The sequence below is a fragment of the Biomphalaria glabrata genome, chromosome 12 (genome assembly GCF_947242115.1).
Source record: "Biomphalaria glabrata chromosome 12, xgBioGlab47.1, whole genome shotgun sequence".
NCBI lineage: Eukaryota > Metazoa > Mollusca > Gastropoda > Planorbidae > Biomphalaria > Biomphalaria glabrata.
In genome coordinates, this window is record NC_074722.1 from 5,096,032 (window position 1) to 5,384,389 (window position 288,358).

A 288,358-nucleotide genomic window follows, 5' to 3' on the forward strand; every position below is an offset into this window, starting at 1 on the left:
TTAGTGTCTCTCTGTGCTCAGACTACGGAAGTTGTTTAGTAAAAGCGTGGATGTTTCTCATCCGCTCTCTAGTCTTGATTGAAGTATTCTCAAGGTTTGTATTACTGTTTGTATTAAAAGACACTAGCAGTCATTATTTATTTACGTTTACAGTGTCATCTACACAGGTTTGTGTTGATGTTAGAATGAGATGTAATAACATTTAGATTTAGAAGCTATTTACAAAGGCAGTGCAATAAAACATTTTTTTTTCCCTCCCACTAATGTACTGCATCTAATAGGTGTTTTATTGAGCAGTAACACACAGCAATGCACTATATAAGGCTTCTCATTTAATAGTAACACACAGCAATGCACTATATACAGCTTCTCATTTAGTAGGAACTCACAAAAATGTACATTTAGAAGCTTGATGTTTTGGCTTACAAAATCTTTAGGATTCTAGTTCGTTTTAGTTTTATCACATGCCAAAAAGGATGAGTTTTGATCAATTGACCTGTTTGAGTTTTTATATGAAAAAAAACTATTGGAGCATTTTTCCTCTCTACATGACAATGCAATCAAAAGTTTTACTGTAAATAGCTGAAGATTTTATTTTATTTGGATGCTTGTTGCAAAAGATTACATTGTAGGATTTACTGGTAAAGTTCATTTTAATTTAAATAATATCAAAGTCTTTGTTATTTTGTGTTCAGATAAAGAAACTGGATTTAGCCATACAATTAAACTGTAAACTATAATCTTTTTTTTTTAGATCTGCTCTGCCATTATGTTTTGTTTTGTTTTCTAAGAGGTCAAATTTGAAACATAAAAAAAAGTTATTTTTATCTAAAACTAAAGTTTATTATTCATAGAGTCTAGATCACTTGAGATTCCCTAGTGTTGTCTGTTGTGTGTTTTACTTTATGTTATCTAACTTGTGTGAGTTTTGTTTTTGATTTGTAATTGTTCTTCCTTTATATTCACAATCTACGGGTTTACTTTCTTTTTAATCTTGTGTGTATGTAAATAAATTATTTTTTATGTTTACAGTGTTTTGGAATGTATTTGATGAATATTTTTTTATGCAATGTGAAGTGATCGATTTTTTGTTTTAATTGTTGGTTTGGAAAATGTTTCATTCATCAAATATTGAACAAATGTGGAAGTATTTGATTTGAATTCTCTAAAGAAATAATTAGAATAATTGAATAGAAAGTCCTCAGATAATAAGAAAAATACAATTGATTCTTATTTAAAAACAAAGGGCTACATTGGGACGACATTCTATTATTCCTTAAAACAAAACTTGCTTTTGTTCAAAGATGGGACCTGTTATATTTAAAATACAGTGTTAAAAAATAATATTTGTGTGTGTGTGTCTAGCATATAAACAGTAAAAATGCAGCTGCTTAGCCATTTTTTTTCAGTTAAAATGAAAGGTACACATACTTGAGAATAATTTGTATGATACGCTGTACCGTATGCAAAACGCTATGGTATCTTACTAAATGACTGCTTTGATAGACTGGTAGTCCAATGAAGCTGATGTAACCGTATTTTATTGATGGAAAGAGAACAATTTTATTTTATTTTAAATGAGGATTTATTTTAAAAGAGATTTATTTCCTAGATCTAGTTTCCACTCAGAGGCTTATGTATTTGATAACATCTTTTGTGAATAGGGAAATATTGAAATAACTAATTAAGAATGCATGGATTTGTACTCATAAATACATATTTTGCATACCTGTATAGTTGTGGCCTCCTCCAACTAATGTTGCTGCCAGCGTATGGACGACTTCAAGGACCTGTTGACATAAACTATGTTGGCTGATTTCAAATGTTGACATGGAATATTTCTGTGCACTGGCATGTCCTAGAGGAGCCAAAATGTATAATATTGCAATAAATTATGCATTCTCCTTGAGAATTTAATTTGTGTATGCATTCAACTTCATGTGCATCCCTTGATTTCCTGGTTGTGAGACACTCAAGTGTTATTGAAATACAATCACATATAAACATCGTACTATTAGACTGAAAGCTTGCATGGCATGTACAATCTAGTGAAATACTTGGAGTACTTGTAATTCTGTGTAGAAATGTTTTTTTAAACTATGTTTATTTTTTTAAACAGATATATTTTTATTTTGTTTAAAGCTGTACAGATTTTGATTGATTTTAGTTGATGTGTTATAATAGGAAGACCACTGCTGATAATTTATAGAGTGAGCACAATCAGTTGAAATAAACACAAAATTCATTTCATAATTTTTGTATGTTAATAAATTGTGTTTGGAAAAATAATATTACTTGTGAAGCTGCCTGGTCATGTGGTATGCACTCTGGACTGTCATCTTGATGGTTCTGGGTTCGAACCATTCCTGTCTGCCATCTCTTGACATCATGAGAGGTTCGGACAAGGATGTAGTAATCTTCGATTCAGAAGGAACATCTGAAACATGTAACACTAACAATTCCACAATTTTATGTAGCTTTTAAAATTTTTTTTTTTTTATAATGAACACTGTTAATGTAGTCTTTATACTAAAACTTATTGTCTAGTTCATAATATATATGTATTGTAAAAAAAAGTAAAGTTCCACCTTTCAGACCTTGTGATTTATAAGGCAGATGATGTAAAGGTCATCTGTTTCTATGGCCAGCAGTTAACGAGGGTGTCATGTGGCTAGCACAACGACCAACCACCTTTACTTTCCCCCAACTAATGTCAGATACCCATTAGAGCTGGGTGGACTCAGAGGTGCCCAAATATCCCAAAATAAAAAATCCATCTTCACCAGGATTTGATCCCGGGACCCCGGTTCAGAAGCCAAGTGCTTTACTGCTCAGTCATTAGGACTGATAGTAAAGTACCTGTTTCAGACCTTTCAATCTAGGGGGCAGATGATTTGAAGGTCATCTGTTTCTGTTGCCCACGTTTAATGATGGTGTCATGTGGCCAACACAATGACAAACCCACTTTACGTTTACACAAACAGGGATTACCCATTAAAGTTTGGTAGACTAGGGCACCAGAAAAAATCAAAAAATTCAAAATCCTTGTCTTCACTGGGACACAAGGCTCTTTAAGTCTTAGAATATATATACAATTTCCTTTATTATGAAATTGAAATCACTTAAGACTATAAGAATGTCTGAATGATGGTTCTAGTAGAATGTTATTAACAGTTTTCATTTCATATCACTTGTGACAAACATAAAGATCAGAGAAAAAAGTGGAATTCTTTGCATGATGTTTTTAAGAGAAGAATGTGAACACAAAAATATTTGTACACAAATAGACACAAGCTTTTTTGTTGATGCTAAAACAAAAAGAATAGTCAAACCTCAATATTTGTTCACCTGTCAAACCTCATTATTTGATCACTTGTCAAACCTCATAATTTGTTCACTTTTAATACATAGCATTAAATGTGAGTTGACAAGTTCTGTCTGTTGCCTGTAATTGGGTACAATAGGAAGTTTAATTTGGCGCAAGATATCTGGTCATTTTAAGGTCACTCAGTGATTGGTCTTGTGATTTTTTTAATTAGGACACTTAATGAACAGCTAATGATTGAACGGCAAGTTAGCTTTACCACACTGTTTGACTTGCTTTTTTTTTGTTTTATTTAAATGATGTTTAATTGGATGTATTCTGTAGATGGGACTGAATCTCTATGATAGTCACTATTTGTGTTTAGGGAAAGTACAACTTTTTCAAATCTGACATGAACAATTGTATGTTGTATGTATGGACTAGACTAGTGTTGCTGGTTGACTTGCTAGTTTTTGTTAGTTGAATGCTGGCTGGAATATATTTTTTCGCTTTTTTACTTTTATAATATTTACAGACTGGTGTGTGTTATCATCAGAGGTCTAGTAAGTTGTTATTATTATACAACTTTTTGAGCTTGACTTTTATCTTGGCTAGCCTTTTTTTATATAATTAGAAGTATGTAAAATTTCTTTTTTTTAAAACTTGTTTGATTGGTTTTTTTTTTGGATAATTATGTTGCCAACTTTAATTACCATGACATTTTTGTGATGATTGTGTACGGTACTAGTACTGATTTTGTTTTGCTCTTGCTTATCATGAGACATTGTTTTATCTAATCAATGGGTATATTTATTCTATTAAACTGTTTAGTCATATGATATAATTGACTAAAACATTTTAAAATTTATTTTTAGTTTTAATCAAAATTTTAGCTCTATAAAGCAAATATATTTTATTTTAATTTGTTAATGTTAACAAAAGGAGATGTGTGCTTAATTTGTTCATTATTTCTTGTATTTATATGCATCTGTCATTGAAGAGTCAAGCGCATTAGACTTAGTTTGGTTGTGAATGGTGTACCAGTAGTCTCTAGTGTGACCTAGTCTAACATTTGGTGTCAGAAGTGATGCTACAAGAAGTTAATTTATTTTTGTTTACTTGATTATTTGTGTCTAGAATTATAGGTTAGTAATTTCAATTTTAAGAACAAAATGCATAGTTGTGAGACTGTTTGACTTGTGTCAGTGGATAGGCTGGCTTGCTGGCTGGTTTGATAAATTCACTCTTTAGTTTATTATATTTATATTTTACTAAATACAATTTAATGAATAAATTAAATGGCCATTTTACATAAATGATAACAAAGTTGTTGTTTTTTTTATGACCTAATTTTGTAAACTTGTTCACTTTTGATGTTTTTATCAATGTGGACCATAAAAGACTTAGTTACCTTTTAATGCTAATACCAAGTTTCCTTTGAGACATCAAGGCTAATGAATGGGTGAAATCAAATTCACATATACAGCATTGTTATCAACATACAGTAATATCTTGGTTGTTATCAACATACAGTAATATCTTGGTTGTTATCAACATACAGTAATATCTTGGTTGTTATCAACATACAGTAATATCTTGGTTGTTATCAACATACAGTAATATCTTGGTTGTTATCAACATACAGTAATCTCTTGGCTATTATCAACATAATACTTGGATACTTTCAACATAATGTAATCTCTTGGCTACTATCAACATACTGTTATCTCTTGGCTACTATCAACATACTGTAATCTCTTGGCTACTATCAACATACTGTAATCTCTTGGCTACTATCAACATACTGTAATCTCTTGGCTACTATCAACATACTGTAATCTCTTGGCTACTATCAACATACTGGTATCTCTTGGCTACTATCAACATACTGTAATCTCTTGGCTACTATCAACATACTGTAATCTCTTGGCTACTATCAACATACTGTAATCTCTTGGCTACTATCAACATACTGTAATCTCTTGGCTACTATCAACATACTGTAATCTCTTGGCTACTATCAACATACTGGTATCTCTTGGCTACTATCAACATACTGGTATCTCTTGGCTACTATCAACATACTGTAATCTCTTGGCTACTATCAACATACTGTTATCTCTTGGCTACTATCAACATACTGTAATCTCTTGGCTACTATCAACATACTGTTATCTCTTGGCTACTATCAACATACTGTAATCTCTTGGCTACTATCAACATACTGTTATCTCTTGGCTACTATCAACATACTGTAATCTCTTGGCTACTATCAACATACTGTAATCTCTTGGCTACTATCAACATACTGGTATCTCTTGGAGCTTTAAAAAACATGGCACACGTAAAGCAGAATAAATAGAACAGTATTTATTACAATTTCCTTAGAGGAGGACCATCATTGCACAGTTCCGTATTACAGTGTTTCTCAAACTGTGTGGCGCACCCCCTAAAAGTCCTGTCAAAAAAAAAAAAAGGGGGCGGGGTGCCGAAAGCCTGTTGAAATATTTTTGAAAGAAAAAAAATACTTTCATTGAAGGTATAAATCCATGTTAAAATATTAACCATGTCAAATGACATTATTACCAATGTTTTTAAAATGAAAAAGTAAGCGACGTTGTTTCAACTTCAAAGTAGGACATTTTGAGAAGTAGGCCTATACCCTTTTTAACAAGAGGCATCTCAACAATATCGACTCTAATTTTTTTTGAAGAACACACTTCAGATTTTCTCAGAAAACGCATTTTAACTTCACTTTCTTTTGTCAGAGAGGTCGAATTTCTTCTGCATATCGTATATCGTTATGTTGTCAACTTTTGCAAAACAAAACAAACGAGGCGTCTTCAAGTAGATTGTTTCTATGACCACGCTTATTACAGACATAACAGACATAAAAAAAAAACGAGGCGTCTTCAAGTAGATTGTTTCTATGACCACGCTTATTACAGACATAACAGACATAAAAAAAACGAGGCGTCTTCCAGTAGATTGTTTCTATGACCACGCTTATTACAGACATAATAGACATAAAAAAAACAAAAAAAAAAAAAAAGGCGTCTTCCAGTAGATTGTTTCTATGACCACGCTTATTACAGACATAATAGACATAAAAAAAACAACAAAAAACGAGGCGTCTTCAAGTAGATTGTTTCTATGACCACGCTTATTACAGACATAACAGACATAAAAACAAAAACAAAAAAAACGAGGCGTCTTCAAGTAGATTGTTTCTATGACCAAGCTTATTACAGACATAACAGACATAAAAAAAAACGAGGCGTCTTCCAGTAGATTGTTTCTATGACCACGCTTATTACAGACATAACAGACATAAAAAAAAACGAGGCGTCTTCAAGTAGATTGTTTCTATGACCACGCTTATTACAGACATAAAAAAAACGAGGCGTCTTCAAGTAGATTGTTTCTATGACCACGCTTATTACAGACATAACAGACATAAAAAAAAACGAGGCGTCTTCAAGTAGATTGTTTCTATGACCAAGCTTATTACAGACATAACAGACATAAAAAAAACGAGGCGTCTTCAAGTAGATTGTTTCTATGACCAAGCTTATTACAGACATAACAGACATAAAAAAAAAACGAGGCGTCTTCAAATAGATTGTCTCTATGACCACGCTTATTACAGGCATAACAGCCTATATGTACCTTGAATGTCCCTCGCATATAAGTATTGGCCAACACTGCCTCCTTCTCTATTAAACATAATTTGAACAGCGTATTAGCTCGTCCCAGACTCTCTTCTTACAATGAAGTGGGCAGTAGACATCAGGAGAATGAATTTCTGAATGCGCTTTTGCGCTCGGGCAGTTGCCCAGTACCCCGCTGGTGGAGCTTGCAGCGCACCCCCAGACCTCATTGCTCTCTGGAGAGGTATCGTCAGTGCTTTTTTTTTTTTTTGTGACGGTACGCACCGGTACGGCGTACCGGCACCTTTTTCAATGTGGGGTGAAAATATTCCTTTTCTTGTATTTGAACGTAAACGAGGTTTATTTTTCGATTAGTTGGGGGGGGGGAAATGGCAAAATTTTTAGGAAACACTGTCTTATTATTTGTTTGTTTTACATGTTTCGGATGTGCCTTTAGAATCAAATATTTTTCAGCCTGCATTCTCGCACAAACTCCCGCATGACGGCGAGAGTTGACGGTAGAAAGGGTTTGAGCCCTGGGCGATCAAGATGAAAGTCTTGAGCATAAACCAAACGACCAGGCAGTCAGCAACAGTGATGCAATATCAAGGCCCTTTTCTCATAATGTCCAATCCCGAGCGACTTCCAAGACGATTTATATCACAAGATTGACGTTTGACTACTCAGCAACAATCTCTACCAGGGCTACCTATGGCGGTGCCATTGTTGGACTGCGTACTTTTTTCCCCAATGAAAATACACTTATTATCATTATTATAAAGTTGGTTTAGTTCCGGTTGCATACAGTAAGTAACTGCTAAATCTGATGCCGTATGTAGGCTAACAGAAACCTGAAAGATTACTAAATCAAGTACTGTTAATTATACTTATCTTCTTATCTTATATAATACATATGTTATTTCAAAAAAAAGAAGATGATTACGTCCTGCGCGTCATGCATTCAGTCATGCATATTAACCAATGACTTAAATTCCGCCAAGTCACTGGTTTTCCTAGCTAGCTCAGGCAACCCATTTCATGCTCTAATAGCACTAGGGAAGAAGGAGTATTTGTACAAATTTGTCCTAGCTTGCTGCAAGGTTTATTGGCTGCAGCAGACGTTGCATAGACCTACTAGGATACAAAACTACATAATTGTCTTATTTCGTTTATTGAAACTTTTCCCCCTTCGTTTGACTGATTAGTTTTAAGGCCAGTGACTGTCAGGATTATTGATTCAGTCACATATGTGTACTGCAGGTAAGAGTGCAACACGTTGTATAGTGTAGACAATCGTAGTCATTTAAAATTGATACATGATACTTAAAGATAGTGTAATCTATTGAATGTATAAGGGTAGAGGTCTTACACGTGTTTCATTGTAATACACATTGCAATCGGCCAATAGTTTGAGTCAATTCATGCTTTGGAGTAAATAGCACAATTGCCCACTTTTTGCAGAAAGCGACGTCTGTAGGCCGTATATTCCAATCACTCCTAGTTATCATATCTTAAATAATACAGACGTTACTTAAAAAAAGAAGATTATGACGTATTAAGTTCTACGTATCAATCATCTAGTCATGCATATTAACCAATGACTTAAATTCTGCAAAATCATTGGTTTTTCTTGGCTGGCTCAGACAACCCACTCCATGCTCTAATAGCATTTGTACCAGTCTGTCCTAGCATATGGAACGAGGAATGTGCCTTTATCTTTGTGTCTTTCTGAATAATTTATTAATTTTTTTTATTTGGTTCAGTGTTTTATGTATATAAAAAAAGTAAAGTTCCCCTTTCAGACCTTGTGGTTTATAGGGCAGATGCTGTAAAGATCATCCGATTCTGTGGCCTACGGTTAACGTGGGTGTCATGTGGCCAGCACAACGACCAACCGCCTTTATTTTCCCCAACAAATGCCAGGTACCCATCAGAGGCGCCCAAATATCACGAAATTAAAAATCCATGTCTTCACCAGGATTCGAACCCGGGACCCCCGGTTCAGAAGCCAAGCGCTTTACCTCCTAAAAAGATAATTACCCCATTCAGATCTTGTGATGTATAGGGCAGATGATATAAAGATCATCTGTTTATTTGGCCAACGGTTAACGAGCATGGTGTTATGTGCCAAACACAACGACCAACCGCCTTTACTTTCCCCAACTAAAGTCAGGTACCCATTAGAGTTGTGTGGACTCAAGGCGCCCTAAAAATCCCGGAATTCAAAATCAGTCTTCACCGAGATTTGAGCCCAGGACCCCAAGGTTCGGAAAACAAGCGATTAACAACTCAGCCACCGCACCCCCTCGAGCTGAGGGGTCCCAAACAAAGGATGCATATTCTATTATTGGCCTAACCAAGGTTAAATAACATTTTAGTTGATGTACTTAATTTATTTCTAGAAATTTCTTTTAATAAACCCTAATGTTTTGTTTGATTGTTTTATAGTTTCATTAATATGGGGATTCCGTGACAGTTTTTCATTTATTATAACACCTAGGTATTTTGCGTTCTTAGTCTGTGTTACTCGTTTACCACGAATAAGATATATGGAATTTATTTGTTTTAGTTGTTGTTTGTTTGTTACTCTTTTCTCCCCGCCCACATACTCCCCGCCTTAACAAATAGTCCTATTTACACTATCTGACTATTCTTCTGCTTTTTAAAATGTATTTCGAAATATTTGATAGGCTCTACGATAGGCCTATTTTGGCCTGGGCTTTTGTTTTTTTACATTCTGCTAACTGTAATGCCATACGTCCACCGCATTTCTTTTTTTTACTTTCAATAAAACTTTTCTCATTTTAGCAATACCCTTTTTGGTTAGTATATTCTAGTACGTGATTCGTTTAATTGGAGCGGCCCGCAAGCTTTAATGGTCAGTTTACTTTTTTTGTTCCTTTTTATTATGCATTTGAATAGAGCAGCTTTTATTTATGGTTGGATTTTTTAACATGGGTCGTCTTATCTGACACTTTTTCTTCATAGCTTCAGTTGAGTGACTAATTCAGTATTTCGTCAGATTTCTGCAATTTTCTGATCACTTCATGAAAACTGTGTTTTTGCGCTATGAATTTATATCATCATCATCAGCAGCAGCAAACTCTATATGAGTGAGGGCTTGAGAGGCTCAAATCCTCTTTTGCAAAAGCCATGTACAGAAACCCTGCTGTTTTGAGTAGTGCACATATGTCACCATACAGGTCGAGAATTTTAGATTTCCCAGACCTGTCGAGACGGAGATCAGCAAGTCTGGGGCAGTCAAACAAAATATTAGGCACGGTTTCTTTTTCTTGTGAATGAAAATTTGGCCATAGCCGTGAGAAATATGAGCCAACAGGACAGTGTCTGTCCTTCATTGTGCTTTAATAGCTTGCTTAGGCCTGGACAGCCTCAACCACGGGGAAGTGCATTCGGGGCGCCTCATGCGCTCCCAGACTCCACGGACTTTTTGGAAATTGTTCCAACACTCAAACCACTTTTCCATTTCTGTTTTTTTTTTAAAATTATAGCTAGAGCATGATGAAGACTCGCAGCCTGTTCGGTGGGTGGTGTTTGCCCTCCATGGTGGGCCAAGGAGTCTGCAATTGTGTTACCAGTCACACCTACGTGACTCGGTACCCATTGCATTATTGCAGAGGTTCCATAGCGTTGCTTTAAGTTGTGTGAGACCATGATGACAGTGTCGAAATTGGGGGGGGGGCTGGTCCAGGGCTTTGCAAAGCCAGTAGTAGGCTACAGGTTTTGAGTCAGTGACCACAACAATCTGTATTGCCCTCAAATGTCCTCGCCGAATTGAGAGTCAATGACTTTTTAAGGCTTCACAGACTTCACATGGCCTCCGCATCAAAACAGCAAGCACTACCACATGGTCCAAAGATTTTGATTAAGTCAGAGCCAAGAAACTCGATGTAGGCTCCCTAGCCTGCTCTTCCAGAATCTATTGATGCCGACCCATCAGTATATGCAAAAATGAAACTGGGCTTGAAGGCATTATTGGTCTCCAGTGCTAGAATTTATAGCTAGTTAGATGAACGACTAAGCTTAGTAACATTAGGGTCTACGAGTCAACTAGATTCAAGCCTTTGTCTGGGGTCGTTAGGCGACACCAACAGGATGGTTATAAAAACGTTGAAAGTTATGTTGGTTGGTGGAGAGGCAAGCTTTATCAGTAAGTCTAGTGGCATGATGCATAAAAAAGGACTGCATCTTAATACATCTCCAATCATCCACTGATTTAAATGACAATTTCATCAAAACATAAACACTCGTAAGTGGTATGTTTATATAACCTTGATTTCGAATGTTTGTAACAGCCGTGTGGCATTTCCGTTCAGTGTTGGCTTCTTGTGCTTAACGTACTGGGTTCAGTTCTTACCTAGAGCACAGTTGTTGTTTTTTTGTTTTTTACTTTTTCCTTCTTTGTCCTTAATGAAAATATATACTACAATAACCGAATAACATGATCATTTTGTCTGAATATATTCTTTGCAGAAAATCAAGAGATTGGCCATTCCACAGTTTTACGTCGCTCATCTAGTTTTCTTTTCAATTTCATAACTTTTGTATCTTGAAGGATGATTTTGTCAGTGAGTCGTTTCTAACAATATGACCAAACCAGCTCAGCTTTTGAATCTTTATAGTACTGAGGGTCCTGCTATTTTCACAAACATCATTGTACACCACTATCACCACTTTTTTTTATTTGTTCATCTTTTAGATCTTCGTATTTTCGTAGAAGCGTTATCATACCGCTATGGACCTTTCTTAAGTTTCTAGATGGTGCTGTGTAAATTATATTTTTTTCCCAATTAATGAGGTGAGTTTAATGAGTTAATTAAGGATTTCTTATCTGAGTGTGCTTGATATATGCAAACGTTTTGAACGTTGTTGCATTGATGTAAATTGCAAGTCATTACTTATAATGGCGTCTTCAATAACAACTGAAATGTAGAACGGCATGCAGGCTTTACTTCAATCAAAACAGTGGCTTGCGCAGTGGCGGCCAAGAAACTAAATTTTGTGATGGAATGATGTATTTTTGGCGGCCCTCTTGTAAATCAAACAAATACATATATATTTTTTTTAAATTTGTATTTATCATAAAAAATTTTAAAAAATGCCTTTAAAGAGAAACTAAATGAAAAAAGATTTAAAAAAAAAACATAAATTTTCTGCTTCTGGGTTCACTAAACTCCAGTACAAGAGTATCGTAATTAAATTTATCTTACAAGCTAAGTTTCTTTTTATCTTAAAAGATATAACTTCGAATTCTCATAGTTTTCACTAATTACTATACCTTTAGTAACTTTTTGAAAATGATTCGCTAAAGGTTTTAATTTTCTAAAGCTTTTCTTGGCTAATATGAAGGTACAGGACTATTGGAATGATAATATTGTCTCTAAATAATTGGTTACATTTTTAAAAATGTGATTTAACATATTGGAAAAACCATAAAATATCCTCATTCTTTTAAACAAAAATGTTAGAATGACATATGGAGACAAGTGCATCTCTGTCTAATTTTGTTATTTAAATACTTTCTAGCTTAATCATTAAGTGTGTTTTTTGTTTTGGAGGGGGGTTAACTACGTCATATCAGTATGCGTTTCAAAGTAACCAGGACTAGTAGACTTTCTGAAATGATGTTGGGAAAAGACAGGGTTCCCGTATTGTTAGCGGTGTCACTATGTTAAAAAGGGTTCTAAGTACTTGAAAACTATATAAAGACAATATTCAACGTAAAAGTGGTATTTTATTGAAATGTACCAGTTTGACTTATGTAAAAATTGAATTTTAATTGTATATATAAAAGAAATTTGTTCTGTAACATTTTTATAATAGAAAATTGTAACAATTTTGTACATATGTTATGCTATTTGAAATTTTTTACTTTAAAAAAAGAATTTTTTAGGACGAAAAATGCAAAAATTTGTTAATAAAAAGTCTATAGAGTTCTCTATGTCATTGTACTACGGAAATAAAATACAGAAAGGTCATCGTCAAAGTTTGATAACTGTTGGTAAAAGATGAAATCTATTTTTAATTTATATAAACATTACTAGATTAACCATTGTAAAGGTCAATCTTATAAAAAGATAAAATATTATCGTTTTATTTTTAAATTATGTTTTGTAATCATATAAATTGTTTTCAATGAAATAAATTTCCAAAATTTTAAAGAGATATATATAAAATAAAGCAGAAAATATTTTGCAGATCTATCTTTCGAAATCAAATGTTAATGTTTATATAACCTCGATTAGTAATATTTGTATTGGCCGTGTGGCATTTCCGTTGTGTGTTGGCTTCTAGAGCTTAACTTACTGGGTTCAGTACTTACCTAGAGCACTGTTTTTTTTTTGTTTTTCTAACTTTTTCCTTCTTTGTACTTAATGAAAATATATACTACGATAACCGAATAACATGATCATTTTGTCTGAATATATTCTTTGAAGAAAATCAAGAGATTGGCCATTTCAAAGTTTTACGTTGCTCATCTAGTTTTCTTTTCAATTTCATAACTTTTGTATCTTGAAGGATGATTTTGTCAGTGAGTCGTTTCTAACAATATGACCAAACCAGCTCAGCTTTTGAATCTTTATAGTACTGAGGGTCCTGCTATTTTGACAAACAACATTGTACACCACTATCACCACTTTTTTTTATTCGTTCATCTTTTAGATCTTCGTATTTACGTAAAAGCGTTATCATACCGCTATGGACCTTTCTTACGTTTCTTGATGGCGCTGTGTAAATTAATTTTTTTCCCCAATTAATGAGGTGAGTTTTATGAGTTCATTAAGGATTTCTTATCTGAGTGTGCTTGATATATGCAAACTTTTTAAACGTTGTTGCATTGATGTAAATTGCAAGTCATTACTTATAAGGGCGTCTTCAATAACAACTGAAATGTAGAACGGTTTATAGGCTTTACTTTAATCGAAACAAAGGCTTGCGCAATGGCGGCCAAGGAACTTAATTTTGTGATGGAATGTTGTATTTTTGGCGGCCCTCTTGTATAGATCAAACAAATGCATATACATTTTTTAAAAATGTGTACTTATCATAAACAATTTTTAAAAATGCCTTTAAAGAGAAACTAAATGAAAAAAAGATTTAAAAAAAAAACCATACATTTTCTGCTTCTGGGTTCACTAAACTCCAGTACAAGAGTATCGTAATTAAATTTATCTTACAAGCTAAGTTTCTTTTTATCTTAAAAGATATAACTTCGAATTCTCATAGTTTTCACTAATTACTATACCTTTAGTATCTTCTTGAAAATGATTTGCTAAAGGTTTTAATTTTCTAAAGCTTTTCTTGGCTAATATGAAGGTACAGGACTATTGGAATGATAATATTGTCTCTAAATATTTGGTTACATTTTTAAAAATGTGATTTAACATATTGGAAAAAACAATAAATATCCTCATTCTTTTAAACAAAAATGTTAGAATGACATATGGAGACAAGTATATCTCTGTCTAATTTTGTTATTTAAATACTTTCTAGCTTAATCATTAAGTGTGTTTTTTGTTTTGGAGGAGGGTTAACTACGTCATAACAGTATGCGTTTCAAAGTAACCAGGACTAGTAGACTTTCTGAAATGATGTTGGGAAAAGACAGGGTTCCCGTATTGTTAGCGGTGTCTACATAATTAAATAGGTTTTAAGTACTTGAAAACTATATAAAGACAATATTCAACGTAAAATTGGTATTTTATTGAAATGTACCAGTTTGACTTATGTAAAAATTGAATTTTAATTGTATATATAAAAGAAATTTGTTCTGTAACATTTTTATAATAGAAAATTGTAACAATTTTGTACATATGTTATGCTATTTGAAATTTTTTACCTAAAAAAAGAATTTTTTAGGACGAAAAATGCAAAAATTTGTTAATAAAAAGTCTATAGAGTTCTCTATGTCATTGTACTACGGAAATAAAATACAGAAAGGTCATCGTCAAAGTTTGATAACTGTTGGTAAAAGATGAAATCTATTTTTATTTTATATAAACATTACTAGATTAACCATTGTAAAGGTCAATCTTATAAAAAGATAAAATATTATCGTTTTATTTTTAAATTATGTTTTTTAATCATATAAATTGTTTTCAATGAAATAAATTTCAAAAATTTTAAAGAGATATATATAAAATAAAGCAGAAAATATTTTGTAGATCTATCTTTCGAAATCAAATGTTAGTCGTAATGTTTATATAACCTCGATTCGTAATATTTGTATTGGCCGTGTGGCATTTCCGTTGTGTGTTGGCTTCTAGAGCTTAACCTACTGGGTTCAGTACTTACCTAGACTTAGAGCACTGTTTTTTTTATTTTTACTTTTTCCTTCTTTGTACTTAATGGAAATATATACTAAGATAACCGAATAACATGATCATTTTGTCTGAATATATTCTTTGCAGAAAATCAAGAGGTTGGCCATTTCACTGTTTAACGTCGCTCATCTAGTTTTCTTTTCAATTTCATAACTTTTGTATCTTGAAGGATGATTTTGTCAGTGAGTCGTTTCTAACAATATGACCAAACCAGCTCAGCTTTTGAATCTTTATAGTACTGAGGGTCCTGCTATTTTGACAAACAACATTGTACACCACTATCACCACTTTTTTTTATTCGTTCATCTTTTAGATCTTCGTATTTACGTAAAAGCGTTATCATACCGCTATGGACCTTTCTTACGTTTCTTGATGGCGCTGTGTAAATTAATTTTTTTCCCCAATTAATGAGGTGAGTTTAATGAGTTCATTAAGGATTTTTTATCTGAGTGTGCTTGATATATGCAAACTTTTTGAACGTTTTTGCATTGATGTAAATTGCAAGTCATTACTTATAATGGCGTCTTCAATAACAACTGAAATGTAAAACGGCTTATAGGCTTTACTTTAATCGAAACAGTGGCTTGCGCAGTGGCGGCTAAGGAACTAAATTTTGTGATGGAATGTTGTATTTTTGGCGGCCCTCTTGTAAATAAAAAAAAGCATGTACATTTTTTTTAAATTTGTACTTATCATAAACAATTTTTAAAAATGCCTTTAAAGAGAAACTAAATGAATAAAAGATTAAAAAAAAATATACATTTTCTGCTTCTGGGTTCACTAAACTCCAGTACAAGAGTATCGTAATTTAATTTATCTTACAAGCTAAGTTTCTTTTTATCTTAAAAGATACAACTGCGAATTCTCATAGTTTTCACTAATTATTATACCTTTAGTAACTTTTTGAAAATGATTTGCTAAAGGTTTTAATTTTTTAAAGCTTTTCTTGGCTAATATGAAGGTACAGGACTATTGGAATGATAATATTGTCTCTAAATATTTGGTTACATTTTTAAAAATGTGATTTAACATATTGGAAAAACCAATAAATTTCCTCATTCTTTTAAACAAAAATGTTAGAATGACATATGGAGATAAGTACATCCCTCTATAATTTTGTTATTTAAATACTTTCTAGCTTAATCATTTAGTGTATTTTTTGTTTTGGAGGGGGGTTAACTACGTCATAACAGTATTCGTTTCAAAGTAACCAGGACTAGTAGACTTTCTGAAATGAGGTTGAGAAAAGACAGGGTTCCCGTATTGTAAGCAGCAGTTTTGTATATAAAAGTATCTAAGTACTGGAAAACTATATAAAGAAAATATTCAACGTAAAACTGGTATTTTATTGAAATGTACCAGTTTGATTTATGTAAAAATTGAATTTTAATTCTATATATAAAAGAAATTTGTTCTGTAACATTTTTATCATTAAAAATTGTAACAATTTTGTACATATGTTATGCTATTTAAATATTTTATATTAAAAAAATAATTTTTTAGGAAGAAAAATGCAAAAATTTGTTAATGAAAAGTCTATAGAGTTCTCTATGTCATTGTACTACGGAAATAAAATACAGAAAGGTCATCGTCAATGTTTGATAACTGTTGGTAAAAGATGAAATCTATTTTTAATTTATATAAACATTACTAGATTGACCATGGTAAAGGTCAATTTTATAAAAAGATAAAATATTATCGTTTTATTTTTAAATTTTGTTTTTTAATCATATAAATTGTTTTTATTGAAATAAATTTAAAAATTTAGAAGAGATATATACAAAGTAAAGTAGAAAATATTTTGTAGATCTATCTTTCGAAATCAAATGTTAGTCGTAATGTTTATAAAACCTCGATTCGTAATATTTGTATTGGCCGTGTGGCATTTCCGTTGTGTGTTGGCTTCTAGAGCTTAACCTACTGGGTTCAGTACTTACCTAGAGCCCAGTTCTTGTGTTTTTTTTGTTTTTTACTTTTTTTTACTTCTTTGTACTTAATGAAAATATATACTAAAATAACCGAATAACATGATCATTTTGTCTGAATATATTCCTTGCAGAAAATCAAGAGATTGGCCATTTCACAGTTTTACGTCGCTCATCTAGTTTTCTTTTCAATTTCATAACTTTTGTATCTTGAAGGATGATTTTGTCAGTGAGTCGTTTCTAACAATATGACCAAACCAGCTCAGCTTTTGAATCTTTATAGTACTGAGGGTCCTGCTATTTTGACAAACAACATTGTACACCACTATCACCACTTTTTTTTATTCGTTCATCTTTTAGATCTTCGTATTTACGTAAAAGCGTTATCATACCGCTATGGACCTTTCTTACGTTTCTTGATGGCGCTGTGTAAATTAATTTTTTTCCCCAATTAATGAGGTGAGTTTTATGAGTTCATTAAGGATTTCTTATCTGAGTGTGCTTGATATATGCAAACTTTTTAAACGTTGTTGCATTGATGTAAATTGCAAGTCATTACTTATAAGGGCGTCTTCAATAACAACTGAAATGTAGAACGGCTTATAGGCTTTACTTTAATCGAAACAAAGGCTTGCGCAATGGCGGCCAAGGAACTTAATTTTGTGATGGAATGTTGTATTTTTGGCGGTCCTCTTGTATAGATCAAACAAATGCATATACATTTTTTAAAAATGTGTACTTATCATAAACAATTTTTAAAAATGCCTTTAAAGAGAAACTAAATGAAAAAAAGATTTAAAAAAAAACATACATTTTCTGCTTCTGGGTTCACTAAACTCCAGTACAAGAGTATCGTAATTAAATTTATCTTACAAGCTAAGTTTCTTTTTATCTTAAAGGATATAACTTCGAATTCTCATAGTTTTCACTAATTACTATACCTTTAGTAACTTTTTGAAAATGATTTGCTAAAGGTTTTAATTTTCTAAAGCTTTTCTTGGCTAATATGAAGGTACAGGACTATTGGAATGATAATATTGTCTCTAAATAATTGGTTACATTTTTAAAAATGTGATTTAACATATTGGAAAAACCAATAAATATCCTCATTCTTTTAAACAAAAATGTTAGAATGACATATGGAGACAAGTATATCTCTGTCTAATTTTGTTATTTAAATACTTTCTAGCTTAATCATTAAGTGTGTTTTTTGTTTTGGAGGGGGGTTAACTACGTCATAACAGTATGCGTTTCAAAGTAACCAGGACTAGTAGACTTTCTGAAATGATGTTGGGAAAAGACAGGGTTCCCGTATTGTTAGCGGTGTCACTATGTTAAAAAGGGTACTAAGTACTTGAAAACTATATAAAGACAATATTCAACGTAAAACTGGTATTTTATTGAAATGTACCAGTTTGACTTATGTAAAAATTGAATTTTAATTGTATATATAAAAGAAATTTGTTCTGTAACATTTTTATAATAGAAAATTGTAACAATTTTGTACATATGTTATGCTATTTGAAATTTTTTACTTTAAAAAAAGAATTTTTTAGGACGAAAAATGCAAAAATTTGTTAATAAAAAGTCTATAGAGTTCTCTATGTCATTGTACTACGGAAATAAAATACAGAAAGGTCATCGTCAAAGTTTGATAACTGTTGGTAAAAGATGAAATCTATTTTTATTTTATATAAACATTACTAGATTAACCATTGTAAAGGTCAATCTTATAAAAAGATAAAATATTATCGTTTTATTTTTAAATTATGTTTTTTAATCATATAAATTGTTTTCAATGAAATAAATTTCAAAAATTTTAAAGAGATATATATAAAATAAAGCAGAAAATATTTTGTAGATCTATCTTTCGAAATCAAATGTTAATGTTTATATAACCTCGATTAGTAATATTTGTATTGGCCGTGTGGCATTTCCGTTGTGTGTTGGCTTCTAGAGCTTAACTTACTGGGTTCAGTACTTACCTAGAGCACTGTTTTTTTTTTGTTTTTCTAACTTTTTCCTTCTTTGTACTTAATGAAAATATATACTACGATAACCGAATAACATGATCATTTTGTCTGAATATATTCTTTGAAGAAAATCAAGAGATTGGCCATTTCAAAGTTTTACGTTGCTCATCTAGTTTTCTTTTCAATTTCATAACTTTTGTATCTTGAAGGATGATTTTGTCAGTGAGTCGTTTCTAACAATATGACCAAACCAGCTCAGCTTTTGAATCTTTATAGTACTGAGGGTCCTGCTATTTTGACAAACAACATTGTACACCACTATCACCACTTTTTTTTATTCGTTCATCTTTTAGATCTTCGTATTTACGTAAAAGCGTTATCATACCGCTATGGACCTTTCTTACGTTTCTTGATGGCGCTGTGTAAATTAATTTTTTTCCCCAATTAATGAGGTGAGTTTTATGAGTTCATTAAGGATTTCTTATCTGAGTGTGCTTGATATATGCAAACTTTTTAAACGTTGTTGCATTGATGTAAATTGCAAGTCATTACTTATAATGGCGTCTTCAATAACAACTGAAATGTAGAACGGTTTATAGGCTTTACTTTAATCGAAACAAAGGCTTGCGCAATGACGGCCAAGGAACTTAATTTTGTGATGGAATGTTGTATTTTTGGCGGCCCTCTTGTATAGATCAAACAAATGCATATACATTTTTTAAAAATGTGTACTTATCATAAACAATTTTTAAAAATGCCTTTAAAGAGAAACTAAATGAAAAAAAGATTTAAAAAAAAAAACATACATTTTCTGCTTCTGGGTTCACTAAACTCCAGTACAAGAGTATCGTAATTAAATTTATCTTACAAGCTAAGTTTCTTTTTATCTTAAAAGATATAACTTCGAATTCTCATAGTTTTCACTAATTACTATACCTTTAGTAACTTCTTGAAAATGATTTGCTAAAGGTTTTAATTTTCTAAAGCTTTTCTTGGCTAATATGAAGGTACAGGACTATTGGAATGATAATATTGTCTCTAAATAATTGGTTACATTTTAAAAAATGTGATTTAACATATTGGAAAAACCAATAAATATCCTCATTCTTTTAAACAAAAATGTTAGAATGACATATGGAGACAAGTATATCTTTGTCTAATTTTGTTATTTAAATACTTTCTAGCTTAATCATTAAGTGTGTTTTTTGTTTTGGAGGGGGGTTAACTACGTCATAACAGTATGCGTTTCAAAGTAACCAGGACTAGTAGACTTTCTGAAATGATGTTGGGAAAAGACAGGGTTCCCGTATTGTTAACTTTCTCACTATGTGAAATGGACTTTTCTTACGTTTCTTGATGGCGCTGTGTAAATTAATTTTTTTCCCCAATTAATGAGGTGAGTTTAATGAGTTTATTAAGGATTTCTTATCTGAGTGTGCTTGATATATGCAAACTTTATGAACGTTGTTGCATTGATGTAAATTGCAAGTCATTACTTATAATGGCGTCTTCAATAACAACTGAAATGTAGAACGGCTTATAGGCTTTACTTTAATCAAAACAGTGGCTTGCGCAGTGGCGGCCAAGGAACTAAATTTTTTGTGATGGGATGTTGTATTTTTGGCGGCCCTCTTGTAAATCAAACAAATGCATATACATTTTTTTAAAATTTGTACTCATCATAAACAGTTTAGGAAAATTAAACATTGTACAGAATGGCATAATTTGATATGTAGTAACATAATGTTATATTTATATGATTAAATGTAATTTGTTCTTTTGTTTAAAAGCGAATTGAAATCGTTTAGAGTACCTAGTTTTATATGTATAATTTAAAAAAAAACTGTTATTATTGCATTCACATGAGTTACTTGACTTATTCCTTAAGACTACCAGTAAAGCAAATATATAGCTGCAAGAGTACTGTGCCAATCTACTCTGTTCTTGGGGTCCGTGTTTATCTTGTCATATTTGCGTTTAGTTTTGTTAATCTCTTCCATTGATCTCTCAGACATTATCTTCCCTTTGTGGATTCCAGTTGAGAGCCTGATTTTTAGTATTTTCCATTTATCTTGGCATTGTCATACCAATCGAATCCCATTTGCCTCTTTTTATTGCCTGTTCAATTGCTGTTTGGTGGGCTGTTTGAAATAGACTGTAGTTAGATATTTTTCCACCAATTCGCACCAATTATGTGTCGTAATCATTTCTTGGTGAATGCCTTGACCTTGCCTGTATTGCTATTTAGTACTCTCCATGTCTCTGCGAGACGCGATTGCCCATGTCGCCTCCGCCTTGCGCCGCTACTGCGGCTTGCGAAATATGTCTAAAATCTACAGATTTGTATGACTTTGTTCAAAATCTTTACGTGTTATATTCTAACAGAATATCAAGTTAAATGCTTCAGCTATTCAATAAGGCGAGGTTAATTTATAAGAAATCTCTAACTGTCTTGTTCGGAAGCCGCCTGCTTTCATTTGATCTCCTCTATAACATTTCAAGCAAGATGGCACCTAAGCTGGTCTTTATAGCGTTCAATACGTTATAAGCCAATAAATATCTGTACAAGACACAACTCGGATGCGACTAACCAATCAGATTTTTCCTGACGTCTCATTCTGGGTGATATTGATTTCAGCCACCCAAACTTTGATATTGTTGTTCATATCAGTATCGACCCACATTCAGACTTATTGTGATGGCATATTTAGATTATAAAAAGGATAAGAGTTCGTTAAAAACAATAGGATTTTATATAAAGAATAAATACATATTAGGATAAAAGTTGAGATTGTATGAAAAGGATAAATATAGTCTAATAGAAAAGTAAAAATAGTAATTAAAGTTCCCCTTTCAGTTCTAATGATCTATGGGGCAGATGATGTAAAGGTCATTTGTTTCTATGGTCCATGGTTAACGATGGTGTCATGTAGCCGGCCCAAGGACCACCCGCATTTACTTTTCCCTAACTAATATCAGGTACCCATTAAAGATAGTATACAAAGAATAAATAAAGCTTACTAGAAAAATTTAGATTTTATATAAAGGATAAATAGAATTGAAGAGAAATGCTGAGGTTATATTATAAAGTATAAATATTTTACAAATAAAGATATGGATAACATAGGTAAAAATATTTGACTTGAATATCATGCTATAAGTTTTTAAACTGTTACATCCCCTAAGGCATTAGCAATCCGGAGATTCTTTTATGCTCGCTCTCCATGTGGATCTATTCACAACAGTAGCAGAAAGAAGATGAGAGTGCAACGGCGCCTGGTGATTATAGATGCCCAACCTGAGACCGCAGCTGTATATCAAGGATTGGCCTCTTTAGTCACTCAAGAAGTTGCAAAGGGGAAAAGATTGTCCCTCGATTCGTAATGATGATTTTAAACTATATATCCGATTACGTAAAAGGAAACTTTTAGCTACCTAGCCCTTAGGCATTTAAATATCAGTTTTGTTAAAAAGTACTTCTCGTGCTACTATACCTTAGGGATAGCATAGCATAAGTTTCCGGCATAACAAAACAAATAAGTTCTATATATACACACCATAATTTACTGTTGCTTTAAAAAGGTTTACAAGACTTTGAATTTACTGTTCTAAAATAAAAAGAATTAATTTTTTAGAGCCAAATCTCAAAACAACTTTATAGGCATTGCAAATAACATTCTCTTTGCTCTTTTAAATATTTGAAATACACCATTTTGATAGAAAGATTATTAACACAAAGTTTATTTTTTTTTTAACTTTTATTATTTTCCTTGTATGTTTACGCCTATTAATAGTTTTAAGCCATTATCGATCCAAAAGCAATACTTGTTGGCGCCAAGAGGCTTTTTTTTTACATTAGGGTTAGTTTTTGTACCTAAATACAGTTCTAAATATAGACATACCTATATCTAGATCCTTAAAAAGTCAACATTATATTTCGCAAGCTGGTCAATAGATTTTACCATCACAAAAGAGATACAAGACACCGATAGCAAAGACAAACAGACACAAACACTCTTTTGGTCCAATCTCATATGTGGATCAGTGGGGGGGGGGAGGGGTATCTAGGAGTTGGTTTTCCGTGCTGCCTTTAGGCGCTCAGTAAACACAACTCTGCCCGAGTCGGGTGTTGAACCTCGAGCCCCCTTCTAAGTAGCCAAGCCAAGCCAAGTTCAAGCGCACTTGGCCTCTCGACCCGCTTCCCACTTTATAAGAAATCTCTGTCTCGTTCGTAAGCCGCCTGCTTTCGTTTGATCTCCTCTATAACATTTTAAGCAAGATGGCACCCAAGCTGGTCTTTAAAGCCTTCAATACGTTATACACCAATAAATATCTGTACAAGACACAACTCGGATGCGACTAACCAATCAGATTTTTTTCTGACGTCTCATTCTGGGCAAATTGATTTCAGCCACCCAAACTTTGATATTGTTGTTCATATCAGTATCGACCCACATTCAGACTTATTGTGATGGCATATTTAGATTATAAAAAGGATAAGAGTTCGTTAAAAACAATAGGATTTTATATAAAGAATAAATACATATTAGGATAAAAGTTGAGATTGTATGAAAAGGATAAATATAGTCTAATAGAAAAGTAAAAATAGTAATTAAAGTTCCCCTTTCAGTTCTAATGATCTATGGGGAGATGATGTAAAGGTCATTTGTTACTATGGTCCATGGTTAACGAGGGTGTCATGTAGCCGGCCCAAGGACCACCCGCATTTACTTTTCCCTAACTAATATCAGGTACCCATTAAAGATAGTATACAAAGAATAAATAAAGCTTACTAGAAAAATTTAGATTTTATATAAAGGATAAATAGAATTGAAGAGAAATGCTGAGGTTATATTATAAAGTATAAATATTTTACAAATAAAGAAATGGATAACATAGGTAAAAATATTTGACTTGAATATCATGCTATAAGTTTTTAAACTGTTACATCCCCTAAGGCATTAGCAATCCGGAGATTCTTTTATGCTCGCTCTCCATGTGGATCTATTCACAATAGTAGCAGAAAGAAGATGAGAGTGCAACGGCGCCTGGTGATTACAGATGCCCAACCTGTGACCGCAGCTGTGTATCAAGGATTGGCCTCTTTAGTCACTCAAGATGTTGCAAAGGGGAAAAGATTGTCCCTCGATTCGTAATGATGATTTTAAACTACATATCCGATTATGTAAAAGGAAACTTTAAGCTTCCTAGCCCTTAGGCATTTAAATATCAGTTTTGTTAACAAGTACTTCTCGTGCTACTATACCTTAGGGATAGCATAGCATAAGTTTCCGGCATAACAAAATAAATAAGTTCTATATATACACACCATAATTTACTGTTGCTTTAAAAAGGTTTACAAGACTTTGAATTTACTGTTCTAAAATAAAAAGAATTAATTTTTTAGAGCCAAATCTCAAAACAACTTTATAGGCATTGCAAATAACATTCTCTTTGCTCTTTTAAATATTTGAAATACACCATTTTGATAGAAAGATTATTAACACAAAGTTTATTTTTTTTTTAACTTTTATTATTTTCCTTGTATGTTTACGCCTATTAATAGTTTTAAGCCATTATCGATCCAAAAGCAATACTTGTTGGCGCCAAGAGGCTTTTTTTTTACATTAGGGTTAGTTTTTGTACCTAAATACAGTTCTAAATATAGACATACCTATATCTAGATCCTTAAAAAGTCAACATTATATTTCGCAAGCTGGTCAATAGATTTTACCATCACAAAAGAGATACAAGACACCGATAGCAAAGACAAACAGACACAAACACTCTTTTGGTCCAATCTCATATGTGGATCAGTGGGGGGGGGGAGGGGTATCTAGGAGTTGGTTTTCCGTGCTGCCTTTAGGCGCTCAGTAAACACAACTCTGCCCGAGTCGGGTGTTGAACCTCGAGCCCCCTTCTAAGTAGCCAAGCCAAGCCAAGTTCAAGCGCACTTGGCCTCTCGACCCGCTTCCCACTTTATAAGAAATCTCTGTCTCGTTCGTAAGCCGCCTGCTTTCGTTTGATCTCCTCTATAACATTTTAAGCAAGATGGCACCCAAGCTGGTCTTTAAAGCCTTCAATACGTTATACACCAATAAATATCTGTACAAGACACAACTCGGATGCGACTAACCAATCAGATTTTTTTCTGACGTCTCATTCTGGGCAAATTGATTTCAGCCACCCAAACTTTGATATTGTTGTTCATATCAGTATCGACCCACATTCAGACTTATTGTGATGGCATATTTAGATTATAAAAAGGATAAGAGTTCGTTAAAAACAATAGGATTTTATATAAAGAATAAATACATATTAGGATAAAAGTTGAGATTGTATGAAAAGGATAAATATAGTCTAATAGAAAAGTAAAAATAGTAATTAAAGTTCCCCTTTCAGTTCTAATGATCTATGGGGAGATGATGTAAAGGTCATTTGTTACTATGGTCCATGGTTAACGAGGGTGTCATGTAGCCGGCCCAAGGACCACCCGCATTTACTTTTCCCTAACTAATATCAGGTACCCATTAAAGATAGTATACAAAGAATAAATAAAGCTTACTAGAAAAATTTAGATTTTATATAAAGGATAAATAGAATTGAAGAGAAATGCTGAGGTTATATTATAAAGTATAAATATTTTACAAATAAAGAAATGGATAACATAGGTAAAAATATTTGACTTGAATATCATGCTATAAGTTTTTAAACTGTTACATCCCCTAAGGCATTAGCAATCCGGAGATTCTTTTATGCTCGCTCTCCATGTGGATCTATTCACAATAGTAGCAGAAAGAAGATGAGAGTGCAACGGCGCCTGGTGATTACAGATGCCCAACCTGTGACCGCAGCTGTGTATCAAGGATTGGCCTCTTTAGTCACTCAAGATGTTGCAAAGGGGAAAAGATTGTCCCTCGATTCGTAATGATGATTTTAAACTACATATCCGATTATGTAAAAGGAAACTTTAAGCTTCCTAGCCCTTAGGCATTTAAATATCAGTTTTGTTAACAAGTACTTCTCGTGCTACTATACCTTAGGGATAGCATAGCATAAGTTTCCGGCATAACAAAATAAATAAGTTCTATATATACACACCATAATTTACTGTTGCTTTAAAAAGGTTTACAACGCTTTGAATTAGCTGTTCTAAAATAAAAAGAATTAATTTTTTAGAGCCAAATCTCAAAACAACTTTATAGGCATTGCAAATAACATTCTCTTTGCTCTTTTAAATATTTGAAATACACCATTTTGATAGAAAGATTATTAACACAAAGTTTATTTTTTTTTAAACTTTTATTATTTTCCTTGTATGTTTACGCCTATTAATAGTTTTAAGCCATTATCGATCCAAAAGCAATACTTGTTGGCGCCAAGAGGCTTTTTTTTTTTTTACATTAGGGTTAGTTTTTGTACCTAAATACAGTTCTAAATATAGACATACCTATATCTAGATCCTTAAAAAGTCAACATTATATTTCGCAAGCTGGTCAATAGATTTTACCATCACAAAAGAGATACAAGACACCGATAGCAAAGACAAACAGACACAAACACTCTTTTGTTCCCCTGGCAATCAAATCATTAAATAAGAACAATCTGTTACAAACTTTGTCACATGTAAATTATGAGTGAGTCTGGTGTGAATGTACACTTTGGTTTCTTATAGTTATAATGTTTTTTGTTTGGTAATGCACAAATTGTAAGACAAATTTCCTTACGGATAATAAAGATTATTATTATTATTATTATTATTATTAAAATGTAAGCTATTACATGAAATGTCAGATTAAATAATTAAAGTAAAAGTTGCGTGAAAAAAATACAGAAAAAAAAAAAAGACAAAATATAAGATTCACCTGGAAATAAAGCAAGAGGAGAGAGTTGTCTGCTATTGTCAATTGTCGTGACTATTTGAAATATTAATGGTTGAAAAACACCTTAAACAAGATTACAAAGAGAGTTTGGGTATGACACAAACTCATATGAGCCCCTATTAGTCCGCCCACGGAAAAGGAATATTAAAGCTAAGGTCTTCTTTTCATTGGTTAAGGTGATAGCGCTACGAAATAAAAACAGATCAAGTACTACATCTGGAATAACACAAACACCTGTGTATTAAAAAAAAAAAGCTCCCCTTTCAGACATTGCGATCTATCATGTTATGGTTATGTGTTTCTTTGGCCAACGGTTAACAAGGGTGTCATGTGGCCAGCACAACGACCAACCACCTTTACTTTCCCCAACTTTAGTCAGATATCCATTTTGAGTTGGGTGGACTCGGAGGCGTCCTTAAAATCCCGAAATTAAAAATCCCAGTCTTGAACAAGATTTGAACCCAGGACCCTAGTTCGAAAGCCAAGCGCTTAACTACTAAGCCACCGAGTCCACCTCCTGTGTATTCAATTTATAAGAAATGATTTGATGACTCTTCTGAACCTTTCAGCAAGATTATTAAATGTAGGTCTAACATAAGCCAGAATAGGGAAAGCTTTTTACTTGAAATCAAACTGATAATTGTTGTTGATGGTCGTTGACGTGTAGCACCAAACTGCAGGTAGACAACTAAACAACTGAAGACGTATTACATTTTAACTTGCAAAACTTGAAATAACTTCTTTGTGAATAATAATAAAATAACTTTTATTACAATATAAACAAATTCAACTTGAGATGAAAGAAATAAATGTAGTAGAATTTATGGATAATATAAAATGTTATTTTGAACAAAATCTAACTTACTACAAAAACATGTCTTTTCACTCTGGCATTCTGGACTAGTCTGGTCTACCCAAGACAGCTTACGACAGTGGCGCTTATCTTGCACGATTCACACTGCATAGCAACCGACCAATCGCTAACTTCTTCTCATCATCCATTACACCAGTCTGTAATGGATAATGAGACTTCTCAACCTTTTAGCGAACTGTAATTGTATCCATTATTTTGAGTGGATCAGTCATGTACCATCGTTGATTTGACCACACTAAATTATATTTTGTTTTTAAAAGCATTAATATGTGTTATTTAAAAAGAGCATGCATTTCCATTTAATTATACACCAAAAGAAATATTTGTTTATTACAAAATTATTGAAGTTTAATCGTAACAGAGAAGTGAACTAGAAAAGAGAAAAATAAATAATTCCGTTAGATCATGAAAATAATTACGGAGAGAAAGAGTTAAAAAGCAAAGCTTATGTGAAATGTAAATTGTATCATTTAGTTTGGATCACTCATGCAATTAAATTTGTAACAGATCTAGAGTAATCTAGACTAACAATATTAATTTTATTTAGCTCTATTTCATGCTTTTAGCTTTCTCAATACTCTTTGATCCTACCACTTAGCTGGACCAGTAGGGAGAATGGAGGTTTGGGAGAAAGAAAGGGATATCTGGTTGAGTTTCTGCCGTATTTTGCATTTTAAAAGTATTTATTAAAAACAAAAAAAAAAGGGGTAACGACCTGAATTCGAATTCAGGGCTCAAGCCCTCTCAAGTTGACAAACTAACCACTCTGCTAGTGAGGTGCCAATGAAAAATAGTAGATTGTATAGTAATTTATTGTTTGTTACAAACTTACTTTAAAGCGGCGACCTATAAAGGGGAATAATTTAGCTTATACCACCACTTCAGTCATGTATTATGTCTTACCCTTGTTCGAGATACCAAACAAAATAGTTAATTAATTTATTGGTCTAAATGTTTAAAATGGATTTTTTTAACAGACAGACAGACTGAGTTGATTTAAGCTTTGTGAAAATAAAAAGAACAATATCTATTTAAACACAACTAATATACACACACAATAATTACTTTCTATTATAACATTTCATACGTTTTATTATAATATAGACACTGCCATTATATTCGAATTCTTTACACGGGATAAAAAAATTCTTGCTATTTATCGATTAACCTCATGCATGAGAATCTCCACTACCAGCTGGCCATTGTTATTGATTTATGATTCATTAGATATCGATTGGTTCCGATGTTTATTTTTAGCATTTTTCAAGGGGATACAATGTTTAAGTGTCATTCAATTCATTAACGACTATTTAAACTCAAAATAATTAACAAAATTAACTTAAAATTAATAGTAAAATATGTTATTAAATTTTATGACTACAATAATTAAACTATTATGTTTCTACACCGAAAACGAATTACAATATATATGTAATTTTTTAAATTATTCAACAAGCTATTGACCATAGAAAATGAAAGCTACTCAGCCAACACTATATAAGACATTAAAATTTATTTCCTTCCTTGGATACTTCAGTCATCGCTTATCTTGCGGTTGTATTGGCCATTACGAGCCACTAAATGACCAAGATTGCCGCATGTAGCAATCAAACGCTTAGTCATATTGAATATCCAAGTAATTCTCTTGACGAAACATTTCCAAAGTCAAGTAACAAGGATACTTCAACGAGATTAAGACTGTTACCCTACTGGCTTAAATACTAAGTCAAGTAACAAGGATTCTTCAACGATAAGACTATCCTCCATTAGAGGAAAATGAGGCTGTTAACCCTACTAGCTTACACTAAACTGGACTTAACCCAACATATCTTAACCGAAAGATAAGCGAGACAAGAGTATCCTTTTTTTATGACTTACTAAATGTAAATGCCTAATTTGGTTGTCATGGTCTTCAAAAAGACTATTTTTATGGATTGACGAGAGAAAGAGAAAGTCTCATTGGCTGACATATTAAAATGTCTTCCGCAAGAGAACTTTTAAGTAGATCATAATGTAGCCATCGTAGTTGAAAATTGTAAAGAAAACGACTATAACAATTTTTTTCCTAGAAAGTTCCTAGAAAGCTTATGTATAATTTAGGAAAAACAAAATCCTAGCTCATTGGCCCCAACATAAAAACCCTGGTTTTACCGTTATAATTGTTAAACATTATTTAATCATCTAACAATTAAATTTGGTTTAAAATCTTTTTATTAATGAAATTGTTTTGAATGACGTCAAATTAAAAAAAAAATGCCTGTCACACGGTTTCAGAGGGAATCACAGTTCACGACTCAATTGTTTCTTTGTATTCAATAAGAAGTTGAAGTTGTTGAAGACAAATTTCTATCCAATCGTTATGTACGAAACTCTTTCTCAAGCTGTAAGGCAATTCCTCTTGAAATTGGAAAGTCTCTCTTTTCTGTCTTAGAATAGTAATGATCTTTAGTTTTCAAAATTTAGAAATAATTTAATCCCATTTTTCGGAGTTTAAATAGAATGGGCTTTTAATCAAAGAACTATATATTCACGCAGATCTATGATAGAAAGTCATTTCACTTTAGTTTCTGTTGAAAAAATCCTAGACCGAAATAATTCATGCTAGTTTATTTTAATCTTATGATATTAGATTGTACATTTAAATAGATTGATTGCCTAGATATCTATAGATCTAAAATTCTGGATCTAAAAATTGCTAAATAATAATTTTTAAACGAGTGTGCTCTCATTTACAATGTAGTTACTCGGACTAAACAGTATAACGATTATTAGTGTTATATGTTATATAGGTTAGGTTTCAAAAGAAAAAACAACAACAATTTACTTCTTATAACTACAAAGCAACATTTTGTTTCAGCCATATGTCTATGGTTTCAGCTTTTTTTGAAGTTTTTGACATTTGTGTGTAGTTTAAAGAGTTTGGCGCGTCCAGTGTAGGTATAATATGTATACAGGTCTATGATTGAGGTCTAGGAATAAAATTTAATAACTACTTATCTTTTCCATTATTTTATTGAACTCTATTGAACTCTATTATAACAATTCAACCCATGCATTGTTCACTGATTATTAATCTATAATCAGATTTGTAAATAGTGACGTTTGTGGATGTTTTAACCGTAAACTCACTTTCATTTGAGATCCACAATGTGATAAACACAACACACGGTATCATCACATTTTGCACGGAGATGAAGTCTGAATTGACCTTTTTTTTTCTACATCTCCTGTAGAACTAAAAGTAGCATAGAGAATAGGGAGTTTTTAAAAGAATCGAAACAAGTAATTATGTAACATTGTTTATGTATTAAAAATTTCTATATAGACCTATAGGAGGCGCGGTGGCTTCCGAACCGAGGACCGGGGTTCGAATCCTGGTGAAGACTGGGATTTTTAATTTCGGGATCTTCGGGCGCCCCTGAGTCTACCCAGATCTAATGGGTACCTGACATTATTAAGGGAAAAGTAAAGTAAAGGTGGTTGGTCGTTGTGCTGGCCACATGACACCCTCGTTAACCGTAGGCCACAGAAACAGATTACCTTTACATCATCTGCCCTATAGACCACAAGGTCTGAAAGGGGTACTTTACTTACTTTATATACTATATACCACTCATCTATTACGAAAATCTCTGGAACCATCTTACGGATTAGTACCTATGAAAATTCCATTGGCTCACATAGATTCATCTTAGCTCTCATGACACTAATGTGCAATGGCTATCTTTATACTACTGGTAATTGCTGTATAATACAACACTATATCAAAAAAACCTTTGAGCTAGACAGCCTATGGTTGGTTCAGTCTCTCTCTCTATATATATATATACAAAATACACTTCTTTTTTTTGCACACTCGTCTTTTTTTTAATCACTAGCTTGCAACTCAACATAGACACTTTATAAGAGAGCAATCTGATGTTCTGTTTCTTCAAAATACGAAGTTTCTGCGTGAATGCGTGTGTTCGTGTGTAGACATTTTAAAAAAAACAAGAAAAACATTTAAAAAAATACTTGAAAAAAAAACCAGTGTAGTTTTATCAATTAGTTTAGATCAGTCACGTTAATGAAGTTTGTAATAGATCTAGACCTACATAAATAAACCTATGCGATTAGAAATATTTTTACCAATTGTTTATGTGTCGCGCTATTTCATTTCATTTGTCCCTACGCTATGATCCTCTCACTTGTGGGACCATTGGGAAAATGGAGGGGGGAGGGTAAGAAAAAAAAAGGAATATCTGGTTGAATTTTATCGTAATCCCTTATTAAAAGACCTGAATTCGAACTCATGGCTAGAGCCTCCTCAAACCGACATACTAACCACTCTGCTAGTGAAGTGTCAATGAAAAAAATAGTCGATTGTATAGTTATTTATCGTTTGTTTCAATCTTTCTTTAAAGCGGCGACTTCTAAAGGGGACTAATTCAACTTATACCATCACTTCCATCATGTAAAATTTCTTTCCCTTGTTCGAGATACAAACAAAATAATTACCAATAGCTAATTAACTAATTGGTTATTAATTGGTTGGAGAAACAACATGTACAAACTTTTAATCAGACACAAAGACAAAGTGATTAAGGTTTTGTAACAAAATGAAAAGCATGTAGTCCCTATGACTATTTTTTTTATTGTTACTGGAGGAGGTACGGAATAATGGATTTCACAGACCAAAAGTTATATGACAGAATGTTACCATGCGCAGGAAAAAAAAAGGTTCCGGCCAAAAGGAAACATGGGGCCTATCAAATATTTGGATATTTAATTGAGCACTAGAACTATCGTCAGAGATTGTATTTATTTATTTGTATGTGGTGAGACAGAATTTACAGCCCAAAGTATGTGTATAGTGGGCGTTATAAAGCGGGCCGTTCCAATTTAAAGTAGTCACAGATATTAGAATTCTCGGGCTCAAATTATGACAAAATGAACAATATATATCCTATGGTCTATCTCAATGCATGAAGGCAAGAGTGTCACTTGAATAGGGCCGCAACCACACCTCTCCACTGAACTCGGTTCTGAGCAGCTTTCTTCATCTGCTCCCATGTCATTCCAGTACCCTCAGCTTCACTGATGACTGACCTCTTCCAGGTTCGCTTGGGTCTGCCCACTTTCCTCTTTCCTTGCGGGTTCCAGTCAAGTGCCTGCCTTGCAACATCGATAGCTGGATTTCGCATGGTGTGTCCTATCCAGCTCCATTTTCGTTTTCTGATGTCTTGGGCTATGGGCTATTGTCTAGTTCTCTCCCACAAATCGATAGTAGTTATCTTTTCTGGCCACCAAATTCCTAAGAGTAAGAGTGTCAGGGGTACTAGAATTCACGGACCAAAAGTATGTGCGGGCAAGTGTTTAGAAAGAGTCTTTAATTAAATGTCTCTACGACACTTAATTGGTTGTTGTTGTGGGTGGCGGTCAACGATACTAGAATTCACGGACCAGAGTATATGTGTGGGAGTATATGTGGGGGAGTATATGTGTGGAAGTATATGTGTGGGAGTATATGTGTGGGAGCATATGTGGGGGAGTATATAAAAGGTGTTCAGCCAAAACTACAACAACATTAAGCTTATACATGTAACACTATTTCTATATAGAACTGAGGAAAGTCGAAGGTTAGTCAGAGAGTAACCGGGACTATTTTTTAGAATGAAGCCATTACATATTAGGATGAAGAAAAAAGGGGTGACAGCTAGATAAGCAACATTTCGGTAAGAAACTAGAATTTAAGGGTCATGAGTATGTGTGTGCTAGTGTAGACTAACCGTATCCGCTGGACACTTTGGCAGGGCATAAGATCTGGGCTCATGTTCGAACCTTAAACGAATAGGTTTTTTTGGACATCTTTGAATTTTTCAAACAATGGTAGGTTGTGGAAATCGGGAACAAATCAACGGTCAAAATCGATGGGTGAGGCCATAATTCGAGTTAAACAAATTGAAGGTTTACGGTTTTTTTTTCTTGGAGACCTTTGACGCATAATAAACTCCATTATACCCTCGCTACGCCAGTGAGATGGAACTGTCTTTTGAAATCATGGTCATACAGGCAATATCCGAAATTACCAAATATTTTTAGAAGTTACAAAGGGAGAAAATGTAATAACATAAATACATTTTTATCTATTTTATTTAATTTGTATTTAAGTCAAATTAGCAGAAAATATTTGCTTAGAATAAGATTAAGGTATACTATAATTTTTGATGATATGAACATTTTAAAAAATTGTGTGATTCGACATTGAAAATGTTCTAAAATATATGTTTGACTTTTTATTATTCAATATGCTATCAACCACGGCTAATGACAAGTATGCAGGAGCACTATATAAGCCATTAAATAGTACTATCTCATGGATACTTTTGTCTTTGCATATCTTGTGGTTGCCATGTATTGGCATATAAAAAATGAATAGCTATATATGCCAGTACATACCCATTTAAGCTCTCATGTTATAAATACGACAATGTTGCAACTCATACATGATAATGACACAAATGATATGCTCTTTACAATGATATTGTTGATAACTCTTGTGAGTTTTCATACCAGAAGAAATGATAAGACAAGTTACCTTACTGTGGCTTAAATTTAGTTGGATTTACACCCAACGTAATTTAACCAATAGATAAAGCGTGACTAAAAGTATCCTTTTTTGGCTTGTGAATGTGTTACTATTAAAAATGTTGGAAGATCAAGCATAATTATGTTTAATGATATCTTAACGTCCATTCAGGATTAGTTTATCTAAAGATTGAACATAACGCATGTATACATGTTCTACATCTTTGTAATGGTAAAAGGTTCAAATCCTGAAGAAGAGGCTGATTTTTTGTATGTTTAAAATCTTTATAGCTTTCTCAAATAGGTGTCCGAGTGCGGTTTGTTTGTTGCCTGTGATCCTACAAACAGCGTTTACAATTTTATAAAGTTTATTTTTATTTTCTTTTACGTACAGATTGCCCTACCAGGCAGTGATGTTGAAACTTAAAATACTGCAGATGTGAGCATGGTGAAACAGTAACAAGGCTTTTTCGCTAACATTAAAGGATGGCATTTTTCTTAGTAGCCTTTACCTTTTTTTTTGCCTTTATTTACACAGCTTATATCAACTCACTCTGTCTGTCTTTGTGGTACAAAGTGTGTACACGTTATTTCTCCCACACCCATTCTTGGATCAAGCTGAAACTTCACAAAACTATTCATTGACTTAGACAAGACACGTATCAATAAAATAAAAGTAGCCAATTAGGTCATTAATAACTGGTAATTCATTATTTGTGTATTTTGTTTCTAGCAGCAAGGAATACTTATTCTTTAGTATTTACCATAGACATAAATAAATATAGACTGGCCGAAGGCAATAACTTCATGTAACTTGAAAACATGTATATCTATTGTATTCGGATTTCCGAATTATGAAAAATTGCATGATCTTCATTCTTAGAGATTAAACAAAACTACACTGCCTCCTTATTTACAATATATATAGGTGTGTGGCTGAAATAGATATGAATACTTAACTTTTATACTGCTCATAAATGCTGCATAATAAAGTACACTAATTTGCAAGTCACAAATTTTCGTTTCATAAAACTCTTTAATCGGCCAGTCTATATTTATTTATGTCTATGGTATTTACATATATGGTAAATTTTGTTGGGTTTGGTCCCCTGAAGTAATTGTTAACGCTATTTCTCCCTCACGCATTCTCCGATCAAGTTGAATTACTTTAAGCAATTATTTAATGTACCTAACAAAACATGAATCAATAAACAAAAAATACTCAATTAGTCAATTAATTATTGGTAATAAATTATTTTGATATCGAATAAGGAAAATAACTTGTACATTATCGGTAGATATAGTTTTATGGTTGGGGTTCTTTCCTTTTACATAAGCTTTGTTATAAGCTTTGCATTTCCTTGATTTAGAACCGATCTCTATAACTGACTCCTAAAATCCGTCTAAGCCATCTTTGTTGAGCCACATTTAGTCTTTTTCAATTTCGGCAGATGAATATCCAGTGCACTTTATTAATGGAGTCCAGCCACTGGTAAAAAATGTGTAACCTCTCTTGGCTACGCTCTTGGAACTAGGTGACTGTAGTTTGCTCTAGATTTTATATCGAAAAGGGAAGTTTTATCGTCAAAATCATCTGTTGTGGGGTTTTAAACTAAAAAATCTCTGGAGTTTTTTTTTTAACAGATTCAAAACCCCATTTAGCTACGCTTATAGAATTTGGTGAGTGTAGTTTGCTTTAGAATTATATTGAAGAGGGGGTTTTCAACCTCAAAACTCTCTGTAGGGGAAAGCTAAAAAACCTATGGAGTGGTTTTAAACTTTTAAAAAAGCCATCTAGAGGAGGGGGTTTAAACTCTAAACTCCTCTTTGGCGTGGCTAAGCTCAAAGAATTTTAGTGTGGAATTTAATTTTTTTTTTTATATTGAAGAGGTATTTTTTAGCATCAAACCCCGATGAAAAGGGGGGGGGGGGGGTTTAAACTCAAAATCCTCTTTGACTACGCTCATAGCATTTTGAGTGCGTAATTTGCTTTTTTTTTTTAATAGAAGAGGTATATATATAATAGACCGCCATACAGAATGTCCTGTGGAAGTCGACCTACTGGCATTCTATGAACGTGGTCAAGCCAGCCAATGCTTGTATAGCGATCTAATAGAAGGCAGGAGAGCCGCTGTTCGCCCACTGCCTGGTCGTGCGGTTTGCACGCTGGACTGTCGTTCAGATTCATCGATGGTCCCGGGTTCAAACCCTGCCCGCTCCCATCCCCCGTTGTCCTGCCGGAGGTTTGGCCTAGGAAGTAATTATCTTCAACTCTGAAGGAACATCCGAAACATATAAAACATTTTAAACATTTTTACTTTTACGTTATACGGATGTATGCAAACGCGACATGAAGCTCTTCAAAATCGACACTAGCAGCTGGGAAGAGGTGGCACTAGATAGATCCACATGAGGAGAGAGCATAAAGGAAGGGTCCCGGATTGCAGATGTCATACACAACAGAAGCAGAAAGAAGGGTGAAAATGCAACGGCGCCTGGTGGTTATATATGCCCAACCTGCGATCGCAGCTGTGTATCATGGATTGGCCTCTTTAGTCACACAAGAAGTTGCAAAGGGAAAAGATCGTCTCTCGAGACGTAAAATGCCACAGATGGTGGTATGGTATTAATTTGCTCTTTACAAAAACATTCGGAAAAGTCTATTATAGATACTAAAATTATTGCGATGTTTTGTTAATGTAAATTAAAAGTGAAATTATATTTTCAATAATATATCATCCGACAGATCGATAGACAAAACGCATAAAACTAAGCGGCTTTTATCCTGACGGGGGCACTATTTATATTTGTTCTGAACATTTCTTGTGCATTTTCTAGATACATTTGAATAAGTGAAACTAAAAAAACACAAAAATTATCTCTCTTTGGTAACACACTGTTGACATTACCTCCCTTACATTTATGTAATGTTTTAGTTTAGAAGTTGTAGGCCTATATTTTTTATTTTTAAAAAATCGTTTGCATAATTAAATGTATAAACTAAACGGTTTGCTTTTAGAAAACAAAAAGTAGCCGTTGCACCTAAACTTTGCAAGCCACAAGGTAAGGTGAAATAGGACTTTTTAAATTTCCCTCCAATTTTTTAAAGATTTGAGTGTGAAAGGCACAAGCCTAATAGCGGCTTACGGGGGCGATAAAAATGATATTCAAAATATTTTTGTGTCTACATTAGATGTGTATCATCGGGAATGGGGAGATAAGTATAAGAAATGTTCCATATTGTTACAATGGATGAATGAGTGTAAAGAACTTTAAAACGTAAAAAAGAGGTAAGCCTTTTTGTTAAAAAAAAAGTAATTTATTTCTTCTCTCTATTAGACTATAGCCTAAGAAAAAAAAAGTAAAGTTTCCCCTTTCACATCTTGCGATCTATGGGGCAGATCATCTGTTTCTATGGCCAACGGTTAACAAGCAGGGTGTTATGTGGCCAGCATAATGACCAACCGCCTTTACTTTCCCTAACTAAAGTTAGGTAACCATTAGAGTTGGGCGGACTCAGGGACGCCATAAAAATCACAAAATTCAAAATTCCAGTCTTCAACGAGATTCGAACCAGGACCCCAGGTTCGGAAGCCGAGCGCTTAACCACTCAGCCACCGCGCCCCCTAGACTATATCCTAGTTTATGTTATTCTGTCCTTTTGTTGGACTGTTGGAGCACAATTAATTTAAAAAAAAAAATAATTAAAAAAAAAGAAAGGCGTGGTTGCTGAGTGTTCAAGCTCTTGGCTTGCGTACCCAGGTGTCTCGGGTTCGAGTCTTGGCTGTATTTCGTACTTCAGGATTTTGAGGATGCCTCTGAGTCCCCCCCCCCCTTCAAAGTCAAATGGATTCCTGGCATAAGTTGGGGAAAGTAAAGGTTGGTTGTTGTGCTGGTCATGTGATACCCTAGTTAACCGTAGGTCATAAAAACAGATGAGCTTTACATCATCTGCCGTACAAGACAAAATATCATCATTGACTCTACAAATAATAAATCATACAACTTGACACTTCTCTAGAAGTAAAAAAAAGTGTTATTACTGCCTCTACCCCCACAGCTAATGATCACCTTGGGGATATCAGACAATATAAGATTAATAATTCTAGGATTATATAGAATGCACCATCCTCGATAAGTTACTTATAAGAAAATTATAATTATCTAAAAAGGATACTGATGTTGTGCTTATCTATGGGTTAAATATTAGCTTGGCTATGACAAACAAACACTCAGTGATACGTCAAAACTTCACTCTTTAAACAAAGTCATTTAGTAGTAGATTCATAGTAGTAGTCACAATATTTATCAAATGCAGTCATCTTTATCACATTATGTAGAACATCAAAGTTACACTCTTATTTGCAACCCCAAGATAAGCACAGCGCAGTATTGAAAAGACCAATTAGATTCTATGAATTATATACCCACTGTCAAAAGGTAGATATTAAAAGTGGTTAGCAACTTAAAGCGAAAAATAAAATCCCTTTAAAACTTTTACTTTAAAATGTAATCTAAACTTCTAATTGTATTTTATGTTTATGTTTCAACTGTTGTAGAAAAGTTATTTTTTTAAAGTTTAGTTTGGCTATCTTTATTACAATATTGTTTAATTAAATATAAAAACATTTTATTATCTATCTAAAAAAAAAATTCACTCCCTTGACAGAGTTTCTATTTTAATCATTCTTAAAAATCACAGTCTGAGATTTCCAGGTAATCTATATTTGTAGACAAGAGCTATTAACCACAGTCGTTGTTAATAATTCACTGGTTGACCTACTTTGGAGCGGGAACTCTTCTGTCGCCAATGTACTTATTTGTCTAGCGAGGCTTCTCGCTCGTACGAGTTGTTTATAAATGTATATTAACGTATATATAGACTTTGTTACTATATGAAGAGATTACAATACGTGACATTTGAAGTTTGGTTTCTCTTTTAGGTAATTAGCATTAAATAGCTTAAGAGACATTATTAGTATAGTGCATATGTTTTGTTTGGGATTAGAAATTGGAGAACCTAATCGTGGTCAGGTTATGATCAAACTTTCCTGAAACAGTCAGTCGGTCAAGAATATGATTGTAGGCATTGTTTACAATATGAAAAAAAAACAAACACAAACACTCCCAGCTCAAAACTTTCTAACGGAAGACGGTCACTGCTGGCGTAGTAACGCTGGGAAATAGGATTGAGGGAGATATCCCGAGTCCATCAATTAGCTCCCCACTTAGCAGAATGGAAGAAACAATTTTGTATTTTCAGCTTCGATCGTTCGGCTGTCTCTAGAAGCTTTGCAAACCAAGAATCTCTTGACGGTGATGGTGTCAGAAGTGTTCTGCCTGGTCGTGCAGTTTGCGCGCTGGACTGTCGTTTGGATTTATCGATGGTCCTGGGCTTCCATCCCCCGTCTTCCTGCTGGAGGTTTGGACTAGGAAGTAAATTATCTTCAACTCTGAAGGAACATCCGAAACATGTAAAACATTTTACACAATTTTACATACATCTGATCTCTAGATAGACCGTCTCTGATTAAGTTCATGCCCTAGTCCCTAGCAACTCGTCTCAAAGAAAAGTTCTATAGAGATCTGACAGAGGTGCTGATCTCTAAGCTGATATCCTGCCGTTTAAGTGAAATCCGGGAAAAGCTAAAATGTCTTTAAAATGTAATGCGTCTTTAAATTTAACTTTAAAAAACAATGTTCCGTTCCGTTATTTAGCTTTACAAGAGCTCTCATGTTTCCCTTCATTGTATTTTAGCAACTAATTTTTTTTTCGGCATGATGACTGCCCACATTCGTGCGTCTTTGTTAACACTAGGCAAATATCATCATGACACATGCGCTCATGGGCGCCGCAGTATTTTTGCAGGGGGGGGGGTGCATGAGCCACCTATGGCTCTAAGTCGTAGCTTCAACTTTTTTTTTTTACAAAGAATATTAAGGAAAAGAATTGGTGCACCCTCGCCACCCCCCACCCCCCCCCCATACCTATGTGGTATTAAGCTGACTGTAAATACTTGTTTCATGAAATAAAAAAATATATATATAAAAAACTAACGTGAAAAAACTATTTACTGTTTATCTATGTGGCCCGTGAATCCCAACGGTCGATCAAAACAAAAAATTCAAACGCTGCCAAAACTGTCAATAAATTTACTACTGAAGTGATTCTCGTCGCGATGGACAAGCCGGCAATGAACGCTTATCTGGCAGTTCTGATATTGTTCTGTACGTTGTAATTCTTGAATCATTTTAGGATGAAGATAAAACAAGTTAAACTGAGCATTATTATTGCTTGAAAAGTGAGACGTTAATGAAGAAACTAACGAATCAAGATACGGAATATAAAGTCGTGTTCTGTAATAATCCCAAAATGCAAACATGTTGTTTTTGCTCGGTGTATCTGTCGACTGCAAGTCTCGGCAGCAACAACTCATTACCAATTTTGTCTGCCAGCAGTGTCACCTTACTCAGGATGCCATCCCTGCAGTGCTCCTCAGCATTGAAAAGTTGGTTTCTGCTTATGTCATTAATGTGACTGCTGATGTGACTGTTGATGTGACTGTTGATGTGACTGTTGATGTGACTGTTGAGCGGCCGCTTGTGCAAAGATGGACAGACTGCAACATCGAGGAAACTGGGTCAAGAGATAAATTTAGCACCAAGGCTCTCGCTTGGGATTGCTACGGAAGAAATAGATAATCCTCTTGATGACATCAACAGCATTACGTATATCTGAAACGTCATTCAGGTTAATGATAACAAGTTTTAGTCTGTGGGAAGCGCAACGGACAAGGTCTGCTTTTGGCTGCCTAGAATCCAGGGGGGTGCAAGTGCCCCCTCTTGCACCCCCAGCGGGCGCCCATGCATGCGCTGCTATCGAAGTGCTTAGAACTTGTAATTTAAGTGACAACAAAGGATTCGCTGAGATCTCTCGTGGAACCAGAAAAGACTTGATTTCGTGCAATACTAATGTGTACTCACTACGATTGTTTTGTTTAAAGTTTTGACTTTTATACTATCGAAATCACTTCCTCTAGAATGTGGAAGTCAAAATAATCTCACTCTATTTATAACGTAGTCACTCTGACTTGTTATTGATTATCTGTATATTGAAATCGAAGCGATCTATTTCTATATTTAGAAAAGATCAAAGGTCACAAACGGTGGATCATTTCTGTTTCCAGTAATGAAAGACAAGAGCATAAACGGTGTGAGAATTTTAAAAAATTAAATAGTTAAAAAAAAAATAAAAATAAAAAGGTTTAAACTTAAATAAGAAAAAGCCGATATTTACTATTTTTTTATTATTTTACAATGTCCTCTATATGTATACTATATTGAGTGTGCCAATATATTTAATAATATTTTTTTTCAACATTTTATGCAAAATGTTTTCACCTATAAATAATGTAACATAAATTAACTCAGTGTATAAGAGACTTCAAAAGTAGCCATATGTGGATACTATGTGTCTGCCTATCTTTAGGTTGAAAGGGCCAACTTAAGATATGTGAATCCACTGTTGTGCCAAACTCTGCTACAATTGTAGCATCAACCAGGACCTCCTTAGGTCCAAACTTACTGACGCGCCCTTAAAGCGCTTGACGGGTCCTAGTGACCCACTGTTGGTCATTGGTTAATTCAAGTACCGACTCATTCCTTCTAGAATTTCTAGAACATTGAAGGAGCAAACCTTCATAAACGGTTGATTTAAATTAACCACAAATTTAACCACAAGATATGCAGCACATTAGTATCCTTTTTATCTGAGCTTATTTAGTTTTAAAATTCTCAGTGAACTATGTTCCGATCGAAGAGGAGGGATATTTGAGGTGCTCAGCAAACACAAAAGGGCTTGATCTCTTTCTAAGTGGCCAAGTAATTTATACCACCAAAGGACCACCAAGCTTTGATACTACTAAGTGCACAAAAATATACTCTTTAAGACTGTTGTGAATCATAAGTGATCTGTTCTTTCTGTTTCTCTCTGCCTTTGTTTTTGTTTAATGCATTGAAAAGTACTCATCCATTGCTGGATGTTGGATGCTGGATGCTGGATGCTGGATGTTGGATGCTGGATGCTGGATGTTGGATGCTGGATGCTGGATCGTCTTTCTGTTTGCTACTCTTCCTGTTTCAATTGTTCGTGTTCCTTGCTGGCGAGCCTGGAGTTCATTGCCATGGGAACACCATATTATGCGTTTTCTTTGTAAGAAAAGTAAAGTTTGCCTTTCAGACCTTGCGGTCTTCTATTTCTATGGCCAACGGATAACGAGCAGGGTGTCATGTGGCCAGCACAACGACCAACCGCCTTAACTTTTCTCAACTAAAGTCAGGTATCGACCCATTAGAGGGTGGACTCAGGGGCGTCCTAAAAATCACGAAATTCAAAATCATAGACATTCGAACCCAGGACCCAAGGTTCGGAAGCCGAGCGCTTAACCACTAAGCCACCGCGCTCCCTAGAAGAAATCTCCGCGGCGGGGAATTAAACACCTGTCTCCCACTATATTACCGAGGACCTGTAGGTTTCTTTGTAGTTTTGTTTAATTAAGAATGTTAGCAGGACATGGCATGTGCTAATGATTATGCAGTAACCAGTTGGAAAAGCTACAGGGTGGGTCTAATCTGTGCAACTTAGTCTTTGATAGAGGTCTGGATTGTCCTAAGTAACCAGACAACACATTATACTAAAGTTAACTTTTTTTTTAAAATATTTAAAAATCTTATATTCATGACACCAAAAATAATCTTTTACTTTCTAAACCATCAAAAAGAATGCACATTTAAAAATCTAAAAAAAAAACAAAAAAAAAACACAAACAAAACTCAAACCATCGAAGCCCTGGTAAACCAAACCCTTCAAACCCTAGCAAACAAAATCAAACCTTAAGACTAACACTAACTGAAGTAGCCTAAACAGCGAATAAGGCAGTTCTGTACAGCACAGATTAAAGCAGGCAGTTTCAGCACAGAAAATCTTAAATAAAGTATAAAAAAACACACCTTCTAAGCACCACACAGGCACAGCTCTTAAGACCCCACTGACCACTGGTCAAAAAGGAAGTAAAACTTGGCATACGACTTGTGAACATTAGCTCACAAGACCAGATATTTAGATATTCTCACTAATCCATATCTAAAATATTGTCATCTATGTAATTTCCATAATTATGAGCGTTGTACGGTTTTTAATTATGTAAAAAAAATATATATTACTGATAAGGTTAATACATTCTGATAACTATGACTTTATATTCTGAAATTGGTGTAACCATGTAATCACATGATAAAATTGTATCTGGTCTCAATGTGTTTTCATATTTTTTCATGTCAAAATCCCGAAACTACTTCTTATAAAGTCCCTCAAACCAGTTTTAAATTACCGGCAAAAGTATTTTATTTGATTGTCTACCCTTAGCGTTTTCATGTACAGCAATCACCTGATATCAGATATCTGATATAGTGTATGCCCACTGTATTACGCTTCAAACTAAATTTAGCAAGTCATAAAATTAAAATAGATTTTAAAAGAAAAGGGAAAGAACAAACAAACTTTAGACATTATTAAATTTAAAATAACACTGCCAAAAGTATAAGTCGTTTTTTTTTACGTATAATTGTTTATTTTATTTAAAAGCTATTAGTTAAACAAATTGTAGAGTAAGTTTCTCTACAGTCTACAGCATTTTAAAAGATAGGCAATATCTATTCATTTACTCTTTGACCACTATAATTCTCTGTTTGCAGTATAGGAGTATATTAGGATTCTGATTAGTGTAACATTATGGGGAGACATCATCAGTACGTTCCTGCTGGTTGTTGGAAGTTCTGACGTCCCCGGCGTATGTGATCCTTGTATAACAAGGCTGCACGTGCGTCGGGTCCGTGGTCCGCTCCACCAACTGCAGGCCCGTGCGTCTCCCCGCCTTTTATTTCTTGAATTTTTTTATAAAGTAAATATTTTACTTATATTTTTAACAATATTTTGGTTATATATATAAATTAATTTATATAAAAGTGAAACGACCTGACTTCGAACTCGATGGCTAAATCCTTCTCAAGCCAATACACTAACAACTGTGTCGGGGGAAATGGTATAACAATATTTCTATTCTTTTATTTTTAGACCACTGTATAGCTTTGTTTGCAACATATATAAAGAATTCAGTTCATCAGTTTAGTCGGGAAGATGTCTATATTGCGTTCCTATAGGTATTTGCAAGTCACGTAACTCACCCCCTTTTTTTGCCTTAGTAAATTTCTTGAACTCCTCTTCATTTGCGCTGAGTTTTTTTTCTAGATATAGCAGAAACCTGGATCCAGGAATCAGGACAGCCGATCTCAAAAATGGCTGTATCGATTTTCCTAGAAAGTTAACAGTTAATGTATATCGCTGAGAAAAGAATTATTAGCTAGTTGGCAGCACGGGGAAAATTCTACTTTGACCGTCTTTTTCAAAGTACAAAATAAATAAATGTAAATTTGGCTAGAGACTGTACCTAGGTCTAGAAGCAACATGGCGTAGTCAGCCGTATTTTGCCATAACTGAGTACATTTAAAGTTGCTTCAATTTTATTGAGGTTTAAAAACATTGCTTATATTTTTATGTAAATCTAATGTAGATTACATCTAGATTCTAAATCTTGAAGTAGATCTACACTAGATCTTAAAGAGTTCTAGATCAGAACTTTAGGTCTTGTGATAGATCTAGATCTTCATAATAAATAATCGTACAAGTTTGCCTTCCTCGCTGGTCGAATCAGAAAATGCAAGTCCTAGCACATCACGTGTTTGATACCCGCATTGAACCAAAATATGTAAATAATTTTTTAAAATTAATTTATTATATTTGAAGTTTAATAATGGAAGTATTGTCTTTTTAAACAATATTTTACAAAAACATTTTTCTTCTTTTTATGGTTTCGTTGAATTTCTATTTCATGATTTTCACATAAGAAGAAACCAAGTTTCTTGAAAATAAAAGGTTTTATAGTTATCTATTGTTAGTTTTAAACTTTAAAGCAAAGTATAAGGAGGATTTATTCAACTTATACCCAGGGATTTATTCTTTTGTGACGGTACGTACGGCGTACCGGCACCTTTTTGAAAAAAAATATTACTTTTCTTGTATTTTAACTTATATTATTAATTTTTAGTAGTTAAAAGTTAAGCAATCAACTACTGAGTACCGGCACCTAATCACTGAGTACCGGCACCTATTTTTTTTTACAAAAAAGCCCTGTTTATACCACTACATCAGGCAAGTACAATTTCTCTTCATTGTTCAATACCAAACACATTAGTTACCAATAGTAAATTAACTATTTGGTTATTTGTTTTATTGATTCTTGTTTTGTCAGGTAAAAATTTAAATGTCCAAAATTTCAGCTTGATCCGAGATGGAGTGGGGGAGAAATAACGTGAACAAACTTTTCATCAGACAGACAGGGATAGAGTGACTCTTTATTTCATTTGCGAAAGTGAAAGATAAAGAATTTACACGGGACGTAATGTAGCTTAATTACAGTGAAGTCGCAGTTTCAGTTTATACTTTATACTTAGTGTGTGAGGATTAAGAATTTGGTTTCACTTTCTGCTCCGGGATTTTCCGCAGTGACACTTTTTTTTTTACCTTAAATAACTTATTGATTCAGTTCTATTTATATATCTCTCTCTCTATATATATATCTATATATAAAGACGTCCTCAAGTGATACAACTTGAACTTGTAAAGTAATAGTAATTTACATAATAATGAAAATTAGTAACAACTCTTTTTTTTAATGAAACAATCGCTAGTGAATTAAAATTGCTAGGCCTGCTCCTTAAAATACACATAGATATCTTTTTTGTTTAAGTTATATTTAAATAAATAATTATATTTGGCTTGATATTATGTAAAGAAAGTCTACCTATATTTTGTAATAACAAACTTTTGCAGTATATAATGCTTTAAAATTTCTTGTAATTCTGTATACTCCGATATACGTATCTTAGGGTTGCTTGTTCAGAATTAGCAACATTTCCACGTTACGATTCTCTATCATACTTACCTGCTATTACGCACAATTTAATTTATATCGCTACCCATTTAATCTAAGGATATGTTTAATCCAGAGTATACCCTTTTTATATTTTTGAATACAGTAATTAGCTACATTTCTACACGCTTTTTCTTTAATCCCAGTGTGTTTGTTGTTGGGGTTATTTCCTTTTATATGGATTTGAAACATTGGTATTATACAGAAAGCAACTAAGACTACTTGAGCGCATTCACCAAAGATGCTTGTGCTGCATCGTGGACATACGTTGGCAAGACCGCACTACAAACAGCGATGTCCTTGCGAACCCCGGCATGGTCCGACAGTGACGCCTGAACAGACACAGAAGAGAGCACCTGGTTGGCAAGCGGCTTCAAAACGAGACAGCTGGAGGTCACTCACAAAGGCCGCGGGATACACTTTTTGAGACGACAAGAAAATCCGCCGCCGAGGACAGACGGCGAAAAGAAAATCTTCATCAACCACCGGCGGACAATGGTTATTCCTGCGCTAGGTGTTGCAAAACACGTAAGACTCAGCTAGGGCTGCGTACCCACGGGAAATATTGCATTCCACATTTATCTTCGGACTCGAAGACAAGCCTTATTATTATTTTGAAAAAATAAAATAGGACATGCGCCCCCCCCCCCCCCCCCCCGCAAAAAAAATCTTCAATGGGCATAAAGTAATAAGTGTCTTTAACTCAACTATTTGGGCAAGTACACAGGGCTTAATATTTAATGCAAGTAAAGACTGCCCTTAGACATTTGTGTAGGCCTATACATACCATTAATACACGCTATGAATCTATGAATCTACGCTTAACAGTTGTAGGTATAATCATAAGAAAATGGAATGGGTTGCCTGAATCAGCCAGGAAAACTAACGACTTAGCAGAGTTGAAGTCCCTGATCAACATGCATGACTAGATTGACACATGAAATGCGTAAGAAGAGATTACCTTCTTTTTTGAAGTAAGGTCTGTAATCTATAAGATAAGATAATGTGCCTTTTACATGATTTAATTTTGTTATCCCCCTTTGTGTTAATGTCATAATTTCAGGGGTTCTCTCCCGTACGGGGTATGGCTAAACTAGCAACTGCATTTTTATCTGTGAATGGGTCTTTGTTTCTATAATAGAGCCTAGAGAATATTGGAACGAAAAAAAATGTTAAATTGTCAGTCTACATAAAGAAACTAGACCAGTCGTAAAATAGAACCTTGAGACTTATAAAAAAAAAGAATGCTTGATTAGGGCATGATTAGAGTAGCGCCAAGTGTAATGTAAACTAAACTTAGAGACACTTCGGTACAGCGGAGTGAAAAGTGAAGTATCAATAGTACAATACATTGAGGTATGATTCACAAATACAAAAGCAAACCTAATGACATTTTCAGAAAAAGACAAAGGCTGATTTTTTTTCTACACTTCAAATGCAAGTGCCCTTTCTTCCCTATTGCAGGGAACAGAACCAAGAAGCTTGGAGAAAGCTGGTTCGTTGTATATGCCCCATACGGCACCACAGACTGAGATGAGTTGATAATGAGATGATGATATGATGATGAGTCGATGATAAGTTGATGCTGAGTTCATAATAAGATGACGAAGAGTTGATAATGGGTTGATGTTGAGATGATGATAAGAGGATGATTGGTTGATAATAAGATGATGATGAGTTCATGTTGAGATGATGATGAGATGATGATGGGTTGATGATGAGTTCATGATGAGATGATAATGAAATGATGAAGATAATGATAAGTGAATGATGAGATGATTAGGATGATGAGTTAATGACCAGATAATGAGATGATGATGATAAGCTGAGGATGAGATGATTATATAGTTGATGATAAATTGATGATGAAGATTAAGATGACGAGTTTATGATAAGTTGATGATTAGTTGATGATGAGATGGTGATGAGATGATGATGAGATGATGATAATATGATGATAATATGATGATGAGATGAGAAGGAGGAGGCGGATTAGGAAGACGAGATGATGATAAGATGATAATAAGTTAATGTCGAGATGGTGATGAGGTGGTGATGAGTTGTTGAGATGATGATAAGTTGATGATGAGAAAATGATAAGTTGACGGTTAATATGATGGTAAGTTGATGATAAGTTGATGATGGGATGTTAATGAGATGATGATGATAAGCTGATAATGAGGTGATGATGAGATGATGATGAGATGTTGTTGAGATAATGATGATGATGATAAGCTGACGACGATGATGATGATGATGAGATGTTGTTGAGATAATGATGATGATGATAAGCTGACGACGATGATGATGATGGTAAGTTGATGAGATGATGATGAACACCACTAAATCTCCACCAGAGAACGTGTTATTTCACTAGAAAGTCCTAAAAGTCACTAAGTGTAGAAAAACAAGTTGTATATACTCACAACAATGTAAGAATAACTTTAAAAAAAAATTCACTAGTAGAATGGATTCTTATTTCTAAGAAAAGTTTTATCAAACTGTATACTTTCCTTTTCACGAAGAATGCTGGTCTGAGTTTGAGTCGTATATCTTTCAACCTTTTAAAAAATCGATAAGGCAGAATACTAAGAGGAATGGAGAGAGGAGGTCGATAGATCACATGTGGCTCCCCAACGGTAATCAGACTTAGCGAAAAGTGAAGGTGAAGTGAAATATGTAAACATGAAATGTTCAGCACGCTCTACGCCACTGGCTTAGTCTGTGTGTGATGCATATCTGGCCTTCACGTGACAAACTAGGTCAAAGAAATATTTGTTTTAAAGTTGAACAAGAGTTACATAATGGATAGCACTAGATCCATTTATAGATCGAAAGACATTGAAAAATTTAAATTACGTTCAAAGTTTATCTTACCATAAGTGACCTCTGGTTTTTTTTTTTTTTTTTTTTTTGCTTATCACTAATAAAACTGCTCCAAAATTACTATTAAACATATGAATGAAATTTATTTTTTTGTGTAAATTTTCTTTCTTATTATACTTGACTAACGTGTTTCATTTATCATGCAAAGTAATCATAAGTAAATACAGATTTATATAAAAACACAAAAGGAAATTATTTTTTTTTTTGCAAAGAAAAAGTGTTTCTATTTAACGTCAGAGTTTTAAAGGATATTTTTATTCATAAAACTAGAAACCATTTTTATTATCAATTATGGTAACTTGCTATAAAATGAAATGAGAAAAAATGTAATAATCGGGAAACTCCGCATAATTTTATATTTGGAGGCCATAAAACATTAAAAATTGAATAAAAAAAAAGAGTGTTCCATTCTTCGTGAACCACTCGGAACGATTAAGTGACATTGAGGCTCACGATGAATGGAATACCTTCCATATGTACAGTTATCGTTAGTTTCCCTTTTAATGTCATGGAAGAAACAGGACTTTTTCTTTCTTTCAACAGATCGATCATTTTGGGTAACTTACACATTATTTTTATTGTGGTCCAAATCTTTAATAAAGTATACAAGTGTTTCTAATAATTAATTGTGCCAACATATAACACCCCCACCTCACCACCCCAAAACATCAAGGTTGGCTATTAGTGTAGGTATACATTCTGTATTTCAATGTACAGTTTGTGATATCAATATAAATACCAGTTAAAATTTATTTTCAACTATTTCACTTTAATTTTCCTACTAATGGAATCAATCAAATGTGAGATCTCAACTAGTTTTCAACTTTTTCTGTTGGTGCTAAAGAGAAACATATTTTCTTTCAAAGGGCAAACCCATTTTCTTTGACTGGGCAACACAGTTTCTTTGACTGGGCAACACAGTTTCTTTGACTGGGCAACAAAGTTTGACTGGGTAACACAGTTTCTTTGACTGGGCAAGACAGTTTCTTTGACTGGGCAACAAAGTTTGACTGGGTAACACAGTTTGACTGGGCAACACAGTTTGACTGGGCAACACAGTTTGACTGGGCAACACAGTTTGACTGGGCAACACAGTGAGCTTCGTCAACCATATCGGCGTCCACTGTCTCCAGCATTCAAGGGTGGAACAGGACCCCGTAAGCTGCCATCATTAGAAGCAGGCCGACGTCAGTCAGAGACAGACTGAACAGCGAGATGCTGGTGCTGTCGGTGAGACCCATCTTAAGGAAAACCATGGCGTTGATGATGTTGAGAATGACGCCGAGGACGCTCAGCGTTTCGGACAAGACGACGGCTACATAGTTGAAGGTAAACAGCAGCTCATCACTGACATCCAGGAGCGATGTTTCGTTGGGGTGCGGTTTACTAATTTCAAATGGTGACGCCATTTCTTACATAAAAAACAGTATAATGTATACAACACATTCAGGGACAGTTTTTAGGCTATTAATAAAAATGGCAAATTTGTCATCAAACTAATCAAATCCATAGAACTATATCTAGCTTTATGTCAAAACTGCTTCTTTTTACTAAAGCTCTATTTTTATCGACTTATGCAGCGGATTAGATTTGGCTTTCAAATTGTCAAAAATCTGGCAATCATAATTTCAAGGTGGGTTTTACTGGTTTATCTAAAAAAAAAAAGGGGGGGGGGTGATGTTATTTACCTGGTTCCCCGTCTCGGCAGGTTAATGCATTAATTAAAGAACAACAGCAAACCAATAACCGATAATAATAATCGAACTGTAAATAAGTGGTCAATGATCGTTGAACAAAAACAATATTTCTTATCTTCTTATCTTATAGTAATGAATATTCAGAATGTGTACAAATCATGGGATTAAAAGTTAATGCATAATAAATTACACAAATGAACACACCTCACTAAGTACGCACACTCAATTTCGGCCACACAGCCCGGTAGCTCCCAAATACTACAACACGGAGATGGTCAGTCAGGGCTCTAAGGTCGAGCTCAAAACTGCTCACTCTATTGTAGCCCCAAGCCCAACACCCTGAAACAAAGAATCACTTAAAGCAGGGGTTCTCAACCTGTGGGTCGAGACCCCCTTGCGGGGTCGATTGACGATTTGTAAGGGGTCGCCAAAGACCCTTGAAAAAATAGTTTGTTATTGTCTATTCTTCTATTGCTGTGTGTGTGTGCGGGGGGTGGGTGGGGTCGCGGCTAAGTGGGGGATTGTAAGAAGGGGTCGCCGAGCATAAAAGGTTGAGAACCGCTGACTTAGAGTCTTAGATCTGGCGATGCTGCTAAATCACAGAAGTTTGATTAACGAAAAACCCGTCAATCTGATTAATACATTTATGTAAGCACGTACAGTGAAAACGGGAAAACAGTGAAAACGGGAAAACAGTGAAAACGGGAAAACAGTGAAAACGGGAAACCAGGGAAAACGGTTAAAACGGAAAGCAGTGAAAACAGAATCTACAGCTAAATACAGCTGTCGTCATCGAGAAGTACATAGAAGTCAAATTCATAAAGCGCTGGTTGTGAATGTGTATGTGTTTCGTGTGTGAATGTTGTTCGAATTTTTAATCAATATTGTTTTTGTACAGTAGTTTCGCTGAGCATGTCAATTGTGGCCAAACTGGATTTCCATTTGATTGGATCAATAAAAATTATCGTATCTTATCTTATCTTATAAAAAGCTCTCTCCGCTACAAGAAAATACACACTATGCTTGACAACAAAACATGCAAACAACTTCCTGTCCCTAAAAACATGACTTTTAGACAAGAAAGTAACCGCGTGCATGCGACACATACCCTATGCCAGGGGTTCTCAACCTGTGGGTCGCGACAGAGTGGGGTATAGTAAAAAGCGGTCGCCTAACTTAAAAGGTTAAGAACCGCTGCCCTCTGCACTAACCAAGCCACACATACACGAAATACACGCTGGTCATAACCCTTCTGAAGTTTATATTGTTTCAAGTCACAGTATATTGATACGCATTTGAGATCAAATGAAATTCCGCTGCCGAGGACAAATGCAGACGGCGAAGAGAAAATCTTAATCGACCGCGGGCGGACAATGCCATAGATGTGGCAAAATATGTAGGTCACAGCTTGGGCTGCGTATCTACGGGAAATACTGCATTCCTCATTAATCTTTGGACTAGAAGACAAGCCTTATTATCATTATATTGAATATTCCTTTTACACGACACAATAGACAATCTTTGCTTCTATATTGACCTCATGTTTGGGAAATTTCTCATCATAAATATAAGTAATATACAATGTATTAGCCTTTACTAAATCTAAATACAAACAAAAAACTATAATTTTCCAAAAAAATAATAAAAAGGGGGAAGCTCCTATCATGATTATCTATGGGCTAAATATTAGATTGCCAATGAAAGACACTCGGCCTACACTCACTAAAGAACGTTTAGGGAGCTAGATCAGAGTTGTCATAAGGTCTATGTTATGTTAATTATATTCATAATAATCATATCTAGGTTACGTAAAGTACCAATGTCTGTCTTATATTTGCAACCCTAAGATAATAATTACCGGAGTTACCGTTTGATTACTAATTTGCAATGAATTATATACCCTATTATCAGCTGTTGAATGTTAAATAGGGTTAGCAACTTTAAGAAAAAATACATTTTTCCTTAAGAACTTTAAATAAATATATCTTACATATGAAATTAAATTTTGTATGTATGTTTAATATTGTTGTAAAAACTTTATTTTATATAAGTGTAGATTGGCTATATTCATAACTTCTATAAAATATCTGCAAACATTTATTAGAATGTTTATAAATTTTCTCCCTTGAAAACTTTCATATTTTTATTATAACTTAGAAAGCACGGTCTGTGAATTTTAGGTAAGTTTTATTTTTAGACAAATGACAGCAATGCTGCCGTTGTCAATAATTCACTGGTTGACCTATTTTTGGGAGAAAGAATTCCGGAAGATTCAATTGTATTCAAATTTATTCATAAACTGTTACACCTTTTTTACTAAGCTTATATCAACGCACTCTGTCGGACTGTCTGGTTACACACCCTGGTTGATATATTCTCAGACACCTATCAAGCTAAAATTTAGCCCAATTATTTCTTTCTACGTGACAACATAAGAAACAATTTAAAAACATGATTTCATATTTAGAGGCCACAAAACAAACTTTAAAAAGTGTCTTTCATGCTTCTTTGACAGCACGGAACGTCTACATTAAGTGACATCGCAGGGCCACAATTACTGGAATACCTTCCATATATTTAGTTTTCAGCTATTCTTTTGTCTACATCAGTGTTTCCCAAACTGTGTTCCGCGAGGTCTGACTAGGTGTTCCACGAACTACAGGAATAATTAACGGGTAGGCCTAGACATTAATTAATTCAACTACTTTCAACATCTAAAATGTTTTTTTTAAAGTTCAACACAGATTCATTGGCTACACTTCCTACTCGTAGGGCTACTTAGTTTCTTTCAATGGGCCATGCGGTTCCATTCAGAGGACAACACAGTTTCTTTGACTGGGCAACACAGTTTCTTTGACTGGGCAACACAATTTCATGCATTGGGCAACACAGTTTAATACATTGGGCAACACAGTTTCATACATTGGGCAACACAGTTTCATACATTGGGCAACACAGTTTCTTTGAAACTGGTCAAAAGAGTAATATAGTTCCATCCGATTCGCAACACATTTTTTTTTTACTTTTAAAAATGATGTTCTGGAGGTTTTGAGGTCCAAGCCCTTAGCATTTGTATCTCAAGATATTACGACTTTATAAAACAAGAACTCTTGTAAATACTGATTCTTTTACTTTCTATTGTCCTTTAGACGAAGCCATGACAGTAGACTTTTTTTAAACTTGGAACTCATGTATATGTAAATGAAAAAGTTTACAGACGAGTTCAAAGACTCTAAATGAAAGAATACTGAAAATGTGGCTAAAAATAGATTTTTATAACGCCCGTTCACATTATAGTCCTTGGACACTAGCATAGCCACTGTCCCCACGACTGCCGGAAAAGTGCAAACGATAAAGGAAGCTGAAATTAAGATCACCATCTTGACCAGTTTGCGATCTCTGGACGATATATTGAAGTTCTTGGCCGATGTGGATATGGATTTCCTCCATTCGCTTTTTTCCAGAAACGTCTGAACGGTTGCTATGGTGAGACTAGTGACCAGAGTGAAGGAGGTCATCTGAGCAAGAATGTTAACGCTCAAAGAAATGTTTTCCAGGACATAGCTGTGTTGGGAAGGGATCAGTCCGACAGTGGTCTTGTTGTGGAGCTGGCTGAAGCGTTCTCCGATGCTATAGCTGAAGAACGCCGGCGTGGTCCCAGCGATGAGAGAGGCGAAGATACCACCGCAGGCGAGAAGCGTTCTCCTCGGGGTGACGAGCGATTTCACGCGCAGCGGCAGCACGATGCAGATGAATCTCTCCAGCGCGATGAAGGCTGTAAGGCAGCCGGAGATTCTAGAGAAGCAGACGTGTGGCCAGCCCAAAGCGATGTAGTTGACGGCGTCAATCAGATCGGCGTCCACTGTCTCCAGCATCCAAGGGTGGAACAGGACCCCGTAGGCTGCCATCATCAGAAGCAGGCCGACGTCAGCCAGAGACAGACTGAACAGCGAGATGCTGGTGCTGTCGTTGAGACCCATCTTGAGGAAAACCATGGCGTTCATGATGTTGAGAATGACGCCGAGGACGCTCAGCGTTTCGGACAAGACGACGGCTACATAGTTGAAGGTAAATAGCAGCTCATTACTGACATCCAGGAGCGATGTTTCGTTGGGGTGCGGTTTACTAATTTCAAATGGTGACGCCATTTCTTACATAAAAAAAAACATTATAATGTATACAACACTTTCAGGGACAGTTTTTGGTAATTAATCGCCCCAAACAATCTTTTCTGTCTTAGAAAAGTAATGATCTTTAGTTTTCAAAGTTTAGAAATAATGCAAAATCATTTCTCAGATTTTCTTCAGAATGGTCTATTAATCACAGAACTATATATTCACGCAAATATATGAAACAAAGCCATTTCCTGTTAGTTTCCATTGAGATAATGTTTCAAAAATCCTAGATCGAAATAATTCATGTCAGTTGATTTAATCATCTTATGCACATTTAATAGATTGATTACAAAGATCTATCTAGATTAAGTATCTAGAAATTTCAAAATAATAATTATGAGACGAGAGTACTCTTATTTTTTATGTTCAATTACTAGATCTAGATCATAGACTTAAATAAATATAGACCGGCCGATAAAAGATTTTTATGAAACGAAAATCTGTGACTTGCAATTTTGTGTACTTTATTATACAGCAGTGTAGTTTTGTTTAATCCCTAAGATTGAAGAACATTCAACTTTTCAGAATTCGGAAATCCGACAACAATAGATATATATACATGTTTTCAAGTTACATGAAGTTATTTCCTTTTTCCAGTCTATATTTATATATGTCTATGATCTAGATCTGAAAATTAAATTATATGTTACATAGGTTAGGGTTGAAAACAACAACTTTACTTCTTAGAACTACTTCACAAAACAACGCCTTGTTTCAACTTTAAAAAAAAAACATATTTTTTTTGTAGTGTCAAAAGATCTCCATGTCCAGTCTAGATATAAAATTTTTAGGTCTATGATTCATACATTTACCTTTCAGACATAAACAGCAGAAGAAAAACATTAGTTAAGTCTAACAACCAAAATATCATGTCTTTTCCCACATCATAGCAATGTTTCTCAACTATCATTACTTGACATCCGAATTACATATTTTCCCGCTAAACATGTTTTTTTTTAAATCAATTTGTGAACACAAACTATGTCATTTACTTGAAGGGTTGTCAAAAAGGAAGACAATATACTCCAGCCTCCAGTCTGAAGGTGCAATTAACATTCTGAGAAATGATACCGTTTTTTTAAAAACAAATAGATCAATGTAATATACATTAATTATTTTTTTAAATGAATATTATGTTCCCAATAGTAGGTGTACCACATTAACTCAGAAAACATCGTAAGTTAATAACTACATTTCATCATTTAATAATAAACACTTTTATTTAGTCTCATTTTTAAGAGCTTCCAACATCAGTAGAAAGACACATTATAGATCTGAGCGTTAACAAAAATATGGATATGCATAAGAATACAAATCAAAACTCCACGATCATATTCAATGGCAATATATTTACATGTGCATGTTTTAAAATCAGTAAAAAAAAAACCTCCTTAAAATACATTAAGATTAAAGGGGACGCTGAAACAAAGCTCAGCAATGTGTAGACCAATCTTAAACGCGGGTATAATATAATTAGGATAACGACCAACATTTTTTACTTTGTTCGTATGTGCAAATCAGTCCCAGTCTCTATCAACAACAAAACATTCAGTAAACATCACACCAGGACTCGGCTCTGCGCATTACCGTTTGAAACTGACCTCAGTATGCTTGTAAAATGTTTGACATGTTTCGGATGTTCCTTCAGAGCCGAAGATAATTTGTTTTTAATATTTTTTTTTATGTGTTTAAACACTATAATAAACTAAACCAGTCATATTTTATTTAGCATAGAATAGAAGAATAGAGAGAAACAAATGAACCAGTGGATTGAACCCACGACATTCGCGTTGTTATCCACTCCGCTATCCAGCCATACTACCATTGGCACAGCTGTAGCTTGAATGAAATAATTTAATTTTTTGACTTGAGTTTTTGACTTGAGGCTTCCAAGTTATGACTTGAGGCTTCCACGTTTTGACTTAAGGCTTCCAAGTTATGACTTGAGGCTTCCACGTTTTGACTTAAGGCTTCCAAGTTATGACTTGAGGCTTCCACGTTTTGACTTAAGGCTTCCAAGTTATGACTTGAGGCTTCCACGTTTTGACTTGAGGCTTCCAAGTTTTGACTTAAGGCTTCCAAGTTATGACTTAAGGCTTCAACGTTTTGACTTGAGGCTTCTACGCTTTGACCTCCTTCTACTTTTTATCCCATGAAGAAAAACAAAGGGTGACCATACAGTAGGGATAGAAAAACAAAGGGTGACCATACAGTAGGGATAGAAAAACAAAGGGTGACCATACAGTAGGGATAGAAAAACAAAGGGTGACCATACAGTAGGGATAAAAAATCAAAGGGTGACCATACAGTAGGGATAGAAAAACAAAGGGTGACCATACAGTAGGGATAGAAAAACAAAGGGTGACCATACAGTAGGGATAGAAAAACAAAGGGTGACCATACAGTAGGGATAGAAAAACAAAGGGTGACCATACAGTAGGGATAGAAAAACAAAGGGTGACCATACAGTAGGGATAGAAAAACAAAGGGTGACCATACAGTAGGGATAGAAAAACAAAGGGTGACCATACAGTAGGGATAGAAAAACAAAGGGTGACCATACAGTAGGGATAGAAAATCAAAGGGTGACCATACAGTAGGGATAGAAAATCAAAGGGTGACCATACAGTAGGGATAGAAAATCAAAGGGTGACCATACAGTAGGGATAGAAAAACAAAGGGTGACCATACAGTAGGGATAGAAAAACAAAGGGTGACCATACAGTAGGGATAGAAAAAAAAAGGTGACCATACAGTAGGGATAGAAAAACAAAGGGTGACCATACAGTAGGGATAAAAAAATCAAAGGGTGACCATACAGTAGGGATAGAAAAACAAAGGGTGACCATACAGTAGGGATAGAAAAACAAAGGGTGACCATACAGTAGGGATAGAAAAACAAAGGGTGACCATACAGTAGGGATAGAAAAACAAAGGGTGACCATACAGTAGGAATAGAAAAACAAAGGGTGACCATACAGTAGGGATAGAAAAACAAAGGGTGACCATACAGTAGGGATAGAAAAACAAAGGGTGACCATACAGTAGGGATAGAAAAACAAAGGGTGACCATACAGTAGGGATAGAAAAACAAAGGGTGACCATACAGTAGGGATAGAAAAACAAAGGGTGACCATACAGTAGGGATAGAAAAACAAAGGGTGACCATACAGTAGGGATAGAAAAACAAAGGGTGACCATACAGTAGGGATAAAAAAACAAAGGGTGACCATACAGTAGGGATAGAAAAACAAAGGGTGACCATACAGTAGGGATAAAAAAAGGTGACCATACAGTAGGGATAGAAAAAAAAGGTGACCATACAGTAGGGATAGAAAAAAAAAGGTGACCATACAGTAGGGATAGAAAAAAAAAAAGACCGGTCTCATTCTTGATAGCATGTTTATTGATGATCTTTCCAATGTAGTCGATGTATGTGTGCCAAAAGTATTACCTCAACATGCAAGTGATGACATAGATAATTAAACTACTGATGGTAGCTGTATAGAAAAAGTTTATTGTTTTTCAAATTTAAATGTTCTTATTTCTGCCTTTGGTCCCGTTGGGGTATGGCCACCAACCAGCTTCTTCCAGGCGTCTAGGGCATAGGCCACCAACCAGCTTCCTACATTCGTCTAGGGCAGGGCATAGGCCACCAACCAGCTTCCTACATTCGTCTAGGGCAGGGCATAGGCCACCAACCAGCTTCCTACATTCGTCTAGGGCATAGGCCACCAACCAGCTTCCTACATTCGTCTAGGGCATAGGCCACCAACCAGCTTCCTACAGGCGTCTAGGGCATAGGCCACCAACCAGCTTCCTACATTCGTCTAGGGCATAGGCCACCAACCAGCTTCCTACAGGCGTCTAGGGCATAGGCCACCAACCAGCTTCCTACATTCGTCTAGGGCATAGGCCACCAACCAGCTTCCTACATTCGTCTAGGACATAGGCCACCAACCAGCTTCCTACAGGCGTCTAGGGCATAGGCCACCAACCAGCTTCCTACAGGCGTCTAGGGCATAGGCCACCAACCAGCTTCCTACAGGCGTCTAGGGCATAGGCCACCAACCAGCTTCCTACAGGCGTCTAGGGCATAGGCCACCAACCAGCTTCCTACAGGCGTCTAGGGCATAGGCCACCAACCAGCTTCCTACAGGCGTCTAGGGCATAGGCCACCAACCAGCTTCCTACAGGCGTCTAGGGCATAGGCCACCAACCAGCTTCCTACAGGCGTCTAGGGCATAGGCCACCAACCAGCTTCCTACAGGCGACTCGGTTCTGGGTGAGTGTCTCCAACTGTCCCTGTTCCAAATCGCGGCGCCATGTCTTCCTGGGCCGTCCCCGCTTCCTCTTTCCTTTGGTATCCAGATGAGGGCTTGCCTTGTTATGTTGGATGCAGGCTTGTGAAGGGTGTGATCTATGCATCTCTACCGTTTCTGAAGAATATCTACTTCAATGGGCCGCTGCTTTGTTCTTTACCACAGTTCCTCATTCAAGATCTTGTCTGGCCAGCCGAATCATAAGAATCTTTCTGAGGCAATAGCTTCCTAAGATATATTTTTTGATGTATTTACATGAGACTGCTTGACTTATTATCTTATCTTATAAATTGCAGGCGATCCTTGAAAGTCCATAATAATTACGTCATACTTATGTATGTACTTAATAACTCTTTCTCTCCTAGCTGACGGTATCAACGTTGATTTCACCAGAATGTGGTAAATAATTAAGGAGAAAAAGAGCTAACATTGAGCAGCTCTCAACCCTTGTAGGGCCCAACATGGATACACTTTCAGCCAGTGTAAACTAAACATGGAGTCACTCTCAGCCCTTGTAGGCCCAACATAGAGCCACTATCAGCCTTTTTAGGCCCAACATAGTGCCACTCTCAGACCTTGTAGGCCCAACATAGAGCCACTCTCAGCCTTTTTAGGCCCAACATAGAGCCACTCTCAGCCCTTGTAGGCCCCACATAGAGCCACTATCAGCCTTTTTAGGCCCAACATAGAGCCACTCTCAGCCCTTGTAGGCCCAACATAGAGCCACTATCAGCCTTTTTAGGCCCAACATGGAGTCACTCTCAGCCCTTGTAGGCCCAACATAGAGCCACTCTCAGCCTTTTTAGGCCCAACATAGAGCCACTCTCAGCCCTTGTAGGCCCAACATAGAGCCACTCTCAGCCCTTGTAGACCCAACATAGAGCCACTATCAGCCTTTTTAGGCCCAACATAGAGCCACTCTCAGCCCTTGTAGGCCCAACATAGAGCCACTCTCAGCCCTTGTAGGCCCAACATAGAGCCACTCTCAGCCTTTTTAGGCCCAACATAGAGCCACTCTCAGCCCTTGTAGGCCTAACATAGAGCCACTCTCAGACTTTTTAGGCCCAACATAGAGCCACTCTCAGCCCTTGTAGACCCAACATAGAGCCACTCTCAGCCTTTTTAGGCCCAACATAGAGCCACTCTCAGCCCTTGTAGGCCCAACATAGAGCCACTATCAGCCTTTTTAGGCCCAACATAGAGCCACTCTCAGCTCTTGTAGGCCCAACATAGAGCCACTCTCAGCCTTTTTAGGCCCAACATAGAGCCACTCTCAGCCCTTGTAGACCCAACATAGAGCCACTCTCAGCCTTTTTAGACCCAACATAGAGCCACTCTCAGCCCTTGTAGGCCCAACATAGAGCCACTATCAGCCTTTTTGGGCCCAACATAGAGCCACTCTCAGCCCTTGTAGACCCAACATAGAGCCACTATCAGCCTTTTTAGGCCCAACATAGAGCCACTCTCAGCCCTTGTAGGCCCAACATAGAGCCACTATCAGCCTTTTTAGGCCCAACATGGAGTCACTCTCAGCCCTTGTAGGCCCAACATAGAGCCACTCTCAGGTCTTGTAGGCCCAACATGGAGTCACTCTCAGCCCTTGTAGGCCCAACATAGAGTCACTCTCAGCCCTTGTAGGCCCAACATAGAGCCACTCTCAGCCTTTTTAGGCCCAACATGGAGCCACTCTCAGCCCTTGTAGGCCCAACATAGAGCCACTCTCAGCCCTTGTAGGCCCAACATAGAGCCATTCTCAGCCCTTGTAGGCCCAACATAGAGCCACTCTCAGCCCTTGTAGGGCCCAACATGGAGCCACTCTCAGCCCTTGTAGGCCCAACATAGAGCCACTCTCAGCCCTTTACCATTAAAGCCAAAACATTAGACTGACTGGAGCTACTAGAACTAGCACTCAACACTGTGCTTATCATTGACACATCACACTGACACAGTCAACCCAAAAGAAGGCCTACATTTTGGACAATGTCTTCGTATTTGCTTCTCTACATCAGTGCTTCCCAAAGTGGGGTTCGCGTAGCCCCAAGGGTACGGGAATACTTTGGAGGGGGTACACGTTGCACCTCATTAACTACGCAGATTTATTTTTAAATACTCATTTATTGTGTCCATTATTCTCATAGCTGCACGGCGAGGGGTACTTAGCGTTACAAAAATTTAAAAGGGTACACTGTAGTCAAAGGTTTGGGAAACACTGCTCCACATAAAGGATAGTGAACGCCTTTTCAGAGGCGCTTATAAAAAAATTCCTAACTCACCCCCCAAGTAGGAAAATAATTTGTACCATTTACCAGGCATAACACCAAACATAATGGCAACCGATCTTAACTCTTTCTCTCCTAACTGACGATACCAGCGTTGATTCCACCAGAATGTGGTAAATAATTACGGAGAGAAAGAGTTAAGCCAACAAAACAAGAGAACAGCGTATACGTGAACAACGTAGGAACGCAGAACAAGACAGCAACAAAAAAAAAAGTCAAAAGACAGATCGTACAAAACAATGCGCATAGACTCTTGCACATATAACCTTTATAACAAGTTGAGTTATTTCCCTTTGATAGCAATAAAAGAAAGTTGCACTCGCCAATTACCAATGCAATGGTGTATAAATGTATTTATAAAAATGTATATCTAGATTTATGTACATTGCTATTCAAACCAATTAAGGTGTCGCGTATTTAAATACATAAGCAAATAGTATATTGTTTATAGGCAAAATAATTTGACATCAACTTTTACAAAATATTGAGCAGTACATAAGATATACATATATCGAAATATACGTAAGATATTCCTCTGTAGTGTATAGTAAATAGACTACATGTATAATAAATAGCTATCTCAATACGTATAAGATATAATAATTAGATTAAAAATGCATTTAGAACATTATAACAGTCAACAAAAAATAATTTTTCCCATATTGACATAATTTGAATATAATACGAACAATATTCGTTGCAGTTAATTTCTTTTTACTTGTATAAGAGCTTTGTAAAATGTTTTTTTTTTTAATATTAAAATGTGTCAGTTTAAGTCTTCTTTTATGTTTAAAATAATGTGTGTTCTAATTATGAACGTGATGCCATACCAGTCGTACGATAATTGAAACCTTACTTACAAAACTCACAATCAAATCCAAATCTATTACAGACTCAAAGTAACAAACTAATTTTTACTACAATTTATTAAAGTAATTTTAAAATGAAAATGTACCATCATAACATTACAACTCTTTCTGTTTTAAACGAATTCCTCTCGTCTTTGTAAAGGTAATCACATTTAAAATTCTCACATTAAGAATAAATTACACATTTGCTACCAGTTACAACATTTGTAAAATAGGAGCAGGGCCGTCCTTACGCATAGACAAACTAGGCAACCGCCTAGGGCCCCTGATTGGTTGGGGGCTCGCAGAGGACACAAAACAACTTTTTTATAGAAGAAATAGCGAAACCTGACCTCAGTGTTATTTTTGGAGTATTGACAAGGTCTGAAAAGGGGAACCTTACTTACTTTACTACTAATGGCAATGTATTCGATTCCGAAGATTAAGGATGAGTGCATTCGTTTTTAATAAATAGCGTAATTTCGTTTTATCGCCGTTTTTTTATTTTTGTATTTCATTTGGGGTCACCAAATTCACTTTGCCTAGGGCCTCTAATTATCTAAGGCAGGCCCTGGTAGGAGTAGAAAGGTCGAAATTTATTTATTTCAGTTATTACATGACAACTAATCTCAGTATAAAAAATAGGGCCTAAAGATATAAAAAAAAATATAACATTAAAATAGTGGGTGGAGTTTGTTTCAAGCGTACGAAAATATTGGTTCAATAAAAAAAAATTGCTAGTTTGGAAATACTATAAAAAATGTAAAAAAAAAAATTCTCTAGTTAAATAGAAAGTAGGTAGCTGGTAAATATTACAGTCAGAATGAAAACATTCCCATGAAGATGTGAAACTTTGTTAAGGCCTTCACATGTTTCACAGCAATCAGATTTAGAAGTCTTGCAAGATTGCTCATCACAACCTATTTTTTTATCACCATAGACACAACCTGAAAGAATAAAAAAAAGTCCAAAATAGAATAACAATGTCTTTGTTAAAAATTTATTAAGCTGTGTATAGTCCATGTTTACATAGACCATCTTACAAATTAGTAATGTGAAAATACTACATAAATGTGAGCATGGTTGACAATTATCCAAACATTTTTTGAAATAAATTCGGTCATGATGTTTTAAAATTAAATAAACAAGAAAATGGGTATAAACGCTACAAAAATCACGTTACTCCTTGCAAACAAAACAATAAAAGTAGTTTTCTGATAATATTAGCTACATTTATTTTGGCATCAATGATTGGTCTACAGTAGTCTACACGTTGGTATTTTGTCCAGTTTACAAAAAAATGGCTTCTCTTACCTGTGGTACCAACGTCTGCTGAGGCGCATGAAGCGCAGCATGACCTTTGAACTGTCTGATTGTAGCAAGCAGACGCTGAGAGCCAGACTGATGTCAAGCAGTTACCATTTTGAGACTTAAATAGAGGGTCATCCTGGCAAGTGGGAGCTAGAAGCAAAAAGAACATTTTGATACGGATTTTATTTTAGCCCATCCTGGCATAGCGACGAAAATTAAAGATGAGAATATTTATTGGATGTAATACTATGAAAACTTTTTTGTTCTCAATAAAATAGTTCTCTGTATCTAATAAGTCCCTTACCTCACACTTTTCTCGTATAATACAAAAGTTTTATGCAGATATCCTTCCACCTCACCTACCCCACCCAAAAAAAAGTTTATAGTTTCACTCAATATTTTAACTAGCCGAGTACAATATCAAACTCTGTAAAAGTCATATTTCGACAACTTTAAATAGTAGAACTATTTTCCTGAAGGCAACAGTTACCTCTCCTCTTACACCCACCCACCCCTATTTATTTTTAGGAGCTTTGCTCAAATGCCTTGTGCACCAAGCCGTAACTAGAACTATTTTCCTGAAGGCAACAGTTACCTCTCCTCCTACACCCACCCACCCCTATTTATTTTAAGGATTTTTGCTCAAATGCCTTGTGCACCAAGCCGTAACTAGAACTATTTTCCTGAAGGCAACAGTTACCTCTCCTCCTACAACCACCCACCCCTATTTATTTTAAGGATTTTTGCTCAAATGCCTTGTGCACCATGCCGTAACTAGACTTCTGAAAAAATGGTAAGACACGCTTGGATGACTATCATCATAAGACAAGGAATATTCAAGCGAAGTTCTGTTAGAGAATTCGCTCTGATTTACTTCCAGACGAACAGCGACCTGTCACCTGCCTCATTGACACCAGACATTCTCTACTTTTAAAGTGTAGCTGATCTTCTTAAATTTTACAAAGCCTACTGACCCACGTTAGTAAATGTCTTATTAGAAAATATATTGTTTGTCACTTAAAATACGAGATGGTCAGGTTGTCAATCTTATGATGCCGACTTAAGGCTGCGGAACATTTATTCAACATTACAAAACTGAAATGGGGTGCGGTGGCTGAGTGGTTAAGCGCTTGACTTCTGAACTTGGGATCTTGGGTTCGAAACTCAGTGAAGAATGAGATTTTGAATTTCAGGATTTTTGGGCGCCCTCTGAGTCTACCCAACTCTAATGAGTACCTGACTTTAGTTGGGGAAAGTAAAGGCGGTTGATCGCAAGGTCTGAAGGGGGAACTTTACTTTAGGAGGCGCAGTGGCTGAGCAGAAAAGCGCTTGGCTTCTGAACCGGGCGTCGCGGGTTCGAATCCTGGTTAAGAATGGTATTTTTAAATTTGGGATCTTTGTCCGCCTCCATCCAGAGCTCTAATGGTTCCTAACGTCATCTGCCCAATAGACCACAAGGTCTGAAAGGGGAACTTAACTTTTTTTTTTTACACGACTGAAGGCTATGCATCTACCTAGCCCATTACATGTGCCTGACCTCGATTAGTTTTGTCAATGCGATGGTCACACAACACCCTCGTAAGTTTATATTACAAACAGCTAAAAAAATTTTTGTTCTTTTGACCTTTAAGTCTAAAAGATGAACTTGTAGTGACAGGACAGGTGAGAAAATGAAAACAGTAATCTGTCATGAGACAAACGATCCATAGAGCAGGTAGGTTGTGTATTTTTGTTTTGTCAAGGTGACTGTAGTTTGGCTGTCACTAAATTTAGAAAGCCTTCAGAAGAGAAGACTCAAAAGTAAAGTAGCAATCATACATAAAACACTGAACCATAATCTTCGAATACAAAAACAAAATCTAATAAAATATACAGAAAGACATTAAGATAAAGGCACATAAAGTTCCATATGCTAGGACAAATTTGTACAAATGCTCCTTCTTCCCTAGTGCTATTAGCGTATGGAATGGGTTGCCTGAGCCAGCCAGGAAAACTAGTGACTTGGCAGAATTTAATCCATTGGTTGACATGCATGACTAGATGCATGACTCGTAGGACGTAATTATCTTCTTTTATGAAGTAACGTCTGTATTATATAAGATAAGATGAGATTATGGAGTGTGTGTGTGTGTTTCTATGGTGACGGTGGGAAGAGGTTAGCGATTAGTTGTGAATGATGCAAGTTAGGTGGCAGTGTCGTCACTTGGTCTTAGTTAGAGGAGACGACTCCAGAAGATGAGACTAAAAGGTTGGGTTATTGTAATCAGACTTTGACAAAAGATTATTACTAAAGTCAGCTACATGTATTTATTTATTACACGTTGATTTTGTCTATATTATAAATAAAGTTATATTTAGTTGTTTTTTTTTCACAAAAGGAAGTTATTCAAGTTATTTGAAGTTTTATTAGTTAAGATACATTACGCCTACAGCGGTTTAGTTGTCTAACAGCAGTTTGGTGCTACAAGTCAACGGCCGGTAACAACATTTGGTAATTAGAAACTGACCATCTCAACTTTTGTTATAACTTTTTAGCACCATCTCAACTTTTGTCATAACTGTTTAGCACCATCTCAATTTTTGTCATAACTGTTTAGCACCATCTCAACTTTTGTCATAACTGTTTAGCACCATCTCAACTTTTGTCATAACTGTTTAGCACCATCTCAACTTTTGTCATAACTGTTTAGCACCATCTCAACTTTTGTCATAACTGTTTAGCACCATCTCAATTTTTGTCATAACTGTTTAGCACCATCTCAACTTTTGTCATAACTGTTTAGCACCATCTCAACTTTTGTCATAACTGTTTAGCACCATCTCAATTTTTGTCATAACTGTTTAGCACCATCTCAATTTTTGTCATAACTGTTTAGCACCATCTCAACTTTTGTCATAACTGTTTAGCACCATCTCAACTTTTGTCATAACTGTTTAGCACCATCTCAACTTTTGTCATAACTGTTTAGCACCATCTCAACTTTTGTCATAACTGTTTAGCACCATCTCAATTTTTGTCATAACTGTTTAGCACCATCTCAACTTTTGTCATAACTGTTTAGCACCATCTCAACTTTTGTCATAACTGTTTAGCACCATCTCAACTTTTGTCATAACTGTTTAGCACCATCTCAACTTTTGTCATAACTGTTTAGCACCATCTCAATTTTTGTCATAACTGTTTAGCACCATCTCAACTTTTGTCATAACTGTTTAGCACCATCTCAATTTTTGTCATAACTGTTTAGCACCATCTCAACTTTTGTCATAACTGTTTAGCACCATCTCAACTTTTGTCATAACTGTTTAGCACCATCTCAATTTTTGTCATAACTGTTTACCACAAAGAGCCTGACAATATGGACTGTTACACGTGTGCATTTGCCTTGTTGAATTGAAAAGTGGCTAATGAGAGTTCTTATTGGAGTATACTTGGTGGACAGTTTCTTGCATACTTATTTAGGTATACAATAAGACTAACCTTTGGTCGTCGGTGTCAATGTTACAAGACCACATGTAGCACAGCATTCCATCACTGCTGTGGAGTTGGTGCTAGTGCAGACAGAGTCAGTGCAGTTCTGGCTTGTGTCCCCTGAACAGCCTAAATATAAAGTTAATTAGCACAGTTTAGTCTATTGTATAAGTATGCAGGGACCACCTTCTAGTTTGCATGTAGCGTATTAGGTCAGAATGTTTAGACTGCAGGTGACGCCTACTAGTTTGCATGTAGCGTATTGGGTTAGAATGTTTAGACTGCAGGTGACGCCTACTAGTTTGTATGTAGTGTATTAGATCAGAATGTTTAGACTGCAGGGGCCGCTACTAGTTTGCATGTAGTGTATTAGGTCAGAACTTTTAAACTGCAGGGGCCGCTACTAGTTTGCATGTAGCGTATTGGGTCAGAATGTTTAGACTGCAGGTGACGCCTACTAGTTTGCATGTAGCGTATTGGGTTAGAATGTTTAATCTGCGGGGGCCGCTACTAGTTTGCATGTAGCGTATTGGGTCAGAATGTTTAAACTGCAGGGCCGCCTACTAGTTTGTATGTAGTGTATTAGGTCAGAACTTTTAAACTGCAGGGGCCGCCTACTAGTTTGTATGTAGTGTATTACGTTAGAATGTTTAAACTGCAGGGGCCGCTACTAGTTTGCATGTAGCGTATTGGGTCAGAATGTTTAAACTGCAGGCCGCCTACTAGTTTGTATGTAGTGTATTAGGTCAGAACTTTTAAACTGCAGGGGCCGCCTACTAGTTTGTATGTAGTGTATTAGTTCAGAATGTTTAGACTGCAGGGGCCGCTACTAGTTTGCATGTAGCGTATTGGGTCAGAATGTTTAGACTGCAGGGGCCGCTACTAGTTTGCATGTAGCGTATTGGGTCAGAATGTTTAGACTGCAGGGGCCGCTACTAGTTTGTATGTAGTGTATTAGGTCAGAACTTTTAAACTGCAGGGGCCGCCTACTAATTTGTATGTAGCGTATTGGGTCAGAATGTTTAAACTGCAGGGCCGCCTACTAGTTTGTATGTAGTGTATTAGGTCAGAACTTTTAAACTGCAGGGGCCGCCTACTAGTTTGTATGTAGTGTATTAGGTCAGAATGTTTAAACTGCAGGGGCCGCTACTAGTTTGTATGTAGTGTATTAGGTCAGAATGTTTAAACTGCAGGGCCGCCTACTAGTTTGTATGTAGTGTATTAGGTCAGAATGTTTAGACTGCAGGGGCCGCTACTAGTTTGCATGTAGTGTATTAGGTCAGAACTTTTAAACTGCAGGGGCCGCCTACTAGTTTGTATGTAGTGTATTAGGTCAGAACTTTTAAACTGCAGGGGCCGCCTACTAGTTTGCATGTAGTGTATTGGGTCAGAATGTTTAAACTGCAGGGCCGCCTACTAGTTTGTATGTAGTGTATTAGGTCAGAACTTTTAAACTGCAGGGGCCGCCTACTAGTTTGTATGTAGCGTATTGGGTCAGAATGTTTAAACTGCAGGGCCGCCTACTAGTTTGTATGTAGCGTATTGGGTCAGAATGTTTAAACTGCAGGGCCGCCTACTAGTTTGTATGTAGTGTATTGGGTCAGAATGTTTAAACTGCAGGGGCCGCCTACTAGTTTGTATGTAGTGTATTAGGTCAGAATGTTTAAACTGCAGGGGCCGCCTACTAGTTTGTATGTAGTGTATTAGGTCAGAACTTTTAAACTGCAGGGGCCGCCTACTAGTTTGCATGTAGCGTATTGGGTCAGAATCTTTAAACTGCAGGGGCCGCCTACTAGTTTGTATGTAGTGTATTAGGTCAGAACTTTTAAACTGCAGGGGCCGCCTACTAGTTTGTGTGTAACCTAAACTCCCTTTGTCGTCTTGTTCCTTCAGTTCAGTTTTACATATTTAAATATTTAATTTCATACATTTATTGTACATATCTAGACCAAATCGGATGTTGGAATATAATCTGACATTTCTACCTGCTGTTGTTGTCTTGGTTGGGGAAGCCGTAGTGGTAAAAGTAGCTCCATAATGGCACGTTCCACAGCACTCTTCAGCAAACTTTGGATCACTTCGATTACAGTCAGATAATGTGCAGTTGTCTCTCTTGTCCCCGAACTCACACCCTGGCATAGAAAAAAAAACCAACACTTTAATGCAAAGAATACCCAAGCCTTACGTACATCTAACAACAGATAGTGTTTTCAAGATAAACTGGGTTTTTTTTTAGAAAGAAGCTAAGTAAAAGTAATCCTTTTAGACCTTGAAATTTTCGGGTCAAATGATGTAAAGGTCATGTGTTTCTGTCGCAGACGATTAACGAGAGTGTCATGTGGCCAGCACAATGACTAGACTGGCCTTTACTTTTCCCAGACTAATGTCAGGTTCTCATTTTGTGGGTGGACTCTGGGACGCCCTAAAAAAAACCCTGAAACTCAAAATCACAGTTTTAAGCGGGATTCGAACCGAAGACTACTCGGTTTAGAAGTTAAGCACTTTACTACTCGGCTACCTTAGCCTGTGCTTGCACGGGTAAAGAGGACTTCATATCTTCCCTTAACCAGCATCCAAGACTTCCCATTTTGTGATGTACAAGATCCAGAGTCTATAGTTCTATACGATGTCAGGTGGGACTGCAACACCAAGAACACAGTTACTCTCTCTTGAGGATGTTCATAGATTGTTCATATAAACAGTCTGTGGGTGACTGCCTGGTGGCGCGGTATGCGCGCTGGACTGTCTTTCGGACTTGTCGATGTCCCTGGTTCATACCCTGCCCGCTGCCATCCCCCGTCATCCTGCGGGAGGTTTAGACTAGGAAGAAAATTATCTTCTTCAACTCCGAAGGAACATCCGAAACATGTAAAAAAATTGACAGAACTGTTTCAGAACCCATAAGAGACGCGGTGGCTGAGAGGTAAAGCTCTTGGCTTCCGTACCAAGGTCGCGAGTTCAAATCCTGCTGAAGACTGGGATCTTTGAGCGCCTCTGAGTCCACCCAGCTCTAAGGGGTACCTGACATTAGTTGGGGAAAAGTAAAGGCGATTGGTCGTTGTGCTGGCCACATGACACCCTCGTTAACCGTAGGCCACAAAAACAGATGATGAGCATAGATTGTTGACATACCACTTCATCTCCAGATTCTAGTCTGCAAGAGTACAGAGCCACACAGGCCACTGGCCCTACTCAAAGTGGTTAGCAACTTGTGTTACCAAACAACAGTCAACATCATGCAAATGACCAAACTTAATTCATAAGCCAACAACATGGCCTCCTGTAAGTGTTATACAGCCAGTAATGCTGACCAATAGTTAAAACAACACACTAGTCATTTTCATAACTCAAACCATTAATGAGTCATCCATAACAAAGGTCAAATCGAGAAGTCCGAAAAAGTCATCGCTATTAATTAAAAAATAAAGACTAAAAAAATACTTTTTAAAAAAAACCTATCTAAGGGAATAACTACACATTTATATCAATGTCTCTCAATAAATAATTACTTCCCTTTTTCAATATCAAAATTAATTAATTAATTACAACTATTTAATTAACTCTGTGGTTAATTGTTTGATTGATTCATTAATTGTCTTTGACAATAAATAATTGTGCAAAGTTTCAACTTGATCCAAGAATGGGAAGTGGGAGAAATAACCTGTTCAAAATATGTTACAGACAGACTAAGTAAGCTTTGTAATTTAAAAAGTGAGAAAATACTGAAATCATAAAAAACGAAGAAACAAATAACCGAAAGTCAAAGTGTTGCGTTGTTTTAAAGTGTCTTCCTGTTTTCACTTAGTACTGCTAAATGTGTCAATAGCTTTTTTCCTCTCGAAACACGTCTGCCTCTATTTATGAATCTTTTGGGCTAAACCATTGAGTCATGTGACTAGTTGCCTCAAAGTAACATTGATACCTTCAACTGTTTGATATGCAGACTGACATGTCTGGCAGCAGACGTGACGATAGGTGGCGTTGTAACAGTTTCCTGTGAAGCTTTTCACCAAACTGGCACAACCCGAGAAGTTCTCACCAAACATACAATAGTCTGTGGAAATTGAAAACAGATGGAAACATGATAAATTCATATGAAAATGATGAGTTGATGTGGAAATGATAAACAGATAGAGATTATGTCGATGTGGAAATATTAACTGTTGAGGAAATGATGATTTGATGTAGAAATGGTGAACAGGTGTGGAGCAGTGTACAAAATACAACCCAGGCTGTGGTTGGTACCTCAGGAAATAGAAGTCATGTAATTCATACTTATTTTTGTGCTTTCAATTTCTTTTCTTAGGCAACAATCTTATTTGAATATCAACATATTTTTTTTCCTAACCTAAACTCTTCATGAAGATAGAGTTTGCCCATAAAATAAATAAACATTTAAGTGAATCAACTCAGGAGAAGAAGTCACTCACTTTTCCGCTTTTTTTTTCTTTATTTCTCCAATAAACGTAATCAGGGCCGGCCTTAGGTAGAACCAAACTAGGCAGCCGCCTCGTTCAATTGATGGGGGCCTCGCACAGGACTAACAAAACTTTAGAGAATAAATTACGAAACTTTTAATCAGATCTCAAACATAGTGGCTATACGTTTACTAGTCTGACTCTTACGGGAATTGAGATATATTAATTTCAGTCATTAGTAGATTTAGACAAAGGCGATTTTAATAAATTGCCTTTTTCTTCGCTGTTTCTTTATATATTCTGTTATTTAATTTAATTTTTAGCTATATCTTGTAGGGACCTCTGCGCATGTCCAGACGACCATTTTGAAAAGAAAATTGAAATACGTGAAAGATCGTGCCATATTTCCTAAAAATACACTTTCCGAGCGAAGAAGAATGCGCAGAGGAGAAACATGACAGATAGGGGTATTCGTGACCAAACATTCGGCCCCCAGATCGTACAGTATTGAGACTAGGGATGTAAATCAAAGGACGAGAACAAAGAATTTCAAAGAAGAACAACGAAGACATCATTGGGTACTACCATACAGATGAGGACACCAAACAGACAATTGACTAGCAAAACAGTGTTGTAAGAACTTGTTGTGCCAGTCAAAAGACAACCATAAGTGGTGGAGCTGTCCAGGCTTCAAGTACATAGTAATCTTAAGAACTTTCAAAGGAAGGAAAAGAGAGTTAAAAGAAATGTCAAGGTGAAGGTGAAGGTGAAGATGAAGGTGAAGATAAAGGTAAAGATGAAGGTGAAGATAAAGGTGAAGATGAAGGTGAAGGTGAAGATGAAGGTGAAGAAGAAGATGAAGGTGAAGATGAAGATGAAAATGAAGGTGAAAATGAAGGTGAAGATAAAGGTGAAGATGAAGGTGAAGATGAAGGTGAAGATAAAGATGGAGGTGAAGATAAAGATAAAGGTGAAGATGAAGGTGAAGATGAAGGTGAAGATGAAGGTGAAGATAAAGATGGAGGTGAAGATAAAGATAAAGATGAAGATGAAGGTGAAGATGAAGGTGAAGATGAAGGTGAAGATAAAGGTGAAGATGAAGGTAAAGGTGAAGGTGAAGATGAAGGTGAAGATGAAGGTGAAGGTTAAGATGAAGATGAAAATGAAGGTGAAAATGAAGGTGAAAATGAAGGTGAAAATGAAGGTGAAAATGAAGGTGAAGATAAAGGTGAAGGTGAAGATAAAGATAAAGGTGAAGATGAAGGTGAAGATGAAGGTGAAGATGAAGGTGAAGATAAAGGTGAAGATGAAGGTGAAGATGAAGGTGAAGGTGAAGGTAAAGGTGAAGGTGAAGGTGAAGATGAAGGTAAAGGTGAAGGTGAAGATGAAGGTGAAGATAAAGTTGAAGATGAAGGTGAAGATGAAGGTGAAGATGAAGATGAAGGTGAAGATAAAGATGGAGATGAAGATAAAGATAAAGGTGAAGATGAAGGTGAAGATGAAGGTGAAGATAAAGATGAAGATGAAGGTAAAGGTGAAGGTGAAGATGAAGGTGAAGATGAAGGTGAAGGTTAAGATGAAGATGAAAATGAAGGTGAAAATGAAGGTGAAAATGAAGGTGAAAATGAAGGTGAAAATGAAGATGAAGATAAAGGTGAAGGTGAAGATAAAGATAAAGGTGAAGATGAAGGTGAAGATGAAGGTGAAGATGAAGGTGAAGATAAAGGTGAAGATGAAGGTGAAGATGGAGGTGAAGGTGAAGATGAAGGTAAATGTGAAGGTGAAGGTGAAGATGAAGGTAAAGGTGAAGGTGAAGATGAAGGTGAAGATAAAGTTGAAGATGAAGGTGAAGATGAAGGTGAAGATGAAGGTGAAGATGAAGGTGAAGATGAAAATGAAGGTGAAAATGAAGGTGAAAATGAAGGTGAAGATAAAGATGAAGGTGAAGATACAGATAAAGGTGAAGATGAAGGTGAAGGTGAAGATAAAGATGAAGGTGAAGATAAAGATAAAGGTGAAGATGAAGGTGAAGATGAAGGTGAAGATAAAGGTGAAGATGAAGGTGAAGATGAAGGTGAAGATGAAGGTGAAGATGAAGGTGAAGATGAGGTGAAGGTGAAGGTGAAGGTGAAGGTGAAGATGAAGGTAAAGGTGAAGGTGAAGATGAAGGTGAAGATAAAGTTGAAGATGAAGGTGAAGATGAAGGTGAAGGTGAAGGTGAAGGTGAAGGTGAAGGTGAAGGTAAAGGTGAAGGTGAAGATGAAGGTGAAGATAAAGTTGAAGATGAAGGTGAAGATGAAGGTGAAGATGAAGATGAAGGTGAAGATAAAGATGGAGATGAAGATAAAGATAAAGGTGAAGATGAAGGTGAAGATGAAGGTGAAGATAAAGGTGAAGATGAAGGTAAAGGTGAAGGTGAAGATGAAGGTGAAGATGAAGGTGAAGGTTAAGATGAAGATGAAAATGAAGGTGAAAATGAAGGTGAAAATGAAGGTGAAAATGAAGGTGAAAATGAAGATGAAGATAAAGGTGAAGGTGAAGATAAAGATAAAGGTGAAGATGAAGGTGAAGATGAAGGTGAAGATGAAGGTGAAGATAAAGGTGAAGATAAAGGTGAAGATGAAGGTGAAGATGGAGGTGAAGGTGAAGATGAAGGTAAAGGTGAAGGTGAAGGTGAAGATGAAGGTAAAGGTGAAGGTGAAGATGAAGGTGAAGATAAAGTTGAAGATGAAGGTGAAGATGAAGGTGAAGATGAAGGTGAAGATGAAGGTGAAGATGAAGGTGAAGATGAAAATGAAGGTGAAAATGAAGGTGAAAATGAAGGTGAAGATAAAGATGAAGGTGAAGATACAGATAAAGGTGAAGATGAAGGTGAAGGTGAAGATAAAGATGAAGGTGAAGATAAAGATAAAGGTGAAGATGAAGGTGAAGATGAAGGTGAAGATAAAGGTGAAGATGAAGGTGAAGATGAAGGTGAAGATGAAGGTGAAGATAAAGATGAAGGTGAAGATTAAGGTGAAGATGAAGGTGAAGATGAAGATTAAGGTGAAGATAAAGGTGAAGATGAAGGTGAAGATGAAGGTGAAGATGAGGTGAAGGTGAAGATGAAGGTAAAGATGAAGGTGAAGGTTAAGATAAAGGTGAAGATGAAGGTGAAGATGAATATGAAGATGAAAAGTTTATCAAGACGCGGGAAAATGACATTCTGCTAATTGAACCACCTACCATCACCAGTGGGAGCTGCTGGGTCAGTCACACATTCACCTTGTTTGCACACCTGTAAAGTAGAAGAAGTTGATTCATTTCAATACCTAGGGTCAAACATAACAAGAGATGGAGGATCAATGAAAGAGATAAAAACCCCGTTTACGTTGCCATGAGCAAACTGTGGAAAATCTGAAAGAGCAGCATCAGCTTTGCTGTAAAATTAACTCTTTCTCTCCTAACTGACGATACCAGCGCTGATTCCACCAGAATGTGGTAAATAATTACGGAGAGAACGAGTTAAAACTGTATTCTTCCATAGTGGTCTCTGTACTCCTATATTATTGTGAAAGTTGGACTCTGAACACTGAGGGTGAAAGAAGAATTCAAGACTTTGAGAGTCAATGCTACAGAAAAATTGTGGGTATCAGATACCAGGAAAAAAAGACAAATGAGTTTGTATTCTTACAAGTCAATGCTTTGGCTGGCAAAAATGAAGGATTCCTTTAAATGGTTCACATTAAAATAGTAAGTCAAGATTGATCAAGTCAATTAGTTGGAAGTTGGCAGTAACAGCAAGTTATGTGCACTCTATCTAAGAAGTTGGCTGATGTGTGGGGTTACTATCATGCTCATTGACAATTGAAACATTCGGCTTGTGTTAACAACTTAAAAAAGGAAAATACAATTTGGGGTTCAAACCGGATCCTATCCGTACAACAGTTAAGCGTTTCAAATTCTTTAGCCACATCTTCTTGGCCATTGTTTTTTTAGGTAAAATAAAAGTAATGTATTTGCCAACCTTGCCACTAGCACAGCTTGTTCCATAGTATGCTGGTTCTGATTGGGTATAGTAACTGGTGTAGTCAGCAAAGGAGCAATACAGATTAAGACATAGGTCAGTGTCATGAAGATTCTGTAATTTTGCAAATGCATATTGTAGGCATAACATAACAAGAATGTATGATTGACGAAGCATAACAAAAAGAGAATGTGTGATTGTTATAACGTAACATAAGAAAAATGTGTGATTAACGTGACATAACATAAGTAGAATGTGTGATATGGCATAACATAAGAGAATGTCTGATTGACGTGGCATAATATAAAGATAATGTCTTATTGACGTGGCATAATATAAAGATAATGTCTGATTGACGTTACATAATATAAGAAAGATATGTGATTGACGTGGCATAACATAAGAATGTGTGATTGACGTGGCATAACATAAGAATGTGTAATTGATATAATATAACATAAGAATGTGTGACTGATATGGTGTAACAAAGAATGTGTGATTGATATGATATAACATAAGAATGTGTTATTGGCGTGGCATAACATAAGAATGTGTGATTGACGTGGCATAACATAAGAATGTGTGATTGATATGGTATAACATAAGAATGTGTGATTGATATGATATAACATAAGAATGTGTGATTGATATGATATAACATAAGAATGTGTGATTGATATGGTATAACATAAGAATGTGTGATTGACGTGATATAACATAAGAATGTGTGATTGATATGGTATAACATAAGAATGTGTGATTGACATGATATAACATAAGAATGTGTGATTGAAGTGGCATAACATAAGAATGTGTGATTAATATGATATAACATAAGAATGTGTGATTGATATGATATAACATAAGAATGTGTGATTGACGTGGCATAACATAAGAATGTGTGATTGATATGGTATAACATAAGAATGTGTGATTGATATGGTATAACATAAGAATGTGTGATTGACGTGATATAACATAAGAATGTGTGATTGACGTGGCATAGCATAAGAATGTGTGATTGATATTGTATAACATAAAAATGTGTGATTGATATGATATAACATAAGAATGTGTGATTGACGTGGCATAACATAAGAATGTGTGATTGATATGGTATAACATAAGAATGTGTGATTGACGTGATATAACATAAGAATGTGTGATTGACGTGGCATAGCATAAGAATGTGTGATTGATATGGTATAACATAAGAATGTGTGATTGATATGATATAACATAAGAATGTGTGATTGACATGGCATAACATAAGAATGTGTGATTGATATGGTATAACATAAGAATGTGTGATTGATATGGTATAACATAAGAATGTGTGATTGACGTGATATAACATAAGAATGTGTGATTGACGTGGCATAGCATAAGAATGTGTGATTGATATGGTATAACATAAGAATGTGTGATTGATATGATATAACATAAGAATGTGTGATTGATGATATAACATACGAATGTGTGATTGATATGGTATAACATAAGAATGTGTGATTGACGTGATATAACATAAGAATGTGTGATTGATATGGTATAACATAAGAATGTGTGATTGACATGATATAACATAAGAATGTGTGATTGAAGTGGCGTAACATAAGAATGTGTGATTAATATGATATAACATAAGAATGTCTGATTGATATGATATAACATAAGAATGTGTGATTGATATGATATAACATAAGAAAGTGTGATTGGCGTGGCATAACATAAGAATGTGTGATTGATATGGTATAACATAAGAATGTCTGATTGATATGATATAACATAAGAATGTGTGATTGATATGATATAACATAAGAATGTGTGATTGACGTGGCATAACATAAGAATGTGTGATTGATATGGTATAACATAAGAATGTGTGATTGACGTGATATAACATAAGAATGTGTGATTGACGTGGCATAGCATAAGAATGTGTGATTGATATGGTATAACATAAGAATGTGTGATTGATATGGTATAACATAAGAATGTGTGATTGATATGATATAACATAAGAATGTGTGATTGATATGATATAACATAAGAATGTGTGATTGACGTGATATAACATAAGAATGTGTGATTGATATGGTATAACATAAGAATGTGTGATTGATATGATATAACATAAGAATGTGTGATTGATATGATATAACATAAGAATGTGTGATTGATATGATATAACATAAGAATGTGTGATTGATATGATATAACATAAGAATGTGTGATTGATATGATATAACATAAGAATGTGTGATTGATATGATATAACATAAGAATGTGTGATTGATATGATATAACATAAGAATGTGTGATTGATATGATATAACATAAGAATGTGTGATTGATATGATATAACATAAGAATGTGTGATTGATATGATATAACATAAGAATGTGTGATTGATATGATATAACATAAGAATGTGTGATTGATATGATATAACATAAGAATGTGTGATTGATATGATATAACATAAGAATGTGTGATTGATATGATATAACATAAGAATGTGTGATTGATATGATATAACATAAGAATGTGTGATTGATATGATATAACATAAGAATGTGTGATTGACGTGGTATACCATACAGAGATTCCCATTCGACTTAATGATCGAAACAAAAATTTAATCTGATGCAAAAAAAATTGTTGTTTTTTTTTTTATTCTCAGTCGACCTCAAAACTCTGAATTCATCAATGCTTAAACCAAAAAAAAAGCACACAGTAAGTCATACAATAATAATAATTTCATTTCATTTATAAAGTGAGAGAACAACACACACCGTTGGCTCAAGTAAGGCCAATCGTTATAGAAGGCCCCAACACTGACTTGCAACGTCACAACCTGTGGGCGGTGAAGACCAATGGCTCGTAGCAACGTCGTACAGACCTGTGACGTGGCTACGAACTATATTGATCCACTGCCCATAGGTTGTGACGTTGCAAGTCAGTGTTCAGGCTTTTTATGACGATTATTCTTGGCTCAAGCCGCTATGGCAACAAAAGAGTTAAAATGAACTAATCTAAAAAAAAAAAGTTTTGGAAATATAAGACTTAAAGCTATTCTTTAATGTAGTGTCGCAAGCTGTCTTTGTGCCCTGTAAATGTCAAATTTAAATCCGCCAAAAAAAAATCCTTATATTTCTATATGCAAATTAGTTTATCAAAGTCATCCTTTACAGACTTGTACAGTTGTACTAAATGGGCATAATAGACTTACCCTATAAAAGACAACATCTGTTTTGTTAAGACGTCGTTGGCACTGCTGGTCGGGGGGATAGCGCTGACCCAGATAGCTTTTAACATCATAAGACTCATCAGCAGACAACTTAGTATTGAGACACATTTGACCACGTCTGGAAAATACATACTATTTGTTTAATAATGAGCGTATGTACAGTTTTGTAGAGCAGGCAAACTAGTTACAATTAAATGGTAATGGGGGGTGCTAGAATTTTATCTTTTTTTTTTAAATAAACCACTTACGAAGTTTGTAAAAGTTGTTGAAACAGGTTGGTAAAATTCGCGACACTACAGTTTGAGAATATCCATGGGTGAAGCTCAGTGCCTTGAGTTGAATCTGAGTCCGTGGCAGCCATTATATAGCGGTCCTCAAAGCGACAACTGTTGCCGTCCCCGTCGTGTTCTGCTGATAAACTGAACAGAAACCAAACAAGTGAAAGATAAAGTACTTTTTTAAAAAACAAAGTTTAGTGAAATTGCATCACTATCTTTAAATCAATCAGGTAACTAATTTTTCATAGTTCTAGACTAGCAATAAGAATTTGTTTTTTAGGTTGGAAAATTGTATCGATTTATTTTTGTTCAGTGCTACTTCCAATCACTTTTGTATACTAGTTTGGGGGGGGGGATGGCATCTGGGGTTCCATGCTACCTTTTCAAAAGCATTTAAAAAAAAAAAAAGTTGCTCGAGCCTGAATTCGAGCTTGTGCCTTCACGATGGAAGGCCGACTTGTTAGCCACTGAGCTATTTAAGTACTTATACAACAGACACAAAATAGAGCAGTGAGATTCATAACAAACGAATATTCAGATTTGATTAGAGTAGCACCTTTAGTAAAATCACTAAATTTAGAAAGCCTTCAGGACAGAAGACTCAAAAGTAAAGTAGCAATTATACATAAAACACTGAACCATAATCTTGAAATACAAAAACAAAACCTAATAAAATACTCAGAAAGACACAAAGAGAAAGGCACATTCCTCGTTCTATATGCCAGAACAAATTTGTACAAATGCTCCTTCTTCCCTAGCGCTATTAGAGCATGGAATGGGTTGTATGAGCTAGCCAGGAAAACCAGTGACTTGGAGTCAAGTTCATTGGTTAATATGCATGACTGAATGCATGACGCGTAGGACGTAATCCTCTTCGTTTTTTTGAAGTAACGTCTGTATTTTATAAGATAAGATAAGAAGATTTTATACTTCATTGTTAGCTAAAACATTTTATCGAACGACCTAGTTCCCTACAAATGGCTTATCTCCCCTTAGCTTAGTACATTTTCTATATAAAACAAAGTTAATTAATTATGACCTTCCTTCAGGGAACAGTACCAGGAAAAAGAAGAAGAGGCAGACAGAGAAAGTGTTGGGAAGACAGCCTGCCATTGAAAGAGGTTCTAACTAAAGCATAAGACAGAGAGGAATGGAGAAAGACGGTCGTAAAATCTTGCATTGTGCCCCAACGGTCCAACAGACTAAGGGATAGGCAAAAGTAAAAAGGTGTGAAAAAACAAGTCCTTCTACGTTTAAAGTACCTTTTTAATTGTGGAACATTTCAACATAACATATATACACGGCAAACGTTATATACAGATACCCAACTTCACTCGCTGACTTCCTCTCTTCTTGTTTACACACTCGTCACTTCCCGCAAGTCCCCCTAACTCTCCGATACCCCACACTTGACCGTGTGTCACGGTTGACCACACAGTAACCGTGTCACAACAAAAGGTAAAATAGATTTCTTACTGACCTGTGGCCAAGCTCGTGAGCTGCTGTTAAGATGGATGAATATGTGCCAGCGTCATAAACGATGGAACTACTTTTTCCGTCGTTGCGACACACTTGAGACATATAAGCCAAACCTGAGCCAATGACAAGTTCAACAAAATAATACATGGCAGTTGCCAACTCTCCTTACTATAAAATCCGTTTTACAATAACTCGTTGTTGTTTTTTTGCTTTAAAATCCCGTATCGTGTGATTATAAAAACCCTAGTAACTATTACAATAAAACATGTAAATATAAGAACCCGTTTAACTATGACAACCCATGTAACTATAAGAATCCGTTTAACTATGACAACCCATGTAACTATAAGAACCCGTTTAACTATGACAACCCATGTAACTATAAGAACCCGTTTAACTATGACAACCCATGTAACTATGAGAACCCGTTTAACTATGACAACCCATGTAACTATAAGAACCCGTTTAACTATGACAACCCATGTAACTATAAGAACCCGTTTAACTATGACAACCCATGTAACTATAAGAACCCGTTTAACTATGACAACCCATGTAACTATGAGAACCCGTTTAACTATGACAACCCATGTAACTATAAGAACCCGTTTAACTATGACAACCCATGTAACTATAAGAACCCGTTTAACTATGACAACCCATGTAACTATGAGAACCCGTTTAACTATGACAACCCATGTAACTATAAGAACCCGTTTAACTATGACAACCCATGTAACTATAAGAACCCGTTTAACTATGACAACCCATGTAACTATAAAACCCGTGTAACTATAAAACCCGTGTAACTATAAAAACCAGTGAAGCTATAAAACCCTATAAAGCTTTGTAACATTAAACTCCCCACAGTAAAAAAAAATTACCTAACAATTCTCCATCGTCCAAGATCATCGACTTCCTGGAAAAAAACGAAAAAAAAACAAGTTTAATGCAAGAAATAAGATTTGTTCAACACAGTGTTACAAATCCATTTTTGTTTTTGTTACAAAGCTTATGTCAACTCTGTCTGTCTGGTCAAAAGTTTGTACACGTTATTTCTGCCACACCTTATCTCGGATCAAGCTGAAATTGTGCACAATTATTTCTTTTACCTGACAACGCAAGAATCGATAAATAAAAAAAAAATACCAATTAGTTAATTAACTATTAGTAGTTAATTATTTGTTTGGTAACTCGAACAGGGGGAAGGAAGTTGTATATGACTAATAATCTGGCCTAAGTTGTATTAGTTCCTATTATACTTTGTGGCCAGAACAACGACCAACCGGCTTTACGTCCCCCTAAGTAAGATTCCCAGCATCTTTACAGTCCTCAGACAACGCCGCTTACGCTGGCTTGGACATGTTCGCCGGATGGAGGACAATTTCGTCCCGTAGGTCATCCTCTACGGAGAACTCGCGACTGGCTCAAGAAAAACTGGTCGCCCCCAACTCCGTTACATTGATGTAATAAAACGGGACATTTAATCACTGAACATCAATACTGACAAATGCGAAGACATAGATCTAGACCGCACCAGATGGAGAGAGACAGTGACCAAGAAAGCTATGGACAGTGAAAGTACATGGGTCTCAGCTCAGGAAGAAAAACGCGCAATACGAAAAATAACCAGCTCCTCTACCACTGAAGCAAAAGCCACCTTAACCTGCGCTATCTGTGGACGGGAGTGTCTCTTCAAAATAGGGCTCCACAGCCACATGAGGAAGTGTGCTCTGAGATGAACCATAGTCGTTCTACGACTAAAGGAGGCCAACAACAAAGTAAGGTTCCCATTATACTCATCAAACTGCATTAGAGTGAGGGCTTGAAAGGCTCAAATCCTCTCTTGCAAAAGCCCTGGACAGAAACCCTGCTGTCTTGCGTAGTGCATAAATGTCGCCATACAGGTCGAGAATTTTGGGTTTCCCAGACCTGTCGAGACGGAGATCAGCAAGTCTGGGGCAGTCAAACAGAATATGAGGCACGATTTCCTCTTCCCCGCAGCGAGGGCACCGTGAATCAAAATTTGGCCATAGCCGAGAGAAATATGAGCCAACAGGACAGTGGCCTGTCCTGCACTGTGCTATAATAGCTTGCTCAGGCCTGGACAGCCTCCACCACGGGGAAGTGCGGTCAGGGCGCCTCATGCGCTCCCAGACTCCACGGGCTTTTTGGGACTTGTCCCAGCACTCAAACCACTTTTCCATTTCTGTTTTTTGTATTATAGCCAGGGCTTGATGAAAGCTTACAGCCTGACCAGTGGGTGGAATTTGCCCTCCCTGGTGGGCCAAAGAGTCTGCGATTGTGTTGCCAGTCACACCTATGTGACTCGGTACCCATTGCATTATTACCCATTATACTAAATGTCGTCCTAAAAATTCTGAAGTTTAAAAATTTTGACTTCGCCGGGTTTCAAATTCAAGACTCCTTTTGCTCCGTTTTGTTTTTCTCGGTCATTGGTTTGTAGCTTCATACATTTAGTACAACTAAACCCATGTCTTTCTAGCACACGTCTTTCTGTCACACGTCTCTCTGTCACACGTCTTTCTGTCACACGTCTTTCTGTCACACGTCTTTCTATCACACGTCTTTCTGTCACACGTCTTTCCGTCACACGCCTTTCTGTCACACGTCTTTCTGTAACACGTCTTTCCGTCACACGTCTTTCTGTCACACGTCTCTCTGTCACACGTCTCTCTGTCACACGTCTTTCTGTCACACGTCTCTCTGTCACACGTCTCTCTGTCACACGTCTCTCTGTCACACGTCTCTCTGTCACACGTCTTTCTGTCACACGTCTTTCCGTCACACAAATCCATTCAGTCTACACAACCAAAACAATTCGCCCTCCTGTATTCATTTGTATACATATATTTCCAGACTTAAATTTTCAAGCCTCGTGTAATAATATACAAACATTAAGTAAAATCATAAAATGTTAAAGGTTCCCATGTAATCAACATAACATAATATTCCTTTGCTTTTTCTTCAAAACACTACTTGGGAGGAGCCCCAGGCGGGCGTAAGCTCTAAACCAGTGATGCTCAACCTAATTTTACCTGCGGGCCATTTTAACTTTCGACACGCGTGTTGCGGGCCACATCAACAAAATGGTAAAATATGAAATCAAAACTCACCTGAAACCATTTGAAACATTAGGATCTAGATCTTACATTAATTAATGGGATATTTAAAGTCTAAAAATATTGCTTCATTTCTACTTAAAATGAGAGTAGCATTGTAGCTAGCTTTACCACCAACTACTTTCTTGTCTTTGGTCAAATCTCTAGGCGTAGTTTAACCAATCTTTTATACGCGGCTCAAACCGCTGTATATGTTTTTTTTTTTTTTTTTTTAAACATCCAGACTTTCTTTACAAAACAAAATATGTTGGCTTATTATCATGTTTCACAAAAAAAGATCCATTCACTTTTCCGGGCAGAGTCTACATTCAGAGTTCCATTTCACAAACTCACACTCGTTAAAGGTCATGGTACTAATCCATCAGAGAAAACGTGAGGGCCCTAACAAAGGTAAAGATATATTTTCACCTTTTTTTTTAAGGGGGGACAATTTATTACTTTTTGTGCCGACTTCTCGGTGGGCCGGATGCAACCACGCCGCGGGCCGGTTCTGGCCCGCGGGCCGTACTTTGGGCATCACTGCTCTAAACTATAGCCTACGTGACCTATAGGTAAATTCATCACTGACTTTTACAGACTCACCCAACAAACAGCATGACGTGGTCGTAGGGTGCAAATAAGTCCACCCCAGTAGCACTATTCACTAGCTGACTGAAGCTGTCCAAACTTAGGTTACTCTCTATGAAGGCTTCTTTTTTCGCATCAAATATTACTCTATACACATCAGTTTTCTGGAAGTAAAAGTTTATATTATAAAACAAAACTTTGAAATTGTAATTAGTTCTAAGGGGACCTAGTCACTCTAAGAGATTTACTTAATCTTAATCTTACCGAGAAAATGACAAACTTGATTAAGACTTACCGAGAAAATGACAAACTTGATTAAGACTTACCGAGAATATGACAATTTTGATTGAGACTTACCGAGAAAATGACAAACTTGATTAAGACTTACCGAGAATATGACAATTTTGATTGAGACTTACCGAGAAAATGACAAACTTGATTAAGACTTACCGAGAATATGACAATTTTGATTGAGACTTATCGAGAAGACGACAATCTTGATTTAGACTTACCGAGAAGAAGACAATCTTGATTGAGACTTATCGAGAAAACGACAATCTTGATGTAGACTTACCGAGAAAACGACAATCTTGATGTAGACTTACCGAGAAAACGACAATCTTGATGTAGACTTACCGAGAAAACGACAATCTTGATGTAGACTTACCGAGAAAACGACAATCTTGATGTAGACTTACCGAGAAAACGACAATCTTGATGTAGACTTACCGAGAAAACGACAATCTTGATGTAGACTTACCAAGAAAACAACAATCTTGATCGAGACTTACCGAGAAAACGACAATCTTGATGTAGACTTACCGAGAAAACGACAATCTTGATGTAGACTTACCGAGAAAACGACAATCTTGATGTAGACTTACCGAGAAAACGACAATCTTGATGTAGACTTACCGAGAAAACGACAATCTTGATGTAGACTTACCGAGAAAACGACAATCTTGATCGAGACTTACCGAGAAAACGACAATCTTGATGTAGACTTACCGAGAAAACGACAATCTTGATTGAGACTTACCGAGAAAACGACAATCTTGATGAGTCTAACGTTGATACGATAGCTGGTCCACGTGATACTCCTGTAACTCAAATCTACCTGAGATCAAATACATCAGACAATCTGATTGTCACGTGATTAGAAACGTGAAAGTCAAACTCTAAATGCAAACAGAGAGGAGATAACTGCGTTAAAAATTATATCGAGACCAATGCGCCCAACTGGCAAGGCCGGCCTTAGGTAATTGGTGGCACTAAGCGAAACGAATAGAGAGGCCCCTATAGGCGAACTGAATAGGATGGCCCCTAATGAAATTTTAAAAAATTACAAACCGTCATGCATCTATATCTAAATCAGCAAATAAGTTAAATTCGTATAGCGCCGATAGCGTATTTGTACTACATAAACGATTCGTTGTCACCGGACTAGAAATGTTTTGACATTTCACCAAAGGAAGAAACAATGGTCTTTTAAACATATCGAACAAATGTGGTCTAACAGGTAGAAAGAAACATTTGTGAATAAACCTAGAGCCATAGTAGGGACTAGTAGACATAGAGCCTTAGAAATCTGCTATGGTTGAGAACGAGGCTAGCAGACATAGAGCCTTAGAAATCTGCTATGGTTGAGAACGAGGCTAGCAGACATAGAGCCTTAGAAATCTTCTATGGTTGAGGTTTGATCCTTGTTCCGCGTTTGTTTGTCAATGTCCAGTGCTAAGCCTCCACCAATCATAGGCTCTGGTGGCTGCCTAGTTCGCCCATGTCTTAGGGCCGGCTCTACAACTGGTCAAAGTAGCAGATAAAGTTTTAGGGCTGTCGTTATAGTGACAACCTTTTACGGGGAGGGCGTGCTGGTGATACTAAATACATTTTATACAACAAAAACCTTAATTGGTATTTTGTTACATCTATTTTTAAAATGTTTAAATCATTATATTTCTGTAATATCTCAAGTGCTTACTTCATACGTCACTGAACCATAAGCATGAAATATTAGCCACTAATAGTGTCGGTTTTTTCGCCAATTGATTTCAAACGGAAATAAAACATTTTATTCATTTTTTTTCAATATATTGTAACCATATGCTTGTAACGTTTTCAAATGCTTAAGTATAAAAAACTTTTGGCTGCATCTATATGGTAGCCTCAAACACTAAACGCTTATGACGTAATCATCTTCTTTTTTGAAGTAACGTCTATATTTTATAAGAAGATACAACCACTTTAGTCAAGTACTATTTATTTCACTTGGAAAGGGGACTAATTCATATTATACTACCACTTCAGTCAAGAAGTATTTCCTTCCCTTGTTTGAGATTCCAAACAAAGTAATTTATTACCCATAGTTAATTCACTAATTGTTTAATTTTTTTTTTTTTGATTTTTGTGTTGTTAGGTAAAAGAAATAATTGTGCGAAATTTCAACTTGATCCGAGACGAGATTGGGTAATGAAGAAATAACTTTTACAAACTTTTGGCCAGGCAGACAGAGTGACAGACAGATACGGACAGACAGAAGTGAGTTGATATAAGCTTTGTAAAAAAAAAAAAAAAGATGTATCAAAAAGGGAAGAACGCCACACTTAAACTACGGCCAACCGCCTTTTGGATTCGAACCCGGGACCCTCCGGTTTGGACGTCATACGCTTTACCACCAAGCCACCGCGCCTACTTCATTTAAAAATAAAAAGAGCAATCAAAATCTTCATCTGGACATTGTTAACTTTTAGCTAATTTGCATAACTTAAAAATTCACATTCTCCCCATGAGCAACGGCCCTATCACGTAATGGAAACGCCTTAACTTGGTATTTTCTTGTCATCGACGATTCGTCCCAAAGTAAGGTCTGCACTTGCACAAGAAATCGCCCTCTCTTTCCTGCCATATAATTCAACCCAGCGTTCCAGTACTCGATAATTAAAGCTTGACTCAGTCTAATTTTTAGATAAATCTTTGGACACCTTTAGTAGTGACAAGGAAGAGCATTTTTAAACTTCCAACAACAACGAAGAAATCTTACAGAAACTGATTTACCCCATTAAAAAGAAATGAGAAATACTCTCGTATGTCTGTCGAGGCTGCTTGCTGGTTCCCGGCTCTCGTGAGGAAAATGTCGTACATAGTTTTATCAACGGCGGCGACCACGTCGATGTAGTAGGTGGGTGTCGTGGCACGCTCATGACGTCTGGTGTTGTAGGAAGTTGATCTCTTGATGGACTTTGAACTCTTGTCTGAAATGGCAATAACGATACAAGACGGTGGGCTAAATGTTCATAGACAAAATGTTTCTGTACAAAATGTTCATAGACAAAATGTTTATTTATAAAGCGTATGAGTACTTCGATTTATTCTTTCAACGCCTTATTAAATACAAAGAAACATTTCAGTCAAATGCGCTGAGGTGTGCTCGAAATAAATAAAGTGAGCCAAATTAAATTTAATGATAAGATGATTGTATTTTGATTACATTTTGATTTTATTTTTTTATTTTTTTTTTTAAACTATTAAAGTAAATAAAAAGTGAGCCAAATGATAAGATGATTAAATTTTGATTATATTTTTAAAAATGATAACAGTCAAACTCGAGTTTTACTTGTGCGGCCAATTAGTCATTTTTTCTTTAAAATTAAAATAAATTTTACATTTCTATGAAAATCGTTAGAGCCGAGGATCCAGCTTCTTTACATATAGGGAAAGCTTACAAGCTAATAGGAAGAATATATATATATATACAGTGGCGTAGCTAGCACGGGGCATCAAGGGACAAGGGGCATCAAACAAAGGACAATTTAAACTTTCTCAGTAAAAACTGCACAAACTCCACAGACTATTCCATTTGAAATGTACACGTTTATTTACTGAGCTACTTTGTTGATATCCTCTATTCTCTCTAAACTTAAATATGAACTAAAGACTAGCCTGAGTTGACAAGGTTTGTTTACATCTCTAATTAACGCACTTATAGACGTCCACGTTACTTTCTTCTAAGGAAAATACTCAGCGGTAAAAAAAGTTTTCAGAAATTGTTACCATCCCCCCCCCCACACCCAAAAAAAACAACTGTTTGGCTTCCCCTGAAAACTCTTTTCTCAAGATCAAGTATTAGGCTACATCAACATGAAAATGGATTAAACGATAGATGGAGGTTATCACCAAGAACTGAATAGGAAGAGACCAGCAGAACATTCAGACAGCTGGAAGGAAATGTGTAAAGGGCGGTATTCACAGCGATGGTCAAGATTTATCGAAACAAAAGGAAACAATGGAAACCCTACATACAGAGACTCTTGGACATCATTTGTTTTGCTCTACAATCAGAATCTGGCACTCTTGGACATCACGAACAATTTGAAGAAGAATTGGAAGAACAAAAATGAAGACAATTTTTGGAGTTAGTGATATTATTATCCTAGTGGACTCCACTCCTGAAGGAACATTGGGTTCGAACCAAACTTACAAAAATACATAAGAATTTATTCTAATTATGGGTGGTCATGGAAATAGATCATACAACAATTAAAACTAGCCATCTATTTTTCTATTATTTTCGATTGTATACCTGGCATCTAAAAGTTGGACCTAGTTTCCCACATTGACGGTAATGGATAACGACGAGTCTTTCATGGGCTTCATCGACACTAAGAATAAGCATGCCTATGGAATTTCTGCGGTTATTTTAGAAAAACTACGTTCGTATGGCTCAGAAATAATGGACTGCAGAGGTCAAGACTTTGATATTTGCTGTTCTCATAAAAGTTCAACACTAGGATGTCCCTCTAAATCTGGCAAAATTTAAGCTGCTGAAGCTGAAGTCGATGTAGTTCTATTTTTCGATATACTCTACCATTTCTAGAGGACCTCACTGAAGCCAGTATTACCTTTGCTGAAAACATATGCTCAGAACTAGGGACTAGTGCTAAACCTCTTCGTATTGGCCACAAGAAAAAGATGCCTAGCGAAATAAATGAAGATTTTGTATTAACACACAAGAAAGAGATACGGAGGGAAATTTATTCTCTGTTGTACCGGTCTGTTTAAGATATTATCTCAAAATTCGAGCACCTTATGATGTTTGGCCCCACACTGTAAATGCCAGGTTGAATGGTGTAAGGTTGCAGAATGCGAATGTCGTGAAATGCTGGGTTCTTGCTTCCTGAAGTACTCTTGACACGTGACAAGACAAATACTATAAACTGACCTAAGTCCGTTTCAGCAGACAAACATGAAGTTTATTTACAACATAATAATAATAATACTGCACTCCTTGTTAGTGCTACAAGTCAAGAAATAATAAACAATCCTATCCGCATAACAGCGGTATCAAATGTATCCAATATATGTTAGTTACAAATCACGTCCGCATCTCAGCGGGTAACACTGTGTAGAAATATAGATCAACTAATACATGGCTCAAAAGACCACTGGCAACAACTGCCCACAAGTTACTTTCTAACTGAAATTACTACAGACTTTATAAAGTCGCTACTGTCCATCCCGGACCAAAATATACTTGACCACTCGGTCCAAAGAATAACACTTGACTTCTAACTTGACTTCACTTGACTGCTTGACTTTACTGACTGAACTCAAAGTCTAACTTTATTCATTCTACTTCCTGTTTTCTACATCAGGAATTCCACGTGTCTTTTAAACTCTTAACATGACGTGAACTTTAGATCATGCAATGTCAACTAAGACTGTGACACACACCAATTTTTGGATCCTCAGATTGAAACAAATCTTGAGTGCTCCTAGCGAAATTAACAAAATTTAAAATTCGTCTCGAGCTAAAGAGGCTTCATCGACTTATCAAAGTTTCTTCAGAAGTACCAAATTTTTCAAAACAAAAACCTGGTGAGCTCGAGTTTAAAAAAATCTCGCCTTTATAGCTCAGTCCACAATATCGTGATCTTAATTCGCATATATGTGACGTTTGTGTCTACATACACATAGAAGTTTGTTTAAAACTAAAAGTTGATCAAGAATTAGTTGCAACTAACGATGACTAAATGACGACTGACTTCATTGGACATTTCAATTAATTATCCACGAATTTCGGGGAAACAATTGATTTCGCCAGCAAATTAAACACGTAGAATTCATTGAAAACATTTTTGTCTTTGTTAGATAAATTTTTTTGTCTTTGTTAGATAAATTTTTTTGTCTTTGTTAGATTAATTTTTTGTCTTTGTTAGATTAATTTTTTGTCTTTGTTAGATTAATTTTTTGTCTTTGTGAGATTAATTTTTTGTCTTTGTTAGATTAATTTTTTTTTGCGAATTAACAATAGTTATTTTCTGGGGGTGGGGAGTCTTTGTTTTGCTGTTAAGTTGTTTTTTTTGAGGGCATCATGAGGAGCTCCCGCACAGGGCATCAAATACCCTAGCTACGCCACTGTATATAGCCTATATGTATAATTTCATTGATTTTATAAAGACTTTGGATCGTCTGCATAATGATGTGACGTAAAGGAGGGGGGGGGGGGTTGAATGAATGCGACTATGAATAAAAGTGGAATAAAAAGGATTGAAGTGGCCAGAGGGTAAACAAGTGGGACATGCCAACGATTGACGCAACTATTCAACATGTCCCAGTGCTGTTCTGTCGTTCTCAATGTGACAACTGCAACGTAGGCAGGTCTCAATCACAGAACACATTCTTAATGTTAAAATAAGTCGTGCACTATGTCGCTATGGATGAGTCACAGTCTAGACTCTATACAGTGCACTATGTCGCTATGGATGAGTCACAGTCTAGACTCTATACAGTGCACAGAGTCTATACACCATGTCAAAATAGTTGGAAAAAATCAGAGAGAGAGTGCGAGAGTAAATAGAGAGATAACAAAAGAGAGGTATAAGGTGTGAGAGGGCAAAGAGGGCCTCTTTCATTGACATTAATGCCCCTAAACAACTTAGAAGAATGACGTGCCCGTCACCATGGTCGGCTTTAGGCATAGGCAAACTAGGCAGCTGCCTAGGGCCTTTAATTGCCGGGGGCCTCGCATAGAATATATTTTTTTAGAGAAGAAATAGCGAAACTTGTCCTCAGTGTAGTTGTTGGCGTGTGCCAGGTTTTTAATTAATTGCGTAATTTTAGTAGTTGGCTGTTTATTTTCTATTTCATTTGGGGCCACCAAATTCACTTCGCCTAGGGGCTTCCAATTATCCTAAGCCGGACTGCTGTCAGTGAAATCGATTCTAGTTAATTACCCCCCTTTCAGACTTTGCGATCTATAGGGCAGGTGATGTTAAGGTCATCTGTTTCTTTGGCCAACAGTTAGCGAGCAGAATGTCATGTGGCCAGAACAACGACCAACCGCCTTTACTTTCCCCAGCTAAAGTTAGGTACTGATTATTTAAGTTGGGTGGAGTCAGGGGAGCCCTCAAAATTACGAAATTCAAAATCCCAGTCAATTTTGATACCCAGTCCGCCCTGCTTGAAATATACCTGAGTTTAATGTTACTGGTGTTGATTTGGAGCCATTTATTATTACAGTTTCTTCTCTCCCTAACAGATAACTCTGAATCCATTGATGTAATGGACCAGAAGTACCCACGTATCATATTAACTATCTATGGTGGTACACTTTGCCGATTGCCATAGAGAAGGCTAATAATATATCATCTATACTACATATATACATATTTTACATGTGATGCTGGTGAATGATACTGGTCTGTACTTTCCTGAATCAGATTTATTTATCTCCTTTTTTTAATCGGGGTTAGGGTTAGGCGCTTGGCTTCCGAGCCGAGAGCCCCGGGTTTGAGTCCGGTGAAGACACTAGCGGATCCAGAACTTTTGAGTGGGGGGGGGGGCGCTATAAGGTTTCCAAGTGGGGTTCGGGGCGAAGCCCCGACGACAAAAGCGTTTTCTTGCATTTTTCACTGCAGAAACGTATTCTCCTGACATTTACAGCACATTATTCATCAATGGGTTTCGGGGCGAAGCCCCGCCGCCAAAAGCGTTTTCTTGCATTCTTCAATGTAGAAACGCATTCTCCTGACAGCTACAGCTAATTATTCATCAATGGAGTTCAGGGCGAAGCCCCGCCGCCAAAAGCGTTTTGTTGTATTCTTCATTGCAGTAACGCATTCTCCTGACATCTACAGCTCATTATTTATCAATGGAGTTCGGTTCGCCCCGCCGCCAAAAGTGTTTTCTTGCATACTTCACAGAAAAACGTATTCTCCTGACCTAAAGCTCATTATTCATACTATTAAATAAGGACATTTTGAATAATGTTGTACTTGAAAAATATGAATTTTTAGGCCCTTAATACATTGCAAAAAATCCAATTTGTTCCTTGAAAAGATAAGATACCCCACATATTTAGATTTTGGTTTTGAGGATCTCCGCCGAAAACAATTATTCGATAAATAATATTCAATAAAATTAAAGTATAAATTGTGAGTTATAGTCCCAAATTTATTTAACTAAAAAAATATCAGATTGAGTAAAGGTTAGAAAAAGGCGACTATGAAAAAACGATTTGGGTTTAAAACTCATCTCAATCGTGACTCTTATACTGAAAAAATTCGTTTGAATTCTAACTTTTCGAATGCAAAGTCTTTCATAAAATACTTATGATAACTTCATGTGAAATTACATAAACTCTGTCTGGAAATGGGAGGGGCGGTAGAGTGAAAACGATTAATCCTCGCTCCTTTAATAATTTCTGCTAAAGATTGCATTTGGCATTAAAGAATAGGGGTGGGGCGACTCGATATAAGAATTTAATTTATAGTATATATAAATTATATTAGTGACAGATATTTTGTTTTGTAATTTCTTAACTGTAATACAAAAAGAAAAAGTATTGGTTTGTCCGATGGGGGAATGGCGATTGCATGAATGGCCCCTCCCACCTGGTACAACCCTTTTTCATTTAAATTTTACTAATGATAAATTTGAGATTAGAGTGTGGTACGACATAATATACAATGGGTTCACATATCAATACGTAGTTTGTATTATATAGATATTCAACTAATTTTGTTCACAAACTATGATTCTCCATAAAAATAAGACCGCCCTCCCCCCACTCAGAGGGCTAGAGTGGGGAGGGCAGTACATGCAATCGCCCCCCCCCCCCCCAACCTCACCGAAACGGCCAAGATACTAGAAGGCGAGCGACATAATATAAATCTATATATTAATTCAACTACTTTTTTTCACAAACTATGATTTCTCCATTAAAGTAGGACCGCCGCCCCCTCAAAAGGTTTAGGTGGGAAGGGCAGTAGAGATAAATTGGCAAACAGGGATCGACATAATACAAAGATCAGTTAAAATATCAATAACAAGTTTTAATCACATAGATTTTTAATTGATTCTGTTAGCAAGCTGTGATTTCTACAAAGAAATTGGACCGCCCCCCCCACTCGAAAGTTTATGGGGGGGGGGCGGGATTAATACCATCGCCCCCTCCCGACCCCACTAAATCGGCCAACATACTAGAGGGGGGGGGGCAAAATAATCTAAAAATAGGTTGAAATATAAATAATTAGTATATATTATTAACATCAGTAATGAATTCGTATACAAATTGTGTGAATTCTATACTAAAATTCGTCCGCCCCCCCCCCCGGAATTTTAAGAAGTCCACCAACTCTAATGGGTACCTGACTTTAGTTGGGAAAGAAAAGGTGGTTGGTCGTTGTGCTGGTCACATGACACCCTCGTTAACCGTTGGCCATAGAGACAGTTGACCTTTACATCATCTGCCCCATAGATCGCAAGGACTGAAAGGGTGTAGTGTAACTAAGTTGTTTATTTTCTGCATGTGCCCGTGTCAGAAGGTCATGCCCATTGTGTGTGTTTGTTCATAGTACGTAAAGTCATGTCCATTGTGTGTGTTTGTTCATAGTACGTAATGTTATCTGAAACGTGTATGTGGTCGTCCACTGTCTACTGTTCATCTTGTTTAATAAAGCCGTGATACTGGTATTCTAGTAGAGTTGTCTCATTACAAAGGAAATCTTACATTGTCTTTTACATTTTCTACCTTTATCTTATCTTATATAATACAGACGTTACTTCAAAAAAGAAGATGATTACGTCCTACGCGTCATGCATTTAGTCATGCATATTAACCAATGACTTAAATTCTGCCAAGTCACGGGTTTTCCTGGCTAGCTCAGGCAACCCATTCCATGCTCTAATAGCACTAGGGAAGAAGGAGTATTTGTACAAATTTGTCCTAGCATTTGGGACGAGGAATGTGCCTTTATCTTTGTGTCTTTCTGAGTATTTTATTAAACTTTGTTTTTGTATTTTACATTTTTTTCATTAGGTTTTCTTACCCAGTTTCCTAAAGTTTGTACTTGATAATATATTAAATTGCGAATTTCTAATAATACTTTTCCTCCATGCGTTTCATTTTCAGTTCGCAATATTTCTTATATGATTAATTTAAAATGCGAATACAACATTAAAGAGCTTACCAGCCAATGGAATGTAATCCTTGTGTCCAAAGTGTCTTTGTGTTTGCTTCTCGTGCACGTCATAGACTGTGTCTCCTGTGTCTCTCTTTGCTCTGCTGGATGGCTTGATGGAATACACTTTCCCTTGATACCGGAACTCACCTTCCTTGGAGGTAAAAAAAAATACAGTTTTAAAATTATTACATTTTACGTACATTCTAATATATTTTTTTACAAAGCTTATACCAATTCCCTGTGTCTGTCTGTCCGTCCGTCTGTCTTGTAGAAAATCTGAACATGTTTTTTTTCTCCCATTTCCCCATCTCGGATCAAGCTAAAACTTAGCACAATTATCTATTAAACCCGACAAGATGAAACAACCGAAAAAAAAAACAACAATTAGTTAATTAATTGTTGGTGATTAATTATGTTGTTTGATTTTGAAAAAAAAGGGGGAATAAATGCAACTTTATATATTATTTGTTTAGACAACGTTTTTTCTCCCACTTCCCATTCTCGGAGAAAGTTAAAATTTTGCATAATTATTTATAGTCGATAACAATATACGAATCTATCCAAAAATTAACCAATTACCCAATCATTAAGTACTAATTAATTTTGTTTTATATAGCAGAAAGGAAGACAAAGCCAGTAATTTTCAGAAAAGGGACAGTACTTAGCGGCTCCTTCCCTTGGATAAGCTTTGTTTTAAAAAAGAATTATTATTTTTATGTTTTTTGTTAGAGTTATGGGACTGAACGAGACCTTTTTCTGTTGTCTTTGTCTCTTTTCTTTCTTGGCCATCTCTCTCACTCTCTCTCTCTCTCTCTTCTGTCTTTCTTTCTCTCTCTCTCTCTCTCTCTTTCTCTTTGATCTATCATAGTATTAATAACTTTAACTTGGCTATTGCTGTAAAGTTTTATCCAGTTCAGTTCACACCGAGACAACCTTCACCTTACCATATCCCTTAGACCGTTGGACCGTTGGGGCACCACACACGATCTGTCAACCGTCTATCTCCAATCCTCTCTGTCCTTTGCCTTGGATAGAATTTCATCTATCGACAGGCCAGGCCATTCTTTGATATTGTCTTCCCGTTGCTTTCTCTTCTTCTTCCTGGTTATGTTACATGAAGGAAAGTCTTTGCGAGCCCTGAGGACCTTGTGATGTGGCCATAGAGTTTGAGCTAACGGAGTCAAAATTTGGCACTTACTAAAGTGGCTTGTTTCTTATCTCCCTCTGTTAACGTGATCTTTATATTGGCTTGCATGTTGACATCTTGGTAGTAACCGACAGTCTAGACAAAGGAACGTTAAGTATATGTCTATTAAATGCAATAATAACAATTAATTCTTCAATCATTCTATTCATTGGTTTACTTGATGTTCACAACAAGGAATTTATTTCTAGCTCGTTCAGAATCAATATTAAAACGTTTTAGGACCTTTAGGATTTTAGATCTAGAAAGTGTCCAAAAGATTTTCTTTATTTTGGTTAATAAGCAGATTCAGATATGAATGATCACAATTTGGAAGATACATAGTCTACATTTTAACCCCGAATCTCAACCCTCAGCTGTGGATATTGACTCACCTATTATTTTTGGCAATGTAGAGGAAATATTAATATTTAGCAACAATGCCCAGAGCCAGGGGCGTAGCTAGGAATTTTCCATCGTTTGGGGACCCGGGGGGGAGGCTTGACCTCTTTGGGGACCCTTGCATTTTGCTTAATATTTAATTTCAATGTAAAAAAACGGGTTTTTTTTAATTATCCCCCTCCTCCCCCCCCCCCTTTAGCTACGCCACTGCCCATAGCATTCAATCTCTACCGGCCAAATTCTCCAATCAAAGATGTCCAGGTTTATGATCAGTGCCCTTATTTTTATTATCCAGCGTAGTGCCCAATAAGTTTCATCTTTGCTACCTAGTGTCAGGGTCAATGATTCCAATATCAGCTTCCAAACATGCTGCCCACTGCCCCGTTCTTTACTATTCCGCTAATTACCCAACTCTTTCAATCTTTACTACTGCTACCTAGCCTAATGCCTCTATACTCTGCTACCCAACATAATACCCCATACTCTGCTACCTACCTTATGCACATACTCTGCTACCTAGCATAATGACTCTATATTCTGCTACTAAGCATTATGCACCATAATCTACAATTTAGCATCATGATGCCATACTCTGGTACTTACAATAAGGCCTGATGTCTCCAATTTGTGCTGTCCAGCATAAGACCCAAAAATAGCAAACCTGTTTCTAACATTGTGCCCAATGCATCTCCCTATGTGTACATCCTAAAAATCTTATAAAGGAAACCTGCACATTGCAGAATAATACGATCGTCCTTATATTTGTTATAAGTTTAATAACCATGTTTTAAAATAACTGTTCACATGGTTGCCTGGTCGTGCGGTTTGCGCGCTGGACTGTCGTTCAGATTTATCGATGGTCCCGGGTTCAAACCCTGCCCGCTCCCATCCCCCGTCGTCCTGCGGGAGGTTTGGACTAGGAAGTAATTATCTTCAACTCTGAAGGAACATCCGAAACATGTAAAACATTTTACAACAAACATTTTACAAACATTAGAAATCAGGGGCTAAATATTTCTTCATGTTTGTCAACGAGTTGTCTACCTTTAAATCACTTGGTTCTTGTCTCAGTTTCTGAATGTTTCCATTAGAATCTTTGCTAACCAAATAGATTGGAAGATTGGAGTTGATATCAGAGATACGTTGTAGCTGAAGTCTCACTGGTACATTCTGTGTGACTTCAATTGTCACGGTCAGGGATTCTGGTAAATCATTGAAGTCTTCACTTGATACATCCAAAGTTACTGGAAATACATTTAAATATTTGTTAATATTAATTTACAGAGACTACTTGAGTTATTAACTGTCACCACCTCAAAGTTGTTGCCATTCTGCATCTACTATATGGCAACAACTTTGAGATGTATGTAGCAACCTATGGATATGTAGGTAAACACTTTATAACCTTAAGATAGCTGTTACTTGATAGCAGTCAGTAAGAGCAGTCAGTAAGGGACAGTCATTGACGGTAGTCACTATAGAGTTATTATAAAGCAGTTGAGTTTTGTACAAGTTAATAAGTTATTACTATATTTGTCAAGGGTCCAAGTAACGTCTGTATTATATAAGATAAGATCAAAGAGTAAATAAGAAACGCAACATATAGAGTTGAAATGAATGGAGCAATAAAGAAATTACATGTCACTAAACTGAAAGGTAGTCCCAGGAGAGAACAAGCCATGGTAGTACAAAGCAATGGTGCAGAGGAATGTAAGATAGTTGAAGATAGATAACAAATAATTCTTTCCGTTCCTTTCTTCATGCCTGTACTGTATCCCAATATATAGTCTTCGAAAAAGTTAAGTTAATCTAGTTTTGCATATTAATTAGTGACTTCAATTCTGTTAATTCTTTGGTTTTCCTGGCTGATTCAAGCAACTCGTCCTATGCCCCTGATGGCACTAGGAAAGCAAGAGTTTAATGTGTACAAGCTTGTGGTATGAGAAGTGTGCCGTCACACATTTTGAGTTTTAAAATATCTGATTTAATGTTACTTAGTGTAATTAGCTGCACAATAGGTATTACATATTTTTTTAATCAAGAAGTCGTTAACCATAATCATTAAAGACATTTAATTATACAATACTTATAATTCATATAGTTAGCACTCCGCCAATACTAAATTAAGATACAGACCTAGTCAAAATATAAGTAAGTATTCATAAGTAAGTATTTATACAATTTCAGGCCAATTTTTGTTGCAATTTTTTTTTGAAGTTACAAAGATGATAAAATGTTAGTAGCATATGTACCTATGTATTTCCATTCAAACCGACATGTTCATAGATAAACACAAAAACTTAAAGTAAATACCAGAAATTCCAGTCAAAGTGTCCACAAATAAGGTCAGCATGAGTACATATGCTGTAAATCTACAAATACGAAAAAATCCACTATTGAAAACCATGTTTTGCCTTTACTGACAATGTATTAGAATTGAAACGACTGCAAACTTTATTCCTATAAATGTTTGGTAGGTAGATTCTCGTCTACCCCTTTATTCTCATTAAAAAAAATTGTAAGTTGACAGTTTTGGCCTAGAATTCTGGATATCCAGCGTCGTCATGTGTAAGACGTCAGATGAACCGAAGCGTATCAGTTCAGGTTTCAAAGAAAAAAATAGAACCAAAGTACTTATTAGCAGAATTCAAGAGATCACATAGTTTAATTTTTAGTGTTGTCTTCCGTAAACATAGAGAGTGGCAAGGGAATATCTCAAAGACACTTCATGTATAATGTTCCCACCCTTTAGATTTCCTCATCCTTTATAAAGTCTCCACCCTTTTTTTTAAATTCAAAACTTAATATGAACTAACTCAGTCTGTCTGTCTGTCTGTCTGTCTGTCCGTCTGGTAAAAAATGTGTACACGTTATTTCTCTCACACCCATTCTCGGAGCAAGTCGAAACTTTTGCACAATTATTCATTGGCGTAGACAAGACATGAATTAATTAAAAATTAACCACTTAATGAATCAATTTCTGGTGATTAATTATTTTTGTTTGATGCCAACAAGGGACCTTAATCCTTCAGTATTCACAGATACGGCTAAATATGTGGGGTATCGTCCTCTTAAATAATTGAACACGTTATTTCTCCCACACCCATTCTTGGTTCAACTTTAAACTTTAATCAATTATTAATTCTACAAAACAAAACTTGAATCATTAATAATATTCAACAATTAGTCGATTATTTATTGGTAATGAATTATATTTGATATCGAATAAGGGAAATAACTTATACATTATTGAGATATATATGGTTGTAAGTACGGAGTTCTTTCACTTAGATAAGGTTTATTTTTAAATATTTTTTTTTATATTCTGCTTGTGCATATCTAGAAAACAAAAAAAAAAAAGAAAGTACACCCCCTTATAACCTTGCGATGTATGGGGCTGATGATATCAATGTCAACTGTTTCATATCTAGTTTATATCCTAATGCCAAGACCTACATGTTAGGACGAGCTATGGAAGTAATTCAACCACCACACGTCCCATATGCTAGGACAAATTTGTACAAATACTCCTTCTTCCCTAGTGCTATTAGAGCATGGAATGGGTTGCCTGAGCTTGCCAGGAAAACCAGTGACTTGGTAGAATTTAAGTCAATGGTTAATATGCATGACTAAATGCATGACGCGTATGACGTAATCATCTTCTTTTTTGAAGTAACGTCTGTATTATATAAGATAAGATAAGATAAGATAAAATAATGTAACTTATTATTGATTCATATTTTATACTTTTCAATCAACAAATCTATAGTTCATAATAGACACATTCTAATCTGAAACCTAGAGGCAGACTGACGTTGTGATACAAAATAAAAACATACGCACAAGAATCGAGTGCAAAATATTTCTTATATTTCAATGTGATATATGTCCCTCAAAATACAACTCCTGGATGCTTCTCCCAGATACATCTTTTCCAGATTCCTTTCTCAGATGCTCTACTCGCAGCTACGCCATTTCAACATTCTTTTCTCCAGCTATTCCCAGTTTCTCTTCCCAGAGAGTCTACTCCCAGGTTCCCTCCCTAGAGAGTCTACTCCCAGGTTCCCTTCCTAGAGAGTCTACTCTCAGGTTCCCTTCCTATAGAGTCTACTCCCAGGTTCCCTTCCTAGAGAGTCTACTCCCAGGTTCCCTTCCCAGAGAGTCTACTCCCAGGTTCCCTTTCTAGAGATTCTACTTCCAGGTTCCATTCCTAGAGAGTCTACTCTCAGGTTCCCTTTCAAGAGAGTCTACTCCCAGGTTCCCTTTTTAGAGAGTCTACTCCCAGGTTCCCTTCCTAGAGAGTCTACTCCCATGTTCCCTTCTTAGAGTCTACTCCCAGGTTCCCTTCCTAGAGAGTCTACTCTCAGGTTCCCTTTCTAGAGAGTCTACTCCCAGGTTCCCTTTCTAGAGAGTCTACTCTCAGGTTCCCTTCCTAGAGAGTCTACTCCCAGGTTCCCTTCCTAGAGTCTACTCCCAGGTTCCTTTCTAGAGAGTCTACTTCAAGATACGTCAATCCCAGACTATTTTCCCAGATACTCTTCCCCCAGATTCCCATTGTAAGATTCATTTCCTAGATACTCTTCCCCCAGATTCCCATTGTAAGATTCATTTCACAGATACTCTTCCCCCAGATTCCCATTGTAAGATTCATTTCCCAGATACTCTTCCCCCAGATTCCCATTGTAAGATTCATTTCCCAGATACCACATTCCTAATTTCCTTTCCCAGGTCCTCTTTTCCCAGAAACGTCATTGCTAAATTTCTTTGTCAGATACTCTACTCCTATATACCACATTCTTAGATTCCTTTCCAGGATTTTCCACTCCCAAATTTACCCCCTCTCTCTCTCGGAGGCGCGGTGGCTGAGCGTTACAGCGTTTGGGTTCCGAACCGAGGGTCCCGGGTTTTTAATTTAATTTCGGGATCTTTAGGTGCCTCTGAGTCCACCCAGCTCTTAGGGGTACATGACATTAGTTGGGGAAGAGTAAATGCGGTTGATCGTTGTGCTGCCCACATGACACCCTCGTAAACTGTAGGCCAAAGAAACAGATGACCTTTACGTCATCTGCCCCATAGACCACGAGGTCTGTAAGGGGAACTTTTTAACTTTCACTTTCAGATACACCACGATAATCTTCTCCCTTGCGAAATGATCAAAAATGGAATTGGTAAAGGGCGACATAAAAACATGGAATCGCTGTGTTAGAAATCTAATAATTTTGAACTGCTTACAGTTTCGTTTGTTCTTAAAAACCTCATTACCTGTGACTGGCAACGCGTTCCGGATGACCTGCTAGACAGTGCTGCCGCTTTCTATCCAACTTCCTACCTATCAATTAAATGCTGTAATGTTTACAGCCAGATCAAGCAACAGCAGAAGGAAAAAAACTTCAAGATAATGGTGTATAGCAATAAGTGAAGAAATGACTAGATATAGCCTACCACAGCGAAGCATGTAGACATAAATACGAACTATAAAGCGAGGCGTGTTGGAATAAATCACAAACTATAAATAAACAATTATAAACTCATGACGACTACTAAATACACATGTTATAGTTGTATTTATATTATTTGTTATATTATGTTTAATCTGGATATAGTCTAAAACCTTACAGATGCAGAGTTAAGAGTTATCATTTTCGTGCGAGAAAATTTCTTGGTATTTCCTAAGATGTATAAATCGTATCCCATTACTGTATTTTTTTTGGGGGGACGGGGGGAGGTAGGGGTAGGCATTCTTAAATATCCTTGGTTGCATCTACTTTAGGGGTGTTCAATACAGGATATTGCTAACATGTGGTGCTCTTTTCGTTGTTCACATAAAACTTAAACTATAACAAGAATCTTTTAAAACTATAACAAGAATCTTTTAAAACTATGTCAATAATCTTTTAAAACTATAGAGAGAATCTTTTAAAACTATAGGGAATCTATAGGGATTCTATAGGGAATCTTTTAAAACTATAATAAGAATCTTTTAAAACTATAGAGGGAATCTTTTAAAACTATAATAAGAATCTTTTAAAACTATAACAAGAATCTTTTAAAACTATGTCAATAATCTTTTAAAACTATAGAGAGAATCTTTTAAAACTATAGAGGGAATCTTTTAAAACTATAATAAGAATCTTTTAAAACTATAGAGGGAATCTTTTAAAACTATAATAAGAATCTTTTAAAACTATAATAAGAATCTTTTAAAACTATAGCAATAATCTTTTAAAACTATAGAGAGAATCTTTTAAAACTATAGAAGGAATTTTTTAAAACTATAATAAGAATCTTTTAAAACTATAGAGGGAATCTTTTAAAACTATAGAGGGAATCTTTTAAAACTATAATAAGAATCTTTTAAAACTATAACAAGAATCTTTTAAAACTATAACAAGAATCTTTTAAAACTATAACAAGAATCTTTTAAAACTAAAACGGGAATCTTTTAAAACTATAACAGGGATCTTTTAAAACTATAACAGGAATCTTTTAAAACTATAGAGAGAATCTTTTAAAACTATAACAAGAATTGTTTAAATTATAGCAAGAATCTATTCACCAGGTCATAGACTACATTTATGTATGCCTCCAAGTAAACGTCCTTTAGTTTTCCCTGGTAAACTGAGTCCCTAGGGTCTTCGGTCCTACGGGTATTATAACTTTTTTTTCTAAAAATGTAAAAATTTCATCCTGCCATTCCTGAACATAAGCCTACATATTGAATATTACCGTGTAAGTATATAGAATTGTAATTCTTTTATATTCAAATGATAAATACGTTGGTTTTATCACATGTATTACAGTTTTTAGCATTCCATTTGGAATTTGTTTAGAAAATACAATATACATGCATATATGTAGCCCTGCAGGGACCAAGTAAAACAAAGGACGTTTGGGCCACGAGACCTTCATCAGCTACAAAACAAAACAAAAAAAAAATGGACAAACAATGAACACAAAATAGGCTTAAGTTAATTTATCTGTTTGAGTTTGTAAATCCGATATACAGGAAAGAAATGAGTTACGCTGGTGTATTGTTTGTCTTTTTTTGTTTGTTTGTTTGGTTTCTCTCTGTGTGTTTATTGTTGCGACCATTGTTCGAATTTAGAGTCACAAAATAGGTTATACGAAAATATATCTAAATATAGTCCATACTACAGTCTCATATATGTCATGACATTGTCAAATATGTCTTTGTTCCAGTGTATATTTTGATTTAAAATTTTTTTTTGTTTCCTTGCTGTGCTATTCGCTCTGACATTTCAATATGTCAAAACATAAAAAAAAAAATAATAAGACGGGGCTTTTTAACAATTATATGTGCAGTATGAAAACTCACAAAGGCGTGATTCTCTCCCTTTGCCAAGCCATGTTACTTCCTGCAAACGGTTAATGTTACATATCCCACAGTGGGGCCCACAGTCAATGTACACATATTGCACACGCCTACAATATAAACGAAAACAGAAATGAGTTTCAATTCATTATACAATGAGACCTCCCTTCTTCTCAAAAGTAATCTGTAGTTGCTTGCCCTTACACTTAAAACTTCTATTTAGCTCCCCTTTCAGGCGTTCTCTCGGGCAGCTCATGTAAAGGTTTCTATAACGACTGTTTTATCAATCACGTCCAACTCGAGCGATAACTAGGTCTAACACTTTAAGACAGTGATAGCCAACATGGTGACATATAGCCACTGGCGGATCCAGGGGGGGGGCGGTAGGGGCGATCGCCCCCCCCCCCCACTCGGCCGACCCCCCCCCCCGAAGGGGGGGGGGCGGACGAATTTTGTATAGAATTCACACAATTTGTATACGAATTTATTACTTATGTTAATAATATATACTAATTATTTATATTTCAACCTATTTTTAGATTATTTCGCCCCCCCCCCTTCTAGTAATTTGGCCGATTTGGTAGGGTCGGGAGGGGGCGATGGCATCAATCCGCCCCCCCCCCCAACCATAAACTTTCGAGTGGGGGGGGCGGTCCTATTTATTTGTAGAAATCACAGCTTGCTAACAGAATCAATTAAATATCTATATGATTAAAACTTTTTATTGGTATTGTAACAGGTCTTTATATTATGTCGTTCATCTTTGGCCGATTGGAAGGGGAGGAGCGAATACCTCTACTGCCCTTCCCATCTAAACCCTTTGAGTGGGGGGGGGCGGTCCTACTTTTATGAAGAAATCATAGTATGTGAACAAAATTAGTCGAATATCTATATAATATAAATAGGTGGAAGTGCGATACATGCAATCACCTTCACCCCCATCGGACAAACCAATACTTTTTCGTTTTTGTATTATAGTAAGAAATTACAAAATAAAAAAAAAATCTGTCACTAATATAATTTATATATGCTATAAGTAAATTCTTATATCGAGTCGCCCAACCCCTATTCTTTAGTGCAAAATGCAATCATTAGCAGAAATTATAAAAAGGAGTGAGAATTAATCGTTTTCATTTTACCGCCCTTCCCCTTTCCAGACAGAGTTTGTGTAATTTCATATGAGTTTATCATAACTATTTTAAGAAAGACTTTGCTTTGGAAAAGTTATAATTCAAACGAAATTTTTCAATATAACAGTCACGGTTGAGATGAGTTCAAAAGCCAGATAATCTTTTCCTAGTCGACTTTTTCCAACCTTTACTCTATCTCATATTTTTCTAGTTAAATAAATTTAGGACTATAACTCACAATTTATGCTTACATTTTATTGAATATTATTAATCGAATATTTTTTTTTTCGGCGGCGATCCTCAAAGCCTTAATCTAAATATGTTGGGTATCTTATCTTTTCAAAGAACAAATCGGTTGTATTTGCAATGTATTAAGGGACTATAAATTCATATTAGAATATTTGAATATTTTTCCATATTATTCAAAAGGCCCTTTATAATAGAATGAATAATGAGCTGTAGGTCAGGAGAATGCGTTACTGCAGTGAAGAATGCCAAAAAAACGCTTTTAGCGTTGAGGCTTCGCCCCGAACCTCACTGATGAATAATAAGCTGTAGATGTCAGGAGAATGCGTTTCTGCAGTGAAGAATGCAAGAAAACGCTTTGGGAGTCGGGGCTTCGCCCCGAACCCCACTCATAAATAATGAGCTGTAGGTGTCAGGAGAAAGCGTTTCTGCAGTGAAAAATGCAAGAAAGCGCTTTTGATTGTCGGGGCTTCGCCCCGAACCCCACTGAGGAAACTTACAGCGCTTTCCCAGACCCCCAAGCGTGCAAGAGAAAGGCCTCAACATGACTGTTTTTTTTTCCTGTTTTTTTTTCGCCGAATATCGAGAAACAGTCTTATTTTATCCTCATATAACGAATATATATATATATATATATATGCTGTACGCACGTTTATGCATAGGGTTAGGGTTTACTGGGCGTTAGGGTTAGGGTTTGGAAAAAAATCGCCCCCCCCCCACTCCAAAATTCTGGATCCGCCAGTGCATATAGCTGACATTTTCTGCATGCGTTTTGAGGACAAGAAAGACAAGTAAAAATGTTTACTATCTTTTAAAGCTTTTCTAAGAGGAAGAACCGCAAAATCACTTCCGTATATCTCGATACTGCAGGGTTCATCATCATCATCATCAAACTCCATTAGAGTGAGGGCTTGAGAGGCTCAAATCCTCTCTTGCAAAAGCCCTGGACAGAAACCCTGCTGTCTTGCGTAGTGCATAAATGTCGCCATACAGGTCGAGAATTTTGGGTTTCCCAGACCTGTCGAGATGGAGATCAGCAAGTCTGTAGCAGTCAAACAGAATATGAGGCACGGTTTCCTCTTCTTCCCCGCAGCGGGGGCACCGTGAATTAAAATTTGGCCATAGCCGCGAGAAATATGAGCCAACAGGACAGTGGCATGTCCTGCACTGTGCTATAATAGCTTGCTCAGGCCTGGACAGCCTCCACCACGGGGAAGTGCGGTCAGGGCGCCTCATGCGCTCCCAGACTCCACGGGCTTTTTGGGACTTGTCCCAGCACTCAAACCACTTTTCCATTTCTAAGGGTTAACTTTTAATATATAAAACAAAATTAATTAATGACCATTAATTGATTAACTAATTAGTTAATGATATTTGTATTGATTTGTGTTTTCATTAACTATGAATAATTGTGCAAAATTTCAACTTGATCCGAGAAAGAGAAGTGGGATTTTAAAAAGGTGTATAAAACGTAATAAGGGAAATGATTGCACAGATACAGCCACATCTTTCGACAAGTAACATTTATTTCCTTTTTTCGATACCAAAGAAAATCATAAATTAGCGATAATTAATTAACTAATTGGTTAATATTTTTTATATCGATTCATGTTGATATAAGGCTTTGTTAAAATTCCAGTTCAATGGAACTGGACCTTTGCGACTTTATGATGTAGCCTATTGTGGTCAGAAGATTTAAAGTGTCCGAACAGAAACGCGTCAAGTGCCGGATATTGCCCGTGGTGAGGCCTCACTGCATTTCTGCCAATCCCGTTGCAAACCTTGATCTTCATTTAATCCGTTACATGGGTAGAATTTTTTTTTTTCATACGAACTAAACTATTTTGAGAATTTCAAGAAAATTTAAAAGATAACTTTCATCCTAGGCTTAGTTTAGTGTTCTTGGTCTAATTTAGTGTTATCGCGCAGAGAAACATAACTTGATGACTTATCGCTTACAGCTAGTCAAAGGTTGACCTGGTTAACTATATTATTTTTAGCCTATCCTTTTATTTTGCTTACTTTAAAAAAGGGAAAGTAGTTATTTCAATAGCTTTTTTTAGTTTTACATATTGTTTAAAACACATATAGCTTTAGTTTTACATATATTCTAATTTTCTTTTAAAATCGAACAGTTTAAGAGTATTGGCTTACTTTTCAGAAAATAAGTCACTAAAAATACTGTTAAAATACAAAATAAAAGGATAAATTTTTATGCATATATTTGTTTACCAAGTTTACTGACATTTGTGTACCTGCTACTATAAAATTCAGTTTCACTTTTAAGTAGTACGGGAAACTGCATCTAATGTTTGTATTAGGAATAAAAAAATTAAACCAAAAAAAGTTTTAAATCGGATCCTATGTCTGCGAAGGATAATTCTTATACCCTTCAATAGTCCGGCTACATCTGCAGCCACTGGACATCCGACTCCAGTAGCTGCAGGTGGTGACGGGCTATCGACAGGTGTAAGTTGTTCCCTCGCAGTCACAGGATACTTCCATTTACAACAATTAGTGTCTGTTTCCCTCCTTTTGACTTTTTTCTTACATGCGTCTTTTGCTCTGAAATTTACATTTTATTAATATCTTAAATCAAAATGAGTGTACTTTGAAGTAATCCTTTACACGTTATTTCTCCCACTTCCCATTCTCGGATCAAGTTGAAACTTTGCAAATTTATATGACAACACATGAATCACTAAAAAATATTATTAACCAATTAGTTAATCAACTAGTCGTAATGAAAAAATTTTGTTTTATAAAGAGAATGTACTAAGCTAATGAGAGATAAGCCTTGTGTAGAGAATTACAATTGGATGCGCTATGGTAAAGCGCTCGGGTTCAGAACCGAGGGGTTCCGAGCTGGAATCCTGGTGAAGACTGGAATTTTTAATTTCGGGATATTTAGGGCGCCTCTGAGTCCACCCAACAGTTATGGGTTCCTGGTGTCAGTTGGGGGAAAGTAACGTCGGCAGATCGTTCTGCTGGCCACATGACACCCTCGTTAACTGTGAGCCACAGAAACAGATGACCTTTACATCATCTGTCCTATAGATCGTAAGTTCTGAAAGGGGAAATTTTTTTTTTGACAAATATTTACTCAATTTACCCTGACTGTCTGGTCAAAAGTGTGTGCATGTTATTTCTCCCACACCCAATCTCGGATCAAGCTGAAATTTTGCACGATCATTGCTTGTACCTACAACACAAGAGTCTATCTAAAAATTATTAGTTAATGAACTATTAGTAATTAATTAGTTTGTTTGGTATCTCGAACAAGTGAAAGAAATTATACTTGACTGAAGTGGTGGTATAAGCTTTATTGGACCTATCTATTCTAAATATTCAACTTCATCCGAGACTGGGTGAGGGACAAATGGTATTTAAACATTTTTTTACCAGACAGACAGAGTTGATACAAGCTTTGTAAATATACCTTTTGATGTATCCGGTGTACAAAGTAAAATTGTGGATAAGCTACATTTTTTTAAAAGTAAAATGATAATTTTTAGCTTTGCAGAATCAATTTTTACAGGGATACAAAAAAAGGGCCCAGGTGTTTCTATTACCTGACAATACAAGAACCAGTATTTACAAATTAACCAATTAGTTAATGAACTATGGGTAATTAATTATTTTGTTTGGTATCAAACAAGGGAAAGAAATCGTACAAGACAAATGGTGGTATAAATTGAATTAGTTCTCTTGAAGAGGCCTGCGTAAACAAGTTGTTTTTTTATGCATTTAAAAAGCGCTCACGGTAAAATTTACATAGATGCCCCCCCTTCTTCCCTCCCTTTACCAACTACTACTAGTGATCATTCTGTGGCATTTTACGTTTCGAGAGACGACCTTTTCCCTTTGCAACTTCTTGTGTGACTAAAGAGGCCAATCCTTGATACACAGCTGCGATCGCAGGTTGGGCATATGTAATCACCAGGCGCCGTTGCATTATCACCCTTCTTTCTGCTTCTGTTGTGTATGGCATCTGCAATCAGAGATCCTTCCTTTACTCTCTCTAGTGATCACAGAGCATTGAAAAAGCTAAAAGCAAGAACTTACGCTTAACAAAAACAATTGGTTAAAATGAAATCCATTGATAATTATCATTATTATTATTATTCTAGCATGATCAATGGATTTCATTTTAACCAATTGTTTTTGTTAAGCGTAAGTTCTTGCTTTAAGCTTTTTCAATGCTCTGTGATATTATCATTATTATTATTATTCTAGCATGATGTTATTTATAAAGCGCTGTTAACAAACAAAATGTAGGCTCAGGGCGCTGTAATAATATTACAAATTCAAACACGAGAGCTAAAATGGAGTGATCAGTTCAGTGAGGTACAATGGCATCTCATTGTTATATATACACTGATGACAAAGTGTGGCGACCTTGTAATTGATTCTCGCTTTCACGGGAAGCCAATGGAGCGTGTGCAAAAGAGTAGTGGCAGAATATCGTTTTGTTTTTCTTAGGACTATTCGTGCGGCGTTGTTCTGTATACGTTGCAGTTTGGCTATTTTGTCATCGGGTATACCTGCTAGCACGGCGTTGCAGTAGTCAAAGCGGAGAGAATGAATGTCACAGCTAGCTTTTTTGTTGACTCCGTTGTTAAATATGGTCAGGTCTGGCATAATCTGCAGAGCTGACTTATGTGTGGGTCGAAGGATAGTGTTGAGTCGAAGAAAACTACAAGATTCCGCACAATATGGACATAAGGAACCTGGCAGTTCGTGATAAAAAGAGAATCTGTGTTCGACTTTTGAGACATTGTTCCTAGTGCCAATCTTAATTATTTCTGTCTTGTCTTCGTTCATTTTGAGCTTATTCTCAACCATCCAATCGCTCACCCTTGCAACGGTACCACTGATTTTTGCTGTTAAATTCGACACCTCTAAGGGTAATGAGGTATCGTATAACTGTGCGTCATCGGCAAAGAAGTGGTATAAGATGCCGCTTGGCAGTATGACACCGCTGAGTGGATCTTCTTCTTCTTCTTGAAACTGTCAGGCAGAGTTGAGCCTTTGGCTCTTGGAATTCTAGGCCAGCAAAAGTGAACAAGAGCTCCCTCTCACTGGCGCTTGGGGCAGATTCGTGGCAAGAGGCCGCGTACACTAAGACCCCCGCCATGATATGTATACATAGTGAACAGTACTGGGCTTAGCAATGATCCTTGGGGTACTCCGTACTTCAAGAATAAGCATGTTGATTCTCTCCCGTTAACAACGCGATGATATACGCATGAAAGTTGCGCTACATAAAAGCTATACGGAACTTTCCTATTCCCTTTACTATGTAGGTCAGTTGGAAATAAAATAAATATGTATCAGACTATTAACAGGACATCTTCAAATAAAACAGCAACAAATAACTCAAACCAAAGAGAGTAATGCTGCTTATATTTATTTTTAAATAGTTTGTCACATCCAACGTGGCAGAAAAACAGGACAAGATTATCAATTCTGTTGAAGTGGCTGAAAACAGGGGTTGTTGGCCAGGATTTGTTAAGGGTGCCGGAAACAAGGGTTGTTGCCAGAATTTGTTCAGGGTGCCAGAAATAGGGTCGGTTGACCAGGATTTGTTCAGGGTGCCGGAAACAAGTGTTGTTGACCAGGATTTGTTCAGGGTGCCGGAAACAGGGGTTGTTGACCAGGATTTGTTCAGGGTGCCGGAAACAAGCAAAATCGCTAGAAGAGAAAGTGATTGTTCAACGTAGAAATAAACCAGTTTGTAGCTACTGCGGACTAATTCTGAAATTCGGTTATTTTTTATCAGGAAATTTTCATCCATCATGTTCAACGGAAAAAAAAAGGGTCATTCATACCAACTAGGAAATTAGGTTAATCATTATTAGATGGTAAAATTATTTATTTTTTCTTGTTTAGAGTTTTTAGGGCTATCTTTGTATATTTGTCTTTGAACTTTTTTCTTTTCTTTGGGCTTACAACTTTTTAAATTAAACATGGTCAGAAACATCTGTCTGTACTTGGTACTCATGTCCAGAAAGATAAAAAAGTTCACCGTTGAATTGATTGCGCCGATGGGGAAAAACGTTGAGAATGACGCAATGTAAATGTTGCGGTATCTTCCGGCGATGTTGTACTCTGGGATGAACATCATCAAGAACGTAGCTACAACCCCAGGGATGGACAGGATGATAAACACCACAGATATCAGGATGACCATCTTGACCATTTTATTGTCTCTGGCGTTGGACTTGGTCGACTGTTTTGTTGCGGTGCTGCGCCATTCTGTTTTCCTGACAAACGAGCGGATCAGGGCGACCGTGAAGACGACGACGATGCAGAAGACGCCGAGCTGGACAACAACGTTGAAGGTCAAGGAGATTTCCTGAAGGGAGGCTGCATTGTTGGTGAACATGAGGCCGACGTGCGTCTGGTTGTAGATGGGATCGAACTTCATTCCCAGGCTAGAAGATATGAAAGCGGGGATAATGCTGGCGAACAAAACAAAGAAACACGTGACCGCCATGGTTATGGTTCTTGACCGCGTGATGATGGCCTTGACCTTAAGCGGAGCCGAGACGCAGAGAAACCTCTCCACGGTAATAAAGGCGGTCATGCAGCCGGCCACTCTGCTGAAGCAGGCGTACGGCCAGCCAAACACGATGTAGCTGACCGACTCGATGACCTCCAGGATGGACACGGCCTCGACCACTAGAGGGTTGTAGAGGATGCTGTAGCCCACCAGCATCAGCACCACCCCGCCGTCGGCCAGGCTGAGGCTGAGGAACGAGATGTTGGTGGTGTCGGAGAAGCCGAGCTTGGCGAAGATGACGACATTGACGATGTTGAAGATGACGCCCAGGAAGCTGATGGTTCCGGACAGGATGACGTAGTTGACCACGGTGATCACCCACAGCACCTCGTCGCTGATCCACGTCTCAAAAAAGTCGGAAGTAGCTGCAACTTCTGAGGTTGTGTTGACCTTATCCATAGCGACATTGAAACCTGAAGTACATTCAAAGAAGTCGTAATATTAAAGCCTAGATAAAAACACAATTAATAAACTAATACATATGCAGGAGGCGGTGGTTGAGTGGTAAAGCGCTTGGCTTCCGAACCGGCGGTCCCGAGTTCTAATCCTGATGAAGACCTGGATTTTTAATTTCGGGATCTTTGGGCGCCTCTGAGTCCACCTAGCTCTAATGGTTACCTGTCACTAGTTGGGATCGTTGGTCGTTGTGCTGGCCACATGACACCCTCGCTAACCTTGAGCCACAGAAAAAAGACCTTTACATCATCTGCCATATAGGTCTGAAATGGGAACTTAACATATGGGGTGTTGAATTTCAGCGAGTTTTGCCTCGAAGCTAAATAATCCAACTTATGTTCATCATAAATCTAATATTCTTGTCTGAATGATTAAAGTTAAACACATTATCAAACGGATTTCACTGTAACGTAGCCTACTGCCAGTCATGTCAATTGTTTTGGTTCGTGTTTTTCTCCTGAAAAATTTTTTATTTTGATTTTAAATAATAAAAGCCAAATTTTTGACACTATTTATGCAAATTTTTTTAGAAAGCTTTAATGAACTCTGTCAGTCCGTCTGTCTCACTGTATGTCTGTCTGGTAGTTATTTTGAACACGCTATTTAAACAAAACCCATTCTCACATCAAGTCCACAATTATTTATTGTACCTGACAAAATATATTTGTTATTGAACAAGGGAAATAAATTCTACTTTATTGTAAATGTTGCGTTCTTGCCCTCAGATAAGATTTTTTTCTTATTTTGTCCAAAGCTTTCGTTCAAGTCAGTATATGTATCAGCCTTTTTTTTTTAACTGGCTGCCAAACGAGTATTTTTTACAGTGTTTCATTTATCTAGTTGCCAACTGTTAAGTTCCAGTCTGTCAACCTGGTCATGTCCACTAAAGAGATTGTTCTAGAATGCACTGAGCATGCTTCATGAGCATTGAAGTTAATAATTACTTAATTTGATTGCGTGGATAAGACATTAATAGATTAGAATTTCAACTCTAAAAATCTGGCTCGAAGGAGATTCGATCAAAAGGGGAAAAGATTCCCATCAAAATGAATCATTTGATTATAAATAATTCGCATTAAATTTACCGTAAATTTAGTTGTCATGGTAGCAGACAAGTTTTCATCCTTAAAGTAAACGATTCGCCCTAAAGCTATGTTTCACAATTACATCAATGAATATTTTTAACATACACATCAATAAAATTAATGCATATGGGATCAATAAAAAAAATACTTCTCGATGACGGGGTATTTCACTTTTTTTAAAAAATGCAAGTAATTAGTCAAGACGTTGTAAGATTGTAGCCAGGGTAGCGAGAGTAATTATCAGACTGATTTCAAAACCAGTGCAATCTGTGACCCAAGGGTAGAGTCACAGGTAGCAACCGCCACCGTATAAACACTCACTCAGATAGTCATGCTATTAAACGTACACATGTTGTTTAGGTGTATTGGTTAGCTGTCAACAGTTTTGTTTGGGTGTTCAAACTAAAGTTAAGTTTGTTTTTTTTTTATCTCGTAATTGAAATGTCAGAAATGAAGGGAATCATTGAAGTTACTTCTGCTGATCTTTGTCAATGTGGTTTATCTGGAACAAAGAGTTATACATTTCTGAAAAAGAGAGTATTAGAATGAAGATTAAAGAAAAGATGTAATACATTTAAATTAACATTGTTTTAGTTTCATTTGTTTGAGTCAAGTCCCACACTAAAAATCAAATCTCGTCTGATCACGTGAACGCATATAATTCGTCCTCTGCTTTCCAGCCTTTGTATTTCTGGCATAGTTTAATGAGACATTGAACAACTTTGGACACATCCGTTACACTGAAGAGTGCAATCTTGTCAACAGAATCTTGCAAATTCAAGAAAATCGGTCTTCCGACTTCCAAGATTTCAATATTAACTTTTTTTTCCTGTAGTAATGGTTGTTGAACAATTAAAGCAAATACTATTTCTTCTTTTAAAAAAAATGCTTTCTCAAATAGAGCAAAACAAATGGCGTTTAACTCTCTTTACAGCTCTTTGTGGTTTTACATAGATGAGCTAAAATCATACTTCACTAATCAGTCTATGAAAAGGTCGGTCAACAATCTTTACATTTTCAGTGTGTCAACAATTTTTATAGAGTTTCCGTATGTCAGCGAAGAGGTACTTGATTCACAAATCCTGATACTGCTGCATCAGACAATCCAGTTTTCAATCTTGTTATAATCTTTAAAATTGCATTTGGTCTGAAGGTCAAGACATTCTATATCTTGAACACAGTACGTCAACGGGTATTCCCGCATGTGTTCTTGATTCAAGAGTTAGATAGACCACAGACCTATATATTATATCTAGACTGGAAAACGGAAACAAATTCTTACCCTCTATACAGTGTTTCTCAAACTGTGTGCCGCGGCACACTAGTGTGCGCCGAAGATTTGCAGGTGTGCCGCGGGAGTTTTCAGAACGCCACCCGTGCAGCGTTACACAGGTCTGCCTACTATTAAATGTTTATTTTACGTTGCGATGACATTCTGATTTGCAACGACCAGCAATGGTAGTGGATCGCTCCATATTGACGAAAAGGGGTGTTAGCTATTCAGGTTATGGAATTGTCCACTATGCATAATATATTATTATAATGACTCAAATGTTGGCCGCCTTAGCAGACGCACAGCACTGACATCAGTTCTTGAATTGGTAACGATAATAATCTAAAGCTATGTGTTTCATGTCAATTGTTTAGGTGTATACTAAAAATAACAAATTATCAATATGCATTATTCATTTTTATCCATGGAGAAATACGTTAGCAAGAATGAAACTGCGAAAGCGTTAAATGAAAAGCAAGGAACCAAACGAAGGTACAAAGAAGATTATATCGAATATGGTTTCATATCTTCGGGACCTGAAGAATCTCCATTGCCATTCTGTCTGATCTGCAATGCAACTCTGTCGAATGAGGCGCTTGTTCCAAGCAAATTGAAGAGGCACTTGAAAAAAACAAAACATCCAGCTATAAAAGCGCAACTGAAGGAATACTTTGAAAACATTTGGGTTCAACAAAATAAAGAAGCTAAAAACTTACCAACTACCAAAAGCTGCCAGAAAAGGGATTGATTGCAAGTCATAAGAAAGCTCAGTTATTAGCAAAACGCAAGAAAGCACACACATAGGCTGAATCAGTCATTGCACCAGCTTTAGCAATAGTTGTAGAAACTATCCTTGGACCCGATGCCGCCGAAAAAGTTAAAAAAGTTCCTTTGTCAAATGATACTATCTCGGGCAGACTTATCGTCAAAATTTACAAGATCAAATCTGCGAACACTTCGACTGAGTGACGATGAAGTGTCTCTGCTGTGGTCTCTTCAAGTTGATGAGTCCACTGACGTTAGCGCTAAAGCCCAGCTGCTAGCTTTTATTCATAAAGGATGAAAAATGTGTCAACAAATTCTTATTTTGCAAAGACTACGACCAAAGGCGATGATATTTTCAAAGTGGTGAACAGTAGAAAAACTGTGTCAGCATTGGCACTGATGGCTGTCCTTCCATGCAGTGAAATAGAAAGGGATTCGTCACTCTTGTGCGTCAAGAAAATCCAAATGTATTAGTTGTTCTTAGCATGACCCACAGAGAAGCTCTTGCTTTCAAATCTTTACCGAAAGATTTGATGTCTGTTCTGGATCAAGTGATTGAAGTTGTAAACTTCATCAAATCTCGACCGCTTGCATACCGACATTTCTCAGAGCTTTGTGAAGCAATGAATTCAGACTACAAATGTCTCCTGTAACACGCCAACATTCGTAGGCTCTCCAGAGGAAAAAGTGTTAAAGCGTGTCTTCCAAATCAAGGCTGAGCTGATTTTATTCTTGGAGGCTGAAAAAAGACTTTGGATTTTCTATTCTTGACGAGATCTGGTGGGTTAAGGTGACATTTCTCTCTTATTTATTTGACAAATTAAATTAATTGAATTTAAGTCTTCAATGACCATCGGAAACCATCATCACTGCATCCTCAAAACTGAAGTCATTTGGTGAAAAAATTGTCTTCGTGGCAAAGTAATATCTTGAAAGGTGTCTTCGCTTCTCCTACTTACAATGAATATGCTTCAACTAAAGAAATCACCCCAGAAATTCTGGACACTTTGACACACCTGCAGTCAGAATTGCAGCATTACTTTCCAACAGTTTGAAGTAATGAGTATGGATGGGTCAGCTATACATTTGGAAACAATGAAGCTACAAATCTTACAACTGAAGAAGAAGAGCAGCTCATTGATTTTAAAAAACGATACAGTACTTAAGTCAAGTTTTACCGAGAAAAGCCTGGATGTGTTTTGGATTTCAATCAACAAATTATATCCTGCAATCAGTTTAAAAGCAATCAAAATAATTCTTCCATTTGCATCTTCATGGTTTTGTGAGTTTGGATTTTCAGTACTGATTGAAATCAAGTCTAAGAAAAGAGAGAGACTTCTTACAATAGACGATGAAATGCGAGTTTGTTTGTCGACTTTGGAGCCTCGATTAGATCGCATTTGCTCTCAAAAACAGGCACACCCTTCACATTAAATGTAATACTTAAAAACAGGTCAAATCTTTTTTTTCTTTTTATTATAAAACAACTATTGCTCTTCGTGGTGTGCCGCGAAATTTTTGTAGTTTTTTTAGTGTGCCGGCAGACAAAAAAGTTTGAGAAACACTGGTCTATAGCCTGTTATTGTTAAGTACCGGTACATAGCTCTTTTTCAAGCTGTAAGGGAAGTCGCCCCGATTCAAGGAAAATCGATCTTTTCTTAGTTTTCAAAGTTTAGAAATAATGTAATACCATTTTCTCGTATTTTAATTAGAATATGCTATCACAGAACTATTTATTCATGCAAATATATGAAATAAAGCCATTTCCTGTTAATTTCTATTGAGATAGTGTTTCGAAAATCTTGGATCGAAATAATTCACGTCTGTTGATTTTAGTCATCTTATGTACATTTAAATAGATTGATTGCCTAGATCTTTCTAGACTATGTATCTAAAAATTGCAAAATAATAATTATGAGACGAGAAGGCTCATATTTTTTATGTTCAAATACTAGATCTTGATCTAAACATTAAATTATATGTTACATAGGTTAGGGTTGAAAAAAAAAAGACAACTTTACTTTTATAACTAGCTTACTTTACAAAATACCGCCTTGTTTTAGGTTTTTGAAATTTTTACATTTTTGTGCAGTTTTACAAGATCTCCATGTCCAGTCTAGATAGAATAGAAATATATATAGGTCTGTGAGATAGGCGTTCAGAAACATTTTGAGCACCTAAGTCTGGATCTATCATTAGAATTGTATTGTAAGGAAAGACTATGCATGTACTATAAATTGATAACTACTATGAACACATACACACACAATGGACATGACCTTCTGACACGCTGGACACATGCAGAAAATAAACAACTCAGTTACACTACATGTAAATACAGGGCCGGTCAGGCCACTTTAACCTATGCGGCGACATTGGGCCCCACACTTATTTAGGCCCAGCGCTAATTCTAGGGGTATATTATTAAATTAAACCATTCTAACATATTTCAGGGTTTCCCGCGGCCTCATGATATTCCAAGGGCTCGTAGAAATCTCCTGGAATCATAAAAATCTCCTGAAAAATAGACGAAATTGTCATATTGGGGTTTCATTCAGTTACTTGAGATCAACATTTCACGAAGATAGATTGAACAATTTGGCAATTCTTGCTATTGCTGTTGAGCGTGATCTATATAGGAAACAGAATTTTGATGATATACTGTATGACTTCGCTACACGCAGAATGAATAAAATGCCCTGTGTATATACACTCTGATTTGTATATTAGCTTAACCAAGATTTTTTTTCGGAGGTGTCTGTGTGTGAGGGGAGCATGGAAGTGGGAGGATAAAAATGTTCCTTTTTATCTATCAATCATTAGTTAAATAATCGCTCTTAAGGTGATCGACTTCATAAAGGAAAAATATTCCTTTTTTTCAAGACGTGTTTCTGTTTATTTTACTTTTTTTTTACTTGAAGTTTAAGTTTGTACTTTTTTTTTACTTTTTAACCTCATAATTTTTTATTTTTTTTTTATTGAAGTTTCAAATTTACCCGATATCCGAGTTTTAACTCTTTCCCTTCTAACCATTGAAAAGAACTATGACCATTTAATGTATTTCGCACTATGTAGGCACTGCTCAGTCACTGTTGCAAGATATAAACAAATGAAGTACGTCATTTTTTTTTCCTCACGTCTGCTTATCTTTCTGGCATACTTGTTCCGCTATTTAATTAGAGCTTAAAATTCAGGAAAAAAAAATAAAGTCAGTTTTTTTTATGTTTGTATTAGCCTTTTTTTTCATATATATTGAATTTTTTAGGTGTAAATCTAACCATATACCAAACTTATTAGCATAGTATATTTAAAATTTGCCTTACCTCCCCTATATTTGATATTGCATTCAGCTATTGATTTTCGCACTCATGAAATTTGGTTTGAAATGATAGCTGTACTTCTATTTGTTTTACTTTTCTATTGTTTAGGCTTGCAAAGTATTTTGAATAGATACATTGATATAAGTGTTATAATTGATAGATAATCTATGTTTAAATATTAGAAGCTGTGTGGAAGAAATGAGAGCCTACCATCTATGTAACTACTGGATAATTAGCCTATAATACAAGCCTATGATTAGTTTTATCGATAACTGGATCAAACTAGTCTCTCCATCACTAGCAGACGTAGAGCGAAGCGGATAGGATTTAATTAGATGCTTTCAACGTTTTGGGGTAGCGAGAGTAGAGTGACTCACAGCGTAATGCCTGACGTTGGTTGCAATAATGACGTCATTGATTTGTTGTAGAACTCGCAAATCTGAGTTAACCGCAATTTTCCTGCCCTGTGATTTTCGTTTAAATTTAAAGCTTTCTTCAGAACAATTAGATTAGAAAAGAAATGGCATTCGCAGCACCATACAATACTGCAATTAGGCCTGCTTTAATTATATTTGTAGATTTTTATTGACCAAGTGTTTTGGTCGGTCTTTGACTTCTAGCACCAGATTGCTAGTACATAACTAAACCAATATAGGCGTATAATAGTTTAAATTGTAGAACTTAAAATAAATTAAATAAACTTCTTTTGTGAAGAAAAGTAAATGTAACTTTTATTACAATAAGGTCTAATTCAACTTGAGATGAAATAGTATAAATGTAGAAGGCAGGTATTATGATAAAATGGTTTTTTGAATGTCTTTCCACTCTGGCATCCTTGAGTCATCTCTTGTTCTCAACATAGATTACGACAGAGCCTCTTATCTTGCATCATTCTACAAGACTAACAATTAATGCTCCCTTTTTTTTATCACCCAGGAAACACACACACACACTCCATAACACCAAGTCAAGTTTTTAGTCTTTAAAGTGTCATGTCTAGATCTATACGCTTTTGGCATCTAATAGTTATATATATATATATATATAATATTGTGGGTACTAAGTATTCAAACATCAGGCATACGTTTGTCAGCAGATACATGTCCCAGCCTTCAAAGAACTTATTGCTAGGAATCGAAAGAAGTTTTCTTCCAATACATGAGATTCACCTGTGACAAAGATCTCATCAGTGGCGTAGCATCCATGACGCGAAGAGGTTCATTGAACCCGGGCTCACGACCATTAGGGGCCCACAGCCTGTGACGTAGCATCAATTGCGCAAAGGGTTCATTGCTCATGACCAGTTTGGGCCCTCATGAGAACTTGGGGATGAAATGTTTGTTTGTTTGTAAAATGTTTTACATGTTTCGGATGTTCCTTCAGAGTTGAAGATAATTACTTCCTAGTCCAAACCTCCCGCAGGACGACGGGGGATGGGAGCAGGCAGGGTTTGAACCCTGGACCATCGATAAATCTGAACGACAGTCCAGCGCGCAAACCGAACGACCAGGCAGCCATCTAAGTGGGTGGCTAGCCCTTATGCATTTGTGGTGACATTTTTTTCCAGTGTCCCATTCTTTTTTCTTTCCCTGTATGTTTATAAAACCATATTAGGAATCGGAAAGAGAAAGAGAGAGACAGAGAAAATGCTTGGTTAAGAAAGATGAATTTGTTAGTGCTATTGCAATGAATGGCGAAACCAATAGATAGAGAGATGACTAAATTAATTGATGAATAGTGTCATTCACTGACCAATGCTTAGTATTTTGTTGAAACTTGATTCATTGTTCTTAAAGAAAATTAACAGCATTATATTTATGCAAAAACCCCAGACCAGGCTTTATTTAAAATTGCTATAAATATTGAAATTTCAAATGAAAAAAAAAAGCCCCACAGATTATAGACGAAATAATAGACCTGTTGGGCAATGCATTTCTAACAAATCCGTGTACTATTGGAGGTCCAATCCGCGCATTTTTCTCTTTCATTAGTGAGAGCAATCAAGACATATCAAAAGTTGATCAAATTAGCGTAGGCCTATTTGTGTGTGTGTGTGTGTGTGTGTGTGATTTCCGATGTGGGAATACCAATGAAATAGCAATGAGAGTCATTTCTATGTTTTCATTTCATAGGGGGAGCATAATTTTTAAAGACACTCAAAATATCTTGTCCACAATGTGGCCATCAAGGAATGATTCTTTAACAGCAATGAGATTAAGATATTTTGGTGTATTTAATTTTTTAACACAAATTACTTTGTGTTCCTCAAAGGAAAAAAAAACGCCTGGAAACAACAGTACTTAGAGGTAACTTAGAAACATTCAATAATACTGTTCTGCTTGTTGTTTAATACACACATTTAAGCGCAGTTAGAGTTGTGTCAAAAATATTTTAAAGTAAGCAGCAAGACCTACATAAAGCAGAAAGTTAACTGAAGAAGATCTAGATTGAAGTCAATCATTGGAGAAATGACTTTTAGAGTGTAATAAATGAGGATGCTGAAGTAGCTCCATCTTGGGCTGTTGATACAGTTTTTTATTTTGCACTACACCATTGCTGAAAGTTATTAGGGAATTTGATGAGCCTACCACTAATTACTGTGAAGAATAATTCAAATTCAAGATTTAAATGAAGACTTTCAAATTCAACGCATTTTACCGAACTAACATTGTTATTGTTTCACAATTACTTGATAGATTTCATAGACATAAAACATCGTCATTGTTTCACAATTACTTGACAGATTTCATGGACATAAAACATTGTCATTGTTTCACAGTTACTTGACAGATTTCATAGACATAAAACATTGTCATTGTTTCACAGTTACTTGACAGATTTCATAGACATAAAACATTGTCATTGTTTCACAATTACTTGACAGATTTCATGGACATAAAATATTGTCATTGTTTCACAATCACTTGACAGATTTCATGGACATAAAATATTGTCATTGTTTCACAATCACTTGACAGATTTCATGGACATAAAATATTGTCATTGTTTCACAATCACTTGACAGATTTCATGGACATAAAATATTGTCATTGTTTCACAATCACTTGACAGATTTCATGGACATAAAATATTGTCATTGTTTCACAATCACTTGACAGATTTCATGGACATAAAATATTGTCATTGTTTCACAATCACTTGACAGATTTCATGGACATAAAACATTGTCATTGTTTCACAGTTACTTGACAGATTTCATGGGCATAAAACATTTCTTTATTAATTTGAAACATTTCGTTTAAATCTTTTTAAAAAAATTGTTACAAACATTAACTTTTAAGACACTATAACTTGTCGGAGTCCTAACTGAATCAAACGTAATGAAATTATTACTTATAAAAAAAATACTCTTCTTTCATTGGAATGTCTTTTAATAAATGTACCGATACATCGGGGAGTCAGGGAGAAGGCCCACCAACATATTCTTTAACCCGGGCCCACAGGTACCTTGCTACGCCACTGCTGGGAAGGGATCCAAACTGATGTAAATTTGTTACATCCTTGTTACCGATGGCTTGTATCCCAAGAAACTCAAGACTATAGACGAGGCCGAAGGCCGAGCACACCTGGGAGACTTCCCTATTTTCTTTTCATCCATCGGCCGTGCTTATGACCGCCGTAGAACGGCTCATTTAGGAACGGTGTACCGGTATGGATTGGGGCTCTCTTTCATCCCCGTCAGTGCAATGATTTCGGCTCCACTTTGCATCCCAACGGGGGAGGGGGGTGTTTTGGTTTGCTAGTAGCCTAATTGTCTCCTTAAATGACCGTTTCCACCAGGCACCATTATGAGGCTGGGATTAGCGTTGCCTGGGTCTGGTTGGGAGGCAGTCTTTTTGTCAAATTGCTTTTGTATAGCGCATCTTTTTTTGCTTTGAATAGAACCTCGTGTAACTATTTAGTTAAATGTGTATCCCCCCCCCCTTTTTTTTTTTTTACAAAAGGCCAAACCGAGTGCCGAAACCGTACAGATAGTAGATACTATTAATGAAACTCGTCTGTAATGAAGTTAGAAAACTAATTATTGGCTTGTTTATGTTTTGTTTTAGTGTGTTGAAAAAATAAATCTAAGATCTAGACTCTAGATTAGTCTAGATCTATGTCTAGAATCTAGTATAGAATAATACTTAGATCTAGATACAGTAGAGTCTAGTTAGTAAGTATATCTAGATTTTCTGAGATTGAGATTTATGAAATCATCAATAAGATTGAGTTTGAAAGATTCATCAATGATCAAATCATTATCATTGAACTTGAACCTTATCAGATTATTCAGATTCAAAAAAAAAAAAAAAAATTATCATTAGTTTTAATTAGTAATCATTCAATCATCATTTCAATTTTCATGACTCGAGACTGAAAGTAGTGATTAAATATTTTATAAATTGAGTTTGTTTGTTTTTTAACAATGATCTATGTAGCCTCGTAGGAATCCAGATATTTTTTTATGTAAAATATAAAGAAGGGATCTAGGCATTACATTACACTATTACACCATTTAATTATTGTTCCTATGGTCTCTAGATTACTCTACTCTAGAACTATAAAAGTATAGTACTTATACTATAGTCTATCTACTATATCTATGGTATTTATTGTTTATTTTGGCAGGAACTTCCCCTTTAATAAATCAATATTTTTTTAGCCTGTTAATTATATATCTAGACTTCTAAAGTCTAACTTCCAGGCTAGGTAAATATATACTATAGATCTAGTATATAGACAAGTATCTGTAACCAGTAAAGTGATATTGCATTGGTCCAGTTGGAATAACCCACTCTTGATTTCTTTCTCTGGACATCCCTTCTTTTTCTTTTCAGACCCTGCTTCACTTGAAGCTCCTTTTTTTGCCCCCTGCACATTGTAATGTTCACCCACACATAGACTTTTGACTTGAATTGGAACAGCCCACTTTATAATGCCTACTCCCCCCACACATAATTTTGGCCCATAAATCACTTCCCCTTCCCCCCCCCCCCAAAAAAAAAGTCATAAGGTACCGGTACATACAATCTATGAAATTTTGTTGTGGCTCCTCAAGTCAATATCAACATTTTTTAAATGCTCTGTCTTGCCTTTGAGTCACTTCTCCATGAACCATATCTCTCTCTCTCTTTCCTTCTCTATTTCCTTCCTTCTCTCTCTCTCTCTCTCTTTCTCTCTCTCCTACATCCTCTTTATTCTATTAGGGCTTTATGTTGCTTTGCAGCCCCACTTGACGAATTGTAAAAAATTTCATGTGAATCTGTTTGGGCATTCCAGAGATGTCTTGATAGATGAATGACTCAGTCATTCAATGGTATTTTGCAAAAAGTATTTAAGATTATCATTTTGAAATTAGCATCACACTGCCTAACTTACTATGTAATAAATTATTATATGGATAGCCAAAGGTTTTTCCTAGCCTAGTCATGTGCTTGACGCTATAGACTGTTGTTCAGAGGCTTGGGCTAGGATGTTATTATCTTCAAATCTTAAGGAACATCTGAAACTTGTAAATTATTTATAAAACATTTCCTGAATTGATCAGAAGAAGTGCAACCATTATGTTAGAGATAATACATATAAACATTATGTTTCAAAATTTAAAGAAATAAATTTAATTTTCCCCACAGATTGGTGTGAATATGGTCACAGTTCCAGATGTAATCCCCCAAGCTGACATGTGTACATATACAGCCTGTTATTGGTATTATATTTACTACTGACATTTTCTTTTATTACATTTATAAACCCTTATATTATACTTTTCTTTTGATATACACTACTATTACATTATAAATATAATACATCATGATGAATATAAATTTATACCTCAATAATAAATCTAACGTATTCATATTTGAACATTTAATGCTGTGGGAGATGTCAGCCTAGCAGCAAATTATGAAGCTCAAATATTAATAAAAGTTAAGATTTTTTTTCCACTTTAGGGGGCATTTTACATTTGTTGGCATTTTTAATAGTGATCAGATGCTCTCCTTACTCAATAGCCCCAGATAGAGAAGGATATTAGGTATCAACTGCATAAACCACAACAGAAGTGAGGAAATTTGAAACGGGATCACAATGTTAATAGTGCCTCACAGTGATCTGCTGATCACTCTAAAAAAAAACTTAAACTGTATGGCCATATCATGACATCATCAGGGGCTGTCAAAGACCTTCCTGCAGGGAACAGTACCAGGGAATGGAGGCAGGCAAAGAAAGCAATGGGAAAACAAAACAAAATCCTTGTATAAAGATACAGCATTAATGTCTCTTTTACAGTGAAGAAAATGTGTGGAAGTTGTGTGAAATGGTCAAAGAGAGGTGCACTGAATGTGAGCTCATGAAATGTTTTTGTGTATTCATTTCCAACTCTGCTAAGAAGGTAAGCGATATTACTGAATATATTTTTCATTTAACTTACATAAAAGTAAATTATAATTTGTTTAATATATAATATGGGAGTATTGTATTTAGAAAAATTGTAAATGCTTACCCGATTATGTAATACTTTTGCTTTGGAATCTAAATGGAGGATACTATCAGAATTTATATAATATAATTATATTTAGGATTACTTCACACATAAACCCATTTGTTTCTCAGGGTCTATAATATAATGGAAACAAGAGCGCACTGGCTATACAGAAATATAATATAAGAGGCACTATACCAATTTAGGATCATTTAGGATTGGAAAGAAAAAGATTGTATTTGACTTGTTTAATATGGTGTTTGGTAAATAAAGAATAATCAGATTTTACTTTGCATTTTAAATATAGATGAATGGTAATATTACATTATTGCATTTTTTTTTAAAAAGTGTTATTACTGTGTTGTATACAAATGAAGACATAAAAAGCTAATGCCAAATTCTTTGTAATTCTAAACACTTCACATATTAACAGTAGTCAAAAGTAGATGTAGAATGTTCCTCTATATATTCTGAGCAGCTTGAAGCATGACATATTTAAATTAGGTCTGCCTCTGTCAGAAACAACCTATATATAATTCTTTTTTGGGTGGTGGTGCAGGGGAGTCTAGTGGTTTGGTTTGATCCATGTCTCCATACAAACTCCTTGGCAGATAGGCCTCCTAGCAAATATAGAATGTCAAATTTAAAATAAAAATTTCCTTTCTTTGTTTATTATTAACCAGGTTCCTTTATGGCATCAGAAAGCAAGTCGAAATCCAGAAAGACTTGTTGTTTGGGTAAGTTTATTTAAAAAACACTTTTGTATTTTCATTTTGATTTACTATTTCCAATTTAGTGAGATGAAATTTGAAACAACTTCATCGTAAATTTGTTTTTGATTTTATTATATGATAACTATATACAAAATTATTTGAATAATTTTAATTTTTTTTTTTACAAAGCTTATATCAACTCACTCAGTTTGTCTAGTAAAATGTATGTAGATATTATTCATTGGAATGGACAGACATGAATCAATTTAAAAAAAAACAAACTAATTAGTCAATTAATTGCTGGTAATTAATTATTTTGTTTGAAACCAACAAGGGAAACTAATTATTCAGTATTCACATATGTGACTAAACTTGTTGGGTTTAGTCCCCTTAAATAATTGTTAATGCTTTATATCCCTCACAATCAAGTTGATACTTTGAACAAATATTTATTGTACCTAACAAAACATGAATCAATAAAAAAAAAATTAGTCAATTAATTATTGTTAATTAATTATTTTGTTTGATATCAAATAAGGAAAACAAATTTTACATTATTGGTAGATATAGTTTTAAGGGCAGAGTTCTTCCCCTTTATATAAGCTTTGTTTTTTTTTTTAAAGGATTTTTTATATTTTGCTTGTTATGAAGTGTAATTATAAAGAAAAACAACAATGATTCATCTCACCAGGATTACCATGTTATCTTCATGTATTATGACACTGATACATCACTTGTATATGATCTAGATACAGAACTTGGGTTTCCTTGCACATTAAAGGAATATGTTTCTGCTTGTATTGGGGATGAGAGAACTTTGAAAAAACAATTTTGGAGGTTAGACATTTTTTGTGTAGTTTTATGATTTATTGATTGATTTCTATATTTTGGTAAATCTAAAAAAAAAAATAATAATTTTTTGCTGGAAATATAAAAGGCAAAAGTTAGACAACTAAGGATGAGTGCATTATTTCATTTCACTAGGCAGCTGTGACCTGCATATTTTTTCCCATTTGACATTGTTTGCCAGGGGTATCTTAGTGTCTGTTTCTTTAAAAAAAAATAGAATTGGAAACAAATTAAAGCAGTATCGTAGTTGCGTTGTGGGGTTCAAGTCATTGAGGTTCATCTCTAATCCAGACCTGCCTACCGTTACGCAAAATGCGTATTCGTTACGCAAAATCTCCAAAAAATGACCGCCAGTACGCAAATACGCATTTAACCCGTCGCGTTACGCATTTCGTATGCTTTTTTTTTCTCCTCTCTAGACTAGCTTACAAGCGGTCACGGAGGTCACGCTAAGCCCACCTGTGGGGAGAGGGGCGAAACAGAAAAGGTGGGGTGAACACAATGTGCCCAGATCTATACGTTGATTGGTACTTAATAGCAATTAGATGTCTAGAAATGAAGAACGAGAGAGTGAGGGAGTGGCGGGCTGGTACCAGGTTGGTACCGTCAGTTAGCTGATACACCAACGTGACTTTTTTTTTTTTTTTTTGTAAGTTCATGAGTAGAAATTAATTATGTTGGTGCATTCCTGATTCTCGTATTCATTTGTATAGAAAAAAAAATCGAAGAGCTATCGATTCAAAACACATTGAGTGACACTGTAGATATCTAGTCTAGATCTAGATCTGGATCGATAACATCTACTACCATCTAGTCTAGATCTAGACTAGATTCTTAGTCTTAGTATAGAATAGATCAAGTATGAAGGTAGGCCTACGAAAGTTTGGATCTAGCGGATCCACGGCACCGGTAACACTTTTGAGCCCAGATCTAGAGTAGATTATATCCATTATATAGACATAGATCCAGATCTAGTCTAGATATCATCTCTATTGATCTAGATTTAGATTGTAGATCTAATCATGACATCTAATATTATATATATATATATATATATATATATATATATATATATAATATTATATATATAAATATATATGACAAAATAGAGGATCACGTAAGTGTTACGCATTCTGGTGCCAAAATACACATTTTGACCGTAAGTGTTACGCATTTGGACTTTTTTTGGTAGGCAGGTCTGCTAATCCTTTTATTCTTTCACTGGTTAAAATCTGCAGACATTGTGCTGCGACTCCAGTTGATAGTTTCTCTCTCATCATTCCCTTGATGAAAAGTTTCAATCAAAAGGGGATACTTTTTAATGTGCATCATTTTGCGCCAGCAGAAAATTAAAGTTAATTTTAGTATCTTCTTCTTCTTCTTCTTAAAGTGTCAGGTAGAGTTGAGCCTTCGGCTCTTGGAACTCTAGGCCAGCAAAAGTGAACAAGAGCTCCCTCTCACCGGCCTGAATAAGAACAGTGTACACTGTTCTGTCTGACGGGTGGATCAGACTCATGGCAAGAGACCGCATACACTAAAACCCCTGCCATTTTCCTTTTCTATACCAGGCTAACTATGTGGGACATGCCATTTTTGTAACGGCCCCTTGAGGAACAGCGCCTGGATTGTGACAAGGTTGTGGGAGCTTTTTTACAACTCCGCACCAGTGCAATGAGGATGCTCTCGCACCCCCTTGGGCACCCCCACGGGAGTCTTGTTTTGCTACCCTTTAGCCTAATCGTTTCCTCCTACGATCGTTTCCACCCGGGCAGGGTAGCATCCCCGGGAAAAATTTTAGTATACAATTAGAATCAACTTCAACTAAATAGAGAAGCTTAAAGCAGTGCTATGAAAGCAAATATAGAAAACAGAATAGAATAAGTTATCTTATGATGCTAATATATCTAGGTTAATACATTAATATATTTGGCTTAGATTGAAATCCTTTTTATTTCAGAATGTTTAGAGTAATCCCTGCTCTAGAGTATCTTTCAACTTTTGCTTCTGACCGCTCACATATGCTGAATGACGAAAAAGAATGGTTAGCTACACCTCCGAAATATCCACCCATCAAATGTCTAGGTTTGTTAAAAAAAATAGTTTTCTTTTCTTAGTACAAATTTTTTTTAATTTCTGTACTCCCCTTTAATTATATTTTTTTGGGGGGAAAACATAATCATTATTTTATGGCTTCATAAAATATTGTCTCAAGAAACAATGTGTTGAGATGATTCTTCTTACATATGCTGAATTATGAAAATGAATGGTTAGGTACACCTCCAAGATATCCACCAATCAAATGTCTTGGTTTTAAGAAAAAATTTAAAAATTTCTGTACCGCCCTCTAATTATATTTTTTGTACCGGTATGGAAAGATAATCATTATTTTATGGCTTCATAAAATACTAAGTATAAAGAAACAATGTGTTGAGATGATTCTTCTCCAAGGTTCATTCTTCAACTTCACATTTATTATATTTATCATCAATTCACTTGTGCGATATGTCATACAGAATTCCATTGTTGATCAATTCCTACAATTAATGGCTATGTTTCTGATTTTCCTCAATATTGCTTTGTGAAAAGGCAGTGGGAGTTATACATTATTTTTAAAGGGACATAATGCACACATTAAATTTTTTAAAATGAAAATTTGGGGCATCAAATTAAATAAATTCATGCAAAATATTTTTTACATTTTATGATGTGATAATGTAATGAAGTTGTTCAAACTTTTCTGACCAACAGACTTTTTATCTATAATTGTCCAGAATCACAAGCATTTATTTAAAAAAAATAGCTAAACAGCAACTTCAAAAATGTGTACCTTGATTACCCCACAACTTTTAAAAAATTACAATGAACACATAATAGTACACTTTGATCATTTTCCTAAAATATTGCAAGTAAAATCTAGATCTGACAATTAAAAGCAATGTTGAGATTGTCAGTCATTATTTACACAGAAGTTATAAAAAATTGAAGGCTTGCAAAGAATTTGATGTATGAATTGGGAATAAAAGAATTGTGTTGTCTTTAGATTCTTAATATGGAAGATCACAAGTTTTCATTTTAGGGTGACGAGAAAATGTAGTACTTTATGGACATTTTTTTTTGCTATAGATTTAGATAGCATATTAAAATGAGGCAATAAAGAGGTATCTCATTGGCCAGTCTATACATTGGCCTGTCTATATGTTTCTATGTGTATGTATCTCAACATTTTAAAGCTTTTGTTTCATTACCTGTGTTCCAGCGTATTTTTTTATTCCAAACTTGCATGCATTTAAGTGCTAATAAATATGTTTTATTGCTTGAGACCCTAAAGGAAAGCTCTGATTGAAGACAGGCATAGAAGCTTAAAAGAAAACTTAATAGACTGCTGGAAGACAATAGCTTTGTCTGCTCAAGATGTGGAAAATATGCAGGTTGCAACTGGCTTTGGGTAGTCATGTGAAACACTGGCCTCATCCTTAATCTTTGGGATCAAAGGCATTGCCATTATTATTATTATTATTATTATTATTATTATTTAATTATTATCAATTCTGTGATAATTTCTGGATACTTTATTTTGTTTCTATCAGGTGTTGACAATAACATCAGTGAATTTATTTCAATGGATCAAAGCACAAATCATGGTGATGTTTTCAATCTGCAACAATTCCTAAGCAGATTTCAGTTGTGATATTCAGTGGACAACATTGGATTAATAAGATTGTCAATTCAGTCTCATTGGATTCCGAAACAGCTTTTTAAAGTTAAAATTTATTTTATTCATTTTGTGATAATATTGATGTTTGATTTGCAAAGGATCATTTTCTCAATTCTTTTTTAACTTTTCAATATTAGAATATTTTACATAAGAGAATTTGTGAATATTTATATACTAATACACTCTTTTTTTATATTAAAAAAAACAAACTTTTTAAAAATTTTCTTTCATAATTTGTTCTATTTCATGTTGTTTTTTCTCATCAAAATAAATAAATAGCTTATCTGAAATAAATTTTATTTCTGAATAATTCTACTGTTAGCCTTAGCACAATATACTTAGAGCAAAGAGACTATATGTATTTAAATTCCTTCCAATCACCAACAAAGAAATATGTTTAATTAAAATAAGCCATTATATCAGAACTATAATAGTCCAAAAAGAGGACATATTCTAAAAGTTGAAAACTAGAATCAGTAACAAGCTTCTGTAATTGCTGATAAACTTACCTAGTAGATCCCCTAAATCCAATCAAATATGTATAGTCATGGGCCCCTTTAAATTAAGATGAATGAACTACTTATTAAATCCTCTACAAAGGTTATATATATTTATAAAGACAGCACTATGACTGTGTAACTATGTGAAGTGCTCACTCCTCCGTAATCTTCAGGCACGACATGGCCTAAATTGTGCAAATGTGTCAAATACCCATAAAATTAAATACCTTAATCTTCACCAAAGATATTGCGCTCCATCATGAACATATGATGGCATGACCGCACCACAAATAGCAATGTTCTTGCCAGTGCTGGTATGGACAGTATGAATAGACTGCTTATAGTTAAGATGGGCAGGGCACGTATCCCCTTTGGGGGGCGAGAATATGCCAAAGGCAACATTTTTTGGTGAGATGAAAGGTAGTTTGCATAACAGATGTTAATAAACCCTTTTAATAAATGAAAAATTATCATAAAATCCCCATGATGAGTTTGTTAAAAAAACAAAGCATTAGAGTTTATTAAAAGAAAATTTTACATCAAACAAGAGCATAAAACTAAAAAGGCTTTTTAACCTTGGTTAGGCCAATATTAGAATATGCATCCTCTGGGACCCTTCAACTCAAGAAAACATAAAGAAATAAAACAGAGCAATGAGATTTATAACTAACAAATATTCACATTTGGTTAGAGTGACACCTTATCTTATATAATACAGACGTTACTTCAAAAAAGAAGATGATTACGTCCTACGTCCCACCTTTAGGGCAGTAGAATGGAAAGTAAAGCAGCAATGCAATAATATGTAAAATATTCCAAAAGATAAAGGCACATTTATTATTCCATATGCTAAGATAAATTTGTACAAATGCTCCTTCCTTAATGTTAAGAGCATGGAATGGGTTTGCCTAAATCAGCCAGGAAAACCAAATTTAAGACATAGGACATACTTCTCTTTTAAAGTAACGTCTGTGATTCATAAGGTAAGATTGTCCTCAACATGATATTCAAACATAAACTTGGTTCTCCATCTCCATTCTCTTGTCTGCAAGGAATAGCCTACTTCTTGAAGATTATAAAACCCAATATTTTTTTTAATAAGCAATAATTTGTTTAATTTGACTTCCTTTAATTATTCCACCCCTCCCCACCCTCTCTTATCATAGATATATACAGCTTTACTTTTTATGAATCACACAGATACACACACATACAATCACTATTAGTGACTGTCCATTTTTAATATCTAAATCTATATTGGTTTTTTACCTAATTTTGTTTTGTACCGATATTTTAGAGGCTCAGTCTACAAATTTTTAGTTTGCTATCACTTCCATTTTTAACTGCTCAAAACTCTATTGCAAATGTAAACAGCTAAACTGTAAAGAAGCCAACACATTGTTACATTTACATTGTAAATAGACTTAACAATACTAACAGCTAGATCTACGGAGATCTAGATATAGATCTACATTCTCTAGATAGTAAAATGTCAACAAATGCACATGAATCAGTCTCTTCAGAAGACTCAGTAAAGAAAATATTTCACGAAATTCCAAGGGGAAAGCCAAAATCTGGTCGGGTATGGAAGACAGTAAGAACAGAAAGGTGAGGCGTGAACGAACTAAAACTGTTACTCAGTGTATATACATCTATCATCTATGACCTATGATCTACTCTAGATCTAGATTTTATAATTTTAATTATTCTAACGACTAAATCTTACAGAGTAACAGTAAAAGACTAAGTGTAACACTTCACTTCAATTAACGTCAGGTGTAACTTAATAAGATCCTGTATTCCTGGGACCTCAGCCAGTCTAATAGAAAAAAATTGTCAAAACACATTTATGATAATCTATGAGTATGACTCAGTATGAGAATTAAAAAAAAGTGTCAGTCAGTGTCAACTGTCATTGATAATTGATTTGTAGGTATAATGAAGACTAAAGACAGCTCTCTAGAGAATAATCAAGATATCTTTAATATCTTTATCTAGCTCTAGTTTTAAAAAAAAAATACATATGTACTATTCCGAAACTATTCGTTTAATCATAATAAACTCTAATGACTATTGAAAAAATCATTAGTTTTCCTGGCTGATTCAAGCAACTTATTGAATTATTCCTTGCCCCAATGGCACTAGTGCAAATTTGTCATTAAGTTGTGATTTTGTATTGGTAAGTTATGGTTTAGTGTCACTGTTTGTTTTTTTTTCCATTGATCTGAAGGGTGAAGTGACTGTAAAGTTGATGTTGATAGTGACATTATTGTGTGTATGTTTGACAGTCTCACCATTCACATGATCAAGCTTAATCATATATTGTATTTAAAGTTTTTTAGAAGGGATATTATGTTTTGACTCTGATTTATCAGAATTAGACATGCCCTTGTCTCATAAATACATTGCAGACATTCCTTCAAAGCAGATAATTTATATGATCTGCCAAAATAATACAATAATAATATATTATGTCAATTGTGATATAACCAACCAGTAATACAAGTAGTGTGTCATTGGCTTCCTTCAGTCGTAGAACAACTATAGTTCATCTCAGAGCACACTTCCTCATGTGGCTGTGGAGCCCTATTTTGGAGATAGGCCAGGTTAAGGTGGCTTTTGCTTTGGTGGTAGAGGAGCTGGCCATTTTTCAGATTGTACGTTTTTCTTCCTGAGCTGAGACCCATGCACTTTCACTTTCCATAGCTTTCTTGGTCACTGTCTCTCTCCATCTGGTGCGGTCTAGAGCTATGTCTTTCCAATTGTCAGTATTGATGTTCACTGAATTGAGGTCACGTTTTATTACATCTATGTAACAGAGATGGGGGCGACCAGTTTTTCTTGTGCCAGTTGCAAGTTGTCCATAGAGGATGGTTTTCGGGATGCGCTTGTCCTCCATCCTGCGAACATGTCCAAGCCAGCGCAAACGGCGTTGTATGAGGGCTGTATAGATGCTAGTAGTAGTAGTAGTAGTGTGTATACAATTAAATAAATCACAATTACAGTATTTTTTTTTACTTACAGGGTTGTTAATTAATGCATATATATATCATGAATATTATTGGACACACATCTGGAGCTAATAGACAGATTGATAATATTTCTGTATCCCTCAGGTTTTCAAAGATAAAACAAGATAAAATGTTTACAACATCCTGGGCTAAAAAAATGTCTCTTAGAGAAGAGAAGAAGAGGTTGAAAGAAATGCAAGAGCAGTTAAAAACTGATAAAGACAAAGAGAAACAAGTAAGTTCTTCTTCTGATTCCACATAGGACAGAATGTTCAATATCAGCATCATTGAATGGTAGAACAAATTCCTTTTCTTTTTTTGTAACCCTAATTGTTTTGTTTTACATGTTTCGGATGTTCCTTCAGAGTTGAAGATAATTACTTCCTAGTCCAAACCTCCCGCAGGACGACGGGGGATGGGAGCGGGCAGGGTTTGAACCCGGGACCATCGATAAATCTGAACGACAGTCCAGCGTGCAAACCGCACGACCAGGCAGCCAATGAGAGGACCTTCTCAACTTCTAATTGTCATCTATTCTTTGCTGTTTCAGCGGGTCCCCTCCACACTCTGATGCCAGCCATCCATTTCCACTTTCTTCCACCTAGACAATGCTATGAATGATTGCATTTAATAGGCCAATTGATTCTGTAATTTGTCCACACCATCTGAGCTTCTTGTCATAATGATTTTGACTCATTCACACACTTCTTCCTTTGTTAAATATTTGTATTATATATATATATAAATTGTATAAAAGTTTACAGAAACTTCTCAACCCTACATTGAGTTTTAGAATTCTCAGTTTTGTTATGGAGATTTCTTTATTTATCATTGATTGAAAATTTAATACTCTTCAAACATTATTAAGAAAATATAAATGTATATATACACTAAAGTAAAGATCTCCTTTCTGACTTGTGATCTATTTGCAGATGATTTAAAGGTCATTTGTATTTTGTAGCCCACACTTAACTAGGGTGTCATGTGGCCAGCACAAAGACCAACAGCTTTTTTTCTTCTCCAACTAATATCAGGTCCCCTTAAATCTGGGTGAACTCAGAGGTGCCCTAAAGATCCTGAAATAAAACCCAAGTGCTTTAACACTCAGCTACCGTGCCTCCTATTTAAAAAATATACCATCATAAAAAAATACTATGGGAGAAGAACCTTTGGATGTAGAACCACTATGGTTTATCTCTTATGAAGATATGAAAGCCTGGACATTAGCTTAACGTTGGCTTAATCAGAATGTTGTCACGCACACTGTGCTGATGATCCCTCTTCACACTGCTGTTTTGGTCAGAAACAAGCCAAATAATACAGTTTAGTGTCAGCAGCAGGTTATGCAAGAATGAGTTGCTGTTAAAGGCATAATGGTCACCAGCTCCTGATTTTTTTGTAAGATTGCCTTGACTTTCCCTTAAATCCTGTAATGCATTCGCAATTTCAAAATTAGTTTTAATTAATCAAGACTTCAAAGCTTGTCTACATCAACAGCTTGATGGTAAATTTTTTAAATGTGCAGTTAGGTAATCAGTTTGCAAAACTATGTTACAGATTGAAGACCTTACTTGCATTAAATGCTTTTCTTTGCTTTTATTCTAAAAAATGAACTTGTCATATTTGTATTGTTGTTTTTTTTTAAACAAAATGTGCATTCATTAATGATCTTGAACAAATATTTTGTTAACAGCTGCGAAGAGAAAGAATAGAGGCTAATAAAAAACGGAAGCTTGAAAACCAAAGACGTTCAGAAATTGTGCAGCCTGTAAGTAACAGACCAATACATTTGGAAGGCTTGACACATGCTTTAGTCTGTATGAGCTTCTGTGTATTTTTTCATTTGTATCTGCCTCCCCTTTTTTCAAAGACTTTCTTTAAAAAATTCCATTTTGTTGTACTTATCTCTTGGTATTTGCACACACAAAAAAGGTATTTAAAAAATAGATATAATTAGATGTTCATTTGTTTGGCTTGCCTGCAACTACTTAGCTTTCTACATCATTTGAACAAAACTTGTTAAAAATTGAGTCATAACTCCAGTCTTTTTTTTTTAAATAAACATCTATGTGTATTTTATATAGGGTAACTTTCTATTTCAGATAAGAAATACTGCCAAAATCAAGAAAATGAAAAAGAAACAATTAAGAATGATTGAGACTCGGTGAATCAACTCTTATATTTTGTATATAGTTTGACTGAAGAGTGAATGAAATGGGGTTTAGACTTAACATTTGTCTGATTGATGTCGCGCTTTAAATAAAATCATTATCAAAATCAAATGTTCAAAGTTTTCATTACCGGTATATATATTTGTTTGTGAATACAAGAAATTATGTATCCAACAACATATAACGTAATATAGAAAAGCATTCAACTGGCAAGGAATAAGATGCTTGTGTGTAGTCACTGAATGAACTCTTTATGTTGTGTCTGTTCTATTTATGTGTGTTTCTGTTGTGTTGTCTTTATATGAGGAAAAGAGTCCTTGTAATCACAACAAATTTCCATAAGGATCAATAAAGCAGTCTAAGTCAATTGTTATTTAGGGCTTATCTCTCCCACCCCCCATTAAAAATATTTTGTATAATAGTGAACTAAAGGTCAGATCTGACCATCACTCTTAGGTAACATATTCTCCTGGATCAATATACAATTAAACCAAAGAATCTCATAGAAATTAGTGCAGAACAAATAACAACACAGTCTATCATAATTGGATTTTTATTAACTTTCACAATCATGTAATATTTTAACTTCACTGGAAACTGTTTCCCAAACAGAAGTATGAAGTTAAAAAAAATTATTAAATAAAATTGTAACAAATTTGTCGTGGAAAAAAAAATCACCTAATCTAAAAAAAAAAACTTTTTTTTTTTCTCCATATGTAGTAACAATAAAATGGGAATTTATGGCATTCATATGTTAAGGCTTTATACAAACTATGGACATCATATTCATGTACAAAATGTTATTCTATTCTATTCAATCTAGGCAGAATCTTAACTTGAATTTTCACTTAACATTTTTTTTCTGAACTCCAAAAGTAACAAAAAAAAAATAACATGGCCTGATCTAATTAAGTTTGCATAGCACAACACAGCTATTTCAAAGAGTTATCCACTCTCAACCAAAAGAATGAGTTGTTACAGGATTCAAACCATTTCCACTTACAAACACAATTCAAAAAGATCAGAGAAAATTATGAAGCCTCAAAAACAAACATTTTAGCAGTTGGCAGTGTGCACACCTTGTTCATGTAAACTAAGTCACATATTAAGAAGAAATTACATAGAAATTAAGACATCTATTAGATCTATTTAGAACAAAAAAAGATAAATCAAAAATATTTTTGTCAAATTTTATACTTTCAATGAGGAAAAGTTTTAATAAAAAAAATGTATTACTCTATCAAAAGATGAATTTTCTTACTTAGCACTTTCAATTTGGAAAACTTTTATTATGATCTATCAACATACAACTTATAAAAAAAATTTCTTCAAGACAATTTATTTGAGTGTCTAATTCACGGTTTAACACTGTCGGCTTGCGTAAGTGAAAGATGGTTAACTATGAAACTGCCAGAAAAATAGTCATTGATAATGTCATCAGTAGAGGGGACGTTGTTTTCTTTTCATTCAACACAGTACATGTATGTTTTGTTTTGAACAATTGCTAACTTCAAACAATGTAATGAAATAAACACTGATAAACACATACTTATAAATATGCAGTCATGAATGAACATTACTTAAATTACACTTTTCAAAAGCCCACCAATAAAATATTACAATTTCTTATGATGCCTACTAATTAAAATTTGAAATTTTTCAAGAAATTAAAATTAAAAACAATTGTTAAGATACACTGTAATATAAACTTTTGATATTTCATAGGTTTCAAATAATTCTAATCTACGTAGGTTTTAATTGTATATTCTTCTGCCATTTTTGTACACAAAAAAAGTATATAATTAAAATATTAGCATTCAAAATGTTGTAGGCTGTTGACAATGATTAGCACATATTCTTCTCGATAAGTGGGGACAGGAGAGTAAAAAACATTTTAAATAATGAATATTTCTGGACACTCGCTATCAAATGGCAAACAAATCAAACACAACTTTTGCACACACTGACAGTACTGAATCCATTCAACTATACCCAAGTATGATTTAGTCAAACAAAGAGAGAGAGAGACAGAACATGAAATGAAGAAAGCTCAAAGGGGAAAATGTACAACACCGCACATTGGCTGCTAACACTGAACTCATTGTTTACCAATGTCTATCTGATGCATTATGAACTATTGGAAATAACTTGGAGCAATTGTTAATCAGCAGGTCGTCTTTCACTAAATTTTTTTGTATGTTCCTCTGCATTTTTCATGAATTTTTTCCTATCTTTGGTATATTCCTCGGCCAAGTCTGCTCTCAGTGGATGCTCAGGCTCTGGATCATTTATCAGTGCAATGAGTGAGCTAACAACTGAAAAAAAAATAATTAATAATTAAAGAACCAAAATATATGACAATGTCCAAGCATTAATTAATATCTGGAAAATAAAATTTAAATCAAAAGTTGCTTCATTATGTGATTTGAAAAAATATTGAAAATGATACATTTTTTTATAGTTGGGTGGAGAGAGAAAGCTATGGACAGCAAAAAAAACCACAAAACAACATGGGCCTCAGCTCTGGAAGAAAAGCGTGCTAAACAAAAAATGGCTGGCTCCTCTACCACTAAAGTGAAAGCCACCTTAACCTGTCCTATATTTGGACGGGAGTGTCTCTCCAAAAAAAGGGTCCAACAGTCACATGAAAAAGTGTTCTATGGAATGAACCATAGTTGTGACAACTGAAGGAGGCCAACGATTATGTAAAGAGTAATGCATTTTACATTAACCAATTGTTTAATAAAATTATTTTTTTTTAAATCAATTCTTCTTCAAATAACATGGTCAACTAAACATTAATTTTTTTCATAAAAAAAAATAAGGGCGTAAAATGACCAGTATGAGGTTCAAACCCACAACATTTACATCATTAGCAACTGAGCTAATGAGCCATATTACTAAGTGTAAAAGTTTAGCTTGAAATAAATGATTCAACTTTTGTTTCCAACTTCCACATTCTTACTTCCTTAGAGTATGTGAGCTAATAAGAGGAATTGATTAACCAGGTCTTGAAATCAGTCATCCCAGTACAATAATGTGGAAAGTAAAAATACATATATTAGCTTATTTTAATGATCCTATACACTAAATGAATCTTGTCTTAATTCCAGTTTAAGAATAACAGAACATAATATAATTGTTGGTTAAAGCATTATAGACAGTTATTATGTGTGATTACTATCATTCTGATATCAGAGGACACTATGTTGAAATTACAAGAACTGATACTTATGTTTATGTGTAAGAACAAATTTTAATGTGTAAGTATTTCTTTTGCTTTTAACCAAGTCGTGTTTCAAAATATTTAAAATGTAATTATTAGCTTTCCATGAACACTTTTAAAAACACAAGTTAAGACTGTAGTCATATTAAAGAAAACATTAAGAAACTGGAACAGACACAAAATAGAGCAGTGAGATTCATAACAAACGAATATTCACATTTGACTAGAGTCACTAGAGTAACACCTTTAGTAAAATCACTAAATTTAGAAAGCCTTCAGGACAGAAGGCTCAAAAGTAAAGTAGCAATCATACATAAAACACTGAACCATAATCTTCAAATACAAAAACAAAATTTAATAAAATACTCTGAAAGACACAAAGATAAAGGCACATTCCTCGTCCCATATGCTAGGACAAATTTGTACAAATACTCCTTCTTCCCTAGTGCTATTAGAGCATGGAATGGGTTGCCTGAGCTAGCCAGGAAAACCAGTGACTTGGCAGAATTTAAGTCATTGGTTAATATGCATGACTAAATGCATGACGCGTAGGACGTAATCATCTTCTTTTTTGAAGTAACGTCTGTATTATATAAGATAAGATAAGATATAAGATCATCAAGTCTTGCAAAGACTTTTCTGCGGGGAACAGTACCAGGGAAAAGAAGAAGAGGCAGAGAAGCGATGGGACGACTACAACATTAAGGAATAGAACGGAAGAGACTCTAATCCTCTAATCTAATCCAAAAGAAAGAGATAAATAGAGGAAGACAGTCAACAGATCAAATGTGGCATCAGAACAATCTAACAGGTGAAGGTGAAACTTTCATTTATAATGAGATATTTTTTTATCTGTTTTAGGTTTCATATAAAATTATTCATTTAATTGACTAAGTAAAAATTCAGGTCATCAAGTTACAAAGTAGCCTACCTTGATCTGTTTTGGTTGCTGGCTTCCAATTCTCAGCATTGATAATAGGCAGACAAACTTGACCTTTTTCATCAATGTTGGGGTGATAAATTTTTGTCTTAAATATGACTTTAGGTGGCTTGAATGGGTACTCGGCTGGAAACGCTATTTCAATTCTGAAAGCTCCCTTATTGTATGGTGGATTTTCCTGAGTGATATTCAAAACCAAAGTTACAGCTAATAAACAAGAAAATTAGATGTGAAGGAAAAACATGTTTCTTTCTCCAATATTATCTAGATCTAACCCTAACCCTATGTATAAATTAATGCTTACTACCATCCTTTTACCCATGATTTTCCTTGCCTATTACTGCCAACAGTATAAATATGATATCAGAGCACTTTATGTTATTGAAATATTTCAGAAGTAATCTAAACTAGAGGTCTGAGTTTCTTCAATATTTTTTTTTATTTAATGATAATATGTCAATTTGTTTATAATGGATACTAGAATACAATGTATCTTTTTAAAAAAAAGTTAATATTTCTTTATCTAGCTTTTTTTTTTCAGATCAAAAGTTGCATCCAATAGACAGATTCCACTATTTGTTAGTCTAAGCCTAAGCAAATATAGATTGTCAATTTTTTTTTTGAAAAACTTGTTTTGAATGTTAGAAGTTTAAAACTTAGTTCTTGTAAGAATGTCCTTCAAAAAAATCTTGAAAAAAATGTAAAGTGTTTTATAAGAGAATAAGAGAAAACAAAAATATTGTTGTGGTGAGTCAGAATGATTTTATGGTTACATTATAAATCAACTCAAACAATTTTTAGAAAAATGGTGCAATCCATAGAGACTGAGTACATTTAACTCTTTCTCTCCTGAGCGACGACACCATCGTTGAGTAGACCCCATTAAATTAACTTAACTTTTGGGTTTGTAAACTTATGTTTGTGTTATATAAAAAGTGCATGCGTTTATCTATACCAATTATAACATTTTCTGATTAAAAGAAAACCATTATTGAAGTTAAATGGTAACAGACTTGTACAATACAAATGGGAAACATGAATAATTCCTTTTGAATGCAAAAAATAATTACATAGAGATAGAGTTAATACTTATTATGAAAAAAAAATATTTAAAAAAATGTGTGAATTGTAATAATTAAGATTGATTCTAACTTATTTTTTTAAAAAGGCCAACAAGATTAGCTCTAATATTTTATCAAATTTATGAAAACGTTATGTATCAGTTTTTAATTACCAGCTGACTTTCATTTCTAGACCCTTTCTTCTTCTATTATAGGTCTCATAAACCCATCTACAATGTGCATGTACTTACTGGTACAATTAATCCATGCCACAAAAGTATATTTGATTCATCCACACTTATATCCCTGAAAGATTTTTTCAGTACAGAGTTTGGTGATTTCAGGTCACCCAGTTCCTAAAAACAAAAATAAAGAAATGCAACAATTTTAAAATTATATTATTACATCTATTTCATTAAGTGATTCAACTTTTTTCGCTACTATGACGAAAAAGTAAATTAATAGAAATCATATAATATAGGAATTGAAGTATATAGATCATTATAGAGATCTCAACTCTAGCTAGGAATAAGAAAGTAATTAAAATGTTAAATAAATGGAGTAAAAGTGTCCCCAAGTGGAATTAACCCCTTTTCAAATGGCTTCGATAATAATGAGCAAATAGATGCCATTTTATTAGACCTCTTTAAAGAAGGCAGTTCACAATGTTCACCATGACAGCTTGTTTGAAATTAAAATATTTTGGTGCTGATGGTTCATTACGCCTTTGGAGTCAGGATTTCCTGATAGAGAACTAACTGTATTGATAAAAGGCTCCAAACCAACACCAATAACAGTAAACTCAGGTGTACCTCCAGAAACAGTCTTAGGCCCATTACTGTTTCTAATTTTTATATAAATGAAATAGCCTACCTAATTTTAAAATTTTACAAACAGAATTAGATAAAACACAAATTGGAATTTAGATAGGAGCATGTCTTTCCACCCTGAAAAACGCAATTTTTAAGAGTAACAAAATAAAAAAAATAAAAACTACTAAAATTGTAAATAAATCTTATTCATGGTAAACCAGTTACATAGACTAAAAATTCAAAATACCTAGATGTTATAATAAATGAAAAGTTATCATGGAATCCTATACTGACCAAATTGTCCCAATTATATTACAAAAATTCCAACAAGAGCATTAGGGTTTATTAAAAGTATTTTATAAATCTTCCTTTTCTCATTTTACATATCGCAGGGTTCAGATCAGTAATCTTATATCAGAGTGGTTTGTTTCCAGATCAGGCAGTTCTCCTTATAGTTTTTATTCTAAAGGAGGGTTTTGGGGCCAAAGTCTTGTTCAATATATATATATATATGCTATTTAATCTATTTAATCAAACTTGTTCAATATATGCTATTTAATCTTGGTTAGAATTTAATATTTGAATATGCGCCCTTTGTTTGGGACCCCTCAAGAAAATAGTTAATAAAGAAACAAGAACAAAGAACAGAGATGCAAAATAATATATTATATAGAGAATATAGAGAGAGATCTCAGATCATTAGTATATCTAGATCTAGAGTAAGCTCTAATAATCCGAACACCTCATCAAATTCTCAGTCACTGAACACATCGCTTTTTTGTTTGTAATTCATTTGTTTTTATGTTTGGAGTAAAAAAAATCAACATTTGGCACAGCGCATGTCCAATTTTCTCCAAAGCAGATGACCATGTATGTAATGCTATTATTTTTACCTCCCCAGGAAACTCACACCCATATAAGGGATGAGGACTAGATATAGTTTAATCATAGGCTGATGGGCTTATCCAAATAAGCTTCCATTCATCTAAAGAAAGACATTTGGAATTACTGTTAGTTGTTAACAGAAATAAAGGAGGTGTTCAGCGAATAATAATGAATTTAACTCATTCTTGTTCACTGAACAGGACAATAACGTATCAAGAAATATAACTGGGATTAATAAATCTATGATTTGTTCAATGAATAAACATGACCTAGATCGAGATATCTAGAGTAACTTACATAATTTATGAATGAAAGAAAAAAGTGTGGGGTGCTAATTTGAAGCCTGAGACCATGCCTACTGCAGGTGATCACGCAAGGTGAGCTGGCGATGAGGAGGGTGAGGTATACACTTTACTAAGCACATCGTGTCATAACCTATTAAACAGGCAATGAAGGGAGGGAGAGAGTCGTATAAGCTGTCTATTGGGGGGTGGGGGGTTAGTTCAGGTGAAAGAAAATATTATACAATACAATTATGAAAACAAGAAGAGGGTCCATGGATGGGAATTAAAAGAGCGAATACATGTAGTTGAAAATGTCATGTTTATTAAAATAGATTAATTTATAGATTTATTTCTGTTTCTACAAATAGATTATATAGGCACATAATTAAATAAATGTGCATATATATATATATTTTGGAGAAAAAGAGAGAGAGGGGGAAAGAGATCTACTTGTTGTCTTATTAGCATCCTTTTAAGAAATATCCTTAACTTTGATACCTCCACCTTTCCTATACCGGTATTTACAATGACAACCGAGACCTCTTCCTTTCTAAAAGCATTTGTCATGTCTGAAGCCCCTGATAATTTGTTGACCATTCCATTAGATTTAGATAATCTCACCCTCCCTCCATGGGAAAGGCTTTGAGAGTCAACCATGGGGGAAAATCAGGAGCTGGAGACCCTTAGGTAGTTTGCAGTGCTTGGTGCTACACCCTGGCAGAGCCTATGATGCCGCTGATCCCAAAAGGTATTGTCATTTACCATTCCTTTGGATACACCAGTCATCAGCTACGCTTGGAGGGACAACTGCTGTATGGGCAACATTATTCCGACCATAGCTATAATGCCCAGGCATTATCTCATTCTTAAGATGATCCGTAGTAGCTTAGGCTGGCTTAGCTGTGGTCGGAGGACCACATATTTCAGAAGTGAGGATATAATTCTTTTAATACAATCTTAATAATTTTATAAGAATACAGAGATATAATTTCTTAGCAATTACATAGTGGTGTTCATGACAGTGATCAGTGTTCAATGAAAAAGCACAAAAACTGCATTTTGGTGTAGTTACTAGAGTGTAGAGGAATAAAGTTACCCAATTTATTTTAAAAAAAAAACTTAACTGTGAGTAGTTATACTTATATACTAACATAGGATAGGCATAGGAAGGACATATATATAGGCCTATATTTATATACATATAATTTTTTATTTATATATATATATTTAGAATATAGAGACACACACACAGCTATTTTTATTGTACATTAGTCGATTAGAATGATTAGATCTAGATCTATTCTAGGGTCTTGAAGAAGAGGAATCTCAATCTGCTTTACTTTCAGGTTGGTTTTTTTTTTTGTATGTCATCATGTGTTTTAAAACAACAGTTAGATTCTAGATCTAATTGAGTTAAAAACTAAACCTTCACCTTCACCAAATAATTTTTTTTATATTCTAGATCTATCTAGTGCCCTAACCCCTAAGGCTAAAGTTAAAACTATTAAAAGTAATAAAAGTGCCTGCCTAAGCCTAACTTAAACTAGTCGGTGTTCGGATATCTAAGTATTCTAAGAATCTACGATAGATCTAGACTCTAGAGTCTAGAGTGACTAGAGTAATCTTAAATCTAGACTAGAATAATACCAAAAATAAATAAAAAATACTTTCTGACTTTATCAGTCTTGAATAGATTCAACTTTATAAAATTGAAAGTAATGAAATTCCGCAAAAATAACAAAAATGACTAAGTTAAGAGTATGAGTAGTAAGTTAAGTAAGACTCTAACTCTAAGACTAAAACTAAAACTAGACTCTAGATATATAGTAGTTTATTTATTTCGGACATTACATGAATTCGGACATTCGCTGTTTTTTGTGGTCATTAAATAATTATTTTAATATGTATTATAAAACTAGCGTGCTATATAATGTGCTTGTCCATTTTCCAATGATTCTAACCCAATTTCCTTCCATTTAGCTGTCTTTTTATGTAAGAAAAACGAATTTCAAATTTGTTAGTCAGGTTGTTGTTTTTTCCTATGTTACCCGGATGACTTTACCTCTTCCTAGAGTTAAGACTATATTTTTTGATTGGCTAAGTCTACACTAATGAGCCCGGCAATAATTATTCTGTTTTTGGAGCTAATTTATTTGATTCATAAGCCAAGTTTTCTAATTCCATAAAAAAAAAAATTAATACGTTGTCCGAATTAGATTACGATTTTCTTACCAAAATTTATTTCGGACAGCCAGTTTTGGACATCAATAAAAATGATCTTATATTATATTTATTCGTTTGTTGTTGTTTTTTTAAATAAAGAATAAATGGGCAAATGTTTGGAGTGAGCTGTGTACATTGAATGACGTTAAATGCTTAGATCTAGACCTACTAGATAGATCTAGATTTATATATAGAGAATATAGAGGATTCAGAATGGCTATCGTAACCTGTAGGGGCCTACTATACTACAAAAGATCATCTGTATTAGATCTAGAAATTTATTAAATTAATAAACAAAAAAAAAACTCAAACATTCAACACACATCTAATCATGCAAACCCCAAACATTCAACACACATAAAATAAACAAACATAAAATAAGTCAAAAGTCAGTGTAGAAGTCACTATTCCAGTGACCTAATTTTGATAGAATAAGTGTGTTCATATTTTTATTTTTCGTGTTCGTATTTATGCATAGTTTGAAAACATTGTAATGATTTCCTGTGAGGGGCTATGCCTGGGGATCTTAAAATTTAGTTAATATTAATATAGAATTAAAATCTGAGTTTATTGATGCCTAAATATAGAGACTGTCCGAAATAAATTATGGTGTCCGGAATCAAATAATGTGGGTCAAATGTGTCCGAATTAAATGAAAACACACTGCCTCTTTGACCTTAAATATAACAACAAATATAGGTTAGAGGTACAAATAAAAGTAGTCATCCTTATTCTCCATTAACTAAAGAAGATTTTGATACGTCATTTTCTTTTCTATGTCAAACCATTGTAAAATAATGCGCTGTCAAAGTCAAACTTTCAAATTTGGGCCTATAGGTGTCCGAATAGCATAAACTACTCTAAGTAAAACTAAAACTAAAACGAATATTCCTCAGTTTCTGTATTAAGAAAATTCTAAACTAGAAAATTGCTTCTGACAGAAAAAGATTTTAGAGACTACGTCTAAATTGCATAGATCTAACAATCATAACCATCGCTATGCCAGAGAATAATAGAGCTAGATCTAGAATAATCTAGAGAGTCATTTTCTTAGTACCTTCTGGAGTCGCCTGGTCGCTGCCATTTTTTTCCGACATCAAACGCCCCCTACAAAGTTTACTTTAATATGCAAGGGAATTAATAATTTCCTTGGTAACACCATCAAACATTTCGGGGAAATTAAAAAAACAACAACACTAAAATCTAAATATTCTAGAATACATTTAAATTAAGATCTGGTTTAAGCGTTTTCGTTATCTCTCATTCTCTCTCTCTCTCTCTCTCTCTCTCTCTCTCTCATAAAAAGTAGAACTATCTAGTCTTTAAGAAAAAAAAAGTATATATAATGTTGGCTTAATATTATTATTGGCCTACGCAGTGGCATAGCTAGGGAGGGAGGGGGATTTTAAAATAACCCCGGGCCCCCACTTGGCCCAAATGAGTGTTGTTTACATTAAAAATTAAATATTACGCAATATGCATGGACCCAAAGAGGTCAAGTCCCCGGGCCCCCAAACAATGGAAAATTCCTAGCTACGCCCCTGGGCCTACATACAGACAGTAATGTCGAGAGCGGCATGTAAACATTTCTTTTAATGTTGATTTTTAGGTATCTGGAATAACTGATAGTAATAATATACTAATCATATAGGCCTAGCTACATCTATAATCATGGGCGGACTGGCTATGGGTATTTGAGCCTGTTCCCAAATGGGCCGGTAGAGCAACCGAAATGGCCACATCGATGCCACTAAGGCACGTATTAAATTTTTAAAGGTCTTATAGCCTACTATTCTCTTATAAAAAGGTCCCCTGAGCGTCGTGTTTTAAAACAAATCTTTCACATTGTTATTTCATTTTAATTTTACACATTTTCCGAAGACAGCGTGCTACTAGTAGGCTTCACGTGTACCCTTTTAGGGCCCACATACTTAGCGATTAAAAAGCAACATAAGGCCTATAGTTCTTATAAAGATATAGAGTTCACTGTATGCATGCATACAAAACATTTTACAAACATATTAATACATTATCAAACTTAACATAATGATTTTGAGGACAGGTAGACCTAGAAATGTTTGTAAAATGTTTTACATGTTTCGGATGTTCCTTCAGAGTTGAAGATAGGTTACTTCCTAGTCCAAACCTTCAGCAGGACGACGGGGGATGGGAGCGGGCAAGGTTTGAGCCCGGGACCACCGAAAAATCCGAACGACAGTCCAGCGCGCAAAAAGCACGACCAGGCAGCCATCATAGAATATATATATTCATAGAATTTGTGGGCCGAATTGCATAGAAATGCCCTGACCGATTTTGACACACAGTCCGCCCTAATCGAAACATTATCAAACTTAACAGAACGATTTTGAGGACAGAGAGACGTAGAAATGGATGTCCATCATATGGTATACAATTTGTGGGCCGGATTGTATAGAAATGCCCGGGCCGATTTTAACACCCTGTCCGTCCCTGTAGACCTGTAGGGCCTATGCAACGTTCTCAACAATTGTAATGTCTTCTTCTTCCTCGTTCTCATTTTTATGTTGGAGAGTTCAGATGACTAGACCAATATATGACATGAACTGCACAGTGGTTTCCAAATCAGGGAGCTCTCCATAGAGTTTTCTTTCTAGTGGGTGTTCTGTGGCCATTGTCTTGTACGGGCCTCATGGTAAAGATGACAATTTTGAAGGGCATGATCAGCATTCTCTGGTGACACTTCACATGGGCAGATTTTACTGGTTTCAATTTTGACCTTCCGAAACATATGTTGTCTCATTCTGTTGTGTCCGGTCCTGAGTCGAAAGATTAGACGTTGGTCTTGTCGTGATAGCTTATAGTAGGCATCATCTTTCTTGTGATTCGGACGAGAGCATGTCCATTTCTCATTTATTTCATTTACTATTAGTTTATCCATTTCTTCTGGATAGAGTGCTAAGTTTTTTTGTGAGTTTGTTCTCCCACTCTTGGCGAGTGTGTCAGCCTTCTCATTTCCTTCTAGTTCTATATGTGCTGGTATCCATTGTAATGTAAAGAGTTACAATATTTAATCAGGTCACATAACATCTGCTAGCACGTGATATTACTTATATTTAAGTAAAGTAATCATTACGCACCTCTGCTTTACGCTTGTTTGCAGTCATTATAAAACGAAACCAAATTTATTTTATGGAACTCGGAGGGAATTTCCTATTTTGTGCTCAGACTTTGGGTATCAACCAATTTTAATCCCGACCTGCTACAGAGTATAGGCCAGGTATAGGGTTACTAACTCAACCATGATTCAACTTTTAAATATAGCCTGGTGTTCACTTCAGTTTTCTGGTGCGCAAATTAATAATTAGATGAAAATAGTTTGGTAGGTCGCGTGTGTTTGTGTGCTTCAAGACAGGACGACAACTGGTTTTTAATCAAGCAATAATTTTGAGTTTACATGCGTCAAGATTGACAGTCAGTAGCAAACAACTCTAAATAAATCTATGCTTCCCCCCCCCCTGTTAAAGTAGGCCTACGAGTTATAGGCTTGAGGTCCCCACCTCCCCACACCAAGCCATGTGCTTAGAGAATAAATCAGGTAAAGGACCTAATCTCTTGAAGAATTGGAAAGTAGTCTTCAATTATTATTTTTTTTTTATGTATTTGTTAGTCTTCTATAGTTTGATATAGTAAGATAAGATAAGATAAGATAAGAAAAAAAGGGTAAGTGTAGTTGACTAATTCATAATCCACTTAACTAGATCACTTTGGACACATCAAAATTGTTCGGGAATAATGATTCGCTATCTTGAATATCAATATATTAAGGGAGAAAGCGTTAAAATTTATTAGGGTCTCATTACCGATCTTCCCGCGCCGTTCGACGCATTGGGTGGCAAACTGTCTCCATAGAGATAGGTCACTGGCAACGTCTGCAACCTCTTTGCAGCTCTTCACGTAGGTGCGTCGCCAAGTTATACAAGGACGTCCCTGTTTGCGCTTTTCTCGAATTCGTCACTGCAACTCTTGGGATGCGTGATTCATTCTGTGGGAGGACATGTCTCGCAAACCTCATGCGACGCTCTTTCTCAACCTGATTAAGTTGTCGAGTGCCAGTTCGACATAGGATCTCTTTGTTTTAAATTGAACACGATCTATGTATCTGACTCCTAAAATCCGCATTAGACATTTTTTGCTGAGACACATTTATCCTTTTCTCGATTTTGGCCGAGGACTCCCACGTCTTATCTTATCTCATGCATTCGTCGCTGTTGGGATGATTGTGTTTAATAAGCGGATTTTTGTCCCAAGACCAATATCTTGGCTTGTCCAAATGGGTTTTTAACCTTAAACATTTGGAAAATGGCCCCTGCCTCTTCTACGTCATAATAGGCATCCCCTGCTACAAGCCTGCAATTCTGCCAAGGTATGTGAAGCTATCCAACTGTTCAACCTCTGAGTGACCTAGTTTGACGTTGCTTAATATCCTACTCGCATACTTTTAGTTTTATGAGGAAGCCATGCAATTTTTGGTCTCTTTCTAGGCTTTCATTTCTTGTATGCATTTACTTGTATAACCGAGAAGTGCAACGTCGTCGTCGAGGATCAAAGTCCGTCATTCGATTCAGTTCATGCCTTGGAATACCGAATCTCATAAAGGAATTTTTAAAAATATTTTTCTATTATCATTTCTCTTCTTACGGGTGTTTCCTTTTGCCTCTCCTGATCTATTGTTATAATCAGCTTTCCGATTTTCGTTCCTTTCCAATTTAACGTTCTTCGTTAGTGAGAAATTAAAAAAATAATGCTTGAAAAGATGCACGTGTCTTTAGATAATATACATCGTTTATTTTCTTTTAAATATTATTATAGATGAGATCTAAATGAACATTGTACAGATATTGTGATTTCGAAAGTTGTAGACATCAAATGTGTTTAAGTAGATGGCGCTGACCAAATTTATTCATCAACCGGAAATAGAAACCACCAGTCAGCCTTGCGCAGAAAAAGTGAAGAGCGTACTGCTACTCTCAATATTACAATTCTATTGATTAGTGCATACGAGTGAGAAAACAATGATATAAATCTTTCAAAATTTGAATGAATGGAGAAGTTTAAGCATATTTGGATATTTTTATTAACACATTTTTACTGATCAACTTTTCTGCATGCTATCATGACGAAGGATAGATTGGCCGCGTTAAAAGCGGTAAGTAAACTAAGTAAATCAAGGGAACTGACACACTGACCGAGTCTCAGATCAGTCTGTTCACTGTTGTGTTGACTGTTGCTCCTCCGACCGAGCCTCCAGTACAGTAACAGTCAGTAGTCTACTCTAGACTCACGGACTATCATGAATGAGTAACTCAAAACACAATAACTGGGGCCTGCCCACTTCTCTGGAGTGTAACCTTCTAAATATAATTCATTTGTCATAATTATAAATCTTAGTAGACTTACCTACTTATTAACTTTACTAAGTAGAATCTATTATTATTATTAGGTTAGTCACCGTTAGGCGTTGACTCTATACTCTATTATTCATTATACTCTAATATTCATTTGTCATAAATCTTAGTAGACTTACTTACTTACTAACTTTACTAAGTAGAATCTATTATTATTATTATTAGGTTAGTCACCGTTAGTGGCGTTAGGCGTTAACTCTATACTCTATTAACTCTATACTAGTACACTATATCATACTATATGATATCTACACTAGTCACTAGACTAGACATAGTCACATACTGACATAGATCAAGTAGATCTAGATCTAGATATCTAGTAACCAAGTTAAAGTAATTACTGTACTACTATTAACTAAGACTAAGTACTATCTTATTATAATCTTTAAGGGAAACTCCGATGGTTTTGACAATTTTTGATATAATAATAATATATATATGTGTTTTGATTTACAGATAATGAATATACTATTCTTTTTTTTTTTAAATTTGCAATAATAACTTTGTAATTGATGTTTGTCTGACATGATTTCTGCTCATCCAAAACAATCAGATTTTTACAGGGTTTCTATGTGACGTCATATTAACCTATTAATAATTAATTTAATCTATTGACTTATTGTATAACGGGAGACCATGCAGTAAAGTTTACATTCTCGTAAAAAAAAATATGTCTTCGTCTATGCAGTTAGATCTAGATCTTGTAAGCAAAGAAGAAAATGCGTGTTGAAAGTAGATTTACATCCTTGACTAACCACGGCAGTGTGTATTTTCTCGCCTGACCACTCAAAACACACAAACACTATCGCTTGGTTGTCTTGTCATGACACACGATCTATTTACTTTTTAGGACAGGGAGGGGCTTAGATGAAACTACTACTTTTTTTTCTTGAGTTGGTTATCTAAATGCTTTTAGTTTATATCTCTCTCTATTTATATAACTGTACCATAGCTCTGGACTAGGCCGTCACTAAGCCTTAGAACAGCTACTGTAAGAATGAAGTGATACGATTGGTTAATTGTCGTTATATATATATATATATAATATATATATATATATATATATATCTTTCAGTATTGTTGAGGGAAGTGACGTATTACATGCCTAACCTAAAAAAAAAATCTTAAAGAACCCCCCCTTTTTTTTTTTTTTTTGAGATGTCAAGAATTTACTGACTAATTTATTAATTGTAAATGTTTCTAAGCATTTAAATACAAAATGGTAATGTTTACTATTACAACTTTTTACTCAGAATTTAAATATGTCAAAAACTCAAATTTGAAAAACCATCGGATATCTAGACTAGTATAGTAGTACTAGTAGAGTGACTAGAGTAATAGATCTAGTCTTAGAAGACTAAGAATAAGATCTACGTCAAGATCTAGATCTAGTAATATTGTAATAGATCTAGATCTATAGTAATACTTTTTTATAGTAATATTTACTAATATATAATATATATATAGTCTAGTCAGTCTAGTCACTAGAGTCTAGTCTGTATGTATCTTTAAGTTTATCTTAACTTCTACTTCTAGATCTAGAATTCTAGATAAGATAGATCTAGTTTAGTAGCTTTTAAAATCTAGTCAATCTATCTAGATCTAGAATCTAGTAACTATTTCTTTACAAAAAAAAGCCCTGTTCAGACACACACACACATACATTATATATATTAGATCAATGGCTCCTTAAATTCACATCGTCATTTGATTGACTGTCCAAAAAAAAATAAAAAAGCCAAACTATTTTTGTTGGCACGTGGATGTCTAAATTTTCATACTTCTAGGCAAGAAAAAAAAGAATAAACTTTCATACTTCTAGGCAAGAAAAAAAAGAATAAATACATTTATTTATAATTATTATTGACTTATACATCATGGGAAACAAATTTTTAATCTGCTTCGGACTGGAAGTGTATACTGACTTAAGTTAACTCTCAGAATTTACATTCCCATTTAGAAAGAAAGCTAATTTGTACAAATCTATTTGTTTGGCTTAAAACTTTTAGATGATATTCATTGTGATTCTTCATTATGTTTTGGATTTATTTGTGAAGTTATTCTTTTGGATCTTTGGATTGGATTAAAGTGTTCTTAATATTTATTTCTGGATTTGTTTGTGCTTTATTCAATTTGAAGTCATGTTATAATCAAGGAATGGAATCAATAGAATTTATTATAGACATTGAATTTGTAAAAAAAATTAAATTACAGTCATATCTGGTCAATTGTATATATATATATTATATACATATATGTATATACATATATTATATTTTTATTGCAAATTTTTAAAAATATTAATTTTAATAAAATATTATTTACTTTTAATTCTTCTATAGGCCCAAAGCGATGATGATGAAAATGATGATGTGGCTGTCACTGTTGACAGCAGTGGCTTTATGGAGGAGTTCTTTGAGCAGGTAAACTTTTTATTATTTTCTATTTTTCTTGGACTCTCACGATCTAGCGCTAGAAAAAAATTCTCCTTTATCCTCATTAAATATATAGTAATATATATAGGCAGATGATGAAAAGGGCATCTGTTTCTGTGGCCCACGGTTAACAAGAGTTTCATGTGGCCAGCACAACGACCAACCGCCTTTACTTTTCCCCATCTAATGTCTCATTAGAGCTGGGTGGACTCAAAGGCGCCCAAAGATCCTAAAATTCAGAATCCCAGTCTTCACCAGGATTCGAACTGGGATCTTGGGTTCGGGAGCCAAGCACTTTACCGCTCAGCCATCGCACCTCCATGCTAGAATATGGAGAAGTTATTTTACTTCTCATCTCTGTTGTCTTTTCATTCATCATTCTTTCATGATTCATCTATCCTTTTAAGTTGGACAATTGTATTTTTATTTATTGTTTTAAAAAAAATAATTTTCCAACCTTTGTAATAGGAGATTTCTAAATTAAACCAATTCTCTACTTTTGACATCCTAATTCACTGATCAGATCCAGTGTCCTAAATTCCTTCAGCTACCATTATCTCTTAGTAAACTTGTTAAATATACTAGAACTGACCTTTTATTATACACATTTAATTATCAATGTCAGCCATTTTTATTTGATGATTTTTGGAACCATTTATTTTGTATTAATATAGCCATTAGATATTATTATATTAGCCATAAACTTTAATGCGGCTAAGTTTTACTAGATGTAATTAGCTTTTAAGGATTCTCAGATGATGAACACTTCACCCAAAGTCTAGGAAAGTGTCAAATTAATGCATTAATTAGTTCGAGCCACATTTACTTTATCCAACAGTTATCTAGTACCGAATGAGGCCATGCTATACAGAACATAGTATAGTATGATGGGGCTTCAAATGCTTTTATTTTAGGCCCTCCTCTGATTAATAGGCTGGTATGTTAAATGCCACAGACCAGTTCTGGTCCTGGTGTATAGGACTTTGACTGTTAACTGTTATGGAGTGTGTGTGTGTTTCATAGGTGACGGTAAGGAGAGTTTAAGCGATTGGTTTATGGCTTTGCAGTTTACAATGATGAAATATGAGCAGATCACTCAGAATTTATTTTTAAAATGGCAGTTGATCTAGAGACATGAAATAGAAAACACGTCTCTTTATCACATTGCACAGTTACTAACCAATAGCTTAACATCTCCTCTCCATCACCTAGGAAACACTCACAGACTTCATAACAGTGACTACATAGATAATTGTTGTAATGATAATTTGAATGACGCTCTGGAGTTACAAAAGTACAACAGTGGGATAAGATGAACTAGTCATAACACTCGACAAGGAGTGTACATAATTAAGTAAAAGCAGTTAAATATAGTTTGTTTGTTTTTTGGAATCAGTAATCTGTACCTTGAAGAGAGATGAGTAAAAAACAAAAGAAAGAAGAAAAAACCACATTGTGTTACACTGTATTTAACTTAGTTTATAATGGCACCATAGAGGTCTTTCTCCCAACTACTCATTTGTACTAATCATTACTTATGACAATCATATCAGTCTAATTTTGGATGGTGTTTTTTCCTTCTGAAGACATCTTAAATACTCTATTACTACAATACAAAAGAAGGATGCGGTGGCTGAGTGGTTAAGCGCTTGGCTTCTGAACCTGGGGCTCTGGGTTCGAATCTTAGTGAAGACTGGGATTTTGAATGTTGGGAATTTTAGGGGCGCCCCTGACTCCACTTAACTCTACTGGGTACTTGACTTGAGGAACGTAAAGGCGGTAGGTTGTTGCACTGGCAACATGACACCATAACATCATCTGCCCTATAAATCGGAAGGTCTGAAAGGGGGAACTTAACTTTTTTTAAATAATACAAAATGCTTTAAAAAAATATATTGTGGCAGTTAATGAATACACACTCATTCTCTACAACCTATATTTTGTTAAAAGTCACCACTGTATCTTTTTTTTTTAATTGGTTCAAGTACAATTTCAGACAATGTTGTGCAGATTCATTTGTCCTGATAACTCATGTCTGACATTTTCTTCCTATTTATTGTTAATTTAAATGCTCATGTGTTCCCCAGGTGGATGAAATTCGAGAGATGATAGATAAAATAGCATCAAATGTAGATGAAGTGAAGAAAAAACACAGTGCAATATTATCTGCTCCACAGACAGATGACAGTAAGTTACTTGTTTATCCTAGCCTTATCCATAGGCATTACTTAGTGATAATACTTTAATTACATCTGATTTCATTGCTTTTTCTACCCAATTCATTTCTTTCAGTTTTTGCACTTTTAATGCTACTAATTTTTACTTTCAGTTAATTAAAAAACTAACCAAATGTTTATAACGGATAATGTTATAATTAGGGGTACACGGGCCTTGATAGTCCATTCACATAGAACTAGTCACTTCTACATTCAGAATAAACATGCCAAACAGCTGCCTTATTTTATATATGCTATGAATGCTTAATAGAATTGATGTCATAACAAATTTATTGGTAAAACAGCTAAGCTTACCTTATGTCATAAGAATCGTACTGAACTGCAATGATTTTTGCCAAACTGCTCTGATATTCATTTAGCTGAACTGAATCTGTAATGATGTTTGTAATGATTATGCTGAACTGAATCTGTAATGATTATGTGATCTCTGATCCTGAAACATTGTCATAGAGCTGCTGTAATAATGATTAAGCTAAATGGATAACATAACAACTTTGCCTAATCTGATGTTGAACAGATACATCAGAGGTGTTCTGTAAGGTCTGGTTGAACTTTTTCTGTGGCAGTTGGTTTGACTGATGTATTAAATTGAAAATTTAGTTGGTGTTGATTTTGTAACTACTGCTGTACAGGTTAGGTTGGTTGACGTGCTTAAAAATCCAACAATCACCAACAGAAATGTAGATAAATGATGATGAAATTCTTTTCATCTCTACTTGTTAGAAGTGAACATTAGCTATCCCATTACTTGTAGACTTAGACCTACCCATTAGCTATCCCATTACTTGTAGACTTAGACCTACCCATTAGCTATCCCATTACTTGTAGACTTAGACCTACCCATTAGCTATCCCATTACTTGTAGACTTAGACCTACCCATTAGCTATCCCATTACTTGTAGACTCAGATGTACAATTAACCCATTACTTGTAGACTTGAGCTAATACTTTCCATTTCAAGCCAGTTCTGTTTCATTTGTTTGTCTTTCAGAAATGAAAGAGGAGCTTGAGGAATTAATGTCAGAAATAAAAAAGAATGCCAACAAAGTCAGAGCCAAATTAAAAGGTAACATTTATTTGTTTGTGGTAACTATTTACACTGAAATTGTTGTCTCCAAATGTGAACAAAAAAATTGTGTTATTAAATTTCTTAGTTCTGAATTTGTATAAATTTTTTTTTAAAGTGTGTCTCCATACAGAGGGTAGTCATACATGGTAATTAGCTTTATTATTTTTTTCTAAGCTGCCATTATTGGCAGGCTTTGAGCAGACACTAGTATTACATTGCAAAAGAAATTAGGAAACACTCTACAAAAAGAAACTTTTTTTCCCTTCAAGAAATGTAACTGCATAATTGTGTGCTTTGCATACTTTGTTTAGTTGTAAACCTCCTTGAAAAACCCAGACTTTGGTTTGGTTAATACCTTGTTTTTTTTTTCCCATTTCCCATTCTTGAATCAAGTCAGAACTTTGCACAATTATTCATTGAACCTGACAAGAAGATTAACAATTAGTTAATTAATTGTTGGTGATTAAGTATTTTGTTTGATATTAAAATAAGGGAAATAAATGCTATTTTATGACAGATGTGGATATATATATATATATATATATATATATATATATATATATATATATATATATATATATATATATATATATATATATATATAAAAATATATGGATTTAGTGCTCTTGTTGTGTTTTGATAATTTTTTCGCCCATGTCCCATTCTTAGATCCAGTTGAAATTTTGCATAAATATTCATAGTTGATAACAATACACGAATCAATCCAAAAATTAACCATTAGCTAATCATATAGCAGAAAGGAAGCTAAACCATGTAATTGTAATTTTCAGATAAATTGCAGTAGTTAGCTGCTCTTTCCCTTAGATAAGCTTTGTTTTTAAAAAGTAATATTTTTTTCTATTGCTTGTTTTATATATAAGTTTAAGTTTTTAATTGCATTGCAATGTTGTCCATTAAACTAAATGAAGACTGCTTTCTAGATCTCATTTTTAAACAGCTGTTCATTAAATGTGGTCATTTTGTTATCAACGTGTAGCAGGGGTTCTCAACCTGTGGGCCTCGACACCTTGGGGGTCGAATGACGATTTGCCAGGGGTCGCCTATGAACATTGAAAATGTGGATTTCTCTGGCACTTATGCTACATCATGCTTTTTTTTTTTTAAATAGTCACATAAGTATGCAACATAAAAATGGTGAATAAGAAATAGAATAGTAAATAGTGAACTGTTTTATAATCTTAGGAAACGTACAGTTACTTAGTTTTATGATTTTTTACGGTTGGGGTCGCCGAATTGTGGAGAATTGTAAAAAGGGGTCGTCGACCTAAAAAGGTTGAGAACCGCTGAGGTATATATAGTAAATACAAAATGAAGCCATGTGGCTAAATATTAAATTATTCAAAAAATTTTTTTTAAAAATCCTAAATTTAAGTATGTCATAACCAAAAAAAACAACAACAAAAGCGCCCTTTCAGATCTTGTGATCCATAAGGCAGAGGAATAAAGGTCATCTATCTCTATGGCTGACAGTTAACAAGGGGGTTGATGGGGCCAGCACAATGACCAACAGCCCCAACTAATGTCAGGTACCCATTAGAGCTGGTTGGACTTGGTCTTCACTGAGTTTGGAACTTGAGAGACCCCCCTCGTTTCAGAAGCCAAGCATTTTAATGCTCAATGACCTCGCCCCATCTTAACAAGACCTAAACAAATAGTACTGAAGTCAAACAACACTATTTTACACAAATATCTTAACATGTGTGCATTGGCTTTATTTTACTCTAAGATTTTATTAGCATTTCAATGTAATATGGATAGCTTTTAACTTGACAATATTTTCGTTTCACTATTATATAAATTGCACTTTTTTGTTACAAAAAAATTCAGGTGATATCATTTAATAACTTTACTAATAATACCTATATTCTACACCTTTTACCATTATCTATCCGTTAGTCTGTTGGAACATTGATTTTTTTTCTGTCTTTTGCCTTAGATAGAAGTATCAGGGCCTGTCCATTCTTTTATGTTGTCTTCCCATCACTTTCTCTGTCAGACCTCTTCTTCTTTTTTCTGAAGGAAAGTCTTTGCGAGTCCTGAAGACCTATATGGCCATAGACTAGTGTCAGTAGTTTCAAATATCTCGGAGCTATCTCTCTGTGGCATTTTACGTCTCGCGAGACGATCTTTTCCCTTTGCAACTTCTTGTGTGACTAAAGAGGCCAATCCTTGATACACAGCTGCGATCACAGGTTGGGCATATAAAATCACCAGGCGCCATTGCATTTTCACCCTTCTTTCTGCTTCTGTTGTGTGTGACATCTGCAATCTGTGACCCTTCCTTTATGCTCTCTCTCCATGTGGATCTGTCCAGTGCCACCTCTTCCCAGTTGCCAGTGTCGATTTTGAAGAGCTTCATGTCGCGTTTGCATACATCCGTATAACGTAAAAGTGGGCTATATGCTACACAGATCATTCTAATTTCTTAATAAATTCCTTAGTTGAAATTGTTGTGATTGTTCACGATACTCTAGGTGATTTATGCCGGACTTAACATGCAAATCTGGACCGTGCCTCTTTTCCCAAAGTATGGACACATGTAAGTGTTTCTTTGGGTGGTTGTGCAGTTTCCATCATATTCTGTAAACTGTAAACAATCCAAACGATAGAACTGAATAAATGGTTTGAGTGCTGACACTAATCGCTAAAAGCCAGGGGAATCTGGGAGAACATGAGGCGTGCTGACAGTGTTTCCCCAAGGAGCTCCAGGCCTGAACAGGCTTTTATATAGTCTGAAAGCACATTGCATGATGGTCTACTTTCCTGTTCATATTTCACACTGTTTAGGCCAAACTTGGACTCACGGTCTCCACTCTGCGTGAAGAAAGAGTAAACCATGTCCGTGTCGTATATTCTTTTCGACTACCCCAGACTAGCTGACTACCCCAGACTAGCTGACTACCCCAGACTAGCTGATCTCCATCTCGACAGGTTTGACATACGTGTATTACGAACAACAGCAGGGCTTCCGTCCAGGGCTTTTGCAAGAGAGAGAGAGAGAGTTTGAGCCTCTCTAGCCATCACTCAGATGGAGTTTGATAATGATATTGACGATATGATGATGAATACTCACAACCTACAAGTTTAACTTAATGTGCTCACCACACAAACTACTAGACTAGCTAGTTAATACGAGCTGCTAGCTAGATCATCAATGCTAGATCAGAGATCATTTGAATTTTGTTGGCATCATTTTATGTTTAGATTATAATGTGTAGGTTTGGAATGTCTATTTGTTGATAAGGAATACAAAATCATCTCTGTGTAGCTGTTATTATGCTCTCGTCTCCCTTGTTAGTAGTTTTGAGTTTAATCGCTTGAATCTTCGTTCACATTTTGATGTTGAAGATCCTGTTTACGTTCTTGAATACAAGAGAAACAATGACAAGAAGACGGTTAGGTTTTGGACTAGGCAATAGAACTAGGTCAAGGAAGTCACGTTGAAAGATCACTGGAGCCAACTATAGAATACAAACTACCGTGCACTACGAGCAAAAGAAAAAATATTAAATGCTTTTTTTTTTTTTTTTCAAATACAATACCAAACCACTTCCGCGTTCTGCACATGGATACACCTGCACATGTATACACCGAAGTCTCCATGAATGAAAATCAGTCGCCATTGTCTGAATGTCATCTTTATCACTTTGTTTGTATTATGGAATTATTTCTTTGTTCAATGGAGACCATTCGGTGTCTGTTCAGCTTTCTGACCGAGTAGCCCTAGCCCTCTCTGTTTTAGTCTCTATACATTTGAACATGACCCAATTTCCAGTCCTGATAAATGTCAAGTCTGTTCAGTCAGTAAGTAACCGTGTAGAGTAGACTCTCACAATTGTGCATTGACTCTTACTTCCAGTTTTAAGTACATACACTGTTTGCATCATACAAAAAACTAGTAGGCTACTGTGCTGAAATACCGGTACACGTTTAGCACAGCTTGTTCGTGGGTGGGGAGCTAAATTGTTTTGGTAAAAATAATGCCTCCAGTCAGGGCCGGCCTTGGGTAATTGGAAGCCCTGGGTAACATGAACTACGAAAAAAAAAAATCACGCAATTTATTAAAAACAATCAATATAACATGGACACGTTCTTTATTGCTAATTGAAGACAACCATAAGCTGAGATGTTTCCAATCGAAGCCGATATGCTGACTCTCTCCTCTGCGTCGCTTGAACATCTCCCGTGTTTGTGACTTCTTCCTGCAAATTAGCCGATTCGTTGACTACTTTTTTCTAAAGCCATCCGCTTGTCGTTTGCCTTTTGGTGTACCAGGCTTAAAATAACGTTTCACCAAAATATACTATAACATTGGTATTCTTACAAGTCAATCTTAGCTTTCTTTAATAAACCTTTAGTCAGGGTACAAACTTAGAGCTAATCTAGCAGACAGAGAGCAATAGAGCTTTATTATGTTTGATGAATTTCATCCCAAGTTGCGCTGTTTTTTATTTTTTCCAAATATTTTTTTATTTTTATGCGAGACCCCCCACCAAGCTGCTGCCTAATTTTGCCTGTGCCTAAGGCCGGCCCTACTCCAGTCAGTAATTCCTGGTCTATAAGAAAACCAAAAAAAAAAGGGTTTAAGTTTAGTTTGCTGGCTCGATGAGAGTATGCTGTAATGTGTTGTCAACACAATCTCCTGATGCCTTTGTTGACTGTTGATAATACCCCCCAGCTCGTTGTTAGCGTTAATTAGCGGAGGCGTTCTGTTGTGTTAACAGCTTACGCGGTCTGGCCATCCATCTCCCTGTTCAAGTATGTTGCAATCTGAGTGTCAATCGTTCTATTTGGGGTGCTCGCCAACACATGGGGGATCGTTATTCCTTGTAGTTCTGAACTGTCTGTTATTGTCTTGGACTTGACTCAGATAGGGCATGAACGGTGAAGTCTTGCTGGTTATCTTTGGCTGGGTTTTTAACAACAACATTTGTTGTGTGATTTTTTCCCCCCATTGGTGTAACAAATCATTTCAAAGGTCAATTCTGTTTGAATGGCACCGTGATTGTAAGAATGAGTTAGAGCGTGTTACTTGATCAAGTCCAATAACTCTTTACAAAGCAAATACGGTTAAACAACCAAGTTGTGCTTTTTAATACCATTTCACCATTTGCCGTATTTCCCATATCAGGTTACGAAGACTTGATTGAAATACGAGTATAATCTGTCGTGAGAATAATACCTTACAGAGCGGTTCTCAACCTTTTAGGCTTGGCGACCCTTTTTTACCCTCCCCCACTCCGCCGCGACCCCCCCACCCCACCGCACACACACACAGCAATAGATGAGTAGACAATAACAATCCATTTTTTTTCCATGGTCTTATGCGACACCCGGCAAATCGTCCATCGACCCCTAAAGGGGTCGCGACCCACAGGTTGAGAACCCCTGCCTTACAGGATAACGAATGCTAGCAAGCCTTGAGTGATACTATGGTAACCAGAGCTCGGTATTTCTTTCAAGATCTGTATTTTTTACAATCTCTTTTAGAACTGCCAATATAAATATAGTATTGGTTTTGTTCAAATTGAGGCTGCGCTGAATGCGACATATTTTGTTTTGTTTCTTCAAATAAAGCTTCTTAATTCGCGTATCTTTGAAATAGACTGGAACGCTTTTGAATGATCAGCTTTATAATAGTGCCACTAGGTCCTAGTATAACAAACGTTTTTTTTTTTTTGGGTACCCGTTAAAGTGTTTGGAAAGTTGTTTTTTTTAATAGTTTTTTTTAGTTTTGTTTTATTCTGTTTGTACAGTGTCACCATGAAGTTTAGCCACTGGAATGTATTTTATGCTTTGGTCACACAATTGTTTTCAAGTCCAATGGTTCCATTTGAGAAGCTTGGGGAGAGTATTTGACTGAGATTTTGACAAATTGTTCACGAACTAATTCCCCCCCCCCCCAACTCCCATTTCAGAAATGTTCATGTCACATTTCTTTGTGCTATCATCAAAAGTAAAGCCATTTGTTCCCCCCCCCCCCCCCAGTGTTGTCGCGATAGTTTGTTTCCTTGATAAAGTTTGATAAATATCACTGCCTGGTTAGTAGTACGTTCTCCACCAGTACATAACCTGCCCCCTAAATAGAATGTATCAAGTCTTCCTTCAGTTGTATATGAATAGAAAGAAACACTAGATCTACTGGTGAACCTTACATAACCTGCCCCCTAAATAGAATGTATCAAGTCTTCCTTCAGTTGTATATGAATAGAAAGAGACACTAGATCTACTGGTGAACCTTACATAACCTGCCCTCTAAATAGAATGTAGCAAGTCTTCCTTCAGTTGTGTGATTAGAAAGAAACACTAGATCTACTGGTGAACCTTACATAACCTGCCCTCTAAATAGAATGTAGCAAGTCTTCCTTCAGTTGTGTGATTAGAAAGAAACACTAGATCTACTGGTGAACCTTACATAACCTGCCCTCTAAATAGAATGTAGCAAGTCTTCCTTCAGTTGTGTGAATAGAAAGAAACACTAGATCTACTGGTGAACCTTACATAACCGGCCCTCTAAATAGAATGTAGCAAGTCTTCCTTCAGTTGTGTGAATAGAAAGAAACACTAGATCTACTGGTGAACCTTACATAACCTGCCCTCTAAATAGAATGTAGCAAGTCTTCCTTCAGTTGTGTGAATAGAAAGAAACACTAGATATACTGGTGAACCTTACATAACCTGCCCTCTAAATAGAATGTATCAAGTCTTCCTTCAGTTGTGTGAATAGAAAGAAACACTAGATCTACTGGTGAACCTTACATAACCTGCCCTCTAAATAGAATGTATCAAGTCTTCCTTCAGTTGTGTGAATAGAAAGAAACACTAGATCTACTGGTGAACCTTACATAACCTGCCCTCTAAATAGAATGTATCAAGTCTTCCTTCAGTTGTGTGAATAGAAAAAAACACTAGATCTACTGGTGAACCTTACATAACCTGCCCTCTAAATAGAATGTAGCAAGTCTTCCTTCAGTTGTGTGAATAGAAAGAAACACTAGATCTACTGGTGAACCTTACATAACCTGCCCTCTAAATAGAATGTAGCAAGTCTTCCTTCAGTTGTGTGAATAGAAAGAAACACTAGATCTACTGGTGAACCTTACATAACCTGCCCTCTAAATAGAATGTATCAAGTCTTCCTTCAGTTGTGTGAATAGAAAGAAACACTAGATCTACTGGTGAACCTTGGGCGTGTCAACAGCGCCATTGTTGGATCCAGTTCTTGACTTCCCTTTATATTGTGTGCTAGTTGTCAGTACTCAATATTGTGAATGTAATTCAGTAGTCATTGTAGCTATGGTATTAGTCACTACATGATATTGGATTTATTTTTGTTGGTGGTCACATCGAAATGTCTAAAACGTGTGTGTGTAAACCCACTTGAGCATTGTGAAGTCTACAGGTTGTGAGTGTAGCACCTGAGCATTGTGAAGTCTACAGGTTGTGAGTGTAGCACCTGAGCATTGTGAAGTCTACAGGTTGTGAATGTAGCACATAAGCATTGTGAATCTACAGGTTGTGAGTGTAGCACCTGAGCATTGTGAAGTCTACACGTTGTGAGTGTAGCACCTAAGCATTGTGAAGTCTACAGGTTGTGAGTGTAGCACAGTGTTTCTCAAACTGTGTGCCGCGGCACACTAGTGTGCCGCCGAAGATTTGCTGGTGTGCCGCGAGAGTTTTCAGAACGCCACAAGTGCAGCGTTACACAGGTCTGCCTACTATTAAATGTTTATTTTACGTTGCGATGACATCCCCACTTGCAATGATCAGTAATAGAAGTGGATTGCTCCATATTGACGGAAAGGGCTGTTAGATATTCAGATTATGGAATTGTCCACTATATATACATTATTATAATGACTAAAATGTTGGCCGCCATAGCAGACGCACAGCAGTTCTTGAATTGGTAACGATAATAATAAGCGATGTGTTTCATGTAAATTGGTTAGGTGTATGCTAATAATAACAAATTATCAATAAGCGTTATTCATTGTTATCCATGGAGAAATACGTTAGCAAGAATGAGACTGCGAAAGCGTTAAATGAAAAGCAAGGAACCAAACGAAGGTACAAAGAAGATTGTATCGGATATGATTTCATATCTTCGGGAACTGAAGAATCTCCATTGCCATTCTGTCTGATCTGCAATGCAACTCTGTCGAATGAGGCGCTTGTTCCAAGCAAATTGAAGAGACACTTGGGAACAAAACATCCAGCTGTAAAAGCACAACTAAAGGAATACATGGAAAACATCAGAGCTCAACAAAATAAACAAGCTAAGAAACATACGAACTACCTAAAGCTGCCAGAAAAGGGATTGATTGCAAGTTAAAAGGTTGCTCAGTTATTAGCAAAACGCAAGAAAGCACACACCACAGAGGCTGAATCAGAAGCTCTTTGCCGAAAGATTTGATGTCTGTTCTGGATCAAGTGATTGAAGTTGTAAACTTCATAAAATCTCGCATCCCGACTTTTCTCAAAGCTTTGTGAAGCAATGGATTCAGACTACAAATGTCTCCTGTATCACACCAACGTTCGTTGGCTCTCCAGGGGAAAACTGTTAAAGCGTGTCGTCTAACTTAAGGCTGAGCTGATTTCATTCTTGGAGGCTGAAAAAAAAAAAAGACTTCGGATTTTCTATTCATGACGAGATCTGGTGGGTTAAGGTGACATTTCTCTCTGATTTATTTGACAAATTAAATTAATTGAATTTAAGTCTTCAATGACCATCGGAAACCATCATCACTGCATCCTCAAAACTGAAAGTCATTTGGTGAAAAATTGTCTTTGTGGCAAAGTAAGATCGCGAAAGGCGTCCTTCTCCTACTTACAATAAATGCGCTTGAAATAAAGAAATCACCCCCGAAATTCTGCACACTTTGACACACCTGCAGTCGGCATTATAGCATTACTTCCCAACAGTTGGAAGTAATGAGGATGGATGGATCAGCTATCTATTTGGAAATAATGAAGCTACAAATCTGACAACTGAAGAAGTAGAGCAGCTAATTGATTTAAAAAACGATGCAGTTCTTAAGTCAAGTTATTCCGAGAAAAGCCTGGATGTGTTTTGGATTTCAATCAACAAGTTATATCCTGCGATCAGTTTAAAAGCAATCAAAATAATTCTTCCATTTGCAACTTCATGATTGTGTCAGTTTGGATTTCAGTACTGATTGAAATCAAGTCTAAGAAAAGAGAGACTTCTTACAATAGACGATGAAATGTGAGTTTGTTTGTTGACTTTGGAGCCTCGATTAGATCGCATTAGCTCTCGAAAACAGGCACACCCTTCACATTAAATGTAATACTTAAAAACAGGTAAAATCTGTTGTTCTTTTTATTATAAAACAACTATTGCTCTTCGTGGTGTGCCGCGAAATTTTTGTAGTTTTTTTACTGTGCCGCCAGACAAAAAAGTTTGAGAAACACTGGTGTAGCACCTAAACATTGTGAAGTCTACAGGTTGTGAGTGTAGCACCTGAGCATTGTGAAGTCTACAGATTGTGAGTGTAGCACCTGAGCATTGTGAAGTCTACAGGTTGTGAGTGTAGCACCTGAGCATTGTGAAGTCTACACGTTGCGAGTGTAGCACCTGAGCTTTGTGAAGTCTACAGGTTGTGAGTGTAGCACCTGAGCATTGTGAAGTCTACAGGTTGTGAGTGTAGCACCTAAGCATTGTGAAGTCTACAGGTTGTGAGTGTAGCACCTGAGCATTGTGAAGTCTACACGTTGTGAGTGTAGCACCTGAGCATTGTGAAGTCTACACGTTGTGAGTGTAGCACCTGAGCTTTGTGAAGTCTACAGGTTGTGAGTGTAGCACCTGAGCATTGTGAAGTCTACAGGTTGTGAGTGTAGCTCCTAAGCATTGTGAAGTCTACAGGTTGTGAGTGTAGCACCTGAGCATTGTGAAGTCTACACGTTGTGAGTGTAGCACCTGAGCATTGTGAAGTCTACACGTTGTGAGTGTAGCACTTTCATTTTCCCCTTTGAATAAAGTTCCAAATTTTCGCATACAATTTTCTGTGATCCTTAGAATGTTTTCGTGACTAAAAGGTCACACGGTATCTTGAAGGCACTTATAAAGTGAACAAAAGTCGAGGACTCAGGCCATAGTTGATTGAAACAGGCTTGCATTGAAAGAGATGAGATGCACTAAGGGAACTAGCACTGGGAACAGTCTCCACTAGATTGAAGTCTTACATTTGATTAAAACTCAATCCAAAAAGTCAGCAGTCGCTTGTCAACTCTGCAGTAGAGAAAAATAGCGTTTTAGAAAGAGGTATACAGTCCATTAGCCCCGCCCACTTGACCTATATGAAAGAGCCATTTCTAAGCGTTGATCGTATCTGGAAATCAATGTTCTCCATTGCGTGACGCTCATTCACTTTTTATTGACACAAATCGTTCACTTGGTCTTCCTGCAAACGTATTAAGACTGCGGTCAGTTGCCACATTTGTGCTGACCTGAGCTTTTGATAATCCGATTAATTTGATAGGGAAGGACAAGAACACCAAACAGCATGCTGTAGTTGATCTAGGGGGCACTGCCTCTTACTTAGCACTCTTCAAACTCATTGGAAAGCTTACAATTACTTGCAACGTAGCAGTACTGTATGTTGTTGTTTTATTTTTTTAGAGGTTCTCTCTCTCTCTCTCTCCTTATATCTTTCTCTGTCATTCTGTCTCTTTATCCTCTTCTTTCTATCACTCTCTCTGCATCTCTCACTTTCCCCCTTCTCTTTCTATCTCTCCCCGTCTCTTTTTTATCTGTCTCTCCTCTCTTTCTGTCACTCTGTCTCTCTTTCTCTCCCTCCTCATCAAGGAATATAACATCATGCATCATACGGTCCTTAGTGGTGTCACATGTCGGCCGAGTGTATAAACAATAATACAAACTAAAATAAAATGGATTCAAAAGGAAAACAAAACTGAAATGGAAGGACCGTGGAAACCTGATCGCATGTAGATCTTGGTGTATAGGGATGGAGAACAATGCAACTCATTAGAACATTAAACAGACGTCAAGATGTTGAACTAACATTTGGTCGAGACTCGCTTTCCAAAAAAATGATCACATATAAGCTTATTAAAATGTTGCCTTACACACACACACATGGCACTAGATTCAGAAAAACACTGGAAAGAAAAAGAAGAATCTATACAAACATTTGTAGCTAGTTTGTAGCGAAACAATCAATAACAAAATCGACACTTTACTGAATGGAACATCCCAATGAAAACCAATCATTTAGTCTAAACTCGATTAGCTTTGTGTTAAAAATGTATCCAGAGTTTAATTAACACACAATGTTGGCCGTAATGCCCATGTGGCGATGACAGCTTGAAAATGAACTGTTGTTTAATAGTTGATTACACTGTTGTCTAAGTCTGCGTTCTTATCTTCCAGTGATAGAACAGAACATAGAACAAGAAGAGCATACAAACAAGTCTTCGGCTGATCTTAGGATACGCAAAACTCAGGTAACTCCTACAGTCATCTTAGTACACACCTCCAGCAGATAACTCCTACAGTCATCTTAGTACACACCTCCAGCAGGTAACTCCTTCAGTCATCTTAGTACACACCTCCAGCAGGTAACTCCTACAGTCATCTTAGTACACACCTCCAGCAGGTATTTCCTACAGTCATCTTAGTACACACCTCCAGCAGGTAACTCCTTCAGTCATCTTAGTACACACCTCCAGCAGGTAACTCCTACAGTCACCTTAGTACACACCTACAGCAGGTAACTCCTACAGTCACCTTAGTACACACCTCCAGCAGGTAACTCCTCCAGCCACCTTAGTACACACCTCCAGCAGGTAACTCCTCCAGCCATCTTAGTACACACCTCCAGCAGGTAACTCCTCCAGCCACCTTAGTACACACCTCCAGCAGGTAACTCCTCCAGCCATCTTAGTACATCTCTCCAGCTAGGTACTTGTTGGAAGGAGCAGTCCAATCCGAGCCTTAAACGATACTAACATCCGCTAGAATATCATCTAAAGCCTCTAGAATAGCTTTTCTTAAACTGTGGGGTGTGCCTCATCCTGAAGCAGGGGAGAGGGGTTGGCTTGCCTACGAGGGGTAGCGATGGCGATTTTTTTTGCAGAGCTTGTATCAACTCTCTCAGTCTGGTACAGATCCAATTTTAAATACGTTATTTTTTCCCCACTTCCCATTCTCGGATCAAGTTGAAACTTCGCACAATTATTTTATTGTTCGTAACATGTATCAATTAAAACAAAAACATTAACCAATAAATTAATGAAATAGTGATAATTAATTAATTTTTTCTACGTTGAAAAGGAAAATAGATTTTGCAGCACTGTGAGATATAGCTGTAAATGTGGAATTATTCCCCTTGATGTTTTTAAAAATAAATATATTTTCATCGATAGAAAATCTGTGGTATTTGCAGTGCAGTTATAAACCCACATGTGAGTTATAATCAATTGAAATCGACATTATTACCGATAGCAAAGACAAACAGACACAAACACTCTTTTGCTCCCCTGGCAATCAAATCATTAAATAGAAACAATTTGATATAAACTTTTCACATGTAAATTATGAGTGAGTCTGGTGTGAATGTACATGTTGTTGTTTTTTTCTAGTTACAATGTTTTGTTTGGTGTGATGCACAAATTATAGGACAAATTTCCTTTCGGACAATAAAGATTATTATTTAAAAAAAATAGAGTGAAGTCGTTTCATTTTCTAAGTGAGACATTTCATAATTTTATTTTTAGAGAGAGGCGCCTGAAACAAAATGGTCTTTCGAAGAATTCTATTAAGTCTTGACCAATGGGAGTCTCCCCAGTCTTTCTAACATCCAGTCTTGACCAATGCGAGTCTCCCCAGTCTTTCTAACATCAAGTCTTGACCAATGCGAGTCTCCCCAGTCTTTCTAACATCCAGTCTTGACCAATGCGAGTCTCCCCAGTCTTTCTAACATCAAGTCTTGACCAATGGGAGTCTCCCCAGTCTTTCTAGCATCAAGTCTTTCTTGCAAACTCCAGAGTGACGTACCAGCGTTCTGTTGGCTTGGAGAAAAAAAAAAGGAGGGCGCCTTGCTGAACATAAGAATCAAGCCCTTTACATGCTCTGGTGCCTCGAATGTCTCACACTCCAATGATCGTCTTACCCGTCTGTAATTCAACTTTGACCTTTGCTCTTCTTACTAGGAGAAATAATGCAATAATGCGTTGTAGATGCCAGAGGCGAGAACAAAGTGTCAGCATGCAGGAAAACGCTTGGCGACCTCGCTAAGAAGGTTTCAGCGCTCCCTCAGACCCCCTAACTCGGTAAAGGGGCTTGAACTTTTGATTTTTTTGTGGAAGAAGCGTCACCAAAGTTTGAGAAACACTGGACTCTCCAGACAACTGTTAGCATTCGGTTTCCAAAATGAGAGGAAGTTGTTCCCCCCTCCCTTGGCTAGATTTTCTTTGAGCTTCTTCTCAACGTCTTGCAAGAACTTGGCTGGTGATTGTTTTTGTATTGCCCACATAACTTGATACCAGAGTTAGATCTGTGTGTCTTAACCGGCAACTCTTCATTTTGATCTCCACACTATGCCAGCATTTTCTAACTAGCTGACTTAAAAAAACAACAAAAGATAGATTTATCCGAGGTACTGTAGTGGAGGTTTATCTGAGGTACTGTAGTGGCCACAAAGACCAGATTTTTTTTTACTACATAAGTCATAGAAACTATTGAACTCTAGATGCAGAGCTGAGGTTAATTCTACTTGTTACGTGCACATCATGAATCCAGTGTATGGATTGGACATTTGGAAAGTTATTACGGGATGTTTTTATGATAAAAGGATCAGAGTCGGGGATGTTTTTGTTGCTGGCCACACACGCGCTGATTTCCCTTGATCAATAGAGTGTGTCTGTGTTCACTTCTACGGCCTCGTGTGGAGGGAAACAGATGGCAGTGACATCATCCTGTAACCTTCTGACATCTATTGTGGGAGGGAGGCTTGGAACGTGTGAAAAAACATCGTTGTTACGATGGGATTGTGTGGCGAATACGTCCTGGTAGTTCCCAAGTTAATTCTGATGACCCGGTGTCCAATGTATACAAACACAGTAGATGAAAAAAAATGCTGTCTGAAATGATTCGTTTTCAAGAAATGTCATCTCTGAACTGCCATTCGATATCCTCTGGAGATCTCATTTATTATTAAGTATAGAATTTTCAACCGGGGAAAAAAAAGTATAATTACGGCTTAAGATTGGTTGATCTTTTCTTGATAGATCTAAGTATAGGTTGATGAATTGGTTGAAGGTCTATCACAAATACCCCTGGAATCAGACCCATTTTTTTACGTACTGGTCTAATTAGCATAGATTTGGAAATTATTATAGGATTATGCAATTCAAAAGCAATTTGAAAATCCGATTTCATGATATTTTGATGCTTGCAAAGTTTATAAGTGCAACGGCTAGTTATATCTTTCTCAGAACAACACTTAATAAGCAGTGTTTCATGTTAGTTATATCGGCTATAGCGTTCTTCCAGTGGCCATGAATTAGAAATAAGTTACTGTAGCCTTTTAAAGCCAAAGGCTCTTTCGACAGTCGACCAAAAACTTCTTCCAGAGGCCGTGAATGAGAATTCGTTGGACATTCATCAATGAAAATTAATGACATGATCATTTCATCACACCCCTTGTGGCAGGCTCACACTGGACAATCCGTTCATTGAATACTTATGAATATTAATTGTGTGATACTCTTAGTAATAATAACAATAATAACAACGACAGCTGGCCAAGCAGTGCAGTCACGTCGGCGACACTTTCACGTCTATTTTGAATGTGGTTGTTGATGCGAGTAGAAGTGATAGCTTCCTAGATCTAGATTTGTGCTGAAAATATTGAAACCTGCCTCTTTAACTTGTATTGCTGACCTTGAACAGGCACTGACACTGTTTTTGAAACAATAAATTTAAATGTTTTTGACTTCATGTGCAAGTTGCATGCTCTGTGTGGAGCTGAACTCATTTTCACACCAAATAGAATGTCCCTAGTATTTGGCTATCACTAGTTAAGAGAATGTTTTCACTGACGATCTGTACATACTGTTATCTGAAACGAAAACAACGCCCTTTTAATAGTAGGCCTACTTTCTGCAAAGCATAGCGCTGAGAAACGTATCAAGCTAAAGTGTTTGTGTTTTAACATCCTGCGTATTGTGTACTAAATATGTGCTGGGAAAGTGGATAACTTGTTGTCTCTCTTCCTGTCTCCATCGACCCGCCCCCCTCCCCCCCCCCCACCAGCAAACCCCACTTTCATATAGCCGACATAGTTGAAGCTAGGAGGAGACCAAATTGTAACTCAGTCTGTCTGTGGGAGGCGACCCTGAAAACTTCTTTATCAAGAGTGTGATCTGCCTCTAGGCCTAACTAGAGTACTGAAATGATTTTGGGTACAAGTCTTAGTAAATGTCCTGATCACTCGGCTTATTTCATCTGCCGCTTGGGCTGTCTTTTTACAGCTAGATCAGTGATGCCTAAATCTACTGCCCCTCTGCCCACGGTGCACAATGAAGCCTCATTGGACTCTGCCATTTTTTTTTAATTCATTTAAATGTATTTATTTATTTAGGTCATGCGGCTCGAGATACATGTATGACCACCTCCGGCCGAAAAAAAACAACGTTGTGCCCCAGTGGTGTAGATCTCTCTTTTAAAGCGTGTTCTCACTATAGGCTGCTCGTTCACAGTGGATCTAATCTTACGTAGATAGGAATGAACCAGGAAGAGTTATACGCACATTGCAGCCGAGTTGTCGTTCTTGGAGTGTCAGACCAGCTGAGCGGGTTACCTAACGTTGACCTTCACGCCGGTCTTCTGGATTGACACATGCCCTAAACACGCGCACACAGCATCACATAGTGGTGATCTCATCAAGGTCTCGGCTGTCGCTGAAATAGACTTCTCTTGACAAATCTGTATTCAACTCTACCTATGTACTACACACAAACGTTGTCGGACACTAGACTAGTCTGATATCTTTCAAACTTAGGGTTGGGGCTCAGAGTTAGAGTATCTACAACATACTCTGAAGGGGGTGGGTTACTGTTATTGACGGTCGTTAACTTGTAGCACCAAGCTGCTGGTAGACAACTAAACCGATGTAGGCGTATTATAGTTTCACTTGTAAAACTTGAAATAATTTGAATAACTTCTTTGTGAAATACTGAATACAACTTTAATTTATTACAGTAGAGAGATAAATTTAACTTGAGTTGAAATATATGTAGTAGACTCAATTAAGAATATAAAATGGTATTTTGAACAAGATGTGACTCACTTCAGGAGACGTCTTTACACTCTGGCATCCTGGACTCTTCCGGCGTACCCTAAGACAGCTGACGGCCGCTTATCTTGCATCATTCACACTGCATAGCCACTAACCAATCGTTAACTTCGTCTCACCGTCACCATAGAAACATACACACACTCTCTCTACATAACAGTTACCCTAGTTGGTGAGTGTTTGACTAAACGTGGAATTCTAAGCCTGGCTTATGTTCCATTTCCCTGCAACACCAGAGACGAGGCGATCATCAAATACCCTCGATTACGCAATGAAGAAACCATTTTAAGATTGAGGTGAATAGGACAAAGCAAACACTCGAATTACCGTCTCTCTCTCTTGTCGCACGGTGTCTGGTTCGTTGACTTGCTCACCGCAACTACTTTGTCACCGTCTCGAAATCTTTCAATTAGAAACAGTAGCGGCGTTGGTGTGGGAGGGACCAGCACCCGTGGGCGCGATGCGTGTGTGTGTATCGGATACGTAAGAATAAAATAGAGGGTGTGGGGGGGGGGAATTCCCACGCATTTTTTTTTTATCAGCGTGCGCGCGCTATTGTTGACGAGAGATCGCGTGTAAGCGTGCCAGCTTTGTTTGCGTCATCTTGGTTTGAAATGACAATGTGTAAGGCTGGACACTTGATCGTAGAGTAATGAGAGAGAGTCTTAACATTTATGTAGACTAATTGAAGATCTAGTACGACTACTTTGTAAAAACACCATCTCGGTGTCCTGTTACTTTTTACCATTACAGAGAGAGGTTGAAAGTCAACTGTTACAAACTGAGAGTGTTTGTTTGTTTTGTTTGGTTCTTGGATGAGTAAAGAAAAAAGAAAACAACTTGACTATGTTTCTTGTCCACATTTGAAATGAATGTGTATTTCATGTATTTGATAATTTCAAATGTCCTATTTAGTGGTCCTAGTTAGCGAAAGCTGCTTTTTATTTTTTATGTTGTCTGTCTGTTACTCTCTCACCATCAGAAGTCAGAAAGTGTTGTTGAGAATCTGATTTCATCAAGTTCAATGCAGGCCTACTTTCTTTTGATATAGACAATTTTTTTTTTTGCCAAGTTATGAAGATAAATAATTGAGTTTCTTTTTAAACACCTTATGTTAAAGGTTATTGGGACAGGGAAGTTCAATCCACTGTTTTTTTGTGTAGCTAATGGGCTTACAAAGTTATCTTCCTTTTTTTTTTTCAAGAAAGACATCTGATCCATTTAGAAATGATTCAACCGTTAGTCATATAAAAAGGTCCTTAACTCTTTACTGGTTATTGCTTATTATATTACAGTTGGTTCAACCGAGACTCTATGGCTTTACATTTGTGTGTCCTGCTACCATATTATTCATTGTTGCACTCTATAATTAGGTTTAAAAAAATGTCTTGCATTGCCTCACTAAAGTAGCTGGTCATGAGTAAGAGAGCCACTGCAGCACTGAGTTGTTTGATGAGAGAAGGGGACAGTAATCTACCTAGACTACATGCCAGTTCTCCTTCAAGTTCTCTCTAGTGTTCCTGCTTTCTCTTTCCTTTGTCTGTCCTGTCAGTGTCCTATTTTGTTGCTGCTGGTCTCACATTCTCATGGTGACTTTGTGGATTGGAAGAGAGTCATTCAATCTGTTGGGTTTACATTTGAGTTGAGAGTAGAGCATTGCATAGAGCTGCATGCTGATTACAGTTCATCCTAACTCAATGCAGCATTAGACAGCATTGTTTTCACTTGTACACACATTTTTGTTTTTAGTAGTACTGTTTAATGATATGCTCCTTCTTCCCTAGTGGAATGGGTTGCCTGAGCTAGCCAGGAAAACTAGTGACTTGGCAGAATTAGGTCATTGGTTAATATGCATGATGCGTAGGACATAATCATCTTCTTTTTTTGAAATAACGTCTGTATTATATAAGATACCTGGGACTTGTGGAGAGTAAGATAGTGTTACCATTTAAGGGATGCATTACCCCCTTCCCTCTTTTATTCCCTCCTACCCCCTCCTCACAAAAAAAAAAGGTGTATCAGGCTCTCTTACCTACCAAAGCAACATGGTAATGGAAGCTTCATGAAACTTTGTGCATTATGTTGAGGAAGAGGCTAGTTTAATACTTGTGTATTGTGGAATGTTGGTTAAGATTTTTTAGCACTGGTAATAGTCTGATACCAATTAAAGAATTAGGGTCCATTTTTTAAAAGTTATCTTTCCCATTTCTTTGCTTAGCTATAATATTATGCCATGATCAAATTGATCAAATTACTTATGGGATCAGATTCATCATTAGTATTTTTTGGCCTATGTGTTTACTTTTGGTGGAAGTTAGTAACAGCAGCAAAGCAGTTTCCAATATAACGTCTAACTTACCATTGTTATAATATTATTCAGGGGCCTTGTTTCTCCTTTGATCTACCACAACAAAGTTACAGCTTTTAGAAAGCTCTTACAAAGTTGTTTTTTTTTAAATCATAATTGTAACTTTTGTATGCACAATTTTTTGGAATCCTTGCAATATTCAGTTTGGCTGAGCACTGATTGAATGTTTAGATTAAAGGTTTAAAAAATAAATCATGTAGGTTATTGGACATTGTCTCAGCCATTAAAATCTTGTGATAGTGTTTTCATTGTGAAGTATTGTTTTTCTCTACAGCATGCCACACTGTCACGCAAGTTTGTAGAAGTGATGAATGACTACAATGCCTGTCAAATTGATTACAGAGAGAGGTGTAAAGGTCGAATCAAGAGGCAGTTGGCCATAAGTAAGTTGTCTTTGTGAATAAGAAATTTTTAAACAGATTTAAGGCAAGTTGGGTAATGTCAAACTGACCACAAGCTCGCAAGTGTCATAATTATTGGACTCCATGGAATAGAAATGACCTATTGCCTAATTTTTCTTAATTTACAACATAACGCAAAATTGTAACTAAAAATAAAACAACCTTGCCTAACTAATAATCTAGATTAAAAGTATTCAAATTAAGGAAATTAGATATGTTATCTAGACTATGTCTGTCTAGGGTTCAAACCACTCTAGTCTAGACCTGGATCTAGACTTTTAAGACTATACGATAACACGAGTTTTTTTTTTAAAAATAGAACTTTAACTGTGTCAAAAGACTGGATATGCGCATGTTCAAAACAAATCAAATTTAATTTTGCATTCTTCTGAAAATAGAAAAATAATAAAATCTATTTTTTTTTTTCATGAAAAAAAAGTTGAGAAAAAAAAAATTGGATTAAAAAAAAAAAATGTCTGGGCGAAAATGTCGGATTATTTTGCTAGAAAATCGGATCAGCAGAAATTTTCGGAAAATTCCCATCAACGTTTATGTAATTATTATGTAATACAATATTATTTAAAGAAAATATTAAATAAAATGATTCTACATAATTTAAAAAATTCAGCAACATCTTTTTTTTAAGTCGCCTTGACAGGCCAGTTAAAAAATGGGGGTATACAAAATTTCCTAAACTTTTGTTGAAGTCTGTTCCCATCGCTGCATGAAGTTTGACTATTTAAAGCCCAGTGTCAATGTCTGAATGTTCACACAGTTGTCTGTCTCTCTTGCAGCTGGGAAAACCACCACCAATGAAGAATTAGAAGATATGATTGAATCAGGAAATCCAGCTATTTTTACTCAAGGAGTAAGTAGTCTTTGTGTTCTGATTCTTGCTCTTGCATTGTCTGCCTTGAACCGACACTATTACAGTAGTATGTGTACCTGACATTAAATAGGCTCTTGGTTAAACTTTTATTTCTATGCCTTGTTGTGTATAGACTGAAATGGTTAGATTAAAGATTAAATACGAATAATGGCCGGCTCCTCTACCGCCAAAGTGAAAACCACTTTTATCTGCAATATATGTGTTGGGAATGTCTCTCCAAAATAGGGCTGCACAGTCACATGAAAAAGTTTTTTGAGATAACCATAGTCGTTCTACAACTGAAGGAGGCCAACTTCAATAGACTGAAAAAAAATTTGCTTTGAGAGTTCTCCAAAGAAGAAAACCAGTTAATTTACTACTTTTATCTTTTAGGGCTTAACCAGGGAGCATTTATTTTGTAATGAGAAAAAAGCTCAGTTTTGGCAATCATAGACTTACTTTTGCTAAGCTTCATCACCTCATAATTTCACTTTTTTTTTTTTTTTTTTTTTTTACTGCATGTTTATTTGTGATTTTGTTCAGATCATCATGGAAACTCAACAAGCCAAGCAAACCTTAGCAGATATAGAAGCTCGACACAATGACATCATCAAACTGGAGAACTCTATACGTGACCTCCATGATATGTTTATGGATATGGCCATGTTGGTGGAAAGTCAGGTATAACATTTTTTTTTAATGTATGCTCATCATTACATGTGGATAAGGGGGGTGTGGGGGGTGGAGTAGAGATCATAAGTTCGCATTATCTATTTACCTTTTTAAGAGCAACCTGCACATGTGCACTTAATTCTTTGGTCACTGATTATCACTGTGATAAAAAGACAGCCATTGGCTTTATAAGCAGCATGTATGTCTTGGGTTTGAATCCTGGGGTTGTTAAATGCAAAGGAAGTTGACTTATATATACAATACAGTTTACTAGCCTATAAAGTTTTGAATGTCTGTTTCCCAGGGTCAGATGATAGACAGAATTGAGTTTAATGTTTCTATTTCTGTGAATGTCTGTTTCCCAGGGTCAGATGATAGACAGAATTGAGTTTAATGTTTCTATTTCTTTGAATGTCTGTTTCTCCCAGGGAGAGATGATTGACAGAATTGAATACAATGTTGAGCAGGCAGTAGACTATATTGAAACAGCTAAGATGGACACAAAGAAAGCTGTCAAGTACCAGAGTAAAGCCAGACGGGTATGTTTCAGTGTCACAGATACTTCTTGTATGTGATTATATTTGTGTCTGTAGTAATAGCATGATGTATTTAAGTATTGATGTCAGTTCTAGTCTCTAGGCAGGCTGTGTACATTTGTCTATTTATCTTTTTATTAAACGTTTGAAATCATTAATAGAAAAAAAAAAGAAATTAATATTTTCAGAATGTATTTGTTTGAATAAAAATTACATAATTTGATAATGAGAGATAGCTAGCTATCCACTTACTTTGTCTTAATAATAAATATTTCTTTGGCTAGCTCACAGAATAGTATCAGTAGACCAGCACTGACTTCATACCATCTAGCTTATTACATTGGTGTCAGCAGTGTGTCTCTGTTAGCTCTGTGTTCACATCTTTGTGTACATGTGTTTGATGTTGTGGCAGCTCTGTGACCTTGAATAGGAACATTTCCCTTGTCACACTCTTTGTTTCCACATAAACTTCAGTCTTAGTGGCACATGTTTTGTAAACAGATTTGTATGATGTTCTGTGTGTGCAGAATTTAGTCTTCATACCGTTACATTACATAGAACCACATTAACCCATTAGCTCCTTCTGCTGTCGGAAATGTTTTCTCGTTATTGTCCTAAACCGTTGTACAACATTTCTAAAAATCCCCTATTCAATATACTTGCTTTAAACTTTTTAAACAGAAGATTTTTTATAGTCTCGTTGCAAGCAGGATTACAAATCATTGTGGAGATTACCAATACTATATTTTAGTAAAATCATGATTTTCATCGTTTAAAACCTTTTTCAAAGGAACAGGCCCATAGCCCCAGTGTATAAGCCCCCAAATGGAAAATTGGGTATTTTTTAAGCTTTTTTTTTTTTTATTCTAAAGGTATTACAGGTATATATTTTTGGAAACTAGTCATATCGTTCTATATTTTAAAGTTGTTTGTTTATTTGTTTAGTATTAGATCTTAAATTTGATTATTGTTTAGGATTTTAAAAATAAATTCAAGGTTATCCCTCTTTGCTTAGGGCCTGGGAAGGTTTTTTTCTTAACTGGGAGGGGTATCTAGGAGTTGGTTTTCCGTGCTGCCTTTAAGCACTCAGTAAACACAACTCTGCCCGAGTCGGGTGTCGATCCTCGAGCCCCTTTCTAGGTAGCCAAGACAAGCCAAGTTGAAGCATACTTAGCCTCTCGGCCACGCTTCCCACAGGTAGCAATTCATAATGTCACAGCACACAATTACTCTCTCTCTCTCTCCTCCCCCCCCCTTCCCCCAATGCTAATGTAAGGTACCCAGTAGAGTTAGGTGGACTCAGGGGCATATGAACAATCCCAAAATTCTAAATCCCAGTCTTAATCAAGATACAAACCTTGGGGACCCCCCCCCCCCTCGGTTCGGGAAGTCAAGCACTTCACAACTCAGCCACCATGCCCCAACAGCAATGAGTTACTATACAGTTTTCTTGAGTCCTTTCATTCAAACCCATTTCAACTAGTATTAATAGTCATGTCTCCAGTATAGAAAGTGCATTGTGTGAGGTGGGAACTGCTGCTTGCTAGTCTTGATGTTGTGCTTAGCTTTTGATATTTTTGGTTTTTCTTATTTTCTTTCAGAAAAAGATTTTGATTCTAGTGTGTATTGTCATCTTGTTGGCCATTATTGCTATTATAATAGGTGTCACTGTCAGCTAAAAGGGATGCAATAGATTCTCTTGTGACCTCATGCTCAACAGTTCAGGGTCGTGTTACCTTGACCCAGGTTTCCAGCATACAAGTACATACATAAAGATAGTTTTATGGTATTTTATACATATTATATATGTTTGATTTATTGTGTGGTACAATTTGATGTTTTATTAGATTGAGTTTAATGGATTGTTTGTTTACTGTTGTTTTTTTCCTTATTGTTTTGTGTTTTCATTTTTAGGCAAATTTGATTATGCTCTTTACAACTATGAAATCAACCTTGTCTGGGGGTTTTTGTTTATTCTGAAACTTGTGTGACCTCAAGTTAATGAGCCAGTTACTTAAATTGTTCTTCAATTTTGATGGTAATGGCTGACTCTGGCTTTTTAATACTACTTGTACTAGTATGCAAAGGAATACATAGTCGGTAGAAAAAAAATAGTCATTGTTATTATCATTGCCCTTTGACTGGACCAAGACCTGTATATGTGTTTATAACTGCTGATAAATACATCAGAATTTATGAGCATTCCATACTTTGATTTTGCTTTCAATAAATTGTACTTTGGGTTTTTACTGTGATGTAGGGCTATAATGAAAATATTACAGCCAAACTTGCTCTGTATTTATTAGCATACAGCTGTAAATGTATACACTGAACATACACTGAACACACCATTTAACAAAATAGTTACTTTTTATTTTAACTAGATTTTTTCCCCCTTTTTGATTCCAATATATAAAAGTAGTGCATGCAAAAGTTACAATTGTCAGGTTTCTGTTATCTAACATTGGATCTCAACTTCACCAGTCTGTGAAGTTTTGAATGTTTATTTCCCAGGGAGAGATGATAAACTGAATAGCCTAGCATAAAACTTCTGTCTAAAATTCAGAGTTAAAATCTTTTTAAATAAGAAATCATTGTTTTCATTGTTAGAAAACACTTAGTACCAGACATAATAATATAAGCTGTCCTAAAGAGTCAGATTTATATTCAATTAATGACAGCCCTACCTTATGAACAGAAACACTTGTCAGATGATGACATTTTTGTGCTGAATTTCATCAATGTAACGTTTAGTCGTATTTTGAAACTATTTTTTGAGTTTTCTTTGTGATGGCCATAGTGCTCAAATATTTCTTATAGCGTTGGCAAAATGTATATTGCCAATAGCTAAATATATTCCGTTTTCAATGTAAAAACTATTTGTCATGGTGAATTATTTGTAAATAATTGTCCTAAGTTGTTCCCACACAGGTCCATTGACTTGTATTGAATCTTATGGATATTTTAAAGAACAAAATCCTTGACCTGGAGTTTTACTTGATGTTTTCATCTAAAACTTTGAACAGCCTATAATACAATCCATAGAACACATTGGGCCCTCAGTCTAGTGTGTAACAATTTATTGAATACATTGGGCCCTCTGTCTAGTGTGTAACAATTTATGACTACATTGGGCCCTCAATCTTGTGTGTAATATGTGTGAAGAGAAAGACTGTGACAGGATTTTTTTTTTTTTTTTTCTTCTTTGCAATATCCTTTTTTTTAAACCAAACTTTTAGTGAGATTCTTGACTGCTGATGGGAGAACTCAAAATGATGTCATACTAAATGATGGATTGAGTCCCTCATCAGTAACAACACCAACATGAAAGGGTAAAATGTTGATTTAATAGATCTTGTCTATTAGTATCCACACAAGCTTGTACCCAAGTGGATGACCAAGGATTATTGCCAATTCACATTTTAATGATTCTGGGCCTTTATTTTATATAGGTTTTTATAAGTGATATTTATATTGCTGTCTAATTTTGATTGTGATGAATTATGTGAATTAATTTTTACACACACGTCTTTTTCTTTTAAAATGACTCCCTTTTTTAAAGCATGACTTAGTGTCCACAGGCCAGTTGAATAAATAGTTCACCTATTTCTGCAGACCATAGTTAGCATGGGTTTGTGTGGCTAATTTTTAATGCTGCATAAAATTTGGAATGTCTTTGAATTACTTTGAAAAAAAAAAGAATTTTTGTATGCCCCACATTACAGTATTTGAATCCTAGAAATTTACTTATCAAAGTCTTATTATGATACTTAAACATCAAAGTATCTTATTATGATACTTAAACATCAAAGTATCTTATTATGATAGTTAAACAATGTTTACTAGATCTAGTGAGCAACTCTTTCACTGGATAAAGTGAGATCTTGATGTGGAAATTATTCTAGTATCCACTCAGAAATGTAGGTCAAGTATTGAAAGGTAATTTTACTGTTAACGTTTGAAAGGGGAATAAAATGCATTCTTAAAATCCTAATTTCTTGTTCAATGCACAGGCATATGGGGCCGCCTGTGAGTTTGTTTGAAACATAAACTCTCTATGTAATCTTGTATGATGTATTTAACTTTAATATTTGCTTTCATTTCGATCAAGTATTGTGTGATTGAGAAGCAAATGTTTTAATATAAAATGTGCTGTCCATCTACATTGACTTGTTGTCAGATTATGTAAGATTTGATTGTTCCTGTTACCACTGTAAATGGAGACCATGTGTACATACATTTCTGTAGATCTAGTCATATTAAGTGCTACTTTTAAACTCGATGTCCGCACAGCTGGTGTTTGGAACTCACTGGGTATAATGTACTCACGTCTTTTTGTCTGGGCGTGAGGGTAACATAACTTCATGAACTCATTCTATCCCAAGTTGTGCCCACAGCTTGTTGAAGTAACACACGATGTGAACATGACTCTATTGTAACATGTCAGCATAGATTTTTCTTATATCTATGGGCTTACACAAATGTGGCTGTGAGTAGAAGAGTTTAATGCAAAGTTCATTATTACTGTTTGGTCACCTGTGCAAAGTTTTAACATAGAGGCATTGGACATCTTTTAAAAAATTAATATAATAATAATAAAATTGTTTTATATTTATTATCTACTTAATTAGCTCGTTATGATCAGAGCTGGGCTCTAGATTAATTCCATCTTCTTATACAGGTTAGGTGTTTTTTTTACTCCAGATTTATTTATACAAAAACAACTTGACATAATTAATCATTTTTAAGAGTTGTTCTCCAGAGTGTTTTTAAAACTTGCCCTCTATCACCTATGTATACACATTGCTGATTTGTCAATACATTGTATAGCTTTGTAGAGTTCAAAAGTTATACAATTTTTTAACATAATGTCACCTACCAGAAACAAGATAATTCAATACTTTATTAACATCATGTCATGCAGTAGATTGTTAGTGTAAGGTCATTTAATGAACTAAAATGGTCCTTTTTGATTATTTCATTAGTCCATGTATTTTTTTTTGTTGTAATCATTTGTAGCTTTATAGTCAGCCCTGGTCAGAATGGTAGGCTTTATTATGAAATAAGTATCTACAAGCTTGCACTTTTTTTGTGTGTATACCATGTACAGTTAATATCTTTTGCTTTTTTTTTCCCCCCAGTTCATAGTTCAAAAGAAAACATGGGTTCTTTCCCTTGATAGATGCATTCGTTTTATTTATTTATTTTGCTGACACATTTCTAGAGATGATTCTGATGATCAAAGGTGCATGTTGATATGCAGCACATTTCCTCCGTTAAGATTTTCTGTGTCAAACTTTTCTTTCTTTGTGTGTGTTGTTTAGTTGAATGTTCTAGTTGTTCAGCAGCTACTTCATGTAAAGCAATCATGCTAGAGATTTGTTGAGAAGGAATGTTTTTCAACTTATCCTGGAATACCAAAGAATGTCTTACTTAATTGTTCAGAGGTTTGAGCTATTTCTACAGAGAACACTTTTTGAAATCTACCACTGCAGCTTAGGATTACACTCACACTTCCCTACAAGATCTAGATTCTGTTTAGCACACACAAAAAAGTTGTACTCACAGTGCTGGCAGCTTTTGTGTCAATGACATAGCCATCAGGACCTACTTACTATCTCCTTTGTCCTGGAGTTGTTTTTTTTTAAAGTTCAGTTGTCTACTGCAGTTTTTACATACTTCCACATGTGCAATATGACTTTAACAAGATCCATAAACAAATGTGTAATATTGTTTATATGTGTTTAAATGTATTATATATATTTATAACTCGGTCTTTTGTGGCTAGAGCTTTCCAAACTTTTGGTGCAGGAATGTTTTAGTATTGAGATGTGTGGTTTGAACTGGTAATCTTACTTATAGTCAAGCCAATAATGTTAAGGGTGGGGGAGTGAATGTCAGCCTGTAATCTTACATAGCTCTCTACCCTTCTGTGATGAGATGTGCAATAGAAACTTCTTCTTTACTTGCCATCTTGTATAGTGCCTCCCAACGGTGTGCTGTGTGTAATCTAAATTAATGTTAACCATCAACCACATAATAAGTGGAATAATTACCCTTAATGATGTCATTTTGTTATTTGTGTGCTGTCATCTTAATGACAGGTCTCAAATGACAAACATTCATTCTAATATTTTATATACTATTTAATTGTGTTTATATTTATACTCAGCAAGGAGTATAGCAAGAGTTACTTCCTCTGAGTAATTTCTTCATTCTAACTTTACATTGTATTCTTCCTATCAAACATACCAATTCATAATGTATGCAATGCCTCTTCCACTAGAAGAGGAAATCTTTCCCTGTGCTGAACAAAAAGGTTGATAGAATGAAGTAACAAGAGCTAGAGCTGTGGCTGCTTGGAAAGCTCTTGGGGCCTTTGTGTTGAGAACTGCACCTTTTATGAGCGGCTGTTGTCTCACAAACTTGGGTCACTTAGCCATTGTTATATGTTGAACACAGTAACTTGTATATAATAGACATGCTATGTACTCAGTATTACATTCTTTTTTTGTCATTCACTGCATTCTAAATCTGAACTTCTAAGGTGGTTTATTATTTGTATGGTTTTTAATCTTTTAAAGTCCTCAACATTGTATCTATTTATTGTCCTACATGTATGACTTTCTGTTATGCACATCATTAACACAGAAACAAGAGAGTAACTACATTTTGATGGGAAAAAAACCTCTATAGAGATCCAGTACAACAGCCTCAGTTAGCCTTTTGAGTTCCTTTAATGTTATTTATTTTGCTGACACATTTCTATATATTTACTTTCTGTTTCTGATTATCTTGTTTTGTATAAGTAACAGTTTTGAACCATAGTTCTCTTCAGTTTTGTAACAACATTTAAACAAAGTGATTAAAGTAAAGTTTCCATTTCAGACCATGCGGCCTATAGGGCAGATGATTTAAAGGTTATCTGTTTCTATGGCTCACTGTAAACTAGGGTGTCATGTGGCCAGCATAATGACCAACAGCTTTTACTTTTCCCCAACTTATGTCTGGTTACCCATTAGAACTGAATGGACTCGAAAGCGCTCTAAAGATCCCGAAATAAAAAAAATCCCAGTCTTCACCAGGATTTGAACCTGCCACCCCCAGGTCCAGAAGCTAAGCGCATTATCACTCCGCCACCACGTCTCAAAACAGAGTGTGAAAAACATCAGTTGATTTTTTATTTTCTGCTCATAAACATGACTTCAGTTCTGTATGATGAGTTTAGCAAGCTAAGACTCAACCACAGCATTCATCCCATTCCTGTATTAGTTTCTATCTTTTTGGTGGGAAGAAATAACAATTATACTTTGCTCAATATACTATTTGTATGTGGTAGGAAGTAGTAGTGTAATACTTGTATAGTTTATTTAGAGCCATAAAAAATGAGATAGTTTTATGTTCTTGTTTAGATAGTAAATTGATTTGACTTCTCTGATTCTAGTACAAATGTTTACACATAATAAAACTATACAAGTAACCAACATTATGAGTTGTTTTTCTTTGAAGCTGAGCGTTGATAGTTTAGGCAGTGGGAGTACCACTCTATTGCTATTGTGGTATCTAATATTTTAAGATGCCATGTAACTTGACTATTTTTGGAATGGTGTTTTTATTCATGTTCTACTCAAGCCATCAATTCATTCAATCGTGCACAATATAGTATGTCATCAACTTGACAATTTGTCATATTTCTTGCTTGAAACTTATACATTGGCTAGTTTAGTTGTTTTTTTGTTTCTAAATTCTTTAACTATGAATGGAAAAACACATTTGAAATGACTCCACCAATAGATAATGTCTCCCACCCCCAAAGATTTTGTCTGTCTGTAGAAAAGCTAAAAGCTACTTCAGTTTAGCATAAGCTTAATAAGTAACCATTATAGGTTGTTGTCTGAGTCTTAGAGAACACAGTATAAAAACTAGGATGAGACTATTGAAACAATAGATTACTGTACAATCTTCCATGTTCATAGGCTCTCCACTAGCAGAGTGGTTACCATGTTGGCTTGAGAAGGCTTTAGCCAGGAATTCAGGTCGTTTCCCTTTTCTTTTTATAAATGCTTTTTTATTATTAGTCTAGACTAGATCTATTGTATATTTAATTACATGACTGATCCAAACTGATTGATACAACTAGACTTAATATAAGCCTTGTTTTTTTTTTTTTAAAGTATTTTTTTTTTCTTGTTTTTCATTGTTGTTGTTCACTGTTGAGTGTTGTGTTTGCTTGAGAGTGTTGTGTTTAACTGTTGTCAACTAGCTCTCTGGTTTCTTGTCATTGTTTTATTTCGATCTCCATGTCTAGTGAAGGCATGCATCACCAGAAATGCCAGTCAGTATAATATAGATTGAAGCACTGTTTTATCTGTTCAGGTAAATCACTCCCTCCCCTCTCTCTGATATATATATATATAGTTTTACAAATTCTTCTTGACTCCCCCCCCCCCCCTTTTCCCAAATAAATCACAACCATGAATTTAACTGCCACGCTGTGTAACAAAACATTGAAACAGACAATTTTATCTGACTTTACTTCTAGCAGTTTATGGATAATAATATAAGGCTTGTCTTCTTCTAACAGTTTATGGATAATAATATAAGGCTTGTCTTCTTCTAAAAGTTTATGGATAATATAAGGCTTGTCTTCTTCTAACAGTTTATGGATAATAATATAAGGCTTGTCTTCTTCTAACAGTTTATGGATAATAATAAGGCTTGTCTTCGAGTCCAGAGATTAATGAGGAATGCAGTGTTTCCTGTGGCTATGCAGCCCCCAGCTGTGACCTACATATTTTGCCACATCCAGGGCAAGCATAACCATTGTCCGCTCATGGTTGATTTTAGATTTATTTTTTTGCCGTCTGCGACATTCCTCGGCATAGATTTTCTTTTGGTCTCAGATGTGTATCCCGCTCACTAGATATAGATAAATAAGTGAATAAGTGTGTTTTGAAACAAATATTTCAGACTAACAAAAAAAAAAGTATGACTTAGTTGAAGAGCAAAATCCATGAGCAGTAGGAATGTAAATAGTGACCCTGTTGAAATAATACACAACACATTGCAGTTAATTCCTTCAAGTTCTCACGCTTATTTGTTAACTAGCAGAAATATCAGGTGTTATCCATATTTATTCTATAAGTTTAAAACAAAGCCTATACAACGGAAGTAAAACCTTTGTTGTTGTTTCTCACTCTAGGACCCATCACATGGAGATGTTGGGTTTTAATATATCTAATAGCCTACGCAACGGTTTAAAAAATACTCATGCACAATTTCATCCAGATTAGTTAAACTTTGTTGATATCTAAAAGTCACACACACACACCTTATATTGTGGTTTATTTATTAAGTATTTCACTTTGTGATGAGAATACAGTACATTAAAAAGAAAACTGCATTTACTTATGACTAAATAATAGTCATGATAATTGTAATGAAAGATAATAGTACCTAGAGTCTCTGGCTTCTTTAAACAGCTTGCTTTGTACAGGGAAGTAGAAAGATTGCTATTATTATAGTGTCATTACTAAGTGTTAACTCAGGAAACTTTGGTGTCAGTTACATTTATACATACATAGTCTATAATACATTCCAAAATATTAGCCTAAACTGTAGGTAGTTCAGTCTCATTCCCACTGAAAACTATTAGCCAAGACTTGATAGATAGGTCAGTCTTATTTCCACAGACAACTATCAGTCAAGATAGTCCATAAGAAGACCTTATTTCCACAGACATATTAGGATAGTAAGTAGACATTATTTTCACAGTCACTTTAAAAACTGTGTAATACAAAATGGAGTCTTCCAATGGAAACAACACTACGAAACTACAAGACAAGTGTAAGAAGCAAAAATGTCTACAGATAACAATCAAATGTTCTGTAGGTTGTCGTTCAAGAATTAGAAGGTTATGTGCAGTCATCTTTTTACCATGTAACATGTCAAATTTGTAAAATAATTATTATTTTAAAAATTATCCTTGTCAATTCATTTTTTTTAAAGAATTCAGCTAATTCGAATAATAATTAAATTTTATCCCATATTTTCTAGCTTTATTGTTTTGTGTCCACAGATAAGAATTGGAAGTACAAATTAATACTTCCTGTAAAAGCCTAATGCTAAAAACTTCTTCCCATCTAAATTAGTTAAATTAAAGTGTTGTGAATGAAATCTTAGGAAAAAAATGTAAGAAATTATTATTTGTTAAATGGAAAAAAAATTTTCTAAATGATGTATGTCTATTGGATCATAACAATAAGTATTTATATATACTTATATATCACCGTTTCTATGCACTACATGAATAAAAGTAATAACCGGTAATAGATCTTTATGTGAAAAAAGATAATAAAGATATAGATTGTTAAAAAAATATTTTAAATAATTGTATCACCAAATAAAATAATTTTTTCTTTTTTTTCTGTTTCCAGAAGAAAATAATGATTATCATCTGCGTGTGTGTCCTTATCATCATCTTGGTTGGCATACTAGCAGGAACCTTTGGTTGACCCAGGCTGCATCCTAGGTGTCATCTTATCCAATTATTAACCAATGCACTGCTGTATCTAGTCGAAAACATAATCTCCATCATTATACACTGCCCTGTGATTGCAAAGAAAAAAAAATTTAATTTAAATAATGTGAAAAAAAATAAATTTTTGTTTCAAAAGAGGTGATATTATTTTTGAATAAAAAGTGTAATGTGTTTTTGAGCTCAACTTGGGAAACATCAGACTGGAGTATTCATTGTTGTTAAAGAGTGAAGATGATTTAGTTGCTAGTCTAGCTTTGTTACCAACTGTACGACATTGGGCTTAATATTTGTGTCCAACTTTTTTTTCAAACTCATTTTTATTCAGACTCTACATGTTGTGATATTTCTTTTCTCTCTAACAAATCTACCATCTCTATATTTCAATAGCTTGTGTAGTTGTAGATATTTTTTCCAATGGTTTCACTTCGAATACAATAAAACTCTTTACGCCTGACAATGAAAGTGATGTGCTGAATGCAAGCAGAACTAAAGATTTTTTTAAACTCAATTCTTGTACATTTTAAACTTCAGTCAACATTTTCTTTTACTTGTAAATTATGATCTTATATAATTCTTTTTATGAAAATATTTCATGCTGCAAGTTTGAAAGGAATTGAATGAGAAAAAAATACAACTATATTATAAAATATATTGCAGTAAATAATTCAAATGTTTACAGCCTAAATAATAAGCAGGTACATCTGTGAAGACATGAGATTCCTCCATATATTTAATGGTTAACAGATGTCATCTGTCCCTTGACTTTCATCATAGTAGTTCTGTGAAAGTTTGTGTAACGAAATCCTTCCATTTTTTCCGGTCAGCAGCTGTTCTTAGTAGGATATCAAGAGACAGGCCGGCCCATTCTTTTACATTGTCCAGCCAACTTTTTTGTATGACCCCTTCTGCAAAGAAACAAGGCTCCTGCATATATTTAATGTTAAACAGATGTAGGCCTACATTGTTGTGTTAGGGTTAATGACTGTCAGTCTTATAGTTTTCCAACTTGAACATATTGGCGCTTAGTAATAAAGCCATGCTACTCTCTCTCTCTTCTGTCTCTTAACTCTTTCTCTCTGTAATTATTTACCACATTCTGATGGAGTCAACGTTTGTATCGTCGGTTAGGAGAGAAAGAGTTAAGACATCTTCTGGTGAGGTTGAATGAAAGACTAGGTCAATAAATGGAGTTTTACTGTACCATACTTATATCTCTCAAGATACAGTATCTTCTGATTAGGTTGAATGAAAGACTAGGTAGATAAATGGAGTTTTACTGTACCATACTTCTGTATCTCAAGATATCTTCTAATTAGGTTGAATGAAAGACTAGGTAAACAAATGGAGTTTTACTGTACCATACTGTTCATCTTTTAAATCAATGTGTTTGATGTTTCTTAAACTAAAGACAAAAAAAAAAAAGTTTTTGTTTTGCAATACACAGGGAGTACCATGAACCTGAATTATTGTCATTTCAAACATATCACTCTTAAATGTGTCATGTAGAACAAGGGAAGCCTTAGAAAGCTGTCATATGACAAAGTCACTGTCATTTCATATTGTATATTTAAGCTTAACTTTCTAGTTGACATCAAGAATCAAGTGTGTAGCTCTTTTGACATTTTTTTCACTGTTTTTCCTTCAAAATTTTAGATATATTTTATAAATATATTTTTTTTTCTCAGTTGACTTCTATGAAATACTTCAGTCATTTCAATTTGTAAAACTATGTCTATGCAATGTAACCTAGTTCTTGCCATTGGCTGATAGTTAAATGTAAATTGTAAGAATAGTTTTTGCTATTCCTCTAACAATCGTAAACAAGTAGGCTATTTCGTCTGATAAAATTTAAAAAAAAATATTATATAGTAATAACTTCATCTGCAAGGGTTTCATTTAAAATAAATAATTGTCAGATTTGCATTCAATATTTAACAAATAAAAACATGAAGCTAGGCATCACTGAAAAGTTTGATCTGAGTTTTAAAAGATTTGGTATACAATAAATGTATTAGGCTTTGAGAAAAACAAAAGGGAGATAAGTAGCTCAAAGCCAACCTTTTTTTTTTTATTATTTTTTTTAAATTTAGATGCATAATTGTGTATTATTTCATTCTGGGTTTAAGTTTATAAATATTTTTTTTAATGAAACCATCCTAAAAGGACCAATATTTAAATTACAAGTTTACAAGTAAGGGATAATGATAAACTTCACTTGAGAAGAATACATTTCAGAAGATTAAGTACCCTGTCAGATCACAAACTATTTAATTCCTATGAAGTTTGTCTTGTGTCTAATTTTTTTTTTAAATGATCATAATAAATTTTGTTTATACACAAAGCCAAGGACATATTTCATTTCTAATGTTTTAACTGAAATGTATTCTTCTCAAGCGAAGTTTATCATTAGTAAGTGAAACTTAATGGGGTATTCAAGCTGATATTTTCTGAAGTTTCTCTTTCGTGTTTTTTACAATTAAGTTGAGCTTACGATTTCTAAATGTTTATGTATCTCTTCAGTATTCCTTATCAAAAAGCCCATTAGGGAACAAGGGGTCTCTTGGCATAACCATTTTCCGTTGACTTTAGGAAAGATTCAAAAATAAGCTGCAATGATGATGGCCCCTTAGTGAAATGGTGTGGCAGACTTTGTTGGAATGGGTCATCCTTACCTTGGAGAATTTAAAACAAGTTACGGTAACCCAACAAAGGCTACGTTCTCTGCCAGTGGATTACCTTTCTGCTTTTACTAACAGACTCTTCCACTGAAGTGCCACATTGAGGACACTAGGAGCTGGAATTACCTGGTATATCAAAATATTTTGGAAATGATTTAGTTGACTAGGATATACTAAATTAAAACCTGATGAAACTCATAGTTATATATCATGCCCTAGAGCTAGTCCTGTGTGTCATCTTGAATAATCCTGCTCATATCATTCAACCTCTTTTAAATAATGTGTTTCCGTTGTGCAATAAAACAACTGGGAACTTGATTTAGTAGCTGGATCAATGTTTGACTTTGTAGCTTTGAATCTGAATGTGATTAGCCATTCTCAATGTTTGACATAATACTCACCAAGGGAGTTTGTAATTAGTTTTCATTGTATATGGGTTCCTATCTAAACTAGATATTGGTTTTGATTTTCTCCATTGTGTTGGCTACATGAAAGTTTGAAGCATTGAGAAAGCCTCAGTAGATTCCACCAAAATCCATACTCCTGCTTCTTAAAGCTTCATCCTGGGTTTCTTTTTATGCATCTTTTATGTGTTTGTAAAAAACTACAATGTTAATTATAAGCACAATTAAAGAAAGTCTGATATCATTTCATTTTCTGTGCTGGTGCTTCACTTAAACTTCTATTGAATGCCTTCAAGCTCACAGAAGCTCTTCATTCATTGAGTTATTCTGACACGGAATGTCATTACAGTTATCTCTCTTAGATTCACACTGGGCTGACTTAGCGATGTATCAGAATCTACACTGACCAAAAGAATGAATACATGAAAACGCCATTAAATGCTCAAAGTTTACAGGCTATTTACTTAGGGGTAACCAGTTTTCCACCTTTGCCCTTTTGAAGGCAAAGTGTAAAGCAATACATTAGATTAACAAGAGTTGATGGTTGAAAATTTGATAATTATTAATATTAGTTTATTGTATTGCTAAAGACCATCTTCTAAGACATGGGAAATTTTGCGGTTGTATAGCTTCAGGTTCTGATGAGACTGACAGATTGAAGAGGGTTTTCTTTATTTCACTTAACTTATATGTGTTATTACCTCCAATGAAGTCCATTAGGGTTGAAGGGGGCTGACCATCCATGTAGAACTTTATATAACTACCGAGAAGTATTTTTCTCTGTGAACTGCTGCTCTGTCTGAAAGTTTGACAATCTACGAGACCATTACGTGTTTTGAACTTATTACCAACATAGTTTTGGAAAGGTCAGGGCCATTGTTGTAAGTAATCTACTGGCCTCAGAATGGAAGAACTTTTACTTGTGCCCTATTAAACTTTGTAGACAAAAAGAAAGCTTTTATTCACTCTTAAAAAAAAGTTGGCAATCTTTGCTCTGAAAACAAAAAGACTGTTCTTCTTTTCTAGACATTATTTCAATGGGTTGTAGAGTACAAAAAAATAGTCTGTAGTTCCATACTCATAGCACTATTGTTTTTGTTTTTTCACTTAGCACTGATATGTTGCTGCTCACTGAGATGTTTTTTTCTCTTGATATGAATTACGATTGCTTAGATTTGTTTTGTGTTCATGCTGCGTCCTTTTTAATCTGATGTTTCATTATAATATTTTTAATGAGACTCGACTCATTTCAGTTGATTGTTATTGATTGGTTTCCTTGTTCCAAACAATAATTTGTATTATGCAAATTTGTTATAAATTCTCTCGCACTTAATTGAACCCATCTCATTTATAGTTACACTAGAAATTTTGTGGGCGCTGGTGTATGTCCACCCTGTCATGTGAATCTTCTTATTGGTACCGGTATTGACTTACTTAGACTTAGATACTCCCGCTCCGTTCGACACATTTGGTGGCAAGCTGTTTCGATGTTTGCTGTTATTGTAGCAATTGACTTACAAATGCAGATAATTCAATGAGCTCTTTAGAAATAGATCTCAAGTTTCATATACCCGGTATATATATATATTTGTATATGATTTTTTTACACCAATAACTTAAACTTACTAAATGTATTTAGTAGAAATATTCATTAGTTTACTAAGTCTATTTTAAAACATATTCTCTGGTTGTCATTAACATTAAAGATGTGTGTAACATTGGACTCTAAAACAATGTCAATAAATTGACCTTTGAATGACCTGTAGTCTTGCATATTATCTAGAGATACATAGGTTCAATGAGTCTTATCAACATTTGGAAAGTTCAGTTTCCTTATTATCTTTGACATTTGTCTTCTGCTGAAAATATTCCATGATGATTTCTCAGAGTGTATAGAAAGAATTTAAAATTCTTGTGATAATCCTGTTCATACTTTTAGCCATTGATTTTCAAATTCAGAACATTTTTTGTTTCTTTTTTTCATTCCTTACATCTGGCCAAACCCAATTTGAAACATAAAATCCTAATTATTGTGCGCTATAGGCTGGTCTTGATTTCGAACTCTTGTCTATGGCCATCCTGCGGGAGATTTTGGCTAGGATGTAATCATTTTAATTTCTGAGGGGACATCCAAAACTTAAGATATTCATGATTTTCTAGTAATTAAGCATTCCAAACATTGTCCTACTTTTTAGATACTCCGGTAACGTTCAAACAGTCAAGAGTGTTTGAAAATAAAATAAAACAAGAATAAAATCTTTGTTCTTTTAGGGGAGATAAGGTTAGATACATTTAGTAGTAAATGAAGTTCTTGCACTTTGTATGGACACACTTTATTAGGATAGTATTTACTTAACCTTTTAAGTATGGTGCTACTATTTCATATACAAAATTTTAATAATCAGAATTTAATAACCAACTTCACATCTTATAATTGTACCATTAATACAAGAAGTTGTAGATGACAAATACAAATCCTCATTACGCAGGAAATATTTAGTGTAAATTATTGGTATATGTTATTAAATAGTAATAGAAAAATTTATCATCATGTTTTATATTTATAACTTGTATATAATTATCTTTACTTATATATATATAGAGAGAGATGTAAACTAATAGTATTCCATGTGATATAATTTGATTTGCCAGTACGTATTCTCATTAATGATCAATGTCACAGCAATCATCGCATTTTGACAAATATGTTTTGTTTATTTTCTTCTTTAACGCGCTGAGTCTGTAGAAGCACAAAGTTTGTTCCAATAGTCTGTACATATCAGTCACTGTATTCCATAGATGTTGACCTTTTTTTTTTATTTGTCTCTTTGGGTCTGTCGACATTCCCTGGCTAGGTGTATAGACCAATTTTAAATATATTAATATGATTTACTATTATTATATTTACTATTAAAATGTTTATGCAGTTGGATAGTCATTTTGCATTTAGATTTCTTTTTTTTTATGGAAGTGAATTTTTTTTTGTTCTGCGTGTGTGTGTCTCAATAGTCATAGAAGTACTGTGTCTGCTGTCACACCAGTTATTACCAAACACAATAAATGTGTATATAATCAACTCCTCTCACGACCTACTCATTTCTAAGAAGCTTTTATCAGAATTTTTAAAAAAATTAAAAAAGAAATATTCCTATGAAATCAATCCTGAAAAAAAAAATCACCAACTAACACAAGCCACCATATTGTTTGTCTAGATTTTTTTTTTATTTACAAATACTTACAATAACAAATACAAAAATACAACTCAGAAGTGATGTCCCCTTCTTTTTCTGCCTGTGTACTGTGTGTCTGGTCTTGTTTCTCTGTTGAACAGACAAGATAAAACTTAGCAACACATTAAGTAGAAAGCACAATAAATTGCTTTTTTTTTTTACTAGTACAATAATCTAAGACTGACTAGTTGACTTACTTCCCCTGTCGTCGTCGTCTTTCTTTCTTTTCTAGAACCCAATCTCTTGAAGATTTGACAGATTTTCTAAATCTTTCCCTAAAAGAATTAAATGCCAGAGATGAACAGGGCACACAACCAGAATAAATAGACATAGCTTGACTGACAGTACGAGTCAGTATCCAAACAAGTACTTATGAACGTGAGTAATTTGGTTTAGGGTAGATTACCTTCTCCCAGCTTTCTGAACTACATCTGTGTTGGAGTCTTCTGTACCAAGACCTTGAGGTAATATTTGGGATGAGCCACCACAGAATAAGCACAGGAATATTCTAGGGAAAAAAAATTATTTAGAATGTCATATAACAATGAAGCAAACTTCACCAAACAGCACCAACAGGTTTTTATAAATATTAAAACAAATTAATACTTGAAATAGTTCTGTGTGTGTTATCTCATTTTTATTAAGTTCATGTCCGAGTCCACATTTCATCATCATTTTGTCGTAGGGGTGCTGTGGCAGTTGGCATAACCTGAGACGAACTCCATTTGGTAGCAAGGCTGGGAGGATTAGTCCTCCCGTACAGCCTTGGCAAGAAACTCTGCTGTTAGGCGTAGTGCCTTTAAGCTCCCATACAGGTCAAGTCAATTTGGCATAACCAAATCCCTCCACTTTTTCTGGTCTGCAGTTGTTCTAAGCAGGATAGTGAGAGAGACTGGTCTACTCATTTATGTCATCCATCCAGCTTTGCTTTGGACGACCCTTTTTTGATGCTCCCTCCCTCATGTACCTTGAAGGATGACTTTAGACAGTGAGTCATGTCTTACAATAGGACCAAACCAGCTCAGCTTTCATCTCTTCACAGTATTAATGAGTTTCTCCTTTTAACCAGCCAGAGTGTTGACTTATCAAAGTACTAAATCTTCTTTTCCTGGTATCTGATAACCAGCATTTTTCTGTAGCTTTTACTCTCAAAAACTTCAACTTTCTGCCTCAGTGTCCAACTTTCACAACCATATAGTAGTACAGAGACCACTCCTGAAGAATACAGCTTTAAGTTAACTTGGCAGCTGATGTTACTCTTTCAGATTTTCAACAGTTTGCTCATGACAGATGACGCCAAGCTTTACAGGTTTATATCTCTTTTATTGATCCTCCATCCCTTGTTGTTTGACCCTAGGTATTTACATCTTCTTATGTTTGGCCATTCAACTGTATGCTGCAACATCTCGTACCATCTCCACCACAAACTTGTATTTTTCTTTATTCAGCACAGATTTCTATACCAACTGCTCTAGCATCCAGTTTTGAAATAAGAAATTTTAAGATCTTGTACCTGGTCTGCATCTTATCCAGATGTCTATATCATCTGCAAACCTGAGATTAAAAATGAGCCGCTCATTTATGGTCGATTCTTTGAGGCCAGTTTTGCATTTTCAGAAACGTATATCACCATCTAGAGCAGTTAAAGTTCGGCATTAAAGTATCCAATGCAATTAAATATGAGCCACTCATTCATCTCATCTTCTTTTCTGAAGTAATGTCTGTATTATATAAGATAAGATTAAATAAAGAGAAAACAAATCTAGGTTTGTGAAAAGTTGCCATGTCTATGAATAATATTATTTTTATCTTTTCTAAATGACAGACATTGCTTTAAAAAAAAAATGAAATGACTGCATGTTCTGTGCATCTATGTCAAAACACAGTCACTCACATCAAACTCTACAAAGTCATTGCTTTTCTTGGCTGATACAGTCAAATCAAGACATAGACACTCACAGTGGTGTCAATTAGAAACAAACTCTACTAAGTCATTGGTTTTCTTAGCTGATACAGTCAAATCAAGACATAGACACTCACAGTGATGTCAATTAGAAACAAACTCTACTAAGTCATTGGTTTTCCTAGCTGATACTACAGTCAACTCATTCTATGCTCTAGTGGCACTTGGAAAGAAAGGACTGGCATATGGAATAAATATTGTGCCTCTATCATAGCTAAATAACTGACTAACAAAAAATAGACTTGATTCTCTTTTCCCTTTTTTTATCTCCTGGAAAACAAGGCTCAAATTTAATTCTAATTCTAACATGTACAACATAGCCATAAAGCCATTTGCAACAAGAACCAGCTTTGTCAACTACATGTCTGTGAAACATATATCATTAAAAAAAAAAAGTGTCTGTTGAATTATTTGTTGGATGAACCAAAAAGTCAGGTGAACCATTTTTTCCCCCCATTGAACTGCCATGAACCCAATTGAACTAATGTGGGGGTGAAGTCATAGCAATATCAAGAAGAACACAAATTTTACAATTAACAAACAGAATAAACAGGAAGGAAATCTATTGTATTCCTAGCCTGACATTTTATCATATATTTACAAATGTGACTGCTTTCATTGTCTATTATTTTGTTAGGATTCACCTGTCGTCAACTCTTCAACGGTACTTACTTTTTGGCCTTTGTACTGTTAGGGTAGTCTATGACAAGACCTCCCGTGAACCCTGACTTCATTGCCTGTTGAGTTAAAAGCTCCAACTGGAAATACATAACAAAGGCCGTATTTAACATTAGTTACCATTAACTTTATATTTTCCCAGTTTTTTATATTTTTTTTAATTACCAGTTATAAATAAGCAGCAAATCAAAATAAAACATTTTGAATTATTTTCATAAAAACCTATTGCAACAGTCAGAAAGAGACAAAAAAAAATGTTTATAGTCAACTAATCCACATTTAAATTTTTTTTTTAATGCTGTTTTGTTTGGACACTTAAGTTGAAATGATTTTTTTTTTTAAATTGTTTCAATGCAATGTTGCCAACTTTGCAAAGCTTCAATGCTAGAACTGCAATAAACATGGCCACACAAATTCTTGGCCCAAAGTTCCGAAAAGATACAGGAGAATCTTGTTAGGTCCTCAGAAACTCAAAGCAGTGACACTGACAAATACTCACTAGCATTGGATTAAGTTGGTCTTACCTGTTCACTGTTTTCTGGGTATAACTGAAACACTGCTCTGGCCCCTCGAGTCTGTAACACAGAAAGGATTTTAAGCTCAATATTATTACTGTGACAGATTTATCCAAAGACAATGCCAACATGAACTCTTGGTACAAGTCTACATCTTTGACAACCAACTTAGTACTGTTTTATATCATATCTTCTAGCTTGTAAAGGGCCTCAGAGCTCGCAAAGACCTTCCTTCAGGGAACAGTACCAGTAAAAAGAAGAAGAGGCTGACAGAGAAAGTAATGAGAAGACAACATAAAAGAATGGAGAATGAGAATGATGGTCAGCAGTTCTTGTGTGGTGCCCGAAAAGTGAAACAGACTAAGGGATAGCTGAAGGTGAAGCTTTTTAAGGATTTTATTAAAGTACTGGTACAGTTTATTGCTTGTATGCATTAGATAAAAAGGAATATAATAACTTGACCCCACACATGCCCCAGCACACATACGACGGTATGTTAAATGCTATTTTAATTGTGTGTGTCTGTGTTCCTGAAAGGGTCTCTATAACAAACTTACATGACACATTAACTTATTAACCAACTACTCACCATGATGGCATACAATGTCCTGAAAAACACCAACATTCTCTTAGCAGGAGAGTGATACTTCTTATCAGCATTACACAACCACTGGAGTGCTGAGATACTTGGAAAAAGCACAAAAATAATTGATCCATATTTTAACACCTTTTGGTTTTTTTAAAGTCTTAGAATGAAGATAGCTAAAGTCTGTGTACTTGAACAAGTTTAAAATCACATGAATATTAGTCTTCTACCTGACTACGGCATCAAAAGTCCCAGGCCTGAAAGGAAGCCCACAGCCCATATCTCCAAGAATCAAGTCTCCTTCAATCTCTCTCTCCACTGCCACAGCTGAGAGACAAGATTAAAAACATGTCAAAGGGAGGGAAGTTTGGTCATTTTCACTATAAAACACTATAAACAGCCTGGCTGCAGACATGAGGGGAAAAAAAATATTTACCAAGCATACTTGGGCTGATGTCCAGCCCAACCCAGACATGGTCATTTTCTGTTAGGACTTCTCCACTCAAACCAGAGCCACACCTAAGGACAAAAAAGTAGACTGATACAACAATAATACCAAATATTGCATAATTGAAAGGCTACAACAAAAATAATTCAGAACGAAATGAAAACTTATTACTGGGATCAACAATCACAAATATTCATACACAGCTTTTAACTCTTTCTCTCCATAATTATTTTTCACGTTTAGACAGGATTTTTTTTTATTTTACTCAGTAGTATTTCACTACCCTGTTATGATTAAGCTTCAATAGCTTTGCCGTTTGTTATCAGAAAATGTTGTATTTGGTATAGAATTAAAGGGAAATGCATGTTCTTTTTATAAAAGACAAAGAAAAGTTTATAAAATCAAACATTAATTTTATTTAATGAGTTCAAATCAACAATGGTATTGTCAATTAGGAGAAAAAGAGTTAAACATTAATTCCTCAGAACAGCTTCTAAACAGCCTCAGTAGTATATCTTTTAAACATTAATTCCTTTAATTCCTCAGAACAGCTTTTAAACAGCCTCATTAGTACAGCTTCTAGACAGTTTTCATTAAAATAATTTCTTTCAACCTTTTCTCAAATTTTTGTCTCTCTATGCACAACCAATAAGAACACTACACAGCCACTAGTGCATCTTCAAATGTGCTGATTACATTTTCTATTTTAAATAGAATTCTAAAAAGAGAGTAGTGTACAATAAACTGGAGGGATTCAGAGCCAAGTTTGGACAATGAAAGGATGACTACCTACCCAATATCTAAAATATAGCAAGGAACATCAGGAGGTAAGGCCAGCAACTCTAAAGCTCGCTCGGATAGCTTCTGCTGCACCTCTATCATGCGGGAACTTTGAACAAAAAATTGTCTAGCATTAGATAAATGTTATCATTTTTTTTTTTAAATCATGTAAGATTAATAACAGTAAAGAACCAGACATGATAACAGTTTCAAAAGTAATAATTATAACAAGCAAAAGAAAAAAAATTTTTTTTTTAAATACAAAAGCAAGAAGCTATCTAAGGGAAAGAAGTGCTAATTATTGCCATCTATCTGAAAATGGTAGGGTTTAACTCCCTTTCTACTACATAAAACACAATTAATTAGTACTAATTCATTGACTAATTGGTTAACTTTTTGATTAAGTCGTGTATTGTCATCAACTATGAATAATTATGCAAAAGTTCAACCTGATCTGAGAATGGGAAGTGGGAGAAAAAAATATGTCGACAGGTATTGAGGGGATTACTAAAATACATCCACATCTCATTAAGTAGCATTTATTCCCCTTATTTTGATATCATACAAATTAATTAATTAATAATAAATCACAACAATTAATTAACTGGTTAATTTTTTTTATTAATTCATGTCATAATTGAGGAAAAGTAAAGGCGGTTGGTCGTTGTGCTGGCCACATGACACCCTCGTTAACCGTAGGCCACAGAAACAGATGACCTTAACATCATTTGCCCTATAGACCATAAGGTCTGAAAGGGGAACTTTTTTTTATTTACTTTTAATTCATGTCTTGTCAGGTGCAATGAATAAATGTGCAAAGTTTCAACTTAATCCAAAAATGGGAAATGGGAGAAAAAAAAACATGTTCAAACTTTTTATCAAAGAGACAGAGTGAGGTGATATAAGCTTTGTAATAACAGTAGTAGAAATCATTTAGAATTTGAATTAACAAAATAACTAGAAACTGTTTCTAGTGCAGACCTGCCTACCAAAAAAAGTCCAAATGCGTAACGCTGATGGTCAAAATGCGTATTTTGGCACCAGAATGCGTAACGCGATCCATATTTTGTCATATATATATATAAATATATATATATATATATATATACAAATATATATATATATATATATATATATATACATATACATATATATAATATTAGATCTAGATGTCATGATTAGATCTACAATCTAAATCTAGATCAATACGACAATAGAGATGATATCTAGACTAGATCTGGATCTATGTCTATATAAATGAATATAATCTACTCTAGATCTGGGCTCAAGAGTGTTACCGATGCCGTGGATCCGCTACAAACGTAGGTCTACTCCAAACTTTCGTAGGCCTACCTTCATCCTTGATCTATTCTATACTAAGACTAAGAATCTAGTCTAGATGTCTAGATCTAGACTAGATGGTAGTAGATTCTAGATTCTATGTTATCGATCTAGATCTAGTCAATCTACATCATACTACAACTAAATTGGATCTAGTAATGTAGAGAATCATGACTTAACGTAATGACTAGCTAGACTCTAGCTGCTAGCTAGATCTATTCCTGTATAAGTTATCTAGATTCTAGATCTAGAACCCAGATCTAGATTAGATATCTACAATGTCACTCAATGTGTTTTGAATCGATAGCACTTCGATATTTTTTTTCTATACAAATGAATACGGGAATCAGGGATTCAACATAGATCTAATTAATTTCTACTAAAGAACTTACAAAAAAAAAAAAGTCACGTTGGTGTATCAGCTAACTGACGGTACCAACCTTGGTACCAACCAGCCACTTCCTCACTCTCGCATTCTTCATTTATAGACTAAATCTAATTGCTTTTAAGAACCAATCAACGTATAGATCTGGACACAATGTGTTCCCCCCACCTTTTCTGTTCCCTCCCCCCCCCCCGCCAACAGGACAGCTTAGCGTGACCTCCGTGACCGCTCGTAAGCTAGTCAAGATAGGGGGGGGGAAAAAAAGGATACGAAATGCGTAACGCGACAGGTTAAATGCGTATTTGCATACTGACAGTTAATTTTGGGAGATTTTGCGTAATGAATACGCATTTTGCGTAACGGTAGGCAGGTCTGCTAGTGGTAATTAACTTAAAATGTAGCTGATATGTACTGGTACTCACTTGCTGGTGTACTTTGAGGCCTCAGTTTCATTGTAAAACTACAGTGAGATGTAAAATTGAAACAATACATTTCACAACATTAGCTTTCTATAGCAACTTTTACTATCTAGATCTATTTAAGTATTATTAAGTGTCCAATTTAAGGAGACTGTCAAATGTCATGGGCATGTGCCTTATATATTTGAATTTGTAAAGGCTTTATCTCAAAACTAAAGCACTAAAAGAAGTGACTCATTAAGTTAACTAAAAATCATCCTTTCATCCTCAATCCACAGAAAAAAATTAATATTATATATAAGTATAGGGGAATTCAAAAAGAAGGCATCAAAATCACCACACAATGTAACACATTTATTAATTTTGAAGGCATTGTAATGAACTGAATTAGTGGTCATTTGATATGGGAGTCATCCTTGTTTATCTCATATCATCGCCATATGGATGTCAATTTCAATTTCTGATGATTCTAAGATTAGGTGATTATGATTGAAAGATCTGTCTCAGATTTAGATTTACTTATCTCTATCTAGCCTAGAACTAGAGAGGCAATTTAGATCTAGAATCCTCTAATTAATAAGTTATCTAGCTCTAGATTCTATGACTAGTCACTAGTAAAATCAGTATTATTAGTATAAAAATAAACTTCTAAAAATCTAAGTATATACATATATATGTTATCATAGATCTATATACTAATATACTATCAATCTAGTAGATTCTAGATATCTACTCTACTATTATTTAGCTAGTCACAAGTGGATTAAGGATTTTCTGATAGGGCGAGAACAAACTCAAAGAAACTGTAATAATAAATTATGGCTCTAAATCAACACCAATACCAGTAAGTTCAGTAAGATAAGATAGGATAAGTCATAAAGAACCTAAAGTAGATTGTCACTACTACAGTGACTACACTAGATCTATTCAGTTACTAGTTAGATATGACTGATAGTGATATATATTATATGTCATATGTCTAGAGTCTAGATACTTGAATGTCTTGAATCTAGATCTACTATCTAGATCTAATACTAAGAAGATTATTTAAGATAGAATCTAGATCTAGTCTAGATTTAGATCTTGGCATCTACTCGACTACTGACTACACCACACTACTGATCACCTAATCATCTAGCTAGAGACTGGAGATTATTCTAGATTGATCAGACTAGTCTAGAAAGAATCTTAATCTAGAAATAATTAATAATCTAGATAATCATAATGATAATGATAATCATCATTCATAATTCATAAGATCATAATCCAGCTATATTGTCCAAGTCAAGTGTTATTGTACAAAGTGTGGTATACCCAAAGTGTAATATTCCAAATAAACTTTATATTAACACTAGGTAAATTTGAAATGATTTCTTTCAAAAGCAACGATTAATAGAAACAAATAGAACATTACTATTTCTGGTGGTGCTTGGTGCTCGGGCCGTCCGGAGGCTGCCATTTTGTATTCCAAAAAGTCAACCTTCTACAGTATAAAATGAGGAATTGAAAAGAAACGAGCTTTCGTTTATAAGATACTTCGTTGTCGGTCTCCAAATGCTCCCAACCCAAACATTGTACAAAAATAGAAAACCGGAGTAGGTCATGAATGATGTTGAAGCCTCCACTTTTTTTTTTTTTTTTTTTGCATGACAATTATAAATCTCAATTAAAAACTAAGAGATAGAGACATAGAGTAGAAGAGCCGACATATCCGATTGCGTTCAACTCTTGCTACCTATTGGCAGTGCGAAAAGCCATTTTTAAATCACAGAAAAGATATCTGCAATGAGGAATACGCATTGGGACAACCATTGGCAAAAATCTGTTCAAAGAAGTCTCAGACATCATGGCATGGGCGTAGCCGGGGGGGGGGGAATCTTGGGGTTCACCCCTCCCCCCGAAATGAAATCGGGGATATGGAGTTTTGTGTCTGATTTTTTGCTTTGAATTTTTAAATTTTAGATGAGATTTTTTGTTAAACCATCACTTGCACCAGCGCAGCCAAGGGGAGGGGGGTAAGTTTAAAACCCGCTCCAAAATTGTTTTTACGAAACAAAAACCCTATTTAATATAAGGCTAAAGCATACAAACAGTCACAAGATTCTATTAGCGTAGCCAAGAGCTCTAAGCTTAAACCCCCCTCCAGATGATTTTTAGGTTGAAACCTCCCCCCCCCCTTTACAGATAGTTTTGTGGTTAAAAACCCCTCTTCATTATTAGTCTAATGCAAATTAGTTTTGTGGTTAATTAAAAGTTTCGTTCTTTTCTCCATTTCTTCACAAAGCATTTCGTTCATTTCTCAATTTCTCCACAAAGCATTTCGTTCATTTCTCCATTTCTAAAAAAAAACAAAAAAAAAAAAAACGTTTCGTTCATTTCTCCAGAAAGCATTTTGTTAATTTATCTATTTCTGAAACTGTATGAAAAGCACCAGCCTTATCTTGAGCAATAAAGAAATCAAAGAATACACAATAACAATATTCTTAGAATTGAGAAAGATTGAAAATTTGTTTTATTTGAATTCAAAAATCGTGTATCATCACAAATTGTGAAAATATGAATACAGATGAATTCTATCAAAATAAATAGTTACAAAGTAAAATTTAATTACAAATTACTTTTCAATTACAATTTGAAACAATAAAACAGGGGCCTATTAAAGGTTTTCGTTGTCTTTTAAATACCAGGCGCATGAAACAAACAATGGACGCCTCTAATTGCCTCATTAAATTTTGGGCACCTTCGATTGTAGGCCCTATCAGTGTCCAGCCTTGCCATTTTAAATGCAGGAGATCGACACAAAATCACACAAGCTTGATTCTCTAGCAATCCTTGTTTGAGCACACCTCAACCTCATTGCTGGCAGCTTTCCCTAAGCATGGTTGGCCGTCTGCACATCTGTTGGACCGGAAGCGCTGCCCGATTCCACAAGAGGCGCTGCATTCGCTCCAGTCTCCCCAAGCATAGACGGCTGAAAATGACATAAATACATAAACAAAATATTGCCGCATACATACCCTAGCGTTACCTTTTAAAATTAAACAATTATATATACCGGTATATATGGGGATTTTCACACCAAAAGTTGATTTGATCCCAATAATCTACTCTTTGTTTACACTTAAGCTAAATTTGTAACATTCGTTAACGTTTACAATAATATTCAGTTGGAGATTTAAAAAAAAAAGCAATATTAAGAAATCTAGTGGAGATTTAATGGAATCTAAAGGGAAAAAATGCTTGCGAATCTTGAACGCTGACTCCAAAGCTAGAGAGGAGGATCAAAGCAATGGAATTGAGATGCTACAGAAAGATCCCAGGTGTCATGTACAGACACCACGTCACAAACGAAGAGATTAGAGACAGGGTTATTGCAAACGATCGAACCCCACGACGACCTGTTAACAACAGATCTTGTGTGGTGCCCCAACGGTCCAACAGACTAAGGGGTAGGTGAAGGTAAAAGAGGGACTTCTAAAACTGGTACAGATTTTGAAATAGATAAACAATGCAAAGATCTCTGTTGCCAACTAAATAGTAACAAACTCCTTTGGGATACTAAGCAAAGAGCTTAGTCATTTATTTCTACAGAGCTGAAAAGTGCTCACAATTATTATATGGCTTATTAAATTAACTTCACCATCCTGAACACTGGATGCGGTCATACACATGTATACAAATCTCAATTAAGCTCTATACAGGCTTTGTGACCATGTGGGGACGCGGTGGCTGAGTGGTCAAGACTAGGAAATGTATTGGCGGTTGGTCGTTGAGCTGACCACATGGCATCCTAAAAAAACAGATGACCCTAAAAACATCATCTGCCCTATAGATCGCAAGGTTTGAAAGGAAAACTTTTTTTTTACTTTTAAAGTGACCATGCCTTGCCGTCAATAAAACTTTCGAGGGATGGCAAAAGAAAAAGAAATATCCCCCCCTCCCCTTTTATTTTCAGTTGTATTCACGAACATTTTTTTTTTAAATTGTCTCCATTTGCGGTAGCAAGTCCCACAGTGTTTGAACATAAAACTTACAATCTTGTCCTATTTTATTTTCGTTGCAAGAGATTCGAAAGGAGCAATAACTCTGTTTCGTGTTTATTTCATTCTTCTAGCTCTTTTCATTTTCACGCGTGCCAAAACGTTGAAATTTCCTGTGTTTCTGTTTGGGTTTTTGGCACATCGGCACAATTTAGGCCATGTCGTGCCCATAATCCCTCAGGGGTTATTCTCCCTTCGTATCACAAGAGCTAAATTTATACAGTTAGGTCATTAAAAACAAGGTCGTGGAGTTGTCTATCATGAAACCACCAGGCGTTGCCGGTAGTTAAAGGCGCGTTAAAAACACTGTACAGTTGAAGATAGACAATTAGATCTTGATTGTGTCACTTCAAAGCGACAATACCGTTTAGTCAAAAGCCTTCGAAAATTATTCATAACCTTTAGTCTGAATTAACTGAAAATACATTATAAATCAAGATCATTAAATGGCTAAGAGTTACTACGTAAATAAAATAGCGAAGATTGGTGTGAAAGAAATATTTTTAAAGATTGAACCTGGCATTCTAGTCTTTGATTCCAGCTCTACAAACGCCACCTCTTCTTTAGGCTCTACTCTTTTTCCATTGTCGTCAACTTCTATGTAGCCATCCTCCGCCGTGTCCACGATTTGCCATTCATCCCTCTCTTTATCCACCTCCTCCTCAACAAGATCGTCCGGTTCTTGGTTCTCCTCGTCGTCCAAGTAATCCGTCTGCTCCAGCTTCCGTTCGCTCACTTGTTGGCTGTTGTTCTGGAAGATGGGGTAGTTGCCGTCAAATACTGGCGTGTCCACTCCAGCTGCCTTCTCCTCGGCCATGTCTCCGACCTTGGCCTTCACCTTCATGAGATTTTCGTAGTTGAGGATTTCATCATCTTTTATTGCCTCGTCGTTACTTCCCTTGAGCTTGTAGAGATCGGTTTCATCCTTTTTATTTACGTCTTCCGCATCATTATCGTTATCGTCAAAGGGCACACCATCGTCATCATTGTCATCATCATCATTCACAACGTCATCCAGACGAGACGTCTTTTCCATTTTTGTCGAACGCTTCTCACGGACATTTTCATCTTTGATTCTTTCCTTGTTAGAATCGTCTTCAGAAACGGAACTGCTGGTCTCCTCGTCGTCTTCATAATCGTTGTCGCCTTCGTCGTTCTGGCCTCTCAGCATGATGTCGTAATGCTTTACGTCCAGCTCTTCAATCTCTTCATCGTTTCTCTGAGCATCTTCGTTGTCGCTCTTCAACTTCCTGATATCAGTCTCGGAAAAGAGAAGCGGGCTAGTCAAGTTGACCAGCCCAATGTCAGGCAAAACGAACGTCTTGGATATGGGCTCCTGGCTGTCTCTCAAGAAAACCTCGTTCCCTGACTGAAGGCCCATAAAGTCCTCGACACTTTGGGCGACCCCATTGTCTTTGGCGATGAGGTAGGGCAAGGCGTTAAAGTAAGATGCTCTCGAGTCAAAACTGCTGCTTGTATCTTGCTCTGCCAGAGAGCTGTCCATGAGTAGGTTTCGAACTTCAAGATCGTTTTCGGGATGAGCTTTTTTATACGGGCTTACGTATTTCTTAGTCCGAGTAAGGGAGTCAGTCAAGGAGTTGGACTTTTTGAAGTGCTCCTCAATATGATTTTTATCAACAAACTCTTTGGGGGATCGTCTCTTAACCCGGTGAATCTGTGCAAACAGATCTCCTGCATCTTCAGTGTTCAGAAAGGGCTCATTATCCTCATCATCTATTCTAATGATGGTAGCAGCTAGATCACTTGACTGTATTTCTTTGGTGTCTTCGCGTTCTAGATTCTCATCAGATTTCTTCTCGGCCATGTTTTCAGGGAAAATCTTCAAAAGATAAGCGATTTGTTTCTTCAATTCTTTCTCCCTTGGGGTCTCTGGATCTTTTCTCACGGGTAGATCCGCTTTTGCCACGCGACGTAAACGTCTGTTTGTCTCTGAGTCTAGTGGAAACTTCAGTAGGTCAGAAATGAGGTTAGCGTAACTCTTAAAAGACAAGTGTGGTAAATCAATCTTGTGGCCGTCTGCTAAATAATCCACTCCTTTCTGCTGACGCGATGATCTGCCCTTTTCTCTTGTTAAAATACTTTTAAGAAATGGACTAGATTGAAATCGATCTCCTTCTTTCTCTTTAACATTTTGCTTGTAATGTATTTTAAAGTTAGGATTGTTCCTATGAAGTGGTTGTTTTGATCGAAAAGAATTTAAAGACCCTTCAATCAGTTGTGTCAGTAATTGGGAAATGGTGTTTGACTTTGGTTGATAGTTTTCGTGTGTGTCAACATTTTCATTGTGACGTAGTGGACCTTGCTTGCTCCTCCATAAACTGCCCATCGGCTGTGTCTTCAGAAAATATTTTCTCTCTGCATCGTCTGTGTTTTGGTCATTAGTCTTGACAACTTTGAACTTCTTTTGCTTTAGTTTTTTTGATATTTTTCTGCTAGGCTCCTTAACTCTCATTCGTGTTAGCATCTGTCTCCTGCCGCCTTGTCCAGGTCTGCTGATTTCAAAAGTTCCATCATACCCTCCTCTGTCGACTAATGGAAGTGTGATAGAATCCTTTGGCGCGTCTTGAGTGGAACCCTCATCAGGCTTGATATGGCCTAGCACGATAAACGCTTCTATTACATCAACGTTATCGGTAGGCACTGCCCTTGTTCCCGCCAAATCAACATTGCCAAGTCTGCTAGCACCACCTTCAAAATGTTTCGAAATGTGTTTGTTGTTTACTTTGATCCTGCCGCCATTGGCCAGCCCCCTGTGCAGTAATCCCGATTTGACAGACGCAAACTTCTGTGGATTTTCAGTTTCCAGATTTACATTTTTATAATCAGTTTCTAGCTTTGAATTTGACAATCTGTCAATATAGTTCTTCTTCTCCAATGGCAATAGCTCCGGCGCAGAGGAGCCATGAGAGTGTACAAGAATTGTATGTAACGGACCAAGAAAAACGGTCGTCTTTTTGAGTCCTATCGCTGGTTTCGATCTATTTTTATCATTTTGAAGTTGACCCAGTTTTAAGGACTGAAGTCGTTGAAGGCGAGATCTAACAAGGGAGGCAACATTATTTTTTGAATGTGACAAAATTCTTTTTGGATTACTTACCTTTGATAGCTTGGCCGTTCTCATCTGCTCGCGCCCAGATTCAGTGAAGTTGGCAGCCTTCCTGCTTGACGTTTTTGTGATTGTCATTTTCACGGCCTGAGCTAGTTTTTGATCGACTGGGTGGGATTTCATTGACGTATGTGACACGTCATTGCCTTCAGTTTTGGGTGGGCTTTTATTACGAATTGTATTCATTCGTTGAGGATTGTCTCTCTTGGCTCTGAGATCTTTTAGCACATTGTTTGGTTTGTTATTTCTGCTCTCGATATCACTTCCGGTTTTCGTATCACGTAGCGCATACGTTTTGACGCCACCTATTTCCTCCATATGTTTAATATCGCCGTTAATTCCTGCGATAATTTCGTTCATCTTCAGCATCCATTCTGGGAGCTTGCCAACTCTAATTGTTTCGTAATCCCCAGATGCTGCGTACTCCTTTTCTATCTGGGTATTACTTTCATTGTCTTCTGTGTCGAATTCTTTAGTGCTTGATAAATACATTCCGTTATTCACATTTTTAGTCAAATCATCAGATGTGTCTGCATTTTTATCTGGGGTCAAATTATTTAGATCGGGGATGCCAAGCTTATCATTTTTACCACTGTTGCCAACTTTGCTAGCGGAAATAGACCGTTTGGCCATCGTCGCTCTCTGTATGGCTTCTTTCTTTTTCAGATCATCTTCAATTTTATCAAGCTTGGCCGTGAGCTCTCGCAATGAGGAGTCCAGAATTTTCTTTCGAGGTGACAGGGTTGGAGATATAGCCATTTCTTTGTCCTCTTCCTCTTGAAGACTGACCAGCTCAGCCCTAATATCTTTAGGAGGGTCAGTTATAAGAGGTGGACTGCTCTGTATTTCAGATAACTTGTGACTTCGGCCACTCAATCCACGCTCACCCCTTTCTTGACCGCTGTCATCCTCGTCAGCACCAGCTTGTGACGTTGGCTCAGCTTGTTCCTGGTCAACGAGCTCTTCTGACCTCTCCTCTTGTCTGTTATCGTCTTCATACGTTTCCTGGATTTCATCGTTCTCTTCATTGTCATCCTCTCTATTATCATAATCATCCTCGTCCTCAGATTCTCGCTTAAGTCTAATCTCTTGTCGTGCGCTTTTCAAAAATTTAAAAACGTCCCCCAGCGTGACATTGGACAGAGACTTTAACGTTGTGTCCATGCCATCCTTCAAATCCTCGGTCTTGGCAAACATTCCCACCAGCTCCAGGAGTTGCAAGATCTCGCCAAAGTCTTTAAGCGTGTTTTTGTTTCCCGAGGGCAGTTCGTTAGTTTTGTTTGCTGTATTACTCGTGCCAGCCAATGCTCCCAAATCAGCACCGATTTGATTTCTGGAAGTGATTTTATCACCCTCTTTGTGAGTATCATTAGCGTTTATCTGATTGGCTTCTCTTTTAACTTTCAAATGCTGTCGAAAGATTTGCCTAAAATTATCAAAGTCGGTTTCGTTGATTGCTTCACTAAGCGACGCATCTACCTTTGCTTGGACACCAGCTGGCCGATGAATTTGTCGCCAAACGCTTTCTTCTTCATTTGAAAGATTCTGAGGCGAGCCCCCAGGGGCGTTTTGACCAAGACTATCCTCATTTGCAGAACTCCTTTTAAGCCTAAATTTCTGCATATAGTCTTGCACAAGTGAACCAATTTCTTTAAGAGTCATGTTGGTCAGAAGCTTTAATGTCTTTTCAATGCCATCTTCAACTTTGCTTGGCAGCTTGCTATCTTTCACAGCATTTAGTAGAGTCTTGACATTGAGGTCATCTTGGACATTGACTTCGGTCGTGGAAACGTTCCCAGGTACAGGCTGATCGACTCCGATGTTGGCCGAAGATCTTTTGGTCATTGGTACCGTGTCTTCCGTTCTGCTATTCTCTCCATCTGCAATGCCCTCATTTCTAGGGTCATCCTTGAAGTCGCCAGCATGTCGCTTAAGCCGCATTAACTGCTGCACTATTTTACCAATGTCACCCAATGTGACGTTGGATACAGATTGCCAGGATTTTTCAACGCTTCCTGTCAAATCGTTAGGAAGTTTGAATCTATTCAAGATCGTTATGAATCGTTCTAGCCCATGATTCGCATTGATATCAGTTCTGTTAAATGGAATACGCTGTGAGGATGTTGTATTGTTCAGGGTTTTTGTTATGTTGGCAAGAATACGCTGTGGAGACGGTGTGTCGTTTTGAGCTTTGGACTTGTGCGTCAGGTCCGTTTCGGAAGCGCCTTTTAGAGTTTGTTCTTTGTTTTTATTTGAAAGAGACTTGAAAGGGATCTCGATCCCTCTTTTCCTTCTCTTGGAGTCACCATCGTCATCGTCGTCTTCTTCATCCTCGTCGTCTTCCTCATCGTCATCATCACTTCTCGACCGCGATCTCTTAAACCTGCTTCCTTGCTGTGGCACGGCATTGAGATCAGACGAAGCTGGGATGCTGATGGGCTCTCCGGCTACCACTCTAGGCTGGAAGCGTGTGCCCCGAATGGTTAGCCGCTTGCTTGCACCTTGCCGCTGTTCTGTCACCAAATTTTCGTCCACGCTGTCATCCGCATTGCCCGACTGCCTTTTTCTCCTTTTGATGGGATTAAGTCTTTGATGGTCAAAGATTTCCGGAACTTGATTTGGGGAGTTGTCCAGGTTGGGCGAGCTCATTGCATCAAACGTTGACTCGTCGTCCACTGAGATTGATTCAACATCCGCCAGAAGCTGACGTAGTCCGGCCCGGGTGCTTGCTTTTTGGGCGTCATTGCTCCGCGGTCTTTTACTCCTGGCGAGAGTGCGATTGTTTTCCGAATGGTTGGTCTTAGAGTCTTTACGCGCTTGCCTCTTACGTCGATCCCCATCGTCATCTTCCTCATTGTCGTTATCGTCGTCATCATCCTCATCATCTTTGTCCTCCTCGTTATCATCATCTCTGGTCCGTCTTCTATTCCTTTCCAATGGCAAAGTGTTTGAATCCTCTCGGTGAATCGGGGCGTGCCCAGACCTTATATTTCGGCTCAAAAACCTCATATTTGTCAGCTTTGTGTTTTCAGCAGAATGCATTTCTTGTATGGGTGTCGCTTTATTTGATCTGCTGCCAACTAATCGCTTGAGAGACGTTGCTCTTTTTGCGCCAGACAAACCAGAGTCTTCATCGTCACTCTTTTGAAACTTAGAGCTTCTTCTTGCTCTTTGTTCCATCTTCTTCAGCCCATGAGCCTCAAGGCTTCTTTTAGCAATCAGCTTCTTTTTGTGTAGTTTTTTGATCTCCTGACTTCCTCCATGGGGACTTCTATCCAAGGCGACATCGGCCTTAAAATTGACTTTGCTTGCATCCTTCTTCTGACTGGCGTCCATGGCGCCGGCAAAACCAACCATGTCTTTGGAGGTTCCTCGTCTCTTTCGTCTCTTCAGCTCGCTGCTTTTGGCGTTGCCAGCGATGGGCATATGGTCCCGCCACTGGACGCCGGCCCCGGGTTTCATAGCCTTGAGCTCATCGATAGTATGGAAGACACTTTCTGGATCGTCAGTATCCGTCTCCAGTCCAGGCTTGACCTCTTCCACTGTGGAGGAGAGAAATACACATTTAATATGAGGTGCTATGGTTTGTGGATCAAAAGTTATCTATCTTTCTTTTAGATGAATTATATATGTATTTTAAAATGAAGCACTGTCAAGATAGTTTCACATCATCAAATTTCTTAAGCGCTGCCGTTTATAGCACAGAATAATTTCACTCTGGAGGAAGTGACAGACTTTTACTCTCTGAACTTAAAACTTGTTTAAAAACAAATGAGCAATCACCTAGCAGTAACAAAGGAGATATGACAGGAAGAACAACTGTCACGCATTGAGATAGTGTTACATTATAGCGCCAGTCTTTTTTTAGAAACCTTAGACCAACTCTGTCTGTCTCTCAAAGCTTTTAAACACGTTATTTCTCTTACACATATTCTTGTGTCAAGTTGAGACTTTGCACAATTATTCATTGTTCATAAAAAAATTGAATCAATAAAAATAATTAATTAATTGGTGGTAATCAATTACTTTGTTTGATATCAATAATGGAAATCAATCCTTAGTATTCACAGATATGGCTAAACATGTGAGATTTTGTCCCCTTAGATAATTGTACACGTTATTTGTTCCCACACTCATTCTTGGATCATATTGAAACCTTCAACAATGATTTAAACAAAACAGAAATCAATTTAAAAAATTATCCAATTAACCAACTAATTATTGGTAACTTTTTTTGTTCGATATCGAAAAAGGGTCATAGCCTCTACATTATTGCAATATATACTTGTAAGTGTGGAGTTCTTACCCTTAGATAACATTCATTCCTTTTCAAATATATATATATAAACACACACACATATTGCATGAAGTATCATCTATTCCCCTTATTTCAAAATCAAACAAAATAATTAATTGCCAACTAATAATTAATTTACGTGGAGGCATGCTAGTTAATTGTTCCAGTAGTTCGTGCAACACCTTAGGGCCGCGGTTCACAGTTTTTGGAAAACTGTTTTACAGTTTAGTTTTCAATAGACGGCATTACTAAATCTGAAAGACCTATCTCCCATTTTTGGTCTAAGAAGTTCTTAAATTATTTTATCTTATAAAATACAGACGTTACTTCAAAAAAGAAGATGATTACGCCGTACGCGTCATGCATCTAGTCATGCATGTTAACCAAATATTTATATTCTGTCAAGTCACTGGTTTTCCTGGCTGGCTCAGGCAACCCATTCCATGCTCTAATAGCACTAGGGAAGAAGGAGCATTTGTACAAATTTGTCCTAGCATTTGGAACGAGGAATGTGCTTTTATCTCTAAGTCTTTTTAAGTTAGGCAGAATATGCTGCCCAGTTATTAGTTTCTTCAAGATTCACATTTGCTGTTGGTAGATGTCTTCTCAGTCTTCGTATTTCTGTTCAAATATCCTTTCTTAGTAATCAATCTTTACAGCTACTAATTTTGAAACGGACCTCAGCGATTCTTTCATCAGTGAAATGAGATTTTTTTTGGTGGAATTCGATTGATTACATCAATATATATATATATATATATATATATATATATATATATATATATATATATATATATATATATATCAAACCTACATATACATGTCCGGGTATATATTTTGAAGCTGTCTTCCTTTCCAAAAGTGAATTTGTTTTCAATAGGCTGTCATACGGTGCGGGCATCACGACTATTGAAGTCACTGCCTGGGGACATTTGCATAGTTTTGTGAATTTGTTAAGTGCTTTTCCATGTCATCCATCAGCTCTGGTCTACACTGAATTTGTGTGTATAAGGGAGAGAGAGAGGGAGTGAGAGAGAGAGAGAGAGAGAGATTGAGGGGGGGGGAGGGGTGAAAAAGAAAAAAAAAGAGAAAGAAGGATATACAAATACATAGGCCTATCAACTAATGATAGGGAAAAAAAAAACGTAGGCTACACCTCTTACCCACGACTCCGCCTTGAACCTCCTGCTGGACCGCCTGGCCCTCCGCTCTTTTATGTCGGAGTTTCGCTTGTTGATCACGTCCAAACCTGTTCTGGCCTTCGCTCTGTACAGAAAGAAACAAACAGTGGTGATAACGAGATGAAAACTTTAAGAGTACTAAGACTCTAGGATCATACAATTTAGGGTACCTTAACTCTAGGATACAAAAAAACTTTAGGATACAAAAACCTTTAGGATACCAAACCTCTAGGATACAAAAACTCTTGGATACTTAAATTCTAGGAAATCTTAACCAAAACTTTAGGACCAAAATTCTGGCATAAAAAATCTAGGATACCAAAACTCTGGGATAAAAAAAAACTCTATGATACCAGAAACTTTAGGATATTTGAATTCTAGGAAATTTAAACTCTAGGATACCAAAACTTTAGGATACCAAAATTCTGGGATACCAAAGCTCTGGGATAAAAAAACCTCTAGGATACTAAAGCTTTAGAATACCAAAACTCTAGGATAAAAAACTCTATTATACCAAAAACTCTAGGATACCAGAAACTCTATGATACTTAAATTCTAGGAAAACTAAACTCTGGGATATCAAATCTTTAGGATACCTAAACTCTGGGATAAAAAAACTCTAGGATACCAAAACTCTAGGATATTTAAATTCTATGAAATCTAAACTCTAGGATACCAAATTTCTGTGATAAAAAATCTAGGATACCAAAGCTCTAAGATACCAAAAATCAAGGATACCAAAAACCCTATGATACCAGAAACTCTAGGATACTTAAATTCTAGGAAAACTAAACTTTGGGATACCAAAACTCTAGGTGACCTAGACTCTGGAAAATCAAAATCTGTTATATCTATTATACCAAAAATTTAGAAAGGATAGGAGAATTTAAGGATTTAAGCATCAAAACAGCGATACAGAGACTCTCGAAATAAAAACTCGATGATACAAATGAACAAAAAAAAAACAAAAAAAAAAACAAGAAAAACAAACCCTCTAGTATTTAAAAAGGAGCATCCAACATTTGCAGACGACATATTTAGCCTTGTCTATGAATACTGGCTGAAGGATTTGTTTCCCTTGTATCAAACAAGATAATTAATTGCCAGCAATCAATTGACTAATTGGTGTTGTAGACGGTCATTGACTTGTAGCACCAAACTGCTGGTAGACAACTAGACCACTGCAGGCGTATTATATCTTAACTTATACAACTTGATAACTTGAATAACTTTGTGAACGATACTAAATAAAACTCTTAATACAATATAAACAAAGTCAAATGAGATAAAATGAAATAAATATAGTAGACTTTAGTCATAATTATAAAATGGTGTTTTGAACAAAATGCAACACACTACAATAACACGCCTTTTCAGTCTCGCGTTCTGGAGTCGTCTGTCCTAACCAAGACCTCTGACGACAGCGTCGCCTATCTTGCATCATTCACACTGCATAGCTAACCTATTCCCTCCGCACTTCATAACAACTGGTTACTTTTTTTTTAAAACTCATGTCTCGTCTATGCCAATGAATAATTGTGCAAAATTTTAACTAGATCCGAGAATGGGTCTGAGGGAAATAACGTGTACAAATTTTGTACCAGACAGACAAACTGACAGAGGGAATTTATACAAGTTTTATAATAATAACAGTCATGGAAATAATCATGTCTAAAATTAAAACTACATTGGTACAATAGACCTCATTCACCAATCGTAAATAAACACATTTAGTCACGTCATAATATTGAAAAAAAAAATGAAAAAAAAACGTATCACGTGACAGCCTTCATGGATTACATAATTTGTGTAGAAGAGATATAGAATCACGTGGCTAAATGTTGTTTGTTTACGATTGGTGAATGAGGTCCACTCTGATGCAGACTACAGGTAATATTATAACAGAAATTAGATATTTTAAAGAATTGATACAAGATAGGTGACAAATTCAGCGCATAAAACATAATAGCAATTACTAAACAAACACCCAGACATCGAGATTTCAAACAAGCGAGAGACACCAAGTGTAGTAGTTTAGATAGGACTTCAATTCTGGGGAAATATCTTATCATTAAGTACAATGTAGAACAATGGCTAGATGTAGAGATTTTTAATCGATAGGAAAACAGTACAGAGGACCAATACAGCGCGAAGACATTTCTCTTTTTACCATTTTAAATTAAAATCAGTTATGATTTAAAACAAAAAAAAAAGAGTGATAGGATTAATTAGAATTTAAAGGAAGGTCATGAGAACTACCGCTAAGTGACAATATCTTTGGTGATTGTTGGAATTATTTAGCACATCTGCAAATTTCTAGCCAGGCTTACCCACCCATTAATTATTCACCTCCTCCACAAAGGGGACACAACAATTCGTTCACTGACATTTCGTTCACCGACAAATTAAACAGACGACGAGAATTTATATATATATATAATATTAACAATATGTGACAATATACAATTAACAATACCCAGTTAGCGATTTGTCTGTGAACAATTTGTCGGTGAACGAATTGTCATTGAACGATTTGTCGTGAACCAACTGTCGGTGAACGAGTTGTCGGTGAACAAGTTGACTGTGAGCAAGTTGTCGGTGAGCGATATGGTGGGTGAACGAATAGTCGTGTAAACGAATTGTCGGATGAACGAAATATCGGCTGAACGAAATGTAGGGTGAACGAATAGTCGTGTGAACAAATTGTCGGGTGAACGAATTGTCGTGGTACCCCCCACAAATGTGTCCAGATGTGATGGACTGTGTCTGCGTGTTTCCAATGTAACCATAAGTAAAGGTGGGCGGATGTGATGGACTGTGTCTGCGTGTTTCTAATGTAACCATAAGTAAAGGTGGGCGGATGTGATGGACTGTGTCTGCGTGTTTCTAATGTAACTATAAGTCAAGGTGGGCGGATGGTTTTGGTTGTATACTAGCTGCTCAGAGGTACAAACCAATGAGTCCATACCAGAACAGACAAATTTTCAGTTACATTTAGTTCTTAATGGGGCATTCTGGGGCGTCATCTAGATAGGGGAACTTGATACAGTATACAAGTTTAGCAGGGGCGGCATCTAGATCGGGGAAATTGATAGAGTATACAAGTTTGGCAAGGGCGGCTTCAAGATAGGAGAACTTGATACAGTATACAAGTTTAGCAGGGGCGGCATCTAGATCGGGGAACTTGATAGAGTATGCAAGTTTGGCAGGTACGGCATCTAGATCGAGGAACTTAATAGAGTATACAAGTTTGGCAGGAGTGGCATCTAGATCGAGGAACTTAATAGAGTATACAAATTTGAAGGCCAAGAATGATGATCACATCTGGACTGTTGATTTTACATTTGCATATGATAATATTTAATGCTATCAAAATATTTAGTGTCTTAAATAAAGTCTTTGACTAAGTGACAGATTTTGATTAGACTTGATAATAGTATAACTCTGGACTCTTTCTAAGAACATATCATAAAAGATCTAGATCTAGGTCTCTAAAACAAGATAAATGATCTACATCTCTAAAAATAAAAGATACAATAAGAATAAGAGATTCAATCTACAGTAATAAGAAATATGTTTCTTACATAAACGTTAATGCACAATAAAATAAAATGTCTAAATAAATATGTGTGCTTGTATTTTTGCCTTGAATTAAAACCTTTAGAAAATAATGGTACTCTTTAAAAAAATAATTATATCAACTTATTATATAACGGAAAATCTTACTTATACTGGTAAAGTTTAAAATCTCATTAAATAACATAGATTTAGAATTTCAAATTTAGATCTAGTATCCAAAGAAATAGAACGAAATCGTTGGAGTTTTTAAAACATTAGACCTGTATAACTATTTTATAGTGTAAAATACATGCTTGACTAACCATGCCGATGTGCTATTTTCTTGTCTGACCACTAAAAATACAACTAACACTATTGCATAACCGTTAAACGGGAAAAAAACTGGGTGATATTGTCATTATGGACTGCACACTCAGTACACTATATAGGCCTACACGTGTACGTCTATCTGGCAAGGTTGTTAAAATCACTCGGACACACTGTCTATTTACTTTCTGGGCATAACTATTTTAGTGTAAAGATATATCTACGAACATGCTTGACCAGCCACGCCAGAGTGTTATTTTCTTGCCTGACCTCTCCACATTAACAGCAAACACTATTGAATAACGTTATGCAGGGTAGTCTTGCAGTATTGTCGACTACACACGTATAGTACACTAGGCCTACATGTGGTCATGTGTATGTTTAGCTGACCAGGTTGTTAAAATCAGTTGGACACAGTCTATTTACTTTATGGTCAGAGAGGGTGTGGATTAAGATTTTTTTTTCTAGAGTTGGTTACCCTAATGCTTTTAGATCTATATAGGCCTAGCTGTTGATTTAGACTTAATAGATCTCAATAATAAGCCTTAAGACTATAAAAAGGTGTACTTGATGTTCCTGCAGTTAAAAAAATGTTTGCCGCAAATGAATTGATTAAAACCACTAAATATTGACATAACTCACTAATCAGATTTCCACTAGAAACATAAAAGTTTTACAAATTTTAATTAAACTTTTTAGTTAGTAACTAAAAAAAAAAATTAAACTATGCTTTTAACTAAACTTTTTTTTCTAGTTAAACAATGGCCTTAATTAACTAATTTTTTATTTTTTTTTAAACTTTTGCCCATCACTATCTAGATCTACATCTCTAAAAAAAAAAGATACAATATCTAGATCTCTAAAAATAAAAAAATCTAGATCTAGGTCTCTAAAAATACAAGATAAAGGATCTTGGTCTAGGTACTATAAAAATAAATATTAAGCTATGAGTGTTACAAATGACCACTATCACTATGGCCTGAGTTACTAACACACAGACTCAAGAGAGAGACCCAGGAAGTTAAATTGGGTTTGCCGCGGCATCGGGTTTGGGTGTTGGAAAAAAGGGGGGAAGGGGGAACAAACCATTGACCGATGAGCTATCTAGTCAACCAAATTTAATCAAGTGCAGTACAAACTAAACCAAAACCTAAAAATCAACGTACCAATCTTTCACCCGGCTCCGAGGCCAGCCCGGAAGTCATCTGGCTGTCTATCACGCCTGCAATGGCCCACGCGACCAAAGACAAGCCACAGAGAATCTCACAGTGTAATCTCATGTCTGCCACATTCATCTCATATCACATCCAATTAGATCTAGTTGCTGCCAGTATCACGTTCGAGCTGTCCTGTTATTTTATTAGCAGCATTACTTTTTTTGGTTCTAAATGTAGAAAGTTGAAGTATTTTATACACCAAAACAAAGTTAGCGAAAGCTCTTGCATTCAATGCTAAGGATATCGGTGCGTTAGTTGCCCTAGCTACTTTGTTTACAAACAGTGCTGAACAGTTTTGGAAGTCTTAAATATTTTACGCATCTAAAAAGATGAAAAAAGGGGATATTTTCTTTTAAAAATTATCATTACTTTTCCTAGTTTAATTTTCGTCAAGAGATCAAGTAGCAAGTATCTATGAACTGATCATCAAGTGATCGATCTAATACGTGATCAACAAGTGATCGATCTATTACGTGATCTAAGACATGATTATCAAGTGATCAATCAATTACGTCATCATCTAGTGATTGATCTATTACGCCATCATCAAGTGATCTTTTATATGATCAAGTGATCGATCTATTTCGTGATCATCAAGTGATCGATCTATTTCGTGATCATCAACTAATCGATCTATTACGTGATCATCAAGTGTTCGATCTCTAATATGATGATCAAGTGATCGATCTCTAATATGATCATCAATTGATCGATCTCTAATATGATCATCAAGTGTTCGATCTCTAATATGATGATCAAGTGATCGATCTCTAATATGATCATCAATTGATCGATCTCTAATATGATCATCAAGTGATCGATCTCTAATATGATCATCAAGTGATCGATTTCTAATATGATCATCAAGTCATCGATCTCTAATATGATCATCAAGTGATCGATCTCTAATATGATCATCAAGTGATCGATCTATTATATGATCATCAAGAGATCGATCTCTAATATGATCATCAAGTGATCGATCTCTAATATGATCATCAAGTGATCGATCTCTAATATGATCATCAAGTGATTGATCTATTTCGCGACTAACAAGAACGACTATTGGCGGAAGGAGAGAATATTAATTAACATACTTTATGTCAGACAATGCTTTGTCTGCATAGATTGTGGCAAAATATGTAGGTCAAAGCTGGGCCAGAATATCCACGTAAAATACTGCAGTCTACATTAATCTTGGAAAAAATCCTTTGTAAAACAAAGCAAGTAATGTTACAAATAAAATAACAAAGCGCAGTATCAATGAGCGTGATAAATCAACGACTAGATAATTGGATGAGAAAAGTGTCAGAGATTACCTTACCATTTACCTATCCCTTAGTCTGTTGGACCGTTGGGGCACCATCCAAGGTTCGTCGACCGTCCTTCTCCATTCCTCTCTGTTTTATGCCTTAGTTAGAACCTCTTTCAGTGGCAGGCCCGTCCATTCTTTTAAGTTGTCCTGCCATCGCTTTCTCTGTCTGCCTCTTCTTCTTTTTCCTGGTTCTGTTCCCTGAAGGAAGGTCATTGCAAGCCCCGAAGATTTTTTAGCTGTCAGAGATAGCGGATAGGAGTATATTGAAAGACGCTGAATGGCGCGATCCCCTCATTCTAGTGTTCAGATGCACAGTGTTGTGACGTAGCTATTCAATGGGTGAATGGACAAGCCACAGAGGATCGTATGCTCCTGTTGCCTTGGTGATCTTTTTGTTTACCAATGATGCCGAATGACCTTTGGTTTCACAAATCACACACACACACACACACACACATTCAAAATGTCGATGTAGCCTACATTAAATAATATTTTCTTTTTCTTCAGCTAATAATTACCTTATAAATTTCAGACGTTCATTCATATAAGAATATAATTACGTCATATGCATACCCGTGTGACAATCTAGTCGTGCATATCTTTGTTTTTTCTGGCTGATTCAGGCAACCCATTCCATGCTCTAATGGCACTAGGGAAGAAGGAATACTTGTACAATTTTTTCTAGCATATAAAATAAGAACTATCCATTTCACAAGCCATTTTATAATCCTATGTTTTTTTTAATACATTTTTAAATCGGTGATTTTTTCCTAATTTTCTTTTATTATTGAATCATTAGATCACCACCACCTCTTCACCAATCCCTTGAACTGTTAAATAGTTGGGGCACCACACTTGATCTGTCGACCGTCTTCCTCTATTCCTCTATTGTCATTTTCCTTCCATTTCGGGGCCGTCCAGTCTGATATTGTCTTCCCTTCACTTTCTCTGTCTGTCTATCCTTTTTCAGCTAATGGCTAAATCTTCGATTCCGAAGATTAAGGATGAGTGCAGTTTTTTTCACATGACTACGCAAACCCAAGTGCGACCTGCATATTTTTTCGTATCTCATGCAGACAAAGCTGTTGTCCGCTGGCGGGCTATTTAAAGTTAATTAGTGCTATTAGAGCATGGAATGGGTTGCCTGAGCTAGCCAGGAAAACCAGTGACTTGGCAGAATTCAGGTCATTGGTTAATATGCATGACTGAATGCATGACGCGTAGGACGTAATCATCTTTTTTTTTTAAAGTAACGTCTGTATTATATAAGATAAGATTAACGCAAAACCACCATAGAAAAGAATGACGCAATAAGCACTTTGAACAAATGTGTGTGCACCGGAAAGAGAAAGAGATGAACAATAAAATACAACACAAAATTGTGATGGATTCTGAGTTGGCGAAAGAAATTCTCGGAAAGGAAATTGCAAAACATAGGCTACATAACTAACTCATGAAAATGTATCAACTTAATTTGAAAAAGATTATTTATTAAGGCCTAGAACTAGTTCTATATTTTATTTAAACTTTCATTCTTTACTTTTCAACTTTATCTTGAATTAGATCTAAATCTAGACTAGACCTGTAATCTAGACTATATGACTTCTAGATCTAGATCTACAATCTAGATCTAGATCTAGCTGAAGAAATTTCAAGTGTACTAATATTAGATTTAGTTAAACAATATGTTAGATCTAGATTACATTGATTGGACTAGAAATTTAGACTTAGATCTAGGTCTAGATCTGTATATGATTATTCAAGATCTAGATTTAGATCTAGATATCTATGTATCAAAATCTAGATCTAGAATTAGTGCTCTTAAGTTTAATACATCCTATCAAAATCTAGGTTGACATCGCAAACACAAATTACAAATCACTATGGCCTGAGTTACTAACACACAGACTCAAGAGAGAGACCCAGGAAGTTAAATTGGGTTTGCCGCGGCATCGGGTTTGGGTGTTGGAAAAAAGGGGGGAAGGGGGAACAAACCATTGACCGATGAGCTATCTAGTCAACCAAATTTAATCAAGTGCAGTACAAACTAAACCAAAACCTAAAAATCAACGTACCAATCTTTCACCCGGCTCCGAGGCCAGCCCGGAAGTCATCTGGCTGTCTATCACGCCTGCAATGGCCCACGCGACCAAAGACAAGCCACAGAGAATCTCACAGTGTAATCTCATGTCTGCCACATTCATCTCATATCACATCCAATTAGATCTAGTTGCTGCCAGTATCACGTTCGAGCTGTCCTGTTATTTTATTAGCAGCATTACTTTTTTTGGTTCTAAATGTAGAAAGTTGAAGTATTTTATACACCAAAACAAAGTTAGCGAAAGCTCTTGCATTCAATGCTAAGGATATCGGTGCGTTAGTTGCCCTAGCTACTTTGTTTACAAACAGTGCTGAACAGTTTTGGAAGTCTTAAATATTTTACGCATCTAAAAAGATGAAAAAAGGGGATATTTTCTTTTAAAAATTATCATTACTTTTCCTAGTTTAATTTTCGTCAAGAGATCAAGTAGCAAGTATCTATGAACTGATCATCAAGTGATCGATCTAATACGTGATCAACAAGTGATCGATCTATTACGTGATCTAAGACATGATTATCAAGTGATCAATCAATTACGTCATCATCTAGTGATTGATCTATTACGCCATCATCAAGTGATCTTTTATATGATCAAGTGATCGATCTATTTCGTGATCATCAAGTGATCGATCTATTTCGTGATCATCAACTAATCGATCTATTACGTGATCATCAAGTGTTCGATCTCTAATATGATGATCAAGTGATCGATCTCTAATATGATCATCAATTGATCGATCTCTAATATGATCATCAAGTGTTCGATCTCTAATATGATGATCAAGTGATCGATCTCTAATATGATCATCAATTGATCGATCTCTAATATGATCATCAAGTGATCGATCTCTAATATGATCATCAAGTGATCGATTTCTAATATGATCATCAAGTCATCGATCTCTAATATGATCATCAAGTGATCGATCTCTAATATGATCATCAAGTGATCGATCTATTATATGATCATCAAGAGATCGATCTCTAATATGATCATCAAGTGATCGATCTCTAATATGATCATCAAGTGATCGATCTCTAATATGATCATCAAGTGATTGATCTATTTCGCGACTAACAAGAACGACTATTGGCGGAAGGAGAGAATATTAATTAACATACTTTATGTCAGACAATGCTTTGTCTGCATAGATTGTGGCAAAATATGTAGGTCAAAGCTGGGCCAGAATATCCACGTAAAATACTGCAGTCTACATTAATCTTGGAAAAAATCCTTTGTAAAACAAAGCAAGTAATGTTACAAATAAAATAACAAAGCGCAGTATCAATGAGCGTGATAAATCAACGACTAGATAATTGGATGAGAAAAGTGTCAGAGATTACCTTACCATTTACCTATCCCTTAGTCTGTTGGACCGTTGGGGCACCATCCAAGGTTCGTCGACCGTCCTTCTCCATTCCTCTCTGTTTTATGCCTTAGTTAGAACCTCTTTCAGTGGCAGGCCCGTCCATTCTTTTAAGTTGTCCTGCCATCGCTTTCTCTGTCTGCCTCTTCTTCTTTTTCCTGGTTCTGTTCCCTGAAGGAAGGTCATTGCAAGCCCCGAAGATTTTTTAGCTGTCAGAGATAGCGGATAGGAGTATATTGAAAGACGCTGAATGGCGCGATCCCCTCATTCTAGTGTTCAGATGCACAGTGTTGTGACGTAGCTATTCAATGGGTGAATGGACAAGCCACAGAGGATCGTATGCTCCTGTTGCCTTGGTGATCTTTTTGTTTACCAATGATGCCGAATGACCTTTGGTTTCACAAATCACACACACACACACACACACACATTCAAAATGTCGATGTAGCCTACATTAAATAATATTTTCTTTTTCTTCAGCTAATAATTACCTTATAAATTTCAGACGTTCATTCATATAAGAATATAATTACGTCATATGCATACCCGTGTGACAATCTAGTCGTGCATATCTTTGTTTTTTCTGGCTGATTCAGGCAACCCATTCCATGCTCTAATGGCACTAGGGAAGAAGGAATACTTGTACAATTTTTTCTAGCATATAAAATAAGAACTATCCATTTCACAAGCCATTTTATAATCCTATGTTTTTTTTAATACATTTTTAAATCGGTGATTTTTTCCTAATTTTCTTTTATTATTGAATCATTAGATCACCACCACCTCTTCACCAATCCCTTGAACTGTTAAATAGTTGGGGCACCACACTTGATCTGTCGACCGTCTTCCTCTATTCCTCTATTGTCATTTTCCTTCCATTTCGGGGCCGTCCAGTCTGATATTGTCTTCCCTTCACTTTCTCTGTCTGTCTATCCTTTTTCAGCTAATGGCTAAATCTTCGATTCCGAAGATTAAGGATGAGTGCAGTTTTTTTCACATGACTACGCAAACCCAAGTGCGACCTGCATATTTTTTCGTATCTCATGCAGACAAAGCTGTTGTCCGCTGGCGGGCTATTTAAAGTTAATTAGTGCTATTAGAGCATGGAATGGGTTGCCTGAGCTAGCCAGGAAAACCAGTGACTTGGCAGAATTCAGGTCATTGGTTAATATGCATGACTGAATGCATGACGCGTAGGACGTAATCATCTTTTTTTTTTAAAGTAACGTCTGTATTATATAAGATAAGATTAACGCAAAACCACCATAGAAAAGAATGACGCAATAAGCACTTTGAACAAATGTGTGTGCACCGGAAAGAGAAAGAGATGAACAATAAAATACAACACAAAATTGTGATGGATTCTGAGTTGGCGAAAGAAATTCTCGGAAAGGAAATTGCAAAACATAGGCTACATAACTAACTCATGAAAATGTATCAACTTAATTTGAAAAAGATTATTTATTAAGGCCTAGAACTAGTTCTATATTTTATTTAAACTTTCATTCTTTACTTTTCAACTTTATCTTGAATTAGATCTAAATCTAGACTAGACCTGTAATCTAGACTATATGACTTCTAGATCTAGATCTACAATCTAGATCTAGATCTAGCTGAAGAAATTTCAAGTGTACTAATATTAGATTTAGTTAAACAATATGTTAGATCTAGATTACATTGATTGGACTAGAAATTTAGACTTAGATCTAGGTCTAGATCTGTATATGATTATTCAAGATCTAGATTTAGATCTAGATATCTATGTATCAAAATCTAGATCTAGAATTAGTGCTCTTAAGTTTAATACATCCTATCAAAATCTAGGTTGACATCGCAAACACAAATTACAAAAGTAACTGTAAAGAAACTTGGTATGACTCTAGAAGTGTTAATATGATTGTGTCATAAGAGTAGTTAGTTTAAAGCAAGAAGAATCATTTCTTTCATGTTTACCGCATATCTGATGACGTCCGGTTCAAAACTTCTCGCTAAAAGCGTTCATTTCCTGGCACAGCTCAGAGGCCTCCAACTCCTGGAGTTGAGTCAAGCGTGTTGGCTGCTGAATACCTACGCCTTTTCTTTTAGACTCAGACCCAGGCTCTTCCACCGAGGTGTGGCACTTCCGCGATGTTTACTCCCTGTTTCTGGCAGATGTTGCAGCGTGGATTCCTGGGGCAGTGACTCTGGATGGCTTCTCCTGCACAACATGAATCTGGGTCAACGGATGCCGCTGTGTACGACGCCTGCGAACAGAGCTAGCTCCAGTAAGCCTATAAAACCAGGGACCTCTGTGGTAGGGGAAGAGAACCTCCCTTTCACTAAGCAGATTGATAGATTCTTCGACAAGGCTGCGGCTCTGCTGGAGGAGAGACTTATAGAACAGTACACGTTAGTATCCAATAGAAAATTACATTTGAGCAAACATTAGAGAAGTACAAGCTAGTATCCAATATAATAGTATATTATATCAAACATTAGAACAGTAGGCCTACATGTTAGAATACAACAGTACATTTTTATTAATAATGGAACAGTGCAAATTAGTATTGGAAGCGCGGTGGCTGAGAGGTAAGGCGCTTGGCTTCCGAACTGGAGGTACCGGGTTTGAATCCTGGTGGACGGGGATTTTTTTATTTGGCGCCTCTGTGTCCACCCAACTCTAATGGGTAACTGACATTAGTTGGGGGAAAGGTAAGGGCGGTCGGTCGTTGTGCTGGCCAGATAACACAGTCGTTAACCGTGGTCCACGGAAACAGATGACATTTACACCATTTGCATTGACCGCCATACAGTCTAGAAGGGGAACTACATGCTACTATACAACACATTTATTGTTTTCTTTTTTATAGTTTTAGATTTAACGTTTCATGTATTCCTTCAGAGATGAAGATTTGGAATTCCTAGACCTAATCAATGCAAGAAGGCAGGGAATGCTATCGGTACTTGACGTTTTGGCGCAGAGGACGTTTTGGCTCGAGATACAATCTGACGATTATTTAATAAGCACGTAGCTTTTATAACAATGTTTATTTCCCTTTACTACAATATTGTATGTATAGTATGAATTCTAACACCATCCAGCAATTTGTTGTTTTTTAGCCGCCCCCGAAAGGGTAAAAGACACCATTAGTTTTGTGTGGAATGTCTGTCCGTCCGTCCGTTAAAGAAAAAAAAATTACTACGCATATAAGTGGAACATAATTTAAAACAACAATTAATCAGTATTTTTTTCATATTATCGCGTGAACTACACCGCTACCATATAGCTAAAATACACTCAACTAAAGGACATTTTTTTTTAAGGAAATGTTAGGACATAAGTTAGGCCAGGTTCACATCATGGGCAGAATATGGTTGTGCACTCACAGGTATTGAGTATAACAGTACATACAAGAAATATTTCTGACGTGATTGCTCTAATAGTAGAGACCAGTATACTAGTACACAATAACAAACACATGTCTGTGTAAATGCTAACTTTATTCTTCTTAATTTTTTAATACATATTTATAGGAAGCAATATCTGTTCATTGGCTCGTAGGGGTGTTGTGACAGTTCGCGTAACAAAATTCCGCCACCTTTTCCGGTCAGCTGTTGTTCTTAGCAAGATATCAAGAGAGAGGCTGGTCCATTCTTTTACGTTGTCCAGTCAACTTTTCTTCGGACGACCCTTTCTTCGTGCTCCCTCCACTGGACCTTGAAAGATGACTTTTGACGAGGAGTCTTAACAATATGACCGAACCAGCTCAGCCTTCATATCTTCACAGTATTGTAGCCAGCCAGAGTATATAGAGTTGGGCTTTCACTACGCCTCTGTCAGCAGCACAGATCACAGATCACTGGGTTTATCAGTACATTACAACAACATAAATGGTCAAAATAAAAAGTTACGTTTGGAAATCATTGTTTCTAACCTTTTTTAATTTTTTTTTTTAAAACCCAATCAGGCAACAGTTAAACCCGAATTTAACCTTAACTCAGAAGAGAAACCTGATCAAGGGTATCCTGACTAGTATCAGGTCTTGCTCTCATCTTCTGACCCTGAACTTCCCCATCAAGAGGGACAACGGCACCACAGAGATAATCAAGGCGTTCAGGGCGCAGCATAAACAGCATAGGACGCCCAGCAAAGGAGGCATTCGATTCAAGTATGTCTTGGGCAAGATTTACTGAACAATAATAATAATATTATATATTAAATTATATTACAATAACGACGATGTCATTTTTGGGGTGCCAGAATCGGATGCCCGGCCGCTGCATTGTCTGTAATGTCAGAAATCGGGCCCTATCTGTACTGTTGGAAATTCGGCCCTATCTGTACTGTTGGAAATTCGGCCCTATCTGTACTGTTGGAAATCCGGCCCTATCTGTACTGTTGGAAATTCGGCCCTGTGTAGTGCAAAAATATCATATTGGCCTTTATGTACACGTTCTCTTGATAGATGGGGGGGGGGGTAAAAACATTAAAATACAGAAATAAAAACAAAGCTTATCCACATTTAAAATCATATATCTAGTGTAGAATTTATTTCCCTTCTTCGATATCAAACAATATATTTGGTTACTAATAATTAATGGACTAATTGGTTGATTATTAGATTGATTCTTTTTTTTTTTTTAGGTACAATAAATAATTGCCGAAAATTGTTGTGACCGTGTGGGAGAAATAAAGTGTTCACATTTTTTACCAGACAGACAGACAGACAGAGTGAGTTGACACAAGCTTTGTAAAAAAGAAGAGACATAGAGCAAGTACACAAAAAAAAAAAAGACTTCAAGAAAATCCACCTCGGCTTGGCTTGGAACTTGGAACTCACTGAATCAAGTCAAACAGTTGTCGTCTGTATCAAGCAATACAAACTAATATCACAGGAAGTCAATGTTGACCATGACCTCTGATTTGAAAACGAGGCTGTCGTCTGCATAAGATAGTTTTCAAAACATTTGTTATTTTCAGTTGTTGTTTTTTTTCATTGACCATTTCAGCCCCGATGTGGACGTGGACGAAGTGACAGCTTTAGCTGCTCTGATGACCTATAAGTGCGCTGTGGTCAACGTTCCTTTCGGCGGAGCTAAAGCTGGAGTTAAAATTGACCCCAAGAAGTATTCTCGTAAGTAGAGATGCAAAAATTGAACCCAAGAAGTACTCTCGTAAGTAGAGATGCTAAAATGTACCCAAAGAATTACTCTCGTAAGTAGAGATGCTAAAATGTACCCCAAGAATTACTCTCGTAAGTAGAGATGCTAAAATTTACCCCAAGAAGTACTCTCGTAAGTAGATATGCTAAAATTGATCCCAAGAAGTACTCTCGTAAGTAGAGATGCTAAAATTTACCCCAAGAAGTACTCTCGTAAGTAGAGATGCTAAAATTGATCCCAAGAAGTACTCTCGTAAGTAGATATGCTAAAATTGATCCCAAGAAGTACTCTCGTAAGTAGAGATGCTAAAATTGATCCCAAGAAGTACTCTCGTAAGTAGAGATGCTAAAATTGATCCCAAGAAGTACTCTTGTAAGTAGAGATGCTAAAATTGATCCCAAGAAGTACTCTCGTGAGTAGAGATGCTAAAATTGATCCCAAGAAGTACTCTCGTAAGTAGAGATGCTAAAATTTACCCCAAGAAGTACTCTCGTACGTAGAGATGCTAAAATTTACCCCAAGAAGTACTCTCGTAAGTAGAGATGCTAATATATACTCCAAGAAGTACTCTCGTACGTAGAAATGCTAAAATTTACCCTAAGAAATACTCTCGTAAGTAGAGATGCTAAAATTTACCCCAAGAAGTACTCTCGTAAGTAGAGATGCTAATATTTACTCCAAGAAGTACTCTCGTACGTAGAAATGCTAAAATTTACCCTAAGAAGTACTCTCGTAAGTAGAGATGCTAAAATTGACCCTAATAAGTACTCTCGTAAGTAGAAATGCTAAAATTGACCCTAATAAGTACTCTCGTAAGTAGAGATGCTAAAATTGACCCTAATAAGTACTCTCGTAAGTAGAGATGCTAAAATTGAACGTAAAATGCACTCCCGTCAGTAAAACAATTATAATTGAAATAGGCCTAATTACAATTTATATAATTGAAATGTTAAGTAATATTGCTGGTTGCTTTCAAAACTAAATAATTAATATTTTTGGTTTGAGTTTCCCGTAAGTAGTAGGCGTAAGCTTAATTTTTAGCGGCCCCCGAAAGGGGAAAAGACGCTATTAGTTTTGTGCGAAATATCTGTCCGTCTGTCCGTCCGTCCCGTTTAGATCTCGTAAACTAGAAAAGATAATGAAAATCCGACATCAAAATATTTTAGACCATTGAAAGTTCTGATGCAACGGCTACTTTTTTTTTTCTGAAAGCGAAAAATCAGTTATGCAAGCAGTTTTTTAAAGAGAAAAAGCTAATTAGTATGCATTATAAGTTAGACCTAAATTAAAACGAATAGTAATCTTGTAAACATCATTTTCGTAAAATATCTAAAGGGGAAACAAACAACCTCACGTTTATTACTTTTGAGCATTTGAATAAGAGACTGAGCCTTTTCAAAACAATTACATCAATTATAAGACTTCAGTTAGGTCTGGAGAGGCGTGGTAGCTGAGCGGTAAAGCGCTTGGCTTTCGAACGGGGGCCCCGGGTTCGAATCGTGGTGAAGACTGGGATTTTCAACTTCGGAATCCTTAGGCGCCTCTGAGTCCACCCAGCTCCAATGGGTACCTGATATTAGTTGGGGAAAAGTAAAGGCGGTTGGTCGTTGTGCTGGCTACATGACACCCTCGTTAACCGTAGGCCACAAAAACAGATGAACTTTACATCATCTGCCCTATAGACCACAAGGTCTGAAAGGGGAACTAGTTAGGCCAGGTTCACATCTAACTTTGCATTCACTTGCACCTATCTTTTGATCTGCTGTACCGTTGAGGCACTACACAAGATCTGTCAACCTTCTTTCTCCATTCTTATCTCTCATTTGTCTTTGATATAATTTCATTTGGATGTTCTTTCTGAAAATATTGAAGCCTGCCTGGGTGGACCACTTCGGGGGGCCGATTTTGAGTTTGTGTTTCCACACAAACTGTCTTTGTAATCTTGTTTTCTCTTAATTTGATTTTCATAAGCAAAAACTTTTAAAACAAAATTACTTATATAGCGGCTACATTTTTTATAGCAACTTCGCCTCACTCTTTTGTATTTTTTTTATTGTCGCAGAAGAAAAAGGCCACGCCTAAGGCGCAAATTGAGGAAGAGAGAGGGGGGGGATAACCCGAGAGAGAAAAAGAGTGAGAGACAGAGAGAACGTAAGAAACAGAGAAGGCGAGGCAGAAAGAGTGTATAGAGACAATGGAATGGGCTGCCTGAGTCAGCCAGGAAAACCAGTGACTTGGTAGAATTTAAGTCATTGGTCGACATGCATGACTAGATGCATGACTAGATGCATTACGCGTAGGACGTAGTAAAGTCTGTATTATATAAGATAAGAAGATAAGAATGCTAGAGGGATAGATAAAGAGAGATAGAGAGAGAGAGAGAGTGGAGTAAAAAGAGAAAGAAAAACAGAGAGAGAGAGATGGAGAAAAAAGAGATGAAAAAGGTGAACGAGAGTGAGAAAGGGTATTAGAGAATTAAAGAGTAGCAGCGATTGGGAGAGATAGCGCGGAAAGAGAGAGATAGGAATTGAGCAAGAAATAAAGAGAGACCGAGAGACAGAGAGAAGGAGAGAGAGAGAGAGAGTCTCTCTGTCTACACTGTTTTTTCTTCTCTTGTCCACCAGGAAACGAACTGGAGAAGATCACGCGGACTCTGACCTTAGAATTAGCTAAGAAAGGGTTCATCGGCCCTTCCATTGACGTTCCCGCCCCTGACATGGGCACTACTCAGAGGGAAATGAGCTGGATAGCCGACACCTACGCTACGACCATCGGCTACAGAGACATAAATGCCCGAGCCTGTGTCACGGGAAAGCCGATCACCCAGGTGAGTGGACAGTGGTCAGTATAAAAACATCGTGTTCAGAGTAAACAAATACGTATAATATGCATAATCTTAGAAGCGAAAATGTTCCTTTTAAGGAGGTCAGAGCGTTCGGATTTTTCTCCCTTGTTAGTGCTAAATGACTGCCACGGTACACACATTTTTCTTTAATGAAGAAATATTTTAATTAATACCATATAAATGATAGCATTGACTGGATAAAACAATAAACTGTAGCTTGAACAATACATACACTGTACTGACATACCGTAGATTGAACAATACATACACTGTACTGACATACCGTAGATTGAACAATACATACACTGTACTGACATACCGTAGATTGAACAATACATACACTGTACTGACATACCGTAGATTGAACAATACATACACTGTACTGACATACCGTAGATTGAACAATACATACACTGTACTGACATACCGTAGATTGAACAATACATACACTGTACTGACATACCGTAGATTGAACAATACATACACTGTACTGTACAGTAGGATGCTGGGAGGGGCGACTGGCTTTGAAAGAGGACTTTAGAGCTGTTGATATTCAGTAGTTGGGTTGTAGCTTTAAACTTCTAGTCCAACTACAAAAATATGTCAAAATTTAATCAGATTTAAACACACCTATTTTAAAACCAAAATGAATGTAACTCCTAAAGAGAAATATACACACATTTTCCGTTCAAATGGTCTGAAAACATGTTTATTTGCGCTCCTCTTTGCCATCACTTTCTCTCCTTAACTTAAATATCTCCTGGATTTTGGGCACGACATGGCCTAAATTGTCCCGAAAGCCACCCAAAATATCCACTTTGTAACATACATGTATGTAAGATGACCAGATATTTGAGAAGCTATAGCGTAAAAAAACACAGGCTCTTCTCAGACGTTTGCCAAGCCATGGTGATTTCAACAATCTTTACGTCATTACTGTAGGATATTGAAATAAATGATGAAAAAACGTCATCTATATTTCAGTTGGTAACATCGTCTCTCCCTCCAAGCTGTGACGATGGTGTCCCGGTACTTTCATCCTTTATCGAGGTTGTTGTTCTGAGACCTTAGGGCCAACTTCATTGACGCATGCATCTCTTGTTCAGTTGTTCACAAGGCTTTCAAGAAAATCCAGGACTGGAAACGGGGAAAAAAAAAACGCCAAGAGTCGACTGAAAACGTGCTGACGTCAGTCAGCCAGAAGAAGAAACACTAACTGATACCTCAGAGTAGAAACACTAACTCATGCCTCAGAGTAGAAACACTAACTGATGCCTCAGAGTAGAAACACTAACTCATGCCTCAGAGTAGAAACACTAACTTATGCCTCAGAGTAGAAACACTAACTCATGCCTCAGAGTAGAAACACTAACTCATGCCTCAGAGTAGAAACACTAACTGATGCCTCAGAGTAGAAACACTAACTGATGCCTCAGAGTAGAAACACTAACTGATGCCTCAGAGTAGAAACACTGATGCCTCAGAGTAGAAACACTAACTCATGCCTCAGAGTAGAAACACTAACTCATGCCTCAGAGTAGAAACACTAACTTATGCCTCAGAGTAGAAACACTAACTCATGCCTCAGAGTAGAAACACTAACTGATGCCTCAGAGTAGAAACACTAACTCATGCCTCAGAGTAGAAACACTAACTTATGCCTCAGAGTAGAAACACTGATGCCTCAGAGTAGAAACACTAACTCATGCCTTAGAGTAGAAACACTAACTTATGCCTCAGAGTAGAAACACTAACTGATGCCTCAGAGTAGAAACACTAACTCATGCCTCAGAGTAGAAACACTAACTCATGCCTCAGAGTAGAAACACTAACTTATGCCTCAGAGTAGAAACACTAACTGATGCCTCAGAGTAGAAACACTAACTCATGCCTCAGAGTAGAAACACTAACTTATGCCTCAGAGTAGAAACACTAACTCATGCCTCAGAGTAGAAACACTAACTTATGCCTCAGAGTAGAAACACTAACTCATGCCTCAGAGTAGAAACACTAACTTATGCCTCAGAGTAGAAACACTAACTGATGCCTCAGAGTAGAAACACTAACTTATGCCTCAGAGTAGAAACACTAACTGATGCCTCAGAGTAGAAACACTAACTTATGCCTCAGAGTAGAAACACTAACTTATGCCTCAGAGTAGAAACACTGATGCCTCAGAGTAGAAACACTGATGCCTCAGAGTAGAAACACTAACTGATGCCTCAGAGTAGAAACACTAACTGATGCCTCAGAGTAGAAACACTGATGCCTCAGAGTAGAAACACTGATGCCTCAGAGTAGAAACACTAACTGATGCCTCAGAGTAGAAACACTAACTGATGCCTCAGAGTAGAAACACTAACTCATGCCTCAGAGTAGAAACACTAACTGATGCCTCAGAGTAGAAACACTAACTTATGCCTCAGAGTAGAAACACTTACTGATGCCTCAGAGTAGAAACACTAACTCATGCCTCAGAGTAGAAACACTAACTTATGCCTCAGAGTAGAAACACTAACTGATGCCTCAGAGTAGAAACACTAACTCATGCCTCAGAGTAGAAACACTAACTTATGCCTCAGAGTAGAAACACTAACTCATGCCTCAGAGTAGAAACACTAACTGATGCCTCAGAGTAGAAACACTAACTTATGCCCCAGAGTAGAAACACTAACTCATGCCTCAGAGTAGAAACACTAACTCATGCCTCAGAGTAGAAACACTAACTCATGCCTCAGAGTAGAAACACTAACTTATGCCTCAGAGTAGAAACACTAACTGATGACTCAGAGTAGAAACACTAACTGATGCCTCAGAGTAGAAACACTAACTGATGCCTCAGAGTAGAAACACTAACTCATGCCTCAGAGTAGAAACACTAACTCATGCCACAAACACAGGAGACTGCGAAGAATGAAGAAGGAAAAAACCAAATACCAACACTTGCCTCCTGGAATGTTTTCATTGATCCATGTGTTGTCTTTGACCAGGGAGGAATACACGGCCGAGTGTCTGCGACAGGTCAAGGCATCTTCTATGGGATCAAAAACTTTATTATGAATGCTGACTACATGGACAGTATTGGTCTGACCCCAGGATTCCACCAGAAGGACTTTATCGTTCAGGTATTACCCAGAAGCATTTACTTTTGTATTATGTATGTACTTATGTATTGCTTCGTTTGAAATTTAAGAGAGGGAGAGAGAGAGAGAGAGAGAGAGAGAGTGAGAGAGAGAAAGCATGTCAATATCATGGTCCTTGGTAGGAAACTGACCTATTTATGTTTTAGCTGTTCGAATGTTCCTTCAGAATTGAAGACTGTGTACCCTAGCCTAGACCACTCACAGGACGTCGAGGAATGGCGTCAGGCAAGATTCGAACCCAAGAGGTTTGGGCAAGAATGTAATAATCTTCAATTCTGAAGGAACATCCGAAACGTGTAAAACCAAGGAATGTATGTATACCTTATTTTATACTATCTTATTTTATTTTATCTTATTTTATTTTATCTTATTTTATATTACCTTATTTTATCTTATCTTATTTTATCTTATCTTATCTTATCTTATTTTATCTTATCTTATCTTATTTTATCTTACCATATTTTATCTTATCTTATTCTATCTTACCTTATTTTATCGTAAGTAGACCATACCTTAATTGTGCCTATATTGATAATTTTTAATCTTTTCGACAGGGCTTTGGTAATGTTGGGTATCACGCGGCCCGCTATCTCAACAAAGCGGGATCCTTGTTGATAGGCGTAGCCGACCGTGATGCCAGCCTGTACAAGAAGGAGGGCATCGACCCCGTCCAACTGAACGAGTACAAGATGAAAACGGGCAGCATCTCGGGGTATCCTGAGGCCGAGCCCTACGAGGGAAACTTGTTGACCCAAGACTGTGACCTTCTGATTCCAGCGGCTACAGAGAAACAAATAACAGCTGAAATAGCTCCTCTCATCAAAGTAAGTCTCCGATTGTAGTGAACAGCCAGTCAGTCAATCAGTAAATCATACAGTCGCTGAATCATTATATCAATCACTCACCAGGTCATTAAGTTAATCGCCCGCTAAATCATCAGTCAACCACCTAATCAGGCAATCTCTTAATAACTTAATCAGTCATTCAGCCAATTACTCCGTCAATTGAGCATTAAGTCAATCAGTCAATCACTCATCAGTCATCAAGTCAATCACTCATTCAGTCTTTTTGTTAATCGGTCAAGTAATTCACCGATATATTATTACCTTATATTTGCTATACTGATGTTTAACCTTGTTTAAATAAATAGCTGCAGCAACTGCATATGCCGGCAATCATTTATCAATATGTGTATCTGTTAATAACAAGCTGCCCGTTGATCGATTAAGTGCTTCTATATCTTAATCACTTAATACATTTATTCTGCTCTAAAGGCTAAAATCATAGCAGAAGGCGCCAATGGACCGATCACTCCAGCTGCAGACGCCATTCTGATTGACCGTAAGGTGCTGGTCATCCCTGACCTATACATCAACGCTGGTGGGGTCACTGTGTCGTACTTCGAATATCTCAAGAACCTGAACCACGTCAGCTTTGGTCGACTGACTTTTAAATATGAGAGAGACGCCAACTACCACCTGCTTCAGAGGTACAAACCTATCCCCTTACGTTATAGCACTACCCCTCCCCCTCAAGTTCTTCTTTTTCTTCGTTCTCATTTTACATGTCGTTGGGTTCAGATCAGTAATCCTATATCTGAGATGAACCGCACAGTGGTTTCCTGATCAGGCAGTTCTCCGAATAGTTTTTGTTCTATATCAAAGTTTTGGGGCCAGAGTCTTGTTCGGGCCTCTTAATATAGTATGCAGCTTTGAAGGACATGGTCAGCATTCTCTGGTGATGCTCCACAAGGGCAGGTTTTGTTCGTCCCGACTTTAAGCTTCCGGAACATTTGTTGTCTCATTCTGTTGTGTCCGGTTCTGAGTCGAAAAATTACGCGTTGGTCATGTCGAGATAGCTTTTAATAGGCGTCCTTTTTCTTGTAATTGGGATGTGAGCTGGTCCAATTCTCATTTATTCTACTACACTCTATTATTTTCATCATTATTCTTCTGGGTAGAGAAGGATTTTCATTTGTTTGTTCATTCTTCCATCTTTGGCCAGTATGTCTGCTTTTTCATTGCCTTCTAATTCAGTGAAGAACTGTTTCCTTGCTGTTAATGTCAAGTAAATGTCAAAGTTAAGTAGTACACATTTCTTTACACTTTTCACGACTTGCAATGACAAATTAGATTCTTCTTCAACATAGATGAAGTTGCGTGTCAATGTGTTATGCGCCAGGAGGCCCATTGACTCCGACTTCAGCCTGCTTTTCTTTCTGGGTGTGCTCCCATAGCCTTTGATCATCCAAGATCATCTGCAAGGCAGCAGGTGTTTATTTTCGGAGTTGTCTCCCCTAGATGAACTGCTATCCCTAGCCAGCGAGCTTCATCTACTCGGGTTTAGAGTTAGAGTGCCTTATACTCTCTTTTTACAATCATTTCTCTGGATTTCTTAGATGTTGTTAGTAAATACTCGAACCACTGAAATACTCCACCTCATCCTCCATGACTTCAAACCAGCTGATCTGCGGCTGTTTATTTGGTATTCACAGATAAGCCTTATATCTAAGGGTCCTTCCCCTATCTGCCACCTGGGGACTCGCTTGGTACTAGGTGGTAGCTCCCCCAAGAAAAATGAGCGAAAGACAGAAAGTGAAGCTATGTTACTTTGTTTTTCTTGACTTCCAAAGACGTTTTTGACGTCATCAGAATCTTCCTAGCCACTTCATTAGCAACTGGAGAAAGAGGCACTAATGTCTAAAAGCGATGACGTCATTCTAGTCCAATTCTCTCTGTAAACAAGTTTATTTCAAAACTAGGCCTCATGATCTTTCCGCGTCCTGCCACAATAGATTATTTTTTTAAATGACCAACTAATTTAAAAAAAAATGCATTTCTGATAAAAACAAAAAAAAAAGTTGTACCTTTCATATATTGCAATCTATTGGGCAGATGATGTAAAGGTCACCTGTTTCTGTGGCCCACGGTTAACGAGGGTTTAATATGGCCAGCACAACGACCAACCGTCTTTACTTTTACCAAAATAATGTCAGGTACTCATTAGAGCTGGGTGGAAAGGTGCCCAAGGATCCCGAAATTAAAAATCCCAGTCTTCTCCAGGATTCGAACCCGCGACCCCCCGGTGCAGCAACCAAGTGCTTTACCACTTAGCCACCGCTCCTCCGATGAAAAGAAAGTAAATGTTTTTTTTTTAATTGTTTAAGAACCACTTTAATGGTCAGACATATAAAAATAGATGTTGGAATGTAGACATTCTTATTCAGACTTTCATTTGTTCTTTTTTCAAAGGGCTAACTGTACAGTTGGGTTGTAGTCTTGATGTGAGATAAACAAAGGAGATATGTGGACTTCAAAAGTGGAACAGTGTTAGGAACTCATGTATTAGGTGCTCAAAGATACCCATCATGCAACAGTTTCTTTGTGGCACAGATACCTTTTCTTTTTCTAAGCCAATTGTTAGCAAGATGTTTACATTGCTTTTGGTGTCCCAATAAATACTTGGTAACCATTAAAGCTGGAATGATGCACTTAAATCCCAGAGTTATTTTGTGCAAAGCATTGCATGTAGAGAATATGCAAACATTAGATTTTAATATAGTCAAATTTTTGTGTTGTGATAACGATCATGAAAATTTGAATAATATTTCTTATCGCCCTAGTGTTCAGAAATCTCTCAACAACTGGGTTGGTAATGAAGGTAAGATGATTGACGTCACACCAAGTGAAGAATTCAAAGCCAGGATCGCAGGTAAATATACTCTAGTAGGTTTAGGGTCAGTACAGTACTCTGTTAGGCTATAGGTCAGTATAGTACTCTGTTGGGTCTTTGGTCAGTACAGTACTCTGTTACACCTTAGGTTAGTACAGGACTCTGTTAGGCTATAGGTCAGTACAGTACTCTGTTAAGTCTTAGGTCAGTACAGTACTCTGATAGGAGTTAGGTCAGTATTAGATAAGATAATTTTTATCAATGCAATCAAATGGAAATTCAGTTTGACTACAATTGACAACCTCAGCGTAACTACTGTAACAATAACAATATAGATGCCAATACGAACAACATTCACACATGAAACATATACACACTGACAACTAGAGCTTTAATAAATTAAGACTTCTATGTACTTCTCGATGACGACAGATGATCTTCTAACACTCTGACCGAAAGTGGGATGAAGGAGTTTTTAAATCTTTCTGTTTTAGTCCTAATGGAAAGGAGACGACCACTTCGTTCAGATCTGATGTAACAGTGGTTTAATGGGTGCAGGTTATCTTTAAGAATTGTGAGTGTTTTGGAAAGGCATCATTCACGAAAAAACGCTTCAAGAGATGGTAGCTGTGTTCGAGTGATATACGATGCTTTTTTAATTAGTCTTAAGTCTTTGTGCCAGTGAAGTATTACCATACCAGCAGGTGATGGCCAAGTTAATTAGACTGCTGATGGTTGCTGTATAGAAAAGTTTAATTATTGTTTTGTCGATGTTAAATATTGTGTTCTGTTATAAGTAAGGTCAGTACTGCACTGTGTCAGGTCTTAGGTCAATACAGTACTCTGTTAGGACTTAGGTCAGTACAGTACTCTTAGGTCAGTAGAGTATCTATTAGTGTTAGGTCTTATGTCAGTACAGTACAGTTGGATACATTCTAAGGCATTCACTACTACTCCAAAACACGTTCGCCACCTTATCCCCTTAAGCCAAGCATTTTCTTGCACTCCAGAGCTGTATTCTCTTGGCGTCTACAGCGTACTATTTCTCATAGTGGAGCTCAGGAAAAATAACATTTTAAAAAGAAAAACATTCGTGACAGCACAGTAGGTTTTGTAATAGCCTTGATCATCGTAAGACTTTCATTGTATTCAGCCTGTTTTGTTCACCTTACTGTTCAGTAAGACATCTTATAACAGGCCTGTTTTGTTCACCTTAGTGTTCAGTAAGACATCTTGTAACAGGCCTGTTTTGTTCACCCTAGTGTTCAGTAAGACATCTTGTAACAGGCCTGCTTTGTTCACCTTAGTGTTCAGTAAGACATCTTGTAACAGGCCTGTTTTGTTCACCCTAGTGTTCAGTAAGACGTCTTGTAACAGGCCTGTTTTGTTCACCATAGTGTTCAGTAAGACGTCTTGTAACAGGCCTGTTTTGTTCACCTTAGTGTTCAGTAAGACGTCTTGTAACAGGCCTGTTTTTTTCACCTTAGTGTTCAGTAAGACGTCTTGTAACAGGCCTGTTTTGTTCACCCTAGTGTTCAGTAAGACGTCTTGTAACAGGCCTGTTTTGTTCACCATAGTGTTCAGTAAGACGTCTTGTAACAGGCCTGTTTTGTTCACCTTAGTGTTCAGTAAGACGTCTTGTAACAGGTCTGTTTTTTTCACCTGTGTGTTCAGTAAGACGTCTTTTAACAGGCCTGTTTTTTTCACCTTAGTGTTCAGTAAGACGTCTTGTAACAGGCCTGTTTTGTTCACCTTAGTGTTCAGTAAGACGTCTTTTAACAGGCCTGTTTTGTTCACCTTAGTGTTCAGTAAGACGTCTTTTAACAGGCCTGTTTTGTTCACCTTAGTGTTCAGTAAGACGTCTTTTAACAGGCCTGTTTTTTTCACCTTAGTGTTCAGTAAGACGTCTTTTAACAGGCCTGTTTTGTTCACCTTAGTGTTCAGTAAGACGTCTTGTAACAGGCCTGTTTTGTTCACCTTAGTGTTCAATAAGACGTCTTGTAACAGGCCTGTTTTGTTCACCCTAGTGTTCAGTAAGACGTCTTGTAACAGGCCTGTTTTGTTCACCATAGTGTTCAGTAAGACGTCTTGTAACAGGCCTGTTTTGTTCACCTTAGTGTTCAGTAAGACGTCTTGTAACAGGCCTGTTTTGTTCACCCTAGTGTTCAGTAATACATCTTCTAACAGGCCTGTTTTGTTCACCTTAGTGTTCAGTAAGACATCTTGTAAGAGGCCTGTTTTGTTCACCCTAGTGTTCAGTAATACATCTTGTAACAGGCCTGTTTTGTTCACCCTAGTGTTCAGTAATACATCTTGTAACAGGCCTGTTTTGTTCACCTTAGTGTTCAGTAATACATCTTGTAACAGGCCTGTTTTGTTCACCTTAGTGTTCAGTAATACATCTTGTAACAGGCCTGTTTTGTTCACCTTAGTGTTCAGTAATACATCTTGTAACAGGCCTGTTTTGTTCACCTTAGTGTTCAGTAATACATCTTGTAACAGGCCTGTTTTGTTCACCTTAGTGTTCAGTAATACATCTTGTAACAGGCCTGTTTTGTTCACCTTATATCTCAATAGACGTCCACAGAACGATGGTAGGAGAACTTTGACCCAACTGGCGGTTAGACTCTAGAATTGTGTTATCGATGACGTATTGGTGTTTTGACTCGATCTTGTTGAAGACGTGTCTCGCGAACAACAGAGCAGCCTACTTCAGAGAGGAAATAAACTTTAAATACAAACATCTCAAACATTAAAACTCGACCTCTTTACTTGTTTAATGCTCAAATAGGAATGTATAACTACTATACAATCAGATTTTAGAATAGTAAAAAAGACCGCCTTCGCATCCCTGATCTATATATTACCTCTATGTATACGCTCCTTGTCTTCCCAAGACTGGATCAGTTGTATAGGTCAGTCGTTTGCTACAAGTTTATAGAATAATTAAAGCCACATTATTATGGTCCAATTTTTTGCACAGTAGTCAGTGTTATAGGTTATTATCTGTATTTTAGCTTATCTTTAATTTAAAAAACAAAATTGTCTGTCTGCAGGCGCCTCAGAAAAAGACATTGTGAAAGCAGGCCTTGAACAGACCATGGAGAGGAGCGCCGGGGACATCATGGCGGCCGCCAAACTGTACAATTTGGGACTGGATCTCAGGACGGCTGCTTATGTTTTAGCCGTGGAGAAACTGTACACTTCTTACAGATATTCTTCATTTCTTTAAGATTTTGTTTTACATCAAACATTTTATAAAAGCAACTTTTAGTTTTTTTTATACATTTTTATAAAAGCAACTTTTAGTTTTTCATACATTTTTACACCTTAATGTCACGATGACCCGTACATCTATAAAAGGATGCCATATTAACCGCAACTCTACCGACCCCTTTTTAAAAAATTTGTGTAATTTAAGACTTTCGAAGCAGATTTTGTTTTGATCATTACATTGAATAAGCAAGCATTGTATGAAATTCAGGTTCAAGTATGTGTGTATTTTTAAAATTTGTTTATATGCGTGTGCAGTGGCGCTGTTATGGTGGGGGATTGGGGGAGAGAATTAGAAAAGCCCCCACTTGAAGGGGGCACCAAATGAGTGTTGAATTAATTTTTTGTACATTTAATATTAAATATTACGCCATTATCTCATGTCATGATGTCGAATGTCAAAATGCAGCCAAGTGATGTGTGTGTGTGTGTGTGTGTGTGTGTGTTCGGGCTATTATTATAAATTGTTGCAATCTGTAAATATATTTATAAATATAAACAACTAGTGCTTCAAGTCAACAACGCTATTGGTTTTAAAACGTTAACAAAATATGTGTAAAATTGAAAGTGTACACACAACAACGGCACTATTAGTAATGTGTACTGTGTACATGTCAGTGAATTGTCGCTGTGGACACATGTTGGCACTAACAATGATTTCGATGTAGAACTTTGGATGTAGCAAGGTTGCGTGGTCATGTGGTATGTGCTGTGAACTGTCGTCTAGACCAGGGGTTCTCAACCTGAGGGTCGCGACCCCCTTGGTGGTCGATTGACGATTTGCCTGGGGTCGCCAAAGATCATCGAAAAAATGGATTGTATTTTGTCTGTTCTTCTATTGCTGTGTGTGTGTGTGCGGGGGGGGGGGGGGTCGCGGCAGAGTTGGGGATTGTAAAAAGGGGTCGCCGAGCTTAAAAGGTTGAGAACCGCTAGTCTAGATGGTCCCCGGGGTTCCCTACCGTCCTGCGGGAGGTTCGGGCTTGGATGTGATGCTCTTCAATTCTGAAGGAACATGTCAAACACATGAACGATAGCGCAGTTAATTGACCGCTCTAACCAGTGGCGTAGCTAGGGTGAGGGGAAGGGGGGGGGGGGTCCAAATTTGAAATTCCACCCGGGCCCCCTTTTGAAGGGGCCCCCAAATGAGTGTTTTTACATTAAATATTACGCCATCATCTCTGATGTAATGATGTCGAATGTCAAAATGCATGGGCCCCTAAAGAAGTCAAGCCACCCCCAGGGCCCCCAAATCCCTAGCAACGCCACTGTCTCTCAATAACCTCCTCATCATAGCTACCGATCAAAATGCAATGTGTATACATTTTAAATTTTATAAAAGTAATTAAAAAACAACAAAACTTTTACCTTTCATCTGTATTTTCAATACAAATGTTTCGTTTGTTTTCTGTTTGCATTTTTGTAATCTATTGACAACCACGTGATCATTATACCCATAATTCCTGTCGAAGCTTGTAGGGATGCAGGGAGGCGCAAGGCAAATGAACAATTTCTGTTTCTAAGCATTTTATCCTCTCCGGATAAGTTCGATACTTAAGTTAGAAATTATAGCGATTTATATCGGTGTAACTGAGTCAGTTACAACTCCAACTCTATCCTCAAAGTCCTATCTCCAACTTTATCCTCGAAGTCCAATCTCCAACTATATCCTCAAAGTGCTATCTTCAACTCTATCCTCAAAGTCCTAGCTTCAACTCTATCCTCAAAGTCCTATCTTTAACTCTATCCTCAAAATCCTATCTTCAACTCTATCCTTATCCTCAAAATCCTATCTTCAACTCTATCATCAAAGTCCTATCTTCAACTCTATCCTCAAAGTCCTATCTCCAACTATATCCTCAAAGTCCTATCTCCAACTCTATCCTCAAAGTCCTATCTTCAACTCTATCCTCAAAGTCCTATCTTCAACTCTATCCTCAAAGTCCTATCTCCAACTCTATCCTCAAAGTCCTATCTCCAACTCTATCCTCAAAGTCCTATCTTAAACTCTATCCTCCAAGTCCTATCTTCAACTCTATCCTCAAAGTCCTATCTTCAACTCTATCCTCGAAGTCCAATCTCCAACTCTATTCGCACCCCAACTAACTTCCAATCCTACACACCTTCTCTACCCCTAAACACACCTTCACTTGGACCTTGTTGATCAAGATCCCAACCCCACGTGATCGTCACTTGGACCTTGTTGACCAAGATCCCAATCCCACGTGATAGTCACTTGGACCTTGTTGACCAAGATCCCAACCCCACGTGATAGCCATGGTAAGCCTGTCAACACCCGAGATAGAGTAAAACTCTAAATTTAGCCCTACTATGCATATAGAGCAGCGATGCCCAAACTACGGCCCGCGGGCCAGATCCGGCCCGCGACGTGCTTCTAACCGGCCCGCCAAAGCATTGGAACAAAATGTAAAAAAAAAAAGACAAAAATGAAAAAAATAATTTATTTTTCTTTTTAAATTAAAAAATTAGAATGTTGAAAAAATATTCTCTTTCATTTAGGATTCTCACTCATTCTTTAATGAATTCCATCTTTGTGTTTGGTATTTTAATATTCATAGTAAATATTTTTTGTATTGTAAGAAAACAAGTGTTGTTTTTTTTTCAATGGCGATAAAACTAGACAGCTATTTTTACTTCTTGGAAAATTCCGCTACTGTCTTGAGCTAGCCGTGTCCTTGACACATTGTGTGTGCAACAAAGAGCATCATCGATGCATCATTTTGGGTTGCGTACTTTTGATGTCAAAGCGATTGGTACCGTAGTGTTTAACGTTTGTGATTGAATGAAATGGCAGAGCCTAAGAAACGAAAAGTGGACTCTGAATGTAGAAACTTTCAAGAAAAGTGGACAGAGCTTTACTTTTTTGTGGACTAGGATAGTAAGCCAACATGTTTGATTTGTAAAGAAAGTGTGGCTGTTTTAAAAGAACTAAAAGGCATTATGAAGCCAAACACATAAACACATATGGTGGCATTCTTGGTTTGAGCCGCGAAGACAAGATTGGCAAGTTACGACTAGAGATTGGGGGATTGACAAGAATATTTAACAAAAAAAGACAAGACAAAGAGTGCGATAAGGGCCAGCTAAAGAGTTGCTCACATCTTAAGTAGAGTAATGAAGCCTTTTTCCGATGGCGAATGTGTAAAAAAGTGCTTGCTAGCAGTGATGGAAGAAATATGTCCTGAAAAGAAGAATACAGTAGAAGCTGTCAGCATTTCTCGCATGACAATTACAAGGCGAGTGGAAAATATGGGGGTAAATCTTCATTTACAATTAAAAGACAGAGCAGCAGAATTCGAAATGTTTTCTATTGCTGCTGACGAGTCCACTGACATAACTGATACTGCGCAACTCTTGGTATTTATTCGCGGTAAAAACATCAATTTTGATATAACAGAAGAGTAAGCAGCTATGCGGAGCATTCATGGTACTACAACTGGAGAAGACCTGTTCAAAGAAGTGTCAACCATCATAGAGGACCTTGCTCTTCCTTGGAATAAATTAGTTGGAGTGACTTCTGATGGTGCTAGAAATATGGTTGGATGTCACAGCGGGCTGACAGCATGAGTTATTTAAAAAGTTGTTGAGTCAAATGGAACTGAACCCCTGCGGCTTCACTGCATCATTCACCAACAAAATCTCTGTGGAAAGGTTTTGAATCTGGACCATGTGATGATGATTGTGCTCAACACTGTAAATTTCATCAAATCACAGGCGTTGAATCACAGAACTTTCAACGATTTTTTGACAGAAATAGAGTCCGAATATGAAAACGTTCTATTTCACAGTGAAGTCCGGGGCTGGTTAAGCCGAGGAAAGGTGTTAAAACGTTTTGTTTTTTTTTATTTGAGACACGAAATTGAAATATTTATGACCGATAAATCAAAACAAGTGCCACAACTGAACGACCCCTCATGGTTCTGGGATTTGGCTATTTTATACTACATCACATCAAATCTAAATGAACTCAACACCAAACTTAAAGGGAAACACAAATTGATTTCGCATGTGTATGCAAACATATGTGCTTTCCAAAAAAATTGCATCTCTTCATTCAACAGGCGGAAAAGGTGCATCTTGTCCACTTTCCAAATTGTACCACTCTACAAAATGATAAGCAGCTAAATATGTCTTCCCCTAAAGAAAGAATGATCCAACTTCTGAGGCTCTTGATGAATAATTTCAGTAAAAGATTTGTGGATTTTCAGAATTTAAAAAATGAAATCCGTCTTTTTGAAAATCCGTTTGCTGCCGATGTGTCAAGTGTCCCGACAGATCTGCAACTGGAACTGATTGACTTACAAAGCCAGACATCCCTGCTTGACAAATTTCAAGTGATGCAGACCATTGACTTCTACTCTATGTTACCTGCAGAAACTTTTTCCAAATCTTCGAAATAAGCGCTAAGGATGATCACAATGTTTTCAAGCACTTATTTGTGTGAACAAATTTATTCAATGATGAAACAGGCGAAAACTAAGTTACGTAATCGCCTCACTGGACTGATGAACATCTAGATTCAGTGCTCTGACTTGGTGTTTCATCTATGCAGCCAGATATTCAGAAGATGGTTTTGGATAAACTTCACGCATCACAATAATTTATGTAAGTAGGTCCACAAATAAAACTTTAAAAAGCTTATTGTATTGTTTTTTCTTTTTGGTGTTATGGCCCGCGACACGAATGTCGAAAATTAAAATGGCCCGCAGACCGGATAAGGTTGGGCATCACTGATATAGAGTATAGACAAACATAGTTTGTAACAGTCGCAACCAAATGAACATGTTAAAACATTTTGTTGTTAAAACATTTTATTGTTAAAACATTTTATTGTTAAAATATTTTGTTAGGTCAGTTAACTGCCCACATATGACTCACTCCGTTGATTGACAAGATAATATAGTGCGCCCCCTTTATTGTTCTTTCGGGGTGCGAGGCGGGACTAGGTCTGTTGGTGGATGATTGTTGACCAGGGATATGCGGGGAGGGTGAACGATTACACTAATTTTTAGGACGTTTTTTTATTATTAAAAAGCTTAAATCAACTCATTCTGTCTGTCTGTCTGTCTGATAAAAAGTTTTTTACAGGTTATTTCACCCACACCCAATCTCGGATCAAGTTGAAATTTCGCACAAATATTTCTTGCACCTGACAAAACAAGAATCAATAGAAAAAACAACAAAATTAGTTAATTAACTATTTTTAAATAATTATTTTGTTTGGTATTGAACAAGGAAAAGAAATCGTACTTGACACATTTGGTGTATAAGCTGAATTAATCCCCTTGAGGAGGCTTGAGCCCTGATGGAACACGTGTTTTTAAAGCGATCACAGTAACATTCACACAGATACAACTCCCTTCTTCACGTCCTTTTCTTGTTTCCTAACTGGATTAAGACAAGCGAAAGGATCATAGCACATTTGAGAAAGCTTAAAACATGAAATTGCGCTAACCAAAAACAATGGATACAACTATTTCTAATCGCACGGATTTATTGTTGCTAGTCTAGACCTATTACAAACTTAATAACATGACTGACCGAAACTACTCGAAACAATTACACTCAACATGAGCTTCTTTTTTTTTTTTTAAGTATTTATATGTTTTTCTTGTTGACTTTACAATAGACTGGACACTTTAAATTATGTAGTATTGTTCTACCCATGGCCAGTCTTAGGCAACTGCAGCCTATGTGGTCGCAGTGGGCCCAGCGCTTTCATAGGCCCCGCGCTTATTCTAGGTGTAATTATTAAATTTCAAAATATATACGAAAAATTCCTGGAAATCTCCTGAATTTATTAAAACCTCATGAAAACTCGTAGAAATCTCCTGAAAAATAGTCAAAAGTTTCGTTTGTGGGTGTCATTCATTGCGGAAAACGCCAATCCTACGCGCGATAAAAGAAAAAAGGCATTGTCAGCTTTCATGTAATAAAATGTAATAATCGTGAGAATTTTCATGTTAATCGGAAGGTCCAATACTTTATTTACTTCTATAGTCACTGGCATATAAATATGCCATAAGTTGCAAGGTTCGTAAAGTAAGATCATTTTGATCGCAATTTTGTACTTAGTAAAGAATGAATACAATTTAAAGTCGAATTTATTTTCTAATACAAAATCTTAATTTTTCACTTACTATCCTTATTCCCACCCAGACGAGGCCCCGTGCAATGAGTTTCGCGTAGGGCCCCGCAATTGTTAAGACCGGCCCTGGTTCTACCGATTCCCCCTTCTTGTACAGCCATTAACTTTATATTGAACTTTCAGATTTTTTTTAGCAGCAGGAATTACGAGATATTGAAATAGAAGATATGAGTAAAACATTTTTTTTTAACTCTTTAAAGCCGACGAGGGGATTATATTACCAGCACAACGACCTGTTACATACACCTAACCAGCTAAAGCTTTGAGCGCATAATTTCTTTCAAAACGCCTTGGAGAAAATAGCAAACGGTCCAGGAAGATCAAAACACGTGACAGGAAGTATCTGTTGCCAAGAGACCTAAGTGCTACATGTTCAAAGTGTCAAAATAACATTTTGTTTTGAAATAACGTAGAAGCGGACTGGTGGATCTATCTCTAGCCCCTCCCCCCTCCCCCGCCACACCTCTCTGCAACACCAAAGTGGACGACTTGCCCCTGTCACTTGGTTAATTTAATTAAAGTCTTTCATCTGTTCTACTATTAACTTTAACCCCTTGACGTCTGCTAGTTTCAAACCCCCCCCCCCCCCTTAGCAGTAAGAAGGCCAACCATTCAAGCAGACTCAAGTTGGCTGAACGGATCATGTGACCAAAATGGCCAGGTTGAGCAGCTATCGGCGCAGGAGCAGAGGGAGGGGGGGGGGAGGCGCCCCAGAGATATGAATATATTGACCCCCTTGCTTGTCATTTTCTCATCGATCTGTCTTCACTGTCGGTGCACTCCCCCCCTCTCCCCCCCCCCCTTCTCTAGGCCCATGATGAACCATTTCCTTGGGACAGCCGAGCATCGCCTTCTCTAAAGTCTCCAGGCCTGTACAGCGTCATGTAGTCTCGTCTGCTAAGTTAACTCCTAGAGTTTAGAGTTTAGAGTCTCAAACACGCCTGTATGACAAAACAAGAAAAACTTTTTAAAAAAATACTCTACTAAAATAAGAAACAAAGCTACTGTAGCCAAATGGTATCAATGGACTGCGCTCACCAAAAAGTGGTAATGCTGATTAAACAAAGCTAAAAAAAAAACTGTCACGTGATTACCATTGTTGATTAAAATTAGATCGTAATTTGTATAGAAGAGATTGAGAATCACGTGGCTCAATGTTGTTTGTTTACGATTTGTGAATGAGGTCCATTAGTTTGGATCAGTCATGTAATTAAATTTGTAAAATAAATCTAGAATCTTGATCAAAAACAATAAATCTGTACGACTAGAAGTATTTGTACCAATTGTTTTTTGTTTAGCGCTATTTCATACCTTTAACTTTCTCAATACGCTATGATCCGATCACACTTATCTGGACCAGTTGGGAAAATGGGGGGGGGGGCAGAAAGGGAGATCTTCGAGAATTTAACCCTATTTTACCCTAATCGTTTTTTAAAAGCATGCATATATAAAAAAAAAAGGAGGGAATGACCTGAATTCGAACTCATGGCTCTAGCCTCCTCAGGGCCGACATTCTAACCACTCTGCTAGCGTGGCGCGTATGGAAATAGAAGATTGTATCTATTGTTTATTTCAAACTTACTTTAAAGTGGTGTTGTTACCGGTCGTTGACTTGTAGCACCAAACTGCTGGTAAACAACTGAACCGTTGTCGGCGTAATATATCTTAACTAATAAAACTTCAAATAACTTGAATAACTGCCCTTTTGTGAACAAAACTAAATAGAACATTTTTTTTTATAATCTAAACAAAATCTACATGTGAACAAATGAAATAAATGTAGTAGATTTGAGTAATAATATCTGTTAACAAAATCTAACTCACTACAATAACACATCCTTTCAGTCTCAGACGTTGCCGAAGTACAAGTTCGATAACTGTTCTTGTCTTTTTTTTTTTTTTTTTTTCAATTACAAACCAATACCAAAAGATTATCTAAAATCGCAAGTCTGACATATTGTACATATCCGGTAGTTGTAATGCCGTAATATATCTCTTTATCAATACTAGGCTATTAGTTTGTTGTTAAGTTAACAGCAATGCCTGGTCGTGCGGTTAGCGCGCTGGACTGATTATCTCAACGGCTTTTACAACTTCAAATAAATCTTTGAAACATTATTACTTTTGACAATCAAAAACAAAATCACGTCTTGAATATTCTTTGCGAATAGGCGAATCCGATAGGGATCCAACTCCGACGGGGGCCGCCTCTGAGTTTGTGTGCTAACAATTATTTACTCAATTTGTCGAAATTATTTAATTCCGTGTTATATAGAAAAAGCACTAAGCTAAGGGGAGATAAGCCTTGTGTAGAGAATTAGGTCGTTCGATGAAATATTATCTATGAACTCACTCCTTCTGTCTGACTGGTACAAATTTTGTACATGTTTTTTCTCAAACTTCACATTCTCTGAAATTAGAAATTTTGCACAATTATTGATAGTCTATGACAACACTTGAATCATTGAAAAAAAACTATCAAACAATAAGTTAATAAATTGGTGTTAATTAATTTGAGTTGTTTTATAAAAATGACCCACGTATGTCGCAATATTGATAGATGTCAGTGATTTTGAGGCATTTTTATATAATTTGCTTGTTTTCTCAGTGTATATAAAATGTTAATAAAGATTTTAGTAATTGACTATTTTTATTTGGAGGCGCGGTGGCTAAGTAGTAAAGGTTCCAGGTTCGAATCCAGATATTTTTAATTTCGCGATCTTTAGGGCACCTCTTAGTCTCACCCAGCTCTAATGGGTACCTGACATTAGTTGGGAAATCGTAAAGGCGGTTGTGTTGACCACATGACACCCTCGTTAACCGTGGGCCATCATCTGCCCTATAGATTGCAAAGTTTGAAAGGGGAACTTTGCTTTACTATTACTATTTAATTTACAATTGATTGATTTGTTTGTTGTTCACTTTAATCTATCAGGAATTAGGTGATAATAGGGACAGCAGACGTTAAGATTATTTGCATAAGTCAACGGTTGACGAAGGTGTCATAAGGCTAGTACAACGACCACTTGCTAATGAAACGACCATCAACTTCCAGGCACACATTCTCCATGGGTGGACTCAGAAGTGTTCTCAGATGACCACACACAAACATACCAGCTTTAAATAGGATTTGGATGGCCAGTTGTTTTGTTTTTTTACATCTACGCATTGTTATGTTTATTGGAGAGTTTCAGAAATGAAAGCAAATCTATAAATAGAAAGCGTTTTTTTTTTTGGGTGTATCCGGTATGCAGACTAAAGGTTGATAAGGGAAGTAATTTAAAAAGCCATATAATAATGTTTTGTTCCCGTTTCAGCTCTGTCGAATCAAAGATCTCAGCTCTCTCGAGTGTAACACAAAGTCATATTTATTGTTTGTTTAACATCAGTGACCTTTTAATACGGCGTCCTTGACATTGTTTGTTTAGTTGACCATCTCTCCCAAATCTTCTTTTTATTTTCTGACGTTATTGATTAGATTCCATTCAATCGTCACCTCTGTGGACTTCTGTATGTGTACTGTTGATTGGTTGGTTTTACATGTTTTCAGACTTGAATTACATTCCAGCCCAGACCTCAAACTGGACGACGATGGGGAACAGCGCGCAGAGTTCGAACCCAGGACCATCCAGACGACAATTCAGAGTGCATTCCACGTGACCAGGCAGCCATTGCTCTTGAGTTTACTGTTGATTATTGATTTTTTTAATGAAATAGTGACATTATGATATCTTTAAAGTACCTATCATGACATTATGACATCTTTGAAGTTCCTAACACAACATTATAACATCTTTAAAGTTCCTACCACGACATTATGACATCTTTAAAGTTCCTACCACGACATTATGACATCTTTAAAGTTCCTACCACGACATTATGACATCTTTAAAGTTCCTACCACGACATTATGACATCTTTAAAGTTCCTACTACGACATTATGACATCTTTAAAGTTCCTACCATGACATTATGACATATTTAAAGTTCCTACCATGACATTATGACATATTTAAAGTTTTTACCACGACATTATGACATCTTTAAAGTTCCTACCATGACATTATGACATATTTAAAGTTCCTACCATGACATTATGACATATTTAAAGTTTTTACCACGACATTATGACAGCTTTAAAGTTCCTACCATGACATTATGACATATTTAAAGTTCCTACCATGACATTATTACATATTTAAAGTTCCTACCATGACATTATGACATCTTTAAAGTTCCTACCACAACATCATAATCATGACATCTTTAAAGTTCCTACCATGACATTATGACATCCTTAAATTTCCTATCATTAAAGTTCTTACCATGACATTATGACATCTTTCAAGTTCCTATCACGACATTATGACATCCTTAAATTTCCTACCTCAAAATTAGGACATCTTAAAGTTCCTACCAGCACCGAGAGACGAAGCTTTCATTGAATGCTTTAGATCTACAATCTACTTTCTGATTTTCTTTTACAATTAATTTTTAAAAAAAAGCTTCTCAAAAAAGAAAAAAAAAAAGATTTCCAAATTTCTCAAATAAAAACAAAACAACATTTTATGAGTTTTATCTGATCTGAGGTCCAAGAGACAAGATAATGTAATGACAAAATTGTGTTTCTCTAATCCTATAATTCGATTCGGATTTTAAGAAAACTTACCCCTACGCTTTTGATAGGTTCACCTCTCCACGTTGACCCCTCTCGCCTTCTCAAATGACCCCTGTCTTCCCTGACCCCCTCCTCTCTCTCTCTTGTTTTGCGTGTGTAAGTGTGTGAGTGTACCAATCTCTAATGTCTTTGTCTTGTTCTGGAGGAGACACGGGCAGCCAATGGTAGAAGATTGGAAGATATCACTTGAAGAGAACTCTGATGAAACTTGAAATAAAGCCGGGCTATCAGAGTTATCCTATCCTGGAATTACATACGTAAATACAACATCTTTATTGAATTTTGTTCTTTATCACATTAAATGTTGTTTGTTTGTTTTTTCCCAATTTTTTAAATTCCAATTTTTGTAAGCTCGTAAACAAAATGCGAACAAGAAAGAAATTAATAAGAACTTTCATAACTCGTTTTATTTTATTCTCTCTCTCTCTCTCTCTATATCTCTCTCTCTCCCTGACAATGTCTTTCTCTATCTCAGTCTTTTCTCTAAGCGTGTTTCTTTCTCATTGTCTCTTATGGCCTCTCTAATGCTCTCTTTCTCGTTGACTTATGGCCTCTCTAATGCTCTCTTTCTCGTTGACTTATGGTCTCTCTAATGCTCTCTTTCTCGTTGACTTATGGTCTCTCTAATGCTCTCTTTCTCGTTGACTTATAGCCTCTCTAATGTTCTCTTTCTCATTGACTTATGGTCTTTCTAATGCTCTCTTTCTTGTTGACTTATGGTCTCTCTAATGCTCTCTTTCTCGTTGACTTATGGTCTCTCTAATGCTCTCTTTTTCGTTGACTTATGGCCTCTCTAATGCTCTCTTTTTCGTTGACTTATGGCCTCTCTAATGCTCTCTTTTTCGTTGACTTATGGCCTCTCTAATGCTCACTTTTTCATTGACTTATGGCCTCTTTAATGCTCTCTTTCCCATTGTCTCTCATGGCCTCTCTAAGGCTCTCTTTCTTGCTCTTCCTCTCTCTATATTTATTTATTTTTCTTTTTTCTTTCTCTCTCTCTCTCTCTCTCTTTGCTTCTATCTCTTCCCGTCTGTCTCTGTCTCTCTCTCTCTTCGCTTCTATATCTTTCTGTCTCTCTCTGTTTCTCTTCGCTTCTATATCTCTCTTTCTCTTCACTTCTATCTCTTTCTGCCTCTCTCTCTCCCACTTTGCATCTATCTCTTTCTGTCTTTGTCTCTATCTCTTCTCTTCTATCTCTTTTTGTCTGTCTGTCTCTCTTCTCTTCTATCTCTTTCTGTCTGTCTCTCTCTCTCTCCGCATCTATCTCTTTCTGTCTCTATCTCTTCTCTTCTATCTCTTTCTGTCTGTCTGTCTGTCTCTCTTCTCTTCTATCTCTTTCTGTCTCTCTCTCTCTCTTTTCGCTTCTATCTCTTTCTGTCTATGTCTCTATTTCTACTCTTCTATCTCTTTTTGTCTGTCTGTCTCTCTTCTCTTCTATCTCTTTTTGTCTGTCTCTCTCTCCGCATCTATCATCTCTTTCTGTCTCTATCTCTTCTCTATATCTCTTTCTGTCTCTCTCTTCTCTTCTTCCCCATCTTCTCTGGTGCTCTCCCTTCACGACCAGCCTGATACGAAGCAAAGCAGACAAAACTATTACTGCGCGACTGTTATGCACGCGCGGATCCCTTGAGAAATGGGCAAATCTTGTCAGGGCAATACTACTGGACGTCAAGATGGCGTCAATGCCGATAATTACGGTGTCCCGATGTCTCGTGTATGCGGGTAAAATTCGATTAATTTCGTTTAGGGCCCTGAAACCAGGGCCCTTGGGACTTTTGGCTTTAAAAAAAAATGTTCAATACATGGGGAATAGGGAGTTAGGACTAGGGAGTGAATTGTCTATTCTGACTGGACTCGAGACGAAAGGGACTTTTTTTTTATTGCGGAAGGGGGAATCATAGATTGTAAGAGTCTACGACATAGAAACAGAAAAGATAGAGATAAAGAGAGAGAGAGAGAGAAAGAATGAGGGAGATATAGTTATTAAACAAAATAGTTGAAAATGGATGTTTTCCTGTGGAGATGTGGGGCACTTAATCTGTTAACTCTTTCTCTCCGTAATTATTTTTCCACGTTTTAAAGGAATTCTTCATTTTGCTCATTACTATTTCACTACCCTTGTTATGATTAGACTTCAATAGCTTTGTTGTTTGTTATCAGAAAATGTTGTATTTGGTATAGAATGAAAGGGAAATGCTTCGCTCTTTTTATAGAGTTCAAAGTCAAGTTTAAAAAATTAAATATTAATTTAATTTAATGAGGTCAAATCAACGATGGTATCGTCGATTAGGAGAGAAAGAGTTGAACTAGGTGAATAGGAGACAAAGACGAGATCAGTAGAGAAAAGTAAGACAGAGAGAGAGAGAGAGAGAGAGAGAGAGAGTGACAGACAGACAGACAGAGATAGAAAAAAAGAAAAAAAGTGTGCATTCACTTATAAGATCTGTTGATGGATTTTTTTTCTTTTGACCGTGATCCTCTGTTTTTTTTTTTACCAATGGTCATCTTATGGCCATTTTTGTTGTATGAACTTGTTCAAATTGTACGACTCTGAAGTTTCACAATGAGACATTGGTGGACCTCTTTTCTTTGATAATATTTGATGGCGCTAACCGCGCTCCAATATAATCGCTCGTCTCAATTATATCGGCATTGTACAGCCAACCAATCAACAAGCGGCTTTCAATGGGATTCTAACTGACGCGATGGCATAGGGGCGGCAATTTCAACTTTGGTTTAAAAAAAAAAAGAAAAAAAGATTTAGGGGAGGTAATTCCCGGTAATTGTTGCTGTCAAGTTTCTACAACTTGTTGTGCAGGCGCGTTGATTGGGGCAGGGGGGGGGGAGTGGGCTTGTAGATGGCTATCACTCATCCCCCCGCTTACCCAAGTTATGACTCATTTCAGACAGTTATTTAACACCCAGCATCGCCCCCATCTCATCGCCCCATCGCCATCAATTACCTCCCCTTGACACTGGTACTCTAACATCGTCTTAGCCCCCCACCCCACCCCCTAAAGATGACACACCACTTACTCTGTTTTTCTTTCATTTGTTTCTCCGTCCTCCCCCCCCCCTCCCTTCTCCTCCCTCTTTCTGTCCTCTCACAAACTTGTCTCCTTTTTTTCTCTAAAAAATTCACCCCCCCCCCCTTTTTCCCCTTATATGTGTATTTTTTTTAACGTTCCATAGGAGAGAGTAAAACCTCGGACATTTTTACTGACCCCTTACCCCCCCCCCCCCCCAAAAAAAAAGGGGGCTCCACTTGCCCAGACCGCCCAGAACCCTTAGCACCCTGCTCTACCTCCCACTTTCCAATCGCTCGCCCCTTTTATTCCTGTCTTAGTCTTCAAGACGTCTTTTGTGCGGCGCCCCCTAGAGATCCAATGTATGAATCTCTATGGCTTGAGTTCTAGAGGAAAATATTGATTCTTTTGTTCTATTCATTTTCCAATAGTGAACATTTACATCCTTCTCTGAGTCTCTCTCTCTCTCTCTCTCTCTCTGTCTCTCTCTCTCTCTTCTTTAATCTTCTTCATCGCCTATTGACAAAGTGATTGCTATAACGAATGTGATTCAGCAGCCAGATATTTCTATTTTATATGTCTCTACTCCTGACAAACCTTTTTTTTTTTTCTTTCTGATCGGTTCTCAGAAGATTGCTAAAAATTGGAAATAAAATAATAATAAACAAAATAATAATAAACAAAAAAAGATTCATAATTACATAGATTTCAAGTAGAAATTTTTTTTCAACAAAAAATATGTATTACAGCTTTTAACTTGCTCTACAAATAAAGACTATATATTCAAAAAAAAAGGAAAAAAAAAATCAGAAGTGTCTAGTACACTGCTTTTTAAGTAGCACAGTAGTGAAGAATTTTCGTAAAAAATGAAGCACTATTTAAAAAGCAATTAAATTTTATTTATTTGTACAATATTATAGTAAACTATACTTTTGTATTTTATTTGTCAAATTAAATATATATGTGTGTATGCGGTAAGTAAAACACCACATTTTTGACAAAAAGAAAGCGATTATTTTGTTTACGATTTTCACAGTTTTGGCAGTACTAAAAGCAGATTTTACAATACTTATGGTCACCCTTCTCAAGGAGAGTGGGAGAAAAAAGTAAAAGACTCTAATTCGACCACCTGGTTATGTCTTCGCTGGTTGTTGCAGCTGGGGCTGCGTATCCACGTAAAATACCGCACTCCTCATTAATCTTCGGGACGGGAGACAATCCTTATGCAAGAATGTAAGGGAGCATATTAGTCTTAGACTAAATATTTAAACTTAATTAGTCTTCTAGTTGTCTCCCTTGTAACCTCTTGTGTGACTAAAGAGGCCAATCCTTGATACATAGCTGCGGTCATGGGCTGGGCATACGTAATCACCAGGCGACGTTGCACCTTCACCCTTCCTTCTGCTGCTGTTGTGTATGGCATCTGCAATCCAAGACCCTTCCCTTATGCTCGCTCTCCATGTAGATCTATCCAGTGAGACCCCTTCCCAGCTGCTAGTGTCGATTTTGAAGAGCTTCATGTCGCGCTTGCATACATCCGCATACCGTAAAGGTGGGCGACCATCGGCTCTCCTGCCCTCTGTTAGATCGCCATAGCATACAGAATGTCTTGTGGAAGCCGACCTACTAGCAATGGCATTCTACGAACATGGCCAAGCCAGCCAAGGCGTCTGCTGCTGATAACAGAGCGGATGTCCTGGCACCCTGCTCTTCGTAGCACTTCCTCATTGGTTATTTTATCTTGCCACCTTATTTTGAAGTTCCGCCTTAGGCATCGGAGATGGAAGACATTCAGCTTTTTCCCCTGCCATGAGTAGGTTGACCATGTTTCACTTCCGTATAGCAAGGTGCTCATCACACAGGTCCGGTGGACTAAGGCTTTGGTATTGTTAGTCAGCAAGGTGTTGTCTTTTCTGCAACCGTGACAAGGTGCCCATTGCTTTGGCTATCGTGTTGTTGATGTCTTGATCCAGTAAAGCATTGTTGAATATGATGGAGCCAAGATAGCAAAAATGGTAAGCAATTTCTAGTGGTTGGCCATCAATGGTTACGTAAAGGTGCAGTATTTGTTTTGAAATATTATACATATATAATTTATATATATATATTATACCTAGACTGGATAACGGAAATTGTTATAGTAAGTAACTCTTTTTAAAGCTGTAAGGGAAGTCACCGTGTGTCTTAGAAAATCGCTCTTTTCTGTCATAGAAAAGTAATGATCTTTAGTTTTCAAAGTTTAGATTTTGCGGATTTTAAATAGAAGGGGTTATTAATCGCATAACTATATATTCAAGCAAATCTATGATATCAAGCCCATAGACTTATATACATATATATTATATATATTATATATAGACTGGACATGGAGATCTTGTAACACTACAAAAAATGTCGTGAAAATTTTTTTAAAAGTTGAAACAAGGCGTTGTTTTGTAAGGCAACTAAAAGGAATAAAGTTTATTTTTTTCAACCCTAACCTATGTAATATATACTTTAATTTTTAGATCGATATCTAGTAATTAAACATCAAAAGTACTAGCACTTTTGTCTCATAATTATTATTTTGCAATTTTTAGATACATAATCTAGAAAGATCTAGGTAATCAATCTATTTAAATGTACATAAGATGATTAAAATCAACAGAAATGATTTATTTCGATCTAGAATTTTTGAAACATTATCTCAATGGAAACTAAAAGGAAACGGCTTTGTTTCATATATTTGCGTGAATATAGGCCTATAGTTCTGGGATTAATAGCCTTTTCTAAAGAAAATCCGAGAAATGATTTTGCATTATTTCTAAACTTTGAAAACTAAAGATCATTACTTTTCTAAGACTTCCCTTAGAGCTTGAAAAAGAGCTACGTACATAAAAATCTATATATATAGGTCTGTGAATCGATCAATCGCGGATAAGATTTTATTTCCGGTTTCCAGTCTAGATATAATATATAAGTCTACGGTCAAGCCATTTCCTTTTAGTTCCTATGGAAACAAAGTTTCGAAAATCCTTGATCGACAAAATTCAAGCCTGTTGATTTTAATCATGATTTTAGATTGTAGGCTACATTTAAATGGACTCAATACCTAGATCTTTCTAGATCTTGATTATGTATCTAAAAATTGCAAAATAATAATGATGAGACGAGAGTGCTCTTATTTTCGATGATCAATTACTCTGACTACTAGATCTAGATATGTTACATAGGTTAGGGTTGAAAAAAAAACCAAATAACTTTACTTCTTATAACTACTTTACAAAACAACGCCTAGTTTCAGCTATTTGAAGTTTTTCACGACACTTTGCTGTAGAATTAAAAGATTTCCATGTCCAGTCAACTGTCAAGGTATAATATAGCCTACACATGAACTGACATTTTAATCAAATGTGTCAATCACGCGTTTATGTGCGAAATTTTAGTTCGAAAAAATAATGAAAATTTGACAAAATAAACGATTCAAATATTTGACGAACGTGTTGGCTAATTGAAGGAACTGAGCAACAACAAGAAACGTACAATTTTTATTTCGTCTTTCCAATTTTCTTGCTCTCCAGTAGGACAAAGCTAATTTTATTTCTTTGAGTCATACACGAAAAATCCACGTCATTCATCGATCTGAGAATTTCATTTGAACTTTGAGCCGAGGACACCAGAATATTTTCTCAAGAATTCCCCAAGAACTTTGTTATTTTTCCGATTTCCGACTTTATGTTTGTGTGTGCCGCCCCTGGAATCAGCCTGCATCGCTTTTGAGTTATTTTAAAATTATTCTCGTGAATAAAATATTTTCTCCAAAGAGCTGCTCTATTCTCTACGCAGAAGCCGTTGGAATATCGCTCCAGAAGACACGGCACTCGAATCAATAAATATCTCATTCATATTTTTATCCGTTTCTTTTTTTATTTGTTGTTTTTATTTCTGACGTTTTAGAACCTGGGCTGTGTTTTTTTTTTCTCTTGCAGCAGTGGTTCTTAAAATATTGGGTGTCGTACTCTCTAACTAGAATAAAAAAAAAATAATTTAAAATTAAAAAAAAAAAAAAAAAAGCTCAGAAAGGCATGAGTGAAGAATAAGTGTTTGTTAGTTGGTTTGTTTGTTTGTTTGTATAAAGTACTTAGTTCACTACTACCCTAAATTGTTTTGAAAGATGGTGATAAGGTCAGGGGTCATGAAGTCATAATGTGGGAACAGGCAAGCACAGAGACGAGATGGACACCACTGGTTGAGAGACAAGGGAGGGGGCAAAAAGAACTGTGGAGGGGGTCAATTTAAACATTTTAGAAGGAGAATGACCTTATGTTCCAAAAGGGACTGACCTAATGTTCCAACAGGAAAGCGATATACAGGTCTATCAGGAATGTGACCTTATGTTCCTTTGTAATTGTATTAAGAAGATCTGTCTGGTAATGATCCAAGCAAATGTAAATTTTTTACATCCCTGTTAGCGATTGCTCGTATGCCAAGACGCTTGGGCTAGAAGTGAGGTCAAAGGCCGATCACACCAAAGAAACTCCCCATACTTCTTTTCATTACCACATCAGCCGTTAATGTGTCCGACATAAAAACGGTCGAAGCTGGGAATGATTACCCGGGACCTTATGCTTCAACTTGTTCTAAAGTATAAACATAGGATTGACATTAAGTTCCATTAGGATAAAGCCCTTATGTTCCAACAGAAAAGTGACCTTGTGTTCAAAAGAAGAGTGACCTTATGTTCCAACGGAAGACTGATTTTAAGTTCCTACAGTGACCTTATGTTCCAACGGAAGACTGATTTTAAGTTCCTACAGTGACCTTATGTTCCAACGGAAGACTGATTTTAAGTTCCTACAGTGACCTTATGTTCCAACGGAAGACTGATTTTAAGTTCCTACAGTGACCTTATGTTCCAACGGAAGACTGATTTTAAGTTCCTACAGTGACCTTATGTTCCAACGGAAGACTGATTTTAAGTTCCTACAGTGACCTTATGTTCCAACGGAAGACTGATTTTAAGTTCCTACAGTGACCTTATGTTCCAACGGAAGACTGATTTTAAGTTCCTACAGTGACCTTATGTTCCAACGGAAGACTGATTTTAAGTTCCTACAGTGACCTTATGTTCCAACGGAAGACTGATTTTAAGTTCCTACAGTGACCTTATGTTCCAACGGAAGACTGATTTTAAGTTCCTACAGTGACCTTATGTTCCAACGGAAGACTGATTTTAAGTTCCTACAGTGACCTTATGTTCCAACGGAAGACTGATTTTATGTTCCTACAGTGACCTTATGGCCAAACATCAGAGTAACCTTGTTTTTTAACAGGAAATGGACCTTATGTTCCAAACTTGACCTAAAGTTTCAACAGGAGAGGAGAGTGACCTTACGTTCCAACAGGAGAATGACCTTTGAAATAATTGTAAACTCCACACTCCTTGTTTACAATGTAGTAGAAACACACAGACCGTCAGAGATGCGAAGAGGGCCGCCGCTGTTAGATTACAAAACCTATTTGAGAACCATGCAACTGGTTGGGATAGAAACACCCTGACACGAACCATAATGTCGTTCTCCACGTTTCACTCTTCAAGGAGGTGATGGTCTATTGGATAGCGAAACATGACGTTCCATTGGAGCATTCTGACCTTTGCCCTGCTTGACTCAGGCACTTTCAAATATCTTTCAATGCTTCTTTTGCATTATTCAGTTTCAAAAAACTTGATATTACAATGCTTATCTGAACTAACTTTGTTTCTTGTACGATATTTAGATAATCGCAATTAATTTAGCGACCACTTCCACGCATTTAATTGTCGACAAATTTAATTTTGCATACAAACCCATCCTCGATCACAACATCAAAAAACTAAATCCAACAATTGATCATATTGTAGTAACTCCAGTGGCGGACCGAAAGGGTTAATGTATGACACAGGTCAAGGGGTCAACGGCTGTCGATAGACAAGGGACAGTACTGCTAATAACCGCAAGTATGACCTGTGTTGTGGTCATGTGATCAAGAGCCTTCACGGTCGAGAGACAGTGTTTTAAAAAGCACAGTTGAGTCCAGGACAGCAAGGCGTATGGACTGTGTCATGGTACCTTGTGAGTCTTTGAAAATGTAGCGGTACGAGTCTAGAAGTAGACAGAAAAGGACTTGTAGTGTTTAGTAGGCAGTTCTATTGTACAAGAAAGCATTTGAATTTGATGAAGCCAATAGTGTTGTATTGACTTTTGATGTATTTGTCATTAAATCGCCACTTTGTTACTTGAAGCTCTTGTTGTCAAGTTCTTGTGTTAGATGTGCTGTTGTGTTGTTGGGCAGTGTTTGCAGAAGGCCTGGTAGAGAAGATCGTAACAATATCGTCGTAATTAATTAATTTTGATTTTATGTAGGAATTGTACTAAGCATGGAAGGGTTGCCAGAGACAGCCAGGAAAACCAATGACTTGGCAGAATTTCAGTCATCGGTTAACAGACTAGATTGACCTAGGAACACGCGTAGGACGTAGTCATCTTCATTTTGATGTAACGTCTGTATTTTATAAGGAAAGAAGATAAGATAAGCCTTATATTAGATCTTTCGATAACATTTTTTAACTAATAATAGACTCTGAAACCTTCTATTTTTAGAACTACCTGGTTGGCTTAGTCGCTAACAAGTTGGGCTTCGATCCGGGGGACACAAATATAAATGCAGATCTGATCATGTATGTACATAATATAAAGAATTAAAAGAAAACTTTGCTACGGATTTGTTAATGAACAATGTCTTAATTACCATCTTCACAAAAGATTTTTCCTTCTACAAATTACACTGATTTACATGCGTCAGTGGTCGAAAATAATTGTCAAAGTTTTATACTAAAAAGGCTAAAATAATAGTATAGTAAAAAAAATATTAAAAAATAAGGTTACAAAGACTGTTTGTGTGGATACACAAACTCAAAATCGGCCCCCGAAGTGGTTCACCCAGGCAGATAAAAAGGCAGGTTTTAATATTTTCAGAAAGAACATCAGAATGAATGTAGAGAGAAGGTTGACAGATTTTGTGTGGTGCCCCAGCAGTCCAGCAGACCAAAGGATAATTGAAAGTGCATGTGAAGTTAGATGTGAACCTGGCCTAACTGATGACTTATAATTGATCTAATTGTTTTTTGAAGGGTCAATTTCTTATTTAAATCCACAAGAAAAAAAAATAGTGTTTTATAGTTACCGTGCAGCGCTGCACGTCACGCGATAATATGAAAAACTCCTTATTAATTGTTGTTTTAAATTATGTCCAACTTATATGCATGCTAAATAGAATCAATTTTTTTTTAGCATAAATGTAATAGTTAGTATGACAGAACTTACGTAACTTAGTAATACACACAAAAAATCTAAAACCATTTGCATAAATGTGTTAAAGATATTGTAATATACTATCTCCCCCTGCTAAAGAGACTCCCGTGCTTATTACTATTAATATTGAATAGTTGTAAAAGTGGTGTATTTTTATGAAAAAAAAATGCTTGCATATGTGATTTTAAAAATTCGTTTTTGTTTTTTCGCTTTCAGAAAAGAAAAAAGTAACCGTTGCATCATAACTTTGAATGGTCTAAAAAAATATGATGTCGTATTTTCACTATCTTTTCTAGTTTACGACATCTAAACGGGACGGATGGACGGACGGACAGACATTCCACATAAAACTAATAGCGTCTTTTCCCTTTTCGGGAGGGCCGCTAAAAAAAACAACGCTTATATAAAAACCTCAGTTGTGTATCAATGTTCGGCCTCTTTCGTCACGTGAGAAGTTGCAAAGACAACATTACATTTCCCGAGTTGTGGCGGTTAGTAGTTGTGCTGGCCACCTGACACTCTCGTTAACCATGGGCCAAAGAAACAGATTACCTTTAAATCATTATAGATCGGAAGGTCTGAAAGGGGTTCACTACTTTAAAAAAAATATAATTAATAATAAGAGAATTTCTGTTATTGTCCCATCAAAACAAGTATGAACCGAAACAATGAACCTTGAGTCACCAGACAGTTTCTGAAAATACAAATAAATTAAACAAATGCAAAATACAAATGAAATCTAATACAACTACACCAAGCTGCATCAAAATTTCAACAAACATTCTTATCAGAAAAAGACATTAACCAACCAGTCGATGACCTTTGGAATATCATTAAAAACAATCTTAAAAACATTATAGAAAATCATATACAAACTACACACACGTTAAACAAATATATAAATGTTTGTTTAATAATAGATTAAAGAAACTTGGTAAACAGAAAGAAAACATATATTGAAAATTTAAAGAAAGTAAGGCAAAAAGAGTTTATAAAAAGTATATAAAAATTAAACACCTAACCCAAAAAGTAACAAAGACAGCTGCAGAGTGAATACATAAACAATGTAATATCTAAGGATAACAACAAAAACTTATGGTCATACGCAAGTCTAAGAAAATGAAAACAACAGCCATAGTGCCATTATAAGGAAAAGATAAATTAACACATAATGATAATGAAACTAAAGCTAACATCCTAAACAAATACTTTGCATCAGCATTCTCAGCCCCAGGAGACAAAGACAAATTACTTAATTTGAACCAAGTAGACAACATAGGAGATACAGAAGTACAAGAAAAGGGAATCCAAAAACTATTAGCAAAACATTAAAGCGAATAAAGCATCTGGACCTGATGGTATTCCAGATAGATTACTCAAAGAATTAAGCAATGAGCTAGCCCCAGTGTTCAAAATACTCTTTCAGGCTTCACTTAACCAGGGCAGAGTACCAAAGGACTGGAAAGAAGCTAATGTCACCCCTCTATTTAAAAAAGGAGAATAATCTGACCCAGAAAACTACAGACCAGTATCACTTACCAGCATCACATGTAAAATCCTAGAACATTAATATGTAGCAACATCATAAACCACTTAGACAAACATAACGTCCATACTCCATACCAACATGGCTTTAGAAAATATAGATCATGTGAAACACAACTAATATGACTAATTGATGACTTTTCAAAAGTTTTAGATAATAGTGAACAAATAGATGCTATCTTACTAGATTTTTTCAAGGCTTTTGACAAAGTTCACTACCACAGTTTGCTTAAAAAATTAAAATATTTTGGCATTAATGGTCCACTGCATCAGTGGATTAAAGATTTTCTGATAGGGAGAGAACAAACTGTAATAACAAATGGCTCTAAATCAAAACCAATAACAGTAAACTCAGGTGTACTTAGGTCCACTACTATTTTTAATTTGCATAAATGATTTACCAAATTGCATTAGTTCAGGAACAAAAGTCAGATTATTTGCAGACAAATGCATTATATACATAGAACAATAAAAACAACACAAGATAGAGAATTTTTACAAAGAGAATTAGATGAATTACAGAAATGGGAATTAAATTGGAGCATGTCTTGTCACCCAGAAATATGTCAGTTATTAAGAGTAACAAAAAAAACTAAAAACAAATTAATTTCACTTATCTTATTCATGGTAAACCAGTAACACAGACTAAAAACGCAAAATACCTAGGTGTTATAGATAAATTAAAAAATGTCATGGAATCCCCATATTGATGAAACTAAAAAAAAATCAAACAAAGCATTAGGGTTTATTAAAAGAAATTTCTATAAACCAAATAAGAGCATAAAACTAAAATGTTTTTTAACCTTGGTTAGGCCAATAATAGAATATGCATCCTCCGTTTGGGACCTCTCAACTCAAGAAAACATTAAGAAACTGGAACAGACACAAAATAGAGCAGTGAGATTCATAACAAACGAATATTCACATTTGATTAGAGTAACACCTTTACTAAAATCACTAAATTTAGAAAGCCTTCAGGATAGAAGACTTAAAAGTAAAGTAGCAATTATACATAAAACATTGAACCATAATCTTGAAATACAAAAACAAAATTTAATAAAATACTCTGAAAGACACAAAGATAAAGGCACATTCCTCGTCCCATATGCTAGGACAAATTTGTACAAATACTCCTTCTTCCCTAGAGCTATTAGAGCATGGAATGGGTTGCCTGAGCTAGCCAGGAAAACCAGTGACTTGTCAGAATTTTTAGGTCATTGGTTAACATGCACGACTAAATGCATGACACGTAGGACGTAATCATCTTCTTTTTGGAAGTAACGTCTGTATTATATAAGATAAGATATTAACCACCTAATTCTTTTCTCCCCTATCCACACATAATCTTCATTCTTTCATTGATTGACAAAGATGCAAATTTTCATTTCTAATTAAGCTGTTTGTTTTCAACATTCTGATACATCAGTTTCAGGTCTAGATTTTTTTCTAGATTTTTAACTGTTTTAATCTCAACATCCTTATACTTTGAGGTCTAGCTTATATAGGTGCATAACGTTATTGAAAATCCTTTTTTTTTTAAACTTGACTTCAAGATTCATGTTTGATCAATCTGTCAACTACTACAATCCTCAAACACATTATCCTCCACCGCAAACAATCACATTCAATCAGGCGACAATCATTTCAAATCAAGCGTTGCGAGAGAAACTAATGAAGACTGCCCAGGCCCTGAATTTACTTCATCCGTCACCACATTTAAGCCCGCCATTGGATTTGATTCTACGCTTCGCTCCAAGCAATGAATTTACCCTTGTCTATCGCAGTTCTCATAAAGGCCAGTGGTCCACTTCAGTGCTCACCCAAGTCTTGCTCAATTTGTCTCTTTTCCTAAATTCCACAGCGCCGGCCATCTTCCATCTCCCCCCCCCCCCTTTTCCAAGTCATTCTTACGAACGACCACACATCCCCCCCTCACGGTTGGGGAGCTAACCAAATCTCCCAGGCCAGTTGATCTGCCACAGATCACTTGTCCCTTTCCCCCCTTCTTGCCATGTAGTTTCCAGTGTCGAACGAGGCAAGAGTATCTCCCCCCCCCCCCCGACTGTCCGCCGGGACACGATCTACAGTTACCGTTCTTGAAATAAAGAAGCGAAAAACTCGCTGTATTTAATCTTGAAATGGACAGGCGCGGGATTAGACTCGGACTACGGCAAGCCGTGTGGGTCATTTTTTGCAAGAAATATTATATCGAGGCTGATTTATATCGATTTGCTTGATAGAAGAATAAGACTTGCAATTTATCTTAACTTTGGTTTTTACGTTGGAATTTTTTTTTTTGTCGAATTCTACATTTAGAAATCTCTTCCATCTTTCCCCCAGCAATTTCACGTTCTAAGAATAAATAGCAATCGATCAAAAATAAATTTAGGAAAAAAGTTTATTTCTTTAAGGTTGTATAATTAAGAATATTGGAGATTATCCTAAAATGGGGGGCGGGGGGCGGTTCTATATACAGTAATGTGTGTCCGATTTACTGAATAGAAATTTTAAAAAATTCAGAATATTAACAAAGGGCAGTTAACCGTGAATAATTTTTTATATGAAAATCTTCAATAAAGAAAAAAGGTCACGTGAGGTCATCATGATGCTTCTAAAGATGTGTAATGATCACAGAATATTGCTATTGTTACTTTCCTTTTTTTTTTAAGTTTGTGTAAAATTAATGAATTTTAAAAGCAATTTCAAGGTTGCGTGAATAATTACAAAGCAATGTTTTCTACGTACTTCGAAAGCTGAATTCACTAATACTTCTGATCGACTTTAAATGTTCCATAACAAAATCTCAATGAAACAACACATATATCTTATAAGAACACAAAACTAAAATGTTATTTAACCTTGGTTAGGCCAATAATAGAATGTGCATCCTCCGTTTGGGACCCCTCAACTCAAGAAAACATTAAGAAACTGGAACAGACACAAAATAGAGCAGTGCGATTCATAACAAACGAATATTCACATTTGACTAGAGTAACACCTTTAGTAAAATCAATAAATTTATAAAGCCTTCAGGATAGAAGGCTCAAAAGTAAAGTAGCAATTATACATACAACACTGAACCATAATCTTCAAATACAAAAACAAAATTTAATCAAATACTCTGAAAGACACAAAGATAAAGGCACATTACTCGTCCCATATGCTAGGACAAATTTGTACAAATACTCCTTCTTCCCTAGTGCTATTAGAGTAGCCAGGAAAACCAGTGAATTGGCAGAATTTAAGTTATTGGTTAATATGCATGACTGAATGCATGACGCGAAGGAAGTAATCATCTTCTTATTTAAGTAACGTCTGTATTATATAAAATAAGATAAGATAAGATAAACACTATTACAAATATTTTTGTATTTAGATTTCAGGGGTTTCTTCGGAATTGAATATTAATAAGTAAATTCCGACTGACAACAGGCAAGGATCAAACTCGGGGCCACTGTGACGACGGTTCGGAGCACAATCCACATAACCATGCAGCTGTCTTGTATAAATCTACAATAAAACACATATTCAAACGTTGTCTTTTTTCCAATAGTGAACTCAAAACATAAACACTGAATTACACATATGTACTGTATACCACGTATACACACTGTGTGTCACAACCACAAACTGTAAAAAAAAAAGTTTGTCTTCCCGTGGCTGCGCAGCCCCAGCTGTGACCTACATATTTTGCTACATACCAAAGCAAGCATAACCATTGTCCGCAGGTGGTCGATTTAGATTTGCCTTTCGCCGTCTGCGTCCGTCCTCGGCAGCAGATTTTCTATTGGTCTCATAATGTGTATCTCGCGGCCTTTGTGAGTGACCTCTAGCTGTCTCGTTCTGAGGCAGCATACAACCAGGTGCTCTCTTCTATGTCTAAGAGACATAGCTGGTCTTTGAAGCGTTTCCATGGGGCACCTCTGTTACCTCGACCACCTTTTAGTTCACCAAAACAATGACTGCCTATGGCATACGTTCGTATCCCATATGGGACACGTGCCCTGCCCAGCGTAACGGTCGGGCCGTAAGAAGTCCCTCTATACTGTCCATACCGGCGTTCACAAGGAAACCAAATATAACCAATTTATATCACATATACCCACCGTATATCAGGTCTACCCACCGTGTGTCACATTTACAAACATCCTTTTACTTATACAGAGTGTCGGATGATAAAGTGTTTTTTCTCTTTTAATAAATATATATATATATCCAGAAACGAACACAAACACACATAAACTAATACACACATGTACATACAAACTAATACACACATGTACACACAAACTAATACACACATACACACGACCCCCCTGCACGAACACGTATATAAAGCCTCCATATACTGTGTCAGTTTTTTTTTCCATTCCCCCCCCCCTTTTTTTTTTAAATAAAAATAATTATAAGAAGTCGTCTGCTTATTTTCCATCCAGACTTATTTCCCCTTGGCTACTTGTCACATAAGACAACAATCTCCCAGCACTTCTTGGGGCTTCTACTAGTATTTACTCTGGCTGTACCCGGGACATCAAGAAGTATGGAATTGGCCGGGGGGTAGGTGGGTGGGGGTGGGGCGCTGGTATGGAAGACTGTAAGCCAGAATACTAACCTAAAATATGAATAGTTTTAATCTAGATATGGGTTCCCCTAGTAAAACGACAAGACGACCGAGTAAATTGCCTTCCAGACAAATTGCCCCCCTGCCCCTCTCCCAGACCAACCTAGCCCCTCGCGCCCCCCGCCAAATATCCCCCCTCCCCCCTCCTTTACTTCAACAAAGAAGCGATGGAAGCATCCGTGACGATGGCCAAAAGTCCATCACTGCAAAGATCTCGGGACGGACTGGCGTCCGGACTTTTTCTCGTCCCAAGGGCCATAATAAACGGTATTTGCCCTTAAATGGCATGTAACTAATCTCGTTTGAGTAAACAAGCTGATCGATTGGTTCAATTTGCGCGAGAGACGCTCCACTTTCCGACGCATCACCAATCAAATGGCTTTCCGTCACATAACGCGAGAGAACTCTTCAAGTTCAGGAGAACAAGAAAGAAAGGGAGACTACCCCGAAGAAAAAAAAAGTTCCAGAAATCTTAGAGAGGAAGTACGTCATAGAAACATTTCATCACTTAAAACATGAAACAGAAAATAATTGACTTTGTTTTTGTGGGTTCTTTTTTTTTCTGTTACTTTTTTTTTTCTCAGTATAAATTAGAAGAAAAATGAAAACATTTAGAATATTATGGTGACCTTAAGGCAGGCCACTAAGCGAAAGAGCAAGGCTAGATGACGGATGCTGCTATATAAAGAGGAATAGCATAAAGATGATCACAGCAAACCCAAAACAGCGACAGTCAACCCTTGGGTTCTTTTCCTCCACACACACGGAGTATACGTTCAACACTACGCTCACTGGTCCTTCCGGACATTCCAAGACTCAGGTAACCTCCCGCCGTGCAGCACCAATAGTACACTTCCAAGCAGGAAGTAGGAAGGACGCCTCTTTATTTTTGCCAGAACGCCAGACTCTGTAATAGCCTTCATGTCACTTTTGGGTGGAAGGAAGCTTCTGTCTAAACAGTCTGTGCTTGTCCCGTGCTGAACAGTGCTCTGGTGCGCACCATAAACGCCAGTGCGGGGCAAAGTTACAATAATATGCGTAGTTACTATACGCTCGTCTTCTGATCCGAATACTTTTTTTTTTACAGAAACCAGAATGAAAGTTCAGTTCTGAAGAAAAAAATAATAAGAAAAAGCTTATATTAATGTGAATCAATTAGTTTGGATCAGTCATGTAATTAAGTTTGTAATAGATCTAAACTAACATTAATAAATCTGTTCGATTAGAAATATTTTTTTTTACCAATTGTTTTTGTTTAGCGCAATGTCATGCGTTTAGCGTTCTCAATACGCTATGATCCTATCACTTGTATGGACCAGTTAAAAAGGGGGGAGAAAGATTGGGGTATGTGGGTGATCGCTTTTTAAATTAAAAAAAGGAACGACCTGAATTCGAACTTGTGGGCTAAGGTCTTCTCAGGCTTCAGGCGTCTCAAGCCAACGCTGTAACCATTCTGCTAGCGAAGAGTCTAAGAACATGTAAGTTTGTAAAGTTCTCTATTGTTTCTATTTCATGGTTGTGTTCATTCATTAAGCTTAAGACTGAACTAATTCAGCTTATACCACCATTACAACTTCAGTCGAGTACTATTTCTTTCTCTTGTTTGAGATTTTAAAAAAATCAACGTAATTTATTACCAATAGTTAATGGATTATTTTTTTTATATTGATTCTTGTGTTGTCAGGTAAAAGAAATAATTGTGCGAAATTTCAGCTTGATCCGAGATTGGGTGTCGGAGAAATAACGTGTACAAACCTTTGGCCAGACAGACAGACAGACCGAGTGAGTTGAACTTGATATAAGCTATGTAAACAAAACACGCCTTTCATATGGCTCATGCAGCCAAGGGTACTTAACTCTGTGCATGAGACACAACCATCTCTAACATCCATGATAAGGGCCACAACCTACAAAAAATTGCCGAGCTCATAGTAGCCGAACATATGGGGCTTCTTTCAGTGCTGTGGGCAGATGTTTTCAAGGGACCGGCTAGCACCACTTCACGGTCCGGATATGACCCTCGGGCCGTGGGTTTAGTTGCATTGCGACAGCACGGCTAGTGTCAAGATTATATATTGTATTACAAATAAAATTTTTAAAAATATGACTTAACGGAATGGAGATATGTTTAACATTTTAATCCAAAATAAATAAATATTTCCGTCCAACAAATAAAACCAAAAATTAAATAAACGTTTTCTTTTAAAATGACTATTCCTCCTTACTTGTCTAATCCCATTGCTCTCCCCTTCCGAAAACAAATAATCCTGTTTTAATCTACTAAGAGTATATGAAAATTCTAGTTTGGTGACAGATCCAGATATGGCAATAATAAAAGACTGTAGTCTAAACTGGATGTATGTAAAGATATATAAAGGTGCTACTTTGGTGATATTGATCTAGGCATAGAAACATAACAAGACAGTAATCTAGACAGTAAAACAATGGCAATGTTTTATGTCCATGAAATCTGTCAAGTGATTGTGAAACAATGACAATATTTTATGTCCATGAAATCTGTCAAGTGATTGTGAAACAATGACAATATTTTATGTCCATGAAATCTGTCAAGTAATTGTGAAACAATGACAATGTTTTATGTCCATGAAATCTGTCAAGTAATTGTGAAAAAATGACAGTGATAGTTCGGTAAATCTTGAATTTGAATTATTTCTTCACAGTTATTAGTGGTAGGCTCATCAAATTCCCTAATAACTTTCAGCAATGGTGTAGTGCAAAAATTAAACTGTATCAACAGCCCAAGATGGAGCTACTTCAGCTGACTCAGTTCATACTCTCTAAAAGTCATTTCTCCAATGATTGACTTCAATCGAGATCTTCTTCAGTTGACTTTCTGCTTTATGTAGGTCTTGCTGCTCTCTTTCAAACATTTTTGACACACCTCTGACTGCACTTACAATTTTGCACTCAACAATTAGCAGAACAATGTTATCGAATGTTTCTAATTTACCTCTATGTACTGTAGTTTCAAGGCGGTTTTTTTCACTTTGAGGAACACAAAGTAATTTGTGTTAAAAGACTAAGTACTTAAGTACATCAAACTATCTGAATCTCATCGGTGTTAGAGAATCATTTCTTGGTGACCACCTTGTGGGACAAATATTTTGAGTGTCCTAGAAATAAAACTCTTTCTATTGGACTCAAGACGCGCCCATCTTCAGAAGCTGTGAGCAAAAATGCACAGTGAATATAAAGCAATGCCCGACACAGTGAATATAAAGCAAAGCCCGACACAGTGAACATAAAGCAAAGCCCGACACAGTGAATATAAAGCAAAGCCCGACACAGTGAACATAAAGCAAAGCCCGACACAGTGAACATAAAGCAATGCCCGACACAGTGAACATAAAGCAATGCCAGACACAGTGAACATAAAGCAATGCCCGACACAGTGAACATAAAGCAATGCCCGACACAGTCAATATAAAGCAATGCCCGACACAGTGAACATAAAGCAAAGCCCGACACAGTCAATATAAAGCAATGCCCGACACAGTCAATATAAAGCAATGCCCGACACAGTGAACATAAAGCAATGCCCGACACTGAACATAAAGAAATGCCCGACACAGTCAACATAAAGCAATGCCCAACACAGTGAACATAAAGCAATGCCCGACACAGTGAACATAAAGCAAAGCCCGACACAGTCAATATAAAGCAATGCCCGACACAGTGAACATAAAGCAATGCCCGACACAGTGAACATAAAGCAAAGCCCGACACAGTAAATATAAAGCAATGCCCGACACAGTCAATATAAAGCAATGCCCGACACAGTGAACATAAAGCAATGCCCAACACAGTGAACATAAAGCAATGCCCGACACTGAACATAAAGCAATGCCCGACACAGTCAACATAAAGCAATGCCCAACACAGTGAACATAAAGCAATGCCCGACAAAAAGAACATAAAGCAAAGCCCGACACAGTCAATATAAAGCAATGCCCGACACAGTGAACATAAAGCAATGCCCGACACAGTGAACATAAAGCAAAGCCCGACACAGTAAATATAAAGCAATGCCCGAAACACTCAATATAAAGCAATGCCCGACACAGTGAACATAAAGCAATGCCCAACACAGTGAACATAAAGCAATGCCCGACACTGAACATAAAGCAATGCCCGACACAGTGAACATAAAGCAATGCCCGACACAGTGAACATAAAGCAAAGCCCGACACAGTGAACATAAAGCAATGCCCGACACAGTGAACATAAAGCAATGCCCGACACAGTGAACATAAAGCAATGCCCGACACAGTCAATATAAAGCAATGCCCGACACAGTCAATATAAAACAATGCCCGACACAGTCAATATAAAGCAATGCCCGACACAGTGAATATAAAGCAAAGCCCGACACAGTCAATATAAAGCAATGCCCGACACAGTGAATATAAAGCAATGCCCGACACAGTGAACATAAAGCAATGCCCGACACAGTGAACATAAAGCAATGCCCGACACTGAATATAAAGCAATGCCCAACACAGTCAATATAAAGCAATGCCCGACACAGTCAACATAAAGCAATGCCCGACACAGTGAATATAAAGCAATGCCCGACACATTGAACATAAAGCAATGCCCAACACAGTGAACATAAAGCAATGCCCGACACTGAACATAAAGCAATGCCCGACACAGTGAACATAAAGCAATGCCCGACACAGTGAACATAAAGCAAAGCCCGACATAGTCAATATAAAGCAATGCCCGACACAGTGAACATAAAGCAATGCCCGACACAGTGAACATAAAGCAATGCCCGACACAGTCAATATAAAGCAATGCCCGACACAGTCAATATAAAGCAATGCCCGACACAGTCAATATAAAACAATGCCCGACACAGTCAATATAAAGCAATGCCCGACACAGTGAATATAAAGCAAAGCCCGACACAGTCAATATAAAGCAATGTCCGACACAGTGAATATAAAGCAATGCCCGACACAGTGAGCATAAAGCAATGCCCGACACAGTGAACATAAAGCAATGCCCGACACTGAATATAAAGCAATGCCCAACACAGTCAATATAAAGCAATGCCCGACACAGTCAACATAAAGCAATGTCCGACACAGTGAATATAAAGCAATGCCCGACACAGTCAATATAAAGCAATGCCCTACACAGTCAATATAAAGCAATGCCCTACACAGTCAATATAAAGCAATGCCCGACACAGTCAATATAAAGCAATGCCCTACATAGTCAACATAAAGCAATGCCCGACACAGTCAATATAAAGCAATGCCCGACATAGTGAACATAAAGCAATGCCCGACACAGTCAATATAAAGCAATTCCCGACACAGTGAACATAAAGCAAAGCCCGACACAGAGAACATAAAGCAAAGAACGACACAGTGAACATAAAGCAATGCCCGACACAGTGAACATAAAGCAAAGCCCGACACAGTGAACATAAAGCAAAGCCCGACACAGTGAACATAAAGCAATGCCCGACACAGTGAACATAAAGCAATGCCCGAATTCCCTTATACTATCTACTCATATTGGAAGCACCATCATAGCTTTAGCCTTGCAGTTTATTTAAGGATGAATAGAAATTACTCATTACTTGAAGCATTTGTTCAGACAATTCTTCACAAACAATGAAAACCTAGAAATGATTCTCATTGCTATTTCCTTGGGTATTCCCACATCGCAAATCACACACAAAAAAAATTGATCCACTTTTTGGTAAGTCTTAATCCTAGTCTTGATTAAGGTCACTAATGAAAGAGAAAAAAATGTCGCGGATTGGGCCTCCAATAGTACCAGTAGTTGTCAGAAATGCAACGCCCAACAGGTCTATTATCTCGTTTTGAATCTGTGGGGTTTTGTTTTCATGTAAAATTTCAATATTCAATATTTTAAATAAAGCCTGGTAAGAGGTTTTTATATAAATATAATGGTGTTAACTTTCTTTAAAAACTATGAACGAAATTAATACTAAGCATTGGTCAGAGAATGACACTATTCCATGATCAATGTAGGCATGTCTCTATCTTTTAGATCTTTGTTATAAACCTGCTCCCCAATTCAGTTTCGCCATTCATTGTAGCAGCACAAGCACGAGACCTAGGTTAACATACTGTTATGACTTTGCCATGCGCACCGCCATCCAAGATAGTGCAGAAAGAAGGTGCGCACTATCTGTGACTAAACAAGTCGATGTTGACATGAGGAGAGAAGAACGATTTCCGCCCAAGTAGAGAGAGCCAATATGGAGTTGCTGTACTCAAGGCCCCTTTGTGTTGTCATGTCTCCGTGTAAATAAACGTCTATGTCTCGTTGGGTTGCCTCCCTTCAGTTATTACAATACTTTGATGTTTCATTTGATTGCTTAATATTTAATGTTAGGCCTATTTCTTTGCTTTTATGTATATTTAGATATCATCTCCTTTTTTTTAGTTCTGTTAACTTTTTCTTTTTACACACTACAGACGACAACAAAACAAGATGGTGAGAACTTACGGTGTCTACTTTGTTGAATCAGATATTTAGCTTTAGAATGACATTTGTTTAGTTAGTATAGATCTTGGAGTTTTATTCCGAATGTTACTTTAACTTACAATAACACATAACACTGTTAAGCAGTCCAGGTTATCAATGGAAATAGTTCATGATCATCTCCAAATTCTCATTGTAATATACCCGCTGAAGTTAAAATGCATTGTCGCATATATATGAATATATAGGAGTAAATGCCTCTAATGATAAGCAAAAGACCACGGTAAAACAAACACTTAATTCAGTGTTTTAAATACAGAAAATAAAAGAAACAAATTAAACTTTGAAAAATTGAATAATTAGCAGAAGTGTTGAAATATAAACTCGCGACCATCAGGGCTATCCCCAAAGACCTAATTGTATTATTACCCCGACCCTTTCCAATTTTTTTCTGTACAACACATTCATATTTTCTAAATTTTCTAACTCTCTCTCTCTCCACCCCACCCACCCCTTTTTAATACTAATATTATCAATGGCTTATGAACATATATGGGTAAGATGAATGGGGCGAGCTGGCAACAATAGTCCCCTCCAACGTGCATTTAGGGCTCGCCACCATTGTAATAGGAGGCGCGGTGGCTGAGTGGTAAAGCGCTTGGCTACCGAACCGGGGTCTGGGGTTCGAATCCTGGTGAAGACTGGGATTTTTAACTTAGGATTTTCGGACGCCTCTGAGTCCACCCAGCTCTAATGGGTACCTGACGTTAGTTGGGGAAAAGTAAAGTAAAGGTTGGTCGTTGTGCTGGCCTCGTAAACACCATCGTTAACCGTAGGCCACAGAAACAGATGACCTTTACATCATCTGACCTATAGACCACAAGGTCTGAAAGGGGATCTTTATTTACTTACTTACTACCATTATAATAAACCTGATTGAAAGCAGTTCCTTATATTAAAGTTATTCAAGCCGTTGGTGCAAACTTTAGCTTAAAACGGGTTAATGTTTTAAAACTAATAAAAAGTTTCATACAAAGTTTACGATATTTTGAAGGAGCTTTTAAGATTTAAACATCCTATGCAATTTTTTCTATTCGATCCATCCCTAAGTACTCACGTGGGCCAAAACTGGTCAAGAGTCATGAGCCCAAGTACAATCAACCCCCTGCACCATTGCTGCTTTGCCACAGGCTGTGGGCCCCCTCATGGTCATGGGCCCGGGTACATTGAACCCCTTTGCGCCTGGATGCTACGCCAATGCATTAGAGTTAGGTGGACTATGGGCGCCCTAAAAATCCCAAAGTTCAAAATTCCAGTCTTCATCGAGATTCGAACCCAGCACCCCAGGTTCGGAAGCCGGCCCACTGCCCATATACGGCCCGGCTCTCGCAACTCCTGATCACGTGACTTTCTGAAGCTGAAGAATGCCAGTTACGTCGATGGGGCCCGTGACATATGTGTTAAGCATACATCACAAATGAAATTTCTATAAATAAAAAAAAGAACATAAATCTAAAAAGTTATTTAACCTTGGTTAGGCCAATATTAGAATATGCATCCTCTGTTTAGGACACCCTAACTCAAGAAAACATTAAGAAACTGGAACAGACACAAAATAGAGTAGTGAGATTCATAACAAACGAATATTCACATTTGACTAGAGTAACACCTTTAGTAAAATTACTAAATTTAGAAAGCCTTTAGGAGAGAAGACTTAAAAGTAAAGTAGTAACGTCTGTATTATATAAGATAAGATAAGAAACACTGAACCATAATCTTCAAAAAAAAAACAAAATTGAATAAAATACTCAGAAAGACACAAAGATAAAGGCACATTCCTCGTCCCATATGCTAGGACAAATTTGTACAAATACTCCTTCTTCCCTAGTGCTATTAGAGCATGGAATGGGTTGCCTGAGCTAGCCAGGAAAACCAGTGACCATGCAGAATTTAGGTCATTGGTTAATATGCATGACGCGTAGGACGTAATTATCTTCTTTTTTGAAGTAACGTCTGTATCATATAAGATAAGAAGATAAGATACACCAGGGCTCGTAAGGTTGAGCCCCATTACTTCACATCGTGATGAACTTTCTCCGCCATAAAGAGATTCTGAACTTTCTCCGCCATAAAGAGAGTTTGAACTTTGACGACATTTTTATAATATTATTTAGGACATTTCTATAGACCGGTTAAAAGTTAAAAGCGTGAATCTAGAATCTTTCAGTTTGGGTTGTCATAGACTCAGTGACTCAATGACTCAGTGACTCAATGACTGTGTTTGTTTTATTTGAAGTTTCATCAAAGTTAACTCAAACTGGTTTTAGGAAATTGGTTAGACTCTATTCTTTGATTTATTGTTAAAGCATGGCCATCTTTTAATTCATCTGTCAGAGAGGGATAGACAGAAAGGGAGAGAATGAGAGAGAGAGAGAGAGAAATGGAGCGGGAGAGTAGAGGGAGAGAGAGAAATGGAGCGGGAGAGTAGAGGGAGAGAGAAATGAAGAGGGAGAGGAAAGAGATAGACTGGGAGAGAGCGAAAGATGAGGTGTAAGGAAAGAAGAGGATAGAAAAAAAAAGAGAGAGAAGGAAGAATAGCTATGTGTTAGAGGAATAAATGGATGGTAGAGAAGAAAGAAATTCATTTATTAACCTTGGGTGTGTCTGTATGAAATGTGGGTCGTACGGTTCCTTTAACTCCACACACACACACACACAAATACTAACACGCATACACAAAAGTCACACACACGCTAAAACTGTAAAATTCGATACGCTCTGCTAGAAAAAAAAATCCCAATTTCTGATCCAGTGATGTGTTTGAACCCACGCCTTCTAGGATGAGTTACCAAAAAAGAGAAGAAACAAATACTACATTCATTCCGCCCGACGCCTGGCTTCATTTCCGTTGGATTCTATGGCGGGTGGCTGTGGTCAATACCGGAAGTGATGGACACTCACGGTCAGTCACTCCAACACTAATATTTGTTATACTATGGCGCCAAAGAAAAAAACCTTCACACACACACACAATCGCACGCACGCAGGAACATACAACAGCAAGCGCGGACTAGCGATTGTATAGATTTGAGAAATACATAAGTAACAGAAGAAGCTAGCTCTCCAGACCCCATGCTTAAAGTCAGACCCATACATTCAGTCCCTGACAAGCATTAAGATGAAAACCTCAACTGACCAGAGTCATTAGTTGGGAGCCAGTATCTAAAGATAATCAAGTCGTCTGCATTAATGACGTCTGCTCTGTTCACACCCTGCAACTGAGGACTGACTCCAGATCGAGGCTATGCAAATGAAGTCATGGAAGTAACGAATCAAAATGTTCTTACACAATGAGACAAGATGTGTGTTTTTTTTTGAAGAGATTCACATCTTTTCGAGTGGTTTAAACATCATGACATCACAGTACATTCCGCCAAGACACCCACTTCTCGTCAAGAGAGTATTGTCCTTGTGCTTTCAGACATTTTGTTTTTACATAGCTTTTATCAACTCTGTCTGTCGGTCTGTCTGGTAAAAGGTTTGTACACGTTATTTCTCCCACACATTCTCGGATCGAGCTGATCAAGGGAAAAAAATAAGAATAAAAAAAAGTCCATTCCAAGATAAACAATATATAGCCTGAAACCAAATCAACGGGTGTAGGTGAGGGGTAATGTTAGTGATTTATAAATGTAGCTCTTTGTTTGGAAACTCTATTTTCCACCTCTTAAAATTTTATTAAATAGTATGCAAAATTATGTTAACTATACTTTATGCAAAAATAAAATGTTTTTATAACGTGTTGAGCTAACTTTCTGTATTGCTTCTAAAAAAATATCTTCCTTATATGATTTGTACCTCTAAACATCTAGTAGCAATTAACCGAAGAATGCGATATAATAGGATTAAAGTTATAACAAACTTAATACAACTATAACTTACAAGTACATAACATATTTATATAGAATTCAAGTTCGATTGAATGAAGTCGAAGATGAGGTAATCAGGACTATGATTATGTGTTACTAGATATTTTAAATGTCTTGCTAGATGTAAGTATAATTTTAATTACAATATGTGTGTGTATTAAAGATTAATTATGCTTTCTTTTTGCTTTATAATTCTATTAGTCCCCTCACTGACCCTCAGAGCTATACCGGCGGAAGCTCATCGCTCCTGGCAGGCACTAGCAAGCCGGACAGGTCTGTTAGGAAGGAGGCCAGACAAAAGGGGCATCCCCCTCCCCGGGACATAAAGGTTGTGCGATAGGCTAACAAACCTGTCCATGGAAAAAAAATAGTGTTACAGAAACCATATCAAAAACACAAACACTAAACATAATCTGAGGCGAGAGTAGTGCTCCACAATGGAGAATTGTGACGCCGAGAGGACAGGAAAGAGCTGGGAAGCCATTAAAAAAACTAGAAAGAGACCGTGGAGAGTGACGTGTTTTTACTGAGGCCCTATGTTCCATGAGGAACGCAAAGGAAAGATGATGATGACGATAGGTCCCCAAGTTCAGCCTAACAGACTCACAATACACACTCAGTTATATATAAAGTAATGAACAATGTGTATGATGATTTAAAATAAAAAAATGACTTTAATATAATGATATTTATACAATGATATTGAAGTGAATGATGTGAGTGATAAGTCATCACAAATAAATATGCAGATAATAAGTCATAAGTTCATTCTAAGTAATTACTTAAATAATATCCAATAAAGTAAGCACCTTAGATTGTGTTGATTGACAACATTGAAAAAAGCATAGATAATGACTTCAACAACATTGAAAAAAGCATAGATAATGACTTCAACAACATTGAAAAAAGCATAGATAATGACTTCAACAACATTGAAAAAAGCATAGATAATGACTTCAACAACATTGAAAAAAGCATAGATAATGACTTCAACAACATTGAAAAAAGCATAGATAATGACTTCAACAACATTGAAAAAAGCATAGATAATGACTTCAACAACATTGAAAAAAGCATAGATGATGACTTCAACAACATGACAGTTTCATAACTAATGCCAAAGATTTTTCTTTGTGACAGGTGACGTAGAAATTGTCGAAGAACATCAATCTTGGTAGTAGCATACAAGGACTGCCATTAACGTCTGACCATCAAGACTGACAAAGATGACGACAGGTTAAAAAAAATGTTCAGTATAAATATCTTCTTATCTAATAAAATACAGACGTTACTTCAAAAAGAGCATGATTACGTCCTACGCGTGTCCCTAGGCCCTAGGTCAATTTTGTCATGCATGTTAATCAATGACTTAAATTCCGCCAAGTCGTTGGTTTTCATGGCTGATTCCGGCAACCCAGTCTATACTCTATTAGCGTCAGGGAAGATGGAGCAATTGTACAGATTTATCCTAGCATATGTAACGAGGCATTTGACTTTATCTTTGTGTCTTTGAGTATTTTATTAAATTTTGTTTTTGTATTTGAAGATTATGGTTCAGTGTTTTATGTATAATTGCTACTTTACTTTTAAGTCTTCTATCCTGAAGGGTCTCTAAACTTAGTAATTTTACTAAAGGTGTTACTCTAGTCAAATGTGAATATTCGTTTGTTATGAATCTCACTGCTCTATTTTGTGTCTGTTCCAGTTTCTTAATGTTTTCTTGAGTTGAGGGGTCGCAAACAGAGGTTGCATATTCTATTATTGGCCTAACCAAGGTTAAATAACATTTTAGTTTTATGTTCTTATTTGATTTATAAACATTTCTTTAATAAACCCTAATGCTGAAAAAGAGACAAAAAGCTGAGCTGGTTTTGTCCTATTGTAAGACATGACTCACTAAAGTCCTCCTTCAAGGTACATGAGGGAGGGAGCACGAAGAAAGGGCGGCCCAAAGAAAAGATGGACAATATAAAAGAATGATACAATTACACTTCGTATAAGCTTTGCATTTTATTTTAAAGTATTTTTTTCTTAATTTAAAACCAAAGCCTATGTTACGTGTAGCTGTGTCAACAAGTTTGGATCAGGCAAGTAATTAAATTTGTAATAGATCTAAACCAACAGTAATAAATCTATGCGATTAGGTTTTTTTTTATTGTTTTTTTTACCAATTTTTTTTTTTTTTGTTTAGCGTAATTTCATGCTTCTATCTTTTTCAATACGCTATGATCCTATCACTTGTCTAGATAGATCAGTTGGAAAAGGATAGGGTGGAGAAAGAAGGGGGTATCTGGGTGATTGCATTTTAAATGTACTTATAAAATTTAAAAAAAGTGAGTGACATTAATTTGAACTCGAGAGCTAAGACCTCCTCAAGCCAATACAGTAATCTGTTTATAGTTATTTACATTTCTTTTACAAACAATAAATCAGTCAAGTAAAATTTCTTTCCCTTGTTCGAGATAAAAAAAAACCACAATAATTAACAACTAATTCTTCTTTTAATTGATTCTTGAGTTGGCATGTAAAATAAATAGTAACGTAAAGTTCCCCTTTCAGACCTTGTGCTCCATAGGGCAGATGATGTAAAGGTCATGTGTTTCTGTGGCCTACGGTTAACGAGGGTGTCATGTGACCAGCACAACGACCTTTACTTTTCCCTAACTTACGTCAGGTACCAATCAGAGCTGGGTGGACTCAGAGGCGCCCGAAGATCCTGAAATTAAAAAAACCCAGTCTTCACCAGGTTTCGGACCCCGGTTCAGTATCCAAGCTCTTTACCGCTCAGCCACCGCGCCTCCGATGTAAAATAAATAATTGTGCAAAATTTCAGCTTGATTCGAGATTGTGTGTGGGATAAATAACGTGTACAAGCTTTTTACCAGACAGACAGACAGACGGACAGACAACCCCAACCCAATCTCCGACAAGACACAAAGAAGACACGACAACGTATCGAATATTATTGTCTCGTTAGTCCGACTAACGACATGATACCACATGATACGGAGATACGAGCGTATATTAATCTTATTATTACAATCTTTTGACTCGAAGACAAGCCTCATTATTATTACTATCTAATTGTTTTTGAAAGGGCCAATCTCTCATTCAAGTCCTCAGTGAAGAAATTTTTCCTTTTGTTTGAATATCAAAATTGTTTTATGGTCATCATGATGGCATTGCAAGTGCTTGGTATAATATAGGTACATGTTATTAACTGATGTTTTAAATTATATATTCGACTTAAATGCATACTAAATACATTCTTTCATTTTTTAAACAAAGGTAAACATTTTTATTGAGAATGTAAGTAGCTTAAATAACAGAACACATTTAATTTAGTCATGCAAATATTTAAAAATATATCTTTTTTTTTAGAAAAAAACAACAACAAACAAACAAAAAAGTTGCAAAGATATTTTCAAACAGGAAACCAGTTCCTCTCAGTAGTATAGTGTCAAGTGGTTTTGGCTACCAATCGTGAATAGTTGTAAAAATTTTTATTTTTTTTTTATGAAAAAAAACTGCTTCTCTATTTAATTAAAAAGTAAAGGATTCGCTTTCAGAAAAGACAAAAGTTGTAACTAAATGTCAAAAATATCATGATGTCGGATTTTTTATTGGTAAAAGTAAACGGGCAAGTGTCAGGCACGAGAGGGGATTAGCACTGGGGAGCCGCAGGGGCGCGTTCTGTCACCAGTATTGTATACCATCTACACAGATGACCTTCGGAGCCAATCACCTGATACTCCCATCATAAAAATTGCTGATGAAAAAATGTACCATTCAATAATTAACACTTTTTACCAACTTTCTCATTTTAAATGTTCAGAAAACTAAAGAAATGAGAATAGAATTTAGGAAACATAAAGGCCGTCTTGCAGAATTTCAGATACACAATCAAAATTTAAAAAAAGAAAATGATTACGTCCTACACGTCATGCATATTAACCAATGACTTATATTCTGCCAAGTCACTGGTTTTCATGGCTAGCTCAGGCAACCCAATCCATGCTCTAATAGCGCTAGGGAAGAAGGAGTATTTGTACACATTTGTCCTAGCATATGGGGTGAGGAATGTGCCTTTATCTTTGTGTCTTTTTGGGTTTTTTTTATTAAATTTTGTTTTTGTATCAGAAGATTAAAGTTCAGTGTTTGATGTATAATGGTTGTTTGAATGGTTCGTACCAGTTTACATAATCAGGCCATATCGATCGCATTCTGACATCTTTGAGTATCTGTGCACTAATGTTACTCATTATTTACAAAATGTCTTTAAAATGTTAATGCTGGAACGAATTCCCTAATCGTTTCGAGTATCGCAACAGAAAAAAATAATTTAGACTATTCGGTGACTATAATGAACAAAGGTTAGATCAAACACTATGTAAATGAAAGTAGCTTCTGGCTTAGTTAAAAAAATCAATAAGAATATATTTAACTGACTGAAAGGTCTGGTACTTCTCTTAAAGATAAGCGCATGAAATATTAGAGCTCTATCGATTCTTTTCCGCAGTCGGTGTCTGGGGTAGGACCTAATTGTACAGCTGTGGGACGCATGACTCTATGACTCTTCAGAAATACCATTCAGACAAACTAAGATTAAAGCAACAGAAATTTTTCTTTGCAAGTTTTTTTTTAAAAACTGAAATTCATTTCACTTGGCAAGAACACGAAACGAAACAAAAAGTCTCTACATCGTCATTCTGTATTCGGCTTTCTCCCTATCTACCATCTACTGACAACTAACGACTAGCCCAGCCTTCTCTTGCTTGTCTTGTAACTTCTGGAAATCAATATGCAAATGAGTTCGTTTTGACTCTCAGAAATTTGCTTCTCTCCCCTTTTCTTGTTCTCAACGCCTTGTCCCCCTCCCCTTCCCAAATATTGTTCCCCATCACAGATCCTTTCGCCCCCCTCTACCACCACCCCTTCAAGCCTTTTCCTAAAAAAAAAAAGTATTCCAGCCTGCCGATTCGCTGTCCAGTGGGGGCTGCGGCCAACCAATGGGGGCGCCGGGGGATCAGGCCACAAGTTCCGGGACAAGAAGATGGCCCAGAGTCAAGACGTTGGCAGCACCGAAACGCTTTCTTTGACCAGCAGGGGAGGTAAATCAACCCGGTGCCTACGAATTAAACTACTCGGACGAGTGTAACACTTTAAGTGATTATGGATTCGTCTTATCCACAATCCATTGTATCCACACCCATGGCTAGTGGCTACTGTTTACATTTGTATAAATTATACTTATATACTTATGGCGTATGGCGTCTTATTGACTTAACTTGAAAAGCAGCAGCCCATTGTGACTGAGAGATGGACACCTATCATTTGATACTGGAAGAAATCAACGGGGGATAGTCTCACTACAAGCCAGGACTGACTATGGCCGAACAGATAGTATCGAGTTCTCCCCCGTTTGTTTATTTGTGTTTACTCGAAAGGATGTGACAAATAGCATCCCATCAGATGACCGCATGGAGAGTTAAGTGACCATGCAGGAGGCGAAGCCGGCCTGGTCCAGGCGCCCTCAGGAGACACGACCAGCTGAGCCCCCCCTCACGCCACTGGGACACGGTCGGAGCACTCAAGTGAGTAATATTTGTTATTGCCTTCATTAAGTTACTCCTCTAGCATGTGGCCGCCGCTGCGGTCAAGTGAAACCTTTATAGATTTGATTAATGAAAGAATTGGCTGATCAAACTAATTGAACTTTGATCTTGGCGGCTCCTAAAGACTAAATTACTGCTAATAGGGAGGAGTCTAGCGCACTCTCTCTTTAGAATTGAATATTATGTCAAATAAGTGTTTCGGATTTATTATAGTGGCTACAAGACAATACACTTACCAACTCAGGCATTCGGTAATGGCAGGGTTTATTTATTTCAGTAACTACTTATTACAATTCACGTTACCGATAGTGGCTACCGATGTGAAGAGCAACATGTAGCAATGAAATTTTATCTAAAGCATCATAAGCTCATTACACCTGCTTAATCTTTTTTGTAGACGTTTTACTTTGAAGCGATTTTTTGTTAAAAGTTTTTTTTTTCCATTATTATTCAAGTACTTACTGTGAAACCATTGCAGAAATTCGGCCCTCCCAGTTTGGGATACGGAAGTCTAGTCAGAGTCCGTGGTTTCTTAAGTGATTTCACCTTGGCATTAGAGAACTGAACTCCAGCGTCTACTTGGTCTCAATATAAAGTGAATTTAACTTTTATTAATAATTAAGTACGGAAAAATATTACATAATATTATGAATACTTTTTTTTTATCTGACAATATATTATATTAACAATTAATGTATTTGTATATGGCTTCGAATCAGAATATTCATAATATAACAGACCCGTTAAGCTACAATAAAGAAATCTTAAAAGATTATGTTATACTCAAGTGGACCAGCCCGAATCCGGAGTCTCCACACTACGGCTGCTTGATCTTGTTCTATGAGCGAGCTTCAGACTGTTATCACAAGGTCCCGAGTTTGAAGCTCTTCCTACCCCCCCCCCCCCATCCCCGTTGCAGAAGGTTTAGGATAGAACTTACGAAACCTATTTTTTAAAAAAACGAATCATGGGAAGCAAATCTATAAATAGCAATCCTATTTGGTGTATCCGGTGAACAGGTATTCGAAGAATTAATAAACTAGTTAGTAAGTCAAGTTCCCCTTGCGATGTATAGGGCAGATGATAGGTCATCTGTTTCTATAGGCCACGATTAACAAGGGCGTCATGTGGCCAGCACAACGACCAAGTTACCCATTAGAGCTGGGTGGACTTAGACGGGCCCAAAGATCCTGAAATTTAGAATCCTAGTCTTCACCAGGATTCAAACCCGGGAACTCGGTTCGGAAGCCAAGCGCTTTACCGCTCAGCCACAGCGCATTCATTACCGGTACATATAATTTTTTTAAATAATTGAATAGTTTGCGTGAACTTTTTCTACACTGTAGAATCAAAGGTCTAGGCTCGTTTATTAATTAGTTGGCCGCAGTGACTTTTTAATATGGCGTCCTTGACATTGTTAATTCTGTCTAGTTCTATCGAAATCTCTCCCAGTCTTCTTCTCTTCATCTCGTCACAATTTTCTGTTGGTTCCACTACATCGCCACCACATTTCTCTAGATCCTTTTCCCTCGTTCTGTGTTTAATTGTTTGAAAGAGCGCAAACCAAACAAGAAAACAAAGAGAAGATTACTCTGGTTAAACTTCAGTGTGAAAATTTCTAATAAAAAAAATAAAACCTCAGATATTTTCATAAATAAGATTGGGACACTGAAATTCACAGCGCTATTGGAGATCTTCAAGATTAACTAAACACTATCAAGGACACTAAATTAAACCCAAAACTGCCTACCAAAATAAAATCACAAAAAGAAAAGTATAAAAAATTGGATACTTTAGTGCTAAAATACATACAGGATATAAAATAAGTAACTGATTTACAACACAGTTTCTCAATGCTTCCTTTATTCTATACACCGGATACGCCAAAAAACTTGCTATTTATAGACTATGGAAATCTCCAATTATGTAAACGCTAAAGAGTTTAGCACATATTATTCGACATACAGCTTAATAAGGCTTGTCTTCGAGTCCGAAGATTAGTGAGGAATGCAGTATTTCCCGTGGCTGCGCAGCCCCAGCCTTGCCCTACATATTTTGCCACATCCAGGGTAGGCATAACCATTGTCCGCGGGTGGTCGATTTAGATTTTCTTTTCGCCGTCTGCGTCTGTCCTCGGCAGCGGATTTTATTTTGGTCTCAAATGTGTAACCCGCGGCCTTTTGTGAGTGACCTCTAGC

At 36.2% G+C, this 288,358-nt stretch overlaps 11 protein-coding genes across 16 annotated transcripts in view; 5 read left to right on the forward strand and 6 right to left on the reverse strand.

Annotated features, from left to right (window-relative positions):
- Positions 1–51,460: 51,460 nt before the first annotated feature.
- LOC106068309 (adenosine receptor A1-like) lies at positions 51,461–55,299 on the reverse strand. The gene is made up of 2 exons (XM_013227640.2): positions 54,529–55,299; positions 51,461–51,490 (listed from the first exon to the last, which is right to left on the reverse strand). Exons 1-2 carry the CDS (start codon positions 55,297–55,299, stop codon positions 51,461–51,463), a joined length of 801 nt encoding a protein of 266 aa, XP_013083094.2.
- Positions 55,300–62,157: 6,858 nt separating this feature from the next.
- On the reverse strand, positions 62,158–99,360 carry LOC106064261 (A disintegrin and metalloproteinase with thrombospondin motifs 6-like). The gene is made up of 18 exons (XM_056006550.1): positions 99,064–99,360; positions 97,795–97,994; positions 96,364–96,447; positions 95,172–95,316; positions 87,757–87,953; positions 85,742–85,819; positions 84,718–84,866; positions 81,877–81,911; positions 80,994–81,105; positions 79,484–79,654; positions 79,218–79,353; positions 75,983–76,096; positions 75,202–75,253; positions 71,481–71,612; positions 69,544–69,690; positions 67,568–67,687; positions 64,090–64,236; positions 62,158–63,722 (listed from the first exon to the last, which is right to left on the reverse strand). Exons 1-18 carry the CDS (start codon positions 99,155–99,157, stop codon positions 63,559–63,561), a joined length of 2,277 nt encoding a protein of 758 aa, XP_055862525.1. The 5' UTR covers positions 99,158–99,360; the 3' UTR covers positions 62,158–63,558.
- Positions 99,361–111,316: 11,956 nt separating this feature from the next.
- LOC106068181 (uncharacterized) lies at positions 111,317–112,423 on the reverse strand. Its single transcript, XM_056006733.1, has one exon. The coding sequence runs from the start codon at positions 112,421–112,423 to the stop codon at positions 111,317–111,319; it is 1,107 nt and encodes a 368-aa protein (XP_055862708.1).
- Positions 112,424–117,265: 4,842 nt separating this feature from the next.
- LOC106068223 (protein N-terminal glutamine amidohydrolase-like) lies at positions 117,266–130,904 on the forward strand. 2 transcript variants are annotated; one of them, XM_056005969.1, is made up of 7 exons: positions 117,266–117,286; positions 124,560–124,633; positions 125,215–125,317; positions 126,091–126,144; positions 126,812–126,957; positions 128,927–129,051; positions 130,557–130,904. In XM_056005969.1, exons 2-7 carry the CDS (start codon positions 124,572–124,574, stop codon positions 130,655–130,657), a joined length of 591 nt encoding a protein of 196 aa, XP_055861944.1. In that variant the 5' UTR covers positions 117,266–117,286; positions 124,560–124,571; the 3' UTR covers positions 130,658–130,904. The 2 variants fall into 2 exon arrangements, with proteins under 2 accessions (XP_055861944.1, XP_055861943.1); XM_056005968.1 differs by lacking the exon at positions 117,266–117,286 and adding an exon at positions 122,949–123,100.
- A 1,635-nt stretch (positions 130,905–132,539) lies between these two features.
- LOC129922030 (coiled-coil domain-containing protein 86-like) lies at positions 132,540–136,477 on the forward strand. Its single transcript, XM_056005970.1, has 4 exons — positions 132,540–132,792; positions 134,301–134,430; positions 135,889–135,963; positions 136,298–136,477. Exons 1-4 carry the CDS (start codon positions 132,674–132,676, stop codon positions 136,361–136,363), a joined length of 390 nt encoding a protein of 129 aa, XP_055861945.1. The 5' UTR covers positions 132,540–132,673; the 3' UTR covers positions 136,364–136,477.
- Positions 136,478–136,905: 428 nt separating this feature from the next.
- On the reverse strand, positions 136,906–146,999 carry LOC106068189 (ubiquitin-conjugating enzyme E2 L3-like). Its single transcript, XM_013227505.2, has 4 exons — positions 146,855–146,999; positions 141,845–141,949; positions 140,524–140,710; positions 136,906–138,681 (listed from the first exon to the last, which is right to left on the reverse strand). The coding sequence occupies exons 1-4, from the start codon at positions 146,879–146,881 to the stop codon at positions 138,527–138,529; spliced, it is 474 nt and encodes a 157-aa protein (XP_013082959.1). The 5' UTR covers positions 146,882–146,999; the 3' UTR covers positions 136,906–138,526.
- Positions 147,000–150,767: 3,768 nt separating this feature from the next.
- On the forward strand, positions 150,768–194,883 carry LOC106068201 (syntaxin). Of its 3 annotated transcripts, XR_008773909.1 has the most exons (11): positions 150,768–150,982; positions 153,584–153,664; positions 155,764–155,863; positions 156,905–156,979; positions 168,414–168,487; positions 175,983–176,091; positions 176,904–176,977; positions 177,521–177,658; positions 178,078–178,188; positions 188,622–189,884; positions 189,966–194,883. XR_008773909.1 is itself a non-coding variant. In XM_056005526.1 (10 exons), the coding sequence occupies exons 1-10, from the start codon at positions 150,950–150,952 to the stop codon at positions 188,697–188,699; spliced, it is 873 nt and encodes a 290-aa protein (XP_055861501.1). In that variant the 5' UTR covers positions 150,768–150,949; the 3' UTR covers positions 188,700–194,883. The 3 variants fall into 3 exon arrangements, 2 of the variants coding, with proteins under 2 accessions (XP_055861501.1, XP_055861500.1); XM_056005526.1 differs by having other exon boundaries at positions 188,622–194,883; XM_056005525.1 differs by lacking the exons at positions 188,622–189,884; positions 189,966–194,883 and adding an exon at positions 179,787–185,669.
- Positions 194,884–195,007: 124 nt separating this feature from the next.
- On the reverse strand, positions 195,008–203,658 carry LOC106068233 (probable 18S rRNA (guanine-N(7))-methyltransferase). Its single transcript, XM_056005527.1, has 11 exons — positions 203,567–203,658; positions 202,156–202,193; positions 200,021–200,116; positions 199,216–199,298; positions 199,010–199,106; positions 198,783–198,879; positions 198,203–198,253; positions 197,673–197,758; positions 195,444–195,545; positions 195,235–195,312; positions 195,008–195,127 (listed from the first exon to the last, which is right to left on the reverse strand). The coding sequence occupies exons 1-11, from the start codon at positions 203,609–203,611 to the stop codon at positions 195,070–195,072; spliced, it is 831 nt and encodes a 276-aa protein (XP_055861502.1). The 5' UTR covers positions 203,612–203,658; the 3' UTR covers positions 195,008–195,069.
- Positions 203,659–204,646: 988 nt separating this feature from the next.
- On the reverse strand, positions 204,647–220,162 carry LOC106068212 (uncharacterized). 2 transcript variants are annotated; one of them, XM_056006162.1, is made up of 4 exons: positions 219,849–220,162; positions 214,780–214,882; positions 209,311–212,861; positions 204,647–205,123 (listed from the first exon to the last, which is right to left on the reverse strand). In XM_056006162.1, exons 1-4 carry the CDS (start codon positions 219,975–219,977, stop codon positions 205,025–205,027), a joined length of 3,882 nt encoding a protein of 1,293 aa, XP_055862137.1. In that variant the 5' UTR covers positions 219,978–220,162; the 3' UTR covers positions 204,647–205,024. The 2 variants fall into 2 exon arrangements, with proteins under 2 accessions (XP_055862137.1, XP_055862136.1); XM_056006161.1 differs by having other exon boundaries at positions 214,771–214,882.
- A 5,831-nt stretch (positions 220,163–225,993) lies between these two features.
- Positions 225,994–244,121, forward strand: LOC106053272 (glutamate dehydrogenase, mitochondrial-like). Its single transcript, XM_056007091.1, has 10 exons — positions 225,994–226,116; positions 226,507–227,070; positions 228,630–228,830; positions 229,672–229,796; positions 232,449–232,651; positions 235,660–235,794; positions 236,367–236,636; positions 237,087–237,301; positions 239,435–239,523; positions 242,541–244,121. Exons 2-10 carry the CDS (start codon positions 226,628–226,630, stop codon positions 242,714–242,716), a joined length of 1,857 nt encoding a protein of 618 aa, XP_055863066.1. The 5' UTR covers positions 225,994–226,116; positions 226,507–226,627; the 3' UTR covers positions 242,717–244,121.
- A 41,476-nt stretch (positions 244,122–285,597) lies between these two features.
- LOC106073705 (matrix metalloproteinase-2-like) overlaps positions 285,598–288,358 on the forward strand; it is a 153,656-nt gene continuing 150,895 nt past the window's right edge. The window contains exon 1 of one of the 2 annotated variants that reach the window (XM_056005418.1): positions 285,598–286,139. The gene's annotated coding sequence lies outside the window, so the exon portion shown is untranslated. The remainder of the gene's footprint in view (positions 286,140–288,358) is intronic. The other variant, XM_056005422.1, reaches the window with a different exon arrangement.

Bases quoted from the DNA above. Each gene is read 5' to 3' on its own strand.
- LOC106053272 (XM_056007091.1), top strand. From the start codon at position 226,628: ATGTTTACCGCATATCTGATGACGTCCGGTTCAAAACTTCTCGCTAAA. The intron at 227,071-228,629 runs GTTAGTATCCAA...AAACCCAATCAG, and splicing joins AGACTTATAGAACAGTACAC to GCAACAGTTAAACCCGAATT. The intron at 229,797-232,448 runs GTAAGTAGAGAT...CTTGTCCACCAG, and splicing joins TGACCCCAAGAAGTATTCTC to GAAACGAACTGGAGAAGATC.
- LOC106068212 (XM_056006161.1), bottom strand. From the start codon at position 219,977: ATGAATGTGGCAGACATGAGATTACACTGTGAGATTCTCTGTGGCTTG. The intron at 212,862-214,770 runs GTAGCCTACGTT...TCTCCTCCACAG, and splicing joins CGGAGTCGTGGGTAAGAGGT to TGGAAGAGGTCAAGCCTGGA. The intron at 205,124-209,310 runs GTAAGTAATCCA...TGTCATTTTCAG, and splicing joins GAACGGCCAAGCTATCAAAG to CCGTCTATGCTTGGGGAGAC.
- LOC106068181 (XM_056006733.1), bottom strand. From the start codon at position 112,423: ATGGATAAGGTCAACACAACCTCAGAAGTTGCAGCTACTTCCGACTTT.
- LOC106068223 (XM_056005969.1), top strand. From the start codon at position 124,572: ATGGTCACAGTTCCAGATGTAATCCCCCAAGCTGACATGTGTACATAT. The intron at 125,318-126,090 runs GTAAGCGATATT...ATTATTAACCAG, and splicing joins TTTCCAACTCTGCTAAGAAG to GTTCCTTTATGGCATCAGAA. The intron at 129,052-130,556 runs GTTTGTTAAAAA...TGTTTCTATCAG, and splicing joins TCCACCCATCAAATGTCTAG to GTGTTGACAATAACATCAGT.
- LOC106068189 (XM_013227505.2), bottom strand. From the start codon at position 146,881: ATGGCAGCGACCAGGCGACTCCAGAAG. The intron at 141,950-146,854 runs GTACTAAGAAAA...TTTTGTTTTTAG, and splicing joins CGACCAGGCGACTCCAGAAG to GAACTGGGTGACCTGAAATC. The intron at 138,682-140,523 runs GTAGGCTACTTT...TTTTTTTTTCAG, and splicing joins AGCAACCAAAACAGATCAAG to TTGTTAGCTCACTCATTGCA.
- LOC106068233 (XM_056005527.1), bottom strand. From the start codon at position 203,611: ATGGCAGCCTCCGGACGGCCCGAGCACCAAGCACCACCAGAAATA. The intron at 200,117-202,155 runs GTGAGTACCAGT...TTTTGTTCAAAG, and splicing joins GCCTCAAAGTACACCAGCAA to TTCCCGCATGATAGAGGTGC. The intron at 198,880-199,009 runs GTAGAAGACTAA...GCTTTTTCCAAG, and splicing joins ACTTTTGATGCCGTAGTCAG to TATCTCAGCACTCCAGTGGT.
- LOC106064261 (XM_056006550.1), bottom strand. From the start codon at position 99,157: ATGGTTTTCAATAGTGGATTTTTTCGTATTTGTAGATTTACAGCATAT. The intron at 97,995-99,063 runs GTATTTACTTTA...ATGTATTTCCAG, and splicing joins CACTTTGACTGGAATTTCTG to TAACTTTGGATGTATCAAGT. The intron at 87,954-95,171 runs GTAAGCTCTTTA...TTGCCATTTCAG, and splicing joins GGATTACATTCCATTGGCTG to ACAAGAGTTCAAAGTCCATC.
- LOC129922030 (XM_056005970.1), top strand. From the start codon at position 132,674: ATGTCAACAAATGCACATGAATCAGTCTCTTCAGAAGACTCAGTAAAG. The intron at 134,431-135,888 runs GTAAGTTCTTCT...TTTTGTTAACAG, and splicing joins ATAAAGACAAAGAGAAACAA to CTGCGAAGAGAAAGAATAGA. The intron at 135,964-136,297 runs GTAAGTAACAGA...TTTCTATTTCAG, and splicing joins GTTCAGAAATTGTGCAGCCT to ATAAGAAATACTGCCAAAAT.
- LOC106068201 (XM_056005526.1), top strand. From the start codon at position 150,950: ATGACGAAGGATAGATTGGCCGCGTTAAAAGCG. The intron at 168,488-175,982 runs GTAACTCCTACA...TTTTCTCTACAG, and splicing joins TTAGGATACGCAAAACTCAG to CATGCCACACTGTCACGCAA. The intron at 176,092-176,903 runs GTAAGTTGTCTT...TCTCTCTTGCAG, and splicing joins CAAGAGGCAGTTGGCCATAA to CTGGGAAAACCACCACCAAT.
- LOC106068309 (XM_013227640.2), bottom strand. From the start codon at position 55,299: ATGGCGTCACCATTTGAAATTAGTAAACCGCACCCCAACGAAACATCG. The intron at 51,491-54,528 runs GTGATCTTAATT...TCTTTGTTTCAG, and splicing joins ATCGCAAACTGGTCAAGATG to GGTGTTGGGCTTGGGGCTAC.